The sequence below is a fragment of the Somniosus microcephalus genome, chromosome 20 (assembly GCF_052327205.1).
Source record: "Somniosus microcephalus isolate GS21.2 chromosome 20, FLI_Smic_1.0, whole genome shotgun sequence".
Lineage (NCBI taxonomy): Eukaryota > Metazoa > Chordata > Chondrichthyes > Squaliformes > Somniosidae > Somniosus > Somniosus microcephalus.
Genome location: NC_141006.1, coordinates 37,807,242 through 38,095,599, shown reverse-complemented (window position 1 = coordinate 38,095,599; position 288,358 = coordinate 37,807,242). Strand labels below are relative to the sequence as shown.

General features: G+C 45.5%; 2 protein-coding genes across 7 annotated transcripts; one reads left to right on the top strand and one right to left on the bottom strand.

Moving 5' to 3' along the window:
• Positions 1-21,930: 21,930 nt before the first annotated feature.
• On the bottom strand, positions 21,931-42,078 carry LOC147103126 (splicing factor, proline- and glutamine-rich-like). Of its 2 annotated transcripts, XM_085962450.1 has the most exons (12): positions 41,346-42,077; positions 39,883-40,184; positions 39,345-39,440; positions 38,111-38,307; positions 36,885-36,969; positions 36,563-36,677; positions 35,373-35,409; positions 34,286-34,431; positions 27,189-31,668; positions 24,472-24,525; positions 23,786-23,943; positions 21,931-22,034 (listed from the first exon to the last, which is right to left on the bottom strand). In XM_085962450.1, the coding sequence occupies exons 1-9, from the start codon at positions 41,940-41,942 to the stop codon at positions 31,534-31,536; spliced, it is 1,710 nt and encodes a 569-aa protein (XP_085818576.1). In that variant the 5' UTR covers positions 41,943-42,077; the 3' UTR covers positions 21,931-22,034; positions 23,786-23,943; positions 24,472-24,525; positions 27,189-31,533. The 2 variants fall into 2 exon arrangements, with proteins under 2 accessions (XP_085818576.1, XP_085818578.1); XM_085962452.1 differs by lacking the exon at positions 27,189-31,668 and having other exon boundaries at positions 41,346-42,078.
• Positions 42,079-69,559: 27,481 nt separating this feature from the next.
• On the top strand, positions 69,560-250,297 carry LOC147103125 (zinc finger MYM-type protein 4-like). 5 transcript variants are annotated; one of them, XM_085962449.1, is made up of 29 exons: positions 69,560-70,261; positions 105,768-106,445; positions 149,555-149,624; positions 155,649-156,614; positions 168,895-168,962; positions 173,260-173,427; positions 182,197-182,275; positions 187,225-187,492; positions 195,279-195,441; positions 197,518-197,730; positions 200,435-200,588; positions 201,775-201,890; positions 207,563-207,826; positions 208,300-208,450; positions 209,661-209,833; positions 217,468-217,618; positions 219,720-219,842; positions 223,415-223,458; positions 223,558-223,702; positions 226,823-226,938; positions 228,552-228,723; positions 230,613-230,828; positions 237,368-237,471; positions 237,662-237,833; positions 238,967-239,118; positions 242,984-243,098; positions 244,410-244,658; positions 246,528-246,654; positions 246,851-250,297. In XM_085962449.1, the coding sequence occupies exons 1-29, from the start codon at positions 69,575-69,577 to the stop codon at positions 247,059-247,061; spliced, it is 6,315 nt and encodes a 2,104-aa protein (XP_085818575.1). In that variant the 5' UTR covers positions 69,560-69,574; the 3' UTR covers positions 247,062-250,297. The 5 variants fall into 5 exon arrangements, with proteins under 5 accessions (XP_085818575.1, XP_085818573.1, XP_085818574.1 ...); XM_085962447.1 differs by lacking the exons at positions 69,560-70,261; positions 105,768-106,445 and adding an exon at positions 137,002-137,153; XM_085962448.1 differs by lacking the exons at positions 69,560-70,261; positions 105,768-106,445 and adding an exon at positions 137,002-137,153 and having other exon boundaries at positions 219,717-219,842; positions 223,418-223,458.
• Positions 250,298-288,358: the final 38,061 nt, after the last annotated feature.

The window sequence follows — 288,358 nt, the reverse complement described above, 5'->3', positions numbered from 1 at the left end:
ATATGGACTTTCAATCCATAGTTATACTCTTTTGGAACAGTCTTATCTCCCGCCAAATCATAGTCCTGTCTTTGTATTAATTTTGGCGGGCAGAAATCTCTGCAGGGGCGCTTTGTCTTGTAACGGAGCCGGTGATAACTTAAACTGGCCTTCCTGGCCGATAATGTCTTTTAATGTCTTTTGCATTGTCACCGCGGCTCGGTTCGCATATTGATCGGTCCGGAGATTTTCCTTGATGGCTGCTAAACGGTTTTTCCTTTGTACAATAAATGGGTATGAGTGATTTTGCATTGTCCGCCCATATCTTGATGGGCCCCATCCTGTACTTGTAATCCATTGAATATGTATGCTGTTCCTCTGAGTTTCGGTTCCCAGATACTGGCTTTCGCGGGCTCACTGTCTTCAATCCACAAGCCTGTCTGGCTTGCAGTAACAGAAATAAAATGGTTCAGAAACTGATCACGGGGCCTGGCGGCCATTTTGTATGCCCTTTTATCAAAGGTTTTTCTGTGCAAGCTTACTTTGGTCAATAAACAGTCTTATTTTATCCAGTTTTCTTGCGTGATTTTTGCTGAAAATTGCGAATCTTACAGGCCCCCCTGTGATACTGATAGCTTGCTTAAAGTATCAATAATCCTTGATGAGCAAATTTTCCCTGATTCCCCACATCCAAACATTCCTGGCACTTAGCTATCTATGACCCTCACGACACATGCAGTTCCCATTTCCGCAGAAAACGAAAATTACCTTTTGTACATTTGGACAATCATAGACAGCGTATTTTAAACTATAACACATTCACTTGTCAGATGTGCGGGGGTTGATACCCCCTGGCACCATCTGCATGCATCTTTTATTAATCCAAAAAAACTTAAGAACGACTAATAACATAACAATACTTATTTCCTTATAACCCAAAACAATCACAAAAAAATTTAAAATGGAGGGACGCTTAATCTTAGACTAGCAGCTTAGAGTGGGGTATCTGCTTCCCCCATTCGCACATAGCGTTCTCTCCATTCTCCTGTGTTCTCGTGCCTCTGGAGGCGTTTGCCTCTTTTGTAATGCACGAAGAGCAAAAATATCACAATCAAAACCTGACATACTACTAGGATATGGGATGCTATTCTAATCCAGGCGGGGACCTCTATGTTGGTGAACAAGTCCCACCATGGTGGGATGGTTATGTCCAATATGTCTTTTCCTATCTCTAAAGTCTTCTGCTCCAGTGTGTAGAAATATTTCTGTGAAATTATAACGGCTTTTAAAATCTTGGTGAGGTGTTCGGGAAGAGGGGGAATGACATAACCAAAATGCGCGACAAATCGTTGTAAGTCTGTGAAATTCTCTTTGATAGTGATGTGAACGGTGGAGGGTGCAGGAATGGGGACAATTCGTTGTTGTGCCACTTGAACCTCGGCCCTGGGTTGGAAACAGAAACTGCTATCACCGACCGAACACCACTCGTGTTGTCCATATCGGTACTGAGGCGCTGCAGTGGTGACGCAGTATGTCCCACCCCCGATATATGCTACCTGTGGGGGCACATGGTCCTCTGCCATTGCCTCCATGGTGCAATTCACCGGCTTTGCGCTAGCAGTCCTGAACCCGCACTGCGGTTTCAGAAAGGCGTTCAAGTGCTGGGGACACAGGATGATGTGTGCTCCCCGGCTCCGACATCCCGAGAGGTCGGTGCCCGTCATCGTACGCTCCCATCTGATGACGTAAGGCAGGACCGCTGCGTAACGAATGTGTGCGCCCCCCCGAATGACTCCAATGTTCTCTACTCTGTACACCGGGGCGGGCTTTGCTGCGGGACCCAACACCGGCATTCTTACTACTATTCCCATAATAGTGTGATTTGAATGTCCGCAGTCCACTGGGACTGGGTATGCTTCTGCGGCTAGTCTGAGCTGGCACGGGCTTAATGCATTCTCAAAAGGGTGGAGCGCTTGCAAGTGCTTGTTGCTGATCCAGGACGGGACCAAACCCTGTTTTAAATCCTCAAGATTACTGCGGCCCTCGCCCAGTAACCACGCCCCGTACAGCACACAGGCCTCCTTTTGCGCAGCTTGATCGGACGCATTCCGATCCTCCTTAATGAGTGCATTTACCGTTCTCGCGTGTTTCTCCAGCTCAGCAATTATGTCCTTAAAGTGTAGTGTCATGGCCTGGTCCTCATGTAGCTCAGAACCCACTACCTTATTTTCGTCTGTCAATATGTTCCTTAACTGGGCTTTTAAACCGTTGATCTGTGTCTGCAGCTCCACGTTATCTAGAGCGTTGACAACAGATGTCCCGGTATTAAAAGCAGTGAATATGTCATTTACAGTACCCCTTCTTTGCCTCCCGACTCGATCCAAAACTTCTGGCGGTGTGGTGTATAATTTGTCTCTGTCGATGTCGGCAAAGTCAAATTCGTAAAATTGTCTAAACATACGGGTTAACAGGACCTGGTATAATTGTTCCGTTTCTTTGGGACACCACTCCGGCAATCTTACCTCAGTGAGATTTAAAATCACTGAGGCCACCGCGTAGTGTACCCCTTGGTACAGCACCTGACCGGTGGGTACCAATACTAAACCGTTCCCGGGTCCCTTGGTGGTGGTTGGGCACCCTCCTTTCTGGGCTAGTGCTACCGGAAGCGTGGGCAGGGGCTTGCGTGGGCGGGTGATGAGTTCAGTGGCGTTCACCGGAATAGGGGAGTATGGGGCTCCGCACGCTCGAGTGCTAACATCCCATCTCATCCCCTTCCCTTCATCCTGCCACTGCCTCTGGAAGAAGATGGACACGCCCTTGGGGCAGACGTGTCTCGAACCCCACATACAGACATATATTCCCTCATCTGGTTCCCACCATTTGTCCCAACACACACGTAATTGTCCGTGAGTTCCCGTAATAGTCCGATGGGTATTATTACCCAGTCGCTCCCACTCGACCGTAGAGTTTCTCATGCCCTTTCCCAGCTTTTGTAGCCACCACCATCGCCTTAGTGGTACGTTCCCATTGCACACCAGACAAATCCTCTTTCCCACGGTGACGCTGACTCTGGGCGCAAGGATCCTCACTCGAGGGCACGTTAACGAAGTCTCTTGGTAGGCAAAACCGAAGTTGCTGGAATATTCCGTGGAATTTGTTCCCAACCAACCTGGCCATCTCCCTTGGTGGAAGTAGGTGGCGGTTTCCTCAACCTCTCGCTTCCCCGTCCCATCCGTTGCGATGGGGGCCGTGTCCCCGGAGCATCCGAAAATGATGACGTCCTTGGTGCGGCCTCGGTAGGCCCACCCGCACCCGATCGCCATGAACGCGATGAAAATCCTTTCCATTATATCCCAGGTTTCTGTAACCAACAAAATGATGTAGCCGGGCTCCCGATAGGTGCTGGCCTAAATTAATTGGACGCGCGGGTTCCTGGACCCCGCTCCCTAACAAACACACATACCGGGCAGACCTCAAAATTGTACTCTTAACACCATATACTTTACATTCCTTAAAACTATGACCATAATTACCTAACTTAACTTATGTACAGCGCCGCCCTCTGTGGGGCGGCTTTCCGAATCCCTATGAGGCCTGTCGTGTGCCATACCCTGCGGTGGGGCTGCATTGATCTTTGGCTTTGATCCCCCGCAGCCTGTCGCTGCTGAATGGGGATCATGCCTTCCTGGGGCTGCTCTAAACCATGGTTGGGAAGGATGGGGAGAATCTGGCCAAAATTTTCTGGGCTGTGGCGCTCGAGCCGACCTACGAGGGGCTGCTTTGGGTCGGGCTCCCGGGGCCGATGGACCGGGGGTTGGGACTGTTACCGTCACAGCCTGTGGTTCCTCCACAGCTGCCGGCTCCAGCTCCCCTTCCTCAGGCTCCACCCCCCCGGGGTCGGGATCTGTGGCTTCTGACTCCACCTCACCTGTCCCTACAGGTAGTGGGTCTCCGCCCCCATTCCCTACCTCCCCCAAGCTTGAGTCGAGGGCGGGATCGTCGCCCTCTGACTCTTCCTCCTCCATGACTGGGTCTAAGGCGGGGTCGAGCTGTTCGTGCTCTCTCTTGCCTAAATCCCATTCAAAAGATGAGACCTCCCACTCCAATGGGATGGCCTCTCCCTTTACGCAGGCTACGGTACCAGCCTGTGTGGTCTGTGACTCTGTTACAGGCTGAGGATCTTTGTTCTCCGACCTGGTCCCCTTTGATGGCCCTTGTGCACCCGATTTAAATAGTTTACACTGGTTGATGTGAAACCATTTGGTACGTCGGGGCGTTTTCACTGCATAAACCATGGGGCTGGCCTTGTCCACAATGCTGTCGGGCCCCATGTACAGTGGTTCAAAACTCCCTACCCTGGCGTAGTTTCGGACCATGACCTGGTCTCCGACTACCCACTCTTGTTGTTTCCGAGGTTCCAACAACAGTTTATTTCCCTGGTGCTGTCTTCCCATGTTCCCAGCCGCCTGCCCATAAATCTGTCTCAGGCGCTCCAAGAGGGTTTGGGCGAATTTGTCCCGTTTCACCTCTCGGAGCTGGCCCTCAGTGAGCACCGGGGCTAGCACATGGGTGGGTGTTCGCATGATCCTTCCAGTCATTAACTCGTGCGGGGAATACCCCGTGCTTTTGGACTGGCTGGCTCGGATCCCCATGAGGACTAAAGGCAGGACCTCCGCCCATTTCTGGGGCGAGCCCATTGTCTCTTTCCTCAGTTTTTCCTTGAGGGTCCGATTCATACGCTCAACAATCCCGGATGACTGGGGATTGTATGCTACGTGCCACTTTCCCTCAATGCCCAAGAGCATGAGGGCGTTCTGCATTACTTGACCAGTGAACTGACTCCCCTGGTCGGACTCTACAAAACGGGGGAGTCCCCACCGTGAGAACACTTCCCGAATCAAGATCTTAGCAGTACCCAGTGCCGTAGCTGTTCTGCACGGGAAGGCTTCTACCCATTTGGTGAACACATCTACCAGGACAAGGCAGTACTTACAGCCTCCCTGGGCGGCGGGCAGGGGCCCTATGTAGTCGACCTGAATCGACTGCCATGGTCCCTCTACCCTCCTGATGTGCCCCATGGGCACCTTCCTTTTGTGGGGGTCTGGGTTGTTAGCAGCACACACAAGACAGCTTGCGCAGAACTCGCGGACATCGTCCCGAAGTCCCGGCCACCATCCCGCCTGCTCCACCCGTTGCCAGGTGACCTCAGGTCCGGGGTGTCCCGCTCCTGGACCCTCGTGGGCCAATTGCAGGAATTCCCTCCGGTGCTGCTGCGGCACAACCCACTGCTCCTCTCGGAACAGCATACCTTCTTTGACTGTGAGGGCTGCCGTACTGTACGGACCTTCTACCTGTTTGCCCTCTGTGATGGCTTTTAGGACTGCTTTTAGGGCGGGATCCAGGGTTTGGACGGTCTTTAGGTCTGGGGGCGGTGTCACCCCTGTGTTCCCGGGAATTCCCTCCCTGCCTTGGATCGCCGCCACAGGTCCGGGTTCGTATGGGTCCCAGAGAATGCCGTTGCGGGCACCCTCCCTGGCTAGCGCATCCGCCTGCTGGTTGCCCTGACTGCGGGGTTCTGTGGTGGAGTGAGCCTTCACCTTATGGATGAACACCTCTCCTTTCTCCCCCACAGCTGCTAGGATCTTCTCCAGCAAGGGCTTAACTGTTAAAGGCCGCCCGTCCGCAGAGGTGTACCCGCGTCGGGACCAGATGGCGAGGTACTCTGTACACGAATTGCACGTGAACATGCTGTCTGAGCAAATCGTGTATGGGGTTGGGAAAATCTCGGGGTGGGTAACCACGTACGCCACCGCGGACAGTTCAGCCTGCTGCGCACTCATAGTGCTGGGGAGCTTAATTGCCAGGGCAATGTTTGCCGCAGGGTCATAAACTCCACACCCTGTGAGTCGCTTGCCGTCAGCTACAGTGCTAGAACCGTCTACGTAGATCTCACGGCCTGTGGGGTGTATCCTGGCCCGTAAACCTATGTTAACTTCCCATACCCCTTCTACGGAACATCGATGGGCTGTCCCGGGATATGCCATATTGGCTGCGAGCCTTGGCGCGCAGAGGCCTTTAACTTTTAGATCCATCTGGGAAAGGAGGAGGGTCCAGCGCGCAATCCGAGCGCTGCTTACGGTCCCATCCTTAATCCTCCCATCCAGAAGCATCTTCGTGGGGGTGTGATGGGTGAGGAGCGTAATGGGAGAGGTCCCTGTGAAGATCACTGATCTGTTCACAGCCCAATGCGTGGCCAGGAGATGCCGTTCGCAATTGGAGAAACTCCTCTCCACATCCGTGAGCACCCTGGAGGAATAAACTACTGGTCTTAGCTTGCCGTGCCGCTCTTGGAGCAGCACTGCGCTCAGGCTGTCCCCACTAGCGGCTACCTCCAGAAAGAACTCCTCTCCCCCATCTATGGCCCCTAGGGCTGGCGCGGTCTGCAGATCTCTTTTCAACTTCTCGAACGCTGCCTGGCACCCCTTGTCCCAAGACCACTCGACTCCCTTGTGTAAGAGTCGAAGTAGCGGGGCCGCTGTGGCAGCATAGTCCTCGATGAAATCTCTGCAGTACCCGGTCAATCCCAAAAAGGACCTTACACCCGTTACTGTGTTGGGAATCGGCAGATCTTGTATAGATTCCCGCCTGGCCTTATCTATGGCTCTTTCTCCCTCGCGGATGGCCAGACCCAGGAATTTGACTTCCTGCTGGCCGATCTGGGCTTTCTTTGGGTTTACTTTGAAACCCTTCCTTTCTAACAGTTCCAACAATTCGGCTAACAGTGGGCCGTGCTGCTCCCTTGTACCTGTGAACAGGAGTAAGTCGTCCACATACTGCACTATCTGGTTGGGCTGGCTGAACTCTTTCAAACTCCCCGCCATGCACTGATGGAAAATGCTGGGGCTGTTGTGAAAACCCTGTGGTAAGCAGTTCCAAGTGTACTGTTGCCCTTTGAATGTAAAGGCAAACTTGTACTGGTCCTCCCGCCGCAGCGGAATGGACCAAAAACCGTTCGAGATGTCCAGCACTGTGAATGTGGTCGCCGATGCTGGAATACTCCCTATTAAGTCTGCAACTGCTGCTACCATGGGCGCGCAGGCCGGGATATTACTATTGAGGACTCTGTAGTCCACCGTGGCTCTCCACGAATTGTCCGGTTTCTTTACCGGCCATAATGGGGAGTTTACGTGGGTGGCTATCGTCCTCAACACGCCCTGCTGTACCAATGAAGATATTGCTGTCTCCATGTCGGGTTCTGCCTCCTTGGGGAAATTATACTGCTTTTGGGGTCGGATCATGGGGTCCCCGTCTACGCTGACTTCGAACCCAGTGACTCTCCCGCAGTCGTGCTTGTGGGTGGCGAACGCGGTCAGATTTTCTGACACACACGCCTGCAAGTCCGTTGGGACGTTTGTTATCATGAGCTCGAGATCGTAACCTCCTGACGGCTTCATAGTGCACAGGGTCCCCTTTTCTTCCTTCCCCGGGATTACGACTACCTTACCTAAACTGCCCTCGGCTCCCCAGAGACAGTGATTTCTCAGGTCCACGAGGATCCCGTGTTCCACCAAGAAATCAGCCCCGAGGATGCCTTTCCCCCCCCCCCTCATTCCACTTCAATAGGATGCACGTCCATGTGGTGTGGAGTGCTCCCAACTGAATGGAGAGCGGGAGGGAGTACGCGCCAGCCTGTTCTCTACCTGTGAAACCCGCTACTAAATATGGAGCCTGGGCGGACAGAGGTGAGGCAAAAGGTTTGTCCGTGTGGATCACGGTATCCAACAGGTAACTACCCCTTTGTTTCTCCACCTCCATCTCCACCACAGGTCTTCTCCAAGCGTCATAGCGGAGCGGACACAAGTAGACGGGCTGCGCGGGCGTCAGTCATTTAGGTGTTTCGGCTGGGGTCTCGGGGGCAATAGGGCTGTTAGCAACCGCTACCTTCCCCTGCCAGGTCATCAGAGACCGCATAGTCTCCAAGACTGACTCGATCGCAGCGGGGTCCACAACCGCACCACCCCCTTTAGTCGGGGCAGAGGCTATGGTTGGGTTCTGGACTGGTGTTGGGGCAGTGGCCTGCACTTGTGGTTGTGCTGGTGTTGGGTAAACTCTCGGGCCGTTGGCGACTCGGGCTTGGGCTTGATCTTGGGCTGCGGCGAACGCTCTCTCCCTCTTATCCTTCCAAGGATTCCTACAGTCCTTGCGCCAATGACCCTCCTTCCCACACCCGTAACAACTGCTATTGGCTCGAGGAGGGCGATTTCCCTCCTGACGCCATTCCCTTTTAGCAGAGGCTGCGGGCCTCACCTCATGCACCTTTCCTTTTACAACAGGCGTTTTCTTGCCCTTGTTATTCCTATAACTGATCGTGAGCTGATCTAGCACTAGATCCTCCGTGGAGCGGGCGTTGGTGGGGTCAAACCATGCTTTGGCCTGTTCCTTCACTACTGGCAGGCAACCTGCTACCAGGCACCGAAGCCAGTGAGCCCTTTGTTCGCCATCCAGCCCGGCCCGGGCCGGCCCGCCCGGGCAGCTGCGCCAATACACTGGCCACAACCTGTCGGCGAAAACCCGTGGGGGTTCTCCCTCTAGCTGCACTGTCTTTTCTAAACGGAGGAACGGAGTTCCGTCCCCCTCTCCCATGATCTCCAGAATCTCATCCCGTAGCAACTCATAGTCCCTGTGCCCTCTCTTGCTCTCGTCAGGGAGACACTGGAGGAGCGAACTGTCCAGGGAGAACAGCAGCATTTTAGACTGTTCAACCCCGTCGCAGTCATTGACTGCTGCAGTCTGCTCCACGTCCCTGAAATGCACGGAGGGATCTCCTGACTCGGAGAGTTTTGGGATGTGACTTATCATCTCTCTTAGCTGTCGTGCGCTATGAGGCATTATGATCTGACTCTCAAGGGGTCCGTCATCGCCATTTTCTTCATTTGGACCGAGCTTCCGGTGCCTCGTTGGACACAACGGCGCTGGCCCCGACTCTACTGTCTGGGGTTGCTCTACCTCAGGGCTCTCTTCCTCTACCGCCTCCGTCTCCTGTCCCGGAGTCCAAGACTCCTCATAGGCAGGAGGCGCAGAGGGTTCGGGGGTTGGTACCCCAACTGCCTCTTGTGGAATCGGTCTTTTGGATTCCTTGGCTAGCAACAGCTGACTCGCTGGTGGATTTATGAGACACACCAACCCGTTTGCCTTCGCTAGGGCCTTTCTCAGGTCCTCTAGCTCCCGGCGGCAAGCGCTGTGGTCGGTGTTCTCAGATCTATCCTCCATGGCCATCTTATATGCTGCCCTGGCTCCCAGGAGCTTTTCCTCTTGGGCATCTACTTGTTTGGCTAGACGGAAACACCTCTCTCTCATTCTACCTTCACTGGCCTTGGCCTCAACGACCTGACATTTTAAATATTCTACCCGGGTTTCGTGGCAGCGAATTACGGAGCGGCGTTCCTGATTCAGCGCGTCAAGCGATTCAATCAGTTTTTGACCTCCCGCAACCTTTTCCTCTACGTCTTTAAGCAAGCCGTTGATCTGGACTGTCTGTGCTGCAACTACCTGGTCCAAAAGCTGGACTTGCTTCTTGTAGCACATCAGCCAGACCGCCTTTTCTACAGATTTCTTATGCTCTCTACCCGCTGTCCACTTGATGGCTGCGTCTAGCGGGCGCCTATCCCTTAATAGATCAGATATCCATTGTTTTGTGAGGTTGACTTTTCCGAAAACATAATCTGCTATTCTTTCATCCATCACATTTCGTTTATTCAGATCTTGATCTAACACACTACTTTCCTGCTGCCAAGGTCCTGCCGCGGTCGCCATTTCTGTAGGGGGTTTTTTCCTGCTCTCTTGCACGTTCTGGCCTCCTGCCAGGCTTCGTGCAAGAATTACCCTGGAGTGGTTCGACCCACTCCCCCTACGGTTCTAGACCTTGGACTTAGATGCAGAGAACAGTAGTGCAGAGGAAAGGACTCAATAGACCAGGCTGAATAGCACGAAATGGATGCTTTTATTTTTAAACAGTTTGAAGCATTACAAAATACATGTCATAGGCACAGATTAAAGTAACTACAATCATGCACAAATTTATGAACTTGACTCTATGGAAATGGGGAACACACGGCACATCGTAAAAGGGGAAACACATTACGATTTCCCTTAACTCCCTCCCCTATACCTAAACTAAGTTTCGACCTGGGGAACCTGGGATCATGCTCACCACTCTCGAAATCGTGAGAAAGGGGGGAGTTCGCAGCCCTTTTGGCACCGCTTTCCGTCGTCACGTGGATTTGGAAACTTCTGGCGCAGTCGATATTCTCTCTCTCTCTCTCTCTCTCGAGGCGATGGGGTAGACACAGCCTCGATGAGCGCTCGTCAAGGTTGAGATCCACTAAGCCTGTCGTGGATTTCTGTTCATGGAGTAGAACAACAACCCAATGGGATGTTGAGACACGGAAGTGTCAGGCCCGGACTGTCTTTTTGTCTCCGGCCTGGTCGGTTCTCCAGAGGGTTTCTTCTCCGTCGGCCTGGGTCGTCGATGTTCTCCCGACCCCAGTACCCAGGCCACCCTCGTCGTCTTCTCGTCGTGGCCGAGCCTTGTTTGGCTGAACACCGACCACGTTGTCCTTTTACCGAAACCGTCCGTCTTTAAAAAGATGAAAACGTTTTCATCGATTCTGCATCTGCCGAAGTGGAAGAGGCGCCGATCCTGGCCCCGTCCGAAGAAGTTGAAGTAACGTATATGGACTTTCAATCCATAGTTATACTCTTTTGGAACAGTCTTATCTCCCGCCAAATCATAGTCCTGTCTTTGTATTAATTTTGGCGGGCAGAAATCTCTGCAGGGGCGCTTTGTCTTGTAACGGAGCCGGTGATAACTTAAACTGGCCTTCCTGGCCGATAATGTCTTTTAATGTCTTTTGCATTGTCACCGCGGCTCGGTTCGCATATTGATCGGTCCGGAGATTTTCCTTGATGGCTGCTAAACGGTTTTTCCTTTGTACAATAAATGGGTATGAGTGATTTTGCATTGTCCGCCCATATCTTGATGGGCCCCATCCTGTACTTGTAATCCATTGAATATGTATGCTGTTCCTCTGAGTTTCGGTTCCCAGATACTGGCTTTCGCGGGCTCACTGTCTTCAATCCACAAGCCTGTCTGGCTTGCAGTAACAGAAATAAAATGGTTCAGAAACTGATCACGGGGCCTGGCGGCCATTTTGTATGCCCTTTTATCAAAGGTTTTTCTGTGCAAGCTTACTTTGGTCAATAAACAGTCTTATTTTATCCAGTTTTCTTGCGTGATTTTTGCTGAAAATTGCGAATCTTACAGGCCCTGACAACATCCCAGCTGTCGTGCTGAAGACTTGTGCTCCAGAACTAGCCGCGCCTCTAGCCAAGCTGTTCCAGTACAGCTATAACACTGGCATCTTTCCAACAATGTGGGAAACTGCCCAGGTATGTCCTGTCCACAAAAAGCAGGACAAATCCATTCCGGCCAATTACCACCCCATCAGTCTACTCTCAATCATCAGCAAAGTGATGGAAGGTGTCATCGACAGTGCTATCAAGCGGCACCTGCTCACTGAAGCCCAGTTTGGGTTCTGCCGGACTACTCAGCTCCAGACCTCATTACAACCTTGGTCCAAACATGGACAAAGGAGCTGAATTCCAGAGATGAGGTGAGTGACTGCCCTTGACATCAAGGCAGCATTTGACTGAGTGTGGCATCAAGGAGCCCTAGTAAAATTGAAGTCAACGGGAATTGGAGGGAAAACTCTCCACTGGCTGGAGTCATACCTAGCACAAAGGAAGATGGTTGTGTTGGTTGGAGGTCAATCATCACAGCCGCAAGACATCGCTGCAGGAGTTCCTCAAGGCAGTGTCCTAGGCCCAACCATCTTCAGCTGCTTCACCTTCCCTCCATCATAAGGTCAGAAGTGGGGATGTTTGCTGAAGACTGCAGTGTTCAGTGCCATTCACAACTCCTCAGATAATGAAGAGTCCATGCCCGCATGCAGCAAGACCTAGACGACATTCAGGCTTGGGCTGATAAGTGGCAGGTAACATTCACGGCACAGAAGTGCCAGGCAATGACTATCTCCAACAAGCGAGAGTCTAACCACCTCCCCTTGACATTCAACGGTATTACTATCGCCGAATCCCCCACCATCAACAGGACTTTGCAGGGTTGACTGGGCTGGGTGTGCCGTTGCACTGTTCATAGCCGGCGCCAAGGTCGATGCTGGGTGGTCCGTCCGGTTTCATTCTTATTATTTTGTTTCGTAGCGGTCGGTTATAACTGAGTGGCTTGCTGGGCCATTTCAGACGGCAGTTAAGAGTCAACCACATTGCCCTCAGGTCTGGAGTCACATATAGGTCAGACCTGGTAAGGACAGCAGATTTCCTTCCCTCAAGGACATTAGTGAACCAGATGGGTTTTTAAGACAATCTGATAGTTTCATGATTACCATTATTGATATTAGCTTTTTATTCCAGATTTATTTAATTAACTGAATTTAAATTCCCCAGCTGCCGCGGTGGGATTTGAACTCACGTCTCTGGATCATTACCCATATGCTACCGGTTTCCCCCATCATCAATATCCTGGGGTTCACCTTTGACCAGAAACTTAACTGGACAAGTCACATTAATACTGTGGCAACAAGAGCAGCTCAGAGGCTGGGTATTCTGCAGCGAGTGTCTCACCTCCTGACTCCCCAAAGCTTTTCCACCATCTACAAGGCACAAGTCAGGAGTGTGATGGAATACTCTCCACTTGCTTAGATGAGTGCAGCTCCAATAACACAAACTCGACACCATTCAAGACAAAGCAGCCCGCTTGATTGGCACCCCAGCCACCAACCTAAACTTTCACTCCCTCCATCACCGGCGTACTGTGGCTGCAGTGTGTACCATCTACAAGATGCACTGCAGCAACTCGCCCAGGCTTCTTCAGCAGCACCTCCCAAACTTGCGACCTCTTCCACCTAGAAGGACAAGGGCAGCAGGCGCATAGGAACACCACCACCTCCAAGTTCCCCTCCAAGTCACACGCCATCCTGACTTAGAAGTATATCGCTGTTCCTTCATCGTCGCTGGGTCAAAATCTTGGACCTCCCTCCCTAACAGCACTGTGGGAGTACTTTCACCACACGGATTGCAGCAGTTCAAGAAGGTGGCTCACCACCTCCTTCTATAGGGCAACTAGGGATGGGCAATAAATGCTGGTGTTGCCAGCGACACCCACATCCCATGAATGAATAAAATAATGGCACCATTGATTGCTACAAACTTATTCTACTGTTAATACGAGTGAAGATAAAAAAAATCACATCGAGAAGCTGGGGCTGTTCTCTTTCGAGCAGAAATGGTTAAGAGGAAATTTAATAGAAGTGTTCAAAATCATGAAAGGCTTTGATAGAATAAATAAGGAGAAACTGTTTCCAGTGGCAGAAGGGTCAGTAACCAGCGGATACAGATTTAACGTAATTGGCAAAAGAGAGGCAAGACATGGCTCAGTTGCTAGAGTCTGGAATTAAATTAAGCTAGAGACGAGGAAGGTCTCCACAGGATGCACTGCAGCTGCTCACCAAGATTACCTCGATAGCACCACCCTCCACTGATACATCTACCATCAAGAGGGACAAGTGCAGATTTGTTGTGGGATCATCTCAAAGTCAGCTTCCAAGTCACAAACCATCTTGACAGACATACCTTCATCATCAAGGGGTCAATATCCAGGAGTTCCCCACCAAACACCATTGTGGGAGCTCCATCAGAACAAGGGGCTGCTGCAGGTCAAAAAGGCAGCCCACCACTTCTTGCTCAGGACAATGAAGAATGGGTGATAAGTGCAGCTATGCCAGAGTTGCCTACATACCAAGAACAAATGAACAGGTTAAATCTCTAGTCCTTGATCTCATCCAGGCAGCATTAGGGACACTATAATTGGCCTCAACTGCAGATTAACAAGTTAAAATAAATTGATTAGATTGTTGCTTCTGATTGCTGTTCAGCAATTCCTGTTGGAGAGCACACCTGGATATCAAGTGAGGCAGGATTGGCCTCATCTGTGCTCCCACCTACTCAAATAAACTAACTGTCCAGGCTGACAAAGAATGGTCAACTTAGGCAAAACCACTACAACAAGAGTCAGCAGCTTCAGTGGAAGGAGACAGTAAAAAAAGTCTCTCTCTATGATCGCTAATGCATGCTGAACATTGTCACCTGGTAATGGTTCCTCAATTGTTTTTCCATATGTCTTTATTCATCTGAAGCTCCACTTCGCAGGATGAAACAGCAGAGACAGAAGGCAGTTGACTAACTATACTGCTGTTACCAGGATCAGTCTTCTGCAAGATACCAGAGTTCAGGTGTGAATAGATCTTTGTTCTAGTCTTCTGCAACTTCTGACAGCTGCAAAACAACTAAGTGTTTTTCATTGGCCTTGACTTTCAACTTGTTCCCACTTCAATTCTGTAAAATTAATTCATGATCAGAGCAACGTGAGGTGCTTAAGACAACTACCTCAGTGCGATTAAGCAGTATGCCATTGGTATTAGTACATATAAATTGCCTTTTCAATATTTAACAAAGCTCATTATATAAATAATGAATTAGTGTTCAACAGTATGGAACCTAATATTGGTTTAAAGATCTTACGAATTAAACATGAGCCAGGATATAAACAATTCCCAGTGGAATGGATATCAATTTTCCCCATAAGAAATAGAATTTTCAGATTATATTACAAGGGTGGATGGGGTGTTTTAAAAAATTGGGTTTATAGTTTGGGGATTTTTTTAAAGCATGAATTATTGCAGAAAACTGGAAACTTGCAATGTTAAAGAAAATTCCTGAAAAAAAACATGTTACATAGAAAGCCAGTCAGCACCTAAAAAGGTTCACACCTGAAACATTAACCTTGTTTCTTTTCAGATACTGATGGATCTGCTGCTTATTTCTAGCCTGTTCTGATTGTTTCATTTAAAATTGGGCCTAAAATTTCAATTGCGCAGTTCCTGCTTTTAAGGTTTCCCAAGCCTCCAATGTGTCAGGCAGGAATCATATGCTCATTATGAGCTGGAAGTGCACCACACCCACCATATTGCTATAGGCAAAAAAAAACAGGCGCAGCAGGCATTAGGCCTATTATTTGCATATGGAAAGGTCCTAACACCTGGGTTGCCAAGGCAGCTGGCTGCGTTCAGAAAAATGTGTGGCATAAGATAGTCCGTAAAAAGGGCACAGGCCACCACCAAAAAGGTAAAATGTTGTAATATACAGGTAGACTACCCTTTATCCGGACTTCCGAAAACCGAAACCCTCTAAAAACCGAAGGTTTTTTCGTTCAGCGTAAGTCGTGCGTACGACTTACGCTGAACGAAAAAACCTTCGGTTTTTAGAGGGTTCCGGTTGCGGAAGTTAGGATAAAGGGTAAGTCGTGCGCACGACCCCCCGCCGACCCCCCCGACAACCGCCGGCCCCGACAACCGCCGACCCCGCCAGCCGCCGACCCGCCGGCCCCGACAACCGCCGACCCCGCCGGCCCCGACAACCGCCGACCCCCCCGCGGACCCCGCCAGCCACGACAACCGCCGACCCCCCCGCGGACCCCGCCAGCCGCCGACCCCCCCGCGGACCCCGCCAACCGCCGACCCCCCCCGCGGACCCCGCCGGCCCCGACCGACTTACGCTGAGCGTCAGCGTAAGTCGTGCGCACGACCCCCCCGCGGACCCCCGCCGACCCACCTTCCGAAATCCGAAATTCTCCTTTATCCGAAACTCGGCTGGTCCCGAGGTTTTCGGATAAAGGATAGTCTACCTGTACATACCTGAACGTGGCCTCCATAGTAAAACCACACCAGCCACCACTCTTCACCCTTCCTTCTTCTGCACACCCCCCCCCCCCAGATCGGCACAGTCACTCCTTCACAATCCTGGCCATCAATGCCCCTCTCCTGATCCCCGAGGGCAGCTGTTGGCGTTGCACAGGCTCATTTGAGTCCTTTTCTCCGGTGAGCAGCATCATTATCATTTAATGGTCAGAAAATTGTGTACAGCCTATGCCTGAATTTCTGATATACGCTTGCAATAAGAGAGGCTCACTGCTGAAGGTATGAAGATGCAAAATGACTCAAGACTTGCAGCTAGACTTAAACATAGGGTAGGTTTTCTTCTGCTATGCTCCCAAATTACAGATGCAACGCAATGGTAAAATGGGTACTAATACCTTTCCCATATGCTGCATCTGAACAGCGTTGCCCCCAAACTTCCGCACTGGCTTTTCTGTTACCTCTGCTTAGGAGGGCACTGTAAGATTCGAAAATTTTCAGCAAAAATCACGCAAGAAAACTGGATAAAATAAGACTGTTTATTGACCAAAGTAAGCTTGCACAGAAAAACCTTTGATAAAAGGGCATACAAAATGGCCGCCAGGCCCCGTGATCAGTTTCTGAACCAGTTTATTTCTGTTACTGCAAGCTAGACAGGCTTGTGGATTGAAGACAGTAAACCCGCGAAAGCCAGTATCTGGGAACCGAAACTCAGAGCAACAGCATACATATTCAATGGATTATAAGTACAGGATGGGGCCCATCAAGATATGGGCGGACAATGTAAAAACACTTATACCCATTTATTGTACAAAGGAAAAACCGTTTAGCAGCCATCAAGGAAAATGTCCGGACCGATCAATATGCGAACCGAGCCGCGGTGACAATGCAAAGGACATTAACAGACATTATCGGCCAGGAAGGCCAGTTCAAGTTATCACCGGCTCCGTTACAAGACAAAGCGCCCCTGCAGAGATCTCTGCCCGCCAAAATTAATACAAAGACAGGACTATGATTTGGCGGGAGATAAGACTGTCCCAAAAGAGTATAACTATGGATTGAAAGTCCATCTAAGTTACTTCTTCACTGCTACGGCTTCTTGTTGGGCGACTTCAGGCTTCCATTTCTTCAAGAACTTTCTTCTACGAGGAACGAACGAAGGGCGGACGGTGCCCGGATCGGCGCCTCTTCCACTTCGGCAGATCGATGAAAACGTTTTCGTCTTTTTAAAGACGGACGGTTTCGGAAAAAGGACAACGTGGCCGGTGTTCAGCCAAACAAGGCTCGGCCACGACGAGAAGACGACAAGGGTGGCCCGGGTACTGGGGTCGGGAGATCATCGACGACCCAGGCCGACGGAGAATAAACCCTCTGGAGAACCGGCGATCGATGCCACAAGATTCTCCCATGTGCATAACCTGCATCTAGGTCTACTCCACGAACAAAAATCCACGACAGGCCTAGTGGATCTCAACCTTGACGAGCGCTCATCGAGGCTGGGTCTACCCCACCGCCTCGAGGGAGGAGAGAATATCGACTGCGCCAGAAGCTTCCAATCCACGTGACGACGGGAAGCGGTGTCAAAAAGGCTGCGAACCCCTTTTCGCGATTTCGAGAGTGGTGAGCATGATCCCAAGTTCCCCAGCTCGAAACTTAGTTTAGGTATAGGGGAGGGAGTTAAGGGAAATCGTAATGTGTTTCCCCTTTTACGATGTGCCGTGTGTTCCCCATTTCCATAGAGTCAAGTTCATAAATTTGTGCATGATTGTAGTTACTTTAATCTGTGCCTATGACATGTATTTTGTAATGCTTCAAACTGTTCAAAAATAAAAGCATCCATTTCGTGCTATTCAGCCTGGTCTATTGAGTCCTCTTCTCTGCACTACTGTTCTCTGCATCTAAGTCCAAGGTCTAGAACCGTAGGGGGGGGGTGGGTCGAACCACTCAAGGGTAATTCTTGCACGAAGCCTGGCAGGGGGCCAGAACGGGCAAGAGAGCAGGGAAAAACCCCCTACAGCACAGTAATTTAAATTGCATGCAAATTGACATTACTTGTACTTGCACACACATTTACTTAAGTTATAGTCTATTGCCTCAGGCAAATTTGTAAATAACTAGAAAGAACAGCTTAGGAGCCAATCTATTATTAAAAACAAGCATTTTTGATTACCCATCATATAAAAACATGCCAGAGGGCATAAATAAATCTACATCTGTAATTCCCAAGCATTGTCAAGCCACATTTGCAATCCTATATCTGGAAAAGAAATGAGTAGAAATAGGATATGGCAGGTTAATATGTGGCTAGAGACATGGTGCAGGAGGGAAGGCTTCAGATTCCTGGGACACTGGGACCAGTTCTGTGGCAAGAGGCACCTGTTCAAGATGGATGGGTTGCACCAGAACAGAGCTGGAACCAATATTCTTGTGGGCAGGGTAACTAGTGCTGTGGGGGAGGGTTTAAACCAATTCAGCAGGGGGTTGGGCACCAAGATGTAGTATTAAAAAGTAGAAACAAGATGCACAGAACAGAGAGGTAGCAAGAAATACAGAATTAAGTGGGATCATAGCAAATACAAAAAGGTCAAAGTTAGATTTGGAGTGCACCTGTGTAAATGCACAAAGTGTGGTTCATTAGGTTGGTGAGCTGCAGGCACAAACAGCCACGTGGGAATATGATGTAGTGACAACAGACCTGGCTCAATTAAAGGGAGGATTGGATCCTTAATATTCCTGGGTACAAGATATTCAGGAAATATTGGGGGGGGCGGGGGGGTAGCAGTTTTGATTAAGAAAAATATTAGTGCTAGAAAGAGAACAGAATGTCCTTGACCTTGTCAAAGACAATCTATTTGGTTGGAGTTGAGAAACCATAAAAGGAGCCATTATGCTACTTTGTGTATTTTATAGGTCAAAATAGTGGGAGGAGCAGATTTGCAAGGAAATTACTGAGAGGTGCATGAACTATAGAGTCGTGATAATGGGAAAACTTTAACTACCCCAATATTAAATGGGGCAGCGAATGTGTTGAGGGCAGAGTGGAGGAATTTCTTCAGTGTGTTCAGGAGATTTTTCTTGATCAGTAGGTTTCCTGCCCAATAAGGAGGCATTGCTGGACTTAGTCCTGGGGAATGAAGTGGGTCAAGTGGAGATTGTCAGTGAGGGAGCATCTCGGGAATAGTGATTATAGTATCGTAATATTTAGATTAGTTATTGAGAAAGATAAGGAGCAAGGTAGAAAAATACTTAACTGGAGGACTGATTTGAGCAAATTGACATGGGATCTGGCCTGGGTAAATTAGAGTCAAAGACTGGCAGGCAGAAATGTAATGGAGCAATGGGCAGCCTTTAAAGAGGAGATTGTTTAGGTAGTTTAGGTATATTTCCACAAGGGGGAAAGGGAGAGTAACCAAAGCCAGAGCTCCACAATTTCTACACTTCCCTCAGCAACCTAGGATAGCAAAGGAGTTAGGATGAGCCAGAAAAAAAGAGGGCATATGACAAATGTCAGCTTGATATTACAAGGGAGAATCAAGCTGAATATAAAAAGTACAGAAGTGAAAAAGGCATTAAGAGGGGCAAAGAGATAGTACGAGAATAGATTGGTGGCTAACAAAAGGGAATCCAAAGTGATTAACAGTAAAATGGTTGTCAGGAGCGGTGGGGCCAAAATGGAGATCTAGTGGAGGAGGCAGAAGGCAGGGCTGAGGTACTAATGAGTACTTTGCATTGGTGTTTACTCAGACTTTGCCAAAGCTATGGCAAACAAGGAGGTAAAAATGAAAAGGTACCAGAAAGGCTGGCAGTAAAGTGGTTAAGTCACCCGGTCTGAATGAGATGCATCCTAGGTTGCTGAGGGAAGTGTAGAAATTGTGGAGATGCTGGCCACAAGCTTACAATCCTCCTTAGATACAGGGGTGGAGCCAAAGAACTGGCGCATTTCAAATGTTACAGCCTTGCTCACAAAAAGGAAGATAAACTTGGCAATTACAGGCTGGTCAGTTTAGAAACAATAGGAGAATTTAAGAGAGCCAGCAGAGATTTGTTAAGGGAAAATCGTGTTTAACGAACAGTTTTTTGATGAAGCAACAGTGGGTGGATGAGGGGCAGTGCAGTTGATGTGTATATAGACTTTCAAAAGGCATTTGATGAAGTACCACATATTCAGCTTGTTAGCAAAGCTGAATCCCATGGGATAATGGGACAGTAACAGCACGGATATTTTAGAGAGGGTGCAAGGAGAGACCCGGGGGTGTTTATTTATGCACACAAATCTTTATGGTGGCGGGACAGGTTAACAAACCAGTTAATGAAGCATATGGGTTCCTGGGCTTTATAAATAGAGGCAGAGTGTACAAAAGCCAGGAAGTTATGCTAAAGCTATATAAAAACTAGTTTGGTCCCAACTGGAGTAGTGTGTCCAATTCTGGGCACGAAGGATGTGAAGGCTTTGGAGGGTAGATTTACTAGAATGGTTCCAGGGATTAGTTACGTGAACTGTCCAATATGGTGGTGGATACAGATGCAATAGTAGCCTGGCTATGGGGAAAGAGCAAGGGAGTGGGACTAATTGGATAACTGTTTCAAAGAGCCATCACAGGCACAATGGGTCAAATGGCCTCTTTCTGGGCCGTATCATTTTATGATTCTGAACTGACTAGTCTAGACGTCTGCTGAGTTTACTGATCCCAGTGCAATGCTATAATTGGTCTCAGCAGCCCCAACACTGGAGAAATCAGCCACGTTTCCAACTCGCACCACTAGCCCTCCACTACTACTACAACAACAAAGTGCAAGCAATGACAAATGAGCAACAATCCTTCTCAAATATCTTGCTAATGAGTACCTGTCTAGCCTGGTACATGAAAAGAGACTACCAGGCAAGGTACCAGAGAAAATGAAGAGTTTGTCGTGGACTGTTGTTTGCAGCTGAAGAATTAATTACAGGATTGTAAACAAGATATAATTCAGATATCGAAAGATTATCTTCCAAGTCATTGGGTAACCAAGTCCTAGACTCAATCCTTAGTTGAATTAATTGATCTCAGCTAGATACAGTATCACTCACCACCATTCTTGCCGTCAACTCCAGATTCATTGAGTTAAAAGATTCCCAGTAGATAACAGCTGGAAGACTTTCAAAAAGTTCTGGCAATGGATCAGACCTGAAGCATTAACCCTTTCCCCATAGATGCTGTCTGACCTGCCTGTTTTCAATTTCAGATTAACAGCATCTGCAGTATTTGCTTCTTGTATCATTCATTTCAGCTTAGACCATGAATATCTAGAACAGATGGCCAACTACCACATCCATGCTACTCTCTGCCACAGCACCAAGTATAAAACCAGGAAGATTAATCCAACCAATCATGAATTTCAAACAGTAACAAAATACTACTAGATCCTGACACACCAAGGAGTTTAAGTGTTGCCCCTTGTTTCTATCTTAGCAATTGCAGAAGCCAACAGATGTGCTCCATTACTGCTTTTACTGAGATCACACCTAAAATTGTACTAGTCATATTACACTAAAGTAGTGCATTTACCCACAAGAGCCATACCCACTGGCTAATAAGGAATGATCTGTACAGGTTCTTAGCAAACAGTAGTTTTGCAATGCATGGAGTATCTACATTAATCTGGTATTTATAATGACTATTTACCACTAGCCAACCATATGCAAGAGAAATTACAAATACCATAGCTTTCCAAGCTGCTCCCCCTCAAAAGGGACAACAGTTGTAGTTACCCACCACTACCTCATTCAAGTAGTGGGAGACTCAATTGGTAGATGAGAGAATTCGAAGGCTTCACAGTAGAACTTGATCTCACCAAAGGGATCACTAGATAGCAACCAGCTACTAGGGGTATTGATGGCCCTGATGTCCTGACTAGATCAGGAGTTTAACTAATCACAAAACACAAATTTCAGTCGGCAAGAATATGTAGCTGCAGACCCTGATGGGACTGGGGCATGCTGCTCCATTTTCCACAACTGACATTTATATGGCGATGGAACATTAGTCCTTAGCATGCAAGGAGACATGAACAGTGCTGAGGGCATTTCTTTATATACTATATTATTATATATATGTAAAAACACTATAAAAATTACATAGCAAAATTGAGTCAAGATGAATTTTATTTGGAAAGCATAAAATACAGCAATGTCATATGTCTATCCTTGTGGCAATGAACTTTCCAGATGCTCCTCCCTCGTCCAAGATCCTAATGAGGAAAAAAAGAGAAAAATCAGGTCCGAGGATTTGTACATTTTAAATAGTCCAGCATTCCTGCGAACGTGATTTGCCGGCAGGTCTGTCTAATGTTCCTACATTGCAAGGTCAGCCAAGGTATTTACTCTCTTTTTTGATTGCAAAGGTGAATGACCTGGGTAGAAATTAAAATAATGAGCCTGTTTTGCCCAAGGCTGCAAAGTAACTGCCTTGGTGTTTCAGACTTTATGGCAGATGAGCACCACTTAAGGCATTTACTCTCCAACTGGATGTTGCCACAGCTTTCTACTTTGACTTGGAAGCTGTTTGCAGAGAACAGTAAACAGCATATCAAGGCTGATTTAGCAACTTAGTTAGTATTATTGCTACAATATGGAGATGGGATTTTATTTTAACATTCAGTGCAAGGTGCGAACTAGTGAGCAAGCACACCTGTTTCTATCAGAAATAAACAGAGCACATAAGACACTATAGCCAGCAACTTTGAAATTAATATTAATGCAAATTGATAGTGGTTATTGCTTTTTGGCCCATAAACACAAATGTTTTACGTGGTGGGAACTGTATACAGGAAACTTTGGTTTATCTGGAGGTTATCTGTCCGGAATACTCAATCTAACGGCAAAAATCAGGAGCCATTTTCTAGAAGTTTTTTTTTAGTTCTCGTTGCTTTTCGCCCCCTCAGTCAGGCACCGCAAGGTCTGTAGCTATAGCAACAGCTTCAGCTAGAGACGCTTGCAGCTGCAGCCGACTGTTTTGAAGCTGTTGCTAAGCAACAGGGTTTGTTGATTCATACTGAGCTTTTCAGTTCCGTATGTTTCAACATTAATGCTGGTATATCCGGCACTTTTGATGGTACGGCACCAGCTCAGTCCCGTCAGTGCCGGATATCAGAAAGTTTCCTGTACACCACTTTCTGAATCAAAAAAAGTTCATTCTATAATTCAGCATCCGGCAGTTACTTGAATTAGGTGGTCAGATCAATTGTACTTGAAATGCAAGTTTATGAACACAGAACTACACAAATACAATCAAGACCCTTGTACTTTCAAACTAATTCTATTCATGAGGAAAGATCGGATAGGCTGGCTTTGTTTTCTTTGGAACAGATGAGGCTGAGGGTAGACCTTTGAGGTGTATAGAATTATGAGGGGCCTGGATAGAGTGGAGAGGAAGGACCTATTTCCCTTAGCAGAGGGGTCAACAGCCAGGGGGCATAGATTTAAAGTCATTAGTAGGTTTAGAGGGGAAATTTCTTCACCGAGGGTGGTGGGGGGGGGGGGGGTCTGGAACTCACTGCCTGAAAGGGTGGCAGAGGCAGAAACCCTCACCGCATTTAAAAAGTGCTTGGATGTACACTTGAAGTGTTGGAACCTAGAGGGCTACGGACCAAGAGCTGGAAAGTGGGATTAGGCTGGATAGCTGTGTCGGCTGGCGAGGACACAATGGGCTGAAATGGCCTCCTTCCGTGCTGTAAATTTCTGAATCTACACACCCTCCCAAATCAGCAATTTGCACAACTCACTAGCACATGGTTCCATTCACAAGTTTGAACATTTTGAAGACAAATACCCGAATTTCATTTAAATCATCTATCTTGACTACTATAAATGCTGGTACTTTCACATCTGCAGGTCCAGCAACTTATTAAAATATGAATGGAGAAATATGTATTAAGAAAAATTCAAATCAAGATGAACGATTCTATAGCTGCGCATGCTGAACAAGGCACAGAACACCTACATTTTCAGGTACATCCTTGAAGACATCCAAGTTTCGGAACAGCTTTTCATTGTCCTTCAACTTTGGCACGGTTTTGTATTTGCACCCACCCCACTTCGTGACTTGTGGTGACTGTGACCAAATGTGAAACATTCTGGTTATGTGATATTACACAGGAGCTGCAAATGAAAACAAAGAAATCAAATTATGCAGCACTACCTTCATTCCAATCACCCAAGTTGCTCAAAAGAAAACAAAAGCCAGCTCATTGTTTCCCAGCTGAACAGGCTACTTCAGATGAAAGTGTATTTAGCATTCCCAATAACTCATTGGTGGGTAAGTTAGTCCTGTGTGCTGAGCCACACACCAGCAAGGAACTCTCGTTTTCTATGAAATGGCAGATGGACTTCTGGATGTTTGGAGCAGAGAAAGGGAATAGAATCATGTTCACCTGCAATGGCCAGATACCACCGGGGGGGATGCACTTGGGTAACAAAAAGGACAATGACTCAACCTTCAGGAAAACACCTCGTTTTGTAGCTCAAACATTATCCCTCATGAGGCCAAGTGGAAAAAAAATACATGGAAACTGCATGATCAAATAAAATGTCAACTACTTCAAAGCACATTTCTACTTTAGTATTTGACTTCAAGGAACTAAATACTTAACAGTTTGCTCTACAGCGCATAACTTAATAGCCACTTACCTGCACTTTTAATTCACCGACAGCCTTTCAAAATGCATCAAGATCTTTCCAAGCCTAAAGAAAATACATCAAGTTAGTAAGTACTCAGCTTCCATCTACAGCAATTGTGAACTCATTTTACAACATCCCCACAGAGATCAGGTTATATTAGAAAATCTTTGCCATGCAAGTCTAGCCCAGTTGTAGATCTGGAATAGAAAAGCTGACGAAACCCCCAACAGCCTCAGTGGTGCTATGTGACCATCAACATTTTATGGGAAAAGAATAGAGGAGCTGGAGGCAAGAGATAAGGACATGTACCCTACATCCAAACTGAATTGCATCAGTGGTTAAGCCAGCAAAGTACCAGTATACTTTGTACTGACTAGTCTGGACAGCCCCACAGAAAAGGTGCAAAACAAGCATTTGTGCTTTAAGTCACACTTCACCAGGCTAGTACAGCATGGTGCAAAATAGTCTCAGCACAGAGGGTTAAAACAACTTTTAGATTAATAATTCTAAAGCTTTGGACAGGTCAATGAAAAGTTGACCAAGCTGGCACAGAAAAATGCCCAATCAGGCATGCGTGCATATAAGGGAAGGAAGTTACACTCACATCTTAGAACACATGATTCTAACCTGTTTTGCAACACTGAAAAACATACACCACATATCCCTATTATGTTCTGGCATCACTCTCCTGAACAGAGATGTTCAAGTCAAAAATTGAGGCCAAATTGCACTGGAAAAGCTCAGTCACATTCAAGAGAATTGAGATGGAACACAGTGCATACACTTCGCTATCAAGTTTCAGATCCCACTTGCAAGTCCAGTGTAACAAGATGAAAGATCACCATTTCGGCTCCAGGGACAAGCCACTGATGGCTTTTACACAAGAAAAACCGTTAATTGCTCGATCTACACAGAATATTAAAATGTCTTTGACATAACAGGCCAGTATGACCCCCAAAAATGGAATACAAAAGTGATCAACATTACAGGTCCAAGACCTGCAACAAGAGTTGATCTTGCAGTCAGACTTGTTGAACAAACTGAAATGAAACAAGCTGCCACCAGAGAACACTGCAATTTACACAGATTTAAAGGACCTGTGTGTCAAAATCACAGCATTGCAGCAGTACAAAGAACCCTAAAATGGTTGAGGACCTGAACATACAATCAGGTCCTGGACCATGATTTTTACATTTCTTCCACCCCAGTTCTAGACCAACTTCACAGTAACTTATTTCATCCAAAGCAGTCTAATCAACTAAGCAGTCACCAGCAAGACCAACATTCTACTATGTTGACCTCGAGTGTTCCCCTCCCTTTTCAGGTGTATGGGATTAAATTGCCACACATATACAAGCTTGCCTGAAAGTCCTCTCCACTGTCATACCCAATACGGATTGTGTGGTGAATCATTTGCTTGATTAGTGGGAAACTTAAGTAATCTTATTGATCTTACTGGATTGATTAGCAAGCTTCATTTGCTGATTAATTCATTAATAAAAATCTACTTTAGCTGAAGAAAGCAAGCCCAAAGCAATGTGATTCGGCTATGGCCCATTTCAGTTATATTTATATATACAGAATGAAGTTTTTACTGCTGCCAGTCAGAAGCCTGAACAGCCAAACAAATGGGCATAGGTCAAGTCAAAGCCTGGTGCAAGGACTTATTTTCTACCAAAATATCAAAGGAGTCCATTATATTTGTGTTTCACTCATTTCCAGATACACTAGAACCCAGAGAGCTGAAGTAGTGGAAGTGTATCATGTTTACAGTAATTATGATCCTTCACTACATATAAAAGTCAGTATTCTTAAAAATCTGCTGTAGCGATCTACAATAACAGATCTTCCTATACTTGATGTTGCACAAGGTCTGGTCTTGGGGATTTTAGGTCCGATAACTCAATGGCCAAGGTAGATGGTAGTTACGGTCATTACAAAGCTGCCTTGGTAAAAGCAAAAATAAACAAATCCTCTATATTCCAGACTATACTGAAATTACAGGAGATCAACCCAAATACAATAAATCACCATGTAATAGGTGTGTGCATTTTTGAGGGTAGGGGGTCTGGCAAAGATTCATCAAGAGCAAGTAGGATGAAAGTGAAAGTGTTTCTAATACCCACCACAATCCCCAAACCCCAAGTAGGCAGACCAAGTTACCATTTCATTCTATACAATGCAGACAATTGCACCCACCCCACCACACCCCCCTCAAACAATTACATTTGCCAAACTAAGTGGCATTCAAGCTATGGTGCTAAATGGCCTATAGTACATTTATTGTCTCTATATAGATAGATCATGCTGCTGCTTTATAGACGTTCTTGGCAAAGCTTAAAAGTGCAGTGTATATAAAAAGGCAAGTTTAAAAACCAAACTACAACCTTCCTATTCACAGTCTAAGTCACAACAGCTTTTTTTGAAGTCAAAAGGTACAATAGAAGACAGAAGGCGCATCTACCCATTGTTGACGATTCACAGGTGCCATCGAAGTCTCAATGCTGTGGTACAGCAGTATTCAAAAACTGCACACACTAGCTGTACATCATTTGGGCCATTATACATCACTGATACCAGTCAGCATTCACCACTAACATACAGCCCAACCACTAAAAAGTGCTGCACTGTAATTCCACTGTCAGAAGGGTGATGCCTGAACCATTTTACTCATCTTTAAAGAAATTACGAAAGACATTTATCTTTAACAAGTTATTTGTACATACCTGTATGCAGTCTGTATTGTGTACCGCAGAACAAGCAGGAATACTATTCTCCAGGTCTTACTGCCCATTCCCATTTGCAGTACTACAGATCCTCAATGTAATGTATTGCAGACAAGCTGACTGTATTTATTCACTGTAGAGCGGCATTACTTGCAAGGGTGCAGCACAACTGGCTGCCAGCAGCCGCTTGCTGGCTTGTAACTCAGATGCGTTGCCATGTAACCTGAGAATCTGAAACTGTTATAACTGCCACTGAAGAATACTGGGGAAGACAAGTTATTTCACGTTGTGCCCAGGCTTACTGGGCATTGCAAAATTCAGCACCTAAATGCCAAAACGGCAACAGCTAAACCTTCCTTTATATGCGTTCAGATTAGCTGATACCATAAACCAAGTTCATAGGTATGTGAAATACAGCTATAAAAATAAAAGTGGGCCCTTCATTTAAGTTAGGGAGATGGTGGGGTTGCTCATTCATTTCAAAACCGTAAAGCATTAAAAAAATGCAGTGATTCCCTAAAATAATCATACCCTAAGCAACTCTAAGCGCAGTATTTTGAACGAGTTGCATGATTCCAAAAGTTTATATAAAAAAGGGCATTTCAAAAATGGTTCAAGTTATGCTTGTGCAGCCCAAGTACCTGGTAAAATCCCCAAAACAGGTGTACTAATTTAAAAACAGTCCACAAAAGACTCTAGCTACAAATACCATCACAAAACTATGAAGTCCACCAAGCTAACTTTCAGGTTTAATAAGGTGGAGCCTTAGGTTATCACCTCCACCTGAATATGCCAAAACCTAGTTGAATTATTGTGGAACCCATGTTCAAATGCAGCAATTCTGCCAAGGGAATGGAAATAGTTACTGCAAGCTTGCAAAGGACACCAAACAGCAAGCCAGAGCAGTTGCTCATTCAAACCCACATGAGCTCACCTTAATCAATTTAACAGTTGAAAGCTTATTTTGCCAGAAGGCAAATTTTCTATATTTGCAAATTCAATGGACAAAATACTAGATTCCATACCAAAGAATTGTTTTAACAAAATGACCTTGAATGTCAGAAGAAAATTAACCCTAGTTCAAATCAATGTAAGGCAATCAGCACTTAAAACAGCTTTAAAACCCGCCATCCCAGAATTTAGAATAAAACACGTCCGATCTTGGACTGCAATATTTGCTCACTAATTTCAACCCTTAACTTAAGAATGATTTTGAATAAAATTAGTTGCCCCTTCACTGGAAAACAGCATCTAGGGCATGTATAGACCGCGTAAAAGTGTTTCTATGTTCAAACAAACCCCCACTCCCCCCACAAATAAGTTTTAACACTTACCATTATCACAATGCTAAAGCAGCAATTATTTGTTGGCACTGCATGTTACTGCTTGGTTTCCAGTTACCCATTGAAGCTGTTCAGCTTCTATAGGCAGAAGATACAGAAGTCGTGTTCTGGTAGTCCAGGTATCCTGATGCAAATTCATTCCTATTGAGCGCATCTGCATCGCCCAGATCTTGCTACTGGTTTCCAATTATTGTGATTGTGATTTTCCAATCAGTCATTCACGAACTCAAAATAGGACCAAATTTTCAAATCAAAAACTTTAGGTCAAACCTTCACAAGTTATCGGTTGGGCCCATGTTGGATCAGTAGATCTTTCAGAGAACATCTTTCACCAGATATGTAGTCCATTAAAAAAAACTAAAAAGCAGGCGACTGTTCAGGATTCTGTCGCATTTAAGATCCTGTCCCAGTTTTACATCAAACCTGTCTGGTAGAACTGTTAAGACCATATATGGGAAAATTTCAAAAGAACCCCCGACTCCCAAGTCCAGATAAGATTCCACGAATAGTGCTTTGGTGTTGACAGTGATGCATTAGGACCAAGCACTAAATATTAAGAATTTGTGAATCAGCACTACAAGCATAGTACTCCTGGGTATGTTAACTACATGCTGGGTACATGGTTTTGCTTGCCTTACTGCATTGACTACTCCATCACTACGCCATTTCTACTACCATTGCTCAATTTGCAGAGTATTGCAATTTAGAACTGGGATACTGCCACCCCAGATTTCTTACAAGACCCAATGTATTGGTTTACAGGCCTAACACTCAGAAAAGCTCATTTATCTGGGATGTGGAGGAATCTGGCATTACTGCAGTTAATGGCTGTCACACTTAACATCCTAGTGGCACCTCAAGCCAGACAACTAATGCCATTTTGCAGCAAGCCACATAGGAACTTCAATTTGTCACTGAACAGTGCCGTGTACAGATTTGCTGTTTTGCAAAGCATTAAGTTTTAATAGACTTAATGGACTTACGGGACAGGTGGAACAGTTTTAAGCTCACCACCGCATTGTCCACCAAGATTGAGATTCAGTACAGTTTGAAAGTGGAGTATTATCGTATTTTTAGTTGGGACATGCTAAAGTTATTTTGGTATTGCATGAAGTTAATTCTGGAAAAGTAATTTTTAAATTGAGTTCAAGATGAGCATCAATATCTTAAAAGAATTCTATAATGCGATCAGCATTACATACACCACCACAGTGAGGCCCAACAGTCCCGCTCTAACCAGATGTGTCACTGTAGTGAGGATGCACAAATCAGACAGATGTCAAATCACAGCAAAGCAGATAAGCTTGATAGTAACTGACTACATTCACAAACCCTGAAAAGAAAACTTTAAAATCTCCCCTTCCAAACCCAAGGAAAGTGGCAACAAAAATATCTGAATGCCCATTGCAAATCTAAAGGCAAAATGCAGTACATCCCTGCACTATGGGGCAAGTCCAGCAGCAACTGGCTCAATGAATAAATGCACAAAGTACTAATTCAATCCCATGGCTGTGCCAACCAATTTAGCTGATCTCAGCCAACAGTAGGGCACTGCTACAGGGTTCAGCATCCATGGGCTGGGAAGGGAAAAATTCTCAGCCAGGGCTCCTGATCACTATCCAATGACCCTTAATGGAAAAACATTGTGTGCAGGTGAAATCAGGCTTGGCTCCAAGGTTAAACAGCTTCACCACAATCTAGGTTCACATGGAAAAGTCACTTGGAATGATGCACAGGACACTGCTGGTAACCATAGATCCTCAGCACGAGTCATCTTCAGACGAGAAAGTTGCAATAAGTTGAGAACAGTGGGAAGAGAAGGAAGAAACAAATTTGAAATACAAGCGTGCTTTGCATTAAGCAGTCAAAACACATTGAACATCTTTTTGAAGTACGAGCTGCGACAACCTTCCTTCTCTCCCCAATACCTATTTTAGAACATGCAAACCTCCAAGTTAATTGGAATCTCTGAAAGTCAGTAACATTGATCTGTCAGTGGACTTCATTCCCACCCCAGCACAGACAGGATTTGTCTGCAGACTCAAACTGCCACAAAGACTTCTGGGAAGAAAAGAAAACTTTTACAAAATACTCATTAAGACAATGTTAAACAGTCCAGCCTGTATCCAAAACTAGAACCACAAGTCATTTTGAAAGCAAAACAAAGCTCCTATTTAACAAAATCCAATTAGGTGGCAATTCAGATATAAATGGGTCCCAGACATTTCAACACTACTAGTTTTTTTTTTTAAAAAGCAGGAAGATCTCTTTACAGGACCTAGTTGCCCATGTGGAAAAAAAAATACCGATTGCGTACTTTGGCCAGATTCAATTTAAATCAAAATAATGGTCAGATCTCAGGCCAAAAAATTGGTTCAACTTAAACATGAAGATACAGAACCATGACAACTGCCAATTTTGTTTTCAGTGCACTTAATTCCCATTGAATTCTTACCTTATTGCAATCAACAACTTTAATAAGTGGTACACAAGAGTTTGCAAAAGGTAGTAAATGCAACACTTGGTCTCACTTATGGAAGCAGACAAGTTGCAACAACTATGCTGCGACTTTGCTCGTGGTTAAAAACAACTCATTTCAAATCATTAACACTATGAATGGGTTTTAATTTAAAAAGACGCACCAAAATACAGAATGCCACCATTTCAAAACAGGCATTTAGCCTACACAATTTAACATGCTTCTAGAACGATTCAGAACAAAAAATACATGGAGCATACTTTCTAGAGATTTAATGGCACTTCAGTGTACAGTCAAAGTACTGGGAAAAGATGCCTATTTGCACTCTCACTGTTGCTTGACATAATTCAACATTCACAATGTGCCAGCGTGAATTGTTACAGTTTACAAAGTTTAGTCAATACACAAATCTAAATAGGCATAAAATGCAACTTTGCCACCAACTAAAAAACGTAAGAATGAAGAGTTCATGTCTAAATGAAAGACCGTATCTGGAATGCACACTACAGGAGGGCTATGATTTCTAATACCTAGGCTTCTTGTTAGCTGCTTCATATTCTTCTCTCCCTCTACCAAAACTAGGCCCAGTAGGCCCCATAGGACGGGGGGGTTGAGCATTCATTGGACCTGGGGCTCCCTGTCCAAAGCGGTCATTACGCTATTGGAAGAGATTTTAAAGTTCATCATACATGGTAGCATTCAATGTCCATATAAGTTGCACGTTACAAAGTGAGTAAAATGTGTAACATTAGGTCAGGGAAGACATCCGCAGTCAATGTTCGTCGATTACAACCAGGAATGGGGCGATCCACAGGTACCAGGCACATAAAAAGAAAAAAAGAGGGCAAGTTGTTCATTAGTTTACTGACCGGTACATGGAGGAATCCATGGTGGGTATAATCGACCCATGACTTGTGATAACTTAAGAACAGTGGCTATTCTGCTTGAGTGCAAGCAAACCACTATTACCAACACAAGGATGCATTTTAATATGCACAAGTCGGATACGGGTTAATAGATACCTTTTCATTACCACTACAATTTCCACATCATGTAGTTTCAGAGATGCAGAGCTTTAACACTTCAAGTTAAATAGCCTCTGCCCTTAATGGAAGTCACAAGTAACCACCAACTTATTCCCACCCCCTATTTTCCCCATTTAATGCAATCTGACTAATGAGCCAGTATTGTAGTACATGCTCTGCAGAGTTTCCAGCCAAGTAGTAATCTATCAGCTGCTTTGTGCCAGTACAAAACCAGTATGGCAGGATGGCCCACGAAGAAGTTTTCCACCTTTTCATTCAATGGAAAGTCAATCTTTGAGATGCTTTGTCTTTGCAACATGTTGGTTTAAAGTAACAATGTTGTAGAACCTTCACTACACTGAAAATTCCTATTCAAGGAGGCAAACTAAAATTTATAATCACAACACAGCACAAGTACTACAACACTGGATCAGCGTTACCATTCAAGATTACCTGGGTAAAATGCAGTATTCTACAAAACATTACACTCCAAGTGCCTGAGAATTACCAGGACATTTTCCTAAATTTTCAGTTTAAAATGCCTAACTCAATTTTACCACTTGCACAGTACACCTCAAAAGTTTGGAGAGTAGGCGAGTGGGTTTGCCATGACCAATGGCACACTGTTGTGCTACAGGGAGGACAATTGATAATCCTCCCTCACTTCACTCCCCAAGGAGCAAGTTATTGTCACAAGGCAGCCCAACCAAGTGCTGACAGATACTGTCACAAGACCAACAGAGGGCTTTGAAGCAAGTCTCAAAAAGTATTAATATGGTAGCATTCGTTAGCTAGTCACAAATAGTGATTATCCCATTAGGAATCTGAAGGATAGTTTTCAGGACCCATTTTTTTCCTTTTAAAACCCGTTTATTAATCTGATAAGAGTTATCAATAACCTAAATAACTTGTGCTCACCTCCCTCCCCACTTGCCACCTGACCCAGTTTTCCACAATACAACAGTAAACCATGAAGTTCACGTCCACTGTACTAGACCTAGCAGAGGTCAGAATCAGTATTTGAAGATGTAGGAAAATAAGATTAGATAGCTACAGTTGAACAGCTTGAACTGGCACAGGTGCAGTGGGACAGCTGGCATCCTCCTATGCTGTAATTTCTATGACTATGTCCATTTTAAAAATGGAAGGATATCTGTAATTTAGAATAGAGTTGCTGTAATTACAATACCTTCTCACTTTTATTTCAATGATAGCACGTTTTCTTGTAAGCATACGAACACATGGTTCCTTTTGTAAGCATATGAACACATGGTTCCAGATTTAGTTTATACTAGCAGCTGCAAATGCTAGCCGTAGAACAAAAATCTAACTCGCGAACTGGTTTGACTAGAGTGTAAAACAGTCAAACCTATTTGTATCGGAATCATTGCAAACTAATTTTTCCTTAGCACTACTTTGAATCTCTGAAGTACCCCATTGGCTACAACCAATCCAGTCATCATGAGAACAGTTTCAATCATGATCTAGATGCAAATAGTCCAGTCATTGCCACCCCCCCCCCATAATAGCAGTTTGGGAAGTCGAGATTGACCCATTATTTTTCCCTATAAACCCCATTTGCCTCTCGGCATGCCTGTCCCGAGCACACAAGCTATCAATCCTGCATGGAGTTTGTAAATAAAGATGTCATTTTGGCTGGCAAACCAGGTTAGATAAGCAGGTAGTTATTTCAATACATTTTGACTACATGCAATTTGCAAATTGTTGCAGTATATGCACGCTCTTGATCATTTCACTGGAGCACTTACAAGCTTGTTATGACTACATTGTAACAAATATTTGACACAGCTAGACATCAGGAGTGACATGACAATTAGACCATGACAATGATCAGATGGTAAGACGGGAAGCGTCTGATTAGCATCAACTTCTGCAATGCTGACCAGATTAACATGTCACAACTAAGTGCACGTTTCTCTGAAATTCTTTAAACCAGAATCCTCCTACACCAAGTCCAAGCTAAAATGCTTTGCTTCCTATGGTAGCCTTATTCAAGCTGCCTCTGCAGTTTGCCATTTTGTGCGTTGTTTCAATAACGACACTTATGCTAAACAAATCAAAGCATCCCCGCCCAAAAGGTCCTTTCGTTGATAAGCTGTTACAGCTCACTGTACACTGTTACGGTTTCTCTCCCCAGCCCCTCGCCTTCATACCAGCCACCCACACTCATTTCACTCTAGAACCAAGCCATACATCCAAGCATTCACTCCTAACCACAGTACGCTTTACCCCTGCCATGTCGCTCGTGCTTCCACTGTTGCCCATCATCTGTCCAGTCATCGCACTAGGTCCTCCGGGGCTACTCATTGTACTGTGCCCTTCATAGCCCATCGCTGCCATTGGTGGGAAGCTTTGGTTTGCACTAGCATATTGTTCTGAAATTTAAAAGTACGTGTTAATCACACAAAGCCTTAACACTTCAATTAGGATAGTGAAGTCAATGATACAGGACAAGAGATTTGCTTCACTTTTTATTATTAGAGTAGAGGCTTTCCTGTATCAAAACCAGCATTGGAATAGGTTACCATATTTGCAACAGAAAGTTGATTAAAAATATCAGCATATGAATTATTCATTTTATTGTTGATAAGCCACATATTGGCTGATTACAATGCAAGAAATTAATCTTAAATTTACTATCTTCATAAACCCACAGCCAAATAATTAGACAAAATAGTGTTAGGACACAATGTGGAAAATTCAGAAATTTCTACAGCAGTGCCATCAAAAACTCGCTTTGATGCTTTTAACAAGTGGAAGGAAGCAGATTTTATTACAGCTTAGAGAAACAGATGAGCTTTCATGTTATATACATGTAGCTAATTAGAGCATTTTATATACATCACCTCATTCACATCACTTGTCTGCAATTCAGTACATTTGCAGATATCAGGTTAGCAACAGATCTTACTCTGAGTTGGACAAAATTATTTTATGGTTTATAATTGGGTAACAAGTTGCAACAGTCTGAGGAATTTCATGCCATACAACTTTTAATTGGAATATAATGCTAATTATATATAATTATCAAACATGCAAGAATTCATGTGTTGGTCCAACAAAATACTTACCGTATAAACCTATCAAGAGGCAAGTACGAGACATATGGAAAGGACAGGCCAAACTAGTGAAGTCATTTGCTTAAAGCAGAAATCCCTAACGCTTCAAATTACAGCTACAAGCTGCTTCAATCAGGCTATTCAAATGTAAACTTTTTGAAATTGTAACTACATTCTCAGTAACAAGTTCAAAATTCAACCTTTCATACGAGAGATAGATATTCATAAATCCAAGAGCAAAATCATTTTCATCTTACCTGCCATTCCTCCAGCCATGCGCATTTCACGTTCTCTCTGAAGGGGAAATAAAATTCAGCAGTGAATACAAGTGGAAACCTTCAACCTACTATCAGCTTGAATTCATGGTTCAGGCATGAGCAGCTGACCAGACCAAGTTCAATCTGATACATGAGCACATTTCTGTGAGGGCAGTCACAAGAGTTGATATCAATTGTAAAATTACAATAGGGTGAAGCAGAAAAGGGAGTACGAATGTTGCAAGTGCACATATGCAAGTTAGATGACAAAGAGCAGCTGTAATATTTCTTCCAACCCCCATGACCAACTAGCTAGCTGACGCTGTCTACATTCAGACGACTACTGGTGTTAAGTACCACACACCCAACAAAATTGTACTGGAGTGATTAAAAAAAAAAATGGGAAAATGCACTACACCCACATCAATTCAGAATGAAATACAGGTCTATTTTTTAGCAATGCTGTTGCAATATATGCAAATTAGTCATGTATACACATGATCATTTCTGGCTGAAAATTGACTGGATTGGCACAAATTGTGTAATTTAACATAGACTGGCACTGTCACAGTATGCATTGGTCAACTAAACTATCCAGTGATACTAAATAACCAAAGATGCAGCATGCAATTGAGCGAATGAGGATTAAATATGCACCTGTACTTAAGTAAATGACACTACATCAAGGGGAAGGGACTGCTGCCACTAAGGAGGCTCATGAAGACCCAAGTCGTAAGGGTACACAATTCAATTCTTAGCCATACCATGGAAAGAATTTGAAAATTCACACAATTGAAATCTCATTAAGCATTTTATTTTCATAATGTTCTTTGAATACTAGCAAAACAAGAGTGGAACTCATCAATAATTCCTAGTTTCAAAATGGAAGACCTACTCAAAGCTCATTGTAAAGTAGCACCCCAGGCCCACAGAATATGTAACAGCTAAAGGTCTGCATTTACACTGCAAGTTTAGCATCAGCACAAAGAGCCGCACCGTACTTTGATCTAGAGTTCAGATGCAACCCTTGGTTATTTCAGTTTGCTATTTATAAGTGACATCAAACTTTCACCTAATCTACACATGGAGACTGCAAATTCTAATGCCCATTGCTTAGAGAGCCTTCAATGAGCCTGAAAACAAGACTGGCTAAGCACAATAACTGCAGTTTGTCATTTAATGAAACTCACTGGATCCATGTAGCCCATTCGGAAGTTCTCCTCCCTCTGGCGCCTCATCATCTCCTCCTTTTCCCGTTGCCGCATGAGCATTTCCTCCTCCCTTCTACGGCGCTCTTCCTCCTGCCTGTAGATTTAGTTCAAACCACAATTTAATGTGTTAATTTGATAGTTTATGAAGAAACATGGAACATTTCAATAATCCAAGCCACACAATAGCTGGCAACAAGATGCCAATGATGTCAGGACTAATCCATCTCAAATTTCAATAAAATCAGCTCCAAGCAGTATTGCAATTTCACATAAAACTACAGGATTCAAAAAGGATTCTTACCTCAATTCTAACTGCTTACGTTTCTGAACTTCTTGACTGTGGAGTTCCTCCATGCGCCTAAGTTCTTCTTGACGCCGCATGAGATCTGTACAAAAATTTACATAATAGTTTCTTGAAACATTGAAGCACAGACCCACTATGGCATTAAATTCACACCACTACACGATGAGTTCAGCTTACTTGTGCAGAGAGCACTATTTATCAAACTCCTGTGCCAATAGTCACCAACAACTATTCTCACACCCCACCCCATTACAAACAGCAGGAAATGCAGAATCTCTAAGTCAAGAATCACAGAATCTACAGTGCAGATAGAGGCCATTTCGGCCCATCGAGCCTGCACCGACACATATCCCACCCTATCCCTGTACCCCCACGTATTTAATCCCCTAACACTAAGGGTCAATTTATCATAGCCAAATCAACCTAACCTGCACATCTTTGGACTGTGGGAGGAAACCGGAGCACCCGGAGGAAACCCAAAGAACTCAGGATTGACTTTCTTATAAAAGTACAGGAAACTCTGGTATCCGCACTGATGGGACCGGGATGTTACCGGTTGATTAAAACTTCCAGATGATGGAGGGGGTTATCTACCGAGGCTATTTTTAACAAACAAAAATTTAAAAAATCAAGAAATGTGCAGTATACAGTAATTGGGTACTCACCTACAGAATGTTGTGTTAAATGGATGGTGGAAGAGGCTTGATTAAGTACAGTACTGCCAGTTGAGGGTAATCCACAACTCTTTAATTACTTAACAGTAAAACAAAACTTATACAGTAAACGGCTCGTTAGAGGTGTTCGGACTTCCGACAGCACCAAGAAGCAGAGTAGTGGCAGCTTGCAGAACTACCCCCACTGACTAACTCGGCCACCCCGGGAGACTCGGACTCGGCAACATTTCCGGTTATTGTGGTGTTGTTTTCGGACTATGAATTTTGCCGGTTAATAGAGAATTCCGGCTATTTAGGTGCAGTTTAAACGAGAGTTTCCTGTATTGGGAGACTTCCAGTAGGAAATTCCTGCAACCCCAAATCTGGGTCTAATTGCAAGCTAATATGCTTGCATTGATAGAGACCCTGCAACTAATAAAAATTGCTGTTTAATTTACCTCAGCATTATGCATGGACAGTTTGTAACATTGGAAATGCCAGGACTCATTTCAGTACTATGATTACACTCAAGTGTTGTAGACATATTCAAATGATTTCCTACCAACTTACCCTGCCTCAGCAACATTGCTTGGTGTTCATGGTATGCATCTTCCATTTCATTTTCCAGCTTATCTCTGGCCTCTCTCATATTCTTTTCCACTTGATCTCTTTGTTGTTTTTCCATTTCATCAAGAGACTTCCATCTTTGGGAATACTCAAACTCAAATGTTCCATGCTGGGCAAAACGAGGCGGGTGTTCCCTTTCCCTGCAGAGCAAAGCAGTGGTTCATTCAACAATGTTCTTACAACATTCCAGTTATCTATTTCCAATTGCTCCATAATTCATTCTATTTCTTTATAAAGTCTCATTTTGCAGAGAACTGACTTGTGAAATGCACAAGGGCAAAATGCAGATCTCCAGGCAAATTGGGGAATGACAGCAATTTTCTTCTAGTCTGAATCAAGAGAGGATACTTTTACCGCACCTCACAACTTGAGCCATCTCCAGGAAATGCCCTCCTTGCCTTTTCATTCTGCACGGAGGGGATTCCTGTACAGGCTGCTCTTGCACACCCTCCATTTTGCCATCCTCGTCTGCCATCCGGAGGCGGCGGCGTTCCCAATGGAGGGCTCTCTACGCAGGAGTCATCCCTTTATCTATTGGGGACTTGGCCTGGAGGGTGTGGCACAGCGTAGTCCCTTGCAATAAGGTTTGAAGTAGGTTCACGGACTCCCAGGCCACCTGCCTTGTCTGCGGCCTGGAGGAGTCCCTGTTCCATGTTCATATAGAATGAGAGCGGTTGCAGCCCCGCTTCCATTATTTGAAGGGGCTGCTCCTCGATTTTTGGCTGCACTTCAGTCCCACACGCCTGATCTTTGGTCACGGTGCGGAGGGGAGCGGGCAGTTCCTACGAGGGAACTTCCTCATAGGACTGCTCCTGGCCAAAGTGGCCATCAACTGGCCCAGGCAGTAGAGGGGGTCATTCTGCCCGACTACCTGCCTCTCTTCCGCAGCCACATTCGTGCCCAGGTAGCCCTGGAGATGGGAGCACGCAGTGTCCACCGGTATGCTCGAGGCCTTCTGCAACTAGTGGGCACCACAAGGACTGGAGTGCATCACCACCACCGGGAACCAAATTTTAATTTAATTTAAGTTTCCTTTAATGTTTTAAGTTTACTTAGTTTATTTGGTTATATATGCATCAAACGAGTACACTTGAATCCAGTTCTAAGTCACTAACAGTTTAACGATCAAACCCCTACCATCATCATACATTAAAAATCAAATTATAATAAAACTCACTTTTGATACATTGGATTCCTCTGGGCAAGCTTCTCTGGCAGACCATCCTCATCATCATATTGTTCCATCGGTTCCACAATTACAGGCCGCGGAGACCTACAAGACAGTCAGCGTATTAAGGATCTAAATTGACAACCTAATTGTTCTCTTCCAGGGATGTATCTACAGGGCACCCCAGCTACTGACTGGCAGAAAATGCAGCCAGAAACTACGCATTCTAGTGTAGCAAAATCTAATACACAAGTTCAAGCACAAAAATATCCTGTAGTTGTATTTAATTAATATTTGTACAAAAAATGTCAGACATTTGATCAAATGTTTTAATTTTTAGAAAGCACGAAGCCACTGCTGAATGCAGCCAATGCTACAAAAATTTCCACTTAATTTGCGAAAAATTCGTCGCCCTGCTCATGAACAAATTTTGCAACTTACTTCAGCACAAGGAACTTTACTTCCAAGCTAAATTAAATTTTAAAAGTTAGCTGCATACAAAGCCACCGACATACTGAGACAACAAAAAATATGGACTATTGCTTACGCTGTTAAGAGGAATACTCCATCGTTGCATCGCTCAAGAGCCTTTCTCGCAGCTGGCTTTGTTGCAAATTCAACAATGCCTTTGCCTGTTGACCTGCCACGATCGTCTACGATTACAATGGCCCTCTCCACCTGACCAAACTGAGAGAAAGCTTCCTCAAGCAGTTCATTTGAGACATAGGGGGACAGATTGCGGACAGTCAGAGCTGCGGAGTGCGTGGCAAAACGGATACGAAGAGGTCGACCCCTCATGGGTGTATCATCAAGTTCGGCTTTGGCTATTTCAGCCAAAGTGCGACTTTCCTTGAGAGAAAGACAAAAACCTTATGAAAACAGCACATTCCAGCAGTTAGTTTTGAGAAGCAAATTACTTTTTTCAACTGGATGAAAAGCCGATTCAACATATCCTCCAGCATTAAATTTAAGCATAGTCAAATGGCTTTGCCACTTTTGGGTGGGATTTTAATATAAACTTTAATTTTCCTGAACTAGGAATATATGCATTTTCTCCATACAAAGGAGCACAACAGGGCGAAAGCAGGAATCAGCTGCTCAAGCTCAGAGCCAGATAAAACGCCTGAAGGGCACATTTTGCAATTCCCACGCCAGTTCCTGCCAAGAACACGTGGGATGCACGTTGCAAACTCCAATACCGAGAGCTACGCCCGCAACAATCAGCTCAAGTCAATGGTGGCCGGTCTTGGCAAGGTCGGCGCGCCGTCTCGACTAAATATTATGCCGTCAATTCGAACGGAATGCAACTTAAGATGGATCCAAAATAATAGAAAATGCTGGAAAAACTCAGCAGGCCAGGCAACATCAGGATGTTGCCTGGCCTGCTGAGTTTTTCCAGCATTTTCTGTAGACATTAAGAGGTATTCAAAACGAGACGAGATGGTGATAGGACTAGTGGAGACAAAAGACGGCTCTAGATTATTTCGGAATTCCAGCATCTGCAGTATCTTGCTATCGTTAAGATGGATCCTTTCCACCGGCCAAAAAACATGTACAAAAATGTACGGCATCGGCGCCAACTGTATGGGGAAAACAACGACCAGGAATCAAATCAAACCGCCCACCAACTCGCATGCTCAATTTATTTAGGGAGCAGAGATACTGAAATGCAATCTATGAATTTCAATTTTATGTGTCACATAACCAAATACAACAAGTGAAATCCAGTCAGTCAAATGCTTTTTGAGCACAATAAGGTGGGCGTCAAGATCAGAAAAAGTTTGTGGGGGGGGGGGAAAAGAGAGGGCGGAGAAGAGAATGCTTTAGCAGCGCCGGGTTATATAAATCACACAGCGGCTACGTACTAGTAGATCAGACAAGGGCAACGCGCACCCGCTCGGGAACACGCGCGGGTCGGGAACGCGCGCCGCGGCCTCGCCCGCCCGCCCCGGGGGGATGGGGATAAAGGGGGGATGGGGATAAAGGAGGGGGGGCGGCCCCGTCACTCACCAGCCTGATGAAGCCGAATCCCTTGCCCTTGTTGATGAAGACCTCGCCGGGGTCGCCATACTTGTCGAAGAGCCGTTTGAAGTCGTCCTCGGTGATGTCGGCCGGCAGGTTGCCGACGAACAGGCGGCAGCGCTGGGTGTAGGTCTTCTCGCCCGGCTTGCGGAGCAGCGAGAGCTGGGCCCGCAGCACCTCCTGCTCCTGGCGCAGCTCGCTCTCGCTCGGCGGCTGGTCGCGTTGCCGGCCCTGGCCCTCGGAGGCCGGCTGCTGCTGCGACTTTCCCCCCTCGCCCCCGCCCCGCGCCGTCGTGCCGGCCTGAGGCGTCGCCGCCGCGTCGCCGTTTTTCTTATCGGGCTCTTGGGATTTCTGCGAGGCCTGCGCGGCGGATTTCTGAGGCGGCGTCGACTGCGTGCCGCCGGCCGAGCTCTGGGTCGATGGCGTCGACTGCTGCTGCTTCAGGGCCTCGGCCGTGTTTCCCGCTCCGTTCGGACGGTTGGGAGCGTTGTTGCGGTTGCCTCCGCCTCCCCCTCCCCGGAACTGGGGGCTTATGCCGCCTCGCCGCTGGAAGCCGGTGCGGTTCCTGAAGCGCTCCCGAGACATTTCGTTTCCGTGGGATTTTTTATTTTTAATTTCGGGATTTTTAAAAAAAAAAATTCTTCCCGATTAGATTAAACCGACTGCAAAAACAGTCAACGTGGAGAAGGAGACAAAATGGCGCCGGGTGGGCGCTCGGGCGGGCGCCGCCTCTTTATATACCGCTCCGGAGTCCCGCCGCTACAGCCCGCCGATTGGTTGGCTCTGGCCATCACGTGAACAGGCTTTAACAGTCGGTTGGCCGTCCCGCACGTCAATCAACAAAACTAGAACCGCTAGTGGAGCCAATCAGGTTCAATCACTTTCCAGACAAAGGATTGCTTCTTCTGGAGGAGGGGGAGGGTTGAGCTCCCTCAAGTGACTTGTCTTTTTGCAGAAATGGAGGCTGCTGGCCCTTTTTAGTTAAAGTGTAAAGACCATTTCATCCACTGAATCTCCTCTCTCCATTTCCCTAACTCTCCCGTTATAGCATCTAGTTTGATTTTGAACTCTCCTTTTTCTCCCTACTGTCCTGGTTGTAAAATTATTCATCATTTTATCACCCATTGTGTAAATAAATCTTTACCAATATTTCTGAATAATCACCTATATTTTTAACCTGCTTACAATCATAGAGTTATAACGGCACAGAAGGAGGCCATTCGGCCCATGGAGTCTGTGCTGGCTCTCTGGAGAGCAATCCAGTCAGCCCCATTCCCCCGCTCTATCCCTGTAGCCCTGCAAGTTTATTTCCCTCAAGTGCCTATCCAGTCTCCCCTTGAGTGTCTCCGCTTCCACCACTTCCATCGGCAGCGAATTCCAGGTCATCACGTCCCCCCTGTATTTCTTGCCCAAAACCTTAAATCTGTGTCTCCTAGTCCTTGTACCATCAACTAGTGGGAACAGCCTTTCCCTGTCTAGCCTATCCAAACCTGTCATGCGTTAATTCTGTTTCTCTCTCCACGGATGCTGCCTGGCCTGCTGAGTGTTTCCAGCATTTTCTGTTATTTCAGATTTCCAGCATTCGCAGTATTTTGCTACTGTCATAATCTTGTACACCTCTATCAAATCACCCCTCAACCTCCTTTGCTCTAATGAAAACAAATTCAGCTTCTCCAACCTGTCCTTGTAGCTAAAATCCTCCATCCCCAGAACCATTCTGGTAAATCTCCTCTGCACCCTCTCAAGGACCCTCACATCCTTCCTAAAGTGTGGTGACCAGAACTGGACGCAATACTCCAGTTGTGGCCTAACCAGCGCTTTATGGTTCAGCATAACTTCTCTACTTTTGTACTCAATACCTCTATTTATGAAGCCCAAGATCACATATGCTTTGTTAACTACTCTCAAAATGTCCTGCCACCTTCAGGGACCTATGCACATTAACTCCCAGGTCCCTCTGTCCCTGCACTCTTTAAAACTGTGCCATTAAGTGTATATTGCCTCTCCCTGTTCCTTCTGCCAAAATGCATCACCTCACACTTCTCTGTATTAAATTTCATCTGCCACTTATCTGACCATTCTGCTAGCCTTTCTATGTCCTGTTGCAGTCAATTGATATCATCACTGTTTGCCACACCCCCAAATTTGGTGTCATCGGCAAATTTAGAAATTCTACTCTGTATTCCAATATCCAGGTCATTTCTATATATCAAAAAAAGCAGTGGCCCCAGCACTGACCCTTGGGGAACACCATTGTCATCCTCCAGTCTGAAAAACAGCCATTTACCACAACTCGCTGTTTCCTGTCCTTAAGCCAATTCCTTATCCAAGCTGCCACTGACCCACCTATTCCATGAGCCTTAATTTTGTTAACCAGCCTTCTATGTGGTACTTTGTCAAATGCCTTCCTAAAATCCATGTAGACAACATCCATTGCATTCCCTTCATCAATCCTCCCTGTTACTTCATCAAAAAATTCAATTAGATTAGTCAACCACGATCTTCCTTTTTACAAACCCGTGTTGACTCTCCTTAATAAGCTTAAACCTCTCCAAATGCCTGTTCATTTTTTCCTTGATAATTGTTTCTAAAACTTTACCCACCACTGATGTTAAACTGACTGGCCTGTAGTTACTAGGATTGTCCTTGCACCCTTTCTACCTGCCTCTCTTCCGCGGCCATGTTCGCGCCCGGGTGGCCCTGGAGATGGAGCACGCGGTGTCCACCGGCACGCTTGAGTACTTCCACGACCGGTGGGCGCCGCGGGGACTGGAGTGCATTATCAATTCGGACAACCAAATTTTAATTTGATTTGTTAAGTTTTATTTAAAGTTTTATTAATTTACAGTCAATTTGTTTATGTTTTTAATCAAAAGAGTACACTGAAAAGCTTTATTAGTTACAGTTTATTTGTTTTAGTGCACCCAACCAAAAGAGTACACCCTTTCCACCTGCCTCTCTTCCGCGGCCATGTTCGCGCCCGGGTGGCCATGGAGATGGAGCACACGATATCCACCAGCACGCTTGAGGCCTTCCGCGACCGGTGGGCACCACGGGGACTGGAGTGCATCATCACCCTGGCTGACCAAATTTTAATTTAATTTGTTAAGGTTCCTTTAAAGTTTCATTAATTTACAGTCAATTTTGTTTAATTACCCCAATAAAAGAATACACCCTTTCTTGAACAATGGTGTCACATTTGCCACTTTTCAATCCTCAGGCACCTCCCCCGCATCTAGGGAAGATTGGAAAATTATGGCAAGCCCTTCTGCTATCTCCTCCCCCAATTCCCTTAGCAACCTGGGATGCAAGCCATCTGGACCAAGCGACTTGTCCACTCTAAGTATACCCAGCCTTTCTAGTACATCCTGTCTATCAATTTTCACCCTTTCCATTGCTTCTATTTTTTCCACTTCCACTGATATTTTGTCAGCATCCACCTCCTTAGTAAACACCGATACAAAGTACTCATTGAGTATTCCAGCCTTTCCCTGCACCTCTAAGCATATAACACCTTCTTTGTTGCTAATAGGCCCCACCCCGCCTCTTACTACCAGCTTACTATTTACATGCTGGTAGAAGATTTTTGGGTTCCCTTTTATGTTAACCTCCATTCTACTCTCATATTCTCTCTTTGCCAATCTTATTTTCATCTTCACACCCCCTCTCAACTTATTGTATTTGGTCTGGTTCTCCCTTGAAGAATTCACCTGACATGCATCATACACCCTCTTTTTTTGTTTCATCATCTTCTCTATCTCCCTCGTCATCCAAGGAGCCCTTCCCTTGATTCCCTTACCCTTCCCTCTTGTTGTAATGTACCTAGCCTCTACTTGGAACATCTCCTCCTTAAAGATCACCCATTGTTCTGTTACAGTTTGTCCTGTCAGTTTTTGGTTCCATTTTACCCTGGCTAGATCCTTTCACATCCCATTGAAGTTAGACCTATTCCAGTTTAGAAGTTCCACTCTAGATTGTTCCTTGCCCCTCTCCATTGCTAATCTAAATCTTATGATACGATGATCACTCGTACCCAAGTGTTCTCCCACAGACACTTGGTCAACCTGGCCCACCTCATTCCCCAGCACCAGATCCAGCAATGCCTCCTTCCTAGTTGGGCCAAGAACATATTGGTCAAGGAAATTCTCTTGAATACATTTCAGAAATTCCACCCCCTCCTTTCCCTTTACCCCAGCATTATCCCAATCGATATTTGGGTAATTAAAGTCCCCCAATATCACCACTCCATAGCTCTTGCATATCTCTGTGACTTCCCTGCAGATTTGCTCCTCTATCTCCCTCTCACTATTTGGAGGCCTATAGAATACCCCCAATAGTGTGATCATACCCTTTTTGCTCCTCAACTCTAACCAAATTAATTCTGCCCTTGTCCCCTCAAGAACATTCTCCCTTTCCAATGTCTTCCTTAATCAGCACTGCCACCCCACCTCCCTGTTTTCCTTCCCTGTCTTTTCTGAACACCTTGTACCCTTGAATATTAAGTGCCCAGTCCTCATCATGTTTAAGCCACATTTCCGTTATTGCCACAACATCATACTGCCACACAGCTAATTGTGCTTGTAGCTCACCAACATTATTCACCACACTTTGTGCATTTACGTATATGCATTCTAAACCCATTTTTGAATTTTTCGTAATCTTTCCTAGTCTGCTCCTATCTAATATGGTACTACTACCGCCTCTAGTACTTTCTTCTCTAGTACTATCCAACACACTCAGGCCTAGAAATTGGGTTGGGGCGCCAAAGTGTCACCAAAGTCGCCTGAGCACAGGATTTAGTGCAGCGTTCGAAGCTTTAGCGATCGTCAGATATTCAGTTTCATTGCCCCTAGAGGGACACGGGGCGAGGCTCGAGGCGCTCCTCGTCCCTCTTAGGGCACTGAAACTGAATATCGCAGCGCAACGTGCCGCAGCGCCACATGCTGCGGCACGGCACGCTGCGGTACTGCAGGCCTTCCTCCCATTGTTAAGGGGGAGGGGCCTGCAACATCGCGATCCCCGCTCGCGAGTGCCGGCAAACGAGCCCGGCACCAAGGAGAAGTGCCGGGCTCTCGGGAAATAGCCGGCAATGCCGCGGGGGGGTGTCAGGAGGCCGGGGACGGAGGTGCTGGCAGGCGGCCGCCGAAAAAGGCGGCCGCCCCGCACCTCCACCTTAACTTGCGCCGCTGCTGGCACAGCAAGGCCCCGTGAACCGGGCGCGGGTAGCGAACGGCGCAACTGCGGCGTTCGCTACCAAATATCGCGAATGGGGCGCTGCGCACACCGATGACGTCGTCAGTGGCGGCGCAGTGCAACAGGCTAACGCCACCATTATCGCCCCAACTCAATATTGTGGGTGGCGCAGCCAGTGGCGCTGCAGCCACTGACTGCCTCTTTAGGCGCTAACAGGTGGCGCTGCTCACCCAATTTCTCCCCCTCACTTTTTTATGCACCATATTCCTCTTTTCTACTCCTATATGCTGGTGCCCATCGCCCTGCCAAGTTAGTTTAAACCCTCCCCAATAACAAACCTCCCCACCAGAATATTGGTCCCGGCTAGTACATATTGCATCAAACTGAATAAATGAAGAGTTCATGGCAACCCAGAAACTTCCATGAGTTGAAAGCAGCCCTTGAATCCCTGGCCAATTCAACACTAGGTTGAGTCACCTCATAAAATGTTCTGTATGTTGAACGGTCTTTTATTGCATCTGCGTTATATCTACTTTTAAGTGTTAACTCATTTAAATTCATGTTCTCTGGCCCTACTCTTCTGGCTTACATTAAAATAATATATTCTTGAGTTGCCTATAATCATTGCATAATATTTGCTGTACCTCATCGACGTCCTCCCTTAACCACCTTCATTCTAGTCAGAACAGCTTGAGTTCATCTAATCTCTTCTCATGGCTGATCTCCTTTATACTTGGGATCAGTCTTATTGGTCTTGTGCAACAACAATAGCTTCAATACTGCAGGTTTTTTTTATGTTGCAGGTCTCACCACCAGTGCTTTGTAAAATATTAGTGTATGTTCTGGAGACTGACTATATCCCAGCATTCATAGAATCATAGGCCTAGAAATTCGGTTGGTAGCGCCAGCGATTAGCGCCTAAAGAGCCCGAGAATTGGGGCGTTACCCAATTTTCGGGCAGGCGCAGTGAATATAGCACCACCTCCCATATTGAGTATCCTTTTAGCGCTGGCATTAACTCTTTGCGCTCGCCCGCGGGCGCAGGCAGATCATGACGTCATTTTAGTGTGCAACGCCTTTTTGGCGCCCCGGACCGGATATTCAGTGGCGCCCGCAACCTTTCCGCCTGGCGCTATTAGTGACAGTTGGATGGAGCGTTCCCAGGCCCTTCTCGGACTCGGGGGGGCGCTATTTAAAGGGGGCAGCACTAGTATAAAAGCTGCAGCCATTTGGGCTGGCCATTATGATCGTTGCTGGAGAGAGTTGCTGACCTTCTGTTGGACAGTAATTTTCTCATTGAGCCTTCGGAGGCACTGGCACTGGCAGCTTGAGGGCCGGCTCCCGAGCTGGTGATGCAGCATCTGAAAGCAGGGAGATGGAAGAGTGGCTTTAGCAAAAGGACAGCTTGGCAGCAAGGGATGCCAGATTGCGGCAAGGCTATGACATGGGTCCACAGTGAGAAAGCATGCTGGCGGGGGGAACAATTGGAAGGAGACAGCTGTAAAAGGTGAGAACCTTACCATCGCTGTCGACAATGGGGTCGGCAGCTGCAGTGGTTACAGGACCACTCAGACGTCCTCCAAGAATCTGGTGGACTTTCTCCTCAAGATCCGTGAGAGTGACCACTTGTGGAGGTCCTCCACCGGTGCGAAGCTGGTCTTTGCCAATCCTCGCCAGCTTGGACTGCAGTGGAAAGGAGGGGAAGTTATGTTACATGATGCCCTGAGTGATCATCTCATGCCCCCCATGGTGGAAGAGCCCTTACATGATGCCCTGAGTGATCATCTCATGCCCCCCATGGTGCAAGAGCCCTTACATGACGTCTTGAGTCAAATGTGCATGTGTGTGCCCAGAAAGGGCCATGGGTGCTTGCTGGCAGATGGCCAATGGGGCACAGCCCACCCTGTAGCCATAAAGTCAGGTGCAAATGAAGGGATGCAGAAGTTTGCAGAAACAACACTCACCCTCACGATCCGAGTGAGGTCGTTGAATTTCTTTCTGCATTGGACAGGGCTCCTGTCACCATGCTGCTGGAGTTGACCCTCTGGCATACATCCCTCCAAGCTCGTCGGTAGTCCTTATGATTCGGTCTCCTGCCATTTTCTGGGTAGAGAACATCTCGCCGGCGCTCCACTGCGGCCACCAATTGCTCCAGAGCCTCATTGGTGAAGCACTCTGCTCTCTGTCTCACCTTCTCCATCTGGTCCAAGTTTTGAGCTCCAGAGAAGGGCTCTCTCTTTATTGCTCTGTTTAGATCTCTTGGATCCAGGCAAATTCTGAGCTTTCCATTCTTTTTGTCCACAACGACGAGGGAACTCACCCACTCAGTTGGCTCATCTATCTTCTGAATCACGTTCAGGCTTTCCATCCTGTCCAACTCTGCCTTCAGTTGCTTTTGAAGAGCAAACGGAACTTTTCTGCATGGATGTATGACCGTTGGCATACTTTTATCTACTCTGATCGTGTGTTCTCCTGGAAGGCAGCCTAGACCCTTAAATAGGTCGTTGTACTCTTTCATGAGTTCATCATAGACTGTCTCTCCTTCGCTTTCCACAACGAGGACTCTCTTTACCAGGTTCAGTCTCTCACAGGCTATTAAACCTAGTATGGCTTGCACATCCTTTGGCACCACGATTAATGCTAGCGTGTGCTCTCTGTCCTTGTGTGTCACTTTGACAATGCATCTTCCTTTCACTGGTATATCAGTACCTGAGTATCCTGTCACTTTCATTTTTATTCCATGTATCTTTGGTCTGGGTCTAATTTTCTTAAAATCAGTCTCTGATATCACATTAACTTGTGCTCCAGTATCCAATTTAAATGGAATATGTATGTCATTCACTTTTAGTGTCAACATCCAGTCTCTTTTTTCTTTTTTGTTTTCAGACACAACATCCACATAGAACTCCTCTATCCCGCTTTCATCTACTGCATGGACCTTGCTTTGTTGCGCTTGGTTCTTACAGCAACGGGCATAATGGTTGTTTTTGTTGCAACTATTGCATGTTTTACCATATGCTGGACACTTTTTTGGTGGATGCTGTGTACCGCATCGACTACATGACTTTCGATTGTCCCTTTCATTTTTGTTCACTGGCCACGCCTCTTTTTTCACATTGGCGCTCTTTTTGTTAAACGGTTTGTGTCCGTTCATTCTCACTGCATCCACGTTGCAGCTACTGTCACTGAACTGCTCCTTTGCCTGCGACTTCACGGTCTCTGTAGCCCTACACAGTGCTATGGCTTTTCCCAGGTCTAGATCTTGCTCTCTTAGCAGTCTTTCCCTTAGACCATTATCTGGAATACCACACACCAGTCTGTCTTTTATCAGCGAGTCTGTCAGTCCCCCAAATTCACCCGTTTTGCTTCTGTTTCTCAGTTCAGTCCCGTTTTCTGTACACATGTGAAAAATCTGTGCCTCTCAAATGTCACGTTACGTTTAGGTATGCAGTAGGCCTCAAACTGTTCCATTATTTTATCCAGTTTCATTTTGTCTCCATCAGCAGCGAATGTGAAGTTATTATACACCTCCAGCGCTTCATCACCCACGACATGTAAGAACACTGACGCTTTCATTTTATCACTTTTCTCAATGCCGCTAAATACAACTCCAAACGTTGTTTGAATCTCCTCCAATTTTCAGCCACATTACCTGTCAACTGAAGCTTCGCCGGTGGGTGTAATCCTACCATTTTTTCACTTCGTTAGCTATTCTCCAATGGTAAGTAACGATGTTCTCTTTTGGCTTGCTAATATGTGGAGAGCTGATTTAACTTCAGATTTTCCCTCTTCACCTCTTTCAATCACTTCTGACACCATGTGATTTGTATGTGGGTTCAATGACGACACATTCATGAAAGAGAATTGACTTTTTATCTAAAGTATTTTCAACTCAGTTAACAGCATTACAGGAGACACCATCTTAGAGATCCATCTAAAACGAAACTAAAACTAAACTGCTTGTCTCTCACATGCCCTCTGCTGGTCAGGCATAAATAATCAATCAGGCAAATATGCTGGTAAGGCATAAATAATCAAACAGGCAAATACCATCACTATTTGCTGATATCATTACAACCTTCTGTAACGTAAACCAGCTTCCTGATTTGTCATTGACCTCGTCTCACCAGAGTGCTCATCAGTTACATATGGGGTCATGTGCGTATTTATGGTATCCAGTCGTTCGTCAAGAGGTTCATATTGTTACATACCCAGGGCTATATTATCATATAAGTAGATATTGGGCAGTGTGAGTCAACTCCAGAACATAAGGCACGTGGGATCTGCTTATGGGAATGACTGATGCCATTGAACCCAAGAAGGTATCTATGACAGACCCCAAATTTTTAACACTTGGTTTCTGATTCCTGTGAGATCGCTATGCCCCAGCACATCCAAACAGCACTCTGTTCAGGTGTTTGTGGCGTGGAAATCACATGTTTCTGCATGTATTATTTTGAGAGAGTTTGTCAATGTGTTCACAGAATCACAGAAACCCCACAGTGCAGATAGAGGCCATTTCGGCCCATCGAGCCTGCACCGACACATATCCCACCCGATCCCCATAACCCTTACACCAACACATATCCCACCCTATCCCCGCAACCCCACGTATTTAATCCCCCTAACACTAAGGGTCAATTTATCATAGCCAATCATCCTAACCCGCACATCTTTGGACTGTGGGAGGAAACCGGAGCACCCGGAGGAAACCCACGCAAACACGGGGAGAATGTGCAAACTCCACACAGTCACCCGAGGCCGGATTCGAACCCGGGTCCCTGGCGCTGTGAGGCAACAGTGCTAATCACTATGCCACCGTGCTGCCCCGTTCAGTTCCATCCTGGATCTCTCCAAAGGGGGAGGGAGGCTCTGACTTTTGAGTGCCCATCTCCTTATTGGGGCCCATGGTACCTATTTTCTACAGAGGCTTTCTGGTAGGCATAATTGTTCCACTTTTTTCTTTATTCTTTCATGGGGTGTGGGCGTCTCTGGCAAAGCCAGCATTTATTGCCCATATCTAATTGCCCTTGAGAAGGTGGTGGTGAGCCACCTTCTTGAACTGCTGCAGTCCGTGTGGTGCCGAAGAAGTCTTAGCGAGTTGCTGCAGGGCATCTTGTAGATGGCACACACTGAAGCCACGGTGCGCCGGTGGTGGAGGTAGTGAAGGTTTAGGTTGGTGGATGGGGTGCCGATCAAGCGGGCCGCCTTCTTGAACCACTGCAGTGCGTGTGGTGAAGGTACTCTCACAGTGCTGTTAGGGAGGGAGTTCCAGGATTTTGACCCAGCGACGATGAAGGAACGGCGACATATTTCCAAGTCAGGATGGTATGTGACTTGGAGGGGAACTTGGAGGTGGTGGTGATCCCATGCACCTGCTGTGGCCTCTTGCTTCTAGGTGGTGGAGTTCACCGTTAGGAGGTGCTGTCGAAGAATCCTTGGCGAGTTGCTGCAGTGCATCTTGTAGATGGTGCACACTGCAGTCATGGTACGCCGGTGGTGGAGGGAGTGAATGCTTAAGGTGGTGGATGGGGTGCCAGTCAAGTGGGCTGCTTTGTCCTGCTGATGCTTTATTATTCAACTTTTCTGGTGCTGAAATAAATTTTTAATCAAAATATCCTCAGTTGGAATGGGCTAAAGATAGATAATAAGAAGCCCATTGTGCCCATTTTAGAACTGGAGGGAGGGAAGGCCACAAAAGCAGAATGCTAAGCAGTTTTCAACATCGAAAAGACAAAAAAAATTGACCATAATCAGCTAAGAAATAAGCTTTCACCGAATCCTTGTAAAGTACTTCCTGGGCTCTTTAAATTCACGTTTTCTGTGGCGCTGAGCGTAAATGACGGAAAATGTGATGTATGAGCTCACCACATCATTGTGTGGAGCAAGTGAGAATTAAATGGACGGGGACAATGAACCTGATTCATGGTTAATAGCCTGAGATAGAGTGCACTTGTCTATTAGTCAGAGAGAGTGACAAAAATTCTGAAAGCCTTTGCCAAAGCAGAGAGGGCAGAGGACCAAGAAGAGACACAAAAAATGAAGCAAAAGGTAAACTAAGATTCAGGGATGAGTCTGCAGGCATGTGACAGAACAGTACTACATCCTAACCTTGTTTGATGGCTGCTGAAATTGAGGTGGGGCTGTATGAGATGGTTGTGAAGACAGTTGCTTGCCCCTTTTGGTACTCCACTGTCCTCTCCCTGTAGCATGCCTGCAAGGAGGTGAAGCCAAGTTTAAGGCAACAGCCGACTATTACTGTCACAAAAAGGTGTCCTTGCAGCAGATGGCACAGCTCTGCACCTGCCTCTATGCTGACCCAGACCCAGATCCCCATGATCATTGCCAAGTAGATGTGCCAGCGGCTGCAGAAATGGCTAATGGCATCTTGATGGGTGTGGCTAACTGAGCTACACTGGCTGCTGATCACCTGTTGATCATGCAGTGCTCCTGAAGGCATGCCATAATGTGATTGGGTGCTTCTGAGGTAGCATCCAACACTACAGTTAGTCAGATGTTCACATATCTTAGTGGTAAGACATTCTGCTATCTGGACTAACTGCACTATCCATCTTTCGGGTGAGACATTAAACCGCGGCCCCGTCTGCTCTCTCAGGTGGGCATAAAAGATCCCGTGGCACTATTTCGAAGAAGGGCAGGGGAGTTACCCCAGCGTCCTGGCCAATATTTATCCCTCAATCAACATCACTAAAGCAGATTAGCTGGTCATGACCACATTGCTGTTTGTGGGAGCTTGCTGTGCGCAAATTGGCTGCTGCATTTCCCACATTACGACAATGACTACACTTCAAAAAGTACTTCATTGGCTGTAAAGCGCTTTGGGACATCCAGTGGTCGTGAAAGGCGCTATATAAATGCAAGTCTTTCTTTTCTAACCATCAGCCAAAGTGAGGTATATTCAGCTCTTTGTGCAGGTGGGGATGTGTGCGTATCATTGGGTGGGCACAGCGCGCCTCTTGTGCAGCTTGACCTACCTAGCATCTCTCAGTAGACCTTCCTCCTCTTCCAAATGCGTCAGACAGAGAGATTCTTATTGTGAAACCCACTGGTGCCAGTATTGGTGCTGAGACAAATAATAATGTAGAATAATTGGCTCAAAACATATGACAACCCACCTATCAGGATGTCTCCCTTTCTGTCTGGGTATTACTTAAAACGTACCATGTTCCGCAGCAATGTTTGGCAAACCATTTTTGTTTCCATACACACAAGACAATGACATCAATCACATCAAAATCAATCATTATGTTTGGTTTTGGTGTCACAGTGCATGGTGCAAAGGTGACTTAAAAAGTGGCAGGGTAGAAATTAATATTAAAGAAATGTCTAAAATCAAACATGCCAATTTATGTGGTTAATTCCAAAATATATGCATTCTTCAGCATTCATTATTGCCTAAATAAGCCCAACATGTGAGGCAATTGTGGAAGGCACTGACTGTGACACTGAAAAGGACTTCCACTCCGATTATTCCATTCCTGGCTAAAAGAGGAGGTGGGAAGCAGCAGTGAGGACAGGGCAGAAGCAAAAACGGGGAAAAAAAATTCAAATGACAAGCCCAAGTAAATCATGTACAAAGATGCAGCCGGTCATTTTAATTCATTTTTCTATCATTTAAATTTTGTTAAATTGTTAACTTTACTTCCTTTGAAAGGTTGGGATTTTAATTTTTATTGTTAATTATCACAGAAAAGAAATAAGCAAAGGCATTTCACAATCAGTTTGAAAAGGATCATGTTCTTACATCCTGAGATGCATAATGAGAGTCCCTGCTTTTTCAGCATTTGCAGTAACCCAGTTTACAGCACCCCTACTGCATTGTGGGATTCCTTGGGTGATTAGTTCTATGTCAGCTTGGATGCCTGGCTTCACTGTGTGTGGGTTCAAACAACAGGGTAAGCATCAAGCATGCGTGCTACAATCTTTTAGCATCAGATGTTAAAACTAAATGCACTGTAATGCTTCATGTGTGTTTTCTTTCACTGTTAGCAGCTGCAGTGATATTAATTTTTTTAAACATCTTAACCTTAATGAAGTCGGAAAGAGGCCTTTCTTGACATGTTCATGTCAAGGGGCTGCAGGTACAGAGATTAAACAGGTTGCACTAAAAGAAAGACCAGCAGTAAAGGTGGTTTGAAAAGATAAAGGAAAAAAATAATTGGTATGCAATTTTCAAATGCTGTAGTGCTGAATGATCCTTAAACTGCATTCTGGTCTCACACCGTTCAGAGATGGACAGTAGGCCTCCTAAAAGGGGCATGGCACGAGTATATTATAAATAATGGATGATTAATTGAAAGCTCTGGGAGTTGAAAAGGAATAGAAAAGAAACCTATAAAAGGTTGCCTCAAATTGCCTCAATGTTTAACTGTTATAAAACAAGATATCTGCACACACACTGATGTGTATCAGTCAACCTTGATTACCATGTTTTATCCTTTAGACTTGCTGGTCAGAAGCATCCCGGCAGTGTGCATTTTGTATAGATTATCTGATGTGATATTTATAATATGGAGAGAGGCTTGGCTGTGATGCCTTTTGTGATTAAATAGAATCATTGAATTTTACAGTACAGAAGGTGGCAATTCAGTCCATCGCCCGTGAGCATGCATTCTGAAGAGCTATTCACAGTCCCAATCTCCTGCCCTTTCTCCATATTCTTTAAAATTTTTCTTTTCAAATATTTTGCCACCCCTTTTAAAAGCTATTATGGATTCTGCTTCCATCACCATTCCAGGTAGGGCATTCCAAGTCGTTACACTGCTGCATGCAAAATAAATTCTCATAACTTCTCCCTTTGTTCTCTTGGTGATGATCTTAAATTTATACCCTCTAGTTACTGAATTACTGACAAATAGGAAAAGTTCTCTCCTTAGCAAAACCCTTCATAATTTTGGGAGCTTCTAAACCTTCTCTGCTCTAATGAGAAGAGTTGCAGTTTCCTTAGTCTCTCCTCATAACCAAAGCCTTTAATACTGGTATCATCTTAGTGAATCTCTGCATGGCCATGGGCGGTCAACACCGCACACAATGTCCTAACTGCAGAAAAAACAATGATTTGTATAGTTTTAGCATTACCTCTGTTTATTGTCAACTTAATCTGCAAATATTGGCCGCTTGAGCAAGATAAGGGAGATCTACCAGTGGCTGTGGAACCATATCCCAGCAAGAATGGAGGGAAACAAATTGAGATTTAAAAAGACAAATAGATTTTATTGGCCTTCAAGACAGGAGTTCTGAATTCTCTGAACTGATTGTAGCTGATCTTTTTTTGTTAAGACAGAGGGAGCGAGAAAGACGCAAATAGAGAGAAAGGCAGAGTGGCAGTTTCTTTCCTCACTCTGATTTAAGAAAACAAGTTGCATTTTGAAAGGAAACAAAGCCTCTTTGAAGGGAACAGATAGTAAGGGAAAGGGTAGGAGGGAAACTTGTTGATGATGAGAGGCCTCTAACCTCTAAACACCCACTTTTAGGCGGGGCGGGGGGGGGAGGTGTGAATGGGAGTAGTGAAGCATGGCTAGAGAGTTAAGGCCGAGGTAAATGACAGCAGAGCAAAGAAGAAGGGAGAATACAGGAATTGAGTTGGTAGCTCAAAGGTTAAAATGTAGGGGTTGTGGTGGAACTGAGTGATTGGTAGGAAAAGGGAAGAGGTAATGGGAAGAGATCAGGGATGCAAAGGGGTAGGGGGAAGCACGAGCGATTGGGGAAGGGAGATGCCAAGGGCCACATTTTCCCTGTAACCCCCACCTCAAATGCAGCCTGGAGACATTGGTGGGGTTTTTTCTCTGTCACACCGCCGCCACCTCCCATCCAAAGGAAAGAAGAAAAGCAAAGGATAGAACGAGAAGCAAAAAGAAGTGTTCTGGGATAGAAGCAGAAGATAAGAAAAGACAGAAGCAGAAGAGGAGAGACAGAAAGAAATAATAACATGAAAATATTAGAGACAAGTAAGAGAGTGAACATATTCTCCAACTTACCATGTGTAATGCCACGGGAGATGGATTCATCAGGAAAAAGTATTTAAGTATTTTCATGTCTAATGGGATAGCAAAATGTTGTATAACTCACTAACTAAAATTACTCCACTGGGCCCCATCAATGGGGAAGCATTTAGGAATACAAAGTGTATTTCTCAAATGAAAAATAACTCGGAGCTCATTCTGCTATATTATGTAAAATAACAACAGAAAATGCCGGAAGCACTCAGCAGGCCAGGCAGCATCCATGGAGAGAGAAACAGAGTTAACGTTTCAGGTCTGGAACCCTTCATCAGAAACGTTAACTCTGTTTCTCCCTCCACGGATGCTGCCTGGCCTGCTGAGTGCTTCCAGCATTTTCTATTGTTATTTCAGATTTCCAGCATCCGCAGTATTTTGCTACTGCTATATTATGTGTTAAATATCATTAACATGTTGCCCATATGTGTGGAGAATACGAAATAATGTTTCAATTTGAGGTCTAGATGTTCCTGACGTACATAGTATTTCACTGCCATATGAGAAGTTAATTTGATTCAGCTACAAAGAGTTTCAGGCACCACCTCCACATACTGTCCTTTTGTGATAAACATACTTTACGCTAGGAACTAAAATTATGCATTTTCTTAAGATACAAATATAATTGATGGTAAATAGATATCATCAGACAATGGATAAATGCCTGAAACTGAATAGGAAGCAGTATGCTATGGGATGGTAAGACATGGTAGGGTCTTTTTACATAGAATTTACAGCATAAAACAGGCCATTCGGCCCAACTGGTCTATGCCGGTGTTTATGCTCCAGACGACTCCCACCCTACTTCATCTAACCCGATCAGTATACCCTTCTATTCCTTTCTCCCTCATGTACTTACCTAGCTTCTCATCCATGCTATGTGCCTCAAGTACTCCTTGTGGTAGCAAATTCTCCAACCACTCTCTGGGTAAGAAGTTTCTCCTGAATTCCTTATTGGATTTATTAATGACTATCTTATATTTATGACCCCTAGTTTTGGACTCCCCCACAAGTGGAAACATCTTCTCTACATCTACTCTATCAAACCCTATCATAATTTTAAAGACCTCTATTAGGTCACCCTTAATTTTTCTGGAGAAAAGAGCCCAAGCCTGTTTAGTCTTTCATTCTTCAAATGATGTCCATCTCTCACACCACTGTGGGAGTATAACCCAGCTTGATAGGTTCTGGGAAAGCAGGCATGTGAAAATACTGTCATACATTGTCTCCGACTCCGACATTGTATAAAGCTTCAGGACATTGTGCCCCATGACACAATACTTGGATAATCGATGGTTGGGTGACCATATTGCATTTTCTTCTATTTTAGGAATTGTTTTAGGCCCTTGAGGTCTATTACAGGGCAAAGTTCCCCCGTGTGGCTGTATCTTCATAGGGATACAGCCATGAAGAATCCCCTGAAAAACTGTCTGATGTAGTTTACATTGAGATCTGAAGGATGAATCCCTCGGGAATCCTTGATTCTTTGGGTGATTTTTGATTTCAATACTTCTGTGAATTTGGAGCTATATAATCTAATAAATGCACTCCTCATAAAATCACTAGATAAATATCGATGAGGAAATGCATTCAGCTCATCCACCCAGGAAGACATAGAGTCTTCTTATTGTAGTATCCAATTGTTTCTTAAATAATCCCAGGATTTTTATTTCCACTACTTCACCTGGAAGTCCATTCTAGATGTTGCTAACTCTTTGCATGAAGAAGAACTTCCCTGACATTACACCTAAAATTTCCATTTTACCAGGTTGAACCTTTGTCTCATAGTTTAGTTTGAAATAATTTTCCAGACCCACCTTTTCCTTACCATTTACTTTCTAATAATATCACCTCTAGGTCACTTCTTTGCAGGGCTAAAAAGCCCAAGTTTCTCCAGTGTCTTCTCATACCTCAGTCCTCTTATACTCGGGATCAGCCACTTGGCTCTGCCCTGAATTTTCCAGGACATACCTGGGCAAATTCCCACATTAGCAGGTGGATGCCAGTGTTGTAGCTGTACTGAAACAGCTTGGCTAGAGGCACGGCTAGTTCTGGAGCACAGGCCTTGTAGATTGAATCAAATTGGTTGAAGACTGGCAGCTGTGATGGAGGGGACATTCGGAGGAGGCTGAGAAGGATCATCCACTTAGCACTTCTGGCTGAGATGGTTGCGAACACTTCAGCTTTGTCTTTTGCACTCACATGCTGGGCTCCTCCATCATAGAGGGCTGGGGATGTTCACAGAGCTTCCTCCTCCTGTTAGTTGCTTAATTGTCCACCACCATTTGCGACTGGATGTAGCAGGACTGCAGAGCTTTGACCTGATCTCTCCCTCTCTCTCAGTAGCTCTCACTCAGGCTTTTGAGTAGCATCACAAGTATTGTGAAATATGTACATTTTAAAGTTATAAAACTTGTGTTCTTAGAAATTTTGTTAGACAGTATGGGGGACACTGAAATGTGATGAAGAAAATGTGAACTAGATGTATTGTTTTTATATTATATATTGGATATCCCATGACACGGCTCACGGTAGGTTGTATGATATAAGGACCATATTATATACCATGTAAGAAAGAAAAGAATGACTTGTATTTATATAGTGCCTTGTATTTATACAAGGCCTAACTGCTTTTAAATAAACACTGGGTGAGGTCAGAATTTAAATGAAAAGAAGAAAGAAAGACTTGTGTTTACCTCAGGATGTCCCAAAGCACTTTACAGCCAATGAAGTACTTTTGAAGTGTAGTCACGGGTGTAACGTCAGAAACGCAACAGCCAAGTTGCACACAGCAAGCTCCCACAAACAGCAATGTGATAATGACCAGATAATCTGTTTGTTTAGTGATGTTGATTGAGGGATAAATATTGTGCTCTAAGGTGCCTACCTCAGGTTGGGGGGAAGGGATTTCAGTGCAGCACCATGTTGCAACATGAGTAGGCCTGCAGTCCAGATCCAACATATTAAATTAATTTTCAAATGATGCCACTTTCGCAGTTGGCTGGCATTTTGGAAACTGGGTTTTTAAATGTTAAATCCTCCCCTTCCCCCCCACTTTCCAGCGACTATCTCATAACTCCTTTATGAGCTCATTTGACTCTTCCTTCTCATTGTTACTCCCATGTCGAAGTCTTCTCTCCTTCCTGCATTGGCCCATCCGCTCTCTCTGTCTCCAGACTCTTAGCCCCAGAAGGCTGATCACTGCCCTCGTTACCTCAAAAGAAATTCTCTGCAAATCTCACCACTGAAACCCCTCCTTTAACTTCCCTTTCTCTTCCAATAATATTTACCCTTGCTTACCACATGTATGCCAACGACACCCAGTTCTACCTCACCACCACCTCTCTTAACCCCGCCACTGCTTCTGATTTGTCACACTGCTTGCCCAACATTGAGCAGAAATTTCATCCAACTAAATATTGGGAAAACCGAAGCCCGTGCCAGCTATGGCTCAGTTGGTAGCACACTCACCTCTGAGGGTTCAAGCCCCACTCCAGGGACTTACACACATAAGCTAGGCTGACACTCCAGTGCAGTGCTGAGGGAGTGCTGCACTGTCGGAGGTGCCGTCTTTCAGATGAGACGTTAAACCGAGGTCCCGTCTGCTCTCTCAGGTGGACGTAAAAGATCCCATAGGACTATTTCAAAGAAGAGCAGGGGAGTTATCCCCGGTGTCCTGGCCAATATTTCTCCCTCAACCAACATAACAGAAAACAGATTATCTGGTCATTTTCACGTTGTGGGCTGTTTGTGGGAGCTTGCTGTGCACAAATTGGCTGCTGCGTTTCCCATATTACAACAGTGACACCACTTCAAAAGTACTTAATTGGCTGTAAAGCGCTTTGAGACGTCCGGTGGTCGTGAAAGGCGCTATATAAATGCAAGTCTTTCTTTCTTTCATTGTCTTCGGTCCCTGCCACAAACTCAGTTCCTGAGCCATTGACTCCACCCCTCTCCCTGGCCACTGTCTGAGGCTGAACCAGACTGTTTGTAACCTTGGCATTCTGTTTGACCCCGAGATGAGTTTCTGACCCTATATCTGCTCCATCACCAAGACTGCCTGCTTCCACCTCCGTAACATCGCCCGTCTCCGTCCCTGCCTTAGCTCATCTGCTGCTGAACTCCTCGTCCATGCCTTGTTACCTCCAGATTCGACTATTCCAATGCTCTCTTGGCCGGCCTCCTATCTTCCACCCTCTGAAGACTTGAGCTCATCCAAAGCCCTGCTGTCTGTATCCTAACCTCCACCAAGTCCCCTTCACCCATCACCCCTGTGCTCGCTGACTTTTTTTTATTCGCTTATAGGATCTGGGCATTGCTGGCAAGGCCAGCATTTATTGCCCATCCCTAGTTACCCTTGAAAAGGTGGTGGTGAGCCACCTTCTTGAACTGCTGCAGTCCGTGTGCTGAAGGTACTCCCACAGTGCTGTTAGGGAGGGAGTTCCAGGATTTTGACCCAGCGACGATGAAGGATCGGCGGTATACTTCTAAGTCAGGATGATGTGTGACTTGGAGGGTAATTTGGAGGTGGTGGTGTTCCCATGCGCCTGCTGCCCTTGTCCTTCTAGGTGGAAGAGGTCGCGGGTTTGGGAGGTGCTGCCGAAGAAGTCTTGGCGAGTTGCTGCAGTGCATCTTGTAGATGGTACACACTGCAGCCACGGTACACCGGTGGTGGAGGGAGTGAATGTTTAAGGCGGTGGATGGTGTGCCAATCAAGCAGGCTGCTTTGTCCTGGATGGTGTTGAGCTTCTTGAGTGTTGTTGGAGCTGCACTCATCCAGGCAAGTGGAAAGTATTCCATCACACTCCTTACTTGTGCCTTGTAGCAAGGTGGAAAGGCTTTGGGGAGTTAGGAGGTGAGACACTCGCCGCAGAATACCCAGCCTCTGACCTGCTCTTGTTGTCATAGTATTTATGTGGCTGGTCCAGTTAAGTTTCTGGTCAATGGTGACCCCCAGGATGTTGATGGTGGGGGATTCGGCGATGGTAATGCTGTAGAATGTAAAGTGGAGGTGGTTAGATTCTCGCTTGTTGGAGATAGTCATTGCCTGGCACTTCTGTGGCACGAATGTTACCTGCCACTTATCAGCCCAAGCCTGAACGTCGTCCAGGTCTTGTTGCATGCAGGCATGGACTACTTCATTATCTGAGGAGTTGTGAATGGCGCTGAACACTGTGCAGTCATCAGCGAACATCCCCATTTCTGACCTTATGTTGGAGGGAAGGTCATTGATGAAGCAGCTGAAGATGGTTGGGCCAAGGACACTGCCCTGAGGAACTCCTGCAGTGATGTCCTGGGGCTGTGATGATTGACCTTCAATCACCACAACCATCTTCCTTTGTACTAGATATGACTCCAGCCAGTGGAGCGTTTTCTCCCTGATTCCCATTGACTTCAGTTTTACTAGGGCTCCTTGATGCCAGACTCGATCAAATGCTGCCTTGATGTCAAGGGCAGTCACTCTCACTTCACCTCTGGAATTCAGCTCCTTTGTCCATGTTTGGACCAAGGCTGTAATGAGGTGGGGAGCCGAGTGGTCTTGGCGGAACCTACCGCCCTCCCTCAGCTGATGAATTAGTATACTGTATTCTCTGCTCACGATGCGATCTCCTCTACATTGGGGAGACCAAATGCAGATTGGGTGACCGCTTGGCGGAACACCTCCGTTCAGTCCGTAAGGGTGACCCCGAGCTTCCGGTAGCTTGTCACTTTAATTCTCTGCTTCACTCCCACTCTGACCTCGGCCTCTTACACTGTTCCAATGAGGTTCAACGTATACCGCTGTGCCGCCACCCCTGGTGAGTCTGTCCTGCCGGTGGGACATACCCAGGGATGGTGATCGAAGAGTTTGGGACAATGGCTGAAAGGTATGATTCTGTGAGTATGACTATGTCAGGCTGTTGCTTGACTAGTCTGTGGGACAGCTCTCCCAATTTTGGCACAAGTCCCCAGATGTTGATGAGGAGGACTTTGCAGGGTAGACTGGGTTGGGTGTGCCGCTGTCCTGCCCGGCAAAGTCTCGATTAAAAAATTTTCATCCTTGTTTTCAAATCCACCCATGGCCTCGCCTCTCCCTATCTCTGTAACCTCCTCCAGCCCTACAACCCTCTGAAATCTCTGCACTCCTCCAATTCTGGCCTCTTGCACATCCCTGATTTTAATCTTTCCACCATTGGTGGCTGTCCCTTCAGCTCCCTAGGCGCTGGAATTTCCTCCATAAACTTCTCTACCTCTCTCTCCTCCTTTAAGACGCTCCTTGAAACCTACCTCTCCTTCAACCTGCCCTAATATCGCCTTATGTGGCTCGGTGTCAAGTTTTGTTTAATAACGCTCCTGTGAAACACTTTGGGACTTTTACGATGCTAAAGGCACTATATAATTGCAAGTTCTTACTGTGTTTCATTAGGCTGCTCAGGTATCACATCAATTCCTCCTTCCCCTATCTGTGTAATAGCTCCATTGCGATTAAATTGTTTGAATAGTATTTGTCACTTTTATTTCCTGTGTTCCTCCTCTACTTTAATAAGTTTCCTTATTGCTTTTCCTAACTGTAAGCCACACCCTGGGCTGGATTCTCTTCCGCAATCCCACCCGAAATGTGGTGGAATAGCAGTGGCGAATGAGGAAAACTTTGTGTTAGATCCGTGTATTTTTGATGTTGTGTGTCCTTCAATAACTAGACATGAGACTGCAGGAACAATCAACAGGTATTTACTGGATGAGGGTTACTCTAAAACTAAACGTACAGATCCCTACTCAGGGTTTATATACAGGTGTGGGCCACCGCCGGTACTACAGTATACAGGAGCTGTAAAAAGTAGTTCTCCCCTTAAAGGTACATACACTACAATTCCTCCCCTTTTAGATTGACAGTACCATAACATTCATTTAACAATTAACACTTTTAACATGCACATTAACTGAAAATAGTCCATTTATAAATTCAGTCTTTGGGGCGGCTTCCTGATCCTTTCTGGATAGCGCCTTTCCTGAGTGTCTTGTTCTTGGTGCGGAGGGCCCTTGTCGTCAGTTGGTTCATCAGCTTCCGATGCTACTGTTTCTGGGGTAGATGCTACCTGTATGTCGGGTTCATCACCAGGTGCGCGAGACATGGGGTTGGCTCGTTCCTGTGACTCTAGGATCTGGTCGACATGGCGTCTCACAATGTTCTCCCCAACATCCACTGTGTACATTAGTGGCCCCTACCGTGTGCATATCGTTCCTGGTTGCCATTTCTCTGTTCGGTAGTCGCGGGCCAAGACTGGTTGCCCTACATTGAAGCTCCTTGTCGGCTTCTCATTGATGTGCTGGAATTGCTTATTCTCAACATCTCTTCGTACATTTGGTTTGAGCAAATCCAGACGAGATCTCAACCTTCGGTTAAAGAACATCATGGCCGGGGTCTGGTTGGTGACTGCATGTGTCGCATTTCTGTAGGCTAACAGGAAATTGTCCACCTTATGCTGCAGTGGAATGTCGTCATCGCACATGGCCCTTACTGCTTTCTTAAAGGTTTGTACGAACCTCTCAGCCAATCCATTGGTGGCTGGATGATACGGGGCGGATGTGTAATGCCTTACCCCATTCCTTTTCATGAATCTTCGAAACTCTTCGGACACAAACTGTGGTCCGTTATCAGAGCAAATCTGCTCTGGCAAGCCGTTCCTGGCAAATATGGTCCATAGGACTGCAATAGTTTTCTCCGTGGTGGTGGACGACATTTTGATCACCTCAGGCCATTTTGAGTGCGCATCCACGGCTATTAGAAACATTGAGTCCATGAATGGACCAGCAAAATCAATATGCACCCATTGCCAGGGAGATGAGGGCTACTCCCATGGGTGTAGAGGGGCATGTGGTGGTGCATTTTGGACCTTCTGGCATCCTGAGCAGCTCTTTGTCAGGTCCTCGATTTGCTGATCGATCCCCAGCCACCACACATAAGCCCTAGCAAGGCTTTTCATTTTCACCCCTCCCAGATGGCCTTCGTGAAGCTCATTGAGCACGCTCTCCCTTAACTTGGGTGGAACTACCACTCGGGATCCACACATCAAAGTCCCCTGGCATACTGACAGCTGTTCTCTTCTGGATGAGAATGCTGGCAACAGTGAGTTGCCATGTGTTGGCCATCCCTTCACCGTCAAGTCATATACCTGAGACAGTGTCGGGTCATTTCGGGTCTCCTTCTCTATATCAGCGTTAGTTACTGGCAAGCGTTCAATTATAGTCGAATGAAATATTTTGACAGGGTCCACTGCTGGTGCTTCCTCCGCAGTAGGCAGTGGCAGGCGTGATAGCCCATCAGCGTTTCCATGCTGTTTCATGCCCTTATACTCGATTTCATATTGGTTCGCCCCCTAGAAAAAGTGACCATCTTTGTAGCCGTTGCGCAGTCATCACCGGCACGCCCTTCTTTGGATTAAAGATGGAGACAAGTGGTTGGTGGTCAGTCAGCAAGGTGAACTTCTGCCCGTGCAGATAGTGGTTGAACTTTTTCACTCCCCACACTAGGCTGAGGGCCTCCCTGTCAATCTGGGCGTAGTTACGCTCGGCTGAGGTTAGTGACCGAGACGCAAAGGCTACCGGCCTCTCCGAGCCGTCCGGGAACTTGTGTGACAGCACCGCTCCAATGCCATAGGGTGATGCATCACACGCCAACTGAATGGGTAGTGCTGGGTTGAAATGAGCCAACACCTCTTTTGATGTGATCAATTCTTTGCACTTCTGGAAAGCTCGTTTACATTCGTCATTCCACTTCCATGGTACCCCCGTTTGCAGTAGGGTGTTCAGTGGGTGTAGAACTGTAGACAATTCGGCAAGAACTTATGGTAGTAGTTCACCAGCCCGAGGAACAACCTCAGTTGTGACACATTTTCCGGTGCTGGAACCTTGACTACTGCCTCAATCTTTTCAGGGGACTTATGTAACCCCTCTTCATCAATAACGTGGGCACAATGCGAGATCTGCTTCTGGAAAAACTCGCATTTGTGGCGATTAGCTCGGAGCCCATATTCCTTCAATCTAGTGAGCACCTGCTCCAGGTTGGCAAGGTGAGCACTGTCATTTTCGCCTGTGACCAGGATGTCGTCCAAATAACACTGGGTCCCTGGAATCCCTTGCAGGACTTGATCCATTGCCCTTTGCCAAATAGCCGGAGCTGATGCTACCCCGAACACCAGCCGGTTGTATTGGTAGAGACCTTTATGAGTGTTGATCGTGAGGTACTGTTTTGAGGCTTCTTCTACCTCCATTTGCAGGTACGCCTGGGCCAGATCAATCTTAGTGAAGCGTTTCCCTCCAGATAGCGAGGCGAAAATATCTTCAATCCGTGGAAGCGGATATTGTACCGTGTGAAGGACTGGGTTCACTGTCACCTTAAAGTCCCCACAGATGCGAACTTTCTTTGGTTCCCCAGGCGTATTACTCAACGACCTCTTCATTACAGGAACGATGGGTGTGGCCCACTCGCTCCAGTCCACTTTGGACAGTACTCCTGAACATTCCAAACCTTCCAGCTCTGCTTCGACGGCTGGGCGGATCGCATAAGGCACCGGTCTGGCCTTAAAAAACTTTGGGCTTGCATTTTCCTCTATTTTGATCATCGCTGTTATGCCTTTTAGTGTTCCAAGTCCCTCCTGGAACACTTCTTGTGCGTCAGTTAGCATTTTTGACAGTCGTCCAGGTGTGGCGTCGTCATCCTTTTTGGCATCTACAGTCAGTGCTTGTATGGAATGCCAATCTAGCTGTATCTTCCAGATCCATTCACGTCCTAGTAGTGGTGGTCCTCCATCTGGCAATACATATAGGTCAATTTTTGGTGTTTCCTTACCGTTATGTACAACGTTCACCCTTATTTTTCCTTTGGGGTAGACTTTTTGCCCCGTGTATGTCTTCAAGACAATCTCTGTATCTCTCAAGGGTATATGTGAGAATAGCCGCTTGTCGTCCCTTCGGTTTATGACTGTTAGGGCTGATCCTGTGTCCAATTCCATTTTTACTTGGACTCCAGCTATCTTGAGCGTGACCCAGATAGTTTGATGATCCTCCGTTTGGATTACCTTATGTAGTTTCAGACAACTCAGCTCCTTGCTTCCGGAGTCTGTATCACTTTTCTGTTCGTCTGAACTACTCTCCCTAACCTTATGTACCTTCTTGTACTTCTCCTGTGGAGATTTCTTGCTGCTGGTTTTCTTTCCCGACCTGCAGACTCTTGCTATGTGTCCTACTTTTCCACACTGTCCGCACACTTTGTCCTTAAACCAGCAATCATTATGGTCGTGTGTTGTTCTGCCGCAGCGATAGCACTTCACTGTTCCATATGACATTTCATTTGTGCCATATTCTTGCGGTCTCCGTTGTATCTCTGCAGCGCCCCGTGCGGCTGCTTCGTGTGATACTGCCATGCTGAAAGCCTTGTCCAGCGTAAGATCCTTTTCTGATAGAAGCCGTTTCTGGGTTCCTTCACTTTGAAGCCCACACACAAACTTGTCCCTTAAAGTATCTGCTAGTCCCGTTCCAAACTGGCAGTGTTTCGATAGCTTGCGCAGTTCCGTTAAATACTCAGCATTGCTTTCATCTTTATGCTGGTTCCTTTTGTGAAACTTAAATCTTTCTGCTATCAGCAGCGGTGTGGGGTTTAAGTGGTTCTGTAGGATTTACACTATGTTTCCAAAATCCTTGTCCACTGGCTTCTCTGGGGTTACTAGGTTTTGCAGTAAGCCATGCGTTTTTGCACCCATGGAATTCAACAATACCAGCGCTTTCCTCTCATCTGGCACTTCATTCGCCTTGCAGTACACTTCTATGCGTTCGACATATGTCATCCAATCTTCGACTTCATTGTCGAACGCTGTGATACTGCCACTCTTCGGCATCCGTGGGTGTGGTTAGACTGGCTCAAAATGGCGTTTTCCCGCGCTCTCCCTTCTTCTCCGCTGTGGCTGCTCGGCCCTTGAACACCGGCTGCGCTCTGTGCGTTTCCCTTTCTTCCCTGCTGACGCTGCTCGTCCCTTGAACACCAGCTGCGCTCTGCGCATTTTCCTTCGCGCCTCTCCACCTCTTCTCCCGTCGACGCCGTTGGGTCCTGAACACCGGCTGCGCCCTGTGCGCTCTACCCTCTCTCTTCTCCCGTCGACGCTGTGGGCCCCTGTGGAATTCCGATCCTGGGCCTGCTCCAACTGCCGGCGCACAGTGCTTGCGTATCCCAGGGGCGCAGTTAGTTCGATGTGTCCCCTGGGATCACGTGGGCCATGGGAAGCCATCAGAGCAGGGAAATGCTCATTCATAAGTTTGACAGGAAGAGCTGTGAAAACTTAGAAATACTACGGGCCCCAAAACAGCACTAAATCTTCAAATAATTTTTTTTTTAAATCACATCTTTTAAATAAACTATAAATTACATGAAATAAATATTTTAAACAATAATTTAAATTTTTGAAAAAAATAATTTTATTTTTTAACAGGGCTAAAAATAAACTTACCTTTCTTTAAAGTATTTAAAAATAATAAACCTGTGGAAAAAATGTTTTAATTTTAATTAATTCACCACTTACCTTGTAAAGAGCAGGCCTTGCGCCTGCTTTTTATATGTGTAACTTCTGCAGACTTACCCTCCCGGAAAAACCTGTAAATAATACGTAAGTTCGATGCGCACGCGCAGCCTTTCCCGCGCACGCGTTTGAACTCTGAACCCCTTCTTTCAGGGGAACGGAAGTGCCGGTTTCCCGTGCAGTGCATGCGTACCCACCCGTGGGGACCTGAAGTTCTGGGCCATTATCTATATCCACTACTAGTTCCCTAACAAGTTCCTTATTCATCTCCTCCAACTGGGGCCCGTGCTAATTAATACCTGTCCCTTATATATGAACGTATCTATGAACTTTCAACCCTCAACAGTCCCTGCATTTTCTGTTTTTATTTCAGATTTCCAACATCTGCAGTATTTTGCTTTTGTATTAAGGTTATGGGGTGACCTAATAGAGGTTTTTAAGATGATGAGAGGTTTTGATAGAGTGGATCGAGAAAAACTATTCCCTCTGGTCAATAACCAGAGGTCATAGATTTAAAATAGTTGGAAAAAGATCTAGAGGGGAGATGGAGAGAGATTTCCTCACTCAGAGAGTTGTCAGGATCTGGAACGCTCTACCGGAAAAGGTGGTGGAAGCCGATTCCATAAATAATTTTAAAAAGGAGTTGGACAGGTACTGGAGGAACCCCGTAAGGGTTACGAACAAAAAGCAGTGGGACTGAGCATGACTGCTCCTTCAAAGAGCCAGCACAGGCACGATGGGCCAAATGGCCTCCTTCTGTGCTGTAGACCTCTCTGATTCTAGTATCTTTCATCAGACTTTGATTAATACAGCATTTGCTGCTCAAGTCACTCTGCCCTAGAATATAACTTAAAGTTAACCCCCGACCTAAAATATCTTTTGAACAATTCAAACAACTTACATTAACTAGCTCTGAGAAACTTAATCTAAAATTGCTTACAAACTAACTACAAACTTTGTAATATTCTTTAGCAAGTTTATATCACACACATATATACATATGAACACATATGCAATCAGTTTTTTAACTTTAAAATATCCCTTATCCAATTAATATGTAAATTATAAGTTTAAATTATCCTTAAACACTTCAATTATGAAACATAAGTAAAAAGTATACCAATCTGCAGCTTTCAGCTCATGCCAGAAACACTGTGCTTATCCCTCTGCCGACCACTCGCCAATGCTCTGTCGATCCAACCTGCATGAGCTCTACAATCAATGACTAAATTGAATTGGATGCAGGCCAACCAGATGCTTCTCTATCCAGCTAAGCTGCAGATGCTGAACCAGCAGATCTTCTGCTCCACTCCATTTCACACACACTCTGATCAGAAGTGTTGTTGCTGAATCGTATCTTTAATGTCAGACTGTAACCTGATTACTGCATCTCAGGAGGACGTTGGGATTTTTCATTTCAATTAACTATTTCAATATTTTGTTTTTTCAGCATTATACTATGGCTAACATAAATACATCAGAGGAAATATCAGTAACCATACAGCAGATTAAGGAAGGCCCAAAAGCCAAACTACGAGAGCTCTGTAAACAGTACGGGCTCCCAGTTTCAGGAACAAGGGGGTACTTCCAAAGAGTTCTGTGTCAAAGGCTTGGCATTGATCCAAAATCTGTCATTATTCAAAAACCCGCCTCACGTTCAAACAGCCATGGAGACTGTTGCAGCGTCGCTGGATGCCGAAGTCGTCGGGGCAAGGACACCCACATTCGGTGGTTCACAGTCATCAGAAAAAAAGGAAGTCACACCGCAGCCATAACGAAAGCAATCCAGTTTACTAGAGAAGGTTGGACTCCAACAATGTATTCTCGGATTTGTGGGCAACATTTCAGTTGTGGCCAGCTGTCTTTTGAGCCAAGTTCTCCTGACTACATTCCGCATTTACACATGGACCCCATAGCTAAAGCAGCAACGTCGCATTCTACCTTATGGTCCAAAGAGAGTTCAGAAGAAGCCATGGACTTGACTAACAAGGGCAACATTAAAACCTCTTCAGTTCATGTCGCAGGTCCATCTCATCTTGATTTTACGAACCAATATCATCAAAGTATGAATTCTTCAGTTAGAGCATTGCTTCACTCAAGGCCTGAGGATCCACGTCTGTCTATTACACAGGATGCAGAAACCAAGGTAGTGTGAGGTTATTGGATATATTGGTAGAGGTTATTAAAGTTGTTCTGAGTGGGTACAGGTCCACAGCTCAAAAGTGTGTGAAATTTGGCAATAAATTGGTAAGCTTGCAGAGTCCATTAGGATGGTTATTGTCACAGAAAGTGTTCTCCTCAGACACATTGGGGGTAACTTTAACGCCCCAGGAAGGACGGGGGAAGGCGGTGGGGGGTTAAAAATTCAAAAATCTGGAACACAATCCCAACCCGCTTCTAACACATCCACTTCTAGTTTTATTGGAGGCGGGTTGGGGGGGATAGGCCACTGACCTACTCTCAGGAGGCGGGTTGGGGGGATGGGCCACTGACCTACGATCAGGAGGTGGGTTGGGGGGATGGGTCACTGACCTACGATCAGGAGGTGGGTTGGGGGGATGGGCCACTGACCTACTCTCAGGAGGTGGGTTGTGGGGATGGGCCACTGACCTACGATCAGGAGGTGGGTTGGGGGGATGGGCGACTGACCTACGATCAGGAGGTGGGTTGGGGGGATGGGCCACTGACCTACGATCAGGAGGTGGGTTGGGGGGATGGGTCACTGACCTACGATCAGGAGGTGGGTTGGGGGGATGGGCCACTGACCTACGATCAGGAGGTGGGTTGGGGGGAGGGGACACTGACCGACGATCAGGAGGTGGGTTGGGGGAATGGGCGACTGACCTACGATCAGGAGGTGGGTTGGGGGGATGGGTCACTGACCTACGATCAGGAGGTGGGTTGGGGGGATGGGCCACTGACCTACGATCAGGAGGTGGGTTGGGGGGATGGGCCACTAACCTACGATCAGGAGGTGGGTTGGGGGGATGGGCCACTGACCTATCAGGAGGTGGGTTGGGGGGATGGGCCACTGACCTACGATCAGGAGGTGGGTTGGGGGGATGGGCCACTGACCTACGATCAGGAGGTGGGTTGGGGGGATGGGCCACTAACCTACGATCAGGAGGTGGGTTGGGGGGATGGGCCACTGACCTATCAGGAAGTGGGTTGGGGGGATGGGCCACTGACCTACTCTCAGGAGGTGGGCTGGGGGGATGGGCCACTGACCTATCAGGAGGTGGGTTGGGGGGATGGGCCACTGAACTACGATCAGGAGGTGGGTTGGGGGGATGGGCCACTGATCTACGATCAGGAGGTGGGTTGGGAGGATGGGCCACTGACCTATCAGGAGGTGGGTTGGGGGGATGGGCGACTGACCTATCAGGAGGTGGGTTGGGGGGATGGGCCACTGACCTACGATCAGGAGGTGGGTTGGGGGGGATGGGCCACTGACCTACTCTCAGGGGGCGGGTTGGGGGGATGGACCACTGACCTATCAGGAGGTGGGTTGGGGGGGATGGGCCACTGACCTATCAGGAGGTGGGTTGGGGGGATGGGCCACTGACCTACTCTCAGGAGGTGGGTTGTGGGGATGGGCCACTGACCTACGATCAGGAGGTGGGTTGGGGGGATGGGCCACTGACCTACGATCAGGAGGTGGGTTGGGGGGATGGGACACTGACCTACGATCAGGGGGTGGGTTGGGGGGATGGGACACTGACCTACGATCAGGAGGTGGGTTGTGGGGATGGGACACTGACCTACGATCAGGAGGTGGGTTGGGGGGATGGGCCACTGACCTACTCTCAGGAGGCGGGTTGGGGGGATGGGCCACTGACCTACGATCAGGAGGTGGGTTGGGGGGATGGGCCACTGACCTACGATCAGGAGGTGGGTTGGGGGGATGGGCCACTGACCTACGATCAGGAGGTGGGTTGGGGGGATGGGCCACTGACCTACGATCAGGAGGTGGGTTGGGGGGATGGGCCACTGACCTATCAGGAGGTGGGTTGGGGGGATGGGCCACTGACCTACGATCAGGAGGTGGGTTGGGGGGATGGGCCACTGACCTACTCTCAGGGGGCGGGTTGGGGGGATGGACCACTGACCTATCAGGAGGTGGGTTGGGGGGATGGGCCACTGACCTATCAGGAGGTGGGTTGGGGGGATGGGCCACTGACCTACTCTCAGGAGGTGGGTTGTGGGGATGGGCCACTGACCTACGATCAGGAGGTGGGTTGGGGGGATGGGCCACTGACCTACGATCAGGAGGTGGGTTGGGGGGATGGGCCACTGACCTACGATCAGGAGGCGGGTTGGGGGGATGGGCCACTGACCTACGATCAGGAGGTGGGTTGGGGGGATGGGCCACTGACCTACGATCAGGAGGCGGGTTGGGGGGATGGGCCACTGACCTATCGGGAGGTGGGTTGGGGGGATGGGCCACTGACCTATCGGGAGGTGGGTTGGGGGGATGGGCCACTGACCTACGATCAGGAGGTGGGTTGGGGGGATGGGCCACTGACCCACGATCAGGAGGTGGGTTGGGGGGATGGGCCACTGACCTACGATCAGGAGGTGGGTTGGGGGGATGGGCCACTGACCTACTCTCAGGAGGTGGGTTGGGGGGATGGGCCACTGACCTACGATCAGGAGGTGGGTTGGGGGATGGGCAACTGACCTATCAGGAGGTGGGTTGGGGGGATGGGCGACTGACCTATCAGGAGGTGGGTTGGGGGGATGGGCCACTGACCTACGATCAGGAGGTGGGTTGGGGGGATGGGCGACTGACCTACGATCAGGAGGTGGGTTGGGGGGATGGGCCACTGACCTACGATCAGGAGGTGGGTTGGGGGGATGGGTCACTGACCTACGATCAGGAGGTGGGTTGGGGGGATGGGCCATTGACCTACGATCAGGAGGTGGGTTGGGGGGATGGGACACTGACCTACGATCAGGAGGTGGGTTGGGGGAATGGGCGACTGACCTACGATCAGGAGGTGAGTTGGGGGGATGGGTCACTGACCTACGATCAGGAGGTGGGTTGGGGGGATGGGCCACTGACCTACGATCAGGAGGTGGGTTGGGGGGATGGGCCACTGACCTACTCTCAGGAGGTGGGTTGGGGCGATGGGCCACTGACCTATCAGGAGGTGGGTTGGGGGGATGGGCCACTGACCTACGATCAGGTGGGGGGTTGGGGGGATGGGCCACTGACCTACGATCAGGAGGTGGGTTGGGGGGATGGGCCACTAACCTACGATCAGGAGGTGGGTTGGGGGGATGGGCCACTGACCTATCAGGAGGTGGGTTGGGGGGATGGGCCACTGACCTACTCTCAGGAGGTGGGTTGGGGGGATGGGCCACTGACCTATCAGGAGGTGGGTTGGGGGGATGGGGCACTGACCTACGATCAGGAGGTGGGTTGGGGGGATGGGCCACTGACCTATGATCAGGAGGTGGGTTGGGAGGATGGGCCACTGACCTATCAGGAGGTGGGTTGGGGGGATGGGCGACTGACCTATCAGGAGGTGGGTTGGGGGGATGGGCCACTGACCTACGATCAGGAGGTGGGTTGGGGGGATGGGCCACTGACCTACTCTCAGGGGGCGGGTTGGGGGGATGGACCACTGACCTATCAGGAGGTGGGTTGGGGGGATGGGCCACTGACCTATCAGGAGGTGGGTTGGGGGGATGGGCCACTGACCTACTCTCAGGAGGTGGGTTGTGGGGATGGGCCACTGACCTACGATCAGGAGGTGGGTTGGGGGGATGGGCCACTGACCTACGATCAGGAGGTGGGTTGGGGGGATGGGCCACTGACCTATCGGGAGGTGGGTTGGGGGGATGGGCCACTGACCTACGATCAGGAGGTGGGTTGGGGGGATGGGCCACTGACCCACGATCAGGAGGTGGGTTGGGTGGATGAGCCACTGACCTACGATCAGGAGGTGGGTTGGGGGGGATGGGCCACTGACCTACGATCAGGAGGCGGGTTGGGGGGATGGGCCACTAACCTACGATCAGGAGGTGGGTTGGGGGGATGGGCCACTGACCTACTCTCAGGAGGTGGGTTGGGGGGATGGGCCACTGACCTACGATCAGGAGGTGGGTTGGGGGGATGGGCCACTGACCTACGATCTGGAGGTGGGTTGGGGGGATGGGCCACTGACCTACGATCAGGAGGCGGGTTGGGGGGATGGGTCACTGACCTACTCTCAGGAGGCGGGTTGGGGGGATGGGCCACTGACCTACTCTCAGGAGGTGGGTTGGGGGGATGGGCCACTGACCTACGATCAGGAGGCGGGTTGGGGGGATGGGCCACTGACCTACGATCAGGAGGTGGGTTGGGGGGATGGGCCACTGACCTACGATCAGGAGGTGGGTTGGGGGGATGGGCCACTGACCTACGATCAGGAGGTGGGTTGGGGGGATGGGCCACTGACCTACTCTCAGGAGGTGGGTTGGGGGGATGGGCCACTGACCTACGATCAGGAGGTGGGTTGGGGGGATGGGCCACTGACCTACGATCAGGAGGCGTGTTGGGGGGATGGGCCACTGACCTACGATCAGGAGGTGGGTTGGGGGGATGGGCCACTGACCTACGATCTGGAGGTGGGTTGGGGGGATGGGCCACTGACCTACGATCAGGAGGTGGGTTGGGGGGATGGGCCACTGACCTACTCTCAGGAGGTGAGTTGGGTGGTGGGCGACTAACCTACTCTCAGGAGACGGTTCCGTCACTAAAATATTTTAATGAGACTGCGTGCCTCCAATGTTACAAGAGCTTTAGTTTTAACGCCTGCAAGCCGGATTTCTTGGGCCTCAGAAAACCCGCAGCTGAAGGGAGGCGAGAAAGGCAGGATCCATCAGGTAAGTGTCTTCCCAGCCCTGCTTGTGGGCCAGGAGGAGCAGGTGTCTTTCCCTCCGGCCTACCAAGATTCCCTGTTTACCGCTCCCTGTGATCGGACCGACGATGTACGATCTGCAAATTCCTCTCTGATTAACTGCTTCCCCCGATGGGCGACACCTCCATTGATGGCCAACCCACTCATGATGGCCGACCCCTCGCCTCCCATGTCTGACAGCACCCCCCCATGGCCGACCCCACCCCCTATGTCCAAGAACCCAACCCCCCATCCCCCACCATGTCCAGCTTACCTCTGCTCCGCTCCCTGGCTGCCCTCCCACCTGACCGCCAGCCAGTCTCTCAATCCGGCTGGCTGTGGCTGGGAAACCCACGCAAAAATTTTTAATCGGGTCCTGTTTTTAAATTCAACAGGATCTCCGGGAAACCCATACTTCCAGTTCCTCAGCTGCTAAATCTCTCACCACCTCTCCCACCCCTTCTCCCTTCCCGACTTGTAGTTATTGTTGGGGCCATTGTTGAGGCAGAGTTTAGAGATTTGTACTGTGCCTCAGCCTTGCAACAAGGATACTGACATTGGGATCAAAGGCAGAAAATTGTCCTATTTGCATTTCTCACTTCGATGGAGGGAAAATTGTATTAAAACCAAAATCGATGCTAAACTTTACAATTCATGTTAGATTGCTGTCTGCGCTGTTAGCTGATCAGGGCAGCTACCATTAGCTTCAATATCCCTAGGTTAAGATGGGGGGAAGAACAGAGGAGAGTCTGCTCGGTTTCTAACACGTAAAACCATACTGTCTTCAAGAGAGGAGGAAAGAGAAGAGGTGCTTCACCTTTGTGTGAATTAATGCACTAACTTTTTGTGCTGTGGGTTTGTGTCTGCGACCTCAAACTTCTCCTTATTCTTTCCTTCCTCCTCCAATTTTAAGACTACTTTCACCATTTCCAATTTACTTTATCTTCTCTCGCACTCTTTTCAAACTTGGTGATGTGTTACACTCTCTTACACTTGGCCCATCACCTTGGTTTCTCAACATTACAAAAAATCCCCCACATGGTAAGTTTTTGACAGGGATACATCGTCAAAGAATAAAATCAACTTGCATTTCTACAGCACCTTTACTGTAGAAAAACACCCTCGGTGCTTTAGAGTAGAAGAAAGGAACTGAGGGTGATCTTTTGTGAGGGAGTTAAGAGAGGCGAGCGACCAAAGGCTTGGTCAAAGTGATGAGTTTTAAACAGGCTTTCAAAGACTGGAAGTGAACTACAAAGGGGGAAGGTTTTAGGGAGGAAGTTGCAGAGAGTAAGGTTGATGACTGAAAGCTCTTGTCACCAATGGTGAAGTGCAGAGAGGGGAGATGTACACAAGACCAGTGTCGGAAAACCAGAGGGACCAAGAGTGGACATATGGCTAGAGCAGTTTGCAGAGTTACGGTGGGGTGCGACTGTGGGGGAATTTTTAGATGAGTGCCAGGATTTTAAGTATGATGTGCTGGAAAAAGGGCAGCAGTGTAAGTCAGCGAGGATGGAAGCGATGGGGCAAGTAGGATTTAACGTGGGTTAATATGGGGGCATTCAGGTTATGGACAAGTTGGAGTTTATGTATGTCAGGAACCTGGCAAGGAAATTGTTGGACAAGTCGAGGCTAGAGGAAACAAAAACATGGATAAAGGATTCAGTGGCAGTGAGATAGGGGCAGAGACAAGCAAATTGTGAATGTGGAAGTAAGCGATCATGGTGATGGATAGGATACGGGGTTTGAAGCTTAGCTCTGAGCTGAACCGGATGCCATGGTTGCACGCAGTGTCAGTGGCAAGGAAGTGAATTTTTGGCAGTGACTGGAAACAATGGCTTCAGTCTTCCCAGTGTTCAATTGAAGGAAATTTGGCTCTTCTACAACTTAATGTCATACAGGCAATCTGACAACACAGAGGTGGGATCAAGGGAAGTGGCGGAGAGGTACAGCTGGATGCTATTAGCGTGCATAGCGAAGTCGACCCTGGTTTATGAAGAACAGTTTTGCAAGAGATAGTCTGTAGGTACTTTGCCATAAGAGAGAAATAAGAAAGCTGCCATTGTCTGGGAAATACCCCAGTATGAATTGCAGCCTTTAGGAGGGGGAAAAGTAGATAAAAATTTAAAGCTGGTCAATAAGAGCCATGCTAGTAATAGCATGGCAGCAGGTCACCTAGCTCGCTTTCAGTCTCAGGAGCGACATCCTGCAGGAGAGAATAAAAATCGAGGGAGAAAGAGAACATATTCTCTAGTAGACAAAATGCTTTGAACCTGCAAGATGTCCCTCTGATTGAAGTCAACAACAAGCAGTGTGACATCATCATCTGGTGACAAGAGACTGATAGCGATTTCTCCAAAACAGTAAATGTTCGTTCTCAGTACATGAAACACATCAACTTAGCAATGTTTTAACTGTGTAGGTAACATGAGCAAAGTAATGTATTACCACAAATGAAACAGTGAAGGAATGTCTATGTGCAAATTAGATGACGTCTAGAACCTAGAATTTAACTTTAAGATCATTTTGGAAATGTTTTAGCATTGTAATCTTGGTTGAATATTTTATTTAGAATTATTGTAACAGGAATTATGCAGAAAATTAAGTAACTACGAGAGAGGGAGATTCTTTTCTTGAAATAGTGTACATGTATGTTTTAGAATCTCATGTTTGTAATCCAAGTTAACCTGAGAAGACAAAATGTTCATAATTTAACAAATGTATTTTTTTCAGTTACTGTCTGACCCACTGTCCATTTCCAGCAATTTTGACTTTTATTTTACAATTTCACCCAATTGATTCAATTTTTCTGCTGACAGTCAGTTTTTATAAAAACACTTTTTTGAAAATGAATTTTGTGCCATGAAGGTGAGGGATGTTAGTGCTCAGGAACTGGGATCATTTCCATTTCAGGAATATGGCGTCAGCATTGAGCAGTCTGAGGTTCCCTTCACTCTGCTCCATGCTATAAATGTGCTTCAGCTGCAACCTCAGAAAAGCATCCCTCATTGCACCAGTGAGACCATTTTCCACATCAGCCATCCTGCAGCCTCTCAATTTGACTGCAGTCCGTGTGGTGAAGGTACTCCCATCGGAGCGAGTTTCAGGATTTTGACCCAGCGACGATGAAGGAGCAGAGGTATATGTCCAAGTCACAATGGTATGTGGCTTGGAGGGGAACATGGAGGTGATGATGCTCCCACGTGCCTGCTGCCCTTGTTCTCCCAGGTTGTGGAGGCCGCAGGCTGGGGAGGTGCTGTCGAAGAGGGCTTGGTGAGTTGCTGCAGTGCATCCTGTAGATAATACACACTGCAGCCACGATGCGCCGGTGGTGGAGGGAGTGGATGTTTAAGGTGGTGGCTGGGCTGCCAATCAAGTGGACTGCTTTGTCTTGGATGGTGTTCAGCTTCTTGATATTCAGCAAAATAAAATCCATCAATAACAGCATTAATTCCCAACTTGAGTTTGTAGTGAAATTTGTGTCTGGATTTTATAGTAAATCAGTGTCAGAGAGTTGGTGTTAATCTGGCAGAGCCTGGACTATTGTGATCATTTGTTGCTGTGGCTACAAGAGGAGCAGACCCAGCTCAAGGCTCTGGTCAGATGGGATCTGTGACGCAGGATCAGGCAGTGAAGCTGTTTCTTGTTTATTCTCATTTATTCCCTTGTCTTTGGTTCCCGCCACAAACTCTGTTCCCTAGCTACCGACTCCATCCCTCTCCCTGGCAACTGTCTGAAGCTGAACCAGGCTGCTCGCAACCTTGGTGTCATATTTGACCCCGAGATGAGCTTATCCGACCACACATCCACTCCATCACCAAGACCGCCTACTTCCACCTCATTAACATCCAACTTCGCCCTTGCCTCAGCTCATCAGCTGCTGAAACCCTCATCCATATCTTTGTTACATCTAGACTTGACTATTCCAATGCTCTCCTGCGCAGCCTCCCATTTTCCATCTTACATAAACTTGAGCTCGCGCCAAAACCCGTTCACTCATCACCTCTATGCTTGCTGACCTCTACTGACTCCCAGTCCAGCAACGCCTCGATTTTAAAATTCACATCTTTGTTTTCAAATCCTTCCATGGCCTTGGCCCTCTCTATCTATGTAACCACCTCCAGCCCTACAATCTCCTGAGACCTCTGCGCGTCTCCAATTTTGGCCTCTTGCGCATCCTCGGTTTTAATTGCTCTGCCATTGGCGGCCGTGCCTACAGCTGCTTCGGCCCTAAGCCCTGGAATTCCCTCCCGAAACCTCTTCAGCTCTGTACCTCACTCTCCTTTAAGACGCTTCTTAAAACCTACCTCTTCTACCAAGCTTTTGGTCATCTGTCCTAATATCTCCTTATGTGGCCCGGTGACAACGTTCCTCTGAAGCGCCTTGGGACATTTTATTACTTTAAAGGCGCTATATAAATACAAGTTGTTTTGTTGTTGTTTATGTGGAGGTGTTCAGCTTTTCCAACAGTCAGCACAATCCCTTCTCCGTACCTATTTCTCATTTCTCTTTCTCCTTGCTGTTGTCATTTTCTGTCCTTGTCCCCGACATTGTGTGTGTGTGCTCCTGCCATTCTCTGTCACTCTGGGGGCGATTTTCTCATTGGAGGCGGGTTTCAGTTTGGGCGGGTTCCAAACCTGCCTCCGCTGTCAGGTGGGAAAAATTTGCCAGTTAATTGGCCGGTTCATTTCAGAGGTGTGGGTTCCCCGGGGCCAATTAGTCTTTTGGGACTGAAACTCGCCTCTGCTGACGTCACTTATCCAGCTTCATTTAAGGGCTGCTTGCTGCCTTGGCTCATTCCACTGGTTTTTGGTCGATGCTGCACCACCTCCAAGCTGTTATCTCCTTGAAGAATGGCCTGCTCCAAGGCAAGGGCCTCCCCGAGGTTCTCGGATGAGGCGCTGTGTATCCTGGTTGAGGGGGTGAGAGCTAGCAGGGAGGTGCTCTTCCCCCTCATCTGGGAGGAAGAGGCCTCGCAAAGATACCAAGGCTGTGTGGGTCCAGCTGGCAAAGGATATAAAAGGACATGGCTGCAGTGCCGTAAAAGGTTCAATGACCTTGTAAGATCAGGCAAAGTGAGCATACCATCAGCTTGACCCTCCTTCTGCTCCCCTTCTCCTCTCATCACCAGCACTCTGCATTGTCAACCTCCTCATCCACATCCCACTTTACCCTTCCACCCTTCACCATCCCTCTCACTCTATGAACCCAATCACTTCACTACTCGACTATGCTGCCCTCACACTCCCTTCCAATGTTATGCAATGACAATGACTAACAATGCACAGGGAGGGCCTTTGGACATGGAACTTCACTCCATCTTTGTCTCCTTCTAAGCATCTATGCTATGGACTTTCTACACTCACTCCCTCATTCTCACTCCAACTCCACTTGTCTCCCTCACTGCAGGAAAAGAGAGCCCAAAATAGAAGGGAAAGGACGAAGACAGGAAGAGGGCCACCTTCCCTCGCCCTTCTCACCCAGGCTGAGGAGGCGGCCCAGGACATCGCCGGCGCAGAGGTGGAGGTGGAAGTGGGGGACGGACAGACAGGCGAGGCAGACCAAGCTGGTGACAGAATAGTTTTGCGTCTCTCTCATTTACACTGCTTGAGTGACTGAAATGGCTGCTGGTGTACATTATTAGAATGCCACTTGAGCATCTGCACTATTGCATATGCGTGCTACACTTCTGTGAAATGTCTAACCCATGCCTTTACTCCCCCACAGGACCATCCACAGAGCCCCACCCGCCGCCACTGTCCAGGAGGAAGAGGCTGAGCAGCAAGACTCCTCAGGGGAACCTGCAACCTCTGAGGATGCAGTGTCAGCAGATGTAAGCGCACCCAGCACCAGCGCCGATACGCACACCTCGGTGGGACCTTCGGAACATAGAGTAGTGTTGTCACCTGGTGTATCACATCTCACAGGTAAGAATCAGCAGGTGGTGGAGACAGGGACAGCAGTGGAGAGTCCTCGTCGGAGGTCACAGGACTCTCCTAGCTTTGCTCCGCTGTATGTGGACCCTGTGCCTCTGGGTCCATCCAGGAGAGCGGTGCTGGAACTCCAGGAGCAAGTGCAGGAGTCTCTGACAGGTTTTGTCTCCAGGGTCACTGTGAGTGTGGAGAGGAATGGAGGAGTTCAACTCTAACATGAGCAGTGCCTTTATGGAGGCAATGGCGCGTCAACGCACCACCACGGAAAGGATGGCTAACTCCGTGGTTACGATGGCTACCTCTCTGGAAAGGGTCGCTACCTCTCTGGAAAGGGTGGCTATTGTAGAGCAGATGATGGCTATGGCCATGGAGGACCTAAGTCGCCAGAGTCTGGAAAACATGGTGAATGTTCAGAATAGATTGACATCTCTGGAGGAGCGATGGGCAGCTATTGAGCAGAGAAACCAGAGCTTCATGGAAGTCCTTTTGAGTAGGACTGCCACAGTGCAGATACCGGTCCCCATGGGCCCCTGATGTGCAGCAAGGTGCTCTCAAGCAACTTGCAAGCGCTGAGGTGGACCTGACCCATGAGAGGAAAGTTGGTGGCAGAGAACAAGAAAGTGGGGGCTGCTCTCCAAGCGCACCCACTTCCATGCCACTGCGTAGCCCTCAGTCAGAGCCCCACCAGAGTCCGCACCCAACTGAGATGGGCGTCTCAGCCCCTGCACTGCCGTAGGATAAGCAGATGATAGGCAAGCCCTCACAGGCTCACAACCCCAGAGGACGCCCACCAAAGGTGTCGAAGCAGGAGCAACATGAAAGTGAGCAAGGGACCTCCACTTCTGCTGAAGCCACATGGGGAGCAACACGTAGGAGCACGTGTACGAGAAAAATAAAGCACCATTAGTCACAGGGGTAGGCACTTGGGTGATTGTTTCTGTTTATTGATGAAATGCCATCCCTGTTTGGATGTATTAACATCAGGTGATGGCAAACTGTTGGCGTGATGTTATTTTGGCTTAGGAAGCTCCACATTGCGGGCTCCGCGAAACTTGCGTGGTCAGGTTGGTGGTCAGAGTGAAAGGAGGCCAGAGAGTCATGTCCATTGTCTATCATGTGTTAAGAAGGAGCCAAGCACATGTGCCACAATGGGCAACCTATGCAAATCTGGCCAGGATGAGTGTATCATGGGCAGCCATGTGCTCGCATGCTGCCGCTGCTGCTGGTAGATGCACCGCTGCGCGGTCCTCCTCCTCCTCATCATCATCATCCTCCTCCTCCTCCTCATCTGAGGAGGCTATGAACCGAGCCACTTGCTCATCAGGAAGCTGCAAGCCACAACGCTGTGCCATGTTGTGAAGTGCACAGCAGAGCACGATTATTCTGGAGACCCTGGCTGCTGAATACTGCAGGGCTCCACCTGATCTGTCAAAGCAGCAGAATCGCATCTTCAGCAAGCCAATGGTTTGCTCGATGATAGACCTGGTCGAAGTGTGGCTGGCTGGCGTTGTAGCGCTCCTCAGCCTTGTTAGCTGGCCTCCTGATCGGCGTCATTAGCCACTTCTTCAGGGGGTAGCCCTTGTCACCAAGGAGCCATCTGTTAAGTTGGTTTGGCAGATTGAAGAGCGGGGGAATACTAGAGGTCCACAGGATGAATGAATCATGGCAACTACCACAGAACTTGGCGCAAACATGCAAAATCTCCTTGTGGTTACACACCAGCTGAACGTTGAGGGAGTGGAAGCCCTTGCGGTTGACAAAGGTAGCTGGGTTGTGATGGGGTGCCCTAAGGGCCAAATGTGTGCAGTCTATGACGTCCTGCACCATTGGCAAGTCTGCCATATTTGCAAAGCCAACTGAACGCACGGTTACACGTGCTTGATCCCTTGAGAAGTGGATGTAATTGTGTGCCTTTGCGAAAAGGGCATCGGTAACCTGCGTGATGCAACTGTGGGTGGCTGACTGGGAGATGCCGCTGATGTCTGCTGATGATCCCTGGAAGGAGCCTGAGGCAAAAAAGTTGAGTGCGGTGGTGACTTTGACAGCCACTGGTAAGTGGTGTCCACCCGCTCCTCTGGGCTGCAGTGCGCAGATGTCTCCGACAACCTCTTGCAAAACTCTCCGCCTCCTTTGGCACTGCTGCTCATTCATGTTGACATAGCTCATCCTCTGTAAACCCGGAGAGGGGGTTATCTCCTGCGGCAACATGCTTCCATGTGCTGGCGCCTTCTGCCCTGTGCAGCATCAGGTGGGTGAGCAGGAGGTTGGCGCTCCTGCTGCTGAGCTGCCTGGTTCTGCTGCTGCCGTGGCTGCTCCTCATCCGAATCTGGGGTCCGTGATGAAAGGAAAGAAATGGTTCCCATGCTGCTGCCAGATACCTCCGTTGGGGAAGCGCTCAGTCCAAGCGGGGAGAGGGTCTTCCAAGGAGGTCCCACAGTTGAGAGATAGAAGCTGCAGCACCTCCAACTTCGGTAGGTCTGCTAAAAGTACTGAAAGACCTTTGGAACAAAAGTTCTGCCACCTGCAACTGCTCCCTGATGAAAGTTCCGTTTTAATGGTGGAGCTGCAGCTGTGAGGAGGCCACCCACATGTCAACCCGCCAGGATTAGCTGGCGTGGTTTAGGAGGGTCGTGCAACATGCACAAAATGTGGCAAAATAACAAAGGCCTGTCAAAATAGGGTTATAGAGGTTCTTAACGACTATTTAAGGGTCTTAACTACCTCTCCCGACTGATGGAGGCGGAACCGAATCACACCCATCAAACCCGCCACTAGCAAAATTGCGCGGAAGCGGGTTGGAGGCGGGTTCCGAACCCACGCTCACTTTTTGCGATTTTTCCCAACTGTCCCACCTCCAAACCCACCTCCTCGGGGCTGGGGAAATCGCGGCCTCTGTCTTTGTCCCTGACATTTTCTATTTCTCTGCTCCTCTCCTTTTGTCTTCATCTGTGTCTCTGTCATTCTCTGTCTGTCTCTCTGTCACTGCCATTCGCTCCACTTTAATCTCAGTTTTTCTCATTTCTCTTGATCCCTGCCAATTCTTTGTACTGTGCCTATCCCACTCTGTATTGTTCTCTCTGTCTCAGTCTATGTCACACCTTTGTATCCATCTTGGTCTCTGTCTATAATTCTCTCTAACTCAGTCTCTGTGCTTCTCTGAGGATGATTTTAACTCTACTTGCCCAGTAGAAACCGGGCAGGTAGGTAGTTAAAATTCCCCAGGGCTCCACAAAGAAATCTTAGGCCGCAATCGTGCACCCCCTCATCCCCGGCCAATCACGTGGACCCCCGTGAGATGCCCCAGCGGCCGATCCTATGAACTTACTTATTCTTGGTCGGTGGCCTCTGGCTGCGTGAATTTACGTTGCTTCCCACCCTGAACGGAGTGGGTGGGTTTTGAACTGAAATCAAAACTCATTTGCTGACAACTGACCCCAATTAAAGTTGAGACCTCTGTCTCTGACTGACATTCACCATTGGTGTTCAGAGGAGATTTGGGTGTCCTCGTGCAAGAAACACAGAAAACTAGCATGCAGGTACAGCAGGCAATAAGGAGGGCAAATGTCATGTTGGCCGTTGTTGCAGGGGGGTTGGAGTATAAGAGTAAGGAAGTCTTGCTACAGTTGTACAGGGTCTTGGTGAGACCACACCTGGAATACTGTGCACAGTTCTGGTCTCCTTATCTAAAGAAGGATATACTTGCCTTGGAGGCGGTGCAACGAAGGTTCACTAGATTGATTCCTGGGGTGAGAGGGCTGTCCTATGATGAGAGATTGTGTAGAATGGGCCTGTACTCTCTGGAGTTTAGAAGCATGAGAGGTGATCTCAGTGAAAGATACAAGATTCTGTTTCTCACTTCCCCCATCGAAAATGTCTAGATCCAGCACTGCAAAAATTGCCTTTTTATTTTTATTCCCTGCATAATACACATTATGGAATATTGGCTATAGCTGCAGCTTAATTATGAACAAGTTCATGAGCCACTGCTCTTCCAGTGTAACTGCTTGTTTTTGTACATCATAACTGAGGCCATTGGATTTTAATTTCCACAGAAAAAAACCAACTGAATTGTGTAATTATTGTGATAAATCCATGTAGTGAGACAAGGAACTCGAAGAGGCGAGATATTAGAATTAATATGAGTACTTTATTAAACGACTGCGAACAACCAGGCAGGCCTGCATCCAGTCATTGCACCTTTGCTGACCTTAACAGGAAGTGAACCCCTGACCTTAACAGGAAGCAAACCCCTTAGCAGCAGCATTGGCTACAGCACCACCTGGTGGATAACCTTAATCATAACATCCCAGATTATGATATCTATAATCCCAAAACATGAATAAAAACCCTGGGACCCAATGTAATAAAAAATAATATAACTTATTCAGTTACCGTTAAAGCCATTGCCCTGGTTATCGGCCCTTATTTAGGGCTGTTTTTCAGTTGTAGGTTGCTTTTCAAATTGTCAGCTTTTTTGAAGCTGTTGGTCTACTTTTCTGAATTTCATGGGTTGGTTTGTGTGAATCATTAATAATTTTAATAAAGGTAAAGTCAAAAGTTGAGGGTGTGCGATTGCCTTGTATGCAGTGGAAAATTTCCCCCTATACGTCATTCTCCAAAACTTTCCTTACCATTATCAGTCTAACTTCTTCTGACCTATAGTTAAAAATCCTCTGGATGCACTTCAGTCCCTATTTGCCTTGTTAATAACTGCTTTGCACTTGCTAGATGCTTCCACGATATGACCAATGAGGACTCAAATCCTCTTCCTTTTTCAAACACAGAAAAGAAAAAAGTCATGTTCAAACTTTTTAGTAATTGGTAAAATGTTACTGTAGTGAAGGGAGAATCGGCACTTACATGTAAACTGCAAATGGCTGGATGAGGTTGTTGGCTATATATCTTTTTTTGTACGTTTTGTGAGGTAGGGAACCGTAATTTCCTTGATCCCACTTACGTGGAAATTATGGGGAAATTTACGCCTGTTTTTACGCCGATTTTGCCAATGTCAACTTATGCTGAAATTTTGTGTGAATCTCATTAGCATATGCCACAACGTAAAAATTTGTGTAAACAAGCAGACATCAGCATAAACAATCGGGGCCCAAGGAAAGCGCAGAACTTATGCCATATTCCTTCTTTAAGTCCCTCTTCAAGTGTGAGAATGAAAGTTTGAAGCCACCCAACCATTTTTTAGGAACGTTAGGCACAGCACGTTTAAGAAAATGCAATTGTGGAAGTTTTTCGATTTTTAATGTAACTCCATTCTGATGCCATGAAAATGCCTTTAAAAACACAGAAAATATAGAGCAGGTCTCAGTGAGGAGAAATTAAAAAATTGCTTAAAAGGAAGTGCCATAACACCAGAAATATGCGTTTGAGTCCAGTTGCGCCTGAAATTTTGGATGTAAATTTACAACCCATTCAGAATTGGCGTAAATGCAGGAAACTCTTGTTCTCTTGTCTCTAGCTTAGGGCGGAGCTATGTTAATGAGCAGCAGAGGTTTTGATGAATTGTCACAAAAGATCGAGCAAACTCGAGCGTAGCATTAAAAACCATTGTAAGTCACATATCGCGCAAATTTCCTTAAACTCTTCCGCTGAAAATTAGCATTTAGGCAGTACTCACGGCATTGTCGCGCCACATAATACAAGGAAACTTGGGACCAGGGACCTGCAAGTGGTGAGACACCGGGCACAAGTGCGCTGCAGCCAGGGCAGGGGGAAAGATAGTGGGGATGAAATTGGGCTCGGTAGCGCCCGTGTTTTGGGCACCAAGCGGCCCCTTAAGATTCCAAAATGGCGTCTGCGTTACACACGTACACATCTGATGCGAAGTGTGGCGGACACCATATTGGTAAACTGGTTAGCGCACGCACCTAATGTCCGCCAGCCACATGCAGAGCAGGTAGATCACGATAATTTGACGCCAGCACTGCCATTTTGGAGTTCCACGCTCCAACCTACAACCTCTAAACCTCCCACAGCTGAAGACACGTTCAACAGCATGAAGACCGTCCCCTGCTTCCCCCCCCCCCCCCCACCAGCACTATTTAATGGATCATCAACTACTTAAAGGTTAGTTGCGGGATTATTTCTTCTGGCTGTTGCTGCAATGTTACGCATTTTGTGTGCTTTTCCTATACTTGTTAAAAGTTTTAATAGTCTACAGGGAGTGATCTGGCTGGTGCTCGGGTACTTTTTTTTTTACTTAAAGGCTTGTGCACAAACTAGATGCTGAGCCCGCTGGGCGGAGTTTTGGGCGGGATGGTGTCGGGACCCCCAAAGTCGGGATTTCCCCCCCCCCCCACATGCCTGAAACCCCGCCTGACGGCTCCCCGAAAACCCGAAAGGGGAAGTCCCGCCTTCTTCCCGACAGGTTCGATAAAATCGACCCCATAGGGCTCGAATTTCCAAGCCCCGTGGAGGCGGATTTGGAGGCAGGAGTGGTGGGAAAATTGCAGAATCGGGGGGCAGGAACCCATCCTGCCCCCAACCCGCCTCCGTGCCAATGTCCCAGGAGGCGGGGACCCGACCTGTGCTGGGAGCCGCCTCCCTGAGGCGGGAAGGGGATTAGTGCCAATTAACTGCCTGTTAACAGGCAGTTTTTTACCTAATCCCTATTTTTAGCCCTGAAGTGTGGGCTTCCCGATGGCTCTGAACCACGCCAAGTTAGCGAGGCGGACCGACAGTCTGAAGGGGTTGGCGGGGGTCAAGGTGTCCGTTGTGCAGGTGAGTGATGGGTGCATGTGTGCAGAGGTAAGTGTGTGAGGTAAGTGTAAAATGTTTTAATAAGTTTTACTTACCTTTACTTTCTCCTGCAGGCTTCCTTCATTCAGCTCTCGTGAGTCCCTCAGCTCATCGGCACAGAAAGCAGAATGGCCGCTGAACTATCAAAAGCTGCAGCATTCTGCTTTCTGGTCTGGAGAGATCTCTAACTGAGTCTGAGTAGAAGGACTCAAGTTAGAAGACAGATTGTCAGTGTTTGACAGCTTCACAGAGCTGTCAAATGCTGATTTTTCATCTGTCAAAAGCTCTTGACAGATGAAATGTCAATCGCTGACGTCAACAGTAACCAGGTGTCCCTTAATTGGCCTGCTGAGCCCGCTGGGCGGGCTTAACAAGGTCAATCAAGGGAAAATAGCGTGGGTTGGCCACAAGTCGATGGAGGCGGGACTACAACCCAAAATGTGGGAGTCCCGCCTCCAAAAGCTCCCCATTGACAAAATCCAACCCATAGAGTACAAAAGCAAGGAAGTTATGCTAAACCTTCATAAAACACTGGTTAGGCCTCAGCTGGAGTATTGTATCCAATTCTGCGCACCACACTTTAGGAAGGGTGTCAAGGCCTTAGAGAGGCTGCAGAGGAGATTTACTAGAATGGTACCAGCGATGAGGGACTTCAGTTATGTGGAGAGTCTGGAGAAGCTGGTGTTGTTCTGCTCAGAACAGAAAAGGTTATGGGGAGATTTGATAGAGGTGTTCAAAAGCATGAATGGTTTTGATAGAGTAAATAAGGAGAAACTGTTTCTAGTAGCAGGAGGGTCGGTAACCAGAGGACACAGATTTAAGGTAATTGGCAAAAGAACCAGAGGTGAGATGAGGAGAATTTTTTAATGCAGTGAATTGTTATGATCTGGAATTCACTGCCTAAAAGGGTGGTGGAAGCAGATTCAATAATAACTTTCAAAAGGGAATTGTATAAATACTTGAAGTGGAAAAAATTGTAGGACTAGGGGACAAGAGCAGGGGAGTGGGACTAATTGGATAGCTGTTCCAAAGAGCTAGTGTAGGCACGATGGATCGAATGGCCCCCTTCTGTGCTGTATCATTGTATGACTGAGGGATGCCAAGTTAGTTAGGCTGCACGAGAGGTGCTCTAAGCACCTACCAGTACCCACACAGTTGCATCTATAGACAGAGTTTAACATACCGTGCTTTGGCAGACCATTAGTGCAGGTGGAGGCCCCGAAGGAAGCTGGGACTGCAGAGCTGATGCCTCTACTACAATGTGTGAATACCTGGCTTATCGTAGTGTTGGATGGTTTCTCGGAAACACTCCAATCAGTTTTCTCCCTTCGCCTCCTGAAGGCAGAAAGGCCTGCTGGTGTAAGGTTCCATGGACAGTGGAGGCACACTGGAATCTCACTCAAAAGGCCTTTCATATGGTAGCCTGGATAGCAAACGTCATCAGACTATTTTACCACTGGGGAGTTACACTGAGCACAAACCTATCCACATTGAATGCACACACATGCGTATTTCCTGTTGCAATCACTGGATAACAGCCTGGGGCTGGATTTTCCCTGCAGAGGCGGGAGAGCTGGATGGCGGGTTCCGGTCCCGCTCCCGTCTGCAGCTGCTCTCTCAAAAATATTTTCCGTAGATTGGCCTTGTTAAGCCCGCCCTGCGGGGTTCCTGGCCAGTTAACGGGAAGCGAGGCTGATGACGTCATTTGATGATGCGTCATCAGCCGGTTTCCTTAAAGGGACCACGGCCACATTGAGTTTTGACAATTGTGCTGTCAGTGTTCTACAGCATTGAGGTGCTGCAAACACTGACGAGCACTGCACAAAGGTGCACGGGTGCACCCAGGCTGTCCCATGACTCCCTCCATATGCTTATGGAGGGAGTCACAGCACGCAGGGAGATTCTCTTCCCTTCCCATGGGAAGAAGAGACCTCCTCAGGAGATTAACGCAGCCTGGTTGCACATTGCACAGGAGGGCACAAGCAGGGATGTCGTCAAGAGGACCAGGCTGCAGTGGTGCAAACCTTTCAATGATCTCAGTAGATCACAAAACGTTACTGCAAAGCCACACTCAATCTCACCCTGCTGTGCCACTCATCGCATCCCCATCACTCTGCCTTCCCTACCCTCCTCCTGCACATTCTTACTCACACCAACTTACTTTGCATCTCCACCCATCCCCCTCTATCTACATTATCACTTCCCCATCTCACTAGCCACCCCTCACACTCACCCTCATCGTACTGCAAACATACCAACTAACAACACACAAGGGTAAGCACTTGAGAGGTTTAGCCAATGTTCATGTGAAGTTTCTGGTAATGTGTTGTCATACACTGAAATCTATATTTTCAACACTTTATTGGACAGATCTGTGTGCACCTTGAGAAGTGTCCTCCTGAGTTCCAGTGAATGTTGAGACATAACTTCCCCCCCCCCCACCCCCCCGCCGCCCACTATAGTGATGAGTGTGCATGGAATGGCTTGGACATTAAAGGGATGCTTTACGGTGCTGGTGTGGGATGGTGTCAACCTGGCGCATCATGTGGCAGCCAGGGTTTACAGCGTCAAGTGAAGTAAGTCTGGCCATGGTGATGGCATCGCTGGCCTCCCGGGCAGCAATGTTGTCAGGGGCTGATGTCCTGTGCAGCGTCAGGTGATGGCGGAGAAGGTTGGTGATGTTGTTGGTGTGCCTGGTGATGTTGTTGGTGTGCCTGGTGATGTTGGTGTTGGGGCTGATTGTGGAAGGATTCAGAGGACCAGGGTCTGATTTTTCCAAGGGCACTGATGTTGCTGCAATAGATGACAGAAGCGATCTGTCAATGGTGAGAGAGGTTGTTCCAATGAGGTGGCACTGATTATACAGTTGGCACTAAACACTTGCAAGCTAAAGAAATCTCTATGGGGTAAAAATTGGGTAGTGCCCCCTAATTTTAGCGCTGATTTTGCCAGGTAGCGCCCCGAGAGCGTCACTCTTGGGGCGCTGCAAGCCAATATCGCGCCACGTTGAGCTGCGGTACTGCAGGCCTTCCTCCCTTTATTAAAGGGGGGGGGGCCTGGCGCAGTGCGTCCCGGTGCCCAGCTGGGCCAGCAGGGATGCAAACGAGCCTGGCACTCGAGGAGTACCGGGCTCACGGAGAGCAGCCGGCACCCCGCGGGGGCTTCACGGGGGCCGGGGACAGCAATGGGGGCAGGTGCTGGCAGGCGGCCAGCAACAAAAATGGCCGCCCGCCACCTCCCCTTTAACTAGCGCCGCCTCGGCCACAGGTAGGCCCCCCCCGACCCCGACGGGCATAGTGTCCGGCGGTAAGTCGGGGGGCGCCACGCAATATTACAGCCGGGACGCGAGTGGGGCGTTGCGCACAGCGATGACATCATCGCTGGCGGCTCAGTGCCATGTGGCGCTAACAGTTAGCGCCGCCACTAACCTTCCACTGAATTTCGCGGGAGGCATTAGCGGCATCGCGCTCAGGCGCTAGTTGATTTGCGCCCCATTAGCACCCTCTTAGGGCGCTAATGGGAGGCGCAAATCAACCGAATGTAGCCCCCTATATGTCTTACAAATGCAGTAACCAACAGTTTCTGCACTCTGGCATCCTACCCATCAATCTTTGCTATTTTGACAGTGGACCTGCCTCCAAACCCGCTCTCTGAGCGCCGGCAAAATCCAGCCCCAAGAGTGGGAATCCTTGGCTGATTTTTCCCCACTCTCACTCTCTCTAATATAAAATAAAAACAGAAATGCTAGAAATACTCAGCAGGTCAGGCAGCATCTGCGGAGAGAGAAACAGACTTAACGGCCGGAAGTTTCCTTACTTTGGCGGGTCCAGTGCAGCCAGTGTCCGTGGTGGGTCGCGACCCTGCTGCTGGCTCCATTCCGCTGTACAAAATGAACTTACTTTAATGGGGCCCAATGAGATGGAGCGGGTTTGGTGATGTCATTTATGATGCATTTTAAGCTGGGATTCTTAAAGGGACCCTGGCCACATTAAATTTTAAGTTTAATCTAACATAGTGGGTGTTGAATCTTTACTGCACAATAATATAATAAAAGTTATATATGAGTGACAAAGAAATATTTAAATAATATTAGCATTAAGTAATCTGACTCCATCTAGAAATACGATCAAGAACATAATTTAAAAAATACATTAATTGGCAAGTTATTGGTGCTTTAGTCACAAATCTATAGGGGGAGAAATTTGGTAAAGCCCCATTTGGGGCGCTAAAACTTTAAAAGTTGAAGAATTAGCACCAGGCGCTAATCATTGTCGACTCCCACAAAATTCATTGTTAGTGCTCCAAGAGGGAAGTGGAGCGCTAAATCAAGCGCTGCACTCCTAACTTAGGGCGCTACCGGCAGAGCGATAAAGAAGGTCATGCGCAGTCCAAACGGCACTCTTTAATCACACAGGCTGCTTCCTGAAAGGGAAGGGCCAATCATGCTGTATAACCTCATAATCATCAGTGGTGTTTTTCAACACGACCTGGGCGACTGCCATTGCAGCCCCCATCACTTTCAGAAAGTGCAGCATTTGGAGATGTTTGAGGAAAAGGTGTAAAAACTTTTGCGCAGGCAACAGACTGGTGCAAGTAATAAACAGTGCGATCACTGAAAAAAGCGCCTTTTTCGCGATGTTCAAGCGACACGGAAGCATTCCCTTCAATTATGCTCCTGCAGCGCACTTCTGAGTGCACAACGCCTCCTCTTACTGGCGTTGTCGGCGCGAGGCACTAAAGCAGGGGGCAGAAGGCAATTTTGCATCGGGGCCATTAACGGGGCATAGCACACGCATTGACGTCACCATGTGAGAGGCACTAGAGGCCTAGGCGCTAACAGTTAGCGCCAGCGCTAATTCACCACTGAAGGTCGCGTGCAGCATTGGGTTCGCCGCGGCCGGGCGCTAACTCCTTAGCACCTCCCGTTAGCGCCCCTGCCAGACGCTAACCTACCGAATTTCGCGGCCAAAGACTTGTATCAGTAACTGGTACAAATAAAAGATGTGTGTGTATAGGTAAGGCATAAAATTAAGCAGATTTTAAATATAATTGTAAAGGGGTGGATTTACAATCTTATGCAAGTTCAGCGGAAGAGCTGCGGAATCCCTGACAAATAGTGTAAATGGTGCTTACAATGTGTTTCTGGGATTTCTTCAGCTCTTCTGTTGAAGTTAACAATGGACAAGTGAGAGAACCTCTGCAGAAATATACCCTAAAGTCTCAGACTGAAAAATTAAATTAGCCATATTCAGGGACTGAAAGCAAATTGAACCAGTGGAATGAGTGAAGAGAATGAAATTGTTACGGTTGACGACTTGATTTAATGTGTAACTGGACAATCACAGTATACTGTGAGAAAACCTGACCAGAAACAACACAAACATTTATTTAAATGGTATATGTCATTTTTTATAGTTGATCAATTCACTGCAATTACTGTTGAGTTAGAAGGCAACAGCCGAGAATGGCCAGTGAAAAATTTATTTCCCTCACCATTTACATCCCTTCAGGAATTTCTGAATTAACTAGTAGCTTTTCAAGCAGAACAGAATCTCCATCAACCTGTTAGCTGATGTAATCAACATGTTTTTATTTTGGTTTGTTTTTCATGCTGTCAAGTAATCAGCTGGAGCAATGGCCACGGAACTCACGCCTCAGGTTGACAGACGTGGTTCCCAAGCTGCGTGAATCCTGTGGCCATGCAGGGAAATTTAAAAAGTAGGGGGGAAAAGGCTCTTTAGTGCCTGTAAAGTACCTCATAATGATTTATATTGTGTCCCCCGCCACTGCAGGTCGGGTCGGCTCCACACTGACAAAAAGGGCAGTAGACAGAAGGCTGGAAACTATAGACTGGTTAGCCTAACATCTGTGGTAGGTAAAATTTTGGAGTCCATTATTAAGGAGACAGTAACAGGACATTTGGATAATCATAATTAAATAGGACAAAGTCAGCATGGTTTTATGAAGGGGAAGTCATGTTTGACAAATTTGCTGGAGTTCTTTGAGGAAGTAACGTATAGGGTGGATAAAGGGGAACCAGTGGACGTAGTGTATTTAGACTTCCAAAAGGCATTTGACAAGGTGCCACACAAAAGATTATTGCTTAAGATAAAAAATCATGGGATTGGGGGTAATATTCTGGCATGGAGAGAGGATTGGCTATCTAACAGAAGGCAGAGAGTTGGGATAAATGGTTCATTCTCAGACTGGCAATCAGTAACTAGTGGTGTTCCGCAGGGGTCAGTGCTGGGTCCCCAACTCTTTACAATCTATATTAACGATTTGGAGGAGGGGACCGAGTGTAACATATCAAAGTTTGCAGATGATACTAAGATGGGAGGGAAAGTAGTGAGTGAGGAGGACATAAAAAACCTGCAAGGGGACATCGACAGGCTAAGTAAGTGGGCAGAGATTTGGCAGATGGAATACAATACTGGAAAGTGTGAGGTTATGCACTTTGGCAGGAAAAATCGTAGAGCAAGTTATTATCTTAATGGCAAGAAACTGGAAAGTACTGAAGTACAAAGGGATCTGGGGGTCCTGCTGCACGAAACTCAAAAGGTTAGTATGCAGGTGCAGCAAGTGATTAAGAAGGCCAATGGAATGTTGGCTTTCATTGCTAGGGGGATAGAATATAAAAATAGGGAGGTATTGCTTCAGTTGTACAAGGTATTGGTGAGACCGCACCTGGAATACTGCGTACAGTTTTGGTGTCCATACTTAAGAAAGGACATACTTGCTCTCGAGTCAGTACAAAGAAGGTTTACTCGGTTAATCCCGGGGATGAGGGGATGGACATATGAGGAGAGGTTGAGTAGATTGGGACTCTACTCATTGGAGTTCAGAAGAATGAGAGGCGATCTTATTGAAACATATAAGATTGTGAAGGGGTTGGATCGGGTGGATGCGGGGAAGATGTTCCCGATGATGGGTGAAACTAGAACTAGGGGGCATAGTCTTAGAATAAGGGGCTGCTCTTTCAAAACTGAGATGAGGAGGAACTACTTCACTCAGAGGGTGGTAGGTCCATGGAATATGCTGCCCCAAAAAGCTGTAGAAGCTACATCATTACATAAATTTAAAACAGAAATAGACAGTTTCCTAGAAGTAAAGGGAATTAAGGGTTATGGGGAGCGGGCAGGAATTTGGACATGAGTCTAGGTTCGGATTGGTCATGGCCCTGTGGGTATCGGAGCGGGCCCAGGGGCCATGTAGCCTGATCCTGCTCCTATTTCATGTGTCTAATTCTGTTAGATTCAGGAGATGGTTCTGTGATAGTGGATTGGCGGTTAGGATCAGATCAGCCATGATCTTATTGAATGGTGGAGCAGGCTCGAGGGGCCGATTGGCCTACTCCTGCTCCTATTTCTGATGTTCTTATGCGCCTGTGGGAAAGGCACATGGGAGCGAGTTGACAGCGGTTTCCCGACCCGCTGTCAAAAAAACCCAACTTTCCCACCCGACCCACCACCGATCGCACCCACTACCACCACGGAAAATTCAGCCCAATGTTTCTGTCAGAACTGGGAAAAGTTAGGGATGTAACAGGTTTTAGGCAAGTGCAAGGGACAGGGAAAGTGGGGAAGGGAAGAAAGAACAAAAGGGAAGGTCTGTAATAGGGTGGAAGGCAGTTGAGATTAAATGACAAGAAGTATGATATTACAAAGCACTCTCTCTTTCCTGGAGCTACAGGGCTGAATTCTGCTCCCATTGGCAGGTTAGCGGAAGAGCAGGAATGCGGTGAGTCTGCTGCTAACTCACTGCAATTTCCTCCCAGGGCCTTCATTAGCTATGGTGGGTTTGGAGTTGTAATAATGCACCTGATAGGTTTACAACAACAACAACTTGCATTTATATCGTGCCGTTAATGTAGCGCTTCACTGGAGCGTAATCAAACAAAATTTGACACCGAACCACATAAGGAGATTATTAGGACAGATGACCAAAATATTGGTCAAAGAGGTAGGTTTTATGGAGCGTCCTAAAGGAGGAGAGAGAGGGAAGGAGGGAAATACAGTTCTGGTGCAGCCTTCAAAAGGATAGAGCCTGTTGAAGGGCAACAGCACTTTTTCAGCAGTAGGAAGAAGAGGTACAGCAATGTCAGCAGAAGCATCCCAGGGAGTGGGAGAGGAGTTCAGTATCTGGAAGGGCTCCCAGAATCTCAGGTGTATCTTTGGAACTGTTGCTGGCTAAAGTGAGGGCCAGAAGAGACCGACTGCTGGGCACTGAGGGTAGGAAGCCCCATAGGAGGGTGGTGCGTGCTGTCTGGTGGGAGGTGGCAGAAGCAGTCACTGCAACCTGCACCACCCCACGAACTGCCATGCAGTTCAGGACAAGCTTCAATGACCTCATGAGGATGGCCGAGGTAAGTCGAGGTGCTTTTGCCAATGCTTAAGGCCTCCTTCGATGCCAGTACTTGAGCAAGCTTCAGACATGGGCCATCACCCCTTGCCATTGCAAGAGAAAGGCTACCAGAATCTGAACCCTCTGCAACAGCTGCTTCGCAGAGATACCTCAACCCTCGAGCGCTTTGGCAGATCATCCCAGCCTCCCACCTCCCAACTTCACTTCACATTGTTCATTTAGTCTCTCAGCCATCAGGGAAGCTCAAAGGTGGAATTTTCTTTAAATCCAGCTAACCTCAGTAATATAAGCTTTATGTGAATTTGCATTACATAATTTTTCAAGTGGGCTGCTCAGTAAATTTTATGGCTGGGATTTAAACTTGGGGCCTAGAAATTGGATCGCACATGAATCGGGGCCCAATTTTATGCGGATGGAAAATTGAACAGGCTCCATTACAGGCATGTGAACCTCCTGCTCAATTTTCCTCTATGCACTGAACTCAGGCAATCCTTTACACCTAGCACAGGAGCACAAAATCTGCCCGATATATTTGAGTTTACTGTCAGAAGCTGTATGACTGATTTTATGTAGTGTAAGTTTGATTATTGTAGTGTGTAGTATTTTTGCCTATATGCTTTTGTTTATGAATAAATCTGGGTAGTCGGTTTGGCCTAGACAGGGTGTTTTAGTGGAGTGGTGTTTTCTGCCATCTAAGGAGAACAGTGTAACTATCCTACTCACCAGAGAACAATCTACTAGGTTTTGGAGTTAATTGTTAGAGCTGGCTATAGTAATCCAAACATGAGAGAAAATAAAAAAAGCTGATTTCAGTTCATAGGATACTTGGTCTGTCCGTGTTTTCTAGCCATTTACACGAGTAAGGGTGTCGGGAGAAAGCCCAAATTGTAAGAAGGAGCTCCTGGGGCCTAGAAATTGAAATTGAAAATCAAGCTTTGTTGGAGTTGAAATCAGATTTGAAGTCAGATGTAGCTGCCTCAGTGTGGTAAACCACTGTTATTGTTTACACTGTTGTTATCACTACACAAGGTTACCTCTTGCCTCGCACGCTGTTATACCTAGGCATACCTCAGCTGACTCCGCCCATGGCTCTGCCTGCTTGCCCAGGTATAAAGGTGATTGCTTGGCTAGTACTCTTCCTTGCTGGAACCGATCACCCATGAGGGTGGGCTCTGTTATTTAGCCAATAAAAACCTATAGTTACTATCTTAACTCGTCGCTTTTCATGGAATGAATTGATAGGTATATCAATTTTATTGGCTAAATTTTGAAATGACTGACCAGCCCCAGCAGCCGACTTGGCTGCGAATCACTCAGCATCCCAATCTCACTGGCACCAACACAGACACACAGTGATAAAACACAGTCTGTGCCCTTCCCCATGCTGCTCTTTCTCAAGGACTCCAACAGGAAACAAACCCCAGTGTTAAAGGCTGAAACGCAGGGAGAGGCAGCCTGAGGCTCTCCTTCTGCAAAATTTCATACTTAAATAGTGGGAGATACCGAGCAGTTCAAGTGAAATTTGAGAATATGTAAAATAACAACAGAAAATGCTGGAAAAACTCAGCAGGCCAGGCAACATCCGTGGAGAGAAAATAGAGTCAACGTTTCGAGTCAAACCCTTTGTCAAGACTGAAAAAGCACAGGAAATGAAATAGATTAAAAGGCCAGGCTGGGAGAGAACAAAAGAGAAGTGAAGAGACATTAAGAGGTATTCAAAACGAGACGAGATGGTGATAGGACTAGTGGAGACAAAAGACGGCTCTAGATTAGGTGTGAAATGTGCTGGCAGAATGAGAAACAGCTGCCATGTGGGAGAGAGAGAACCCCCCCCCCAAAAATAAACGGGGTGGGGGAGGGGGTGGAAGGGCCAAAACAAAGGTGGGGATAAAAAATAAGTAAAAATGTAATGGGGGCCGAGGTTATGATCCGAAATTGTTGAACTCGATATCGAGTCCGGAAGGCTGTAAAGTGCCTAATCGGAAGATGAGGTGCTGTTCCTCGAGTTTACGCTGAGCTTCCGTGGAACAATGCAAGAGCCCGAGTACAGTGAGGTCCGAGTGGGAATGGGGCAGTGAATTAAAGTGAAAGGCGACCGGAAGCTCGGGGTCATCCTTACGGACTGAACGGAGGTGTTCCGCAAAGCGGTTACCCAATCTGCGTTTGGTCTCCCCAATGTAGAGGAGACCACATCGTGAGCAGTGAATACAGTATACTAGATTGCAAGAAGTACAAGTAAATCGCTGTTTCACCTGGAAGGGGTGTTTGGGGCCCTGGACAGTGGGAAGGGGGGAGGTACAAGGGCAGGTGTTACATCTCCTGCGCTTGCACGGGAAGGTGCCGGGCGAAGGGGAAGGGGTGCTGGGGGTGATAGAGGAGGGGACTAGGGTGTCTCGGAGGGAGCGGTCCCTACGGAATGCTGAAAGGGGAGGCGAGGGGAAGATGCGTTTGGTGGTGGGATCACTTTGGAGGTGGCGGAAATGGCGGAGGATGATTTGTTGAATGTGGAGGCTGGTGGGGTGAAAGGTGAGGACAAGGGGAACCCTATCGTGGTTCCGGGAAGGAGTGGCAGGGGTGAGGGCAGAAGTACGGGAGATAGAACGGACACGGTCGAGGGCCGTGTCAACCACGGTAGAGGGGAATCCTCGGTTGAGGAAAAAGGAAGACATATCAGAAGCACTGGTGTGGAAGGTGGCATCGTCGGAGCAGATGCGGCAGAGACGGAGAAACTGGGAGAATGGAATAGAGTCCTTACAGGAGGCGGGGTGGGAGTCAGTGGGCTTGTAGTGAATGTTTGTCAATAACCTATCCCCAGAGATGGAGACGGAGAAGTCGAGGAAGGGAAGGGAAGAGTCGGAGATGGACCATGTGAATGTGAGGGAAGGGTGGAAATTGGAGGCAAAGTGAATGAAATTGTCTAGTTCAGGGCGAGAGCAGGAAACAGCACCAATACAGTCATCAATGTACCGGAAAAAGAGATGAGGGAGGGGACCCGAGTAGGACTGGAACAAAGAGTGTTACACATATCCCACGAATAGGCAGGCATAGCTAGGACCCATGCGGGTACCCAGAGCAACACCTTTGATTTGGAGGAAGTGAGTGGAGTCAAAGGAGAAGTTGTTCAATGTGAGAACAAGTTCAGCCAGGCGGAGGAGGGTAGTGGTGGATGGGGACTGGTCAGGCCTCTGTTCAAGGAAGAAGCGGAGCGCCCTCAGGCCATCCTGGTGGGGGATGGAGGTGTAGAGGGATTGTACGTCCATAGTGAAAAGGAGGCGGTTGGGGCCAGGAAACTGGAAACTGTTAAAGTGGCGGAGGGCGTCCGAAGAGTCGCGGAAGTAGGTGGGAAGAGACTGGACAAGGGGAGAAAAGATAGAGTTGAGATAGGAAGAGATAAGTTCGGTGGGGCAAGAACAGGCTGAAACGATGGGTCTACCAGGGCAGTCCTGTTTGTGGATCTTGGGAAGGAGGTAGAAGTGGACTGTGCGGGGTTGGGGAGCTATGAGGTTGGTGGCCGCGGGGGGAAGCTCTCCAGAGGAGAGGAGGTCAGTGACAGTCTTGGAAACGGTGGTTTGATGTTCGGTAGTGGGGTCATGGTCCAGGTGGAGGTAGGAGGAGGTATCGGAGAGTTGGCGTTCAGCTTCCGCTAGGTAGAGGTCGGTGACAATATGTATGTTGGTTGTTGCAATACTGGTTCCACAGTGAGCACCTTTACAGTGAGTCAGTGAAACATAGAAACATAGAAGATAGGAGCAGGAGTAGGCCATTCGGCCCCTCGAGCCTGCTCCGCCATTCAATGAGATCATGGCTGATCACCCAAACTCAGTACCCTGTCCCTGCCTTCTCCCCATATCCCTTGATCCCTTTAGCCTTAAGAAATATATCTGACTCCTTCTTGAATATATTTAATGAATTGGCCTCAACTGCCTTCTGTGGTAGAGAATTCCACAGGTTCACCACTCTCTGGGTGAAGAAATTCCTCCTCATCTCTGTCCTAAATGGCTTACCCCTTATCTTTAGACTGTGACCCCTGGTTCTGGACTCCCCCGCCATTGGGAACATCCTTCCTGCATCTAGTCTGTCTAGCCCTGTTAGAATTTTATAAGTTTCAATGCGATCCCCTCTCATTCTTCTAAACTCCAGCGAGTATAAGCCCAATTGACCCAATCTCTCCTCATACGTCATTCCTGCCATCCCAGGTATCAGTCTGGTGAATCTTCGCTGCACTCCCTCCATGGCAAGAACATCCTTCCTCAGATAAGGCGACCAAAACTGCACACAATACTCAAGATGTGGTCTCACCAAGGCCCTGTACAACTGCAGCAAGACATCCTTGTTCCTGTACTCAAACCCTCTCGCTATGAAGGCCAACATGCCATTTGCCTTCTTAACTGCCTGCTGCACCTGCATGCTTACCTTCAGCGACTGGTGCACAAGGACACCCAGGTCTCGTTGCAGTTCCCCTTCTCCCAATCTATTGCCGTTCAGATAATAATCTGCCGTCCTGTTTCTGCCACCAAAGTGGATAACCTCACATTTATCCACATAATACTGCATCTGCCCAATCACCCAACCTGTCCAAATCATACTGGAGTTTCTCAGCATCCTCCTCACAGCATACACACCCACCCAGCTTTGTGTCGTCTGCAAACTTGGAGATATTATATCTAGTTCCCTCATCTAGATCATTAATATATATTGTGAATAGCTGGGGTCCTAGGACCGATCCCTGCGGTATCCCACTAGTCACTGCCTGCCAATCGGAAAAAGACCCGTTTATTCCAACTCTTTGCTTCCTGTCTGCCAACCAGTTCTCTATCCAAGTCAGTACCTTGCCCCCAATCCCATGTGCCTTAACTTTAAATGCTAATCTCTTATGTGGGACCTTATCGAAAGCCTTATGAAAGTCCAAATACACCACATCCACTGGTTCTCCCTTATCTATTCTACCAGTTACATCCTGAAACAGTCCTTCTTTGACTCCAGTAACCTTGGAATATGCAATTTGTTGCAGCTGATGCTCCTTGCATAAAATACTTTAAACATTGATAGGGAAATTATGCCTATAAGGGGCCTGGTTACATTTTAGGACATGGGAGATCCCATGCTAGGAGAGAAAAGAAGCAGTATCTGGAGTCCTCAGGTTGAGCATACTAAAGCTCCCTGAATAGTTTGTTGAAGTCCTAGGTCACTTCCCTGATGGGACTCATCAGAAGATAAATTAACTTTTGTCAATCAAAGAATACATTTCTATATAAAGCCAGGACAGAAAGGATTTGGGGTGGCTCCGCTGGGTAGTATCCATCCAGCTTTCATTGCTTTCCAGAAGCTAGTTGTTAGGTGCATGATGGAAATAAACTAGTATAACAATGGATAAACTCTCGACATTGTATTATTTAAAATCGGGAAGTACTGAATGTGAACGTGGCTTTTGGAAATCACCTTAGCATGTGAAACCCTCTATTAGCAACTAATGAAAAAAATCGAACTGAGGCTTGAAAGCTGTCCTTGTTCACATATTTGTCAATCACTGTGTTCACAAGTTCTTCAAACACCTTCAGTACTAGCCGACATCACACAGCAACCTAGGAGAGTTTGCCAGGCCTAGTTGACGAACAGACTGTGACATATTGTGCTTTGCAACAGCTCTGGAATCTTTCAGAATTTGGGGTGGTTCCATGTTCAGAGGTGACATGGTTAATGAGTTTAACTTCTTTCTGGCAGGAATGGCACCTACAAGCTTGTAACTTTAGATTTTTCTGAGCTAGTCAGCTGAACACAAGGCTTGGGCCTAGAAATTCATCTCGGGCGGTGGTGCATAACGGGCGGTATCGGATTGGCCGCCAGTCATACGCAGCCCCTGATATTCAGATCCATGGCAGTCAATTTCTAGGCCTTAATCTTTCTAAAGCTGCTCAGAATGGACATGTAAACTATGTACATTAAAGGGCCTGCACTGTGAGTTCTCAAAAATTCTTCTAAAATCTGCCAGTGTCTGAAAGATTGCTTCAGTATAATGCAACACGAAGTGTGTACAAGACACTGTTGTGGAAATCAATACATTTCCCCTTCAAACACCCACTTGACGATATCCCTTTGCTACATCGAATGTTCTTAATCAAATAGCTTGGTTTAGGATTCATGGCTCTGATCTGGGATTGTGAACGAGAATCTTTCTGATCTTAGTATTCAACTTTTCTTTCCCCTTGTGCTTCACCATTGTTATGTCTGACATTTGGTGATAGGTACTCGATTGCCTTGGCCTGAGCACATGCAGTTTGATCGTGCTGTGATCATTGTATTGTGTAGAGGTATTCGATTGCTTGTGCCTGGAAGTGTGTGTGTGTGTGGCAGCCATGATTAAAGCAGCATGAACTGAACTCACTGACGGCCTCTGGATTATCTTTGCAAACACAATATTTGCAGGCCTGAGCACATGCAACCATAACCGATGGAAAGTGGGGCTTCCACTTTCTTGGTCGATGCTATATTGGAATAATCTATGTGTTGTTTATGTGTTGGGATCATTGTCTATATTAGGGATCTGATCCTTCACTATCTTGGTACAGCCTAAGTAATTGATGCCGACTACCCCTTTACATTTTTACAGTAGAGATGTCATTGCTCCTCGATGTAGCTTGCTATTCTGCATTAGTACAGTCCCCATCACTTAAACCGCCCACGTTTAAATTGGACAATTGTTTAAATCAGGCAAATAGCGCAAACTATTTGCCATCACCATTATTTCCAACTACAAAGTCACCGCTTACAGCAAGCTAAGCATGCTGGCTATTTCGAGCAGAAACAGGTGTTCAGTGAGCAATTTGCATCTCGTTAAGCTCCAGTTACCTATTTTACTTAATCCCTCCAATACTGAAGGTGTTTGAAGAAATTGTGAACACAGTGATCGACAAATCCGCGAACAGGATACGCTTTCAAGCCTCAGTTCAGTTTTTAAAATCAGTTGCTAATAGAGGATTTCACATGCTAAGGTGATATCCGAAAGCCACGTTCACTTCCCACGACTTAAGTAATTTTATGTCGAGAGTTTATCTATTGGCGGCAGTTTGGAAATAAAGCTATTCTTTCAGTTCCCCCTCGTTAACTCACACAGAAAGCAAGATGTCAAGTTTTGCATGCAACAGGTGAACATTGTATAAGATGTCTTACCTTAATGTTCAGTTTTACGAGGCGGCACAAGAGACAAAAGTGAGGAAATGATTCACCTGTAGTACTGTACAGGGTTATAAACAAACAATATATAAACTAAATGGTACAATTTTAAAGGGGGTGCAGGAACAGGGAGACCTGGGGGTTTGCATACAGAAAACATTGAAGGTGGCAGGTCAAGCTGATAAGGCTGTTAAAAAAGCATACGAGTACAAAAGCAAGGAAGTTATGCTAAATCACTGGTTAGGCTAGAAGCAGCAACAATTCTTTTGTTTAATTTTCTAATAGCTGAGAAACTCTTCCCAGTGAGTGGCAGTGATGTTTTGGTGCTGTTTAGCACCTCTGACTCCCAGTACACGTAGGGAGGGGGAGATGCTGGTAGTTTTCTAATAAAGCCAGTAGTGCCATAGGCAGTACATGGGTAATATAAATGGGGTATATGATGCTGGCATTGTACTGTTCATCCCCCCACAGTACAGGAGCAGACGACAGATGTGTGCATAAGCCTTTCACTTGGATGGGAACAGACTGAAAACAAGGATTAACAGTTGCTTGCAAGTGTTGCACCTGCATGCAAATAGAATGTACACATCTCTTCCAGAGAGAGGAGATTTCAGTTCTAATAGAGCAGCAGCTCACAGGAAAGAAGAGCCTAATTCCAAGCTAAACTAAGAATTGCTAGGTTGCTCTTCAGTGCTTAGCATTACGGTGCTTTTCATAACTGGACGATCATGCATATAAACCATTATATCAACAATGCAACGTTAATAAATGCAGCTCATAATAGTAAAAAGGAGGCCGGGAAACAAAGAAGGTGATTTTCAGTCTCTTGCTTGTCCAGAGAAAAAGAAGGACAAATGAAGATGCAAGTTTGAGCCTCAGTACAACCTGTATTCACTTTTTAAATAAACAACATTTCAAAAGTAAGTGGGAAAAAAAAGCAAAGGAAAGGGGGATTTGAAAATACTAGGTACTTAAATTACCGCACAGGGATCAAAACTGAATTAAGATTATGTCATAAAACATTCGGGCATTGTTTGAGAGAGAACCCTTTTTGTAAAACGAGTGGATCTCCCTTGCTCACAGGTAATCTGTGGTCTGGAGCATATTTTAGCTGCTAAAATGGAGCTGTATTGAACTTGGCCTTTCCACTTTAGGCCACTGTTAAAGTAATTCTTATGGGAAAGTGGCCTAATTAGCCAATCCAGGTAATTGTAGCTATATGTAAACGCCTATGGTCATTTAGAGGTTAATTGTACCTGCTTGTAACTTTCTGCTTACAGGTCAGAAGAACCCATCACAAAGTGATAGGCTTTTAAAAAAGGTGGGACAGATTGAATTGTGACACCTGAAATGTGATCGATCCACACTAGATGCAAGACATAACCACATAAACACTTTTCTGTTTACTCCATTACTGTTTGACCAATGGAGCTGAGGTACATTGCGAGTAGCATGTCGATAATAGTTCTAGGATATTTCAATTTTCTTATCCCTCAATGAACTTTACTGCATCTTCAGTCTAATATCATTACCAGCAGCTGGATTTGCTAATGTCATAGGGCTGTTCCTTGTAAAAAAAAAAATAGGGGTAGATATTAACTGTCAGGCGACTGAACAGTGAAGTTTGCCGGCTCAGTTTGAGGGCTGAGTCTCATTACGATGCCGCCGGCGAGCTGTGGTAACCAAATGGATATGGTGCTGTAGCTTGTTGGGCTCCGGGACGGTAGAATATCAGGGGGGGGGGGGGGGGGCCCAGAGGCTGACCAGGCCGGCAGGAAGATAGGTCCGAGTGAGGGGGGCCGATCGTGAGGGGAAACCAGGGCTCCAGCAACCCACATTATTCTTGTGCAGCATGGTGGAGCACACTTGCACTTCTTGGCATCACAAAAATAATTTTAAACTTACCTTTTTGGTGTTTACCTTTCTGTGGTACTGCTTGGTAAAACTGGACAGAGCGTGCATGGCGTAGGCTCTGTCCAGTTGTCCATCAAAATTGTAGTCGGGGTGCTACATACATCATAGGACCTCATTGCAACTATAAAGGGCCCACTGCTTGAAACGGGTGGGCACTCTGGCCGCCCAGCGAAAGGCCCCTTTGAGCATGACAGTGCTGGTGTAAACAGGGGGCGGTAACCGGGGAAGCCATTTTGGGGCCACAACTGCCCTGTTTATGCCAGGCAGCACAAGTTAAAATCTACCCCATAATATTTTGCAACAGGACCCACACAGATTGGGGTATTTTTTGACTTTGTGCAAACGGGTGATAATGAATCAGCAGCTCGTTTTACATCTCTCCATTTGACTTCAATGGAAATAAAAATCGGGAGAGATCTAAAACGGGCTTCCGATTGACAAAGTTAAGATCCACCCCACTGTAGACTATTGTACAGGTTTAGCAATTTTTTTTTGGATTGTGATTAACAGAAAACTTCAGAATCCAATATGTATCTTATTACAATTAATCATAATTATTTGTAACTGATTAATGGTCCTGTTAGTGCAAATCCCTCTTTAAAGTAATTGTGACAGTTATAATTTTCTTTTTCTTCAGCATTACACAATGGCTCATGTCAATATATCAGACCAGACATCAGTGACTGCCCGGCAAGTCAAAGAAGGCTCAAAAGGCGAACTGCGAGATCTGTGCAGACACCACGGGCTCGCCATCTCAGGAACTAGGCATTACTTTCAGAGAGTTCTCTGCCAAAAGTTTGGCCTCAATCCTAGAACTATGATTCCTGTTAAAAAACCTGCTGCCAAAAAGGTCGTTGCTCCTAGTATGACTGCCCACGAAAGCTCCTGCTGTATTCCCGGATGCCCGAGCCGTCATGGCAAGGACAGTCATGTACGGTGGTTCGCTGTTATTCGAAAACCAGAAGCTCATACAGCAGCTTTGATGAGAGCTATACGGTTCACCAATCCAGGGTGGACACCAACATTTCATTCTAAAATATGTGGCCAACATTTCTTTTCAGGACAGATCTCATTTGTTCCAGGTTCTCCTGACTATGTTCCTCACTTAAACATGAGTCCCACTTTTAGAGTCATTACTAAGGACAGAAGTGCAGAAACTGAATGCAGAGGCAACACTGAGTCAGTTTCAATCAACATGACAAACCCATCCATTTGTGACTCAGTAAATGAAGACAAATATGTGAATCCCCCAAGTACTGAGGTACAAAGCTTCAAGAGCCTTCATCTGCATGCTGCTCTGGACACAGGAAACAAGGTACTGTATGCTTCCATTGCCATTTAGTCGTGCACATTATTCCCACTCTTGAACTCTATTAGTTTTCACTATTATCCCTACATGAACTCAGCAGGCAAAAGAACAGATGAAACAATGGGTATGAAATCTTCTTCTTTTTGATTTAAACTCCTGGTCTAGAGCATAACAAAATCAATATTCACTGTAGTCTTTTGAGCTACCTCCCCTTGATAACAAAGTCGACCCGGGAGTTCAATCATTTTTTTTGCCCCTTTCCTCTTCCTTTCTTAAACCCAGTGACTTAGGCTGATATATTGTATCATAGAAATAACGGTCCTTTGGTAACTCTCCCAAGTAACCATTCTTCATGTAAGTGTTATTTGACTGACTTGGTGCTGAACTCGGTACAGAGACTGTTGCTGGAATTTGATGAACAGTTGTGGGCAGAACGATAACAGATGAAATTTAATGCAGACACGCATATAAGAAGGAAAACATAGAAACATAGAAGATAGGAACAGGAGTAGGCCATTCGGCCCCTCGAGCCTGCTCTGCCATTCAATGATCATCCAAATTCAGTACCCGGTCCCTGCCTTCTCCCCATATCCCTTGATCCCTTTAGTCTTAAGAAATATATCCAACTCCTTCTTGAATATATTTAATGAATTGGCCTCCACCGCCCTCTGTGGCAGAGAATTCCACAGGTTCACCACTCTCTGGGTGAAGAAATTCCTCCTCATTTCAGTCCTAAATGGCTTACCCCTTATTCTTAGACTATGACCCCTGGTTCTGGACTCCCCGGCCATCGGAAACATCCTTCCTGCATCTAGTCTGTCCAGGCCTGACAGAATTTTATAGGTTTCGATGAGATCCCCTCTCAATCTTCTAAACTCCAGTGAGTATAAGCCCAATCGACACAATCTCTCCTCATACGTCATTCCTGCCATCCCAGGTATCAGCCTGGTGAATCTTCGCTGCACTCCTTCCATGGCAAGAACGTCCTTCCTCAGAAAAATGGGTGACACACATTCTCCATGAATGCTGTTGAAATAGCTAAGGATGACGTTAAGAGAGACTTAGGAGTCTTAGTAGACTCGATTTTCCACAGGTTTAACTAAGAGCCAAAACAATAGAATATATGTCTGAGGAAGTTGTGATCAAATTGTACAGTGCTCTGGTCAACCCGCACCTTGAGTGTTGTGTCCAGCCTGGCTGCCGAGACACAAGGGAGACTTAGGTGATGAAGGCAGTGCAGAGAAGGGCCATCAGGTTGATCCCTAGCATCAGGAGTCTGAGATATGAGGAACATAAGAACATAAGAAACAGGAGCAGGAGTAGGCCATTCGGCCCCTCGAGCCTGCTCCGTCATTCAATAAGATCATGGCTGATCTTCTACCTCAACTCCTGCACTATCCCCATATCCCTTGATTCCCTTAACATCCAAAAATCTATCGATCTCTGTCTTGAATATACTCAACGACTGAGCCTCCACAGCCCTCTGGGATAGAGAATTCCAAAGATTCACCACCCTCTGAGTGAAGAAATTTCTCCTCATCTCAGTCCTAAATGGCCAACCCTTTATTTTGAGACTGTGACCCCTGGTTCTAGACTCCCCAGCCAGGGGAAACATCCTCCCTGCATTTACCCTGTCAATCCCTGTAAGAATTTTGTATGTTTCAATGAGATCACCTCTCATTCTTCTAAACACCAGAGAATATAGGCCTAGTCTACTCAATCTCTCCTCATAGGACAATCCCCCCATCCCAAGAATCAGTCTGGTGAACCTTTGTTGCACTCCCTCTATGACAAGTATATCCTTCCTTAGGTAAGGAGACCAAAACTGTACACAATACTCCAGGTGTGGTCTCACCAGGGCCCTATATAATTGCAGTAAAGACATCTTTACTCTTATACTCAAATCCTCCACATTATATTCCGTTTGCCATGTTCTTGCCCACTCACTTAGCCTGTCTATATCCCCTTGAAGCTTCTTTGCATCCTCCTCACAACTTACATTCCCACCTAGCTTTGTATCATCAGCAAACTTGGATATATTACATTTGGTCCCCTCATCCAAATAAGTAATAGATTGTGAATAGCTGAGGCCCAAGCACTGATCCTTGCGGTACCCCACTAGTTACAACCTGCCAACCCTTAAATGACCCGTTTCTTCCTAATCTCTGTTTTCTGTCCATTAACCAATCCTCAATCCATGCTAGTATATTACCCCCAATCCTATGAGCCCTAATTTTGTTTAATAACCTCTTGTGTGGCACCTTTTCGAATGCCTTCTGAAAATCCAAATACACCACATCCATTGGTTCCCTTATCAATTCTGCTAGTTAGAACCTCAAAAAACTCTAACAGATTCGTCATTTTCTAAGTGCCCTGTTACCATGTCCTTAATAATAGATTCTAGCATTTTCCCTATTACTGGCTAACTGGTCTGTAGTTCCCCATTTTCTCTCTCCCTACTTTCTTAAATAATGGGGTTACATTTGCTACCTTCCAATCTGTGGGAACCGTTCTAGAATCAATGGAATTTTGGAAGATGACAACCAATGCACCACTATCTCTATAGCCACCCCTTTCAAAACCCTAGGATGTAGGCCATCAGATCCAGGGGATTAATTGGCTTTCAGTCCCATTAATTTCTCCAGTACTATTTTTTTACGAATACTAATTTCTTTCAGTTCCTCATTCTCGCTAGACCCTTGGTTCTCCACTATTTCCAGGACTTTTGTGTGTCTTCTTCCGTGAAAACAGACACAAAGGGCTGAATTATCTCAATGGAGACGAGCTGGAGGCAGGATTGCTGCTTGTCGTGTCAATGTCCCACCTCCATCCTCGTCTGACCAACCAGAGGGATTTTCCCCTGATTTACCTTGTTAAGCCCACCCTGTGGGCTCAGCAGGCCAATTAGGGAGGAAGTCACTGACAGAGCACATCAACATCAGACGTGCTATCTGTCAAGACTTCTTGGAAGAAGAAATGTCAGGGTTTGACAGCTCTGTGAAGCTGTCAAACACTGACATTCTCTGTAGTTTGAGGAGTCCTTGTGTTCAGGACTCATCAAACCTTTCAACTTTGTCGATTTCAGATGACTATTGGTTCGGAAGGTCCAACAGCCAGTCTGTGAAATCGACAACGAGGATGTTGGGTCTCCTGATCCAGAGAGGATGAAGGCTGTAGGAAGGAAACAAGGTAAGTGAAAAAAATTTTACACTTATCACTCACCTTACATACTTACTACTCCACACTTGCACCCATCACTCACCTCTGCATCTTACTTCCAGGTGCCTCCAACCGCCGCAGACCTCCTTCACATCTCCTCCAACCCGGCGGGGTTCTCCGAGGTCGGGAAGCCTTCACCTGTGAAGATAAAATGGCACTAATCCTTTTTTCTGCCTGTTAACTACCTGTTAACAGGCAGTTAAAAGTATTTAATGCCTTTTCCGCCTCCAGGAGACAGGACCTGAAGCAGCACATCTTCCCGCCTCCTGGCAAAAGGGCATGGAGGTGGGATGGGGGCGGGTTTGCCATCCACCCCCACTTTCTGCTACTTTACCAGCAGTCCCGCCTCCTCAGGGTTTGGAAAATCCAGCCCAAAGTATTTGTTTAATTTCTCTGCCATTTCCTTATTCCCCATTATAAATTTCTCCTGTCTCAGCCTGTAAGGGACCCACATTTACTTTTGCTAATCTTTTCCTTTTTACGTGCCTATAGAAGCTTTTACAGTCTGTTTTTATGTCTCTCGCTAGTTTACTCTCATATTCTATTTTACCTTTCTTCATCAATTTCTTGGTCCTCCTTTGCTGAATTCTAAAATCCTCTCAATCCTCAGGCATACTGCTCTTTTTGTCAACATTATAAGCCTCTTTCTTTGATCTAATATTATCTTTAACTTCTCTTGTTAGCCACGGTTGGACCACTTTTCCTGTGGGGTTTTTGTGCCTTAAAGGAATGTATATTTGTTGTAAATTATGTATTAATTCTTTAAATGCTAGTCATTGCGTGTCTACCGTCATACCTTTTAATGTAGTTTCCCAATCTACCTTAGCCAACTTGCCCCTCATACCTATGTAGTTTGCTCTGTTTAGATTTATGACCCTAGTTTCAGATTTAACTAAATCACTTTCAAACTCAACATAAAATTCCATCATATTATGGTCACTCTTCCCTAAGGGCCCCCTTACTACAAGGTTATTAACTAACCCTTTCTCATTGCACAATACTAGATCTAAAATAACCTGTTCCCTAGTTGGTTCCTCAACATACTGATCTAGAAAACTATCTTGCTTACATTCCATGAATTTGTCCTCCACACTATTAGTGCAAATTTGGTTTGCCCAGTCGATATGTAGATTAAAGTCCCCCATGGTTACAGTATTACCCTTGTTACATGCACCTCTAATTTCCTTATTTATACACTGCTCTACATTACAACTACTGTTTGGGGGCCTATAAACAACTCTCACCAATGTTTTCTGCCCCTTGCTGTTTCTTAGCTGTACCCAAACTGATTCTTCTTCTTGATTTTCGGAGCTAAGATCCTGTCTCTCTACTGTGTTTATCCCATCCTTTATCAGGGCTACCCCTCCTCCTTTTCCATTTTGCCTATCTCTTCTAAAAGTTAGGTATCCTGGAGTATTTAGTTCCCAACCTTGGCCACATTGCAACCACGTCTCTGTATGGCTGTTAGATCAAACCTATTAATTTCTATTTCCGCTATTAATTCATCTATTTTATTGCGAATGCTTTGCGCATTCAGATATAGTGCCATTCATTTTGACTTTTTTTCTATTTTCCCCTGATGTCACCTTAGTCACTGATGCCCTATTACCTTTGTTACTCTCTCTGTCCCTTCCTGACCCACTCTGCTTATTTTTACCCAAAACTCTGCTCTGCTCTAGAGCCTTGACATTTCTCTCACTGCTTTTAAATTTACTCTTCCCTGAATTCTTCCACCCCGCCTTCATTAGTTTAAAGCCCTGTCTACTGCCCTAGTTATTGGGGAAATTTGTTTTTCTTTAGCCAGGAGGTGAGAGTAGGACAGGAAACACATATTAAAACTAGTAAAAAGTAAACTGAGGACTGATATCAGGAAATTCCTCTTCACAAAACCGTCTGACTCAGAGGCGAGAGTGCTACCACTAAGCCAAGGCTGACCCCACTACTAATATCAGAAGAGTTTACTCCTGTTGTAATAGTGTGACATTTTTCAATATCTCACACCAACAATTCTATGGGGGAAAAATTGGGTGGCGCCCCTTTTGGGACGCAACGTTGCCGGGGCGGTAATTTTAGCACCCCGAAAAAGTTAGCACTCCTCTGCCAGAAATTGAGTTGTAGCGCCCCAAGAGTGCTCCGCCTCTTGCTTGGGGCACGACAGCTGAAGAGGTGGGACCTAGCGCTGCGTGCACTGGGGCCCTGCTGGACCACCGGGGAACGGGGTACCGTGAAAACAGCCCGGCACTCAAGAGGAGTGCCGGGCTGAGTGATCGCGGCCGGCACCCCGAGAAAAAAAAAGGGGAAGGGGGCAGGTGCTGGCAGTCGGCCAAAATAAAAATGGCTGCCTGACACCTGCCCTTTAAGTAGCTCCGCTGCCGCTGCAAAAACGCCCCCTGATCCTGTCGGATGTATCGTCCGGCGATAGGTCAGGGGGTGCAAGGGAAGTTTGCGGCCAGGGCGCTGTGCACGACGATGACGTCATCGCTGGCGGGGCGCTACCAGCTACCGCCGCCGCTAACCTCCCACTGAATTTTGCGGGAGGCATTAACAGCGCCACGCCCGGGTGCTAGGGGATTTGTGAAAACCTGAAACTAAGTGATGTGCAGTGTCCTGGTGTGGTCATAAGCTGTATCACTAAGTTGTAAGATGTGGGTTAATGAGAGGCGCTAACGAGAGGTGCAAATCAACCCAATTTTTCCCCCTTTGCCTTCTCTGAGAGAGGCTGCTAATTAACATTGAAATTGGGGCAGATTTGTGCTGAAACCCATGACCTCTAGGAACTGATTTGAGACTGTACAAAATCATCTCTTGCAGGACATGTATAGCTAGCTAACAGAGGAGACTTTCACCCCAGCAGTCTGGACTGGATTTGAAATAAGGTCCCAGAGGTGAAAGGTCAGCATCTAATCCACTGAGCTACCCAGTCCCCCAATTATGTAAGATAGCAAAATACTTTTGTCTCCACTAGTCCTATCACCATCTCGTCTCGTTTTGAATACCTCTTAATGTCTCTTCTCTTTTGTTCTCTCCCAGCCTGGCCTCTTAATCTATTTCATTCCCTGTGCCTCTTAAGTCTTGACAAAGGGTTCACCCGAAACATTGACTCTAATTTCTCTCCACGGATGTTGCCTGGCCTGCTGAGTTTTTTCAGCATTTTCTGTTGTTATCCCCAATTATGTAAAGTTTGTTTAGTCTTAAAAATATTTTTTCTCCTCCTCTTTAGCTTACCCACAAAATGCATCATTCCCTGATTGAAAGGAAAAGGAGCCCAGTCTCAAATATAGAAGTGCCTTCACTGACTCATCCACAGATTTGATCTCATTTTGTCCATTACGGGGAAAGAACAGCCTGGATGAATGGAAGAACAAATTATTTGCCAGGTCATGAACCCAAACCCACATCTTACAACTTAGTGATACAGCTTATTACCACACCAAGACACTGCACATCACTTAGTTCCAGTTTTTCATAAATACCTGTGTGATTTTTACCCAATTCTAGCCTTGTCCAGTGCCCCAACAAAAAAATCATCATGTTTATATAAACTTTGCATCTTCTCTTTCTCTCCCATCCTCCACAAAATTAAATGGGAAATTGTGCTTGGGATCAGAAAGAGGAGGGGAAGAGGAAGAATACGACAGCTATTTGTACCCTGTGTCTCCTTCTGCAATTTTTCTCTACATCATGGGTCCAGTTATGGGCACAGACAAGACTTTTTTGACCAGCATATGAGGACTCCATGTCCTGGACACTTCTACTTATTCAGAGTTTATTGAAATGTGGGTCTGAATCCAGGGCTTTCTCTGTCTTAAGAAATGGGTTGTAACTGTTAGCAATAAGGAGCTCCTCAGATGACCTAATAGGTTAAATACACCCCATCGTGTGGTATTATTCCAAACACAACTTCAGTGCAAAAGTATCACAGTTGTCTTCCTGCCCTTCCAGTGGCTATTCCTTCTGATCCATTGCCCAAAGTGGTCTCTCCTTTCCCATCTGATGGTACATTAGCTAGCTCTCCTTTCCTTCTTGCCAATATTGGTCTCAAACCCCACCTCTCCTGAAAGAGAGGACTCCTAGCTGGGGCATGGTTCTATTCACCATTCACCCTCTCACCATCTTGTTCAAGTGGCCATTATTCATGGATGAGCCTTGACAGCCAAGCTGAATCCTAGCCTCATCTGACATATACACACACACTCCCAGAAGAAATTGGCGCATGGCAATTAGGAGTGAGAATTCCAACCAATTTTCCCTCCACTTTCGTCTTTCGGATGAGACGTTAAACCGAGGCCCCGTCTGCTCTCTCAGGAGGACATAAAAGATCCCATGGCATAATTTCCAAATAGAGCAGAGGAGTTATCCCCGGTGTCCTGGCTAATATTTATCCCTCAATCAACATCACTAAACAAAGAGATTATCTGGTCATTATCACATTGCTGTTTGTGGGAGCTTGCTGTGTGCACATTGGCTGCCACGTTTCCTACATTACAACAGTGACTCCACTTCAAAAAGTACTTCATTGGCTGTAAGGCGCTTTGTGACGTCCTGAGGTCGTTAAAGACACGATATAAATGCAAGTCTTTTTTTTCTTTTCACAAGTCCAAGGCCACTAAAAAACGTTGTAGTTAGACCTTCTGCATCTGTATGATTCAGCTACTCACTGGTTAATCTCACTGAGCCTCCCAGGGAGACGGTGCTGTCTCTCAAAGAAAAAGCTAACCTCTCTAACTTACTTTTCTCCTCCACGTCTAATCTTGCTGAACTTTAAAGAACCTCCCATCTTTGCTCCATTCCGTTCTACTCTAATGACTGATATTAAGGTCTGTTGGGTCATCCACTCTCCGGAATCCAGCACGATCTCTGGTCCTGATGGCACATGTCCTCATCTTCAAAACGTTGATCTCTGAACTTAGGTGGTGGAAATGATGCAGTTGATTTTAGTGTCCCAGGGCAGGCTGGTAGGCGGGAAAAAGTCAAGGCTAGTGCAACTGAACACTGTCCAGAGATATCCCCTCAATAGAACAGCCTGTTGAAACACATGTACACTCACACATGAAGAGTTGACACTTGAGATATGTCCACTTCCTACCCCTGCTAGGACCACAAAATAACAAACCATGCCTTCCTATGGCCAGCTGGGCAGAAAGTGGTACTAATTTTTGGTTACAAGCTGTTTTAGAGTTCATTTAGCTGTACTCAAATGTGTATGGGTGTTTTGAATGACTCATGCTGACTGCCCAGAAGGAAATCTCTGCCTCTGTGAGGGCACAACAAGCCTTTTTTGATTTAATTAGCCCACGAATGTTCCACCAACATCAACTGAAAACAAAGGATGTTGATGGCCAGAGGTGTTTCTCTAATGATGTGACTATTTGCTGAATGACCCCTGTGGTTTTGCCCATTGTCTCAAAGCTAATGGAATATGCATAAGTAAGCAGCTTGATGGCAGTCTCATTTCCCTTTGGCAAAAGAACCAAAGGCGACGTAAGAAAAAACTTTTTTACGCAGCGAGTGGTTAAAATCTGGAATGCACTTCCTGAAAGGGTGGTGGAGGCAGACTCAATCTTATCTTTCAAAAGGGAGTTGGCTAAGTATCTGAAAAAAAATTGCAGGGATACAAAGAAAGGGTGGATGAGTGAGACTAGCTGAGGTACTCTTGCAGAGACCTGGCACGGGCTCGACGGGCCGAATGGCCTTCTTTCGTGCTGTAACCATTCTATGATAGTTCATTATCATTTCCAATCACACAGTCCTCCATCCATTGTCCAGTGACTACAGAATTTTTAATATTACAGCAATAGCTAATGCTGCATTTGATATTTATATTATTATAAATTGACAAAATTCTGGTCAAGCTATGCTGGTAAAAAAAAACTCTAAAAAATTACGTGCACTAATAACTACTTGCAAACAGATATTGACACGTGGAACAAAATGCAAAAAACTGCAGATGCTGGAAATCTGAAACAAAACAGAAGATGCTGGAAACTCTCAACCGATCAGGCAGCATCTGTGAAGAGAACAGACAAGTTGGTGTTTCAGATGTGGGCCCTTCATCAAAACCTTGCTACTGAACCTGCTGAGTATTTCTAGCCACAAAAATGGCTAGACTATTAGAATAGGTCAGGGATGAGTGTGTGGTGAGTGGCTCACCTCCTGACTTCCCAAAGCCTCGCCACCACCTACAAGGCACAAGTCAGGAGTGTGATGAAATACCCTCCACTTGCCTAGATGAGTACAGCTCCAATAACACCACCATCCAGACCAAAGCAGTCCATTTGATCAGCACCCCATCCACTAGGCTAAGCAACCACCACTGGCGTACTGTGGCTGCAGTGTGCACTATCCACAGGGTGCACTGCAGCAAGTCACCAAGGCTTCTTCAGCAGAATTTCCCAAAGCTGCAACCTCTACCGCCTAGAAGGACAAGGGCAGCAGGTACATGGCAACACCATGGGGTCGATTTTCATTGACCCGTGGAGTCGGGATTGGAGGCATGTGGGGCGTTAAAGTTCCGAATTCGGGGGTCCCGACACCATCCCCCCCAAACCCGCCTCCATGTAAGTTTCAAAGGAGGCGGGTACCCGTCCCGCACTGTGACCCGCCTACCCAAGGCGGGAAAACATAGAAACATAGAAGATAGGAGCAGGAGTAGGCCATTCGGCCCCTCGAGCCTGCTCCGCCATTCAATGTTATCATGGCTGATCATCCAAATTCAGTACCCGGTCCCAGCTTTCTCCCCATACCCCTTGATCCCTTTAGCCTTAAGAACTATATCCAACTCCTTCTTGAATATATTTAATGAATTGGCCTCTACTGCCTTCTGTGGTAGAGAATTCCACAGGTTCACCACTCTCTGGGTGAAGAAATTCCTCCTCATTTCTGTCCTAAATGGCATACCCTTTATCCTTAGACTGTGACCCCTGGTTCTGGACTCCCCGACCATCGGGAACATCCTTCCTGCATCTAGTCTGTCCAGTCTAGTTAACAGGTAGTTAACAGGCAGTTTTTAGCCTAATCCCTATTTTAAAGCTTGAAGTGTGGGATTCCTGACGGCTCCAAACCACGCCAAGTTAGAGGAGTCGGGCCGTCGGGTTGAAGGACTTGGAGGGGTCGAGATGTCGGTGTTCAGGTGAGTGATGTGTGCATGAGTGCAAAGGTAAGCGTGTTTGGTGTGTCTAAAGTGATTAAAGAAGTGTAAATGACCTTTTCTTACCTTTACAGCCTTCCTTCCTTTAGGTTCGGGGAGTCCCTCATCTCACCGGCACAGAAAGCAGAATGGCCGCGAACTGTCAAAAGTGACAGCCTGCAGCTTTCTGTGCCACAGAGATTTCTAACTGAGTCTGTGTAGAAGGACTCATGTTAGAAGTAAGACTATCAGTGTTTGACAGCTTCATACAGCTGTGAAACACTGATATTTCATCTTGACAGATGAAATTTCAGTCTGTGACATCACCTGCTGCCGGGTGGCCCTTAATTGACCTGCTGAGCCCGCTGGCTCAACAAGGTCAATCAAGTTAAAATCGCGTGGATTGGTCGCATCTCGATGGAGGTGGGCTACAACCGCCTCCTTCCCGACTTCTGAATGAAAATCACCCCCCATGACCTCTAAGTTCCACTCCAAGTCACACATCATCCTGACTTGGAAATATATCGCCGATCCTTTATCGTCGCTGGATCAAAATCCTGGAACTCCATATCGAACAGCACCTTCACCACATCAACTACAGTGGTTCAAGAAGGCGGCCCACCACTGCCTTCTCAGGGGCAACTAAGGATAGGCAATAAATGCTGACCTTTCCAGTGGTGCCCACATCCCCAAAAATGACAAAAATAAACAGGTGGGAAGGGGACGCAGAGCAGCTGCCAGCTGGGAAAGATCCGGCAGCCTTTTGGCTATCTGCCGGCTTCCAGGTAAGTGGTGGAGAAGGGGTTTCCGGAGGGTGCGGCGGGAGGGAAAGGGGGTCTCCAGGGCAGGGAAGGCTGCAACTGTCCTTGTGGTGCCTGTAGGAGCACTTACCTAGAGGGCCTCTTCGTTCTTCCCACCAGCTGCTGACCTGTTTCAGCCTGGCTGGAAAGCTGTGGTGGCTTCACTGCTCAGGCCCTGGTTAAAGTGCCATCATGGTCCTACTGACATAATAGGACACTGATTTGCATAAATCCTTGAGGCTTCCGCCTGCGTTAGGCGAGCGTCCAATCCATCTTCAGTAACGTGCCGGTTAATATCGGAGATGGCGGTAAAGAGTCGAGTTCCAATCAGGTAAGTAACCTGCTACATAGGAACAGGAGTAGACCCGTCGGGCTCGAATTTCCCAGGGCCGTGGAGGCAGGAATGGAGGCGTGTGGGGTGTTAAAATTGCAGAATCGGGGGGGCATGAACCCTTCCCGCCTCCATGCCCATTTCCCAGGAGGCGGGTACCCGACCTGTGCTGGGAGCTGCCTCCCCGAGGCAGGAAGGGGATTCGTGCCAATTAACTGCCTGTTAACAGGTAGTTAACAGGCAGTTTTTGGCCTAATCCCTATTTTTAGCCCTGAAGTGTGGGCTTCCCGACGGCTCCAAACCACGCCAAGTTAGCAAGGCGGACCGTTGGGCTGAAGGGCTTGGAGGGTTCAAAATGTCCGGTGTTCAGGTGAGTGATGGGTGCATGAGTGCAGAGGTAAGTGTGTTTGGTGTGTGTAAAGTGTTTAAATAAGTTTTACTTACCTTTACTTACTAATGCAGGCTTTCTTCCTTCAGGTCTCGGGAGTCCCTCATCTCACCGGCACAGAAAGCAGAATGGCTGCGAGCTGTCAAAAGTTGCACTCTGCTTTCTGTTCTGGAGAGATTTCTAACTGAGTCTGTGGAGAAGGACTCAAGTTAGAAGTCAGATTGTCAGTGTTGGACAGCTTCACAGAGCTGTCAAACGCTGATATTTCATCTGTCAAAAGCTCTTGACAGATGAAATGTCAATCCCTGAGGTCACCTGTAACCGAGTGTCCCTTAATTCGCCTGCTGAGCCCGCTGGGCGGGCTTAACAAGGTCAATCAAGGGAAAATCGCGTGGGTTGGCCACAAGTCGATGGAGGTGGGACTACAACCCAAAAAGTGGGAGACCCGCCTCTGTCATGACCCCATTGACAAAATCCAGCCCATCGAGTCTCTTCCACCATTCTATTACAGTCCTCACCACTTAAAACATTCACGTTTAAAATGAGCAGTCGCTTCTATCGGCCAAAAGGGGATAACTATTATCCATTTGCATTAATGTCTATTTCAAAGTTGCCACTTATAGCATCTTATGTGCTCCGTTTATTTTGGCCAGAAACAGAAGATGCAAGATGTAGTGATGAACTTAAAAGAAGATTCTCCTTAGGTGCTGTCAGCTGATAATAGGGAAATCAAGGAGAAACTGTGCAAACCAAACTCATATTAAAAGAAAATACTGTCAGCGCTACCCTGCTATCTCATTACAATAGTCTGATTTCATAAAGAACTTATTCCAATTGACAATAATAGATCCATTTTAACAGTCAATACAAAAAAGCTGTAATTTTATAAAATTAGAGATATACTGCTATCGTAGATTGTAACGATTATCTTGACAACTGCTACTGAACAACCATCACCATGTCCACTTCTTCCCAAATGGTTTCTAAACAGATTTTTGTAAAAACAAAAACAATTAAAACAAGAAATATGTATTGGTTTTGAAATAGTCCATTACCAATATTAAGAAAAGCACAGCTGTCAAATGCTTAACTGTGGCATCATCTCAGCTATTCCCACCATCGCATATACTGGGCAAACCACGTATGCACGAACACGCCCGCGGTAAGTGGTGGGGATTGTAGATCATGTCTGATCTGTATCTCAACTTCATTTTCCTTGATACCCTTACCCAACAAAAATTTGTCGATCTCAGTCTGAAAACTTTAATCGGTCCAGCATCCACAGCCTTTTGGGGAGTTCCAGATTTCCAACACCCTTTGTGTGAAAAAGTGTTTCCTGATTTCACTCCTAAATGGACCAGCTCTAATTTTAAGATTATGCTCCCTTGTTCTGAATTCCCCCCACCAAAGGAAATAGCTTCTTTGTAACTCCCCTATCAAATCACTTGATCACTTTAAGGGGGAAAAATTGGGTTGTACTCCCTTTGGGGCGCTAACTTCACTGGGGTGCTACTTTTAGTGCCCTGAAAAAGTTAGCGCCCCATGGCGGAAATTGAATGTTCGCGCCCCAAGTAGGAGGTGGGGCACTACTGGAAGCGCTCCCCCTCCCTCTTGGGGCGTTACCATTCAATATCACGGTGCTACGTGCAACAACGCCATGCACATCAGCACATAGCGCTGATGTATTACAGGCCTCCCTCCCCTGATTAAAGGAGAGTGGCCTAACCGGGGCCCTGCTGGACTACCGGGGAGTGGAGTGCTGGCAAAAGAGCCCGGCACTCAAGAGGAGTGCCAGGCTGACCGATCGCAGCCAGCACCCCACAGGAGGAGGCCACAGGGGGCAGGTGCTGGCAGGCGGCCCCAATAAAATGGCCACCCAGTACCTGCCCTTTAATTTGCGCCGCTGCGGCCACAAAGACAGCACCCTGACCCTGTTGGACATAGCGTCCGGCGGTAGGTCAGCGTCCGGCGGTAGGTCAGGGGGCGCGAGCGAAGTTTGCGGCTGGGGCGCTGCGCACGGCGATGATATCATCGCCAGAGGCGCCACGCCGCGGGGCGCTACCGGCTACCGCTGCCGCTAAACTCCCGCTGAATTTCTTGGGAGGCATTAACGGTGCCACGCCCGGGCGCTAGGTGCTTTGCGCCCCCCATTAGCGTCCCCTTGGGGCGCTAACGAGAGGCGCAAAGCAACCCAATTTTCCCCCCTGAAGACCATAATTAGATCACCCCTCAACTTTCCAAATTTAAGGGAATACCAATCAAGTTTATGCAACCTGTCCTCCTAATTTAACCATTTAAGCCCTGGTATCATTCTGGTGTATCTGCACTGTATCCCTGCCAAGGCTAATAAATATTTCCTAAGGTTTGTGCCCAAAACTGAACGCAGTACTCCAGATGGGCTCTGTATAACTGAAACACAACTACCTCACTTTTCTATTCCAGCCCTCTTGAGATTAAGGCCATCATTCCATTAGCCGTTTTAATTACTTTTTGTTCCTGTGCACTAGCTTTTATTAATAGTGTACCTGGACATCTAATTCCTTTGTTCCTCCATAGATCTTAGTCTCTCGCCACGAAGAAAATATTCCGATTTGTCTTTCTTGGAATTTAAATGGATGACCTGTCTATCTCCCTTTGTAACTTCCTGCTCTCATCTATACAAATTAACTGCTCATTTTAACTGCCCATCCACCCAGTTTCCACTGGTTAAGTAGGGTTAAAATTAACCCCTGACACTTTTATCTGAGGTAAGTATGTTTCAGGTAAATTCTGATAATTTTTATGATTGATTGCAAGATTTCAAAGAGGACCTTATTTACAAACTCTGCCCCCTTACCCACTATTCAAGAAATGCAAAAACTGCTGACAGAATTTTATTAGTTGAACGTAAAAATAAATCTGTTCATTAAATCGGCCTTGTGTTTGTTTACTATTTCATTGAGGTATAGAATGGAATCTTAATATTTCTTTATACAGCGGTGGTATTTATGCAAAAAAAACAGTATTTATTTATTTTCCAAGAACCAGTCAAAAAACTTAATTTTGTGTTTCTAAGTCGATCTGTTGCAAAAGTATAAACCAGTACTGTCAGACCCGCAACCTCCTACCTCAATGCTGCAAGCCTGTGCACTGCAATGCTGACACAGGAAACCCCCAGTGAGCCAAATCCCACATTCCATCCTCACTATGACAAGTGCATGGTTTTATTGCACCTCCTATGTTTCACCTCGGCATCCCGTTTTCTAATATTTCCTTATTCGAGGGAATGGTAGCATAGTGGTTATGTTACTGGACTGGCGACATGAGTTCAAATCCCACCACAGCAGCTGGGGAATTTAAATTCAGTTAATTAAATAAATCTGGAATAAAACGCTAGTATCAGTAATGGTGACCATGAAACTATCAGATTGTCGTAAAAACCCATCTGGTTCACTAATGTCTTTTAGTGAAGGAAATCTGCCGCCCTTACCTGGTTTGGCCTATATGTGACTCCAGACCCACAGCAATGTGGTTGACTCTTAACTGCCCTCTGAAATGGCCTAGCAAGCCACTCAGTTGTAACAAACTGCTACGAAAAGCAATTATAAGAATAAAACTGGACGGGGTGCCCAGCCCATTCGACTTGTGCCAAAATTGGGAGAACTGTCCCACAGACGAGTCAAGCAACAGCCTGACACAGTCATACTCACAGAATCATACCTTTCCGCCAATGTCCCAGACTCCTCCATCACCATCCCTGGGTATGTCCTGTCCCACCGGCAGGACAGGCCCACCAGAGGTAGAACATAAGAACATAAGAAATAGGAGCAGGAGTAGGCCAATCGGCCCCTCGAGCCTGCTCCGCCATTCAATAAGATCATGGCTGATCTGATCCTAACCGCCAATCCACTATCACAGAACCATCTCCTGAATCTAACAGAATTAGACACACGAAATAGGAGCAGGATTAGGCTATACGGCCCCTGGGCCCGCTCCGCTACCCACAGGGCCATGACCGATCCGAACCTAGACTCATGTCCAAATTCCTGCCCGCTCCCCGTAACCCTTAATTCCCTTTACTTCTAGGAAACTGTCTATTTCTGTTTTAAATTTATGTAATGATGTAGCTTCTACAGCTTTTTGGGGCAGCATATTCCATGGACCTACCACCCTCTGAGTGAAGTAGTTCCTCCTCATCTCAGTTTTGAAAGAGCAGCCCCTTATTCTAAGACTATGCCCCCTAGTTCTAGTTTCACCCATCATCGGGAACATCTTCCCCGCATCCACCCGATCCAACCCCTTCACAATCTTATATGTTTCAATAAGATCGCCTCTCATTCTTCTGAACTCCAATGAGTAGAGTCCCAATCTACTCAACCTCTCCTCATATGTCCATCCCCTCATCCCCGGGATTAACCGAGTGAACCTTCTTTGTACTGACTCGAGAGCAAGTATGTCCTTTCTTAAGTATGGACACCAAAACTGTACACAGTATTCCAGGTGCGGTCTCACCAATACCTTGTACAACTGAAGCAATACCTCCCTATTTTTATATTCTATCCCCCTAGCAATGAAAGCCAACATTCCATTGGCCTTCTTAATCACTTGCTGCACCTGCATACTAACCTTTTGAGTTTCGTGCAGCAGGACCCCCAGATCCCTTTGTACTTCAGTACTTTCCAGTTTCTTGCCATTAAGATAATAACTTGCTCTACGATTTTTCCTGCCAAAGTGCATAACCTCACACTTTCCAGTATTGTATTCCATCTGCCAAATCTCTGCCCACTTACTTAGCCTGTCTATGTCCCCTTGCAGGTTTTTTATGTCCTCCTCACTCACTACTTTCCCTCCCATCTTAGTATCATCCTCCTCCAAATTGTTAATATAGATTGTAAAGAGCTGGGGACCCAGCACTGACCCCTGCGGAACACCACTAGTTACTGATTGCCAGTCTGAGAATGAACCATTTATCCCAACTCTCTGCCTTCTGTTAGATAGCCAATCCTCTATCCATGCCAGAATATTACCCCCAATCCCGTGATTTTTTATCTTAAGCAATAATCTTCTGTGTGGCACCTTGTCAAATGCCTTTTGGAAGTCTAAATACACTACGTCCACTGGTTCCCCTTTATCCACCCTATATGTTACTTCCTCAAAGAACTCCAGCAAATTTGTCAAACATGACTTCCCCTTCATAAAACCATGCTGACTTTGTCCTATTAAATTATGATTATCCAAATGTCCTGTTACTGTCTCCTTAATAATGGACTCCAACATTTTACCTACCACAGATGTTAGGCTAACCGGTCTATAGTTTCCAGCCTTCTGTCTACTGCCCTTTTTAAATAAGGGTGTTACATTAGCAGTTTTACAGTCTGTCGGGACCTTTGCCGAGTCCAGGGAGTTTTGGAAAATTATTACCAATGCATCCACAATCCCTACCGCCACTTCCCTCAAGACCCTAGGATGTAAGCCACCAGGTCCAGGTGATTTATCTGCCTTGAGTCCCATTATTTTACCGAGTACCACTTCCTGAGTGATTTTGATCGTGTTTAGCTCCTTCCCCCTTTAGCCCCCTGTTTGTCCAGTGTTGGGATATTCTTAGTGTCTTCTACTGTAAAGACGGATACAAAATATTCATTCAGTGTTTTTGCCATCTCCATATTTCCCACCATTAATTTCCCAGTCTCATCCTCTAAGGGACCAACATTTACTTTAGCCACCCTTTTTCTTTTTATATAACTATAAAAACTCTTACTATCTGATTTTATATTTTTTGCTAATTTACTTTCATAATCTATCTTCCCTTTCTTAATCAATCTTTTTGTTACTTTTTGCTGTCTTTTAAAGTTTTCCCAATCCTCTATCCTCCCACTAGATTTGGCTACCTTATATGCCCTTGTTTTTAGTCGAATACTATCCTTAATTTCTTTATTTAGCCACGGATGGCTGTCTTTTCTTTTTCACCCTTTTCTTCTCAGTGGAATATATTTTTTTTAGAAGTTGTAAAATAACTCCTTAAATGTACACCACTGATCATGTATCGTCTTACCCTTTAATCTATTTTCCCAATCCACTCTACTCAATTCCGCTCTCATACCTTCATAGTCTCCTTTATTCAAGCTTAGCACGCTTGCTTGAGATCCAACCTTCTCACCCTCTAATTGAATATGGAATTCAACCATGTTATGGTCACTCATTCCAAGGGGATCCTTTACTAGGACATTATTAATTAATCCTGTCTCATTACACAGGACCAGATCTAAGGTTGCTTGCCCCCTGGTCGGTTCAGTTACATACTGCTCAAGAAACCCATCCCTAATACACTCAATGAACTCATCGTCAAGGCAGCCCTGCCCAATTTGATTTGTCCAATTAATATGGTAGTTAAAATCCCCCATAATTATAGATGTTCCCTTATTACAAGCCTCAACTATTTCCTGATTGATACTCCGTCCAACAGAGTTGCCACTGTTCGGAGGCCTATAGACTACGCCCACTAGTGTTTTTATCCCCTTATTATTCCTTACCTCCACCCAAACTGTTTCATTATCCTGATCTTTTGACCCAATATCATTTCTCTGTATTACAGTGATTCCTTCCTTTATTAACATAGCCACACCACCTCCCCTTCCTTCCTGCCTGTCCTTCCTGATCGTTAAATAACCTGGTATGTTTAATTCCCAGGCATTGTCACCCTGCAGCCATGTTTCTGTAATGGCCACAAGATCATACCCATATGTAGTTATTTGTGCCATTAACTCGTCTATTTTGTTACGAATGCTACGTGCATTCAGATAGAGAACTTTCAAAGATGTTTTGTGACACTTAGTTCCTGCTTTTGCCCTTTTTATTACTTTACCTTTTACTCCATACCTTCTGCCCCTTCCTGACATGCTCTGGTTTTCAATTTCCCCACTGCTACCTAAGTCTATGACCTTCTCTGTTGTCATTTTTATTATTTGCTCTCTAGGAACCTAGTGGTATATAGTCGGGAGGGAGTGGCCCTGGGAGTCCTCAACATTAACTCCAGATGGCCTGAAGTCTCATGGCTTCAGGTCAAGCAAGGGCAAGGAAACCTCCTGCTGATTACCACCTACCACCCTCCCTCAGCTGATGAATCAGTACTCCTCCATGTTGATCACCACTTGGAAGAAGCACTGAGTGTAGCAAGGGCACAGTATGTACACTGGGTGGGGGACCTCAATGTCCATCACCAAGAGTGGCTCGGTAGCACCGCTACTGACCGAGCTGGCTGAGTCCTGAAGGACATAACTACCAAACTGGGGCTGCGGCAGGTAGTGAGAGAACCAACACGAGGGAAAAATCTACTTGACCTCATCCTCACCAATCTACCTGTCACAGATGCATCTCTCCATGACAGCATTGGTAGCAGTGACCACCGCACAGTCCTTGTGGAGACGGAGTCCTGTCTTCACACTGAGGACACCATTTATCCTGTTGTGTGGCACTACCACTGTGCTAAATGGGATAGATTCAGAACAGATCTAGTAGTTCAAAACTGAGCATCTATGAGGCGCTGTGGGCCATCAGCAGCAGCAGAATTGTATTCCACCACAATCTGTAACCTCATGTCCCAGCATATCTCTCACTCTACCATTACCATCAAGCCAGGGGACCAACCTGGTTCAATGAGGAGTGCAGAAGAGCATGCCAGGAACAGCACCAGGCGTACTAAAAATGAGGTGCCAACCTGGGGAAGTTGCAGCACAGGACTACATGCATGCTAAACAGCAAAAGCAGCATGCGATAGACAGAGCTAAGTGATCCCACAATCAACGGATCAGATCAAAGCTCTGCAGTCCTGCCACATCCAGTCATGAATGGTGGTGGACAATTAAACAACTAACGGGAGGAGGAGGCTCCATGAATATCCCCATCCTCAATGATGGTGGAGCCCAGCACATGAGTGCAAAAGACAAGGCTGAAGCGTTTGCAACCATCTTCAGCCAGAAGTGCCAAGTGGATGATCTATATCGGCCTCTGCCTGAGGCCCCCACCATCACAGAAGCCAGTCTTCAGCCAATTTGATTCACTCCACGTGATATCAAAAAACGGCTGAGCGCACTGGATACAGCAAAGGCTATGGGCCCTGACAACATCCAGGGTGCCGTGCTGAAGACTTGTTCTCCAGAACTATCTGCACCTCTAGCCAAGCTGTTCCAGTACAGCTACAACACTGGCATCTACCTGACAATGTGGAAAACTGCCCAGGTATGTCCTGTCAACAAAAAGCAGGGCAAATACATATTTTGGTTCTGTCTTCACAAAGGAGGACACAAATAACCTCCCAGAGATGCCGGGGAACATAGGGTCTGATGAAAGGGTGGAACTGAAAGAAATCAGTATTTGTAGGGAAATGGTGTTAGGAAAATTGATGGGACTGAAGGTCGATAAATCCCCAGGGCCTGATAATCTACATCCCAGGGCACTTAAGGAAGTGACCCTAGAAATAGTAGATGCATTGCTGGTCATCTTCCAGAACTTGATAGACTCTGGAACGGTACCCATGGATTGGCGGGTAGCTAATGTTACCCCACTATTCAAAAAAGGTGGTAGAGAAAAGGCGGGGAATTATAGACCGGTAAGCTTGACATCGGTAGTGGGGAAAATGCTAGAGTCCATTATAAAAGATGTAATAGCAGAGCACTTGGAAAGCAGTGACTGGATCGGACAAAGCCAACATGGATTTACAAAAGGTAAATCGTGCTTGACTAATCTACTGGAATTTTGAGGATGTAACTGGTAAAATAGATAAGGGAGAACCAGTGGATGTGGTGTATTTGGACTTTCAGAAGGCTTTCGATAAGGTCCCGCATAAGAGATTAGCATGCAAAATTAAGGCACATGGGATTGGGGGCAAGGTATTGACTTGGATAGAGAACTGGTTGGCGGACAGAAAGCAAAGAGTTGGAATAAACGGGTCATTTTCCGAGTGGCAGGCAGTGACTAGTGGGGTACCGCAAGGATCGGTCCTAGGACCCCAGCTGTTCACAATATATATTAATGATCTGGACGAGGGAATTGGATGTAATATCTCCAAATTTGCAGACGACACAAAGCTGGGTGGGAGGGTATGCTGTGAGGAGGATGTCGTGAAACTCCAGCACGATTTGGACAGGTTGGGTGATTGGGCAGAAACATGGCAAATGCACTATAATGTGGATAAATGTGAGGTTATCCACTTTGGTGGCAAAAACAGGAAGGCAGATTATTATTTGAATGGCAATAGATTGGGAGAAGGGGAAGTGCAAAGAGACCTGGGTGTTCTTGTACACCAGTCGCTGAAGGTAAGCATGCAGGTGCAGCAGGCGGTTAAGAAGGCAAATGGTATGTTGGCCTTCGTAGCAAGAGGGTTCGAGTACAAGAACAAGGATGTCTTGCTGCAGTTGTACAGGGCCTTGGTGAGACCACACCTTGAGTATTGTGTGCAGTTTTGGTCGCCTTACCTGAGGAAGGACGTTCTTGCCATGGAAGGAGTGCAGCGAAGATTCACCAGGCTGATACCTGGGATGGCAGGAATGACGTATGAGGAGAGATTGTGTCGATTGGGCTTATACTCACTGGAGTTTAGAAGATTGAGAGGGGATCTCATCGAAACCTATAAAATTCTGTCAGGCCTGGACAGACTAGATGCAGGAAGGATGTTTCTGATGGCCGGGGAGTCCAGAACCAGGGGTCATAGTCTAAGGATAAGGGGTAAGCCATTTAGTACTGAAATGAGGAGGAATTTCTTCACCCAGAGAGTGGTGAACCTGTGGAATTCTCTGCCACAGAGGGCGGTGGAGGCCAGTTCATTAAGTATATTCAAGAAAGAGTTGGATATATTTCTTAAGGCTAAAGGGATCAAGGGATACGGGAGAAGGCAGGGACCGGGTACTGAATTTGGATGATCAGCCATGATCTCATTGAATGGCGGAGCAGGCTCGAAGGGCCGAATGGCCTACTCCTGCTCCTATCTTCTATGTTTCTATGTTTCTAAATCCAATCCGGCCAATTACCGCCCCATCAGTCTATTCTCAGTCATCAGCAAAGTGATGGAAGGTGTCGTCGACGGTGCTATCAAGCGGCAGTTATTTAACAATAACCTGCTCACTGATGCTCAGCTTGGGCTCTGCCAGGACCACTTGGCTCCAGACTCATTACAGCCTTGGTCCAAACATGGACAAAAGAGCTGAATTCCAGAGGTGAGGTGAGAGTGACTGCCCTAGACATCAAGGCAGCATTTGACCGAGTGTGGCATCAAGGTGCCCTAGTAAAACTTAAGTGAATGGGAATTGGGGGGAAAACTCTCCACTGGCTGGAGTCATACCTAGCACAAAGGAAGATGGTTGTGGTGGTTGAAGGTCAATCATCACTGTCCCAAGACATCGCTGTAGGAGTTCCTCAGGGCAGTGTCCTAGGCCCAACCATCTTCAGCTGCTTCATTAATGACCTTCTCTCCAACATAAGGTCAGAAATGGGGATGTTCGCTGATGACTGCACAGTGTTCAGTGCCATTCACAACTCCTCAGATAATGAAGCAGTCCATGCCCGCATGCAACAAGACCTGGACGACATTCAGGCTTGGGCTGATAAGTGGCAGGTAACATTCGTGCCACAGAAGTGCCAGGCAATGACTATCTTCAATAAACGAGAGTCTAACCACCGCCCCTTGAAATTCAACGGCATTACGATCACCAAATCCCCCACCATCAACATCCTGGGGGGTCACCATTGACCAGAAACTTAACTGGACCAGTCACATAAATACCGCGGCAACAAGAGCAGGTCAGAGGCTGGGTATTCTGTGGTGAGTGTCTCACCTCTGACTCCGCAAAGCCTTTCCACCATCTACAAGGCACAAGTCAGGAGTGTGATGGAATACTCTCCACTTGTCTGGATGAGTGCAGCTCCAACAACACTCAAGAAGCTCAACACCATCCAGGACAAAGCAGCCCGCTTGATTGGCACCCCATCCACCACCTTAAACATTCACTCCCTCCACCACTGGCGTACCGTGGCTGCAGTGTGTACTAACTACAAGATGCACGGCAGGAACTCGCCAAGGCTTCTCCTAAACCGGTGACCTCTACCACCTAGAAGGACAAGGGCAGCAGGCACATGGGAACACCATCACTTGCAAGTTCCCCTCCAAGTTATACACCATGCTGACTTGGAAATATATTGCTGTTCCTTCATCATCGCTGGGTCAAAATCCTGGAGCTCCCTCCCTAACAGCACTGTTGCAGTACCATCGGACTGCAGCAGTTCAAGAAGGTGGCTCACCACCACCTTCTCAAGGGCAATTAGGGATGGGCAATAAATGCTGGCCTTGCCAGCGATGCCCACATCCCATGAATTAATAAAAATAAAAATTAAAATTTATTTTATTCAAATTCAGAGAGCAAGAGAAAGTGGAAGACAGAGAGAGTGGGAAGGAAGCAGAGAGATCATTACAGGAAGAAAGTAGATTTTGTTCATGAGCTAAGTCATTGGAGAAAAACTTTATTATAATACATTGCACTTAACATAATATGATGCAGCTGACCTTATAAAGTAATGTATCCTCTTACTCATCAGCAGCAATGCCATGGGAGAGCTCCTAGAGCGCATCAAGACAGAATCTTCTTCCTTTTTCATTTGGTAGTAGCAAAGCAAATCAAATGTCAATATCTAAGTCAGATATCCAGGCCAAAACTTCTGGTGTAACAGCGTGGATATCTTGTACGCTGTCTGCGAATTTCCTCCAAGGGCAGTGCTTAATGTTGTGCTCCAGGGTCTGATTAGGAGCTCCACAGTCGCATGATGAGGATGCTTTAATCTTCCATTTATGGAGAAGGTGGCAGCATTTACCATGACTGGTTCTGAGGCGGTTGATGGTTGTCCACTGTTAGCGAGGAAGGTTTGATCCTTCAGGTTGTACAAAACAGAATGAAAATGTCCATCAGTTAACTGAGCCTTAATTAGCATGGCTGATAATTCTGTTCAAAGTGAGCTGGGAATTATTCCCAATCCAAACACTGGATGAAATTCTTGGAGCAAAATAATTTATGATGTCTCCATAGCACCAGCTTTTGGAAGAAAATCTCTTCCGGAGTCTCAAGACTTTATGCTTTTTAATTCCTTTGTCATCAAAATCATGACACTTTGATGCACTCGTAGACTAACAAACAATATTTCTTCCAGCCTTCCTATTAATGTAAGAGATTGTAACAGTCTAAGAATAATGCAATCTTGTTATATCTCAAGAGTTTATTAACCTTGCCTGTATAACAATTAAAAGAGTATGCAGGAGACAGAGTTCAGTTAACAGCCATCTTGCAAGAGATTCTTCTCCACTCAATGCACTCTATTTCCCATAGTGCATTGCACATCCCAACTACGGTAAGCTATGTGGGACAGTTCAAATGCAACATTCAAAATACACAACAAATCTTAATTCAAACTGAACAGATTTCATCAAAAGGAATATATACAATTGTCTGCTCAAATATGAAAAAAGAATTGCCTGTTCGAGGCATATGGATTTGTTAGTTAACCAGATGATTCCTCAACCCATCATGACCATTGAATGAGATAAAGGAATTCTTAGCGATGGAAATTCTTCTATTTAACTCAGATACCATCTGCAATTTAAATCAATGAACTGATCTGCTCTAACATCAAATACACCATTTGAAAGTTCAAGTCAAGGAAACAATCAATACAGACTTTGTTATGACAAGGAACAAGGACAAGGGAAAATTATGGAGATTGAAAAGAAAAAAAGGTAAGTATCTCCTACATGCCAGTTAAAAAGCATTCTTCTGGAGACTCTGCCTGGCAATATATCCATCTTTAGGAACTGTCATTAAGTTGTACGGGGAACAAAATCCTTCCTAGTTCTGTTTATGGATCGCAGCAGAAACCATTAACCTGTCGGGATTGAGTCATCTGTGACGTATTTCTGCACTTTTTCTCTGTTTCTGCTTCTTTCTTAGAAGTGCTGAGCCTGTTTTGGCTTCTTCTATGGTTTCTTCCAGCTGACTTAGTTCTACAGTCTCTCTATTAACCATTAGGTTATTTGTGTGTTTCACTGACTTGTACTATACTTCGTTGCTCAGTTTTTCAGATTTCTGCAGTTACTTTGTCCCTCTTAGCTTTGAATGTCTCAGCACCTCCTACTTCTAGGCTTGACTTTATAAGTTTCTATGACCGTCTCTGCGTTGTAGGTTTGCCCACCATCCACCACACATCCTGAATCAGCTTCACAGGTCTATTACCTCTTGTCTTGGTCTCGTCAATCTCTGCACTCCTGTTATGCTTTTAGATCTTCCATAAATTGCAATATTTCCTTGGCTTTCCTACCTCAGTGCTCCATCAACAGTTTGTGCACTTCAAAGCAATTTATTGTGTGAAGCATTGAGACACATGATAAGGTGCTATATAAATGCAAGTTCTTTCTTTCTAACTGCATTAGCTTTATAGGTCTTTGTGCTGGACATCCTACTAAGTACTATTGCATTCCTTACCAGAACATTTACTACTGATCTGTAGAGCCATGCCAGATAGTGGATTGGGTGAATACTTGTAAATCTCAGATGCATGGCTTTTGTTAATATCTCAACCCCATCATCTCTGCTTTCCAGTTTAGCTTCAGTAATTTTATTTATATATATAGACACAGTACTTGATCTCTTGTGGCATTGCACATGGGGAGCAAAGACCAAGTATAGCCTTGAAGTGAAGTGGTTTGGACCAGTGTATGCAGATGCAATTCAATTGCCATTTTAAAGTAATTCATTGTGTGCTTATTTTTTATATTTCCATTTTAAATTCCTATGTCCACATTTAAAATGGAAATTGCCGATATATATATATAAATATATATATTTATCACACTACATTTACAATATCCTGCCAGTGATGAATATAGGGAATTATAATGGAAAAGTTGACAGGAAGTGTATGCAAATGTAAGATTTTAAAATATAATACATATATAACATATATGAAATTATATTCATATTTCTATCAGATATGTCTATATTAGAATATTTATTTACAGTGAATGACAGGATATATTTTTAAAAGTAATTTAAAAGAACCCAGAGTTAGTTCCTCCTCTTCCCCTCCCACATGTTAAAATCAGATGCTATTGTTTATTTAGCAGTTATTTTACTTTGCATTTTCACCCTTGTATTCCTTTAGGCTAGAATCTCAGTCATTCAAATACATTCCTCAGCACTCCTGCTAAATGAGATTTGTTTTGTGGATAAACTTGGCCAAATTAATTTCTAAAGTATCCAAAATATTCTCATGTTATCAGTGTAGGACCGATTTGTATATATTTTTCTCTGTGAAGTGTGGCAATCATTCCTGTCATTTATCCCATTTACCATTTGATACAATGGCTCATTAACAGATTAGCATAAGATGATCTAATTTATCACTGGACAGGTTAACGTGATAAATGTAGGGGAAGTATACAATGCCATATCCACAACTCAGAAGTAAATATTCATTGGTTGCGTACATTTATCACCAAATTGTCCCTTTACCCCATGAAGGTCAATTCCTCCATTTTGTATTCTCTTTCAATTATCAGAATTGCTATTTTTCCCTTGTGTTGAAAAAACCTATCATTATTGAAGCAATGCTCTAAAATAATTAAATCCTATGTTTAAATGGAAAGGAGATACTGAAAACTGTTGTTTAAAAAAGCAATTCCAATTTCCAAATACAGTGAACACTCTCTTCCATGGTCTTGTCCGCATCCAGGTGGCCCTGGAGAGGGAGCACGCGGTGCCTGCCCGTATGCTTGAGGCCTGCCACGAGCGACTGAGGAGAGATCGAGTAGACTCGGCATACATTCACTAGAGTTTAGAAGAATGAGAGGTGATCTCATTGAAACATGTAAAATTCTTAAGGGGCTTGACAGGGCAGATGCTGGGAAGATGTTTCCCCTGGCCGAGGAGTCTAGAACTAGGGGTCACAGTCTCAGAATAAGGCGTTATTTAGGACTGAGATGATGAGAAATTTCTTCACTCAAAGGGTTGTGAATCTTTGGAATTCTCTATCCCAGAGAGCTGTGGATGCTCAGTCATTGAGTATATCCAAGACAGAGATTGATAGATTTTTGGATGCTTAGTGAATCAAGGGATATGGGGCTAGTGCGTGAAGGTGGAGTTGAGGTAGAAGATCAGCCATGATCTTATTGAATGGCGGAGCAGGCTCGAAGGGGCAAATAACTTACTCCTGCTCTTATTTCTTATGACTGGTGGGCACCGCAGGGACCAGAGTGGATAATAGCAATAAGTTTATAAGTTTCCTTTGGTTTTGTGGTTAACGTCTTTCGGATGCGACGTTAAACCGAGGCCCCTGTCTGCTCTCTCAGATGGACGTAAAAGAGCCTGTGGCACTATCTCAAAGAAGAGCAGGGGAGTTCTCTCCAGTGTCCTGGCCAATATTTATCCCTCAATCAACATCACTAAAAAAAGCAGATAATCTGGTCATTATCACATTGCTGTTTGTGGGAGCTTGCTGTATGCAAATTGGCTGCCGCCTTGCCTACATTTCAACAGTGATAACAACAGAAAATGCTGGAAAAACTCAGCAGGCCAGGCAACATCCGTGGAGAGAAAAAAGAGTCAACGTTTCGGGTCAAACACTTTGTCAAGACTGGAAAAGCACAGGAAATTAAATAGATTAAAAGGCCGGGCTGGGAGAGAACAAAAGAGAAGTGAAGAGACATTAAGAGGTATTCAAAACGAGCTGAGATGGTGATAGGACTAGTGGAGACAAAAGACGGCTCTAGATTAGGTGTGAAATGCGCTGGCAGAATGGGAGACAGCTGCCATGTGGGAGAGGAAAAAAGGGAGGGGGGGGGGAAAGGGCCAAAACAAAGGTGTGGATAAAAAATAAGTAAAAATGTAATGGGGGCCGAGGTTATGATCTGAAATTGTTGAACTCGATATTGAGTCCGGAAGGCTGTAAAGTGCCTAATGGGAAGATGAGGTGCTGTTCCTCGAGCTTACGCTGAGCTTCCGTGGAACAATGCAAGAGCCCGAGTACAGTGAGGTCTGAGTGGGAATGGGGCGGTGAATTAAGCTTAAATAAAGGAGACTATGAAGGTATGAGAGTAGAATTGACTAAAGTGGACTGGGAAAACAGATTAAAGTGTAAGACGGTACAAGAGCAGTGGTCTACATTCAAGGAGATATTTCACATCTTTCAAGATAAATATATTCCACTGAGGAAAAAGGGGAATAAAAGAAAAGACAGCCATCCGTGGCTTAGTAAAGTAATAAAGGATAGTATCCGACTGAAAACAAGGGCATATAAATTAGCCAAATCTAGTGGGAGGATAGAAGATTGGGAAGCATTTAAAAGCCAACAAACAATAACTAAAAGATTAATTAAGAAAGGGAAGATAGATTATGAAAGTAAACTAGCAAAAAATATAAAAACAGATAGCAAGAGTTTCTATAAAAAGAAAAAGGGTGGCTAAAGTGAACGTTGGTCCCTTAGAGGATGGGACCGGGAAACTAGTGGTGGGGAACATGGAGATGGCAAAGACGCTGAACAAATATTTTGTATCAGTCTTTACAGTAGAGGACACTAAAAATATCCCAACACTGGACAAACAGGGGGCAATGGGGGAGGAGCTAAACACGATTAAAATCACTAAGGAGATGGTACTCAGTAAAATAATGGGACTTAAGGTGGATAAATCCCCCGGACCTGATGGCCTACATCCTAGGGTCTTGAGAGAAGTGGCGGTAGGGATTGTGGATGCATTGGTGATCATTTTCCAGAACTCCCTGGACTCAGCAAAGGTCCTGGCAGATTGGAAAACTGCTAATGTAACACCCTTATTTAAGAAGGGAAGTAGACAAAAAGCTGGAAACTATAGACCAGTTAGCCTAACATCTGTGGTTGGCAAAATGTTGGAGTCCATTATTAAGGAAACAGTAACAGAGCATTTGGATAAACATAATTTAATAGGACAGAGTCAGCATGGTTTTACAAAGGGGAAGTCATGTTTGACAAATTTGCTCGAATTCTTTGAGGATGTAACATACAGGTGGATAAAGGGGAACCAGTGGATGTAGTGTATTTGGACGTCCAAAAGGCATTTGACAAGGTTCCACACAAAAGATTACTGATCAAGATAAGAAATCACGGGATTGGGGGTAATATACTGGCATGGGTGGAAGATTGGCTATCTAACAGAAAACAAAGAGTTGAGATAAATGGTTCGTTCTCGGGCTGGCAATCAGTAACTAGTGGTGTTCTGCAGGGGTCAGTGCTGGGACCCCAACTCTTTACAATCTATATTAACGATTTGGAGGAAGGGACCGAGTGCAACATATCCAAGTTTGCCGACGATACAAAGATGGGAGGGAAAGCAGTGAGGAGGACATAAAAAACCTGCAAAAGGACATAGACAGGCTAAGTGAGTGGGCAGAGATTTGGCAGATGCAATATAATGTTGGAAAGTGTGAGGTTATGCACTTTGGCAGAAAAAATCAAAGAGCAAGTTATTATCTAAATGGAGAGAAACTGCAAAGTGCTACAGTACAAAGGGATCTGGGGGTCCTGGTGCATGAAACACAAAAAGTTAGTATGCAGGTGATCAGGAAGGCCAATGGAATCTTGGCTTTTATTGCAAGGGGGATGGAGTATAAAAACAGGGAAGTCTTGCTGCAGTTATACAGGGTATTGGTGAGGTCACACCTGAAATACTGCGTGCTGTTTTGGTTTCCATATTTAAGAAAAGATATACTTGCTCTCGAGGCGGTTCAGAGAAGGTTCACTCGGTTGATTCCAGAGATGAGGGGGTTGACGTATGAGGAAAGGTTGAGTAGGTTGGGACTCTACTCATTGGAGTTCAGAAGAATGAGAGGCGATCTTATCGAAACATATAAGATTGTGAGGGGGCTTGATCGGGTGGATGCGGTGAGGATGTTTCCACTGATAGGTGAGACTAGAACTAGGGGGCATAATCTTAGAATAAGGGGCTGCCCTTTCAAAACTGAGATGAGGAGAAACTTCTTCACTCAGAGGGTAGTAAATCTATGGAATTTGCTAACACAGAGAGCTGTGGAAGCTGCAACATTAAATAAATTTAAAATGGAGATAGACATTTTCCTAGCAGATAAGGGAATTAGGGGTTACGGGGAGAGGGCAGGGAATTGGACGTGAGTCTAGATTTGGATCAGCCATGATCCCATTGAATGGCGGAGCAGGCCCGAGGGGCCGTATGGCCTACTCCTGCTCCTATTTCTTATGTTCTTATGACAGGCGACCGGAAGCTCGGTTTATCCTTACGGACTGAACGGAGGTGTTCCACAAAGCGGTCACCCAATCTGCGTTTGGTCTCCCCAGTGTGACTACACTTCAAAAAAGTACTTCATTGGCTGTAAAGCCCTTTGGGACGTCCGGTGGTCGTGAAAGGTGCTATGGAAATGCAAGTCTTTCTTTATGAGTTGTGCCCCTTTGAAAAGGGGGCGGACACATTTGTTTGGTTGTGCGGTGGGGCAACACATTGTCTGCTTCTGGGTTAATGTGAGGGAGCAGAATGCAGTGAGCACCCAAAGGGGGGGGGAGGGGGAGGGGAAGGGGAAGAATTGAGTTGAATTCTCGCGAGATTCTATTCCCGGCAGTGGGGCGGGAAATCAAGAAGCCCATTTTAGCCTTCGCCCTGCCCCTTCGCCCAGTGATGTCACGGCGCGGTCTGCCTTGATTCTGTTGTACGTGTGACGTAGCCGGGCGGAGCGTCGTGCGGCGGTTTGCGTGACATTTTGGTGCTGGTGCCACCAACATGGCGGACCTGAGAGAGGAGGGCGATCCTTGCGCCTCCAGATGCACAGGCTCGCCGCACACGGTAGGTCTGGCAAGTCCCGCTGCCTTCACATTCCGAGCCAGAGGCGCCCTTATTTTGTTGCCTTTGGGGAGGAGGAGGAAATAATTAAACAAATATAAAACCGCCGCATTGAGAAATAGAGGGGAAGCGCATTGAGGCGAGTGGTCTGCCGGGGAGGGGGGGTCACTTGTCAGTCCAGGAGAGACACAAACACACATGCAAGGCCTTGGGTGCCGGTGGGAGGGAAAGCTGCGAACCTCCCCCCTCATTTACCTTTAAATACGCCTAGTTGCATTATTTACCAGTGATGTGTGCAGCTGTTTGCTGGCTGCAGCTTCTTGTAATTCAAAATATTGATCAAGTGGCGGGAGGGTACTCAGTCCTTTGTAGTTAGGTTTTTATGTATCTTCTAAATGACACAAGGTGGAACTTTGTCTGGGGCTTTTAATATCGCGATAGTGACTTAGCGTGGCACATGCTAAGTGGTCCTGCATGTGTGTGTGTGTGTGAGAGGGAGAAAGATTTCTTTTTTCAAAACTCAAAGAGCATTGTTTTTAAATAAAGAAATCTATACAATGCCCATTCATTTTACAATTAACTCATGATCTTTGTTGAGGTGCGTCTACGTTTGGATCAAAACTTCAAAAAGAAGGAAAACTTCTGTAAGCATATCATTTAATTTTTTTAACTAAAACTTTGGATGTTTTTATATGGTAGTTGAATGCCACAGTACTTTTTGTGTTAATTGTGGGAAATCTACTGTGAGATAAGAATACTCTGGACTTGTGGTGATAGTTTGGATAAATGCAATTGGTTTTTGGGTTTTTAAGTTTCATAGTGATTCCTATAAGTTGACCTTTTCTCTACAATCCCAAAGCTGTACTTTTCCTGTAATCTTCCGTTGTAGAATGGTGGAACTCAACGCTTAAGAATTACACTGTGTAATAACTCTTTTACTGGATTAAACCTAGTCTTCTACTACAAGCACAAAAGCAAAATACTGCAGATACTGAAAATTTGAAATAGAATCAGAAAATGCTGTAAATACTCAGCAGGTCAGGCAGCATCTGTGGAGAGAAAGAGTTAATGTTTCAGGTCAATGATCTTTCATCAGTACTGGGGAAAGTTGGCGATATAAGAGGATTTAAGCAAGTGCAGAGGCAGGGGGAAGGGAAGAGCGAGCAAAAGGGAAGGTCTGTGATCGGGTGGAAGGGAGGAGAGATTAAATGACAAAAGGTGTGATTATACAAGGCAGAAGGAGATGGTAATGGGACAAGTATAGAAACAAAAGATGGGTCTAGAAGAGGTGTAAATGGGACTCAGAAACCTCAGCAACAGCTGCTGTCAGAAAACATGGGTGCAGAGATTATGATCTGAAATTGTTGACCTCCATGTTGAGTCCAGAAGGTTGTAAGGTGCCTAATGGAAAGTCGTCTTCTATGTTGCTGTACTCCCTTCAGAATGGCATGTTAAATATAAATTGGGTTGTAAAGATAACTTTAATGTTACATTTATAAATACAGTTGATAATGCAACATATGTAAACTCGAAATATGTTTATGCAAGTGTGAATCCCAATAGATTTGTTCAAATATTTGTTTGCAACGATGATTTAATTCACAAGTAGCCAGATAAACAGGTCTATTAGCCAAGACACAGAGCCAAGCACAGTTAGCTTGTTCAGCTGGTAGGAAATTTGAATTGATGTGGTCTTTAGCAATCACAATCGATTATGCAAGCTTTATCGAGGATCAAAAACCCCTCTGTACAAGGAAATGAGCTCTTTTGTGGCAGAAACCGCAGTCTGCTCTTTAAAATTAAATGTGCACATTCTGTAATTGTGATGTATACTTTATTTGCAATTTTTAAAATGCACATTTCTCATATTAGAATCCCATATGAAAAGTGTAAATAATTTGTTCACAGACTGCTGGTAAAAGAAAGAGAGAATTCTCATTTATATAGCGCCTTTCATGACCTCTGTCCCAAAGCGCTTTACAGCCAATGAAGTACTTTTTGAAGTGTAGTCACTGTTGTAAGGTAGGAAACGCGGCAGCCAATGTGCAAACAGCAAGGTTCCAAGAACAGCAATGTGATAATGACCAGATAATCTGTTTTAGAAATGTTGATTGAGTGATAAATGTTGGCCAGGATACTGGGAGAACTCCCCTGTTCGTCGAAGAGTGACACCGGATGTTCTACGTCCACCTGAGAGAGTAAACGGGACTTGGGTTTAATGTCTCGTCAGAAAAATGGCACCTCCTTAGTAAGCTGTGAGGAGAACACAGTCTGCAAAGGGATATAGATAGACTAAGTGAGTGGGTAGTAAGGTGGCAGATGGAGTATAATGTAGGGAAATGTGAGGTTATTCACTTGGTAGGAAGAATAGAAAAACAGAATATTTTTTAAATGGTGAGAAACTTTCAAATGTTGGTGTTCAGAGAGATTTGGGTGTCCTGGTGCAAGAAACACAAAGCTAGCATGCAGGTACAGCAAGCAATAAGGAAGGCAAATAGCATGTTGGCCTTTATTGCAATGGGGTTGGAGTATAAGAGTAAGGAAGTCTTGCTACAATTGTACAGGTCCTTGGTGAGACCACACCTGGAATACTGTGCACAGTTCTGGTCTCCTTATCTAAGGAAGGATATACTTGCCTTGGAGGCGGTGTAACAAAGGTTCACTAGATTGATTCCTGGGGTGAGAGGGCTGTCCTCTGATGAGAGATTGTGTAGAATGGGCCTATACTCTCTGGAGTTTAGAAGAATGAGAGGTGATCTCATTGAAACATACAAGAATCTGAAGGGGATTAACAGGGTAGATGCTGAGAGGTTGTTTCCCCTGGCTGGAGTGTCTAGAACTAGGGGGCATAGTCTCAGGATAAAGGATTGGCCATTTAAGATCGAGATGAGAAGGAATTTCTTCGCTGAGGGTTGTGAATCTTTGGAATTCTCTGCCCCAGAGGGCTGTGAATGCTGAATCTTTTGAGTATATCCAAGGCTGAGCTAGATAGATTTTTGGACTCTTGGGGAATCAAAAGATATGGAGATCGGGCAGGAAAGTGGAGTTGAGGTCGATGATCTTATTGAATGTCGGAGCAGGCTCGAGGGGCCGTATGGTCTACTCCTGCTCTTATTTCTTATGTTCTGTCCTGAAATATCAGCTAAGATTATGCGCTTAAGTCTCTGGAGTGGGGCTTGAACCCATGACCTTCGACTCGGAGACAAGAATGCCTCGGTTGTCACTTGTACACTCTGATCAGCTGATGGGAAGTATGTTGTGAGATGAAACGACTTAAAATGTAACGAGGCTGGACAATTACATTCGTGAACAAGCTCAATGTGAGTTAATTTCTAGCTTTGGTGAGTCTGGAAAGCAAAGCAACTTATTAATTTGCAAAAGGCAACCATTTGTTTACCCTTTCATTTTGGAACTTTCCTTTCTCTCTGCATTCCTGAGGATTTGATTTAATATATTGCAGCTTTTATCTCATAGCACTGATTTTCTCTTCTAAAACCAGAGATAGTGTTTTTCCTCCTAGCTTTTTACTTTCCTTCACTACTGAAGGATGTGGCATGCACCGAGTATGATTCTAAGGGCAGTGGCACTCACCTGAGGAGTCATTGCTCTTGTGTGAGCATGGCCAGTGTGTGCTGCTCATCCGTGAGGGCATCATGGCCAAGCACAGTTCTGCTCTTTGTTCAGTGTAATGATCAAAAGTGAAAACGTTGGCTAATTTTTGTTTTGTACTCTGTCTTTTACTGGATGTTGAGGCCAATTTTAATAGCCGTAATGCTGAGGTTGGCTAAGTTGATACAGATCTGGGATTGAGCCATCTAGTGTCTCTGGTCCCAAGTCACATGTGGTGCATTGGGGAACTATCAACGATGTGGTGTATTTTGTTCCTTATTAGAATTAAAATGAACTGGTTAAAGTTAAAGTTTTTTTGTCAAGTTTTATACTAACTTTGGGAAATTAAAATAAAATAACCAGTGAATAACTTTTAAAATAATATTTTAAGCCAGAAACAGTTATTAATGTGAGTTTTGAAGCTGAATCCTGACAGGTTATTCAGTTGTGGAAATCATCACAGCTGGAGTCTACATCTGTTGTCAAGATTCTCACTCCTAATCACTGTACAAGTTTCCCCTTCCTGAACCCAGGGATGCTGTGGCCTATTGTAGCATCCTTACTCCAGTCTTTCCTATGATCCCAAATAAAATTACAGGTGAGTGAGGCCATTTGGCCTATCTAGTATATTCTTCTATAGAAACCTATGCTCCCTCACCCCACCCGTATCTTGGTATCTAACTGCCTATTGAATAACTCCAGAGATTTTTCCTCCATTACCCTACTTCCAAGATTTGGTCAGTGGTTGATGCAACAGTTTTTGACATCAGTCCTGACTTGCCCATTACCAGTTAGCTATGTACCCTTGTCCTGCAGTATGAAATAACACTCAAGATTAATGTTTCCTATTCTAATAATTATCACATACCTCTAAGATCTCTTCTCAAATCACCTTTTTTCAAGGCTGATTTAACCAAGGTTTGTAATCTTTTCTCAAACTCAGTCTTCTGATGCTATGGATTGGCCTTGTGGCTCCTTTCTGGATGACTTCCAGGGCTTGGGTGCTTCTCTTGACCAGTTAACAGAGGTAGTATTCAAGCTAGTGCACTGTATTAGCGTGGTCTCTTAGTAGATAATTTAGCACAACCTGGGGATCAGCTGTGGACCTCTTGGTCTTTACGGCTCTAAGGTGGAGGTTTTACTTTTGAATCATTGGGATATCTTGCAATCATTTATCTAAGAGCAAGTATCCGAATGGGATGAGTGTATTTCTGCAGTTCCTGATGCAAAGTTTTGATATTAAATACTTAATGAGTTGGCACAAAACAAAAACCCTACAATTGTTATTTCTTTAAGGTAGGCTCGCATCTCTTGGAAATATTTGACACTGACAGCCTATGGTATTGGTGCTGATCCAAACTATACATGTCCTTCAGTATTCCAACAATTGTCTTTTGAACGTTGCTAATATTGTGGTGGCAGAATTTAAGCACTGCAACAGTACAGTTGATCTACTCTCCATTGGTCCATTGACCTTTACAGACTTACTGGTTTGGGAATGGAATACGTATCTTCAAATAGTGCCGGTTTCAATCGCTGAGATTTTCTACATGTGGCCTCTTCAATTAAATTGCAAAAACTGTTCATGTAAAAGTAAAAAAACTAGATCCCTTTATTTGGTTCAGAAATGTAGATTGTTCAGTTGTATGCTCGGTGTTTGAAGGTGTATTCTATTTAAGAGAATGCTATGCATTCAAACGTAATTTGGAATAACCCCCATGATATGCTTTAAGACTTATTTGGTGGGAGAAGGAATTGGGCAGCATTGTGAATTAATAATAAAAAATAACAACAGAGAATGCTGGAAAAACTCAGCAGGTCAGGCAACATCCGTGGAGAGAAATTTGAGTTGACGTTTCGGGTTGAAACCCTTCTTCAAAACTGGAAAGAAAATAAAAAGATCGAAGGCAAAGCTGCGATCGAACAAAAGGAGACAATAAAAGGTATTAGAAGCCAGATGAGATGGTAATGGGCCCATGGAGACAAAAGGCAGCTGAGATTAGGTGTGAAGTGTACTGGCAGGATAAGGACAGCTGCCAGGTGAGAGAGAGAAACAAAAGGAAAGGAGGGGGGTGGGGCGGGGGGAAAAGGAGGACCCAAAACAAAGGGGTGGAAAAAATTTAAAGGAAAAAAGCAATAGAGGCCGAGGTTATGATCTGAAATTACTGAACTCGATATTGAGTCCGGAAGGCTGCAAAGTGCCTAATCGGAAGATGATTTGCTGTTCCTCGAGTTTACGTTGAGCTTCCGTGAAGAGGCCAAGGACGGTGAGGTCCGAGTGGGAATGGAGCGGTGAATTAAAATGACAGGTGATGGGCCTTCAATAACCACAAAACTAGAAGTTATAGACTTAAACAAGTTGGCTTTTAATCACTAAGATCAGAGCTAACATCTCAACATGCCGACTGGTTCACAGGAATGAGTCATACAGATCCTGGGATCTTTATGTAAGAGAAGTCAGGGGCGGAGCCAAGAGCCAAGACCTGGAACCTCCCAGGTTAGTCGGGAAAGAGGAAGTGAAACTATACACAGTGGGGGAGGGTAATATACATGAGTGCAAAACGAATACAGGATCAAGACAAACAGATTTCATTACATTCACTCCTTCTACAGATTTAGTCCATCGGGGTGATGTTTCTTAAAAGTTGGTATAAGTGAGTCTGTCAGGAGGTTTTGCAGTTCTCAGTGATCGGCGTAAAGCCGGTTGGGGTGCCTCTAGGGGAGTGGATTCTGGTTCCTCCGCTGTCCGGGCCTCCGCAGCGTCTTCCAGGTTAAAGTTGGGTATTGATACCTCTGGGCGTCCTGTCTCTTTGTAGTGTAGGTCTTCATCGGGTAGTCTCCCATCGTTCTCTCTGCTCCCCGAGGGAGCGAGGTCTTTTATGGAAACAGTGTCCTCTCGCCCGTCAGAGTATTCGATATAGGCGTACTGAGGGTTTGCATGGAGGAGCTGTACCTTTTCCACAAGGGGGTCCGTTTTATGGCCTCTCACGTGCTTCCGCAATAGTACTGTCCCCGGAGACGTCAGCCACGCGGGTAGAGATATGCCAGAGGTGGATTTCCGGGGGAAAACGAACATCTTTTCGTGAGGGGTAGCGTTAGTGGCTGTACATAACAGAGACCTTATGGAGTGGAGCACGTCTGGGAGGACTTCCTGCCAGCGGGAGGTCGGAAGGCCTTTTGACTTTAAGGCTAACGTGACAGCCTTCCAAACAGTAGCATTCTCCCTTTCCACTTGCCCATTACCCCGGGGGTTGTAGCTAGTGGTTCTGCTAGTGGCTATCCCCTTCGAGAGCAAGAACTGACGCAGCTCGTCACTCATGAATGACGTCCCCCTATCGCTGTGTATGTAGTTCGGCATGCCAAACATGCAGAATAGATTACAGAGACACTTGATGACCATGGCACTGGTCATGTCTGGGCAGGGAATGGCGAAGGGGAAGCGGCAATATTCATCAATGATATTGAGGAAGTATACGTTACGGTCGGCAGAGGGAAGGGGTCCCTTGAAGTCCAGACTTAGGCGCTCGAATGGCCGTGTGGCTTTGATAAGGTGTGCACGGTCAGGCCTGTAGAAACGAGGCTTGCATTCCGCACAGATGCGGCAGGCTCTGGTCATTGCCCTGACCTCCTCGATGGAGTGGGGCAGATTGCGGGACTTTATAAAATGGTATAGTCGGGTGACCCCTGGGTGACAGAGGTCGTTGTGGAGACCCTGTAATTTGTCCGTATGAATGCTGGCACACATTCCCCGCGATAGGGCGTCTGGGGGTTCATTAAGGGCTCCAGGCCTGTACATAATATCATAGTCGAACGTGGATAGTTCGATCCTCCACCTGAGTATTTTGTCATTCATGATTTTCCCCCTTTGTTATTAAACATGAAAGCCACCGACCGCTGGTCGGTGAGCAGGGTGAAACGTTTGCCGGCTAGGTAGTGTCTCCAGTGCCACACTGCCTCCACTATAGCCTGTGCCTCCTTCTCGACAGAAGAGTGCCTGATTTCAGGTCCCTGAAGGGTTCGGGAGAAGAAGGCCACAGGTCTCCCAGCCTGATTGAGGGTCGCAGCTAAGGCAAAGTCTGACGCGTCGCTTTCGACTTGAAAGGGAATGCATTCGTCCACTGCGCACACTGCAGCCCTTTCAATGTCCTGTTTAATACTGGTGAAAGCCTCCTGAGCTTCAGCTGATAGTGGGAAGGACGTCGATTTAATGAGGGGTCGGGCCTTATCAGTAATTGGGCACCCATTGGGCATAATACGAAAAAAATCCCAGGCACCTTTTTAAAGCTTTGGGATTGTGTGGCAGGGGCAGTTCCTTTAGGGGGCGTAATCGGTCAGGGTCCGGTCCAATTACCCCATCTTCCACCACACAGCCGAGGATACAGAGACGGGTTGTGTTGAAGACACATTTGTCTTCGTTGTAGGTTAGATTCAGCTTTAGGGCAGTTTTTAAAATCTCGCAAGATTTAGATCGTGGTCTTGCTGGTTGTGCCCGCAGATAGTGACATTGTCCAGATAGGGGTAGGTAGCTTGTAGTTTATTCTCGTCGACCATGCGATCCATCTCACGTTGGAAGACCGAGACCCCATTTGTTACCCCGAAGGGCACACTGAGAAAATGGTAGAGGCGCCCGTTCGCCTCGAAGGCGGTGTATGGGCGGTCCTCCGTTCTAATGGGGAGCTGGTGATACGCGGATTTGAGGTCGATAGTTGAGAAGACTCAGTATTGCGCAATCTGGTTGACCATTTCTGATATGCGGGGTAAAGGGTAGGCGTCCAGCTGGGTATAAATATTAACAGTCTGGCTGTAGTCAATTACCATCCGTTTCTTTTCGCTATTTTTAACTATGACTACTTGGGCACGCCACGGGCTGGTACTGCATTCAATAATGCCTTCCCACAGGAGTCTGTCCACTTCCGCCTTGATAAAGTGTCTGTCTTCCAGACTGTACCGTCTACTTTTGGTCGCTATGGGCCTACAGTTCGGAGCGAGATTAGCGAATAAAGAGGGCGGGCTGATTTTTAAGGTTGATGAGCCACAGACTGTGAGTGGCGGCTGGGACCCGCCATATGCCAGCGTGACACTTTCGTGGTGGCACTGGAAGTCCAGGCCCAAGATTACATTAACACAGAGTTCTGGCATCACGAGGAGTTTTAAATCCTTGTAGTCCGTGCCTTTTACAGTCAGTGTTACCACACAGTAGCCCAAAATGTCCGAAGTGTGGGGCTTAGCAGCCATAGCAATTCTGCTCCGTGTAGGGGTTACCGTTAATGAGTGCCGCCGTACCAGGCTAGGGTGGATAAAACTCTCGGTACTCCCACAGTCAATTAAACATTTTGTTAAATTCCCGTTTACCTGTATGTCCATCATGGATTTTGTCAACGGGTGTGGCCTGGATTGATCCACCGTGATCGAAGCCACTGTTGGGCCCTGGGCGGCCGTTGAGTCGGGAAAAGATGGCGGATCCCAAGATGGCGGCACGCACGAGGCGGTGACGGAGTTGGAAATCGGATTCCCCCTGCAGACTTTGCTAAAATGCCCCTTTTTCTTACATTTGAAGCATGTAGCGTCCTTCGCTGGGCATCGTTGTCTGGGGTGCTTGGCCTGGCCGCAGAAGTAGCATTTCGGGCCTCGAGACATTGCCGCTGTAGTAGGACTCCTGGGTGAACTTCTGTGTGGGGTCTCCGGCGGCGTAGAGCTGGTCTGAGACCTGGATGGGGAAGATGGCTGATTCCAAGATGGCGGCCCCCTCGGCGCGCACGAGGCGGTGAGGGCCGCATGACCGGAAGAATAAGAGTCAGAGTTTTTCTGGGCCACGTCCAGCGATCGCGCAGTGGCCACTGCCTTTTTTAAGTCGAGGACCTCCTTCTCCAGCAGTCTCTGCCGGATATAATTCGATTTGAGGCCCGTGATGAAGGAATCGTGGACCAATTCGTCAGAGTACGCGTTGGCCGTCACGGCCTTGCAGTTACAGTCCCGGACCAGGTCCTTTAGGCCCTGTAAGAAATCGTCCATTGATTCCTCTGGTCGCTGCCTGCGTGTAGCCAGCAGATGTCTGGCGTACACTTCGTTTACTGGCCTCTGGTATTGGGCCTTCAGGATAGTGATGGCCTCCGTGTAAGAGGTGGCGTCCCGGATGAACGAATAAATCCGATGACTTACGCGAGTAGTCAGTAGACTCAGTTTATCTACCTCGCTAGCGGATGAGGCCCCCGCGAAGAGTTCGAAGCATTTGAGCCAGTGTCCAAATTGATTTGATGTTTCAGCAGAATGTGGATCCAAGTCCAGACGCTCTGGTTTTAGGAGTCGATCCATCCTAGTATTCTTTAGTGATTAAAATTGATGGGCCTTCAATAACCACAAAACTAGAAGTTATAGACTTAAACAAGTTGGCTTTTAATCACTAAGATCAGAGCTAACATCTCAACATGCCGACTGGTTCACAGGAATGAGTCATACAGATCCTGGGATCTTTATGTAAGAGAAGTCAGGGGCGGAGCCAAGAGCCAAGACCTGGAACCTCCCAGGTTAGTCGGGAAAGAGGAAGTGAAACTATACACAGTGGGGGAGGGTAATATACATGAGTGCAAAACGAATACAGGATCAAGATGAACAGATTTCATTACAACAGGCGATCGGAAGCTCGGGGTCACCCATACGGACTGAACGGAGGTGTTCCGGAAAGCGGTCACCCAACCTGCGTTTGGTCTCCCCAATGTAGAGGAGACCGCATCGTGAGCAGCGAATACAGTATACTAGATTGCAAGAAGCACAAGTGAATTGCTGTTTCACCTGGAAGGGGTGTTTGGGGCCCTGGACAGTGGGAAGGGGGGAGGTATAGGGGCAGGTGTTACATCTCCTGCGCTTGCACGGGAAGGTGCCAGGCGAAGGGGAAGGGCTGTTGGGTGTGATAGAGGAGTGGACTAGGGTGTCTTGGAGGGAGCGGTCCCTACGGAATGCTGAAAGGGGAGGGGAAGATGTGTTTGGTGGTGGGATCACTTTGGAGGTAGCGGAAATGGTGGAGGATGATCCGTTGAATGTGGAGGCTGATGGGGTGGAAGGTGAGGACAAGGGAAACCCTATCGTGGTTCCGGGAGGGAGGGGCAGGGGTGAGGGCAACTGATCTGCGCAGCATGTGTTCAGATTTAGTTTAGACTGATGGCTCTAAAGAAGGTGCATAAAATAATTATGGGCTATTTCCAAACAGTTTATAATGTTTGTTGGTTCACATCATTAAATTGTCTACAGATTGGCACTTTTACTGAGGTCATAATGACTGTTGACAGTTATTCTACCAGTCATGCTGACTTTTGTGAGGGGTGTTAAGGTAAGTGTTTGGGCAGAGTATTGCGAGCTTCACACTGAAGCTGTTGGTGTGTGATGCTGTCATTGAGTGTTCAAAATGACAAAACTGTTCCATTCCCCAGCACTGACATCCCTCACCTTGATAAACACGACAATGTGGACAGTGTCAGCCAGTTGCCCACTTCTTCACTTGATTTCGGCAGCAATCACCAATCCAACTTTCTCAATTGGAACTTGCTAAGTTTTCAATTTTTCCACATGTCAGAACACTAGAGAACACTTATTGAAAGCTGTGAAGGAAAGTACGAATGGACAATCACTTGTACAGGAAACTTTGTGTTATCCGGAGGCTAAGTGTCCGGCAAGCTCGAGCCACCGGCAAAAATCGGGAGCCGTTTTGTTAGTTTTTTTCTTCTCGTGGCTTTTTTTTTTCAACAGTCAGGCTCTGGAAAGTCTCTCTGAAGCTGTTGCTAAGCTACAGAGATGCTTCCAAGGTACGGGCCGACTGTTTAGAAGCTGTTGCTAAGCAACAGTGTTTGTTGTCAGATACGGAGATGAAAAGCTCCGTATGCTTCAACATTAACGCTGGAGTGTCCGGCAGTTTTGAGGGAACGGCAACAGCTCGGTCCCGTCGGTGCCGGATAGCACAAAGTTTCCTGTATTACATGGGAGAATTGAACAGGCCAATTGAAAAATTCTGATCAACCTGTTCATTCTCAGTATATTGTAGCAGATGCTTTATTTTTACTCAAATTTGCTTTGAATTTAGTCCGTAGTATTTTTTTTGTTCTAGTATTTTAACCTAATCTTCTTCTCACAACTCATTGATCTGTCACCATCTGGCAGTGAATGGAAATATGTAGGTCTATTGTATTCTCTACGTCTGTAATGATCTATTTTAGCAACCAGTGGCTGACCTGATTGAGATGCGCTAACAGAATAGACTGAGAATCAAACATTTGACCCATGGTCTGTGTGTCTTAATGCTACACTGGGTGTTAATTTGTGTTTTATTTTGGAACAGAGTTTCTGTTCTGTTTGCTAAAAGTCCTGACAACTGTGCACCTTTTAATAATTGCATTTCTATGGGTTCAGTAGTGCTTCTGTTAAATGTCTTTTTATATGACATTGCAGAATAGGTACATTTGGTTAGCAACACTATCTAGGTTAGAATAAACTTGGGCTGATTATAATAAACATGACTACGATTAAGAGTGACAGAGGGGTGACTGAAGGTGTGATAGCAATGTGTTACAGCAAGTAAGTGTGACACTTGCAGGAAGTATGCATAATGTGCAGGACTATTACATAAATATTTAATACATTAGAGTACCATATATAAAACTTATTAAAGTAAATGAATGATTTTTGAGCTGAATAGCTTTCGGGAGGATCCTTTCTCCTGGCGAGAAGTGGAACAGAGTGCAGTTGTAGTCAGTGATTACTTGTCAGTTGTTTCACTCCCAACATTTTTGTGACTTTTCTGCTTGCAGGATGACGACGAATTTCTCGGCAATGCTGCTTGCCATTCTCCTGGCATGTGGGAGGAAGTTGGCGATGCAAGTAAGTGCCTTATTTTTGAATGTTGAAGAATTCAGAAAACGCTTAACAAAAACATTCCATTGGTCCCGCGACAGGTTAATTCTCCAGCTGTTGAGATGGTACAATAAGATTGGAGAGTCAACAGGTCACTGCAAAACTGTTCACCATTTTACTGCACGCAACACAGGAGAACCATGCGTTTAGTTTAGTTGGAAATAAGCCTACCAGATATGCTCTTGGTGGGATGCATGATTGGGCATCGAGTAAGGGAAAAAAATGTATGTTAAAACTTTCAATTTGTGTGGAAATCGATCTCCAATGTAAAATGTTACTGAACATGAGTGAATCTCTTGTGGCGTTGCTTCTGCTGAGTTGTTGCAAGGGGGTAGGGCAGGGAGGCATGTGGCTGCTGAGGGGATTTGGAAAGAAGTTTGTAAAGGATTCTATTCAGACAGTGAGGCAGGTGTTTACTGAGTGGTGTCTGGAAAATTTGAGATGGTTAGGACATTTTTTGTGATGGACGCTGAAGACATGCTGAGACCAATTGTACTGCCCTACTGTATTACTGGCTGAAATCAGATAACTAAACCCAGATTGGGAATTGAAGCCGGACCTTCTGGTCTGCATAGCTCAGATACTTGTTGAGAAGAAACATTCTTGTTACAGTTTGTACTTTGCAGCAATTTAAAGTTGAAACTGCAACATCACTGATAGAGCTTGATTTGCTTTTCCGAAGAAAAAAACATGAGAAGGGGAGGAAGGTGATGGAGAACCATCAAAAATTGGCAAAGTTTATGAAGAACTGGTAAGATTTATTTCCGAAAAGTCTACATAAAGTCTTGCCAACAGTGCTGAAGGATTTAGTGGACTTCTGAAAGTATTTGTTGGCACCGCTTGGAATTTAATTCCAACTGTTGTGTCTGTGGCTGCCAGTAGCTTGTTATTTTCTTAAAACAAAAATTATATTGCAAGCTGGCATTTCAGAGACAACATTTACTTTGTCTCCTGAATTGGAGCGGATTTAAGATAGTGTAATAGATGCGTGCTGTATGTTAAGGTTAGCTGCCTCCATACTGCTGTCTGCCGTCACCAGGGCTGTGGCTGTTGCTCCTGCACCAGATTATAATTTCTGAAGTGGAGAAATATGACCACAATTGATGTACAAAACCTGGTTTGTTACCTGACTAATTGCTTGGGACAGCTTAGTGTCTTAGTTTTAATTTGGACCATCAACTCCTTATATAAAAATGTACTATTTTTATTTAATCTATATCAATCCATTAGCAATTGTGAATGTTGGCCTTTTTGTTCCATACCTTCTTGTGAATTTCTAATTTGACTTCTGGTTGGTCATCATCAGCATGTCTAAATGGAAACTTATCCTCGAGAGCAAAACATTTCTAACTTGGTCTTCATCTAAATTCTTTGGCTTCTCTTCTGCCCTTGTACTCGCACGGTTACCTCTTCAGTCTCAGGAGGATCTATCCTTGACCCCCTTGGTGACATCATCTGAAGACATGGCGTCAGGTTCCACGTGTACGCTGACGACACCCAGCTCTATCTCTCCGCTGCCTCTCTCGACCCTCGCACTACCTCTGTGTTGTCAGCCTGCTTGTCCAACGTTCTATCCTGGATAGGCCACAATTTCCTTCAGTTAAACATTCGGAAGACCGAAGCTGTAGTCTTCGGCCCCTGCCATAAACTCCACACCCTTGCTTCCTATCCCCAGCCACTGTCTCAGGTTGAAGCTGACTGTTCACAACCTCAGTGTTCTATTTGACCCTGAGCTGAGCTTCCAACCCCATAAGATTTCCATCAGAAACATTGTCTAATTCGACTTCTGTAACTTCACCCTTCTCTGCCACTGATGTGTCATCGAAACCCTTGTCCATGCCTATGTCACCTCCAGTCTCGATTATTCCAACGCCTCCCATCCTCCGCCATTCATATCATCCAAAACTATGCTGCTTGTATCCTAACCTGCGTGATGTCCCGCTCATCCTTCATGCCTGTGCTTGCTGACCTACATTGGCTCATGATCTGCCGCTGCCTCCAATTTAAAATTCTCATCCTCATGTTCAAATTCCTCATCGATGGCCTCGTCCCTCCCTATCTCTGTAAACTGCTCTAACCATACAATCCTTCAGGCATTCTTATGCATTCCCCGTTCCCTTTGCCCCACCATTGGCCTCCATGCCTTCAACCGTCCAGGCACTAAACTCTGGTATTCCCTCGCTAAACCTCTGTCTCGTCACCTCTCCTCCTTTAAGATCCACCTTAAAACCTGACTCTTTGTCTAAGCTTTTAATCACAGCTCTTAATATCTCCTTTTTAGGTTCCGTGTCAATTTTTTTGTCTGATGACACTTCTGTGAAGTGCCTTGAGATTTCTTCTTATGTTAAAGGCACTATATAAATGCAAGTTGTTGTAAATTCAAGTAACTGTTTTGTATTGTATTTTATTTTTTATTCTGCATTTCCCAATGAAGGTATTAGCATTCCATTTTTTGCCACAGGAAACCTTTTTAAAACATGCAGTTTAATATTTTATTTTACTGATCTTTCCAAGCTCAATCTTGAGCCAAGTGTAGTAGTTCTGTATCATTCAATACAGTTCAATTTTTTGAACATTTGTACAAATATAAAATGCAAAATTATGATGCATGATGAAAATAAACTGAGATGTACTTTTTTTCTTGCTAAAAGCTAAACAAGATCTAACTCGTGCATTATTTTGCATAATTGTGTGTTGCGTTGATGGTCATATTGAATAGAATTGTTATGTATTTGCTTTAAAAATGAACTCCAAAAGTACTTACTTTTTAAAAAATGGGAATGTACCCTCTGATTTTTTGGTTGGGTGCGTGACCCTTTTAGTGGGCTGTGCAGCCCATTCGTGGGACGGCTGCGTGGGACTTTCAGACCACTGCCTGGCCACGCAGCTTAACGGGAACATTGGTGCCGGTTCATGTCCTACTGTAGTGTCACTCAAATTAAGCTGCAGGATCAGTTCCATAAACACTTTCGGCATTCTATATCCTTGGGCTAAAATTGTTTCTAAATAAATGTTTCATTGCTCTTCCAAATAAATAAATCCAGTCTTCAAATTAATACCATCCTATGCAGAGCTGTGTAGTTGGAACAGAATACTTTAAACTATTAAAGGCCAATCATAATTGTCTCTTTTTAATGAGTTTAAAAGAAAAACTGCATTTCTAAATTGCTTGTAATTGATACATATATATTGGCTATATGGGAATGATTACAAAGCAGTCATCTCATTGAGTGGCTGAGATGATGTCATGAACTATGCAATGAGGCTACAACCTTGAAATAACTCGAGTAATATCATTATGTAACGTGAAGCTCATGATGTGGTTTTATTCTGCTGTTTTTTGTGCTGACGTTGGCTTTCATGGTGGGTGTTGACTGCCAGTGCTCTCCGTGTCAGTGATGCGTGATGACGTCCACGCTGAAGGATCATTGATTTTAATGTAATCACTGCAAGTTACTTTGGATATATGTATAAGTTTAGCCCCATTTCCCGCAGCGACTTAGCATTCTCGTAAAAATGGCATTTATCAATGGCCCTTTCAGTGCCCGACTCACGCTTGTGTGTGTGTTTAAATTAAAGTGTATTCTCTGTGAATTATGGACAAGTGTTTGGGGTTAAACTGTGTGATGGAGGGTACCATAGAAATACTCTTTATATTAAAAAAAAAAAACAATTTGAGAGTTTTACAGATGTACATAAAATAGTGGTAAGAGCGTGCTGATTCTGCCCAAATGCAGCAGGCAGGCTCATGTATTTGGTGACCTGTTATAAATACTGCAAGGCAAGACCTTTTTCTACTTTAGAAGTAAGTGCTTTCAGAGCTTTCTTACACAATACTTTGAACCTTGTTAACCTCAGAGCTTCCAATGTCACAGCAGCCAAAGTTCATGTGAAGGCTCTGCAGATACTTGTACAGTATAATGTAGAAGCAGTTGATGAACTTAAAAAAAAAAAAAACAACAAAAAAAAAAACTTTTTTAATAGCATAATGCCAGATTGAGCATGGGTAGGAACAGAGATGTTTTTGTATCATCCTTGTTGCACATTTTAAACTTATGAAAATAAATATACAGGCTAATGAAACAATAGTTTAAAAAAAAAAATGCCGTATAAGCAAAATCTCTCTCTCATTTTGTAGATGGTGATGGAGGAAAATCTTAGGTAGTAAGTCTTTTATTTTTCTGTCCTCTCCTAAAGGATTGACTCCCTTTGCTGGAATATGATTCCACTGCTGCTGGTCACTAACTGGTACTTCACCCAAGTAGCTATTACTCTTGTGCAATAGTAAGCGTCAACAGGCTATCTGTCAGTAGAGGACATCACGGGCTCAGCTTGATTTTGTCCTCGCTGGACGATCACACGCGTGCACTTGTAGCCAGCCTCTATAGCAATGGGAAGCAGGAATCGTGGCTGATTTTTTTTTCCTTCGCTAACCCAAGGTGCTGCAGCTAACTGTAGCACCTCTGCTGCTGCACTGGCTGTTATCAGTTAACTCAGATGTGGCACCTTCTCACTCCGTATGTCTCTGAGAATGTGACTTTACCTCTGGGTCATCAGGAGAGCCCAACTTGAAGATCTATACTGACGCCTTGCTGTCTTCTGGTAATTTCATCTTTGGAGCAGATGATATTTGCAGAAGCTCTTGATATTTTTTAAATTTAAGTATTCACAAGTTCTAGGGAAATCCATTGGTGCTAATCTGGGGGAGTTTTTTTTATCATTATCTGTTAAAATTGTACTCAAAAAAAATAAATGTGTGTTGGCAGCAGAATGTAAAATCCAGTGCCTTGCAAATAAGCTGTCTTCTACAGAGCAGAATTAAATATAGAACAGTTGAAAGAGGGGAATATTTGCACAGGGAAAATCGATAGCAGGAAGTGGTGACAGGGTACTAATTCAATTAAAAGGTTCAAATGATGCCATAAGCTGAGAGAGCATGGCTGTTCTGGTTTATATTGTCCCCTAAATCCCAAAATTAGATTATAAGGTTGAAATCACTATTGGCATACTAACTTTAGTATGCTAGCTGATCTTCTATTGCTTACTAACAATTAAAAAATATTAAACAATATTGAAAATGATCTATGATCCCCGATTATACACATTTTGTTTGCTTTCCATCAGTTTGTTTTTAAAATTTCTCTTCATAGTTGGCTTGCAATCCGCAGTTTACTTTTGTAGCCTGTGATTCTCCTTTGTAATTCCTTCTATTGCTTTAGACTATGTTTGTGTGCAAAATTGCATTTCTCTTTGTATGTAACAATCTGTGCATGTTTTCAAATTAAGCACTTACCCCTGAACAGTATATATTGTAATTAAAGCAATCATTTTGTCCCAGTTTTTTTTTTAAAGGTAGTGACACCAGTATGGAACTGGAGCAGTGATCAGCACTGGAACATGTGTAGTGGAAGGGCCTGAGTTCAGGCTAGGAGTGGGGCCTATAAGGATAGTGAGAGCAGATTGAGTGGTGTTTATAATCCAGGTGAACAGGTTTGGGGACAGAAGGCAGCCAAGCCTGGATTGGGGCCAGGAGAGAGTGACAAGTTGTGGAGCTTGGGGCTTCTGCGGATTTTAGTGTAATTTTTTTTCCGTCCAGTGTGCCAGGGTTTGGCTGAATATCACAGAAATCACAGAAACCCCACAGTGCAGATAGAGGCCATTTCGGCCCATCAAGCCTGCACCGACACATATCCCACCCGATCCCCGTAACCCCTACACCAACACATATCCCACCCTATCCCCGTAACCCCACATATTTAATCCCCCTAACACTAAGGGTCAATTTATCATAGCCAATCAACCTAACCCGCACATCTTTGGACTGTGGGAGGAAACCGGAGCACCCGGAGGAAACCCACGCAAACACGGGGAGAATGTGCAAACTCCACACAGACAGACAGACCATAAAGTATTGAAGAAGGCATATTTGTACGGTATACATAAGCTTATTAACAATGTATAAATACAACTGTCTTTCTGCTTTTCTCTTAGGTGAGGAGGAGATGGATACTGAGGGTGGTTGGCAACAGGTTCTATCCAGAGAATCTTCTCCTGAGGCACTAGATTTCAGCACAACAAATAGAGCTAAAGCTGAGAGAAGACTTGAACTGTCTGTAACTGTGAATGAAAGCAGCTTTGGCCAGAGAGACTCATTTGGAAGGCAAAGTGATGTTTTTAACAATAAAGAGCAAACTTTGTTACACAGAGGACACCCTCTGTCGGATGAAGATGAAAATGACTATATGAGCTCGAGTGAACTTGTTGCTGTGCCTTTAGGGGAAGATAATGACAATGAAGTTGATTTTGATCCAGTGGACAGTCCACAGGTTCAGGACTCTCAGAGTAACCAGACTGCTCTTAGTAATGATTTGGAAGAAGAAAATGGAGTTGAACAGGGCATGTTTAAAGACGCTGAGGAAAAGAGGAGAAAGCCTGAGGTTGATGAGTTCAAGTGTAGAAAGCAGTCTATTGGAAGCAAACCTGATGAATATGAATCAGATTGTGCTAACAATTTTGAGAAGGACTTCCTATTAAAAAATGATTGTGACAAGAGCTTTGACTGTGAAGATGAGAATCGGCATGTTCACAAAACAACTTTGTCTAATGAAGATAGCTCAACCTTGCATAAAACAGAACTATTTAATATTGCTGAAAATGGAGATGATATTGAGAGAGCAGGAGGTAAGCCTGCTCGAGGTGAAGAGGAAAAGTCTGCCACACTATCACGCAAAGCAATTACCCTAAAAGAATCTGTGGGATTTCCTGTGAAACGGCCAGACAAGAAAGATTTTGTGTCGGAGAGTACGTTGGCAATCAAAGATGGTTTGCCAACCGTGGTCGATTCTCTACCGAGAGTGACTGTGGAGGGACAAGCTGAATCTCCAAGAGCTGAAGCCCTGGCTAAGGGAAAAAATGAAAAGAAACAGAAAGCAACGGAGCATGAAGCTATATCTGCAGGTTAGTTCCAAAAAGAAGAAATGTGTAGTACTAAGCCATACAGGCTCTACTCCTAGTCTGTGCTGAGTTAGCTGGTCTCAGCCAGGAAAAACATATTATTGGCCTTTGTTCCTGTTCTAGGAAAGGGAAGATCAGACATAGTTTCCGCTCCTGTTCATGAGCCAGTGATTCTTGCAAGGGCCAATAATTTCAAAAGCGAAGGGGTGAAAATTGGAATAAGAATAATTCCCATGTTGTAAATACTGTCCAAAATTAAAGGTAAACTCCAGGCTGTAAGGTGTTCTGTAGGTGCTTCAATGCTATATTGGCCTTCATAGCGAGAGGGTTTGAGTACAAGAACAAGGATGTCTTGCTGCAGTTGTACAGGGCCTTGGTGAGACCACACCTTGAGTATTGTGTGCAGTTTTGGTTGCCTTATCTGAGGAAGGATATTCTTGCCATGGAAGGAGTTCAACGAAGATTCACCAGGCTGCTACCTGGGATGGCAGGAATGACGTACAAGGAGAGATTGGGTCGATTGGGCTTGTACTCGCTGGAGTTTAGAAGAATGAGAGGGGATCTCATTGAAACTTATAAAATTCTGGCAGGACTGGACAGACTAGATGCCGGGAGGATGTTCCCGATGGTCGGGGAATCCAGAACCAGGGGTCACAGGATAAGGGGTAGGCCTTTTAGGACAGAAATGAGGAATTTCTTCGCCCAGACAGTGGTGAACCTGTGGAATTCTCTACCACAGAAGGCAGTAGAGGCCAATTCATTAAATATATTCAAGAAGGAGTTGGGTATATTTCTTAAGGCTAAAGGGATCAAGGGGTATGGGGAGAAAGCAGGGACCGGGTACTGAACTTGGATGATCAGCCATGATCGCATTGAATGGTGGAGCAGGTTAGAGAGGCCGAATGGACATTCCTCTGGGCTGGAGAGAAACTTGGAGTGGGAGGGGAGGATCCAGTTGTCGTGGTCTATGTTGTTACCAACGACATAAGATAGGACAAGGAAGGAGGTTCTGCTGAGGGAGTATGAGCAGCTAGGGGCCAAATTAAAAAGCAGAACCACAAGGGTAATAATCTCTGGATTATTACCAGAGCCACGAGCAAATTTGGCTAGGGTAAATAAAATCAGAGAGTTAAATGCGTGGCTCAAAGACTGGTGTGGGAGGAATGGGTTTTGCTTCTTGGGGCACTGGCACCAGTACTGGGACAGGAGAGAGCTGTTCCGTTGGGACGGGCTTCACTTGGCCAGTGCTGGGACTAGAATCCTGGCGAATTGAATAACTTAGGCTGTAGAGAGGGCTTTAAACTAATTAGTGGGGGGGAGGTTTCAAGAGAGCAAAAAATAAAAATGTCAGCGGAGAAGGCAATAGAGCAAGGTAGCAGTGGGGGAATTAAAAACCAGAGCGTGTCAGGAAGGGACAGAATGTATAAAGATAAAGGTAAAGCAGTAGAAGGGGTAAAAGCAGGAATAAATTGTCACAAAACATATTTAAAAGTTCTTTATCTGAATGCACGCAGCATTCGTAACAAAATAAACGAGTTGACGTTACAAATAACTACACATGGGTATGATCTGGTGGCCATTACAGAAACATGGCGGCAAGGTGACCATGACTGGGAACTAAACATCCAGGGGTATTTGACAATTAAGAAGGACAGACAGAAAGGAAAGGGAGGTGGGGTGGCTATGTTAATAAAGGATGGAATCATAAGAACATAAATAGGAGCAGGAGTAGGCCAATCGGCCCCTCGAGCCTGCTCCGCCATTTAATAAGATCATGGCTGATCTGATCCTAACCGCCAATCTACTATCACAGAACCATCTCCTGAATCTAACAGAATTAGACACACAAAATAGGAGCAGGATCAGGCTACACGGCCCCTGGGCCCGCTCCGCTACCCACAGGGCCGTGTCCGATCCGAACCTAGACTCATGTCCAAATTCCTGCCCGCTCCCCGTAACCCTTAATTCCCTTTACTTCTAGGAAACTCTCTATTTATTTCTGTTTTAAATTTATGTAATGATGTAGCTTCTACAGCTTTTTGGGGCAGCATATTCCATGGACCTACCACCCTCACTGCAATAGTGAGAAATGATATTGGGTCACAGGATCAGGATAGTGAAACGGTTTGGGTGGAGATAAGGAATAATAAGGGGAAAAAGTCACTAGTGGGCGTAGTCTATAGGCCTCCTAACAGTTGCAACTCTGTTGGTCGGAGTATAAATCAGGAAATAGTTGGGGCTTGTAATAAGGGAACAGCTATAATCATGGGGGATTTTAACTTTCATATTGACTGGACAAATCAAATTGGGCAGGGCAGCCTTGAGGAAGAGTGCATTAGGGACGGGTTCCTTGAGCAGTATGTTACTGAACCAACCAGGGGGCAGGCACTCTTAGATCTGGTCCTGTGTAATGAGACAGGATTAATAAAAAATGTCCTAGTAAAGGATCCCCTTGGAATGAGTGACCATAACATGGTTGAATTCCAAATTCAGTTGGAGGGTGAGAGTTGGATCTCAAACCAGCATACTAAGCTTAAATAAAGGAGACTATGAAGGTATGAGAGCAGAGTTGACTAAAGTGGACTGGGAAAATAGGTTAAAGTGTAAGACGGTACATGAGCAGTGGTGTACATTCAAGGAAATACTTCACAACTTTCAACAAAAATATATTCCACTGAGGAAAAAGGGGCGTAAAAGAAAAGACAGCCATCCGTGGCTTAGTAAAGTAATAAAGGATAGTATCCGACTGAAAACAAGGGCATATAAAGTAACCAAATCTAGTGGGAGGATAGAAGATTGGGAAGCATTTAAAAGCCAGCAAACAATAACTAAAAGATTAATTAAGAAAGGGAAGATAGATTATGAAAGTAAACTAGCAAAAAATATAAAAACAGATAGCAAGAGTTTCTACAGTTATATAAAAAGAAAAAGGGTGGCTAAAGTGAATGTTGGTCCTTTAGGGGACGAGACTGTGAAATTAGTGGTGGGGAACTTAGAGATGGCAAAAACGCTGAACAAATATTTTGTATCAGTCTTTACAGTAGAGGACATAAAAAATATCCCAACACTGGACAAACGGGGCTATGGGGGGGGAGGAGCTAAACACGATTAAAATCACTAAGGAGGTGGTACTCGGTAAGATAATGGGACTAAAGGCGGATAAATCCCCTGGACCTGATGGCTTACATCCTAGGGTCTTGAGAGAAGTGGCGGTGGGGATTGCGGATGCATTAGTGGTAATTTTCCAGAACTCCCTGGATTCAGGTAAGGTCCCAGCAGATTGGAAAACTGCTAATGTAACGCCCTTATTTAAAAAGGGAAGTAGACAAAAGGCTGGAAACTATAGACCAGTTAGCCTAACATCTGTGGTTAGTAAAATGTTGGAGTCCATTATTAAGGAAGCAGTAACAGGACATTTGGATAAGCATAATTTAATCGGACAGAGTCAGCATGGTTTTATGAAGGGGAAGTCATGTTTGACAAATTTGCTCGAATTCTTTGAGGACGTAACAAACAGGGTGGATAAAGGGGAACCAGTGGATTGTGGTGTATTTGGACTTCCAAAAGGCATTTGACATGGTGCCACACAAAAGATTACTGCACAAGATAAAAAATCACGGGATTGGGGGTAATATACTGGCATGGGTGGAAGATTGGCTATCTAATAGAAAACAGAGAGTTGGGATAAATGGTTCGTTCTCGGGTTGGCAATCTGTGACTAGTGGTGTTCCGCAGGGGTCAGTGCTGGGACCCCAACTCTTTACAATCTATATTAACGATTTGGAGGAAGGGACCGAGTGCAACATATCCAAGTTTGCCGACGATACAAAGATGGGAGGGAAAGCAGTGAGTGAGGAGGACATAAAAAACCTGCAAAAGGACATAGACAGGCTAAGTGAGTGGGCAGAAATTTGGCAGATGGAATATAATGTTGGAAAGTGTGAGGTTATGCACTTTGGCAGAAAAAATCAAAGAGCAAGTTATTATCTAAATGGAGAGAAACTGCAAAGTGCTACAGTACAAAGGAATCTGGGGGTCCTGGTGCATGAAACACAGAAGGTTTGTATGCAGGTACAGCAGGTGATCAGGAAGACCAATGGATTCTTGGCTTTTATTGCAAAAGGGATGGAGTATAAAAGCAGGGAAGTCTTGCTTCAGTTATACGGGGTACTGGTGAGGCCGCACCTGGAATACTACGTACAGTTGTGGTTTCCATATTTAAGAAAAGATATACTTGCACTCGAGGCAGTTCAGAGAAGGTTCACTCGGTTGATTCCGGAGATGAGGGGGTTGACTTATGAGGAAAGGTTGAGTAGGTTGGGCCTCTACTCATTGGAATTCAGAAGAATGAGAGGCGATCTTATCGAAACATATAAGATTGTGAGGGGGCTTGATCGGGTGGATGCGGGGAGGATGTTTCCACTGATAGGTGAGACTAGAACTAGGGAGCATAATCTTAGAATAAGGGGCTGCCCTTTCAAAACTGAGATGAGGAGAAACTTCTTCACTCAGAGGGTAGTAAATCTATGGAATTTGCTACCCCAGAGAGCTGTGGAAGCTGCGACATTAAATAAATTTAAAACGGAGATAGACAGTTTCCTAGCTGATAAGGGAATTAGGGGTTATGGGGAGCGGGCAGGGAAGTGGACGTGAGTCTAGGTTCAGATCAGCCATGATCGTATTGAATGGCGGAGCAGGCTCGAGGGGCCGTATGGCCTACTCCTCCTTATGTTCTATCTTCTATGTTTCTATGCTGTGTAGGGAGAGCACCAGCTGTATGCCTTTTACTTTTAATATCTTGTTGGGTTGCACCATGGAATATGGCGACCCAGCTGCTCTTATCAGTAGCAACGTGGAGGATTGGCGCTTCGTGTTTACTTCACCAAAATTGGCTTACTTAATCTGATAGTGGCCTGGAATTTGCGGCCAGCGGCGAAGCGAGTGCGTTCGCCGCTGCCCACAAAAATCTCGCGATCTCTGTGGCGAAAACTTGATATTTCTCAACGTTAAATTGATTGTAGAATGTTAAATTGATTGTAGAGCTGTCAAAAGGGGATCCCTAGCGTAGTGCAGCAGCGATGTCATCAAGATGTCTAAGCAGCCAATCATATTGAAGAATTCTCACAGACAGCAAACCAGGAAATAAAAAGCACTGATTCAATTCACTTTTTAAATATTTTACAGAGAGCGAAATAAAGATTGTTAAGGTAGAAGCTGAAAATCATAAAGTGAAAAAAAAAAATTCAATTTTTTAAATTAGTTTATAAAGTTAGTTTTTCAGGGTCAGAAAAGTTGCTCAGTCAATATGCATTAAAACCCCAGTTACACCTATTCCAACAAGGCTTAATTTTTATTGGGGTGAGGGGAGGGGGCTGGGGGTGGAGTTCCACAGTATAACCTGTATCGGAGCAGTGAATGACTGACCGCAACTTCAGGATTTCCGTGTTTATCTGTGCATGTGCTAAATCCTGAAGCTAAGGTCATTTTCCGAGGGGTAATGAGGGCGAACGCTAACAGTTCGCCCTCATTACCATTGCAAAATCCGGGCCATTTTATTTGTAGGCCCATATTTTTGTGGTCTTGTAATATTGTTCGTTCCCCAAGCATGGGACCTTTATATCGTGTAACGTAAAAACATTTTATCTCAAGCACAGAGCCCTCTAATACTGTAACTGGTTTCTGGCGCACAATCAATTTGTATCATTAAACTTGTAGAGTGAAAACATCCAATTTGCAACACATTTACTGCTGACTCAGGTGAGAGAGCGACCCACTGAGCCAAAGTGTCAGCCTTGGTACTCTTGCCTTTGAGTCAGAAAGCTGTGGGCTCAAACCCCACTCCAAAGAATTGAGCACATAATCTTGGCTCACACGCCAGTCTAGCACAGAGTGCCTCACTGTCACAGCTGCCGTCTTTTGGATTAGATGTTAAACCAAGGCCATCGGATGGATGTAAAGGATCCCATGTTACTATTCGAAGATCAGGGGAGCTCTCCCGGTGTCCTGGCCAACATCTATCCCTCAACCAACATCACTAAAACAGAGTATCTAGTCATTGATCTCATTGCTGTTTGTGGGACCTTGCTGTGTGTGCATTGGCTGCTGTGCTTCCCTACGTTACAATAGTGACTACACTTCAGAAGTACTTCATGTTCTGTGAAGCACTCGGAGGTCCTGAGGTCATGAAAGACGTTATATAAATTGCAAGAGCTTTTCTTTCATTGTAGAAATTCATTAACAAGTAGATTCCAGATGTTGCTGCGGCTAAATAAATAGGAAGCTACAGATGTTTGTGGAGGAGGCCTTTTTAATGGAAATTGAGTTTTTGTAAAACAAGTTTTTAACCGTGATCAGACAGGAATTTTGTCTGTGTATGATTGCTGTGTACTTTGAAAGCCAAAAGTGACATTGAAGGCCCTTGAGCATTGAATGAGTAATAGTAGCAGCACTCTTCAATATAAAGGACCAAGCCTCCAGTGACTCGGCCACATTTTCATGGGTCCAGCCAACTGCAGTCGGGCTGCCCCTTACAACGAAACAGGAGAATCCAAACTCCCCTTTACAGCAATGGGAATTGTGGATATGCAGCCCTGATTGAAGCGACAGAAGGAAGTAAGATAATTAGAGGAGAGCGTGGTATTGAGGTTTTAGGTCTCTATTTGAGCAATTCTGTCCCAGAACTCCATATGTCCATGTAATTTCAGTCAGCAGCAAAGAGTGAGCTCAGGATGTATCAGAAAGTTGCTGCCAGTGAACTGCCCACAGCAATCGGTGGTTAATCTCAATAGAAAGTATCAACTTTGAGGCTGGGTTTTACTGCGTAGGTGAAATGAATTAGTAGGGAAAGGAATATGTGGGGTACCAAATAGAAATTGAAGCCCTTTTTTAACTTAGTGCATTAGGAAATGGGTTCTGAAAAATGATTAGCCTGCAGGTTTATGAGCCGAGCATTTTCCTTATATTACCAGGAATTTAATGACAAAGTTGGTGCTGGATTATCTTTACTTGCTAACTATATAGTATACTAACATGCTCTGATAGTCAGCTGTCGTGTGTTTTGATTCTGCAATGATATTTTGAGGATTGTGTCCTGGGATGAGAGGGCTGTCCTGCGAGAAGAGATTGAGTAGAATGGGCCTATATTCCCTAGAGTTTATATGAATGAAAGGTGATCTAATTGAAACATATAGGCCTAGAAATTCAGTGGGCTGCACCACCCGTTAGCGCCTTAAGAGGGCGCTAAGTGGGTCGGAAGCCACTGGCCACGCCTCCCGCTAAATTTAGCGGGACGCTAATGGCGGCGCTAGCCGTTAGCGCTGCGCCACTACCGATGCTGTCATCGGTGTGCGCAGCGCCCTGCTACCGCCCGATCGCGATATTTAGTTGCGCCCCCTGCTTTAACGCCGGACGCTATTTGCGACCGGTTCAGGGGGGGCCTACCTGCGGCGGTAGAGGCGCTAATTAAAGGAGAGGTGCGGGGTGGCCATTTTTTTTTGCTGGCCGCCTGCCAGCACACCTCTGTGCTGCTGTCCCCGGCCTCCTGAGCGCGCGCCCCCCCCCCGCGCGCGGAGTGCCGACTGCGTTCCAAGAACTCGGTGCCGAGCTCTTTTGCCGGCACTCGCGATCCTCGATCGCGCTGCACAAGGCCCCTCCCCTTTAAGAAGGGGAGGAAGGCCTGCAGTACCGCAGCGCGCCATGCCGCAGCGTGTGGCGCTGTGGCACGTTGCACAGCGATCTTCAGTTGCAGCGCCCCAAGAGGGATGCGGGCCGCCTCCAGTAGCGCCACGCTTCCCTCTGGGACGCGCAAAGTGAATTTCCGGCGGGCGGCCACGACTACTTCCGGGGCGCTACTTTTAGCGCCCTGGCGAGGCTGGCGCCCCAAACGGGGCGCTACTGAATTTCTAGGCCATAAAATTCTTAGAGGGCTTTGACAGTGTAGATGCAGAGAGGCTGTTTCCCCTGGCTGGAGAATCTAGAACTTGGGGTCATAGTCTCAGGATAAGGGGCCGGCTATTTAGGACTGAGATGAGAAATTTCTTCACTCGGAGGGTTGTGAATTTTTGGAATTCTCTACCCCAGAGGGCTGTGGATGCTGAATCGTTGAGTATATTCAAGACTGAGATCGATAGATCCTTGGACACTAAGGGAATCGAGGGAGATGGAGATAGGGCGGGAAAGTGGAGTGATGGTAGAAGTTCAGCCATAATCTTATTGAATGGTGGAGCAGGCTCCAGGATCGATGTGGCCTGCTCCTAGTTCTTATGTTCTTAGGAAGAGGGAAGATGGAGTACTGAGATTTTATGCTGTCTTGATCATAACTGTTTGGCAGGCACTTCTGTTCAATCAGTGTTGGTCTGTGTTGCTGGTTTTCGATTGGTGAGATTGCTTTAAAATAGGTGGATAGCACCCCAATGTTCACATAGCGTATTTCAGAAATGGGTTAATTTACTTTGAAGCTACAGGAGGATGACGATGATGAAAAAAAGTTGGTGCTCCAACTTACTGTTTGTGGCCTTTCCCACATATAGTTTTCTCAATCTTGGCTGTGTTATTGGGTGCAGAGGCAAGGCAGAAGTCTGGTAGCTAGTTTCCTAGCTGCCCTTTATTTAAGGAATGTTTTGTGGCTCAAAAATATCAAAAGGAATGGAGGAAAAATATAGGAAATGTTCCAAATTAGCAAAAATAACTATTAAATCTATTAAGGAGTTTTTTTAATATTGTAATTAATGAGGTGTTATTGATGTCTGCTCCTGGTGTGTGTGTTTTTTACACAGCCAGTGGTGACCCCCAGGGTAAACCTGCTTAATTCACGAAGACCAGTTGTCAGAAAATCCTGATATAATTTGGGTCTTCCTGGCCACTGCCTTGGGCGTGTTGGCAACTTTATTCCGGCTGATTTACCCCGACAGCAGAATCATAGCTCTATTGTTTGTGGGTTTACAGCATTTGGAGATGTGGTGATGAGGTCTCGGAGTACCACTAACTCTGCACACTCCACACCCAGGACTTTGCCACACCCCAGTAGAGGCTGGCCCACCCCAGGCACTGGGTTTGCCAGCTGACAGCAAATTGACCGCATTGCATTTCTGCTTAAACGCGCACTGTGCTCCGTCACCCCTCCAGGTCTCGCCTCACTCGACTGCCCTGTTTCTAGCCCTGTGCTCAGTCCCCCTCGTGATTGCTCTGCTCCATTCTCCACTTAACTGTTCTGCTGCACGGCCTGTGCCCTAGACTATCCGTGAGCAGCGCCGCAGGAAACGCACAACTTAGCTTACACAAGTATATTAGTTGAACTGTGTTCAACAGGTAGCTGGTGCTTTAGTTGCCACATTGACAAAAAGGTGATCTAATTTATGTTGCTAAACTTGAGATCCCTTCATTTTCCAGTCACCAGTAGCCATTTCTTTTTTTTAAAAAAGAGCAGCAGTGGTGAGCCTTACCTTCACATACTATAAACAATTTGCTGTAACTTTTTACATAATTGACAGAATAATTGAAAATGTAAAATCTACTGAATGATGGGCTGCATAATTGCTTACTTGGATGATATGAGCACGTTATTTTCTGTGTTTAATCGATCCAAAGTAGATCATTATATTTATGCCCAATTTGTTGCTCTATTTCCAATGTTAATTTGAAGTTCCGTATATATAAACTAAAATAAATTGGATGGTACACCATATAGTACATGATGGAGTCGTTTTAGAGGTTCATATTTGTGATTCTCTGCAGTCAGTCTTAAGACATCTTTATGCTGGTACTGTTTTAGTTTGGATTTTGGGAGACTGGAGTCTGTAAGCTGGCTCCTGGAGTTTACATGACTGTTCGCCTCCCTTATCCTGGTAGCAAAATTGTAGACCGATTTATTTTCTTCTTGGCATTAAGTGATAGGACAGGGAAGCTGAGTACAGTGTGTAAAGTCTGGAAGCCATCTCGGAGGCTCCAGTCTCTCAGAATCTGCACAAAAACAGCAGCAGTCTGGGAGGTGTCGGGTGGAGGTTAGATATTTTTCCACAGATAAGGAAGGAAGATTGGAGGCAGTTAACCTCGGACTGTTCTCGTGTGCTTCCTAGTATCTGGTTACAGATATTGTCAAAAACCTTGAAGCAGATTGCTTATCTGCTGTTTAGCTTGGAGAACATGCGCTAAAGAGAGGGAATCTAAAATAACTGACCAGGCATAACTGTAAAATCAACGTACCATTATAGAAATGACTGGTAAACTAAGCAATATTTGGAAATGCCTCCATGATGTTAAACCATGGGAACTAACCAACCCTTCTGGTGAGAGCTCTACTGGTTGGGCTCTGTTTGTTTTGTTGCTATTAAAACTTTTAATGCTATGATAGACTTTGCTCACCAATCGATGTTTCAATTAGTGTTTCAAAAGTGTGTCAGTTTCACGTGCTAATTTTCTGAGTCGGGTTCTTTTAGAACACACTTGAACTTGCAGTTTCTCACGATATACCTCAGTAGCTGGGTATTTACTCCTTAAAACAATTCTCAACTTCAGGCATGCATTGACCACGCAGTGCGTCTGTGATTTACTCCCAGATCCTGCAGGGCAAAAAATATGGCTGCCAACTTGCTTGCTCGTTCCCCCTTTCTGTGGGCAGCAGCCACCCCCATGCAATGGGTTCCCCCTCCGGTTACCTTGGCAATCTGTGGGAACCAACCTGGGGAAAATCTGAAATGTAAATAAAAAGAAAATGTGCTACACAGTGATCTGTGTGTTCATGCATGCAGTGATTTATAAAAAAAAAAGGAACTTCAGGCTTCTTCACTTGAACCTTATCCTAATGCATACCAGATGGGTGGGAGAGAATTGGTAGAGGGAGCTGCAAATGTGCAGGATCTGGCGATTTGGTGAAGAATACTCCCCAAGTACTAACCTCTTTCCTATATTCCTGGCTGCTGTGTAAATAAGAGCATTTAGTTTTAGTTTAGATGGCACCCCATCCACCACGTTAAACATTCACTCTTTCCACCATTGGCGCACCATGTCCGCAGTGTGTACCATATACAAGATGCGCTGCAGCAACTCGTCAAGGCTTCTTCGACAGCACCTCCTAAACCCGCAACCTCTACCATCTAGAAGGTCAAGGACAGCAGGCGCATGGGAACACCACCACCTCCAAGTTCCCCTCCAAGTCACACACCACCCTGACTTGGAAATACATCGCCATTCCTTCATCATCGCTGGGTCAAAATCTTGGAACTCCTTCCCTAACAGCACTGTGGGAGCACCTTCACCACACGGACTGCAGCGGTTCAAGAAGGCGGCTCACCACCACCTTCTCCAGGTCAATTGGGGATGGACAATAAATGCTGGCCTTGCCAGTGACGCCCACATCCCATGAATGAATAAAAAAGGTTTTGAGCCGGTGTGTCCAAGGTTATCCATGGACAGCTTAGGTGCCTACAATGGGTTTCATGGGCCATATATAAAGTTTAAATCAATGTTCCCATTAATTTTAATATACCTCAATCTGTGGCTGCTAATAGACTTCGGTGCTCTGATTCAAGGTTTTTCCAACAATGGGGAACTTACACTGATCTATATTGAGTGGTTTCTCCACAGTGTGTGTGGGTGCGTACTCATTGAATTGTTACCACTACTAGATGTGTTTTCACTTGTGGCTGAACACAAGAAAATGTATCGGAAAATAATCAAGGACATACAGGAAAACATTTCCTTCAAACAAGAGCTGGACCTGTTTCTGGCTAGGGCGGAGATTACCTCCTACAGAAGGTGGGTATTGCAGGGAATTCGGGGCCAGAGTAGTGATCTGGACTAGTTTGATCGCCAAGATGAGTTGGACAGGAATTTTCCAAATTTTATCCCCCAAATTGGCCTGGGATTTTTAATTATTTTGCCTCTCCCAGGAGATCAGATGGTTTCGGGTGGGATGAAAAGTATATATTGATACACAAAGCATCACAATTGTGTGGGACAGGCTCGATGGCTCGGAGGGTCTTTGCCTGTCAGTCATTGTTCTTATGTTTGTATTTAGTATAGAGGGAGTTGTGCAGATGGCATCGAACAATTTTACAAATACTTGGAATCTGCTAAGAATGGAGCTTAAGGGGAAATGATTGTACAGCTCAGCCAAAATGGCGACTAAACAGCAGCAGATATTTTGCTGGGGGGCGGCGGGGGTAGATACAAGCCTGAAATTTATCAGTAATTGAAATCTTGATTGCTTTTAGTTTCTAGTGTGGTGTTATATAAGTGCAAATTCTTGTTGTAAATAACTTCTTGAAATCATTTTCACAATTCCTAGATGAAGTACAAGACATTGATGGTATCGAACCAGAACCAACCATAACAGCAGTAACAGCACCTCCTTTGGTAAGAAACAATATTCTTGTCAATTTTCTGAGCATTTAACCACGATTGACCTAACACACATTTGTTTTTGTATTGAAAGCCAAGGTCCCCCACACTGTGTAATTTAACATGCTTTTTCCCCCATTGGTTGTGCTGACCACAAATCTGTTGTATTAATCAATTTGTGCTGGGGAAAAAGGAGCAGTGCTTTAGGGAAAGAAGGAAGAATGCCTAAAAATTAAATTCAAATGTTGTGGGATTGCCTGCTCTTGGTGCTACTCACCAGCACTTTAAACAGTCGAGCAGCCCCAAGAGTAGACAGTCCCGTTGTATTTTAATTTAATTTTTAGGTATACTTTTAATATTCCTCCACTGGACTTTAATGAAAGGAAGTTGATCTTTTTCGTGGGAAAGTATTTTGGATGGTGTATCGTTTGAGCAGCACAGCGGCTGTACTGATCTCTGATGCGCTGCGCAAGCTGCCAGTATGACGTGCAGAATGCCGTCCCATGGAACAGATCAGCTTCATTTCACTGAAGTCCATCAAAAGAATGCCTAAACATTCAATTCAGATTTAACTGGACTCTCTGCTCTGCTTGACTGCTCTATCAGATATAATGATCATTTGGTTATTGAGATCATTGTAACCAAATGCCACTGTAATCAGTTTTTAATTGTAATCTTCACCAGTGCAGTGAGCCTACTGAATCCATTTTAAACTTAGATAATGTGCTGAAATGACATGTTTGTGGTGCCTGCATAGGAATGGAAGTAATGATTCCATACTGGCAGATATAAATGGATAGTGAGCTTTTTTGCTTCTGGACACCTAAATTTAACTATATAGAACTTTAAAACAGACTCAAATTGAGATTTAAAAAAAAGCCTCCCTGGTTCCATCATTATTAAGAACATAACATAAGAAATAGGAGCAGGAGCAGGCCATTTGGCCCTTCGAGCCTGCTCCACCATTCAGTAAGATCATGGCTAATCTTCTACCTCATCTCCACTTTCCTGCACTATCCCCATATCCCTTGATTCTCTTAATATTCAAAAATCTATCGATCTCTGTCTTGAATATACTCAACGACTGAGCCTCCACAGCCCTCTGGGGTAGAGAATTCCAAAGATTCACCACCCTGTGAGTGAAGACATTTCTCATCATCTCAGTCCTAAATGGCCAACCCCTTATTATGAGACTGTGACCCCTGGTTCTAGACTCCCCAGCCAGGGGAAACATCCTCCCTGCATCTACCCTGTAAAGTCCTGTAAGAACTTTGTATGTTTCAATGAGATCACCTCTCATTCTTCTAAACTCTAGCGAATATAGGCCTAGTCTACTCAATCTCTCCTCATAGGACAATCCCCCCATCCCAGGAACCAGTCTGGTGAACCTTCGTTGCATTCCCTCTATGGCAAGTATATCCTTAGGTAAGGAGACCAAAACTGTACAAAGTACTCCAGGTGTGGTCTTACCAGGGCCCTATATAATTGCAGTAAGATGTCTTTACTCTTATATTCAAATTCTCTTGTAATAAAGGCCAACATACTATTTGCTTTCTAATTGCTTGCTGTACCTGCATGTTAACTTTCAGTGATTCGTGTACAAGGACACCCAGGTCCCTCTGAACACCAACATTTCCCAATCTCTCACCATTTAAAAAATACTCTGCTTTTCTATTTTTCCTACCAAAGTGGATAACTACACATTTCTCCATTATATTTCATTTGCCATATTCTTGCCCGCTCACTTAGCCTGTCTATATCCCCTTGAAGCCTCTTTACATCCTCCTCACAACTTACATTCCCACCCAGCTTTGTATCATCAGCAAACTTGGATATATTGCATTTGGTCCCTTCATCCAAATCATAGATGTAGATTGTGAATAGCTGAGGCCCAAGCACTGATCCTTGCGGTACTCCACTAGTTACAGCCTGCCAATCCGAAAATGACCCGTTCATTCAAACCCTGCTTTCTGTCCGTTAACCAATCCCATGAGCCCTAATTTTGTTTAATAACCTCTTGTGTGGCACCTTTTCGAATGCCTTCTGAAAATCCAAATACACCACATCCACTGGTTCCTCCTTATCTATTCTTCTAGTTACAACCTCAAAAAACTCTTAACAGATTAGTCAAACACGATTTCCCTTTCATAAATCCGTGTTGACTCTGCCCAATGTTTTCTGCCCCTTGCTGTTGTTTAGCTGCACCCAAACTGATTCTTCTTCTTGATTTTCGCAGCTAAGATCCTTTCTCTCTCCTGTCTTTATCCCATTCTTTATTATCAGGGCTACCCCTCCTCCTTTTCCATTTTGCCTATCTCTTCTAAAAGTTAAGTATCCTGGAATATTTAGTTCCCAACCTTGGCCACATTACAACCATGTCTCCGTAATGGCTATTAGATCAAACCTATTCATTTCTTTCTGCGCTATCAATTCACCTGTTTTGTGAATGCTTTGCGCATTCAGATATAGTGCCTTTAGCTTTGACTTATTTCAATTTTTCCCTGATGTCACCTTAGTCACTGATGCCCTATTACCTTTGTTACCCTCTCTGTCCCTTCCTGACCTACTCTGCTTATTTTTACCCAAAACTCTACTCTGCTCTAGAGCCTTGACATTTCTCTCGCTGCTTTTAAATTTACTCTTTCCTGAATCCTCCCGCACCCCCCCCCACACGCGCACACTTCATTAGTTTGAAGCCCTGTCTACTGCCCTAGTTATTCGATTCACCAGGACACCGGTCCTAGCCTCGTTTAAGTGGAGCCCGTCCCAACAGAACAGCTCCTTCTTTCCCCAGTACTGGTGCCAGTGCCCCATGAACTGAAACCCCTTCCTCCCACACCACTCTTTGAGCCATGCATTTAAACCTCTAATCTGTTTGTCCCTATGCCAGTTTGCACATGGCTCAGGTAACAATCCAGAGATTATTACCATTGAGGCTCTGCTTTTTAATTTGGATTCTCGCTCCTCCGCAGAACCTCATTCCTAGTTCTACCTATGTCATTGGTTCCTACGTGGACCATGACAGCTGGACCCTCCCCCTCCAAGTTCTTGTCCAGCCACGAGGAGATGTCTTTAACCCTGACAGGCAACACAACCTTCGAAACTCCCGGTCACAGCTGCAGAGAACAGTATCTACCCCCCTGACTATAGTGTCCCCTACCACAACTACATTCCCTTTCACTTCCCCCCACCCCGCCCATTTGAATGGTCTCCTGCACCATGGTGCCACGGTCAGCTTGCTCATCCATCCTGCAGGCTTTTCCCTCATCCACACAGGCAGCAAGAACCTCATACCTGTTGGACAAGGGCAAAGGCTGAGGCTCCTCCAGCACTGCATGTGGGGTCCCCTTACCTGCCTGAGTTGCAGTCACACCCTCTTCTCCCTGACCACTAACCAGACCTGTACCACTACCTAACCTAAGGGGTGTGACTGCCTCCTGGATCAAAGTATCCAGGTAACTCTCCCCATCCCTGATGCCCCGCAGTGTCTGCACCTCAGACTCCAGCTCAACAACTCTGAGCTGAAGTTTCTTAAGATGCAGGCACTTACTGCAAACGTGGTTGTCCAGGATTACAATGATCTCCACAAACTCCCACATGCTGCAGTTGTGGCACACCACCTGCACTGACAGCCCTATATTACCTTGTTTTATTTAATTAAATTTGTAATTCGTTAACTTAGTTTACAGTGTAGTTTCTTGACTACTTACTTGATCTAGATTAAGTTAAGGGTACTGAAATTAAATATCTACCTGTAATACGAAGCACTACAAGTAGTGTCGGCAAAAAGCAACAACACCTTCCCCCTCTTCTCCTAAAACCCACTCTTTCTAAATTCCCAAATAAAACACTGTTCAAGTCCACTCCGTTTAATCCCACTCTCTGCAGACATTTTACTATTGATTTATGAAACATATTATGGGAATGTAATGTTCCATTGATTTATTATAGTTTTAGGTATATTATTTACAATCCTCACAAAGGAGGATTTTTGTCTACTGTTTTGGTAATTTACCTGATAATTTTTTGAGATGTAGGCATGAGCTGGTCAGCAGCAGGAAGATTTCTACCTGATTGAGTCTGGTCCTGGCACTTTCTGCTTCATAGACTGCTCCAGCCAGCACTCATAGCTGAAAAACATGAAAAAAGTTGGCCAAACTAGGTAAACAAGTTTAAATGACTACCAGAGTACCTCGACTCACAATTTTCAGGCTGTGAATCAAGTGATTGAGTTAGGGCTAGCTGGTGAGTTAACGTTTATAAATGTTTTATTAAACAATATTCAAAAGTTTTTTTTCTCATCTTATTTTAGGAAAAGAGCTCAAATTCACAGAGACACACTGAAGCTCCTAAAAACACTTCCACCTCCAGTTTTATGCTAGGTATGAAAATAAAAGACGAACCTTTGGATGAAGGATATGAGAAAGCCTTGGCACCACAAGCAGGTGTAAGAATTAAGGATGAGCCAGATTCTTTACAGGTAAAGTTAAATTTGGTTTCATCGTGCAAAATACGGCAAGTAACAAACTTCAACAAATGAAATGAGAAATGAACAATGAGAATATAATGTGATAAGGTGTTATATAAATGCAAGTCCTGCTTTCCTATTGTTATGCAAGTTCAATGTCTTGGGACTACTAAATGCACTACAAATCTCTGGTATTCTATGCATTAATGTACTTTAGTTGCATTAGCTTTTAACACAAACAGTCACCTTCACATTGGTGGGAAAGTGCTTTACTTTTGAAGGTAATGACAGGGTTGAACAGAGCAATTTTTGAAGCACCAAATATATTATTGCTTTAGCCATAAAGAAAGCAACTTCTCTAGTGGGGATGCAGGAGAACCATAGGTGTTATTTTAAAACATAAATGTGTTTACTACCCCAGTTTTCTCTCATAGCAGTAAGCCACCCAACTGACCATTCTTCATGCACAATCTCAGATAACCAGCGTTAATAGGGTATTCAGTTATGGAAGGCTTGTTAGTCAAACTGAGGTCTTCACTTGAAGTCACTTTGTAGCAGAGCTTACTGGACAGTGATTGGGAATTCTGGCTTTCTTTTCAAACCCATCCCCTTCCGCAACCTGTGGACACAGGCTATTTATAGTGCTACGTTGCTGCTCACATTTAGATCAGGGGAAGACTCGGGTTTGAACCTGGGAGCTTGTTGGTTTCGGTACCACATCGTATTGTGGCTTTTTCCTTTTTTTTTCCCAATTGTATTCCCATCTCTCCTGAAGACACTGCTACCTGCTGGGGCATTGTTTAATGGGCGCCAGACACCCTCCAGTCCCTTTGTTGTTACCACCTACATTGCTATTCTTCATTTGTGAGCCTAGGCAGTAAGTGGGGTATTCAATTATGGGAGTCACCACAGCTGAGCTCAGTTTTCAGCTGATATCTATACACTGGCACTTTTCAGCATCAGAATCAGGTGCATGAGCACTGCCTGTTTTTTTTCTTTTCCCCTTCCGAGCCCAGAGACAGCAAAGCAATTGTAGCACCCCAATTACTGCCCATGATAAAGTCAGCTAAGTCGGTACTGTTGGAATTAAACCTTCAACCTTTTGGATTGTATAGTGTGACAGGTGGCGTTTTTAATCTACTGGGCAATCTGGGTGACCTGATTCTGTGTCCATTTATAAAAAATAAAAAAAAAAATGTTTGTTTATCCTTCTCTGTATCCATTAAGCCTTAACTTCTATGGTTCCCCAATGGCAGGGCTGAGTCCAGGACCTTGCTGTATGAGGAATTATGAACTACAATAGTCAATTGAAATAAAAAGACTTGCATTTATTTAGCACCTCATCATGTCTTTGAGAAATCTCTCAAAAGTACATCATATACAGTGAGTTATTTTGAAGTGCAAATGTGACAGATATTTTGTATATACAGGAAACTTTCGATTTACCGGCACCTAAATAACCAGAAATGTTGGTTAACCGGCAAAATTCAGGAGTAGGTTTTACTTCATATTTATTTGCCGCCTTCCATCTGTGCTGTGCAAGGGTGTGGCTGCAGCTGTTGCTAAGCTACAGAGACGCTTGAAACTTGTGTTCATTGTTCTACAGTTGTTGCTAAGCAACAGGGTTTGTTGCTTTATACAGAGCTGTCAGCTCTCCCTATCTTTTACTATAGCGTTCGGTTATCCGGAATTTTTGATGAACCGGCACCACGTCAGTGCCGGATAAAAAGTTTCCTGTAGCATGGTCCCACATACACCAATAAGAGGAAATAAGCAGCTATTTCTGGTTTGGCAGACAAATGAATATTGGCCAGGACATGGGTAAAACTCCATGCTCTTTTTCACATAGTGCCCTTAGATCCTCAGGATTCACCTGAACACATAGACAGAGCCTTAATTTAACATCTTATTTGGAAAAATGGCACCTCCAACAATCCTTCTGTACAGTACTGCTCCGATTACGTGCTCAAGTCCTGGATTGGATCCAGAGGCAAGAGTGTTATCAACTAAACCCATTTTTCCAAATGATTGTTCTTGCTCATCTGTGGCATGGCATGTTGGTGAACTAAAGTAACTCTAAAATAACAACAGAAAATGCTGGAGAAACTCAGCAGGCCAGGCAACATCCGCGGAGAGAGAAATAGAGTCAACGTTTCAGGTCGAAACCCTTAGTCAGGACTGAAAAAGCACAGGAAATGAAACAGATTAAAAGGCCAGTTTGGGGGCTGAGAGAGAACAAAAGAGAAGTGAAGAGACATTAAGAGGTATTCAAAACGAGACGCGATGGTGATAGGACTAGTGGAAAGACAAAAGACGGCTCTAGATTAGGTGTGAAATGCGCTGGCAGAATGAGAGACAGCTGCCATGTGGGAGAGAAAAAAAAGGGAAGAGTCAAAACAGAGATGTGGATAAAAAATATATGAAAAAATGTAATGGGGCCGAGGTTATGATCTGAAATTGTTGAACTCGATATTGAGTCCGGAAGGCTGTAAAGTGCCTAATCGGAAGATGAGGTGCTGTTCCTCGAGCTTACGCTGAGCTTCCGTGGAACAATGCAAGAGCCCGAGTACGGTGAGGTTTGAGTGGGAATGGGGCGGTGAATTAAAATGACAGGCGACCGGAGGCTCGGGATCACCCTTACGGACTGAACGGAGGTGTTCCGCAAAGCGGTCACCCAATCTGCGTTTGGTCTCCCCAATGTAGAGGAGACCACATTGTGAGCAGTGAATACAGTATACTAGATTGCAAGAAGTACAAGTAAATCACTGTTTCACCTGGAAGGGGTGTTTGGGGCCCTGGACAGTGGGAAGGGGGGAGGTATAAGGGCAGGTGTTGCATCTCCTGCGCTTGCAGGGGAAGGTGCCGGACGAAGGGGAAGGGGTGCTGTGGGTGATGGAGGAGTGGACTAGGGTTGTTCTGGACCGATGGACTATTTTATGTGCAGATAGCACCCTCTGGTGGTGGTTATGTGTTAGCAGTGTGTTTGTATGAAAGAGGTCATTTGACCTTTGTTCCTTTCTTCCTGTGTGAGGTCATTTGACCTTTGTACCTTTCTTCCTGTGTATCCCAGGAAGTAGAATTCCAGGAAGAACCTGGCAGTAATGGAGGATTCCATAAGGGATTCACAATCCAATGTAATCTGATTTCATATGTTAGGCCAAGCGCAATATCTTTTCACAAAAATTGTTCAAGTAAAGGCTTCAAACAGCAAACGGCTTCACGAAGAATTATTTTGAATAAGTGTTTAACTTGCTGGATAACTAGATAGGAGCACGTCTAGCGCGGCCAGTACAGTGAAAAGATATCGGTGAAAAGATATCAATACGGCTAGCTGTGAAGAGCGGAGGAGGAGGAACCCAGAGTAAGCCTTAACCTCGTAGAGCACATCTACCTCACATCAACATGTCAGAAGATAACAACGAAAATGCTTTGCAGCGAGGAGAAGACCTTAAACAGGCAGACGAAACTGTAGAAGGTGGTAATCGGTATATAAGCTCCGGTTACGTCAGATCGCAAGCTGGTTCACGGTCATCAGGTGGTTCTAGAATAAGCGTGACTATCGCCAGAACACGGGCTAAGCTAGTGGCAGCTCAAGCCAGAGCTGCGCATGCGAACAGTGAAATAGAGATAAAAGTAAGACAGGCCCGTCTCCAAGCTGAATCCCAAGCCGAACAGGCCCGTCTCCAAGCTGAATCACAAGCCGAACAGGCCCGTCTCCAAGCTGAATCACAAGCCGAACAGGCCCGACTCCAAGCTGAATTACAATCCGAACAGGCCCGTCACCAAGTTGAATTACAAGCCGAACAGGCCCGTCACCAAGTTGAACGCCAGGCTGAACAGGCCCGTCTCCAAGCCACATTAGACGCTCTGCAGCAACAAAGAGATAGATGCTGCATTAGCTGAGACACAAGTATTCGAGGCAATTTTGGAGGGAGCTGATCCCGAGACAGCTTACAAACCTTTAATTCCCGTTTCGTGGCAGAGTCCACGACAGCGCACCATAGATTACGTGAGCGACCATGCTGACATACAGTTTACAGGAGAAAGGGATGAAGGCCCGCACATCTCTACAGATGCAAGCACTTCGTATAACATGCCACAAGTTGCCAACCAAGGTCAAAGCAGACGGCGTGCCTCAAGCTGCAGAGTCTCCCCCAGCAGAACGGAAGACACGGTGCAGAGGAATAGGACGCAGAATAGAGAAAGTCAGAGGCAAATTCCCTCTCGGTTCCTTGAGACCCTCAACAGAGCCCCTAGCCAAGGCAACCCTGGCACAGGTCCCAGCACCTACGACCTCGCCAAATACCTTGCACGCACCCAGCTGGTAACTTCGGGGTTAATCAAGTTTGATGACAGGCCGGAGAATTATCGGGCTTGGAAGTCCTGCTTCCACGATGCCATATCGAGCTTAGACCTGTCGGCAGGAGAAGAGTTCGGCCTCCTTATCAAATGGCTCGGCCTAGAGTCCGCCGGACAGGCCTGCAGGATAAAAGCGGCCAATGTGGGACAGCTGCCAGAGGGGTTGAAGATGGCTTGGGCGAGGCTGGAAGAAAGCTACGGCTCGCCCGAAGCCATTGAAAGGGCTCTCTGACAGGTTGGAGAACTTTCCGAGGTTGACGAGTAAGTAACCCCAGAAGCTCCGCGACCTTGGAGATCTGCTGTCGGAACTCGAAGCCGCAAAGCAGGACGGCTACCTACCTGGTCTATTGTACTTAGACACTTCCAGAGGGGTAAGTCCCATCATTGAGAAGCTTCCATTTAACCTGCAGGAGAAGTGGATAACGTTTGGATCAAAGTTCAAGCTAAAGCACAACGTGGCATTCCCACCATTCTCTGCGTTCGTTAAATTCATCCGTAAAGAAGCCAAAGCCAGGAACGACCCCAGCTTCAACAACTTCTCCTCCCACCCAGCACTTGCCAGAAGAGACAAGTTCGACAGACATGGAAAGACACCAATATCTGTCCACAAAATGCAAGTGTCCTCAACTGAGCACACAAAGATTCAGAAGAAACCTGAGGATATGAGCAAACAATGCCCCATCCACAACAAGCCCCATCCTTTAAAGAAGCGCAGAGGCTTCAGGGAGATGTCCCTGGAAGATCGGAAAGAATATCTTAAAGAGAACTCTATATGTTTCAGGTGCTGCTCGTCCACGAGCCATCTCGCCAAGAACTGCAAGGTAGATGCAAAATGCACAGAAGGCGAAAGTGATCGGCACGTTTCAGCACTACACCCAGGCCCAGCTCCTTGGAAGTCAGAGACGCCTCCTCCCGCTTCAGAGCACGGCGGGGAGAGAGAGGGAGCTGCAGGTCCGGAGATTACATTCAGGTGCACCGAGGTGTGTGGAGAAGGAGTGAGTGCAAGAGCATGCTCCAAGATATGCCTCGTTAATGTGTACCCTGTAGGACGTCGCACACGAGAGAACAAGCCATCTCCGGTGAGCACACTCAAGACTTCCATCTTGGAGCATGGTCGTCCAAGCTACCTTACCCCATGCAGTAGACCGATCCACGTGGTGTTTGACTCCAGTGCACCATGTCAGGGAGTCTCTCTTAACGACGTACTCCTCATAGGGCCCGATCTTAACAACAGCCTCTTGGGAGTACTCATGAGATTCAGGAAAGAACCCGTCGCCATCATTGCCGATATCCAGCACGTGTTTCATTGCTTCGTGGTGAGAGAAGACCACAGAGACTTCCTCCGCTTCCTGTGGTATCGGGACTGACCCCAATAGAGACATTGTGGACTACAGAATGCGTGTCCATGTCTTTGGGAATAGCCCATCCCCTGCTGTCACCATATACGGACTAAGGAGGGCTGCCGAGGAAGAAGTCGACGACTTTGGCAGTGATGTGAGAGGGCTCATAGAACGAGAGTTCTATGTCGACGACGCACTGAAGTCATTCCCGACCGGAGCAGAGGCCATCAGTACCCTCGGACGAGCCCAGGAACTACTTGCACTATCCAACCTCAGGCTGCATAAGATAGCCTCTAACAGACCAGCAGTGATGGAGGCATTCCCCCCCTGAAGATCGTCCTAAGGACGTCAAAGACCTAGACCTCTTCACTGATGACCTCCCCCTACAGCGTAGCCTAGGGGTGTCGTGGAACATAGCAACAGACACGTTCATGTTCCAAGTCTTGGATGCCAAGAAACCCTTCACACGTAGAGGAGTGCTCTCTACAGTCAACAGCCTATACGACCCTCTCGGCTTCTTAGCCCCTGTCACCATACAAGGCAGGCTGCTCCTCAGGGAACTCTCTACACGTGCTGAAGAGTGGGATTCACCTCTCCCTGAAGAGATGGAAGCAGAGTGGGACAGATGGAGGGACTCACTCCAAGACTTACAGGAGATCCAAATACCTCGCTGCTATTCGTCTTTCTCTCCCTTAAATGCCCAATTCAAAGAGCTTTGTGTCTTTGCAGACGCATCTGCTAAGGCCATTGCAAGTGTGGCTTATCTTAAGGGCACCACTCAAGAAGGACAAAGCAAAATCGGCTTCGTCTTTGATAGAGGCAAGTTGGTGCCCCAGCCAGACCTCACCATACCCAGATTGGAACTGTGCGTAGCAGAACGCAACCTACCCCCTCACAGCAGTCTACGGAAGCTGCATCCCATCGTCGACGCCGACGGCCTTCTCAGAGTTGGGGGACGCATATCGCAGTCTCAACTAGGAACGAATGCAACCAACCCCATCCTCATTCCAGGTTGTCATCATCTGGCCATTCTGCTTGTGCGTTATCATGAGGCTGTGAAGCACCAGGGCAGACATTTCACCGAAGGTGCCATCAGAGCAGACGGCCTCTGGTTGGTTGGAGCTAAGAGATGTATCAGCGGCACGCTTTTCAAATGTGTCATCTGCAAAAAAATCTCCGTGGGAAGACGGAGCACCAACAGATGGCAGATCTGCCAGCCGAGCGGCTACAAGTAGCACCACCTTTCACCTACGTAGGCGTAGATGTCTTCGGACCATGGGACGTGGTCTCACGCCGCACCAGAGGCGGGCACGCCAACAGCAAGAGGTGGGCGGTGATGTTCTCATGTATGTCCACAAGAGCTGTACACATCGAAGTTATAGAAACAATGAGCGCCTCCAGCTTCATAAACGCTCTAAGACGGTTTTTCTCAATCAGAGGCCCGGCGAAGCAAATACGCTCAGATTGCGGCACAAACTTTGTTGGCGCTTGCAGAGAGCTGAAGATGGATGGATCTAGTGCCAGCTGAGTGTGGCGACGTATCTCCAAGAGCAGAAATGTACCTGGGTATTCAACCCACCTCACTCATCCCACATGGGCGGCGCATGGGAGCGTATGATCGGCATTGCCCGCCGTATCCTCGACTGCATGCTTCTCCAAGGTAGATCGTCGTGCCTCACACGAGGCCTTGACCACACTGATGGCTGAGGTCACCGCCGTGATGAATGCAAGGCCCCTCATTCCTGTATCTTCAGACCCAGAATTGCCCCTCATCCTCACTCCGGCCATGCTTTTGACCCAGAAGACAGGTGTTCCCCCTTGTCCTCCAGGAGAGTTTGGGGAAAGAGAACTCTTCAAGGAAGAATGGAAACAAGTCCAGAGTCTGGCAGACACGTTTTGGAACAGGTGGCGAAGGGAGTACCTCAACACACTGCAGAGCCGACGCAAGTGGCAGGACAAGAGGCCGGATCTCAAAGAAGGAGATGTTGTCTTGATGAGGGACAATCAGGTAAAAAGGAATGAGTGGCCTATGGCTATCATCGTGAACTCCCATCCCAGCCGGGACGGGAGAATGAGAAAGGTGGACTTGAGAGTCATCAAAGAAGGAACAGCGAAGGTCTTCTCTCGGCCTGTCTCTGAGGTGGTTCTTCTTTTGTTGCCAGAGGACTCCAGTGACCAGTAGAGTTCAGACTATGTGGAGTCGTTAACGACCCCAGACGGGGAGTGTTCTGGACCGATGGACTATTTTATGTGCAGATAGCACCCTCTGGTGGTGGTTATGTGTTAGCAGTGTGTATGAAAGAGGTCATTTGACCTTTGTTCCTTTTCTTCCTGTGTGAGATCATTTGACCTTTGTACCTTTCTTCCTGTGTATCCCAGGAAGTAGAATTCCAGGAAGAACCTGGCAGTAATGGAGGATTCCATAAGGGATTCACAATCCAATGTAATCTGATTTCATATGTTAGGCCAAGCGCAATATCTTTTCACAAAAATTGTTCAAGTAAAGGCTTCAAACAGCAAACGGCTTCACGAAGAATTATTTTGAATAAGTGTTTAACTTGCTGGAGAACTAGATAGGAGCGCGTCTAGCGCGGCCAGTACAAGGGTGTCTCGGAGGGAGCAGTCCCTACGGAATGCTGAAAGGGAAGGGGACGATGCGTTTGGTGGTGGGATCACATTGGAGGTGGCGGAAATAGCGGAGGCTGATACGTTGAATGTGGAGGCTGGTGGGGTGAAAGGTGAGAACAAGGGGAACCCTATCGTGGTTCCGGGAGGGAGGGGCAGGGGTGAGGGCAGAAGTGTGGGAGATGGAACGGACATGGTCGAGGGCCGTGTCAACCGCGGTAGAGGGGAATCCTCGGTTGAGGAAAAAGGAAGACATGTCGGAAGCACTGGTGTGGAAGGTGGCATCGTCGGAGCAGAGTAACTCTGAAAGTTGCTCTAAAGTAACTCTAAAATGGTGTTTTATTTTGTGCACAGCATTTTGCAGTAATTCAAGAGGTGTAAGCATCAGCAAAGTGCAAGGCTGAGAGTATATTGTATATGCAAGTGTGAAAGCAAAAATAATTTTTTGTTTTTTCAGGTATATGGCCAACATTCCAAGCCTCAGGAGTCTGATATCCGAATCAGTGCGGTGTTCTCAGTGAGTGGCAGTCCCCTTGGTAAGCATTGTACATTACTGCTGCGGCATTTGAGGCCAATGAATTTCTACATGGAGGAAGAAGTCTTAAAGCATAGGAAAAACACTCCACATTCGTTGTCGTGTCGTGTAGCTACACCTTCCCTCGCCACTGTTCCACGCAGGCTCTGGCTCGAGAATTTAAGTCCCTGAGATCTTTAGGTCTGCTTGACCCTGGTAGTAGAGGGCATTCTCAGAGATGCTCCATTGTTTGAGATGCCTCTCCGCAGTCACAGTCGGTAGTATCAGTTTGGCTCTATCCCCACTTCTGCATGAGGGCTCTGCAGCAGCCGACACCAGTCCTGAGGTGATTGATACAGAGCCAAGTAGACCATGTCTCACTGGCTCCTGTTGGGAGAGATTCCTCTGGATCAAAAGATAGCTTGTGTGGCTTTGTCTGCAGGTCCTTTGACCAAGCACCTTATCTACAGCTGTGGGGATTACATTCCAAGGGCTGGACAGTGTGTCAGAAACGGCTCCTGGACTTGAGCATCTTAGTTGCTGGTTTGTGTTGAAAAAGTAGATGACGGGGATCACTTGTCTGCTTTGACCTTTCCCCTCTTGATGAAACTCACCTTCTTATGAAAGGTGAGGCAATACCAGCAAACCGATGAAGATCATCCACCTTCGTAGGTTTCAGGCAGCCAGAAATAGCTCTGCAGGCTGCATTGAGGACTGGATCCATCTTCTTGGCATGTGAGGAGCATTCCCAAACTGGACAGGCATATTCACCTGCTGAATAGCACAGGGCAAGGGCTTTAGTTCATAAGGTCCTTGGGTCAGTTCCCATTTAGAGTTGGCCAACTTCCTTAAGATGTTGTTTCTGGCCCCCGCCTTTGCTTTGATGACATGGGCCTGAATTTTCCGGGGTGGTAGCGGGTGCAATCGGTGGCGGGTCGGGTGGGAAAGTTGTTATTTTTGACAGCAAGCCAGGAACCCGCTGTCATCGTTCCCCCATGCGCTTTTCTCCCAGGCGCGTCCGTCATCACCGACCCGATCGGCAATGGCAGGCGACCTAATTGAAATCATTATCCGATAGTTTACAGCACTTAAAACCTTTTCCCCCCAACATTTTAAATTTCCCCGCATGACCAAGGGATTCACGCAGTTCGGGAATCACGTCTGTCAACCTGAGGCGGGAGTTCCGTGGCCATTGCTCCAGCTGATTACTTGACAGCATCAAATGTACAGTAAAAGCTCCCACCTGACAGATGATCACTTTCCTCAGGCAGAAGCTGTTGCTCAATCCATTTACAGCACAGATTTTGCAGGCTGCAAGTCTTTCCAGTAAAGTCTCCATCCAGTCTCATCTCATTGGAAGAATTCTCTCACCACTGACTGCTTCTGCCATCTATTCCATCAACATGGGTGCAGTTTATACTGTCTCACCTTGGTCCTCAGAATCTGACCACGATCAGCCCCAACACCAGCAGCACCAACAACAACACTAACCTTCTCCGCAATCACCTGATGCTGCACAGGTCAGAGGGCATCAGCACCCGAGCACATTGCTGCCAGGGATGGCCGTATCATGGCTAGATTTAGTTAACTTTATGCTGTACGCCCATATGGCTGCCACATGATGCGCCAGGTTGGCACCACCCCACACCAACACCATAAAGCATCCCTGCAATGACCAAGCCGTTCTTTTCACACTCATCACCATTGCGGGGGGTACCTTATGTCTCATCATTCACTGCAACTCACTGAGCCATTTCCAAAGGTGCACATAAATCTGAAAGTGTTGAAAATAAAGATTTTTATGTTCAACACCACATTAACAGAAACTTTACATATAAAATACCCAAGTGGCTACCCTTGTGTGTGTTAGTTGTTATGATTGCACTAGGGTGAGGGTGAGGGGTGGCTAGTGAGATGGGGATGTGATAATGTAGATAGAGATGGGTAGAGGTACAAGGTATGTTGGTGTGAGTAAGGATGTGCAGGAGTAGGGTAGGGAAGGCAGAGTGATGGGGATGTGATGAGAGGCACAGCAGGATGAAATTGAGTGTGGCTTTAACGTTTGCGCCACCACCCAGGTCCTCCTGACCACATCCCTGCTTGTGACCTCCTCTGCAATCTGCAACCAGGCTGTCTTGGTCTCCTGGGAAGATCTCTTCCACCCATGGGAAGGGAAGAGAACCTCCCTGCATGCTCTGACTCCTTCCATAAGCATATGGAGGGAGTCATCGGAGAACCTGGGTGCAGCCCTCTGCCTCTGAGCAGTCATTCAGTGTTGGCAGCACTCCAAAGCTGTAGTGCACTGACAGCAATATGTTGGATTAAACTTCAAATGTTATGTGGCCATGGTCCCTTTTAAAGATCCCGGCTGAAAACGCGTCATGAATGACGTCACCAGAACTGCTCCATCTAATTGGGCCGGGTAACGCGCAGGGCGGGCTTAATAGGCCACATTAAGGTAAGTTCATTTTCAACAGCAGGATGGACCCAGCATGATCCGACACCGCCCGCACCGGACCCGCTGAGGTAGGCAAAATTCCAGCCATGATCTTTGTAGCTGAGGGTACACCCAACTCAGCATTAACAAACATATAAAAAACTGCATTGTGCAGTAGGACACCAGTAATCTGAATGGCGCTAGACCGCACATGCCAGTCATTTGGTTTAAAAGGAAAACTTGTTGGCAATTCCTACGAGCTGTTTTAGAAAGACCCTTTCCAAATTAAAAAATCATGTTTCAAACATTAGCTTTGGGAACTAGGCCACAAGTAAAGAGTAGGAAGGGAGAATTTTTTAAATATCGTAATGGTGGAGGATTGGAGCACATTCCTATCGGCTGCATTCCTCCAACGCTATGCTGCTGTACATAAATAGTACTTTTCCTCCCAGATTTAAAATTTACATAGTCACATTACTCCACTTTTGTTAGAGCCATCAGTATTCCATACATCAAATTGTGAGTGATGAATTACTAGCTTAAACTGTCTTCAGTCCCAACGGGTTAGGATTAGTGGCCTTGTACTATATTGGAATGCAGGAGAAGCTCGTAAAGGATTCTGCACCGTTGCAAACATCTTCCATTTAAAATGTCTGGATTTGCTGATAACTGTTTATAGTGATCTTTTGCGTATAGTGATCAAAATCTATCTGATACTCTTATTGTCAGCAATTCCACATTCTTGAAAGACAGTTGCCTCAGTTGTAACATTACTAATTTGTAGGAGTTCTGCTGTACTGTTGAAACATTGCTGCTCAGCATTGACGAGCTTTTTAAACATCTGAACCGTAAACTGTTCATTAAATAACTGCTCAACTTCTCTCCAATGCATGGTTCAGAATGATAGTCCTATAAAAGAATGTTAATGCTTCTGGTTTGTACCATTCACTGCTCTCACCTTAAACTAGCATTCTGGCATAACCTTGTTCAGCAATTAAAAGTAGAGGCAAGACTAACTAGTGCTCCATTTAGAGAACCAGTTTTGGGCTGAGAGCAGTGAATGGAACAAAAAACACTAGCATTCTGAGCAGTGCATCAAAGAGGAAAGGCTGAGAAGCTTACTGGCCAAATTAATCACTGTAACTGGATTCTGCCGTATCCAGTTATACCCAAATAAAACTTCAGCTACGGATGTGTTGTGCACTTATGCTGCAGACTTCCATTCTATTCCTGTAGGTTGCTGTTTAATTATAAAACCAGAAAGTCAGGGCCAAGAACAAAGATCATCAATAAAACAATACAAACATGGTGCTTCTGAAATAGATTCCTTCTGTGAAAGAGGTAGATTTGGTAATGTTTTGTTTAAATTCATCATTTCTTTCCATTCAGCTTCCCTGTGCTCTCCCTGGCTAAGTGGATAGGTTTGAAGCCTGTCTTTAACGACTAGCTAAGAGGTGTGCTGACAGTAGACTTGGACCTCACTTGCTATCACTCATGTCCTTGCTCATACGAGCGCTCTCATGTGCGTGTTCGCGCTCGCTCCCGTCAATTCCCCAATGATTAACTAAGATTCCAAATGTACAATCATAGAAGATGCTTTTACATTAGAAGTTCGCAGTTGATGGCGTGTGCACACCAGTAATTGAATTCCTAAATATAAACAACTCCAGTCAGTCTTTTTGCGGTTGCGGGTGGGGTGGGAGGGAGCGGGTAAGAGATCGCTCTCCTGAGATGGGAGCAAAGTGAAACCATGTAGAGAATTGCAGTCTCAAACTTGAGTCTCCCCACTCCATGACATAATTAACTGGGACCGCCCTATTTTCTGGCTCAAAATTCTTTTTGAAAATATAGGTTTTCTTAGCTCTCCTATACATTAGAGAAAAAAGGATTTTGCAACATCAAGTTACTGCAGATGCTGTTGAATATATTGGAAGTGAAATGGCATATAAGTAAATGAGAGCATTATTGTGGTGGCAATTACTTAATGTGGTCTGCTAGCAAGAATTGAGATTTATAGTTCTTGGTTTTATTAAAACCTAACTATATTTTGAATGTAACACTGTGAAGAACTTTGTTCATTAGTACTTCTACACTAATGTTCCTTTTAAAATTTACATTTGCATCAATGGAGGTAATTGTGTATATAAAAAAAAATCTGCAAAATATTTAGCAGTCTTTTTCCCTCCTGGCTGGCGTGTGATTCCATGGGTGTTGGTTCCCCTCCGGATGGCCTTTATTCATATGTGAACTTTGACAGTGAGGGTCAGCAGGATTTTAGACTGGGGAATGTCAAAGCTGGGCCAAATCCAGTTCTTGCCTAATGTCCATTACAGATGTGCACTTCCAACAGGGGTCACTAGATGGTGATCTGGAGCAGAATTTTTTTCCCCTCGAGCTTAAGGAGGCTGCACTTGGTGTGTGGCGCTAGGGGAAAACAGCCCTCGGCTAAAATAAAATAAAACAGGCACAAGCACATTGGAATTGTAAGTTTGTTCTCGCAGATTTTTTTGAGACCGTGTCTTATTGTGTTGCAGTATCACAGTTGGTGCAGCAAAATACACCAAGTACGCTCAGCACAGCAAAGTCACCTGCAGGTGGCAGTGGACAGCCAGCTCCCACTCCTACTATGAGCGTACGGGTCACCTGTTCGGGATGTAAGAAGATTCTACAGAAGGGACAGACTGCCTATCAGAGGAAAGGTTCAACCCAGCTCTTCTGTTCCACCCTCTGCCTTACTGGATTTTCAGCACCTACTCCAAGACCTCTTCCTCCTGCAAAAAAATCCTGCTATATGTGCAGCAAGTATGACCTGCCTTTAATATAATTTAATGTAATAGTATTTGCTTTAACTGTCCCATTCTGAGGTGAGCATGAGAGGTCTTTCCTTCCTAATAAAGGTTAGCCTAGAAGAATGAGAGGTTATGCTTTCTACTTTTGATCAGTAGCTGACAGGTTGTAAGTTAGCACAGCAATTCCTGTCAAACCCATCCGGTAAGAGACAGTCAACCAGTGGAAAGAGCAGTTATGTTGCAGGGAAGATATCCCAAAGCAGCTTCAAAGTGATCATTTTTGTTCAGTTACATGTAAACTGCACAATTAGATTACTGCTTTGTAATTATACTAAAGTATCCATATATATTTTAACTTGCTGTCCTTTATTAAAATGAGGTCATATTAGGCTAGGTAACTACATTAACCAACTGGATAATTGAGTAACTTTGTACAGAAGACCAATGAATGTAAAATTATGGGAAGTTTCTATGTCTAACACAAAAGTTCAAAGCACCATTGTGTTTGTGTCCATAACAGGTTACTCTGGGAAGTATGATATTTTATTGACTACTTAGAGGCATTTTTTATAGACAAAAATTGTTTGTGAACAAAGATCACATGGTTGTTCTTTTATTCTAAGGCTGTTTATTGCACTGCCTCATTTTTATATAGTGACATCCATGTGTAGTTCTCCCTTCAATTGTTCCATATTTCTGCATTATTTTCACCTTCCAAGAGCCACTTGTGACAGATCAACTAAAATAGAATTGAATCGGTACCTCTGTTGAACAGCTGATTGGTTAGCTGTGTGTTGCTTTCTAGCAGGCTCATTGGTTGACCAATCAACCAACAGTAATAATTGTTACCACAGATGACATCGCAAAGGAGCTACAAAGTAACTTTTTTCTTGTTACTTGCTTACCAGTCTTAGTATGTCTGCCAGAAGCCACACTGAATATTGACCTGTTTGTGGCTAGCTGCTTGAGAGGTTTCATTTGTGCTCAGAGAAAATAGGGAAAAATTTCAATGTGTTGTAGGATCACGATGCCATGCCTATTTAACTTTTTAATACAAAAAGATTTTGTTTTGTTAAACTATGGTTTGCGTGCCCTTGAGTCCAAAGTGCCCACTGGAAATATTTCAGCAGGAAGAAGATACAGGCCCATATTTCCCGACCCTCACGGGTGCGTAGGCGCCCATAGGGGGCCGCGCAAGTTCCGGGTTTAGGCATGCGAAGCGCATGTGCTGAAACCAGGAACTTGCGATCTGTTAAGAATTCTCCTGACCGATCCAACGCATGCCCAAGAAAAGTGTCTCTGCGGGTGGAGATTTGCGCTATTTGCTCAACTTCCGCCCGCTGAAAGGCCATAGAATTCTTGTGCCTGGTAAAAGCAGGCGTACGGCCTCCTTTTACCAGCATAAGATTTTGGAAAAAATGTAAAAATAAGATTTTATCACTCACTTATATATTAAAACCCCTGTCCAATAAGGTAAATTTATATTAAGCCCCATTAAAATATCTAACAAATTTCAAGAAATTAAATTTTTGTGTAACATATTTAATTAAATGCCATTTTAATTAATTTTATATATGTAATAGTTTTTCTTTCTTTATTTCAGTGTGTTGGTGCATTTTTGTCGTCATCCCCATTCATATTTTTGACAGCTCCGTGCGTATGGAACTGTCAAGTATGAAGGGGGATTCCCTTCTTCCATTGGTTGAGCTGGCCCTAGTGATCCCAGGGGTGCTTGCGAACCGCATGCGCCCCTGGGTTACACGGGTCTCTGCGCATTTCCAAGAGTAGAGGCCCAGGGTCGGAAGCCTCTGTATCTCGGACCAACAGGTAGATTTTTTGCTGATTGGAAGAATCCGCCCACCGGAAGCCTCCGATCGGAAATTCAGGGCTCTAATTTGATTCCAATCCAATTTTTTTCTTGTTTTTCTTTGTGATCAGTGAATAATTAGTGTAATAAAATTCTTGTGTTTGTCTGACTGCCAGCTCATCTTTGAGTTTTCTGATTGATTTAGTGCAGACTCAAGTTTGAACTTTGATTGTTATCATGGTAGAAATACTGAACTAATCAGATAGTAGGGGATAAAAATAGCACTCTCACTTCCGAGTCAGAAGGTTGTGAGTTGAAGTCCCACTAGAGACTTGAGCACAAAATCTAGTCTAACACTCCAGTGTAGTTCTGAGGGAGTGCTGCACTGCTGGAGGTGCCACCTTTCAGATGAGACGTTAAGCCTCGTCTGCCCTCTCAGGTTGACGTTAAAGATCCCATGCAACTATTTCGAAGAAGAGTGGGGGCGTTCTCCCCTGTGCCCTGACCAATATTTATCCCTCAACCAACATCACTAAAAAAAACAAAACAATATCTGGTAATTTATCTAATTAATGTTTGTGGGAGCTTGCTGTGTACAATTTGGTTGCCACGTTCCCTACATTGCAACAATGACTACAGTCAATGTATTTAATTGACACTAAAGCTATTTAGGATGTCCTGAGGTCATCAAAGGCGCTATATAAATGCAAATCTTTCTTTTCTCTGACCACGGAGAAGGTTTGTTGTACATGTTTCACTTTCGTCATACCACAAAGCCCTAACATTTCGAGCATAATTCGTAGCTTCCTGCAGGTTTTTATTATTTGCTAGGCTCTGATGTAACTTGTGCAAGTATGAACATAGGTACATCAGTGTGACCATCTGTCTGCTTTCATAGCAGTTGTATTCCATTTGGGTGCACGTTGTAAAATGACACTCCTTTAAAAAAAATAAAAAAATAAAAAATAAATAAAAATAAAATGTGAAACACCAGTGTCAGTCACAAGACCAAAGGTTAGGACGGCCAAGTGTCTTCAACCCATTTGATCTGTCCTTTGCATTGATGTATCATCTTCCCATTATAGCATCTAAATACTTCTCCAGTCAATCCGGTGTCCTGGACTCGACCACCCTTCTTGTAAATCCATTCCAGCTGTTGATCACCCTTTCCTCTGGCTGGTTTGTTACCCTTTGAGTAAAGAAATACTTTCTGCAGCCTGTCCTAAAGTTACACTTTACAACTCTGGACTTGGCCCTGTTGTCCTGCAGCCATGGCACACCGAGATCCATTCTGGGTTTACTTTATCCAATTAAGTATCATATATCTTTCTCTAATGCCCATTCTGAGACATCTTTTTTCAAGGCTGGAGATGACAGATACTTGCCCAAGAGGAGAAAAATCATTAGCTGACTTCTGCCAAGCTGCTAGGGAAATTCCTTCCTTGCCTTTGCTTGATGTTGTTCGCCTTGCAGACAGCTGATAGTCAGAGCTTGTTCTGTGGAGAAAATGCCTCTTCCTGTTCCCGTTACATCATTTTTATAAGGCCTCTGTTATTGCTTGTGAAGTAGTGTGCCTTAATCAGGAAAGGGAGAGCAGAATGTTTGTAACTGGATATTGGAGGAGGGAGCATGGCAGGGAGGATACTTTTGCTCTAATGTATTCATGCTTAGTTGAGAAAAGTGCTTCCTCATTTCTGTAATATGTGATGGTATAATTTTTTTTTGTAACGGCCTTGAAGGTAATTGAAGAGTATAAAAGCACATCAGGGAATGCTTTCCAGCTTAAAAAAAAATTGCTTTTGCTGCACTTGATTGACCAGTGTGGTCACTGAAAAGCGAGTAGCAGCTGCTGCAGATTGTACTCTCACACTCAGCCTTGAAAATTTCAATTGACCCAGCATTCACTGCCTTTTGGGGGGACAGTTCCAGATTTCCACGACCCTTTGTGTGGAAAAAGTGCTTCCTGATTTCACTGCTAACCATCCTCGCTCTAATTTTAAGATTGTGCCCTCTTGTTCTGGATTCCCCAGCCAGAAGAAATAATTTCTCTGTATTTACCCTATCAAATCTCTTTGTCATTTTAAACACCTCTATTCAATTACCCCTCAACCCGCTAAACTCAAAAGGAATGCAACCGGCCCTCGTAATTTTAATCTTGAAGACCCGTTCTCGTTCTGGTGAAGCTGCACTGCACCCCCTCCAAGGCCAATATATCTTCCCTGAGGTGCGGTCACCAAATCTGAACACAGTCCACCAGACCAAGGCTCCGTACAACTGAAGCATCACTTTCTCACTTTTCTATTCCAGCCTCTGAGATAAAGGCCAACATTCCATTATCCTTTTTGATTACTTTTTGTAGCTTTTAGTGGTTGGTGCACATTGACACCCAGATCGCTCCTCCACAGCTCCCCGACTCTCATCATTCAGAAAATATTCTGATTATTTCTTACTTGGATCCAAAGTGGTTGACCTCGCACTTTCCTACATTGACTGCCATCTGTCACAGTTTTGGCCACTCACAGTCTGTCTGTGTCTCCTTGTAACTTCCTGCCTCCATATTTACAACTTACTATATACTTCCTAACTTAGTGTCATCTGCAAACTTGGATATACAACTCTCTCTTCATTCATCCAAGCCATTAATATATATGGTGCAAAGCTGAAGCCTGGGGAGCACTATTTGTCACATCCCGCCAATCAGAGAATGTTCCCTTTATCTTTACTCTGTCTCCTAACTCCCATCCAATTACCAATCCGTCAAAAGATTGCCTCCAATTCCAATTTCATTTTTGATAATCTCTTGAATGGAACCTTACTGAAAGTCTTCTGAAAATCCATTTTGAGATCATCCATAGATGCTCCCCATCCACCATGCCAACTCTGACTTTCATCTTTGCTGGTAGTGTCCTTTTGAGTGTGTTTTCTCCTCCCTCTTACCTGAATGAATCCTGTATTGTGTCTATTCATGACTGCCAGCAACAATTGCAGTGCAAGTGTTTTTTTTTACATAATCAAGTCTCTGTTTTTGCTTTATCCAAAACCCTTTTTCTGGAACCTACAGAAATAAATTAATTTTGTATGATCAGGTCACATTTTTTGTGCTGGGTTATCCCATGAATTTTAGAATCATATTAAAGAAGAAAATTCCTGATGGACGCAGAATCAATATGTGCAAATCTGAGGTACTCCTAGTTTTTGGAAATATTGTCATGCAAGTCCTCACCAGTTCAATGTGATAATCTTTGTGTCAAACCCTTTCAGAAATAATTTGCCAAGTAATACTCCAATCCAATTGCAAAATACTGCGGACGCTGGAAATCTGAAATAACAACAGAAAATGCTGGAAATACTCAGCAGGCCAGGCAGCATCCGTGGAGAGAGAAACAGAGTTAACGTTTCAGGTCTGGGACCCTTCATCAGAACTGGAAAAAGCTGGAGATGTGCCAATCTCATAGTCCCCCAACCCCGCACAGCCCGCTTCTACCTCCTTCCCAAGATCCACAAACAGGACTGCCCTAGTAGACCCATCGTTTCAGCCTGTTCTTGCCCCACGGAACTTATCTCTTCCTATCTCGACTCTATCTTTTCTCCCCTTGTCCAGTCTCTTCCCACCTACATTCGCGACTCTTCCGACGCCCTCCGTCACTTTAACAGTTTCCAGTTTCCTGGCCCCAACCGTCTCCTTTTCACCATGGACGTCCAATCCCTCTACACCTCCATCCCCCACCAGGACGGCCTTCGGGTGCTCTGTTTCTTCCTTGAACAGAGGCCCAACCAGTCCCCATCCACCACCACCCTCCTCCGCCTGGCTGAACTTGTTCTCGCATTGAACAACTTCTCCTTTGACTCCACTCACTTCCTCCAAATTAAAGGTGTTGCTATGGGAACCCGGATGGGCCCTAGCTATGCCTGCCTGTTCATGGGACATGTGGAACATTCTTTGTTCCAGTCCTACTCAGGTCCCCTCCCTCACCTCTTTTTCCGGTACATCGATGACTGTATTGGTGCCGTTTCCTGCTCTCGCCCTGAACTGGATAAGTTCATTCACTTTACTTCCAATTTCCACCCTGCCCTCACCTTCACATGGTCCATCTCCGACTCTTCCCTTCCCTTCCTTGACTTTGCCGTCTCCATTTCTGGCGATCGGCTTTCAACAAACATCCACTACAAGCCCACCGACTCCCACAGTTCCCTGGACTACACTTCCTCCCACCCCGCTTCCTGTAAGGACTCTATTCAATTCTCCCAGTTTCTCCGTCTCCGCCGCATCTGTTCTGACGATGCCACCTTCCATACCAGTGCTTCCGACATGTCTTCCTTTTTCCTCAACCGAGGATTCCCCTCTCCCGTGGCTGACACGGCCCTTGACCGTGTCCGTTCTATTTCCCGCACTTCTGCTCTCACCCCTGCCCCTCCCTCCCAGAACCACGATAGGGTTCCCCTTGTCCTCACCTTTCACCCCACCAGCCTCCACATTCAACGGATCATTTTCCGCCACCTCCAACGTGATCCCACCACCAAACACATCTTCCCCTCACCTCCCCTTTCAGTATTCCGAAGGGACCGCTCCCTCCGCGACACCCTGGTCCACTCCTCAATCACCCCTAACAGCCCTGCTCCTTCACCTGGCACCTTCCCGTGCAAGCGCAGGAGATGCAACACATGCCCTTTTACCTCCTCCCTTCCCACCGTCCAGGGCCCCAAACACCCCTTCCAGGTGAAACAGCGATTTACTTGTACTTCTTGCAATTTAATATACTGTATTCGCTGCTCACGATGCGGTCTCCTCTACATTGGGGAGACCAAACGCAGATTGGGCGACCGCTTTGCGGAACACTTCCGTTCAGTCCGTACGGGTGACCCTGAGCTTCCAGTCGCCTGTCACTTTAATTCACCGCTTCACTCCCACTCTGATCTCTCTGTCCTCGGGCTATTGCATTGTTCCAATGAAGCTCAACGTAAGCTCGAGGAACAGCACCTCATCTTTCGATTGGGCACTTTGCAGCCTGCCGGACTCAACATTGAGTTCAACAATTTCAGATAATTATCCCTGCCCCCATTTTTCATGCAGTATGATTTTTGCCATTCCCATTTGCAACATTTTATCTTTCCTGCCTCTTACAAAAGTACAGGATGTTCTTTCTATTTCTTCCTCCCCTCCTAACCCCCCCCCCCCCCCCCCCCCCCGTCTCTGCACCTGCTTAATATCTGTTACATCTCCAGCTTTTTCCAGTTCTGATGAAGGGTCCCAGACCTGAAACATTAACTCTGTTTCTCTCTCCACGGATGCTGCCTGGCCTGCTGAGTATTTCCAGCATTTTCTGTTAATACTCCAATCCAGTTTAGTTTGGCATAATGTTCAAAGTGTTCCACGATGCAAAGATCAGTAATAAGCTGTCACTTGGCATCGTCCTTCAGCAGTAACAGAGTAGATTCCCAACCAAGGTGGTGTGCCTTTGATTCTGTCCGAGACTTTACATTCTAACTTGTATGCTGTCATTGTGAGAGAATTCTCAACCTACGCCATTAAATGGAACTTTGGCAGCAACTATGGACAGTTTCCTCCTTCCAGTTAAAGGAGAGGAAAACTTGGGTACAAGAGAGGGAAAAGTGGGGAAATACAAAAAATAAAGCAACGAATGGAAGTAGCTACCTGAAATGTAAACCAGATGTCTAGAATACCACACCCAGTATTGTTTCATACACTCACAGTACGTGGACTATTTTATCTGTATTTGGACAGGACGACATTTATATTTTGTTTCACTTTGATCTTTCTGGCGTGGCTTTGAAACTCTCTCTTACTCATACATAACATGTCTACTGTTCAGAAATAGTTCGGAGGCTAGCATGTTGGAAAAGAACGCCTCCGTGAAGTTTTATTTTAGTCATTTTGGAAAAAACAGCATCTTTGGTTTGATAATGTGTGTTTTTAAAATGGAGGAAATTGCTGAAATTTTCTTTAAAATGTCATTTAAATTTTATTTTCCAGAGAAATCATGAACCTAAAGGACTTAGTAATGGGTCAGATTGATGGTAGGGGTCCGTACAAGGAATTCTGTAACCATAACTGCTTATTTGAGATGAAAGGAAAGTCTGCTTCAACGACGAATAATATCACCACCAAGTGCAGCATTTGTCAGAAAGTGTCTGTTGTAAGTTTAATATCTATTCATGTCTCTCTTTTTTATGATCCACTCCTATTCACTATGTAATTTGTTCTCCACAACATTTCATTCACTGATCAGGAATTCAAAATGAAAGTATCGTAAGAATTATATTCCAGTTTCTTGTATGCTTTGAATTGTAATGGAAGTATTCTCTTATGAAAATAGAGAACAACTCAATAAATGACTCTAATTTTGGGTAATAAAATAAGTGTTCTACCATCTGTGAGGATATCTCCCAAGAAATATTCATGGCTTTTAGAAATTAGGTTGCAGTTGAGAGGCAACATAATGGAACTGCTCTTACCAGAACCCCACTACGATCCAGTTCCTAATTCAATGTAAATTTTAACTTTTTAGCTTTTGCTTACTTGCCCTGAATATGGTATAAATGGAGTCAGTGATGAAGATATGTTTTATGTCTCACTCGGCATATTTCTCATACATCATGTGCAACTTTGTCACAAGTTATCTGGTCAACCATTTACGGTGTTGGTTCTGAATCTCCTGTACCTTGAGTACAGTCATCATAACAGGTTGGGGATAAGCATTATGAAAAAAGTTAATGTTACTATGTTTCTAGTTGTGTTGGTTATCCTGTCAGTGTATGGACTGCAGAATGCATTCACTATATTTAGACAGAAACAAAAGGCCCAGCTGAGAGATCAATTACAGGTGACCACTGCTGCTCTGTAATCAGCTGTAAGGAGGCACATGAGAACAGTCTTGAGTTGGTTTTCCCTTAATTCATATATAAACATTGGCCCAGATATGCCGATCCCTACGGGTGTGTACGGGCTGTGTACTCACCCGTAGGGACATCGGAAATGCCGGTTTCAGGCATGCACAACGCATGCGCTGAAAACCGGCATTTCTGATCTGCCAAGAATGGCCTTGACAGATCCTCCGGCTGCCCGGGAGAAGGGCCTCTGCGGGCGGATAGTTCCGCTTTTTAGAGACCCTCCGTCCGCAGAAAACCCTTACAATTCTTACGCCTGGTAAAAGCAGGCGTAAGACCTGCTTTTACCAGGATAAGAGTTGAAAAAGTTTTTAAAAAAAATTTTCACGGATTTATCATTTAAAAATACAGGAAACTCTTTTTTTACCGGCACCTAAATAACCGGAAATCTCTCTTAACCGGCAAAATTCAGGAGTAGGTTCAGGTAAGTTTTACTTCATATTAGTGGCCGTGTAACCGGGGTTCTTGGATCTGTGGTCGTGTAACTGGGGTTCCTGCACCTGTTGCCATGCAACAGGGACGCCTGGATCTGTGGCCGTGTAACTGGGGTTTCTGCACCTGTTGCCATGCAACAGGGACGCCTGGATCTGTGGCCGTGTAACTGGGGTTCCTGCACCTGTTGCCATGCAACAGGGACGCCTGGATCTGTGACCGTGTACGGGGCTCTCGTACCTTAGTAAGTATACCTCTCTGTAATCCGGACTTTTTGATCAACCGGCACCACGCCGGTCCCGTTGGTGCCGGATAAAAAAGAGTTTCCTGTACTTTTTTTTTTAAAAAAAGGTACGTTTATTTTTAGCCCCGTAAAAAAACTTAAAATTTTTTTTTTTTTAAATTGTTGTTTAAAATACTTAATTTATTGTAATTTCAAGTTATTTTTAAAATGTTTTATAAAAAAATAAAAAAAAATAAAAAGTTTTACTATGTTTTTGGGGTGATCTCCATTCATATTTGACAGGTCTTCCTCTCAAGTGTATGAAGGGAGATTCCCTTCTTTGATTGGCTCCCCATGGCCCACATGATCCCAGGGACGCTGCGAACTGCATGCGCCTCTGGGATACCTGGGCCCTGCGCACTTGGAGTTTGGAGAGGCCCAGGAGCAGAAGCGTGGGGAAATACGGGCCATTATCTCTTTCCCTGTGGAACTGTACCTTACTCCTGGCATGTGATGGCACCAGAGGAGATTGGGCTCTATTTGGGGAATTAAACGTACACAAAGCTTTGTGGGTGAGCACTTCAGTGCCACAACTCTTCGGAATGCCATGTTTATCACTATTCTTAATTGTTTCCTATTATGCATCATAAGATTTTATTCTTTATTTCAGGTCCGCCATGAAGTGAACTACCAGAACGTTGTACACAAACTTTGCAGTGATACATGTTTCTCCAAGTTTCGAATGGCCAACAATCTCACTATGAATTGTTGTGATAACTGTGGTGCTTATTGTTACAGCGGGTCTGCGCAGTGTCACATGCTTCAGATCGAAGGGCAGTGTAAGAAGTTCTGTGGTTCTGCCTGTATGTCCACATTTAAACAGGTTTGTTGCCTTTTAAACCAGAAAGACAATAGTGAAATAAAAACAGACAATGCTGGAAATACTCAGCAGGTCAGGCAGCATCTGTAGCGAGAGAAACAGAGTTAACGTTTCAGGTTGGTGATCCTTCATCAGAACTAGACAATAGTGAAATCTGACTTCAATCCTCTTCCTACCCCAAAATCTCAAAACAGCTGTTTGCACATGATGCCACATGCCTGTGTTTACCTTGAATACAAATTAATTGTTTAAACTTGTCCCTCCATTCCTATCCAACTGGACACCATATCATCTGTATAACTGCCCTCATTTCAGGGACATAAAATGAATGCTGGTTTATTTAATGTTTGCCAAGCTGTCCATTGTTACTGTAAACCTACTGATGAGATGGATAGATGGACAGGGCCAGTGCAGTAGTGAGTCATAAAATACTGCTAGTAGTGTTGTCAAAGCACTAGTATACAAGTCATATAAACCACCTGCCTGCCTTATTTCCAGACCTCAGTTGTACATGGTTGCACTTGATCACCTGGTACTCTTTGTTTAGATCTAATTAAGGACTTGTGTCTGATAAAGGATGTCCCCATAAGGTGCTTCAGCAAGTGAAAGGGTCATCTTGAGTCATTCCTTTAACTGGCAGGACCACTGGAGAGTTAGTTGTTGATGTTTGAGATTGAAGTGGTGACTTTTGAAAGCTGCAGTAGACTTGGGTGGGGCATTGGGGGGGGGGGGGGAAGGTCATACAAACAGCAGCTGATCAGACAGTTATATGGACTGTATGAAGAGAACTGAGGATAGCTGGATGACGGAAGGGCAAACCTGCTAAGTGTACCATCACAATTCTCTAATTGAGTTCACGTTGTGAACTTGAATTTGCATAGCACCCGTCATGTCCTCGTGACATCCCAAAGTGCTTCATACCTAATTAATTACTGTTGGAATGTAGCCACTGTTGGAATGTAGACAAATGCAGCAGACAACCAGGTCCCACAAACATAAAATTAGATAAATGATCAATTAATCTGTTGGTGGCTTTGGTTGAGCGATAAATATTGGTCAGGACACTGAATACTCTACTCCTCTGTGAATAGTGCTTTCTGATCTTTTACATTCACCTGCAGACCGTGGTATAATGTCTAATCTTAAAGACAGCATGTCTGACAATGCTCTCGACACTACACTGATTATGTGCTCAAGTATGTAGTCAGCTTGAACCCATGACCTTCTGACTTGTAGGTGAGAGTGCAACCATTCAGCTAAGCTGACAATTGTTTAATATTGGACAGTGATGCCACAGCAAAATTAATTCTTCCTTTCTCCCCATCTCCAAGTGTTGGTCCTATGTTAATTAGGCTTATGCCAGACTCTCAATGCAACCGCACTGTAAACCTTAAAAAAAAAACACTTGTATAAACTTTTGGGGAAATAACTCTGATATTTGTGATAAATATATTACAGCGTTTGTATGGAATTTCTCTATGCTATTGCAACTGATTTATTAAATTGCTTAAAGTAAACAGGTTATAGAATACTTTACAATGGTGCATAAAGAAATTTCATACCAACATACAATGTGTTTGTCATCGTAGAATCATAGAAATTTACAGCACAGAAGGCGGCCATTCGACCCATAATGTTGTAATTATTGCTGAAAGGAATTGCACCTCGTTTATTGGTGTGGAGAATCTTCATGAAATAAACTTAAGACCTTAATATGCCAGCAAAGTATTGCATCTCTGTCTTGCACGTGTAGCGTTCTTGGGTCATTTTTCCCCATAATGATTTGAACAGCCAGTATAACTTTGTGTTCCTCCACCTCCCCAAACTTTTATACACAATTGGAGCTTATATTGTCTCTACAAGTGCACAATGTTGAAGTCCTATATTGCCTCCAGTCTGGAGTGCAGTTATTTGACATCTGTATGGTTAACTATGTGAAATGTTGGTAGATGTCAGGGCCGTTCTCAAATAATGAATATTAGAGTCTCAAACTCCAGAATGTGAGGCTTTCCCATTGGCTCAGTTGGTCACTGTGCCTAGTCTGGAACTGAGCCATACAGACCAGTAGGTTTCTAGATTTGAATGCAGTCTGTGTTGAGTCACAATTGACCACAACACAGCTGTAGAAAGGGGGAACTTCATCCAAAGTTTCTGTTCCTGATGGTTGCCCATTGACTTTTAAAGTATATGTATATGGACCAGATAAGGACAGGATTGGACTTGACTGTGAAACCTGCCAGGATCCGATTGCGTGCACTGTTTAGGCTCATGCAGAAAGAATGGTCACTTGGGTGAGATGCTGGACTCTTTCTTGACACTGTACCCCAGCATGAGTAAGTGACTTCAGGAAAGCAGGAACAAAAATTGGATTGAAACTAGAACTTCAGACACTGTTAGTTATTCATTTATTTTGCATTGAAGAGCTGTACAAACATTGAGCCTCTCATTCTCTGCTTGAAAAAAGTCTTTTGTATGAAAGAAACTCGAGCTGCAAATAATGGAAGGTTGGTTGACTCCCCCCTTTCCCCCCCCCCCCCCCCCCGCCCCCACCAATTCCAAGTCCCAATCTCTCTTTATATTACTAGTGTTTCATGTTTAAGGTGCTTCTAGACAGATGAATGGCTTCCCTTATCTGTAATTATCTTGTAAAATAATAAAATGATCTAAATCCTTGTTTCACACCTAATACTTTCTATTCTTATAACAGAAAAATGTAAAGATTACTCCCTGCGCTTGGTGTAAATCTCTGAGGGCGTCCTCCGAAATGATTGAAAACACAAACACTTTTGGAAAAGCTGAACTATTTTGCTCAGTTAACTGCCTTTCAGCCTATCGAGTGCAAATGGTAACTACGCAAGGTAGTGGTATAATTTCTTCAAATATTGAGTAAAACTTTTGGAAGGCTTAATTGTTTACGGTGTATTTGGCACCTCCAAAGGCACTTTTTTTTACTCCGAAGCCATAAATTTCCTGGTCTCTGGCAGTGAGGTACACTTTTTTGTGGGTCTGCTGATGGCACCACAGTCTCCCCTTGTTGGTCTCGCAAATATGCTGAGCTGTGTCAGTTTGATTGTCACATGATGCAAGCTCACTATGCAGTGCAGAAAATATCACTTTGCCTGCACGAGGGAACCGTTCATCTGTGGAACAGCAGGTTTATTGTTTTCAGAGCCGCCCTTCATTGAGGTCGCTCTCCCGAGACTCTGATTGCATAGAGTTACATGGCAAAAGCTAGAATTACCGTGAACTTTAAAACTAAAATATAATGTCCTGGTGGTGAGTCTCTCTTTATGCACTTAAAAGTGTTTCATATAAAGCCTGATTGAACGTGCATGGACTCTCTGTATGAATCTGTTTTAATTTAGCTTCAATTGGAAAAGGCTGAATGTGAACTATGGTTTGTTGAATTACTGGAGATCTAAAGTTATACTATAATTACATTGAAACAACTTATTTATTTGACAAAAGCAAAATACTGTGGATGCTGGAAATCTGAAATAAAAACAGAAAATGCTGGAAATACTCAGCCGGTCAGGCAGCATCTGTGGAGATAGAAACAGAGTTAACTTTTGAGGTCGATGACCCTTGACCCTTCGTTCTGACGAAGGCTCATCGACATGAAACGTTAACTCTGTTTCTCTCTCCACAGACGCTGCCTGACCTGCTGAGTATTTCCAGCATTTTCTGTTATTATTTATTTGACTTCTGTTTTTTTGTTTAAACACAACACATTCTTAATTGTTGAAGATTTAATGTGATTCGGATACTTTAATCTGTCTTCAAACATTCCATTGAGAAAAATGTCATTGTAAGAAGTGACCAATAGCTTATAATTATACAGGACTGTCAGCCTTGATATGTGAATGCTACATCACATAACTGGGATTAAATGTGCCATTAGGTTTCGAATGGTGACTTGTCTGCTTTAGGACTGTTAAGTCTGATATTGTTTGTATTTCATTATATTCCTCTGGTTTTAGATGATGCTTGTAGCTAATGTAGCACTCTTGGACATATCATGACTTTGTGTGTGTTGTATCCAATTAGGTACCAGTGTTCAGTGCAATTACTGTAAAGTGACGATGACACCTCAGTATCACCTTGCCATGTCAGATGGCAGTATTCGGAATTTCTGCAGTTATAACTGTGTGGCATCATTTCAGGTACGGGTTTTTTTTTAATATAAAAAAAAAGATTTATCTTTTTCTTCACCCCTGGACTTCCCTCCCCTCGACAGCATAACAACGTAACTTGCTGTGTTGGATTTGTAAGGGGCAAGGCACTGCACATTTTTGGGCGGACGGTGTGTTCTGGGCATTTGCAGTTAATGTTGGGGAAGAAGGGACAGGACTTGCTAAAATGAAAAGGACATTTTTTCTACATGCTTGTGATGCTATTCACAATTTTTGCTGGCAAGGCTTACTCTCTCAAATTATATCAGTATTAGATTAATTTTTAATGGCGATACTTACTCCCAAATGTACACGGAGCTTTAGTAACAGTTAATTAAATTATCAACTTCTTCCAAGGAGTTTCTATTTACACCATTGAAGAATATGTGCAATGTCTTCACTTCTGCCTACTTCATATCCACATGGCCTGAACTGAGCCTTTGCATGTCGATGTGTGAAATGTGTGAAATGATTAGAGTGAGACTGTGAATAAGAAGCCAGGCTGTTGCTTAGGTGGTTTGCACAATCTGTGTGTTTGTCACAGCGTAGAACTACAACTTGTAATTGGACAGAACTACATGTAGGCTGTCAGTTAAGACAAATGAGCAGATCCAGCCCACCTACTTGAATTAGGGGATTGCTGTTAGGTATATTAACTGGGAGAGCCCGGAAAAGTGGTGGCATTATAAAAATCATATGTACTGAAAAGGAGATTGGTTTAATGTGTGTTATATTAATTTACAAAACCTCTTTTTAATCAAACATTTAATTTTGAGCGTCTACCTAAAAGATTTATTTTGGAACATTCTAGACGAGAAGTATAACTGATTCTTTTTTCTGTTCATTCTTGGGATGTGGCCGTCACAAGCAATGCTGGCATTTATTGACCATTCCTAGTTGCCCAGAGAAGGTGGCGGTGGGCCTACTTCTTGAACTGTTAATCATTTGTAGCAGTTTGATGCAACTGAGTGTTTTGCTAGGCCACTTCAGAGGGCATTTAAGAGGTGTGGGACTGGAGTCGCATATAGGCCAGACTGGGTAAAGAAGGCAGCTTTCCTTCCTTAAAGAACATTAGTGAACCAGTTGGGTTTTTATCATAATCCGACAGGTTCAAGGTTACTTTTTACTAATACAGGAAACTTTGTGCTATCCGGCACCGACGGGACCGAGCTGTTGCCGTCCCATCAAAACTGCCAGACAAACCAGCGCTAATGTTGAAACATACGGAGATTTTGAGCTCCGTATCTGGCAACAAACCTTGCAACAGCTTCTAAACACTTGGACGTACCTTGCAAGCATCTCTGTAGCTTAGCAACAGCTTCAGCGAGACCTTGCAGAGCCTGACTGGTGGAAAAAAAAGCAACGAAAAGAAAAAAAAACTAACGAAACGGCTCCTGATTTTTGCCGGTGGCTCGAGCATTCCGGACAGTTAACCTCTGGATAATCCAAAGTTTCCTGTACCAGCTTTTTATTTCCAGATTGTTTTTTAAACTGAATTCAAATTCTCAAACTGCCATGGTGGAATTTGAACTGTTCTCTGGCTTATTAGTCCAGGCCTCTGGATTAATGTGGCACTACAGCCATTGTACATCATTGTACCCTAATAATAATTCAAATAAAATCGACTAGGGATTGACTGGGGAAGGTTCATACAACCTAATGAGTATAAAACTGGCCATCATAGGTCTCCTGTGCTTTTACATGAGTGCTGAAAGTCCGAGGACTATCCTGCAAAGGCAGTATTTTCTCCAATTGAAATTTTGTGTTCAGTGCCCAAGTTGGAGTTGTTGGACCTGGCAACCAGCACTTCCATTCTAACAACAGAAAATGCTGGAAAAACTCAGCAGGCCAGGCAACATCCGAGGAGAGAAAACAGATTCGACGTTCCGGGTCTAACCCTTTTTCAAAACTGGAAAGGAAATGAAATAGATCGAAAGGCAGGGCTGGGAGAGAACAAAAGAAGTGAAGAGACATTAAGAGGTATTCAAAACGAGACGAGATGGTGATAGGACTAGTGGAGACAAAAGACGGCTCTAGATTAGGTGTGAAATGTTCTGGCAGAATGGGAGACAGCTGCCATGTGGGAGAGAGAAAAAAGGTGGGGGGGGGGTGGAAAAGGGCCAAAACAAAGATGTGGATAAAATATAAGTAAAAATGTAATGGGGGCCGAGGTTATGATCTGAAATTGTTGAACTTGATGTTGAGTCCGGAAGGCTGTAAAGTGCCTAATCGGAAGATTGGGTGACCGCTTTGCGGAACACCTCCGTTCAGTCTGTAAGGGGGACCCCGAGCTTCCGGTCGTCTGTCAGTTTAATTCACCGCCCCATTCCCACTCAGACCTCACTGTACTCGGGCTCTTGCATTGTTCCACGGAAGCTCAACGTAAACTCGAGGAACAGCACCTCATCTTCCGATTAGGCACTTTACAGCCTTCCGGACTCAATATCGAGTTCAACAATTTCAGATCATAACCTCGGCCCCCATTACATTTTTGCTTATATTTTATCCACATCTTTGTTTTGGCCCTTTTTTCCCCCCCCCCCCCCTTTTTTTTCTCTCTTCCCACATGGCAGCTGTCTCTCATTCTGCCAGCGCATTTCACACCTAATCTAGAGCCGTCTTTTGTCTCCACTAGTCCTATCACCATTTCGTCTCGTTTTGAATACCTCTTAATGTCTCTTCACTTCTTTTGTTCTCTCCCAGCCCGGCCTTTCGATCTATTTCATTTCCTTTCCAGTTTTGAAAAAGGGTTAGACCCGGAACGTCGACTCTGTTTTCTCTCCACGGATGTTGCCTGGTCTGCTGAGTTTTTCCAGCATTTTCTGTTGTTATTTCGGATTTCCAGCATCTGCAGTATTTTGCTATAGCACTTCCATTCTGTTGTGCGCCATTTTTGGGTGCAGTGTTGCTCTCGTAATGATCGTGGAAACCCCGTGCTGGTGGTATCCATCCTGCTATGTGGAATGGCTATTGGAAAATTTAGAAAGGAACGTTCCATCTGTTATTTTTAATTGAATTTTTTGGTGTTGAGTGATACCAGATGCTACACAGAAGGCTCGCAATTTTTAATGAGTCTTCCCTGTGGCATTCCTTTGCGTGTTTAAACCTTCTAAACTTCCAGACTGCTTTCAAAACCAAAATACAGTCTGTTCCACTGATTCTGTGTACAGTTCTGTTGCCCAGTTATATTACACTGTTCCCATTGAGCTGAATTCTCTATTTATACTGCGTTGTGAAATTGGCAACGCCGCAAATAACTGCAATGACGCAAAATTGCACAGTTAACAAAGTCACATGTTCGCAACAGTTCCTTACCTTTGCTGCTGGTGGCACTTTGCCCCTGAAGTCAATTAGAACACTTTGTATGTTTCAGTGCTGGCGTCTGAGGCAGTGATACAACATACAGGAAACTTTCTGGTATCCGGCACGGACGGGACCGACGTGTTGCCGGTTCGTCAACAATTCCGGATAACCAAACGCGATAGTAAAAGATACGGAGCTCAGAGCTCCGTATAAAGCAACAAACCCTGTTGCTTAGCAAGAGCTTCAAAACAATCGGCACAAGTTGCAAGCGTCTCTGTAGCTTAGCAACAGCTTCAGCTACACCCTTGCACAGCAACAAATGGAGTAAAAAAAAGTTACCTGAACCGACTCCTGAATTTTGCCGGTGGATAGAGCGTTCCGATTATTTAGGGGCCGGTTAATCGAAAGTTTCCTGTAAGTGGGGTATAAGAAGCACAGGGTTGCGTCCAACAGCAAGCTTTGCCTCAGACGCAGCATTTCAGCATAAAAAATGCAGCACGTAGACTTCTGCTGGACCAAACTTTCCCTCGAGACTTTAGGGGATTTTCCTGCTGATTCCAGAAACAAAGTGCAGTCGGTGGCAAAGTTAAGCACTTGTTGCTGCTGGTGCTTGGTGGCATGCTTCTGAGCATGGCCAGAGAACCCCTGCAGGGGAAGGTCTGTGGACAGAATGAGCAAGTGACAAATTCATTGCAACTGGACATACACACTGCTTCATATAAACCTCATCACAAATAGGATGTGAAATTCCCAGAATTTAAAACAAAAGCCAAGCTAAATTTCTTCCAAAAAGTTACATTTACACAGATGTGTGTTGTATACAAGATATGTGACCAGGCATGAAAATACAGCCCTCAAACTGCAACATAGCTTTTGTAGTGCCCAGTGTGGTTTTTCTCTTACTTTTGGTAATCCACCACTGTTCACACACTTTTTTGGCTTGTGCGAGTGGACTAAAAAAGTCTGATATATCAGACATGCAACAGTAGTGCAGGCAGTTTAAATTTTGGGTAGTTCTTGCTTTGTGGATACCTGCTTTACAAGCTATACAAAACCCTGGTTAGACCACATCTGGAGTACTATATACAGTTCTGGGCATCGTACCTTAGAAAGGATATATTGGCCTTGGAAGGAGTGCAGCACTGATTCACCAGAATGTTACCAGAGCTCCAAGGGTTAGATTATGAGGAGATGTTACTAGGCTTGTATTCCCTGGAATATAGAAGGTTAAGGGGTGATTTGATTGAGGTTTTTATGGTTTGAAAGGAATTGATATAGGGTAGGTAGAGAGAGACTTTTTCTGCTGATGGGAAGTCTTGGGCACATAACCTTAAAATTTAGAGCCAGGTTATTCAGGAGAGGGGTTAGGAAACATTTCTTGTCGCAAAGGGTGGTAGAAGTGTGGAACTCTCTTCCACAAAAAGCAGTAGCTGCTAGCTCAATTAATAATTTTAAATCTGAGCAATAGATTTTTGCAAGCCAAGAGTTTGAAAGGATATGGAGCCAAGGCAGGTGGATGCAGTTAAGATGCAGATCAGCCATGATGTCATTGAATGCCAGAACAGGCTTGAAGGGCTGAATTGCTCATTCATGTTTTTATGTTCCTATGCTCTAGTTTTAACTTTTCCCAGTCTCTCTTGATGGGCATGTTAATATAATGCACTTTACCTTTTCTGTAACCAATTCTTTCTGTTTTAATGAGATGCATATTATGCTTGATGTCCTAAAATGTAATTTTGAATGTGTTGAAAAAGTCAAAAGTCAAGAGCCTAGGGCCCAGTAGGCTAAGAGAGGTAATGCAGTGTTATCACTGGGATTAGATTTCAGTAAAGCTCATGAAGATTTTATACTGCATAATCTGCAACAGTGGAAAAGCTTGCAGCTACGTCCTTGAGTTGTAAAGCACCACGGTTAAGTACTGGCGCTTGCAGGTCCAGTAGTGCTAGTAGGGTGAAATTGGATGTGGTGAATTAGTATCACACGAGAAGTATATTCCACAGCATTTAAAGCACGTAGGCCGAAGTGTGATTTTTCCCCCCCCCCCCCCCCCCCCCCCCCATAGCATATTGCTGCACCTACTGACAGCAGTGTGGTATAACTGAAAGCTTTAATGAGAGTAGTGACTGCATGCAGTGATTAACTTCTCTTTTTCAACTAGTATTACTAATAATTTGAAGCAAAAAGTTCAGACTTTTAATGTGACCGTAATCATCCTCTTTTAACAGAACAATTAAATTACAAGAGGAAAAAAACATTTGGTTGCAGTATAAATTGAAATCTGTATGAGAGAAGTTGGTTCTATGAAATTGGTGTCCAACATAAAAAATAAATTGGGCTTCTGTTTGTTTTTTTTCCTGTAGGGATTATTCAACCAGGCCGCTCCAGGCTCACAAGCTGTCGTACCCCTGTCCCAGGGTCAGGTAACGGTAAACATTCCATCAACCGCTCCGGTAGTGGCTGGTGCTCCTGTGGTTTCTTCAACCTCTGTCACCACATCCGCGGCAGCCGGGTTACAGAGGCTTGCACAATCCCAGCAGGTGGTGGTGGCTCGCACTCTTATCAGGCTGAAATGTCAGTATTGCCAGCGGTTGTTCTCCTCTAAGCCCGAGCTTCTTGAGTACAAGGTAAGAATTTCTGATTCAGGATGTTTTAACTTTTTTATCTAATATTTCTGTGCACTATGCAAGGCTAAACTCGCCAATGTCGGTGCTCTCGGGAGTTCAACATACTGAATCTTTTTTAAAAGTGGTAGAAATATGCAAAGTTTCACAGCCTCTTGTGCTGTAACATTCTATGATTATATCATTTTAAACTTGTGTCCAAACACCTCATAACACTTAATAAAATATTAAATTGAATATTTAAATTCAGAATTTTAGAATGAATTTTCAAATAAGGAATCTCTATTTTTGGAATTAAAAAATTTATGAACAAAGGTTTTTTGGTTTAATTGAACTTACTTTATCATAAGTTAATCATTTATTTTTCACTTAAATTAGTTGGATCTGAGCACTAAAACACATTTTTGTGAGACTTTTATTGGATGCCCTTCTTACTCGAGTGCCAGCAGTCACATTTAACTTTCTTCCTCACACAGGGTAGAATGGTTCAGTTCTGTGGAAAGTCTTGTTGTGATGAATACAAGCGGATCAACTCTGTGGTTGCAATATGTGAATACTGTCGATCAGAAAAGATCGTCAAGGAGACTGTAAAGTTTTCAAGCGTTGACAAGCCATTTTGTAGTGAAGGTAATGGGTGTGTTTTGAAATCGTTTCTGGTGCTGAATGAGCTAAAACTTTAACCCTCATATCACATTAATAATTTATATAAGCAATAATTTTTGATAAACTGAGATTTCCATTAAAGCCCTATGCTGGTTGGTTTCTTGTTCCTGTGGAGAAAATAAGGATATTTTTGTTTGCACTATGTTCAGAATAACTTGGAATATGACAAGATGCCACCATAGGACCTTTAGAGGTGTTTAAGCTGAAAGAGATGCATATAACCTGCCATATAATTGAATGAAAACTGGTGACTAAAATGTTTTTTAATGTTAGTACATAATATATAGAATGAGAAAAGGCGGTGCTTGACCCATCAAGCATGTTCTTTCCAAACTTCCATTTACAATTTCCATTGTCACCAATTTAGTCAATCTTTCAAGGAAGATAAAATACCCCTAGGTAAAGCTTCACAGAAGGTAAAATTTAGATCCCCCCCCCCCCCGTCCCATGAAGTTAATTGAGAACTTGACGATTCACTGACATTGTAGTTTTCATTATTTAAATCTGACTTGGAAATATCATCAGTAGAATATAACCAAGGTTTCTGCAAAACTGGATGACATTGCTTCATTTCTTTATTTTGCTCCTCCTTTCGTAGAGCCCCTCTCTATACCGTGCACTATTATGTAGCCAGGTGATGGAAAGGAAGAAAATGGAAGGTATAGCCAAGGTCTGAAGCTAATAAAAATAAATGTTCAGACTAGAGAGCTGGAGAGTGCCCAGCAGAAAGATGAGATGCTATTTGTGAAGTTTGCATTGAGCTTCGTCTGAATAGTGTAGACGACCAAAGACCGAGGGGACAGAGGGAGAGCTAAAAGTGGCGAGCTATGGGAAGGGCAAGGTCACCATCCCTGCTGAGATCAAATATCCAAGTACAGACACCGGACTGGATCCAGGAGCCTTCCTGGTTTCCATGGGTCAGTACCACATTGGACAGGGCATTTACCCACTGAGCCAAATGGAGCTCCTAAAACTGATTCGGAACAGCATGACTTCAATAATCTGCAACTGTGCAGATCTCACTACATAATATTGGGATAGAGAAAGGAATGAAAATATGGTGAGGCGGTGGAGTGAGGGTTGAGGTCCAAAAAAGAGAGGGTGGGCTTGTTTCCTGTTCCTGAAAATACTGGTTTTTCATTTTAAAAGCACTCTCTCATTATTTCATTTGCAGGTTGCAAGCTTCTTTACAAGCATGATTTGGCAAAACGTTGGGGACTTCACTGTAAATCTTGTAGTTCCTGTTCACAGTCTTCAAAACGCCTACTTAACCAGCAGTTTGGGGGGAAAATAGAGGAGTTCTGCAGTGAAGAATGTTTGTCCAGGTTTACTGTGTTGTTTTATCAGGTAGGTATCTATGTCCTCGTTTGTATAAGTCGTAATTGAGTGGCTGAGTTTTAATTAGTATGGAATTGGTTTATCTTCCTTTTCAGTTGTTTGTGCTGATAAAATATTTGCTGAACTTTTCCTGAATCACTTGAAATCTTTCAGGAGTCAAAACTGTTGGGACGGCATGCAGACATGTTTAGAGTATACAAGGTAGCTTTGCATCCATGGCCTCAGTTCTCAGGGCCTCGAGCCTAATGTGGTTAGGCAAAGACCCATCTTCATATCCAAGTTTCATATTTAAATCCATTTGGGCAGACTTAAGTGAAGTATACCAATTGTGCATCAGGATTTCCGAGCTGTTCCAGAGAAAAATATTTTTTTCAGGCATGCATGAGTGTGTGGGACTTGGGTGGGGTACCAGAAAGTTACTGATACCCAAGGAACTGCACATGAGGAAAAGGCTGCAATCAGTCTTACAAATCAAGCCTTATAGCATTAATGATACAGAGCAGATGTATTGTAAAAGAACTTCCTTGCTTTATGTTACTTTAATCCTTTAAAGTTATTAAAAAAGCAGCTGTCTTTGATTTATTCAAAACCAAAATACTGTGGATGCTGGTAATCTGAAATAAAAACAAAATTTTGAAAATACTCGGCAGCAATGTTCCCCCTAAACTGTGCGGGCATGCATCTGCGTAGCAATCTGGAGGTCCCGTGCAGGCTGCTCGCAAGCTCGAAGAGTTACCACGCACGCTGCCCTGCAGCAAATTTAAAGGGACCGCACGCAAAAAAAATTAGAGGGAACATTGCTCAGCAGGTCAGACAGCACCTGTGAAGAGAGCTAACTTTTCAGGTCGATAACCTTTCGTCAGAACTCTGTTTCTGTTAACTCTGTTTCTCTCTCCATAGATGCTGCCTAACCTGTTGAGTATTTATGTCTTTGATTTATGGCTGGTGTCTCGGTAAATATGCATCATTCCTTTTAGTCGTCCTAACACTAGATGGCACTCCTGCTCCTGCAAAGTTCATCTCGTTCAGTTTGTCTACCTGGCACTGCAGGGAATTTTATTTAAATTGCAGTTTCTTTCAAGTTTATCTTTAAATACAATTTTAGAATCCCACAAAATAACAGATTTTAGTCATTGTAAGTAAGTGGTCTTGATTATGATCGAAATACTCAAATATTGCATAACAGTTTTGTACTGGAAGACATTCTGCATGTGAGATTTTCCAGTATACCTACATGTTGAATCTTGACCTCTACTGATCTTTTCTGAACTGTGGGAGTTTGCCATTCCTGCAGAATCCAAGGTATAACACTTTATTTATGGTCCTTAGTTAAGGCCTTGGGCCTCTCTTACTTCTCTTCCAACCCCCCTTCCCTGGCCGGATCGCTCCATTCCTTATTCTCAGTCTTACCCTGGCTGTCCTGCTCTGGTTCCTTTATCCACTCTCCTGCCCTCCAGTCACTCCTGCTTCCCAGTCCCCCCCTGCCTTTATCTTCTGGATCCTCTCCTGCTCTCCAGCAGTCCCCACTTGCCCATAGCCAGTTGCTCACCCATTCTCGAGCTGTTCTCACTTCCTAGCTCCAGCCTTAATCTTGCAAATTCCTGGTGATTGCAATTTTTTTTTACGTGCTGTAAGGGAGGCATTCAGAACAAATGGTGTGATGGGAAAGAGAGGGTTTAGAGTGAAGGGAGAGTGATGAAATCTAGGATATAGCATGAAGCAGGAGGAGCATGGAATGGAATTGGGGTGCTGAGGAGAAGGTGGAGGTGATGGAACTGAGGGCCAGGGTATAATACAGGAAACAATAGGAGAAAGGATGCAGGGTAGGGGCATAGAGTACAAAATGGGAGTGTGGGTATGTGGGGAAACATGTTAAGCAAGGGGTCTGGTGCACCACCCTCTTTACATTGATTTCTTCCAGGGCCCTTCCCCACCCATGATCTGAAACTTATCTGCATCCTTGCTCTGATCCCTCGCCTTCCCATCTCCCCCGCAGCTGTCACCCATGGCTAGAAAGTCTGCCACTGAATGCAACTGTGTCACCCTGGCCAGATTCTCCCCCTCCAACATGCAATCTGCATGGTCTAAAAGTCCACCATCCCAAAACAACCAAGCAACCCTAGCCAGGTTTGTCCCCCCAGCCACTGATTGTGTTCCTTCCAGAATCACTCCCGTAACTGGTGCCCCATACAAGTCACCAGAAATTGCAGCCTATGTTCCTTCCTTGCCATGCTATCCTCCACCTCCCAATCAAAGGACAATAAAGGCAATCAGGTGATAGCGGGAGTACCAGAAAGGGAAGGAGAAGCAGAGGTGCAGACAGACAGAGAACCAGCAATGTGAAGACAGCCAAGTCAGGTAAGAGACAGATCTACGCATCGAGTTAGCATGAGCTACACAATGGGTGATCTGCTAGTTTTTAAGACACGGCTAGAATTTACTGAAGCCAGCGAAAGAATGGCGCCCGCCGTTTGTTGGACTTGCCCTTGCCCATTTAATTCCTATGACCTTTTGCACTGGGAGTTGCTGTAAATTAGAGATCCAAACTAGACGCATCCCCTACAGGGTATCTGGGACCTGTGTGAACAGGGCAAGCAACTGTGTGTCTCCTTAACCAATCAGATTGAAGCATTGTTAATGAACAGCACAGAGTCTGACCCAGAAAGTGCAAGTTAGAATAGTGAATTCAATGTCAAATCAGGTACAGAAAGCAAAATAAAAGAGAGGGAAAGAAAGATTGGAATGAGAGAGAAAAAAAGAGACAGAAAAAGTTTTAAAAATTTTATTTACTTTTTAAAAAAAAACTCAACAATGATTAAAATCTGAAGGAATGAGACTCCGCACCTGTAACTGTCAATTTTCAGTGCCAGAGAGGTTGTTTGGCAGTAATTAAGTCTTATCACGCCATTCAAAAGGGTGCTTAGACTGAAATGGGCAAGCCCTAACTTTCTGTGGCGAGTTTAGTCCATCTCTATGACATCAGTACAGGAACTTCACGTCGTTCAATAAATTTGAATAGGGAGCCAGACAGTGAGATGCTGTTTTCGCGCAGTTTACGGAGGAGCACCGCATCTCCGACAGCAACTTCTGGATTTTCACATTAAACTGCGAATTATGTTGCTGTCTGATTTGCGCATTAATAACGGTGGCCACTGTTAGCCTCACCATTATTTTTACAGTAAATTCAGGCCCAATTTGTTGCATGCAGTGCCACTTTCCTACCACGAGAGGGTGTTGAAGCACCAAGTGTTTACCAGGTATGTTACACCATCCAAAAAGTCAGCAATGAACCTTGTTAAAGCGTCACACTGTGTGGGAGGGAAGGTAATTTTGTTTTCTACTTTGCCTTTTGGAGTTGTACTTGTGGTCCTTACTTCGAAGAGCAGATAATAATCAGGACCACTGACTTATGAGGTCTGTTATTTTGACGGAGTCTAGGATTTTTACCTGTGCCTTAGGGATCATGCACACAATTTTGTCCATTTTTTAATGAAAACGACAAACCACTGACCTTGATTTGTGGTTTTCACCAGGAAGCTGTGAAATACCCGCTTTCTTATGTAATGCATAGGTTATTCCAGCAAGCACATAATGGAAGCCTCCGTATGCTGGAGCAGTATTCAGAAAACTCGTGGGAACAACACTAAAATGGCACTTAATCATAGTATCTGTGTTATAAAGAATATAAGAATTGGCAGCCTTATGGCCAAAAAATGATGTCTCATTTATGAAGGTATTAATTCACTCAGTTCATGATATCCAGATTTCTTTCCAATTAATTCTGGGGTAAATATTGAGTATGTTTCGAGTATACACGTTACTCTTTGGAAACAGCAGTTTAGTTTACCCCAAGCCTCATACAGGAAAAGTTCTGATATCCGGGACCGGCGTGATGCTGATCTATCAAAAGTTCCGGAGTGGTGAGCGGATTATCTACCCAGGCTGTTTTTAACTAAGAAAAATTTAAAAATCAAGAAATGTGCAATATACAGTAATTGGGTACTCACCTACAGAATGTTGTGTTAAATGGATGGTGAAAGATGCTTGATTAAGTACAGTACTGCCAGTTGATGGTAATCCATAACTCTAATAACTTAAGTCGTTTATAAGTTTTGTTTTACTGTTAACAGTAAAACAAAACTTATAAACGACTGTGCAGTGCACCAAAACTTAAACGACTGTACAGTATAAAGTACTGTACAGTGGTTGACTGTACACTTATTCCAAGCCAACTGGTTCATCAGGATCATGCACTTTAATAGATTCTTCAGGCACTTCCAGTGCGCCAACTCTTTTGGAAGTTTTCTTAAACATGTCCCGGATGTCTGCTTGCTTAGTGGACTCTTGCCTTCTTTGCAGAAAGGTAGACTGCAGAATATGGAGCTGCATAACTTGGGCAGAATAGCAAGAATGGCTTTCAGCAAATTTGATGAATGAAGCAAGATCTGCTGCAGCTTTAGCCCAAGAAATCTTGTTCACTTCAGAAATCTCATCGTCTTCATTTTCCATCACACTTTCCTTTTCTTTCCTTGGATTCAAAACATTCTCCATTATTTCATCATCACTTAGCAAATGCACAATAGCAACTTCTCTCTCGGCATCAACCCACTGCTCAGTATCACTTTCACTGAGATGATGTAGAGGGTTTGCTGGGCCTACATCTTTCACCATGTCAGCCATTTCCATTACTGCAGTCTTCCGCGGACGAACATTGAACCCACGAAATTCCTCCTCTGAAGAAGAACCTTCAGCAAACATTACAGAAGGCCACAATTTGCACCAGGCTTGCCTCAAAGTGTGACCTTTCACCAATTTCCAGGAACATGCAACATTAAAGATGGCATCTTTAAGATTGTATTCCTTCTGAAATGCCTGAATACCTGTGTTGTCATCTTGGCTTATCAGTCTACGTAGGAAGTCTTTCTTGAAATGACACTTGAGATTTTGGATAACGCCCTGGTCCATGGGTTGTATGAGAGAAGTTACATTTGGTGGCAAATAAATGGTGACAATATTTCCAGAAACCAACTCAGATTCATGCGGATGGGCTCTACAATTATCCAGCAATAAAATGCATTTGCTATCTTCAGGTTTCCTTATTCTACGGAAATGTTCCCTCACAGATGGAGCAAAAGTATGATGGAACCAATTTGAAAAGATTTCCTTATCCATCCAAGCATTTGCTTGAGCTTTGTACTCAACAGGTAAGTGCCTCACATTTTTAAATGCACGAGGATTTTTATACTTCCCAATGACTAGAAGTTTAACCTGGTGTGACCCAGCAGCGTTAGCACGGTTACACGATCTTTATTTTTCTTGTAACCTGAAGCATTAGCCTCACTAGCCCCAGCAAGTGTTGATTCTGGCAAACACCTCCAAAATAAGCCCGTTTCATCGGCATTGTATAGCTGTGCTGGCGACAAATCATGTTGCTGCACAATCCGATTGAAATAATCGCAGTATTCTTCTGCGGCGTCGTGATCAGCTGATTTCTTCTCCCCGCAAACATCGAGTCGTCGTATCCCATGCCGTGCCTTGAAGCACGATAGCCATCCATCAGAGAAAGCACACTTGTCAGTGAGCTCCATCTTTGCATAAAAATCCTTCGCTTTTGATATTAGCATGGGTCTGGAAATCGGAACACCCTCAATGCTTCAGAGCAAACCACTCATAAAGCACGGTATCCAGCTCTTCAAGCTTAGGCTTACGAAGCGTGCGCCGTTTCTCTACACTCTTGGATGTCTCCGAGCTTGCATAAAACTTGAGCAGCTTATCCTTCTGCGCTTTGATGTCGTACATTGTTGACGAACCGATTTTGAATTCTTTCATAATGTGCATACGCTTCGCTCCCATTTCTAGTCGTTTGCATATATCAATTTTCTGTTTTAAAGTTAACACTACTCTCTTCCTTTTGGTTGGATCAACTTTTGGGATTTCCATAATGCAGTCCAATGAGTTGCAGCAGCGTGGGAGACACACAGTACTGTACTGGAACCCCGAAACATGGCGGATCAGAAGAGGCGACCGGCAGCGTGGGAGACACACACTACTGTACTGGAACCCCGAAACATGGCGGATCAGAGGAGGCTACCAGCAGCGTGGGAGACACACAGTACTGTACTGGAACCCCGAAAACTGGCGGATCAGAGGAGGCTACCGGCAGCGTGGGAGACACACAGTACTGGACTGGAACCCCGAAACATGGCGGATCAGAAGAGGCTACCGGCAGCGTGGGAGACACACAGTACTGGACTGGAACCCCGAAAACTGGCGGATCAGAGGAGGCTACCGGCAGCGTGGGAGACACACAGTACTGTACTGGAACCCCGAAAACTGGCGGATCAGAGGAGGCTACCGGCAGCGTGGGAGACACACAGTACTGTACTGGAACCCCAAAAAATGGCGGATCAGAAGAGGCTACCGGCAGCGTGGGAGGGTGAGGCTCCTGATGCAGGGTTTCTGAGGTGTTCCGAGTTCCGCTGGCGCCAAGAGGCCGAGTAGTGGCAGTTTGTAGAACTACCCCCACTGATGAACTCGGCAACCGTTGGAGACTCGGACTCGGAACCGGCAACATTGCTGGTTACTCGGGCGCTGTTTTCGGGGGGTGAATTCTGCCGGTAGAGCGAGTTTTCCGGACATACAACCACCAGTTAAACCAAAGTTTCCTGTACTATTCTGTGCAAGAGTTGAGAATTCAGGGATGACCTTAATTCTGGCTCAGTAGGGTTGGTTTCCACTGTAGTTTTTGGAGCTTCTGAGCCAGCATTGGCCAGGGTTAGTCAGTTAGCTAATTGATTGAAAGTGGCGCCTGCTAGGCACTGACTCCAAGACTGGACTGGACTGGAAGTAATGCCACTGTAGTTTGTCCTGGCACCTGCTGTTCCATTTCATGGTCACTGGGCTAGTTATTAAGACTAATTCTTAACAGCAACTGTTCACATATTTATGCGCACAACTAGATATTTTTTCTCCTGAGTGCATTGACTTAGTTGGTGTTTGGTTTTATGGTGCAGACAGCCCTCGAATATCTCAATAGGCAGTCTTCATGATTGACCCTGGGCAATGCATTTCAATGAGCTATTTGACTTGTACCAGATCATGTGCATGCCCGAACTGCACACAAGTTCACTTTTCAGAACGGGCACTTGATGGTGATCAGGAGTAGGAACTTCAGCTAATTCCTCCCCCCCTTTCAAAGCCAATGTATTACTTATTAAGTTTAGTTATTGTTTTGTAGACAAATGTGGCAGCCAATTTGTGCACAGCAAGGTCCCACAAACAACAAATGAGATAAATGACAAATCAATTTGTTTTGGTGATATTGGTTGAGGGGAGGAATGTCATCCAGGTCATGGGAGAGCGCTCTTGCTCTTCAAGTAGTGCCATTCATCTGTACCTCTTGTTTAATGTCATCTGAAAGACAGTCCCTCTGACAATATAGCACTCCTTCAGTACTGCATTGAGGTGTCAATTGAGAACGTGCTCAAATCCTGGAGTGTGACCCTTGTGACTCGAGGAGAGCGTGCTACCACTAAAAAAGCTGACACTTCGAACAGAGACCGCCAACTAATTTACAAAATATTTGCTGTATCATTTGAATGGAGTTGGACAATTTGAATGTTATTTTCCTTTTTCTTCTGTAGATGGCTAAGTGTGATTGCTGCAAACGTCAAGGTAAACTAAATGAGTCTATTAAATGGCATGGACAAACCAAAAATTTCTGTAACCTTCATTGTGTCCTCACATTCTGCAATCAGCATCACCTAACGGAAACAGCACCTCAAGATGGGAAAGGTACGAAATGCAGTTCCTACAGCTCTGCGTATGTTGTGTTTTTTATGGCCTTGGCACATAAATGTGTGTATGTTACCATATGAGCGGGATACCTAACCTAACCTACAACCCTAATCCCTGGAAATTTAGCAATTAAGCCAAGTCAACTCAGTCCTATTTGCATTTATTTCCTGGTTTCCAAATGAATGGAAATTTAGATTTAAACTAATAGATAGCAAATCATGCACCGTGCCCGCTTGAACTCTTGATGCATGCTTGCTACCGGGAGTGCAAAGTCGGAATATTTGCGGAGCCCTCGAGGCTTCATAGTACTTGCCTTCGTGTCCCAGGAAGACAAAAGTTTGGACATCTCTGCCCCATGATACATACAATGCACGAGAGTGTTGAGAAAAAAGAATTCAAATCACTGTCAAATCTTGAGCTTCCTTGAGTGAAGGGAATGTAGGTCACTGATGACATCTGTATTTAACAGCTGATAATCACATACAATTGACCAAAAACACAATTTCAATCCCCAGGTAAGTTGAAACTATAATTTAAAAAGCAACTGGGATTAAAGGGGAAGAGTTAATCTGAATTGCTACACAATGTAACAAAGGAAAATCTGTGCACTTATTAGTGTCCACAAGCAATTCCTTGTTTACAATATAAACTAAAGGGTACAATTCTAAAGGGGGTGCAGGAACAGAGAGACCTGGGGGTATATGTGCACAAATCGTTGAAGGTGGCAGGACAGGTTGAGAAAGCTGTTAAAAAAGCATACGGGATCCTGAGCTTTATAAATAGAGGCATCGAGTACAAAAGCAAGGAATTTATGATGAATCTTTATAAACTGGTTCGGCCACAATTGGAGTATTGTGTCCAATTCTGAGCACCGCACTTTAGGAAGGATGTGAAGACTTTAGAGAGGGTGCAGAAAAGATTTACAAGAATGGTTCCAGGGATGAGAGACTTCAGTTACATGGATAGACTGGCGAAACTGGGGTAGTTCTCCATAGAGCTGAGAAGATTGAGAGGAGATATGATAGAAGTATTCAAAATCATGAGGGGTCTAGACAGAGTAGAGAGAGAGAAATTGTTCCCATTGGCAGAAGGACACAGATTTAAGGTGATTGGCAGAAGATCCAAAGGCGACATGAGGAAAAACTTTTTTACGCAGCGAGTGGTTATGATCTGGGATGCACTGCCTGAAAGTGTGGTGGAGGCAGATTCAATCGTGGCTTTCAAAAGGGAATTAGATAAGTACCTGAAGGAATGTTTTTTTTGCATAGCTATGGGGAAAGGGCGGGGGATTGGGACTAGCTGAAGTGCTCTTGCAGAGAGCCGAATGGCCTCCTACTGTGCTGTACTGATTCGATGATTCCATACATGCTTTAAGCTCTTAAAGTAAATTGCCTAAGGTAGCTTGGGAAAAGACATTTAGTATTGAATCCCCTGTTCAGTTGCAACACGATTGTGATGTGCCCCAGTAAAGAGCTATGATTCTCTAAAACTTGTATATGTATGTGTGTTTGCATGTACATCTGTAATATATTAAAATGGAGGTAAAATCAACCAATTTTTAGTACTAATTAAGGCCACTAATTAGTTTTCACACATACATGCACATAGAATGTGAACCTGAAATTTTCACACACCCCACCAATACTTAATAAAAATGCAATTTGACTTATTAAACCATTATAAATCAGTGGCCATGATATATATTGTATAAAAGAACATATACTTTGATTCACTGAGCAACGCCACTGGAGGTGGGTGTCTGCAAAACCAGCATCCAGTTACCCTGAAAGGACCCACCCACTGTGCTATCCAGTTCCCTAAAATTTGTTTGTGTGCATTTTTAGACATCTGCATGTAAAATTGTCACAAATATGCAATATCCATTGTTTAAAAAATCTTAATGCACCCTCTAAATAAAATAAAATTGTAATTCTGATGATTTGATACAGAAGTACTGCATTGGTCCTCACGGGTTACTTTAAAACTTACAAATATTTTTTAAAAATCAAACTTCAATTGATGTTATTTGATGAACTATAAACTACTCGAGATTAAATGTTTTGTATGATTACTGAAAATCACCATCATCTTTCAGCAGTAACGGTACCAAATGTTCCCAGTGGCCAGAGGAAGGAGTCTACTCCTGTCATAGCAAACGTGATGTCGTTGGCTAATACCCCGCCAGTACAGAATGCTGCTAGTTCAACCACAACTTCAAATGGTATGGAAGCTGCTGCAAGCTAGAGTTTAACATTTGCCCATCTTATATCAAAGCAAAGTACGTGGAGACTTAAATGTGTGTTGCATGCTAGTAGAGGAACATGAATTCCCAGCTAAACATGATGTGCTGCCTGGTCTTAAGTGCATTTTTTTCTTTGTTTGATATTTTTATATCTCCTACTCCTGAAAGAATGCCTTCATATTGTACACCATTTGCCAAGCAGGCAGGTGACCTCATAGGTCTCTGTTAGTGATTTCCTGTAACTATTTACGAGCAGGTACAGGCAGCTGGTCTGAATTAGGGGACTTGCACCATTCATTTCTTATTTCCTTCTTCTCTCATTATGGAAGATGCCCATCCATTGCTCATTGCATCTGCTGACCACAAGGCCGATTTTGGAAGCTTATTTTGTGGGGCAAACCCACTACCTGCTACTCTATGGCGCAGCATAATAGAACTCCACTGTTCTGCAGGCCCGCAGCCTTCAAGTGCCCCTCTCGGATGGCTATTTTTCATGTGAAAGGCTTGAAGGCAGTTTGATTGAGGAGTCAGTAGGCGGTAGTATCTCAGCTGTGTATTCTATCTTCGTTAAACAGCCATTCAAACACTTCCAACAGGATCAGTCGATAGCAACTATGAACCCTGACTGATTGAAGTGAAATAATAACTCTACCAGGGCCTAAACAGACTGACCACATGATTTTGGATGGCTGATTGTTTTCTACTGAGGATTTTCCTCTGTACCTGAAGTTCTTCAAACCTCTTTTTTTTAATTGTCAGTTGATTGTGCTTAATTATAGAACTGTAGAAGTGTACAGCACAGAAGGAGGTTATTCAGCACTTGTGTGTATAGAATATTTGCTTGAACAATCCAAAACTAATCCCACTGTCCTGCTATGTCCCCATATCTAGTGTCTTCCTCTGATTCAAATATTTACCTACTCTTTTTCTTAAATAATAGTGGTGTCTACCTCAATCACTCTTGTGGCAAAACATTCCATGCTGTTAACTACTCTGAGTAAGGAAATTTATCCAAACCTCCCCCTTCACTTTTAGTGATAATTTTAAATTGATCCTCAGCACTTAGTCCCCCAAACAGTGGAGCAGCCTCTTCCTATTCACATTATTAAAGCCCTTCCTAATTTAAAAAAGCTTCAATTAAATCTCGTCTTGGCTTTCTCTGCTTCAGTGAAAATAGTCCCAGTGTCTCAAGTCTATCCTCATAACCATAGTTTCTCATCCCATTATCATCCTGGTGGATTTACACTGCATATTCACTGTGGCTTTAATGCCCTTTCAAGAACGAGCCGTCCAAAACTTCTCGACTCCAGCCAGGCCCTAACCATTGTCTGGTACAAATTTATCACAATCTCTTCGCTTTTGTCCTCCTGTCCCTATTTGTAAAAACCCAAATGATATTGGTATTTTTAAGGGCTTTTTTTTAATCTACTTCTACTCGTACTTTCTATTTCTCCCTACCTTCAGCACCTTTCTATTAATTCTATAGTCCAGAAATTGCGGTTGTACTGATGGTGAAACTGTCAGCGTTTGCCGTCATTACTCTGTGAAACTGACAGCAACTTCTGGGTTTTGCACATGCGTTGTTAAATGTGGAAATCGAGAAGTTGCTGTCGGTGATTCCCCGCTCCTCCACAGGGTGCGCTGTTGAAGTCCTCGCAGATGGAAATCTTACAAATCACTTGAATTGACGTGAACCTCCATTTTTTTATGTTCTAATCTCGCTGTAAAAAGCCCCCCGAAAAAGTTAAGCCTGTTGAATGAGGTATAACTAGGTTTTTAATGGTGTACCAAGTCATAATTACTGCTGAATAACCTCTCTGGCCCTGAAAAACTAATTTTATATTTGTGGAATGTCAAATTTCGCCATTATGATAAAAATTCCCACATTTTTAACATCATAAAAATTATTTTTTTTAAAGATTGTTTGATATTTCAGCTTAATCCCATGTGTATGTCCTAATTTTTATTTTGCTCTCTGTAAAGTGATTAAGACATGAAGGATAATCGGTGCTTTTTACTTCCTGGTTTGCCGACTGAGAATTCTTCGATGTGATTGGCTGCTTGGCCTGCTTGATGACATCACTGCTGCTGGACGCCAGAGATCCCCTAGGAATGGCGCCAGAATCAAACTAATGTTGGGAAAGGTGAAATCCCCCCCCCCAGAGTTTGCTAGAACTTTGTGGGCAGCTTTCTTTGAGGTCAGCAGCAAGCGCTGTCACCTTGTCGCTGGCCACAAAATCCAGGCCTATATTTTTCCTGCCAAATGCATTACCTCACACTTCTCAACAATGAATTGCATCTGCCACCTGCCTGCCCATTCTGCCAACCTGCCTACATCCTCCTGAAGTCTTTTACAGTCCATATTGCTGTTGCCAAACTAATTACTTCCGTGTCTCAACAAATTGTGCTCCCTTTGCCCAAGTCCAAATCATTTTTAAATCTCAAGATGTTAACCCAGCACTGAACCCTGGGGTACACTAGTTCCAATCCAATGCAACATCCATTAATTCTAACCCTTTTGGTTTGTCAACCAACTTTATATCCATGCTACTACATATGCCTGAATTTTTATTATAAGCTCCTGCAAGATACTTTATCAGGTTAATACAGAGGAGTGTTTAGGAAGACATCTATCATGGTCGATAAAGATTCTATTTTACATTAAAAGTTACTTTTTCCTTTGGCTACTCTGTCATACTTTTTAAGCATAGTGACACAAATGAGTATAAATAATGAATGTGTCTGTGCTTGTGTGTGACGCGTTACATGTACAGATTTCTTCATATGCATGTTCATGCTACTTCTTTGTGATTGCAGAATAATCTCTCCCTTTAGTCCCAATTATTCTGTCTCTTTCCCATTGCATGACAATAGAGTTCCACTGACTTCAGTTTGCCATCCAACCAGTTTACAGCAACAACTTAAACAAAAAGGCAGTTGCCAAATTGGCCACGATTAGAGTTCAGATCAACAAAAGGTTAAATGGATGCTTCTTTACTAATAACTCATCTTGTAATTGACTTTCTCGTGTATTTCTTGGTAGGTGAAAGTTTTGTTTGAGAGGAGAACATCTCTGGGGCATGCAGTGGGGAAAATATTTAGGCAACCTGTAGCATAGCTTTTTACAGACCCTCCTTGAAGTCCACCTCTGACCAAGCTTTTATCTTGACTCCATGTCCATTTTTTGATTGTACCTATGTGAAGCGCCTTAAGATGATTTTCTGTATTGCAGGCACTATATAAATGCAAGCTGTTAGAGATTCAGAAAGCCATTTTCCTTAATCTTGTTTCCTTGTTTATGTATGTAGTAGTTGCATGTATATTAAAAAGTACACCTTTTGTCCTATGTTGAGCAGCTAAATGTTAAGAGCAGACAGGATAGGAGGAAAGAGGTATATATTCAGAGGAGGATGTGTAATTCGTTATACTGTTGAGCTCTTGTCTTGGGTGCTGTTCACCAGTATATTTAAATAAATTCAAGGCATACTGCAATGTTTTTCCTGCAGAACTAAGCAGGCCATGATTGTGTACTGAGATTTATTTATTTTTAGCAGGTGGAACTCGTACCACTTCAGGAACTCAGGTTAGTGGAGAGGTAAGTAACGAGTTTGGTTAGTGTTTAGTTCCACTATTCTGAATTGTTTGCAGTTAACGGTGTCTTTACATCAGGTTTCTTCAATCTGTTGATAATTAGATCAGCACTCAGACGGAAACTCCTCGACTACCACCTTCTGCTCCACCCAAGGTGCTCAAGAATAAAGCAGTACTGTGTAAACCTCTCACACAGACCAAAGCGACCTCCTGTAAGCCACACACTCAGACCAAGGCTTGTCAGACAGGTAATGTGTGTGTGGATGTATGTTCACTTGTACACATATGTAGTAATAGTTTCATTATATATGCAGTTGATTATCGTACAACTAAGTTGTTAAGAAATATATTTGAATGAAGATTTCTATTAACTCTATATTAAAAACAACCAATTTCCAAAGCCTTGTGCCACAGTCCATGTAACCAATCAGTTAACAGTTCAATCCAAACAAAAACGGTTGAAATTTGGAGTGTTTTTGTTTCTCCTGTCTATGAAGTGGCGCAACAGGAAAGCACCTGCAGCAAGGGCTGTACCCCATAAACTTTACACAGAATGAATTGAAGGTATTGCACTGGTGCCAGAGGGTAAGCCAGAGATTTCCTGAGCCTAACGCAAGCTTCAGCATGATTATCAGCGACTGCATTTCTGAGTAATTCTTTGTCTTTAAGATTGAGACCATCCGTTCAGCTGCCTCTGCCACTTCCCTTCCTTCCCCTAGCCCACCAGACCAAACTTTCTCTAAGGTTCCCCCCTGCCCTAGTCCTGAACTTGCATCTTTCTCCAGTTTCTCTCCGATCTCCCCTCATGACCTGTCCGCACTCATCTTGTCCATGAGACCCACTTTCTGCTCCTACGATCCTATTCCCACCAAACTGCTGACCACCCAACTTCCTTTTGGCTCCCATGTTAGCTGACATTGTTAACGGTTCTCTCTCCTCAGGTACTGTCCCCATCTCCCTCAAACCTGCTGTCATCACCTCAAAAAACCAACCCTTGATCCCTCCGTCCTTGCAAAGTACCACCCCATCTCCAACCTCCCTTTCCCCTCAAGTCCTTGAACGTGTTGTCGCCTCCCAAATCCATGACCATCTTTCTCGTAATTCCATGTTTGAATCCCTCCAAATCAGGTTTCCGCCCTTGCCACAGTACCGAAACGGCTCTCATCAAAGTCATAAATGACATCCTTTGTGACTGTGACAAAGGTAAACTATCCCTCCTCGTCCTTCTTGACTTGTCTGCAGCCTTTGATACAGTTGACCACTCCATCCTTCTCCAACGCCTCTCCACCGTCGTCCAGCTGGGTGGGACTGCACTCGCCTGGTTCCGTCTTATCTATCTAATCGTAGCCAGAGAATCACCTGCAACGGCTTCTCTTCCCGCTCCTGGATCGTTGCCTCTGGTGTCCCCCAAGGATCTATCCTTGGCCTCCTCCTATTTCTCATCTACATGTTGCCCCTTGGCAACATCGTCTGAAAACACAGCGTCTGTTTCCACATGTACGCTGACAGCACCCAGCTCTACCTCACTACCACTTCCCTCGACCCCTCCACATTCTCTAAATTGTCAGACTGCTTGTCCGACATCCAGTTCTGGATGAGCAGAAATTTTCTCCAATTAAATATTGGGAAGACTGAAGCCATTGTTTTCAGTCCCCGCCACAAACTCCGTTCCCTAGCCACTGACTCCATCTCTCTCCCTAACATCTGTCTGAGGCTGAACCACAGTTCGCAATCTTGGTGTCATATTTGACCCTGAAATGAGCTGCTGACCACATATCTGCAGCATAACAAAGACCGCCTATTTCCACCTCCGTAACATTGCCCGTCTCCGCCCTTCCCTCAGCTCATCCGCTGCTGAAACCCTCATCCATGCCTTTGTTACCTCTAGACTTGACTACTCCAATGCACTCCTGGCTGGCCTCCCACATTCTACCCTACGTAAACTTGAGGTCATCCAAAACTCAGCTGCCCGTGCCCTAACTCTCACCAAGTCCCGTTCACCCATCACCCCTGTGCTCGCTGACCTACATTGGCTCTCGGTTAAGCAACACCTCGATTTCAAAATTCTCATCCTTGTTTTCAAATCCCTCCATGGCCTCACCCCTCCCTATCTCTGTAATCTCCTTCAGCCCCACGACCCCCCACTCGAGATATCTGTGCTCCTCTAATTCTGCCCTCTTGAGCATCCCTGATTATAATCGTTCAACCTTTGGTGGCCGTGCCTTCTGTTGCCTAGGCCCTAAGCTCTGGAATTCCCTGCCTAAACCTCTCCGCCTTGCTACCTCTCTTTCCTCCTTATAGACGCTCCTTAAAACCTACCTCTTTGACCAAGCTTTTGGTCACCTGCCCTAATTTCTCCTTATGTGGCTCGGTGTCAAATTTTTTGACTTTTAATACTCCTGTGAAGCACCTTGGGACGTTTTACTACATTGAAGGTGCTGTATAAATACAAGTTGTTGCTGTAATTAGTTGTATGTGAGGCGCTTCAAGCCACTTCTGAGAGATGTGAAAAGGTGTCATAAAAATGTGCAAGTCTTACTTTCAGCAATCTTGTTTCCGTAAGTGACGGTTCACTCTGAATGTGATTTCTAGGTACAACAGTTCCAAGCAATGCGACTGGGACAGAGTTCCACTAAATTACAACTCTGCTTAGTGTTCTTTCCTAAAAGCTCTTAAATGTAGAAGAGTTTATGCTTAGATCAGAGATTTTATACAATGGAGGTGATTTGGTGCACTGGATTTGAATACAGTGTGGCTGCATAGGGAGTACAGGAAACTTTGGTTTATCCGGAGGTTGTATGTCCGGAAACCTCGATCTAACGGCAGAAATCAGCAGCCGTTTTGGTTAGGTTTTTTTCCTTCTAGCATTTTTTAACAGTCAGGCTCTGGAAGCGTCTCTGTAGCTTAGCAACAGCTTCAGAGACGCTTCCAAGGTACGGGCCGAGTGTTTACAAGCTGTTGCTAAGCAACGGTGTTTGTTGTCAGATACGGAGATGAAAACCTCCGTATCCTTCAACATTAGCGCTGGTCTATCCGGAAGTTTTGATAGATCGGCAGCAGCTCGGTCCCGTCGGTGCCGGATATCGCGAAGTTTCCTGTAATGTGGTACATTGCAATTTTACGCATAGGTCAGATATGTGATTATCTGGAATTGTACTAGTTAGTTAAATAATAGTACTATAGAGTTTACAACGTGCAAGAACAAATTCTGAAACAGACCACCTGGCCTTGTAGCCTTGTTGAAATTGTCAATTTATGTTGCTGGAAAGCTTTGGCATTGATTAAAGGTGAAACATTTTGTATCTGTTTACAAATTAGCACATGGTTCTATATTATTGTTCCCATCTGCCTTGTCTCTTTTTTTCCAGAAGAGGATTGGAAGCCACAGCTGATTGTTTTGCCCATTCCTGTGCCAATCTATATTCCTGTGCCTCTACATCTTTACTCACAGTTTACACCATTACCACTAGGGATGCCTGTGCCCGTAAGTTACACTCAAAACCGTAGGCGTCTGTCAAAAAGTTTCCTATCGGCTGTTTTAGATAATACAATGCAGAGGCTTCAGTGTGTTATAAGGCAGTAACACGTTATTCTAAGGAGCAACAGTCGTGATTTTTAATACCACCTGAACCTCAAGAGGTGCTAAGTTCTTGAAGTACATTGCATCTTGAGTTTTTAAAGGCATACTAAAATTAGAGTTTCTGAGACTGGTTTTAATACATTTTCAGAAACTTTTAAGTTGGTGTCAGGTATTGCGATGGACAGCAACAAATAGCAGGCTTCACTACCATGTGATCTGAGCAGCATTGATATTAGGACTTATCTTGTTACGAGTTACAGAATAGATTGTAATTGTAATAGATAATGACAGCACATTACAAAGCAGTAATTCAAGCAAGTGGTTCTGATAACATCTCGGCAACGAGTATCAGGACTGTAACTGTCAGGCCACGCCATATCCCTGATGCTCTGACGTTCCTGTAAGATGAGCAGCACATGAGATATTGCAGCAACTTGCTCAAGAAATCTTCAGTTAAAATGAGGAAATTCAATGCAATGTACAATTCAGATTCAGAGGCAGCACCAAAGTCTGAATCTCGGTAGATTGTGTGTGAGAGATGCATTGCAGACCTTGGCATAGCTGTCCTGCAATAAGTTTTTGGAAACTTGGAGTTTTAGACTAACTGTTACTGTGACAGTCTGCAGATGAGAGACTGTATCCAGTCATCCTGTACATTCCAAAAGTTCCAAGTCCATAAGTATTAGACTTACAAGAAGCGAAGCAGTAGGTCAATAAGTTTCTTTTACTTTTTTTTCCTCTTGTGTGCAGTTTGTTTTTACATTTATAAAAAAAAACCTCTTCATCTTAATCAGAATGGAAGTGCCTGTGAGAATAACCACATTTTTGTTGGGCTGATCAATTCAAGATAGTTAAATACACAAATGAGATTTATTCTGTGAAATGCCTGGTCAACATAATGTAGAACAAAATGCCTGGTGTTATCTTGTTTCCGTGAGTTTACTATGACTGTATCGGCCTTCTGCACTTGTTTGATTGAGTGAGATATTGTCCAGAGCATTATGGCCATGTCGTAAATATGAGACAAAATTGTATAGAATTAGAGTTCTCGGAGTCAGATAATGATACAGCAGCGTGCATTGCTGATGGTGCTTCTAGTGTTTTCTAGAGACTCTATGATGCCACACTTGGCGCTACAATGGAGAAACAGGCAAAACCAAATCTGGGAATATTTAGAAATAAAACGGTTATCACTTCTAGTAATTTAACAACAGAATTTGATTGGTAAAGTTAAATACTTGTAACTGGTTCTCTAAAGATTTTTAATCTCTTGTAATTGCCAAAGTACAATAAATACTCCATGTGGTAGATTTTCACTTGACTGCCTGGAGGAGCGGATTGGCCACTCCTTATTGAAACTGCCTGATTCTCATTCCATTGATAGCCATGGAATGAAAATCAGGTGGGTTATATAAAGGGCAGGTGAAACTCTCGGCCAAATTACTGCGAAGACGGTGGGGGAAGATGAAAATCTAGCTCTGTATTCTAAAAAAACAAGATTTTCCCTTACATTTCAGCTGCCAGTTCCAATGTTCATTCCAACAACGCTGGACAGTGCAGACAGAATAATCGAAACAATCCAGGAAATAAAGGAGAAGATTCCCTCAAACCCTTTTGAAGCAGATCTTCTAACAATGGCTGCAATGATTGCAGAAGAGGAGGAGAAAGAGAAAACAATTTCACATGGTGGTCAGTATAGATTAGAAATGTAATGTCCAGTTTCGAATTCAACTCTTTGATATTTAGTTTGGAGAATGATCACTTATAATAAACCTGTTCCAAAGGTGGCACAATTTTTTTATTTTTTCAACGTGAGAGCTGCAAGAGCCTATCTTTTTAAATAGTTTAATGAAGACTTTCTTTTAACTCTCGATTTCTGATAATCGCATAACCCGAGGTCAGCGGTGCGAGTGCACAAACAATTGTATGCCTGGAATTAATATTCACCATTATTTGTCATTGGGACTAAAGTAAACATTGGGGTGATAGTAAGCTGTTACAAAAACAGTTTGCATTTATATAGCACCTTTTAACATAAACAATGTCCTATACGCTTTACAGAGGGGAGAGGAAAAAAGGAATGGACAAGAAACTGGTGCAAGAGTTGGGAGCGATGACAAAGTTTGGTTGAAAAAATGGATTTTAAGAAGCTTTATAAAAGCGCAGGAGAGGGCACGAAGTTGGCGGAGATTGCAGAGTGGGACAAGGTCATGGAGGGATTTGAAATTTAATGCATTGGGGATCAGGAAGCCAATATAGATCAATGAGAATGGAGACGATTGGCAAACATGACATAGTGCAGGTACAGGATACAGGCAGCTGACTTTTGAAAAAGTTTGAGTTTTGCTGAGGAAGCCAGTAAAGTGGATATTGAAGAAATTGAACCTAGAGGTGACAAAAACATGGGTAGGGTGGGCACAGGTGAACAATGTTGTGAAAGTAGAAATAGGTGGTCTTGATGGACAGGATGTGGGGCCGCCTCTGGTTTCAACAGGGCGTTGAAGTTTCAATCCGTTTGGTTCAGGCTGTGCAGGTAGCTGGGAAGGGGGACAGAGTCAGTGGCAAGGGGACAGAGTTTGTGGGCCAAAAATACTTACTTTGGTTTTCCTGATGTTCAGTTGGAGAAAATCTTGACTCATTCATGTCTTGATTCCTGACAGGCAACTTCAGAATTTTGGACATGAAACACATCATCATGTAGTGCATTCATGTCAAGGAGTGCGAAGGCACCACTCACCACTTAATAGCATAGTGCATTTGAGCCCTAGAGTGCAAGGGAACAACTTTGTGTCTACCATACCCTAAAGTGGAAGTTCAGTAATCCTGGAAAGCTGTTGGTGGAACTGCTGAACAGAAACCAAGCACTTCCTCATGGGAAGGGAAAGAAAACTCAGTAGTGCAAGCAAACCCAGAACATACGCACATACATCTGTAACAGCCAATTACAGAATAGCATTGCCAAATTTTGGAAGTAGATTGTTTGCCTACCTTCATACTTGCATGGAATACTAAAGGAGGAGAGGAAATTTATAATTCAGGGAAGACATTTTTTTAAAAGCCTAATTAGCATCGAATCTCATAGTTAGCTTGAGTTAGTTTTTAATGTTGCAAGGCTTTTTGTTCAATGAAATACAAAGGAGATTAGTTGGGTTAGCACCCACCTCCCATCCCAAGAGGTCCTATGCAATATTACGGTATCATCACTCGTGGCTGTCCTTATCCACACATGTACATACTGCTTGATTAAGCTCTATCCACAATTGTATGTATTTATACTTGAGTTTGTTGCATTTCTGACACTGCACTACTTTTAAGAATTGCTGACCTGTTTCATCTACATACCACAACAGTATCTCAGTAAAATTACTTTTGATCTCGTGAGGAAAGGGATGCTACTTAAACATAGCTCTACCTTAATACAATCTTCACTGCAATTAGCATACAAAAAACTAAATTGGACCTTTTCTTGAGGGTTAAAAACATGTAATTATTTTTTCCCTTTGAGTTAAGTCATGTGGTAAAGTTAAATACATTATCAACCTGAACAAATGTTCTATTCATTGTGGTTCTCCTTTCAGATCAGGGTAGCACGTACAGTGGGGATCTTGAGTCTGAGGCGGTGTCCACGCCGCACAGCTGGGAGGATGAACTGAGCAACTTTACTCTGAAACAGTCTCTCACATCTGCACCTGCACCTGCACCTCCACCTCCACCTCCACCACCACCTGAGCCAGAGATACAGTCACTCGGCGTTGAAGAACTTGAGGACGATCTGGAAGCCGACATTACAATAGGTCAGTAATAGCAGTCAACGGAGAGGTTTTATAGTCATATGTGTCTTTGAAAGTAAAATCTAGATCTAATTCGTCCAAAATGCTGTAGTTCCCCCCGCCCCTTGCCCACCAAGCAGCATTAAAATGTTTGAATCTTGGAATTTAATTAAATAAAAATGTTGAAATCAACTGTGGTTTCATGATAACGTGGTTAAATGCGCTGTATAGTATGACACTGAGCCAGTGAACAAGAAAGCTTTTTGATTCAATACCTGTTCTGTGTTGCATTAGTTAATGCCAGTCTGGGCTGCATTAAGTATTGTTGCTGGCTGAGGTAAGGGCAAAATTAAAGAGTTTCTGTCCCTCATTGCGCTATACTAGCTTCTGCTTGAAAGTGCATATATGTGGAAGATCAGATTTAACTGTGGGACCTTCTGTGGGCAAATAGCCTGTTGGCATTCATTGTTTATGCATGCACATGGAGAATAAGCATTTGGATGAAATACTGGACTTTTGCAGCACCTGTGGGATGGAACCACAGCATCAGTCAACGTCATTAGGAGAGAAGAGAAATTGGAAATGGTGGGGGTCCAATCTAAGAAAAAGAATATAAAAATTAAACCAGAAGTCATGCATAGTCTTAAAATTATACAGACTCCTAGAACTATTAGCCTGGATTTTGCAGTCAGTGGCGAAGGGCGCTCGCCGTTCATTACATTTACCCACAGACTTTCTACGGCTTTTGCACTGGAAGTTGCGGTTATTAGAAATCAAAAACAGCACGCCGCCCTCTGCAGGGGATCTGGGACCTGTGAACAGGGCAAGCAACGGTGTGTCTCTTTAACCAATTAAATTGAAAAATCCTTACTGATGCATGCAGAGTCTATACCAGGAAGTGTAAGATAGAAAGGCCCAGAAATTCGGGTCGGGGGCTTCCTGCAGGTGTAAGCCCCCGACCTGCACTTACCTTGCGCGCCGGCCGTTGAGCTGTGGGCCCCCTGGAATTCCGATCCTGGGCCTGCTCCAGCTGCCGGGGCGCAGTGCTTGCGTATCCCAGGGGCGCAGTTAGTTCGATGCGGCCCCTGGGATCACGTGGGCCACGGGGAGCCAATCGGAGCAGGGAATGCTCCATTCATAAGATTGACAGGAAGAGCTGTCAAAACGTATAAATACTACGGCCCCAAAACATCACTAAATCTTCAAATAAATTTAAATAAACATCACATTTTTAAAATAAACTATAAATTACATGAAATAGCTATTTTAAACAATAATTTAAATTTTTGAAAAAAATAATTTTATTTTCTAACGGGGCTAAAAATAAACTTACCTTGCTTTAAAGTATTTAAAAATAATAAACCTGTGGGGGGGAAAAATGTTTTAATTTTAATTAATTCACCACTTACCTTGTAAAAAGCAGGCCTTGTGACTGCTTTTTATATGTGTAACTTCTGGAGACTTACCCTCCCAGAAAAACCTGTTTTTAAAAAAAAAAAACCTAAGTTCGATGCGCACGCGCAGCCTCTCCTGCACACGCGTTCGAACTCTGAACCCCTTCGTTCAGGGGAACGGAAGTGCTGGTTTTCCGCGCATGCACAGTGCATGCAGGAAACCGGCACTTCCATTGGGCTTACGGGTGAGTACCCCGTGCATACTCGCTCGTGGAGACCTGAATTTCTGGGCCATTAGTTAATTCAGTGTCAGATGGGATTGAGAGAGAGAACAAAGAAAAAGTAAAAATACAATATTAATTACATTTTTACATTTTTTAAAGTCTCCAACAATAATTAAAATCTGAAGGAATGAGACTCCACACCTATAAAATTTAATTTTCCGTGCCAGAGGGGTTATTTTGGCAGTAATTAAGACTTATCACGCCGTTAAACATTCACTTACACTTAAATGGAGAAGCTCTAACTTTTTCTGGCATTTCTAATGGGTATCTATCACGTTTTTACCGCAACTTCACGCCCTTCCGTGTATTTTAATGCCAAGTCTCTCGGTGCGATACTGGTATAGCACAGCTTCTGGAGGAGCAGGGCAACTCTGACAGCAACTTCCTGATTTTTGCATTTAACTGCGCGCGTGCAGTCGCCGGAAGTTGCTGTCCGAATTACTCCTTAATTTCCTCCTTTAAGACGCTCCTTAAAACCTACCTCTTTGACCACGCTTTTGGGTCATCTGTTCTAATTTCTTATGTAGCTTGGTGTCAATTTTTTTGTCATAACACTGCTGTGAAGCACCTTGGGATGTTTTACTACGTTAAAGGTGCTATATAAATACAAGTTGTTGTTAATAATGGTGAGTGTTGATAGCCTCACCGTTATTTCTACTGCAAAATCTGGGCCATTGGGTAAAGACAACTCACTAAAATAAATTACAGTGGCGGCCTTTACAGCAAAGTCATGTTCACTATGTTCTCTTGTACCAGGAGCCAGAAGTTTGAGTCTTAGAGTTGTAAACCAAGTTTGTAGAGGATGCTAAGTTAGGAGGAATAAGAAGTTACAAAGGGACATAGACCGATTAATGAGTGGGCAAACCTGTGGCAGATGGAGTTGAATGTGAGGCAATCCACTTTGGATCCAAGAAAGACAAATAGAAACATTTTCTAAATGGTAAGAGACTAGAAACTGGAGGAGCAAAGGGATTTGGGTGTCCGGGTACACACATCACTAAAAGCTAGCGCACAGGTACAAAAAGTAATCAAAAAGGCTAATGGGATGTTGGCCTTTATCTCAAGAGGGTTGGAATACAAAGAGAAGTTGTACAGAGGATTGGTCAGGCCCCAAATGGAATATTGCGCTCAGTTCTGGGAGCCACAATTCAGGAAGGATATATTGGTACTAGAAAGGGGTACCAAAATTATAGCAGGGCTAAAAGGCTTAAATTATGAGGACAGGTTGCATAAACTTGGGTTGTATTTCACTTGAGTTTAGACGGTTGGCAGGTGATCTAATTAAAGGGGAAGAAATTGGGCGAGTAGCGCCAGCTGTTAGCGCCTAAAGAGGCAGTCAGTGGCTGTAGCGCCACTGGCTGCGTCTGCGGCGATATTCAGTAGGGGCGCTAATAGTGGCATTAGGCAATTGCGCTGCGCCGCCACCGATGAAGTCATCGGTGTGCGCAGCGCCCCGTTCGCGATATTTGGTAGCGAACGCCGCAGTTGTGCCGCTCGCTACCCGCGCCTGGTTCACGGGGCCTTACTGTGCCGGCAGCGGCACAAGTTAAGGTGGAGGTGCAGGGCGGCCGCCTGCCAGCACCTCCGTCCCCGGCCTCCTAACCCCCCCCCCCCCCCCCCCCCCCCCGCAGCATTGCCGGCTGTTTCCCGAGAGCCCGGCACTTCTCCTTGGTGCCGGGCTCATTTGCCGGCACTCGCGATCGGGGATCGCACTGTTGCAGGCACCCCCCCCCCCCCTTAACAGTGGGAGGAAGGCCTGCAGTACCGCAGCGTGCCGTGCCGCAGCATGTGGCGCTGCGGCACGTTGCGCTGCGATAATCAGTTTCAGCGCCCTAAGAGGGACGCGGAGCGCCTCGAGCCTCGCCCCGTGTCCCTCGAGCAGCACTGAAACTGAATTTCTGGCGATCGGTATCACTCCGATCGCCGCGCTAAATCCTGCGCTCCGCCGACTTTTGCGCCACTTTGGCGCCCCAACCCAATTTCTAGGCCAAAGTGTTTTAAATGATGATGCAATAGAATAGATATAGAGAAGCTATTTCCTTTGGTGGGGGCTTCCAAAACAAGGGGGCACAATCTTCAGGAAGCACTTTAACCATAATCATCATTTATGTGACTGAAGCTACTATTTGGAATGACCCACTTGCATTTATCCCAATATCTGTAAGAAAAACTTTTCCTATTCTAGTATTAAACATCTAGGTTGATGTAAAGGGAAATGGTTAAGAACAAAATTATCAGGAAATATCATGGATCAGTTCATAATTACATGTGGTCTAGCATATTCGTGGTGTTGCAGATGGTTACTTGATGAATATGTTTTTTATATACAAGACAAGATGATAACGGAGTTCACTTCAGAAGCTTGCTCCATAGAGCCACCGACTGGCTAGAGGCTGCAATTACATTATTACAGGCAACTGTTTACATGTAGGAGTTTCATTCTAAATGTTTACCTAGGCAGTTTCAATGTTAAATGTTGACCTAATAATGTGCTCACTTTATATTTATTTATTTGTGTATATATATATTATATATGGGTATACTTTTCCTAAGATGACGGAGCGATTATAGTTTCATGTTCACCGATTCTTTACATAGTGAGTTCATTATCTCAGCCATGTCAAGTTTGTCAGATGCTTCCTGACAGGAAGGCTAATTGTCCTTAGTTATTCTTAACCTCCTAACAGCTGGCTAAAGGTTAATATTGGTGGAATCTTGGGAGTGAGTCATATATACGAACAATAACAGACAGCAAAAGACCCTGTGGTCCAGCAGCCTGCCCCACACACTTGTGATACCTTGTGTGGGTATCACAATATATATACACTCCACCTCACCTGGAAGTCATGTGACCTGGGAGAGGCGAAAAACCAGACAAAAGCCCAGGCCAATTTTGGGGGGGGGGGCGCAGGGGAGAAAAATCTGTAACATTCCTCTCTGACTGCCCCCCCACCCACCTCAAGCGATCAAAACTAGTCCAGGAGATCACTCTGGACCTGATAATTCCTTTACAGTACCTACCTTTTGTAAGAGGTGATCTTCACACCAATCAGAAACAGGTCCAGCTCTTGAAGGAATTCAGCGAATCTGCATAATCGCACAAGCCAGCAGCCTGTTCCAGAAACCCACTATTCTCTGGGAAAAGAACCACCTCCTGAGCAATGTCCCCCCCCCAAATTTTTTTGGGCTGCCCATTCACAGTTTCGCGCATGCGCAAAATTTAACATTGAAAAAGCCAGTCCCGGGCTGCACAGGACCGGCAAAGGGCCGCGCAGCTTAAAGGGAAAATTTCTCCTGACATCTAACCTAGATCTGGCCTTATATATCCTAAAATTGTGACATCTGGTCCTCCCTAAACTGTTTAATTGGAACAAACTGTCAACTCCGACACAATCTATTCCCTTTATCATCTTGTAAACTTCAATCTGATCACCCCCAAGTCTATGCTTCTCTAAAGTGCAGAGCCCCAGTTCTTTTAACCTATCTTGATTAGATGGTCAATAAATGCGGGTCTTGCCAGCGATGCCCACATCCCCGTGAATGAAAGAAAAAGATGCCTTAAACTGGGAATTAGTCTAGTAGCCCTCCTCTGCACCCTTTCTGAAGCCTCAATATCACCCACCATGTGAGCAGACCAAAACGGGGCACTATTTCACCCAAGCCCTGACCAGCGTCTTGTACAAGGACAAAATAGTATGCTTTGTCTTGTAGGTAATTCTCCTATAAATGCATCCCAACATCCTATTTTCACGGCATTGCTCATGAACCTTTAGAGATCTTTCTACTAGAATGTCCAGATCTCTTTCTTTCTCTCTCTCTCTCTCTCTCTCTCCACCTTCTGTAACGCTTGTCCCTGAAGGGTGTATGTATGTTTAACATTCACCCTGCCTACATACATAACATTGCACTTTCCAAATTAAACATCATTTGCCAGTCATGAGCCCAATCCTCCCAACAGATCAAGATCTGTATGAAGCAGTTGAGCATTGTCTACAGTTCTGACACTGGGATCTTAGTATCATTTGCAAACTTGTAGATCGTACCCCCAACAGCTACATCTAGATCGCTATTAAAAATAGTGAACAGCAACGGTCACAACTGCGGGACACCGCTGGTGACCGGTCTCCAAACAAATCCAAATCCATCTGTAATGGATCAATAATCTTATTGAATGGCGGAGCAGCTCGAGGGACCAAGTGGTCTATTCCTGCTCCTATTTCTTATGTTCTAATTGCTTTCTGCCTGCGGCCTTGCACAGCACGTGTCCCATCACCCTGAGGACTCTCAGCTGGGTATCATTCGGCCTGGCTGCTCTATCTATTTTAAGGTTCCTAATTCTATCTAAAACAATATGTTCATCTTTGTTAATATTACTAGTTTTATTAACTTCATCATTAAATTATAACAGTCAAGCATTGTCTTCAGGAGTGAACATCGATGCAAAGTACTCATACTATTTCCATCATCTCCTGAGAGTCCTTTGTTACTTGTCCTGAAGCATCCTCCAATGGCCCAATACAGTCTTTGACCGTTCTCTGACACTTCACATAACTGAAAAAGCTTTTCCCATTACTTCCACAATTGTCTACAATCCTCTTTTCCATTATCCTTTTAGCTGATCTAATTGCAGCCTTTGTTTTCGTTCGCTGTTCCTTGTACTTAACTGTTTAGTTGAGTATCAGATGCCTTTAGCTTGCTCAGCCTCTTTTATCTATGAGGATAAAAGAAAAAAAACTCTTCTACATGTCCAGTGGCACAGTTGTCAACACTGATTTCACAGGGAGATTTGAATGATGAAAGTTGTTTACTTTTCCATTTCAAACAATGTAAAGACTCCTGCAGATGGTATTTGCATACTTAGCTTTTGATTTAATTTTTGAAATAGCTACCTTTGAATCATCCCGTCGAGACCAAATAGCAACAGCACGGCAGCATAGGGCAATGAAACGTGCAAAGAACAAAGATGGTTTCCCGCAGCCAAGGAAAAGGGTGAGCTTATCCTATTCATTTTGTAATCAAGTTTGATTATTGCATTTGCTTAATGCATTCATACAGCAAATATGCTAACTCACTGGGGAGACACACACAATAATAAGTACAAATTAGCTGGATAATTCTGGCCATTGAACTTTTTTGAGAAGAGCTATAAAAACCATTGTCTTTTCTTTTAACTATTTAGGGAAGGAAGAAATCTATTGTTGGGTACACACGAGATGTTTTACAGGAGCCTGTAACTGGAGGGAGTGACGTGGGTCTGTTTCTAAAATACATGTATGGTGTGAAGGCTTGGAAAAGATGGGTACAATTTAGGAATGAAAAAGGAGATCCCATAGAGGAGCTGCGATTTGGATGTAAGTAATTAGAGGAAACATTTACCTCAGATTGGATCTAAAATTAAGTTAGTTCTTTATTTCAGTATATCACCCAAGACAGCAAAAGGAGAACATTGCAGGCACACTGTTCTTTCAATACGTATGTGCCAAATGATGAGGTATATATCTCTTCATTGTCAAGCAGTCCCTGTCTCATTTCCAGTTGCCAGTGCAGTGGATCTACTTGTTGCCATTTTTGATCTCATTCTTGATATCTATTATTTTCTCCTTTCCCCTTTTTAAGCATCCACGCACCATACCTAAGCCAAGAGAATGGGCTTGCAATCTGCTCCCAAGGTTTGCTAATGCTGCCCTGTAACTGGATAATGTGAGGTTTCTCTCGCATATTATTTTTTCTCTCCGCTCCCTGTAATACTTGAGATTCCATATCTGTTCAAATTTCTCTGTTTATATAGGCATATAAAAAAAGAATTTGCATTCGTATAGGGCATCACTTCCTCAGGATCCCCTGAAGTGTTTTATAGTTCACTGAATCACTTTTGAAATGTAGACACTTGTTTTGTAGGTAAATGAGGCAGCCCATTTGTGCAAAGTCTCACAAACAGCAATGAGATAAATGATCAGTTGATTTGTTTTGATGGGAGTTGACTGAGGGATAAATATTGGCCAGAGCACCAGGCGGACTCCCCATGCTTCTTTGAAAATGTACCATGAGATCTTTTACGCCCACCTGAACGAACAGGCAGGTCCTCAATTTACCGTCTCATCCTTTGACAATGTGGGACTTTAAAACAGTCAGTTTAGATTATATGCTGAAATCCTGGATTGAGGCTTGAGCCCACAACTTTCTGTGGTTCTAAGTTGGTCATCATACGCACAATTAAATTAGGTATGAGTTTTGCTGCACATGCAGTCCAACATTCAGGCTAGTGCCAGCTGCTAGGAGATGCACAGAGAACCTAAGCCCTTTTGTCCCACTAACATCCCAGCCCAGGTAGACACCTCACAGGTTGGGGAATTGCAGAAGTAAACTTGTTGTGCATCAACTCAGTGTACTACTATTAAAAAAAACTCTCTTGGTTTCAATGACCGTGTTTGTTTTGTGATTAGTGATATCACTTTATTAATGATTTACACAAATTTATGTGCAGCTCGACCAATGAAATTAAAGGAGGACATCCTTTCATGTACTGCTGCTGAGCTCAGTTATGGGCTGTGTCAATTTATTCGAGAAGTACGGAGACCAAATGGAGAAAAGTATGAGCCGGACAGTATTTTCTACCTTTGTCTAGGAATTCAACAGGTATCTCACAATATTAACAATACTAAACTGACTGAAATTTATATGGAGCTTTTCATCTCACTGTTTAAAAAGACACGGCGATACCTGGGAGATAGTTATACATAGCCATGTAGACTATTATTTCCTATTATCCGCCGGTTAAATTGTGTTTTGGGGGTAGACCTTCAATCGCTCTAGCACTGATCTGGTGTTAGCAGCCGTGTATTGTACTAAACTGTAATGATTGGGAGAGAGGCAGTGAAAAATTGCATTAAAATTCTACCAAGCCAAAGAATGATTTGCTCCTTTGTTTTAATGCCTTTATTGGAAGAAGACGCAAAGAACTTCCCGGAAATAGTGGAGAACCAAGGCTCTAGCGAGAATGAGGAACTGAAAGAAATTAGTATTAGTAAATAAATAGTACTGGAGAAATTAATTGGACTGAAAGCCAATGAATCCCTTGGACCTGATGGCCTACATCCTAGGGTTTTGAAAGAGGTAGCTATAGAGATAGTGGATGCATTGGTTGTCATTTTCCAAAATTCCATAGATTCTGGAACGGTCCTGCGGATTGGAAGGTAGCAAATGTAACCCCACAATTTAAGAAAGGAGGGAGAGAGAAAATGGGGAACTACAGACCAGTTAGCCTGACATCAGTAGTAGGGAAAATGCCAGAATCTATTATTAAAGACGTGGTAACAGGGCACTTAGAAAATAATAATAGGATTGGGCAGAATCAACATGGATTTATGAAAGGGAAATCGTGTTTGACAGATCTGTTAGTTTTTTGAGGTTGTAACTAGCAGGATAGATAAGGGGGAACCAGTAGATGTGGTGTATTTGGATTTTCAGAAGGCATTCAATAAGGTGCTACACAAGAGGTTATTAAACAAAATGAGGGCTCATGAAATTGGGGGTAATATACTAGCATGGATTGAGGATTGGTTAACGGACAGAAAACAGAAGGAATGAAGGGGTCATTTTCGGGTTGGCAGGCTGTAACTAGTGGGGTACCGCAAGGATCAGTGCTTAGGCCTCAGCTATTCACAATCTACATCAGTGATTTAGATGAGGGGACCAAATGTAATATATCCAAGTTTGCTGATGATACAAAGCTGGGTGGGAATGTAAGTTGTGAGGAGGATGCAAGGAGGCTTCAGGAGGATATAGACAGGCTAATTGAGTGGGCAAGAATATGGCAACTTGAATATAATGTGGAGAAATGTGAAGTTATCCACTTTGGTAGGAAAAATAGAAAAGCAGAGTATTTTTTAAATGGTGAGAGATTGGGAAATGTTGGTGTTTAGAGGGACCTGGGTGTCCTTGTACACGAATCACTGAAAGTTAACATGCCGGTACAGCAAGCAATTAGGAGAGCAAATGGTATGTTGGCTTTTATTACAAGAGGATTTGAGTATAAGAGTAAAGACATCTTACTGCAATTATATAGGGCCCTGGTGAGACCACACCTGGAGTATTGTGTACAGTTTTGTGCTCCTTACCTAAGGAAGGATATACTTGCCATAGAGGGAGTGCAACAAAGGTTCACCAGACTGGTTCCTGGGATGGGGTAGGGGGGGGAATTGTCCTATGAGGAGAGATTGAGTAGACTTGGCCTATATTCTCTGGCGTTTAGAAGAATGAGAGGTGATCTCATTGAAACATACAAAATTGTTACAGGGCTTGCCAGGGTAGATGCAGGGAGGATGTTTCCCCTGGCTGTGGGAGTCTAGAATCAGGGGTCGACCATTTAGGACAGATGAGGAGAAATTTCTTCACTCAGAGTGGTGAATCTTTGGAATTCTCTACCCCAGAGGGCTGTGCAGGCTCAGTCGCTGAGCATGTTCAAGACAGAGATCAATAGATTTTTGAATATAAAGGGGATATGGGGATAGTGCAGGAAAGTGGAGATGCGGTAGAAGATCGGCCATGGTCTTAATAAATGGCGGTGAAGGCTCGAAGGGCCAAATAGCCTACTCCTCCTATTTCTTATGTTCTTATGGCTAATTTTCTTTATAAATACAGCTCTGTGTAATGTACTATTGTGACCAGGGGATGGCATCAAACGTCTTGCTGCTCTTTTTATTTTTAATTAAAAATTTTATTTAAAGGAAGCATTCATTATTAGCCAACTAACAGACTTCTAATAAGAGTTTTACAGCAGTTAAAGATTTAACAAGTAGATTTGTCAGGAGAAGAATAATGAGGAACTGGGAGCGCCAAAACATTCAGATCGGAGGAAATTATCAAGTTTCAATTCTGTTTTCATAAAAGAGAAACCTCCTTGTATAGGTCAGCAATGGACAAATACTGTTTTTAGTCAGTTGATGCCAAAGAATCACAGTCATTGCTTTAAAAGAATGTGACCAGTTTCTGTCTAGTGATGGAACATACCATTTCCCTTGATGCCCCCTGTCCTTTTTCCAGCCAACAATAGGACACGTACCTCCTATGGCCAATGCTACAAAGCCTCTTCACAGGCCTCTGCCAGTTCTGCTCTAAGCAGGTCACCAAGGAATTTTTCTACCCCATGTGGGGACTTGCTTGACCTCTAGTTTGTGCCTTGCTGTACAGATAGAGGTCAGGAACTCAGCAGGACAGGGGATTGAGCTCCGTGACGGTATTTAACATTCCAATGTGCAGCTTCAACACACCAACAATCTGGCAGTTTTAAATGGTCCTCGGCTGCTATTAAATACTGTACCTTACTGTAAGCAGGATCTGGATGGCACAGTCAATTAAATGTTGCCATTTGACCTCTTAGAACTGTGTTGCAATCTAGGCCAGAGAGGTTGTTCATGTTCTCAATGTGATATGAGTTTGCCCATCTTATCCAGTTGCCACAATCTACACTACAAAAGTGCTTACTGTTCAGCATTAATTGACAGGCTTTGTTAGAGGTCAAAGAATAGTTAGTAAATAGTATCACACTGGTGGTGCAGCTGCTCTTCTGATGTAGAGATAGTTTGAGGAGAACTTTACACTGCATAGATTCGTTATTGAATATATAATCCGTTAATCTTTAATGCTGGCATTGAGAGTGAAATGTGCGGAAGGTGTGCCGTTCCCTACTAACGTAAGAACTAGGAGCAGGAGTAGGCCATATGGGCCCTCGAGCCTGCTCCGCCATTCAATAAGATCATGGCTGAACTTCTACATCAACTCCACATTCCTGCCCTATCCCCATATCTTTGACTCCCTTAGTGCAAACATCTATCGATCTCGGTCTTGAATATACTCATCGACTGAGCATCCACCCTCTGGGGAAGAGAATTCCAAAGATTCACAACCCTCCGAGTGAAGAAATTTCTCCTCATCTCCATCCTAATTGGCTGGCCCCTTATCCTGAGACTGTGACCCCTAGTTCTAAACTCTCCAGCCAGGGAAAACAGCCTCACAGCATCTGCCCTGTCGAGCCCTCTAAGAATTTTATATGTTTTAATGAGATCACCTCTCATTCTTCTAAATCCCAGAGAGTATAGGCCCATTCTACACAATCTCTCATCATAGGACAGCCCTCTCATCCAAGGAATCAATCTGACTGTGTTTAGCATAAAGTCACCTGAAAAAGAGAGGGGGAAAAGTTCTTGTCTTTGAGCAGAATGTAATGTTTCATCATAATTAAAATGACAGAAGATGCTGGATATACATGGTATGCAACAGAGCCATCAGCATCTGAAGAGGTAAACGTTTGGGATGGAACCCTCCATCACACTGGTTCCAACAGAGGCCTATCGAATTTTAAAACTGACTTGTCACATACTGAAGGAACTTCCAGTATTTTTATTTCTGATTTCAAGCATTCGGGTTTTCTATCTATAATTAAAATGGCTATAGAGATTATATTTTGAGAACTGTATAATTCAGATGTTCTGCTTTCTTTCAGTACATATTTGAGAACAGCCGGATTGATAACATCTTCACAGACCTTTACTACACCAAGTTCACATCAGAGCTTACGAAGGCTCTGAAATGTTGGCAACCGCAGCTTCTCCCAAGTGGTAAGTGTCTGCACACGGAATCCTTGCCCGTTTGAGAACAGCAGCACCGTTCTTTACTACTTTTAAAAAATAATTAAATAATCTGTCTCTTTACATTGCTTGTACAGTGCCTCAGTCATTTCATAAAGGCTAAATTATTCTTGGGAGTATCACAGCATTAGAGTCTATTGGAGTTATAGCAAGTGGGATTGTAGCTTTCATGTGTACTGAGTGGGTGAAGTACACATTCCATTCCTTTTATATATTGCATAATCTTATAAATGCTATTTTTATTTAAAAGTAGTTCTTTGTTAACTTCTTTGGTCAGAAGGGCAGGTGTTTTCGGCTTTGGAATCTCCATTAAGGGTATCTCTGCTTCACCAGCAGAGGCTTGTATAGTGGGACACGAGTCAAATATCTGTGTTTCTTCCAAATTCGAGTTTCAAAGTGCTCCTTTGACAAGTATGACTGGAAAATTGTAACAAGCAGGGAGGAACATTTATATAGTGGCCACTTTGAAATTCAACCCATTGCTTTCCCTCCCTTACCTCTGGAATTACTTGTGGAAACTTGTCTTCGGAACAATACCAAAAATACTTTTTCTTGAGGAAAAATAAATTATCTGTTCCTTCAAGGAACCAATTTCTAATTGAACACCTTTATTTAAAAAAAAAAAAAATTACAAACCAGATTGTGTCAAAATAAAGGTGATGCTTCATGTAGTCAAATGCCAAAACTAAGTTGTTGTGTACCCTGGTAATATAATTGGGTTATTTGCCTGCTTCTAGCAAGATGGTTACAGGAAGATGCCCCAGAATTACTTTTTGGCTCAATTTGCTGAGAGCTTGCCTGCCAACAACTGAGTCTTGCAAGTATTCAGTAACTCCATATTCCTTCACTCTGATTGATTAAGGAGCTACATATATCCTTGCCTTGTTCACTCAGAGCCCAGATGCTCTGTTTCCCTCGCTGTGTCATCAGCTTGCACTTTCAAGTTCTGTTGCAAAAATTTTAAAAACCTAAATGTGCAGATCCCGTTGGATGCCCTGCCGCGGCAAATTACGGCCGTTGTCTTCAAGTTATAGTCAAAGTGATTCTTATATGAACATTAAGTTTGATGGAAGTTTAATGCAGCTTTAAATAAGCCTCCAACTTTTGGATCTTTATCTTGTGCCAGTTGTGTACCTTTTTATTGAAGTTTTTACATTTTTAATGCACTATTTTGGTGCAATTTACGTTTGGTGAGAAATATTTACAAGAAAAGTGAGGAAATAAGTTATTTTATGAGCAGGTTACTTGTGCTTGATGCTGTACTCACTGTTTTGTCTGCAGGCAAGTTATTTTGTCGGATTGAAGAGGAACATTTATGGGAGTGTAAACAACTTGGAGCGTATTCGCCAACAGTTCTTCTCAACACATTACTGTTCTTCAACACCAAGTACTTCCAGCTGAAAAGTGTCAGTGAACATATGAAGCTTTCTTTTGCCCATGTAATGAGATGTACAAAGGCTTTGAAACATAACACGAAGCTGACCTACCTTCGATTCTTCCCACCTATGTATAAAAAGGACAAAGATATAGGTACAAACAAATCTGTTTTTCTTATGTAAGCTGGCATAATAAGGTACGACTTGATGAAGTTGTATCACAAAATGGATGATAGTTTTTGAGGACTCAAAGATCCAAACAGTTTGTGCTGAGGCAAAAGTAGGGAAAGTCATGTCTTCATGTAGTCTCATGCTTGGTGATCAATCTGTGACCTGCAAGTTAAGTATTACCCATGAACTGCAGCTGCCTGGCTCACAAAGCACTTCTGTCCAATGCTGTACGGCTGATCCTGCAATTGCCAATCAAACTACATTGGCCATTACAGTTATCTGAACCCAGGGTGTAGTTTGTGTACTTGTCCCACCTCCAATGCATATTGCTAAGGAAACAGTGGAATTGGATGTGTACACCACTTTGCCGCAATAACTGTGGAACTCCTTATTCCTATGAGTAAGTGGTTTAAAATTATGATTTCAAGATGAAAGGTCATCGACCTGAAACGTTAACTCTGATTCTCGCTCCACAGATGCTGCCTGACCTGCTGAGTATTTCCAGCATTTTCTGTTTTTATTTCAGATTTCCAGCATCCACAGTATTTTGCTTTTGTATGATTTGAAATATTCGCAACAGTAAGAAAATTCCTCAAATTCAGTATTTTGCATTGTTTATGTGGGGAACTCCCTAGAATGCAGAAGTGACCCACCGAGACACAAAGTTCCGACACCTCGGCTGGCCCTAATGCATTCTCTTGCAGTAGCAGTCCAGCAGGTAATAGATAACTGCACTTTGAACATGGAAAGCAGGCAGCAAGTGATTGTTGACATGGACACTTCGCCAACAGTGCATTCACACTAAGTTTAGTGTTGGTGTGAAGTGGTCTTAGCTTTGACTCAAGATTCAGGTAGCATTTACACTATAACTGCAAAGTTGTTACGATGCTACAGTTAATGTGAACATTCTCCATGACAGCCCATTAAAACATTTGTAGAGAGGTTAATGCAAAGGGATTGATTCTATTTGGTTTGGGAACCTGCTGACACAGGCACTTTCTACAGTAAAATTTGGTCAGAATTTGCACCCTTGTGCATTTCATTAATGTCTTTTGAAATTTAGAAGGCTGACAGTGCAATTTATGAATGCAGATTTTTATGGAAGTTCAAGGCATCTCGAGATGGATAAAGAATGCATCTTTCAGATGCCAAACAATTTAATTGGCAGCTTCAGGGCATCAGATGAAGTCAGCTGCCTGTGTGGTCACCAATAAAAGAGCACAGAAATGAAAAAAGGTGTGGTTCAACACAAATAATAGCTTTAAAGCAAGACCTACTGTGCTTTTACATTTTGCAATAGGGGTGCTCTTCTAGGATAGTAGTTAAGCAGTGTGAGGGAAACCAGCGTATGACAAATGTGCCAAAAAGGACTAATGGTATGTAGTGACTTGTCTTCGCATATAAAACAAAAAACACTTCCAATGTGAACAAAGTATTCTTGGGTTGGGGTTAGACAGACACTTTTTAAAAAAACCTACATTCCACAATTTCTGTGAAAATATCCATTCCTGAGCAGTTTGCCTTTGGTACAACATGAGATTAGGATGAAGGCAGAGGTTGAAGTAAGTTTAAATGTATTTATTTATCTCAAACCCTTTGTCTCTGTATTAGCAGTGCATCTTAATGATTGAGTTGTGTTTTTTCAGTGCAAGTTACCCTGTTGTAATGCCAAGTAACCAGTGTGGTGCTGACTTTTTTAATTTTCCCCATATTTTAAGATTTTCTGTCTTGCTTAGAAACAAGAGAAGTAAAAGGCTGAGAAGAATAAGATCCGAGTCTAAGCCCAGTACCGATGGTGCCACAGGGGCAGAGGAGATACAGTTACATTTACTAATTTGTCTTTCTAATGTAGATAAGCTACAGTTTGGAAAGAGGAAGCGTAGTGATGAGGAGGAGGAAGGTGCTATGGAAATGGCTGAAAACACAGATAATCCACTCAGATGTCCAGTGCGCCTCTTTGAATTCTACCTGTCTAAATGGTACGCAATCAGTTTTCTGGTAACATCAGTCTTGAAAGATGAAATTAAAAGTACACAAAATGAAACAAACTTAATGTTTGCATATTAACATTCTCTTGGATTAATATAAAAATTAAGGACCCTTTATCATTAATTTAAAAAATAGCATGCGCATTCATTACTTCTAACCAGTTTTGTGTTTTTTACCTTTCCGTAGTTCTGAGAGTGTGAAGACAAGACGTGACGTTTTCTACCTTCAGCCTGAACGCTCGTGTGTGCCTGACAGCCCCATGTGGTATTCAACCTTACCAACCGACCCTGCAATTCTGGATGCCATGTTAACCCGTATTCTCATGGTGAGGGAGGTTCACGAGGAGCTTGCAAAGGTCAATCACGAGAATGCTGAAGAGGAAGATGTGTCCGAATGAACTAGATTTTTATCCATTTTTAAGCACTGAATTTTAGAATGCATGTACCCATGAAGAGTAACAGACTGCTAGGAGGATAGCGTACTCTTTCTCTGGGTTGATTTGGTGGGCAGGGAAGGGAGGGTCGATGAACACACTGGTCAAAAAAAAATGATGTTGGTAATTAAATTGACAGGAAATCTTGGTGCTTTAAAATAATTGCAGTTAAAATGATTTTTTGTTAAAAAAGGACAAGTGATGTGGATTTGTCTTTACCCCATGCTGAGTCACTGGATTGTCATTGCTTTAAAAAAAAAAACCTTAGTTTTCACAATGTGTGACAAATTCATTTTTACGGAGAGCGGGAAAGGAGGTGGGGAGGGGGGGCGGGGAAGGGCATGGGAAGCACGCCAAGAAGTATTTAAATGGCAATCGTACCATTTTAGAATGTTACAGCTGAGTTTGAAGGACATATTTTGGATGGAACTCTTTTAGTGAGACAGTATTTCGGCCATTTAAATGTTAACACCTATGAATGAAAACACAACGTTTAGTTCCTAGATTGCTGTTAACCGTGAAACTTTTGGAAAAAAATTAACATTGAACTGCATCTACTAACCCCTTGTTAAAATGTCCTGTGCTCGCATTTCATTTAGAGGAGATCCATGTGCTGTAAGTTTAGGTGTAGATGTGCACATGAGTATAAATTTGTATATTTTGAAGGTGATGGGGCAGCTAAAAGGATGTTGTTATAAGTTTAGGTTCTTGCCGATATGTTTTTGTACATACATTTTAATTACATTTATATCTTTACTGTGTATAAAATAAGTACTTATGTGAAGCCTGGTCAGACTTTACATGCTGCAGACTCATTACATTTGTAGAAAAACCCAATGTACTCCCTGTTATATAATACAGTTTGCATTGTAGTAAACAGGCGTTTGTGTGAAAGTACCTTTTACCTCTACGTTAGCCGAGAAACGCACTGTTCCCCAATTGCATATACAATGGGAAACTTGAAAGTAGTTAATACACTAGATACCGTTTTGAGTTTGGTTTCAACAAAGACAATTTGTACATGGAAATTGCTGTGAACTAGACACATTGAACTTTTTTCATTGTTAAGGGAAGGACTCGGTTATAATGCATTTTCTTTCTGCTTCATTCTATAAACAAAAGTGCACATTTTCCTTTTATTTACAATTCCCCAGCCCAGACGATGAGCAGGCCGTGTGCCTGCTACTGGACTGAAAACTACAACTAGAAGATGCACAAGAGCGATGGAGGGGAAAATGGATTTGTTTTTGATTTTCTCTGGCCCCTTCCTGTGGATACACATCTGGCTTATGCTCTGCCAGGTAAATTCAGTCACGGTCTCAGCATTGAGCCATGTTCAAAGGAGCTCCAATTGGACATTTAGTGCTACAGTACTGCAGCCCTACCTTGGATTCTCACTCCCTTCGAGCATGGCTCAATGATGGGAGCATAGAATCACTGAACTTACCCTTGCCATTTCTTTTGGAACCAGAAAGCAATCACCAATCAAGCTTGTGTCCTTTCACTCCATGGCACAGTGTGTTGGTGAACATGATTTCAATCGATTTTTGAAAAGAAAGCTAACAAAAGTGTATTTTACTAGGGTATAACAGGTTAGGAACAGTCACTGAAAGGTTAGTACCTGGGGGAACTGACTGATATGGGGAGATTTTCCACCTCAGCGCCCCAGCACATGCTAGCCGCACCTATCCGGAAATTGCGCATATTGCGCACCCCTGTGATTTTTCATCCGCTAATCTTAATGAAAGGAAAATCTCCCCCATAATGTGTAGTTTTACCCCTGGATTTGCCTATTGCCTGCATTTAGTCGTGTTTTGTCCTTTTTTTTTCCAGTGAACCTTTAAGCAGAAAGCCGGTGCTGGGAAACCGATGATTTTTCCACTTTTTTGCACCTAGTGTCAGCATTCAGCCTTCCCCAGTTCGGGTATACCATAGGTTAAGATACAGGGTGAAACTCCACTATCCCAACGATGTGCCTTAACCACTATCTAGAAGAGCATCCCTACTGCACAATGTAAATATTCCATTCCCCATCATGTGACCATACTAATTTAGTGTCAATTTGTGCTGAATTCTGAGCAGTATTGTGCTGTGGGCTTGCACTGGGTTGTGACTGCCTGAACTCTTTTCGGGCCATCACAACCAACAAGAGAGAGGAGGCATTCATACCATCAACCTGGGATGGGGTCAAATCCAGATCCCAGAGATAAAAGGATAGTGTTTCTAGCCTATTGCATCACCTCGTCCAACTTCAAGTAGTTATCTTAAAAGTTGCATTACCCCCCCCCGCCCCCCTTGCACGCCCCCAAATCATATAAATCTGAGGGCGAGTAACTAAAAGCTAGTAAGTACATTTTCTGAAATGTTTTCATTTGATAAGGAATGAGGTGAAGTCGAGGGGCGGGGGTGGGGTGGGGTGTGGGAGGGCAAAGAATCACCTAGCTTGGTTTTCAGACTTGGTATGTTTTGCAAACTTATCAGCAACTCTTGAATGTTAACTCCAAGAAATGAATGGTGTTACATAGTGATCAGGCTTTAAATAAAACTACATGTTGCAAGATGCTATAGTTTGTTCCAAATAGAGCCAGCAGTTCTTTTCTAATCATTGAAGAACATAATGCCTTTTAATGGCCTAAAGTAACTGACTGTTATTTTATAATCAGTGCATTTTTCCATATTTCCACTTTGTTGAAATAATATTACAGTGCTATAAGTACATTTTAAAGGGGCACTGTCAACCATTTTTTTTGTGGGGGGGGGGGTGGCAGCATTCAAGCAGGCTGAATTTGTGGAACAACCAGGAACATGCTCGGAAATCCCAGTTGAAACCTGGGTATCTTTTTTCTGTCGGGATCATGGTCCTGCAGGAATTTTATTTCTTTCGCACAGTACTACCTTTTTAAAAAAAAAAAAAAAAATATATATATATATTCTTTTCAAAAGGTAACAGACTGTGATCATGTCGTGGGTCATTTTTTTTACACTTCTATTCGCAAACCTGGTTTAAAGTACAAGTCATTGTACCAAACGACTATGCCCCTTTAATAAAATATTTATCAGTTAGAACTTCAGAATTCAGCTGCTGTCATTTATGAGCCTTTTTAAAGTTTTTAGTCAAACCTTAATTCAACTTATGGTCAATGAACAAAAATAAGTGAATATTTATGTTACCTGAATAAAAAAAACTTTTTTTTAATCTACAGCCATTTGCATTCATTACTGCTTGGATGTGTCTTACAGTTTGATTGTTATCGTCTGTTGTATGTTAAAACTAATGTAGAAAATCTTCCATTGTAATTAAACGGAATGATATCAGTAATGTTTGTCATGCCCTCTTGAGGCCAAGGTAAATCCTGCCAGTGTTTTAAAGAGAAAATTGGTCTTGTACAGGTAATACTGGGCCATTTGTGAACATATTAAGTTCATCAGCAGTGGGAATTGTAATAAATGGGAGATATGCAAATTACTAGAATGTCCCTTTTTTTAAAAAAAAAGGAAGAAATTTTGTCACAGAAAAACTTTACGGTACATCGAATCATAGACCTTACTCTTAAGTTTTGTAGCCAAATGATTTATTGATGACTACCCAGGCGTGACTAAAAGTTTCCAATTTTTCCGTAGTTGGCTAAAAAACAGAAATTGCAGCTGGATGAGGCAGCAGTACCTTCCAACATGTACAGTGATGTCCTAATTTGATCACTAAAGGGCAGAACATTTCAGTTTCAATTATTAACGTCATTTGAAAAAATATTACAAAATTAGTGAATTTACAAGAACATGTGCTAAGCTTGAAAACCTTGGACAGTGATTTTTTAGGTGTAAAATTACTTCTGATTTTCACAGTAATTAACATTTCAGAAAATGACATCCCTCATTTCAAAAGTATAAGCTTTTTGTAATGTACAGATATTGAGAGTACTGCAGTGCCCATTAGAGAATAACCTGTAAGGTTCTGTGATGTGACTTTCTCCTGTAGCATTTGTAAGTCACATTGTTTTATATGCCACCTTTTTGACCAGCTTTTGGTCACCTCTCCTCCAATAACTCCTTTTTGATTACACTTCTGTTAAGTGCTTTGGGCCATTTTTCTATGTTAAAGGCGCAATATAAATGGCAGCAGGTGTTGCTTACAGCTTATTTACTGTCCATTCCATGAATCTTTCCCTAGGTGCGACCAATTATAAAGCCAAGCATCAGAACTTTCAATCACAGGTATGCTGTTTGGTTGGGGGGGTGGGGATAAGGTGCGTAAATATATCCCTACAGAGTGGAAAAAAATCTGAGGTTTACCCCAAGTCATGCATATTAGCAGCTGGTAACTGAAGGCTATTGACCAAGTTCTGGGGACAGATCATTTGCATTTTCTCATTTCCAATATCGATGGCATTGAGAATCCTAAAAGCAGGACAGAAATGACAAGAACAGGAACAACCTTCATTAATATAGTGCCTTTAACATTGAGGCACCTTGGGATGTTGTTCTCCGAGGTCTGAGGAAAACATTCTGAGCTAAAGAAGCAGAGATTAGGAAAGGTGAGCAAGAGCTTGGTCAGAGATGGGTTTTAAGGAGGGTGTAAAGGTAGAGGGGTTTAGAAAGGAAATTACTGCAAGTGAGGGTTACATGCTTGAAGGGCTGCCAATGATGGGGCGAAGGGAAGAGGCGCCACAAAATGATGGACAGTTTGGTGGGTGGGTTGGGGTGGATGGACAGGGACGTATGCTTGGAAATTACCAAAATAGGGCGGTCAATACCATAGATTTAAAGGCAAGAACAAGAATTGAAAATTTGAGGTGTTAGATTGGGAACTGATGTAGGTTAGCAATGACAGGAGTGATGGACAATTGAGGCTTGATGTTTTGGACAGATTGACATTTACAGAGCATGGTGGATGGGAGGTCATGAGAGCATTGTAATAATTAAACCTGGAGGGGATAGAGATATGGATGTGGGTTTCAGTGGTAGACGGGTTGAGGTAGGTGGCGGAGGCAGGCAATGGTACGGAAGTATGCAGTCTTTGTAATTGCAGGAATATGGGGTCAGAAATGGCACTGGTCGACTAGAATGCCAAGGTTACAGTCTGGTTCAGTGGTCGGGAAAAGGTGGTGGAGTCAGTGGCTAAGGAGCAGAGTTTGTAGTTGTAGCCAAAGATGATGGCATTGGTCTTTCAAATGTTTTTGGAGCAAGTTAAAACTCATCTAAGACAGTTTAACAAAAATAAATTAGTGGTCACTGGCTATATAGCAAAGGAAGATATTCTCTTGATCCATAATTTAATTTATTTTTTAAATTATAATTTTTATCATAATGGAGAAATTTGACGTTCTACAAATATAAACATTAGTTTTTCAGGGCCAGAACGTTTGTTTAACAGTCAAGCCCCCAGTTACACCTATCCCAACAGTCAAGCCCCCAGTTACACCTATCCCAACAGTTAAGCCCCCAGTTACACCTATCCCAACAGTTAAACCCCCAGTTACACCTATCCCAACAGTTAAACCCCCAGTTACACCTATCCCAACAGTCAAGCCCCCAGTTACACCTATCCCAACAGTTAAACCCCCAGTTACACCTATCCCAACAGTTAAACCCCCAGTTACACCTATCCCAACAGTCAAACCCCCAGTTACACCTATCCCAACAGTTAAACCCCCAGTTACACCTATCCCAACAGTCAAGCCCCCAGTTACACCTATCCCAACAGTTAAACCCCCAGTTACACCTATCCCAACAGTTAAACCCCCAGTTACACCTATCCCAACAGTTAAACCCCCAGTTACACCTATCCCAACAGTTAAACCCCCAGTTACACCTATCCCAACAGTTAAACCCCCAGTTACACCTATCCCAACAGTTAAACCCCCAGTTACACCTATCCCAACAAGGCTAAACATTTAACAGCGACATTACTGCACAAAAGCCCAATTTTCCGTTAGTTTCATTGATTTCACTGATTGCCGGCTATGGGGGGGATAGGGTCCACAGCGCGGCCAGAGTCGGAGCAGTGAATGACTGACCGCGACTTCAGCATTTCCGTGTTTAGATGCGCTTGCACTAAATCCTGAAGTTGCGGTCAGTTTCAGAGGGGTAAGTTCGCCGTCATTACCCACTGCAAATTCCAAGCCAATGTTTATCAAGGGAGCAGCCCACTGATCAACAATTTAATCCTATTGAAATGTAGAGAAAAATCTATAAACGGAACAAATGTCAGCCCTGTTCCAAGTGTTTAGGTATATGAGAGTAAATGAAAATGATTTCTTGGGTAACAGTGTGCTATGATTGATACGTGCTGTGGTGAGCTGACCGGACAACAATTATTGAAGAGCCAATTATTGTAGTTTATGGCTGACCCCGACACTTAATTCTTCAAGCTAAAAAATTATCAATGTAATAATGCACTCAAGAAACTGGCAGATTGACCAATCTCATTCTTCAAGCAGCCTTCCGTGCTTGGTTCCATGGAGCTATACAACCAGTAATCATTATTTTTATACCAACAACAAATTGCATTTATGTAGTTAGTGCCTTTTACTGTAGAAAAACATCCAACGTGCTTCACTGAGACATAATTAAAAAAAAAAAAAAAAAAATTTAGGTAGGGGTGATGAAAATCTTGGTCAAAGGTGTGTTTTAAGGAGGAGAGGGAGGCCGGAGGTGATTAGAGAGGAAATTCCAGAGCTTGGGACCTAGGCAGTTGAAGGCGCACCCACCGATAGTGGAGTGAGGAGAGCAGGGATAAGCAGGAGGCCGGAGTCAGATGAATGGAGCCATCAGTGGCGGTTGTAGGGTTGGAGGAGGTTAGAGAGAGGGAGGTGCAAGGCCATGAAGGAATGGAAACACAAGGATCAGAGTTTTAAATTTGAGGTGTTGAAGGATTGCGAGCCAGTGTAGGCTCGGGGTGATGAGCAAGTTGGACGTGTTGAGAGAAGATAACGAGCAGCAGAATTTTGGATGAGCTGAAGTTTACAGAGGGTGGAGGAGGGGAAGCGGTCAGCAGAGCATTGGAATAGTTGACTCTGGAGGTGACGAAGCCATGGATGAGGGTCTGAAACTCAACTCTGCTAAATCGGCCGCTGAGTTTGCAAACAGTCTGGTTCAGTCCTTGGGAAGTGGAATAGAATCTGGCAAGGTATGAAGTGTGGGGTGAGGTCCAAAGATGATGACTTCAGTCTTCCCATTGTTTAGCTGAAGGAAATTTTAAGACTGTATATCGAACAAGCCGTCTCACATAAGAACATAAGAAATAGGAGCAGGAGTAGGCCAATCGGCCCCTCGAGCCTGCTCCGCCATTCAATAAGATCATGGCTGATCTGATCCTAACTGCCAATCTACTATCACAGAACCATCTCCTGAATCTAACAATGAGACACACGAAATAGGAGCAGGATCAGGCTACACGGCCCCTGGGCCCGCTCCGCTACCCACAGGGCCATGACCGATCCGAACCTAGACTCATGTCCAAATTCCTGCCCGCTCCCCATAACCCTTAATTCCCTTTACTTCTAGGAAACTGTCTATTTCTGTTTTAAATTTATGTAATGATGTAGCTTCTACAGCTTTTTGGGGCAACATATTCCATGGACCTACCACCCTCTGAGTGAAGTAGTTCCTCCTCATCTCAGTTTTGAAAGAGCAGCCCCTTATTCTAAGACTATGCCCCCTAGTTCTAGTTTCACCCATCATCGGGAACATCCTCACTGCATCCACCCGATCCAACCCCTTCACAATCTTATGTTTCAATAAGATCGCCTCTCATTCTTCTGAACTCCAATGAGTAGAGTCCCAATCTACTCAACCTCTCCTCATATGTCCATCCCCTCATCCCCGGGATTAACCGAGTAAACCTTCTTTGTACTGACTCGAGAGCAAATATGTCCTTTCTTAAGTATGGACACCAAAACTGTACGCAGTATTCCAGGTGCGGTCTCACCAATACCTTGTACAACTGAAGCAATACCTCCCTATTTTTATATTCTATCCCCCTAGCAATGAAAGCCAACATTCCATTGGCCTTCTTAATCACTTGCTGTACCTGCATACTAACCTTTTGAGTTTTGTGCACCAGGACCTCCAGATCCCTTTGTACTTCAGTACTTTCCAGTTTCTTGCCATTAAGATAATAACTTGCTCTACGATTTTTCCTGCCAAAGTGCATAACCTCACACTTTCCAGTATTGTATTCCATCTGCCAAATCTCTGCCCACTTACTTAGCCTGTCGATGTCCCCTTGCAGGTTTTTTATGTCCTCCTCACTCACTACTTTCCCTCCCATCTTAGTATCATCTGCAAACTTTGATATGTTACACTCGGTCCCCTCCTCCAAATCGTTAATATAGATTGTAAAGAGTTGGGGACCCAGCACTGACCCCTGCGGAACACCACTAGTTACTGATTGCCAGTCTGAGAATGAACCATTTATCCCAACTCTCTGCCCTCTGCCCAACTCACTGCACACAGGCAGTGGAGAATTTGAGAGAGGCGATGGAGAGATAGAGATGGGTGTCATTGGCATCCACAGGTTGAGATATATGCAAATGATGAAAACATTAAGCGTTTAATTGGGGGAAAAAATCAAAAGGGGAGGTCTGTGAGCGGGTGGAAGGCATACACCGAGCACGATCTCTGCATAAATTAAAGTACCTCAGTGCGTTCACCCCTTCTGCTTGAAAACAGGAGATTGACATCACTCCCACCATTGAGAGCCCGCACAGCCCCGCTCACTTTATTGATCGACCGCAGTGCAGTTTGGGCTCACGTGGCTCCTCATTTGAACCCATACATATTCGAGGACGAGTTTCCTGAATTGGGGACTCCTCCGGGGACACAGTCCTTCATCTGGGGAATGTCCCCGGAAAACGGAGACATATGGTCACCCTCGTGTAAATGGGAATAGCAGAATCATCACCAACAGCTGCCGTCCAAAAAAATGGGGGCAGAGGTTATGATCTGAAATTATTGAATTCGATGTTGAGTCCAGAAGGCTGTAAAGTGCCTAATCGAAAGATGAGCTGCTGTTCCTCGAGCTTATGTTGAGCTTCATTGGAACAGTGTCGGAGGCCGAGGGCGGAGAATTAAAACGAAAGGCGACCGAAGCTCGAGATCACGCTTGCGGACTGGATGGAGGTGTTCCGCCTTCTCCTGTCTACCACCCTATCACAGACACTCCCTTTTGTTTTTTCACCACCCCCCACCTCCTGCCTTTCCCTGCTTCTGTACTTGCTTAAAACCTGTTTCATCAGAAATGGCAAAAGTTAGAAATGTAAGGTCATCGACCTGAAACATTAACTGTTTCCCTCTCTCCACAGATGCTGCCTGACCTGAGTATTTCCAGCATTTTCTGTTTTTATTTCAATGCACGTACTATTTCTATTCAAAGAGCAAAATACTTCAGCTGCTGGAAATCTGAAACAAGAACTGAAAATACTGGAAACACGCAGCAGGTCAAGCAGCATCTGTGGAGACAACAGACAGGATATTTCAGATATGGATAGCAAATTACTGCGGATGCTGGAAATCCGAAATAACAGAAAACGCTGGAGAAACTCAGCAGGCCAGGCAGCATCCGTGGAGAGAGAAACGGAGTTAACGTTTCACGTCGAAGACCCTTCGTCAGAACTGGGGGGAAAAAGCAGGAAAAGGGATAGATTTTAAAGCAAGTGGGGGCTGGGGAAAGGGGGAGGCGATGAAAGAACAAAAGGGAAGGTCAGAGATAGGATAGAAAGCAGGAGAGATTAAGAGACATCAAGAGATATTCAAGGAACAAAGGATGGCTCTAGATGAAGTGTGAATGGCCCTAGCGGAATGAAGGACAGCTGCCATGTGGGAGAGAAGAAAAAAGCCCAGACGAAAGTGTGGATTAAAAAAAAGAAAGGGGAAAATATACATATATATATGTGTGTGTGTGTGTGATAGGAGCCGAGGTTATGATCTGAAATTGTTGAACTCTATGTGGAGTCCAGAGGGCTGCAGAGTGCCTAATCGAAAGATGAGGTGCGGTCACCCAATCTGCGTTTGGTCTCCCCAATGTAGAGGAGACCACATTGTGAGCAGCGAATACAGTATACTAAATTGCAGGAAGTACAAGTAAATCGCTGTTTCACCTGGAAGGGGTGTTTGGGGCCCTGGACAGTGGGAAAAGGGGAGGTATAAGGGCATGTGTTGCATCTCCTGCGCTTGCACGGGAAGGTGCTGGGCGAAGGAAGGGATGCGGGGGGTGGCAGAGGAGTGGACTAGAGTGTCGCGGAGGGCGCGATCCCTACGGAATGCTGAAAGGGGAGGTGAGGGGAAGATGCGTCTGGAGATGGCGGAGGATGATTCGTTGAATGTGGAGACTTTGTTCCAGTCCTACTCTGGTCCCCTCCCTCACCTCTTTTTCCGGTCCATTGATGACTGTATTGGTGCCGTCTCCTGCTCGCGCCCTGAACTAGAAAATTTAATTCACTTTGCTTCCAATTTCCACCCTTCCCTCACCTTCACATGGTCCATCTCCGACTCTTCCCTTCCCTTCCTCGACTTCTCCGTCTCCATCTCTGGGGATAGGTTATTGACAAACATTCACTACAAGCCCACTGACTCCCACAGCTACCTGGACTACACTTCCTCCCACCCCACCTCCTGTAAGGGCTCTATTCCATTCTCACAGTTTCTCCGTCTCTGCCGCATCTGCTCCGACGATGCCACCTTCCACACCAGTGCTTCTGACATTTCTTCCTTTTTCCTCAACCGAGGATTCCCCTCTACCGTGGTTGACACGGCCCTCGACCGTGTCCGTTCTATCTCCCGCACTTCTGCCCTCACCCCTGCCCCTCCCTCCCGGAACCACAATAGAGTTCCCCTTGTCCTCACCTTTCACCCCACCAGCCTCCACATTCAATGGATCATCCTCTGCCATTTCCGCCACCTCCAGCGTGATCCCACCACCAAACGCATCATCTCCTCACCTACCCTTTCGGCATTCCGCAGGGACCGCTCCCTCCGTGACACCCTAGTCCACTCCTCTACCACCCCCAGCAGCCCTTCCCCTTCGCCCAGCACCTTCCCGTTCAAGCGCAGGAGATGCAACACCTGCCCTTATAGCTCCCCCCTTCCCACTGTCCAGGGCCCCAAACACCCCTTCCAGGTGAAACAGCGATTTACTTGTACTTCCTGCAATTTAGTATACTGTATTCGCTGCTCACGATGCAGTCTCCTCTACATTGGGGAGACCAAACGCAGATTGGGTTAGCGCTTTGCGGAACACCTCCGTTCAGTCCGTAAGGGGGACCCCGAGCTCCCGGTGGCCTGTCACTTTAATTCACCGCCCCATTCCCACTCAGACCTCACCATCCTCGGCCTCTTGCACTGTTCCACGGAAGCTCAGCGTAAGCTCGAGGAACAGCACCTCATCTTTCGATTAGGCACTCTACAGCCCTCTGGACTCAACATAGAGTTCAACAATTTCAGATCATAACCTCGGCCCCTATCAGACATATATATATATATTTTCCCCTTTTTTTAATCCACACTTTTGTCTGGGCTTTTTTCTTCTCTCCCACATGGCAGCTGTCCTTCATTCTGCCAGCGCCATTCACACTTCATCTTGAGCCATCCTTTGTTCCTTGAATATCTCTTGATGTCTCTCAATGTCTTTTATTTCCCCTATGCTTTCTACCCTACCTCTGACCTTCCCTTTTGTTCTTTCATCCCCTCCCCCTTTTCCCAGCCCCCATTTGCTTTAAAATCTATCCCTTTTCCTGCTTTTTTCCCCAGTTCTGACGAAGGGTCTTCGACCTGAAACGTTAGCCCTGTTTCTCTCTCCACGGATGCTGCCCTGGCCTGCTGAGTTTTTCCAGTGTTTTCTGTTGTTATTTCAGATATGGACCCTGCCTCAGAACAGTTTCTATTCATACAGGCAAATTAATCACACAAGAATCTGTCAACTGGAGTTGAGGTCAATTGTTAAACTGGTTAAATCAACTGCTAACTGGATGTAAAACTGCAGAGACTAAATGCAGGTTAGATGATCGCTTTGATGAACTGTCTGCCAGCATGACCCCAAGCCCCCTGACTCTTGCAACTTCAATTCTCCATCCAACTCCCTCTGAGCAACAGTGTTTAATATTTCTATTGGGTACTTCACTGCCCTCTGGCCTTAATATTGACATTAATAACTTATGACCTTAACTATAGCTCCCATTTTCTCTTTGACAGGAAGTGCTAGGATGAGTGTGCATGGTTAATGGGGGTAGGGGGCGGGTGGTGCTAAGGGAGGGGATGGGTTGATTATTGGGATGGGTACTTTCTGGTGGAACACTGCTGATGGTGCAGTTGGTTTTGACCTGCTTTTTTCTTCTAGACTTCAAGGCTGCTGGGTGGGACCTGCTCCACTTTGCCTGTTTTTTGTGCTTCCATTTCTACTTGCCTCATATCCCACCTCCTTCAGCTATCCACACGCTCTGTGTCTTGTCAATGTCTTTTTGATTTCTTTGATCTCTCTCGATATGCCTCCTATTGTCTCCGGCTAATAGCACTTCTACATTTAATCATATCCTGTTTTCCACTTAAGCACTTCACAGGTCACCGTATTTCTTATCTTGTGAGTGTGATTTTCCCTCACCCGACCCTTTGGTCTGTCCCTTTTTAAATGTTGCTCATTTGTCATATCCTCTAGTTTTGACCAAAGTTCCACACCCGAAATGTTAACTCGTCTCCTCTCGACAGATACTGCCCAGCCTGCTTAGTATATCTGGTCATTATCACATTGCTGTTTTTGGGAGCTTGCTGTGTGCAAATTGGCTGCCGTATTTCCTACATTGCAACAGTGACTACACTTCAGAAAGTACTTAATTGGCTGTAAAGGGTTTTGGGATGCCATGAGGTTGTGAAAGGCGCTATAGAAATGCAAGTCCTTCCTTCCTTCAGCCGACCAACCCACCGAAAGATTAACTGATCTTTTAAAAGAAAACAACATGCTGGAAACATTCAGGTCAGTCGGCATCTATGGGGCATTAATGTTTCAGGTGTGGATGCTTGCTGAGTGTTTTCAGCATTTCCTGATTTTTGAATCAGATTTTCAACCTCTGCAATTTTCTTGCTTTTCGTTAAACTTTTTGATGAGCGCCTTGGGAAGTTTTATCACATTAAAGGCGCTAAAATGCAAGTCGTCGTCGTCTTCTTAGGCAGTCACTTGGAACTGAGGATGACTTGCTTCCACATTAAAAATGAGTTCGCAGGTGACTGATGAGTCCAATGCGGGACCTACAGTCTCTGTCACAGGTGGGGCAGACGGTGGTTGAAGGGGCGGGTGGGTGGGGTGCTTGGGTTGACGTGCGCTCCTTCCGCTGTTTGCGCTTGGCTTCCGCTTGCTCCCAGCGAAGAGACTCGAGGTGTTGGGCGCCTTCCCGGATGCTTCTCCTCCACTTTGTGCGGTCTTGGGCCAGGGATTCCCAGGTGTCGGTGGGGATGTTGCAATTTTTCAAGGAGGCTTTGAGGGTGTCCTTGAAGCATTTCCTCTGCCCACCTGGGACTCCCTTGCCGTGCTGGAGCTCTGAGTAGAGTGCTTGTTTTGGGAGTTTCGTATCGGGCATGTGGATGATGTGACCTGTCCATCAGAGCTGATCGAGCGTGGTCAAAGCTTCGATGCTGGGGATGTTGGCCTGAGCGAGAACACTGATGTTGGTGCGCCTATCCTGCCAATGGATTTGCAGGATCTTGTGGAGGCAGCTTTGGTGGTACCTCTCCAGTACTTTGAGGTGCCTGCTGTACATGGTCCATGTCTCAGGCATTCAGCAGGGCGGGTATCGTTGCTGCTCTGTAGACCATGAGCTTAGTGCCGGGTTTGAGGTCAAGTAGTTGCCGTTTAACTGATCATTTATCTCATTTGCTGTTTGTGGGATCTTGCTGTGCACAAATTGGCTGTTTTCTGCCCACAAAATAACAGTGACTACATTTCAAAAGTAATTCATTGGCTGTGAAGCACTTCAGGATGCTCTCAGGATGTGAAAGGCACTGTATATAAATGCAAGTTTGTTCTTTCTCTTGCATTCTTTTTCATGCTGCATCTCGTGCATTTTTCGCTCTCTAGCAGGCTCTCTCTCCAATTATCTCACATTCCACTGCAATTCTGAGCTGTGAAGTTTGGGGAAATGTTAGGAGTGACATTCATCATCAGCAGGACGATGATGGGCTGGATTTTGTCAATGGGGACGTGATGGAGGTGTGACTCCCACTATTTGGGTTGTAGTCCCGCCTCCATCGATTTGTGGCCAACCCACGCGATTTTCCCTTGGTTGACCTTGTTAAGCCCACCCAGCGGGCTCAGCAGGCCAATTAAGGGACACCCGGTTACAGGTGACATCAGGGATTGACATTTCATCTGTCAAGAGCTTTTGACAGATGAAATATCAGCGTTTGACAGCTCTGTGAAGCTGTCCAACACTGACAATCTGACTTCTAACTTGAGTCCTTCTCCACAGACTCGGTTAGAAATCTCTCCAGAACAGAAAGCAGAATGCTGTAACTTTTGGCAGCTCGCGGCCATGCTGCTTTCTGTGCCGGTGAGATGAGGGACTCCCGAGGCCTGAAGGAAGGAAGCCTGCATTAGTAAGTAAAGGTAAGTAAAACTTATTTAAACACTTTACACACACTTACCTCTGCACTCATGCACCCATCACTCACCTGAACACCGGACATCTCGAACCCTCCAATCCCTTCAGCCCGACGGTCCGCCTCGCTAACTTAGCGTGGTTTGGAGCCGTCGGGCAGCCCACACTTCAGGGCTAAAAATAGGGATTAGGCCAAAAACCTGTTAACAGGCAGTTAATTGGCACTAATCCCCTTCCCGCCTCGGGGAGGCGACGCCCAGCACAGGTCGGGTACCCGCCTCCTGGGAAACGGGCATGGAGGCGGGTTGGGGGCGGGAAGGGTTTGTGCCCCCCGATTCTGCAATTTTCCCACCTCCAAACCTGCCTCCACGGGGCTTGGAAATTCGAGCCCATAGATTGCAAATCCCTTGAAACATATAGTACAGGGTTTACTTTTAAGAGTGACGTGCCTCAAACCAGAATGAGTGACACTTGCCAAATCTGCTACAATATTCAGTCTCCACCTCCTTTCCTCCACTCACTCACTGTTTGCTCTATCACTTGCCTCACTGGCAAAGCCAACAATAACAGCTGGAGGTGGATGGGGAAATGATGGAACTGGCGTTAACAGACCTGCAGTTCTCATAACCCTTATCACTATTATTGTTTTCTCATATGCTTTAGTTGTTAAAAAGCCATTCGTAAAGGCCACAGAGCAGAAAGGGGATGGTCAACACGCTGCTCTAAAAAACATTACTGTTAAAGAAACACGCTTGGTGATTACGTTTCCCCCCAACTAAAAACATCAAAGATCTGTCTAATTGGTAAACAGTAATTAACTAATTAACCACCTAATTAACAAGTAAAGATAGGAAAGGATAGGACATTTTGAAGTAGGCAGCAATTAACTGTAAAGTATGCAATAAAACAGCAGATTTAAAGACACAACTCCAGTAACTATGGCACCAGGCACTTCCTGCAGGCGATGCCATTTCCGATGAAACAAATGCATTTTAGACTGCCCTCTCCCTCCAGACTGATAGTGTTATCAGAACAAACATTTCCTGTTTACCTGGTGGGATTTGTTATCTAACAAGTGTTTCAGTGCTTGAGAGAAATTTCTATTTCAGGTAATTAAGTAAAACAATCTTGTTTTCCTTTTAGTTTTATTTGTTTGATTAGATAAAGCAGAAAGCAAACTCTGACATGCTATCATATATCATTTTGATAAATGAGTCATTATGTTTGAGAGATCAGTCATTATTTAGGCATGTTAGTATAATGTCAAGAATGATTTATGATTAAAGAGATGACTGTTGGGTGCGTCCATGATGGCTCAGTTGATGTATGCACTGCTCAGTGAGGACTGAGTCATAAAGGCCAGGAAAGAAAAAAAGTAACTTGCATTTATATAGCATCTTTCCTGACCTCAGGACATCCCAAAGCACTTTACAGCCAATTAAGTCCTTTTGAAGTGTAGTTACTGTTGTAATGTAGGAAACACGGCAGCCAATTTGTGCACAGCAAGGTCCCACAAGCAACAATGGGATGATTGAGCAGGTAATCTGTTTTAGTGATACTGATTGAGGGATAAATACTGGCCAGGGACAGCTTCTCTGCTCTTCATTGAAATAGTGCCATGGGATCTTTTGCATCCACCTGAGGGGGCAGAGGGGGCCTCGGTTTAACATCTCACCTCTGACAGTGCAGCACTCTCTCAGTACTGCACTGGAGTGTCAGCCTAGATTTTTGTGCTCAATACTGACTGGTGTCACAAGCAGGCTAATTTCAGCTTGGTTGATGGTAGGTCGACTACGTTTTCATACCTACCTCTAGCTAGCTAGGGGAAAATAAACTAGGACTCCTATTTCTGATCACTGCTCATTGGTTTCTGCTGGAAATTCAGCATGTGTGGATGTCGGATGAGAACAGAATGATGCATGACTGTGATTGCCTCATGGTCAAATAGCCTGTCACAGTCGCTGTCTAGGCTTGCACATAAATTATGGGCACTTGGGTACAGGTGTTTGTTGGTGTCTGTGAAACTGTACCTCAGCATGATTCAGTGACTAGAGATGGGGGAGAAAGTATGGCTTTTACCATATTACAACAACAACAACAACTGGCAATTATATAGCACCCTTAGCGTAGTAAAGCATCCTAAGATGCTTCACAGGCGAGTAATTGGACAAAATGTGACACCGAGCCACACAAGGATACATTAGGGCAGCTGACCAAAGCAGTATCTTAATGCAGGAGAGCGATGTGGAGAGGCAAAGAGGTTCAGGGAGGAACTTCTGGAGCTTGGGGCCTAGATGGCTTAAGGCACCGCAGCCAATAATGGGGAATAGGAAGTGGGGATGCGCAAGAGGCCAGAGTTGGAGGAGTGCAGAGTTCTCGGAGGGCTGCAGGGCTGGAGGAGGTTACAGAGATAGGGAGGGGTGAGGCCAGGGAGGGATTTGAACACGAGAATGAGAATTTTAAAATTGTGTTATTAGACCGGGAGCCAATGTAAGTCAGCGAGCTCAGGGTTGATGGGCGAACATGACTTGGCGCGAGTTAGGACACGGGCAGCGGAGTTTTGGATGAGCTCAAGTTTATGGAGGGTGGAAGATGGGAAGCCGGCCCGGAGAGCTTTGGAATAGTCGAATCTAGAGGTAACAGAAGCACGGGTGAGTGTTTCAGCAGCAGATAGGCTGCGACAGGGACCGAGATTGGGGGTTGTTACGGAAGTGAATGTAGGCGATCTTGATGGTGGAGAGGATATGGGGTTGGAAGCTCAGCTTGGGGTCAAATCCAACCGCAGCACGGTGGCATAGTGGTTAGCACTGTTGCCTCACAGCGCCAGGGACCTGGGTTCGAATCCGGCCTCGGGTGACTGTCTGTGTGGAGTTTGCACATTCTCCCCGTGTTTGCGTGGGTTTCCTCCGGGTGCTCCGGTTTCCTCCCACAGTCCAAAGATGTGTGGGTTAGGTTGATTGGCTATGATAAATTGACCCTTAGTGTTAGGGGGATTAAATACGTGGGGTTACGGGGATAGGGTGGGATATGTGTTGGTGTAGGGGTTACGGGGATCGGGTGGGATATGTGTTGGTGCAGGCTCGATGGGCCGAAATGGCCTCTATCTGCACTGTGGGGTTTCTGTGATTTCTGTGATTCTGTGAAATCCGACGCCAAGGTTGCAAACAGTCTGGTTCAGCCTCCGACAGTGGTCAAGGAGGGGGATGGAATCGGTAGCTAGGGTACGGAATTTGTGGCGGGGGCCATAGAATATTGGGGAGTTTACATGCTTCTAAAGCCAAGAAAAGCCTGTTCTGGAAACTCTTGCAAGCCTGGCTTGTTGCTTGCTATAGCAACTGTGTTCTGCACTGAGCCTCTGTCTGTCATGGTGTGGATTTTTAAAAATTTGCTTTTCCTTTTTGTATTGTATTAAATATCATTTTGGACTTGGAGATACAATCAGCAATGTGAGGACATCATTTCCAATCATCATTGGACCTTCCTCTGTGCAAGATAACAGCCTTTTAATGAGTCCTGTAAACAATACAAAAAGCCAAATGTTATAATCTGCTCTAAAATAATATCAGTCAGTTAAAACCATTTGCTGTCATGATGCATTCATTTATCCTGGCAAACTGGGTGCAGAAATGACTCCAGTTTGAACTCTATTCTGGAGCAAGCTCGTCAGTGTAACCCTTGCTGTCAATTTTTCCCCTCTGCGTAGTGCTTTCTCATCAGTACAACATTTCTGGCCTCCAATAGTGGCTTTCATGCTTAAGAAAGAACGAACTTGCATTTATATAATTTCTATGACATTCTCAGGACATCCCAAAGTGCTTCACGGCCAATGTCGTACTTTTGAAATGTAGTCACTGTCGTAATGAAGGGAAATATTACACATAATCACATAATAACACAATGCCCAGCGGGAGGCTACGATCTCCCCCTGTATTTTTGGGTGATCAAGGACTTTGGTGGTACTCAGCTTGTGTGTGACAAAAATGAAGCATTTTTCTTTGTATTAGATTTAATCATTTTGGATTATTTCTTACTAGCAATATCACGTAAAAGTTTAAAAACCTAGGTTCACACATTATTTACCATTTCTGATGTACGACAGGTAAAGCTGGATGAGTTGTTTGTATGGGCATCGATGGGTTATACATAATGTGCTTAGGCATTCTACAGGGAGTTTAATATGTTTATTGTTTAAAGGCCTGAGTTTTTTATTTTGAAGTTTCTAAATAGGGTATGGTAGCCCAGAGGTTGAGAGTTCAAATCCTGCTAGTTGTAAAACTGAATTCAATAAATCTGATAATTTATGGACTGGCACCAGAAAAAATGGCCATGAGATCTGCCAGATTGACATAAAAACCCAACTGGTTCACAAACGTCCTGCAAGAATGGGAACTGCCACCCCTACTTAGTCTGGCCTATTTGTGACTCCAATCCTACTATGGTTGACTCTTTATGCCTTCAGGGCAACTAGGTTTGGGCAATAAATTTGCTAGTGTCTTCCAAGAACCAAGTAAAACAGTGGCTTCCAGACTTGTTCCACAAGTATTCTGTGTTTGAACATTGCAAAATGGCAGCCAGTCTATGCAATTAAAAGAGCTAGTTTGTTATTATCTTTTGATCTGACATGCCTTCGCGAGATCTTGAAATGGGTTGGTAAAAACAGCTAGCACAGATCAAGGAACCAAGCCAGCCTGAGTTGATAGTTTTGATTGGCAATTCTGTCTGAGACCTGGGAGAAGGGCAGCACCAATGAATGGCTGTAGTTCTTTGATGGACAGCTCTGTGACCAGACACCTCCAATTGAGGTTTACCTATGGTTACTTGAGCCCAGCTAGTCAGTCTATAGTCTAAACTGTCAAAGAATTCTTGTCTGTCTTATCCTTTTGATGCCTGTTGTCTGGCAGTATCAGAAGACACAGGAATTTGTAGTTCATTTGGTTGTACTCACAGGCAACCACTCAACAGAGAGACTGGAGTGATGTGACAATAGAGAAACTGTGGGGAAGTGAATGATAGAAGTTGATTTAGATTGCCCTTTCACCTCTAGGAATACAGCCCAGATTGATGGCTGAAAGTCTCATCTCTTTGCCAGCCATCAGGTTCCTAAATAAAGTAAGTTTGGGCCAATCTCAACAGTTTCTAGTGGCCATGATCCCAAAGCACAAAAATGCACATAATCTGACACAAATTAGCACTAAATTGTCAGTCTCGGATTGGCCAAACGTATGGCTGCTTTTGAAGGTGTGACCGATTTCCTCCAATTAAATATTAGGAAGACTGAAGCCATTGCCTTCGGTCGCCACCCCAAACTCCGTTCCACTGACCATTGCTCTCCCTGGCCACTGTCTGAGGCTGAACCACACAGTTCACAACCTTTGTGTCCTATTTGACCCTGAGCTGAGCTTGCGACCCTATATATTCTCCATCTCCAAGACCGTCTGCTTCCACCTCCGAAACATCACCCGTCTCCGCCCCTGCCTCAGCTCCTCTGCTGCTGAAACCCTCATCCATGCCTTTGTTACCTCTAGACTCAACTATTCCAGTGTTCTCCTGGCTGACCTCCCTCTGTAAATTTGAACACATCTAAAACTCTGCTGCCTGTATCCTAACTCTCAAAAGTCCCATTCACCTATCACCTCTGTGCTCACTGACCTACATTGGCTCCCGGTCCGGCAACACCTCAATTTTAAAATTCCCGTCCTTGTTTTCAAATCCCTTCATGGTCTCAACCCTCTCTATCTCTGTATCTTCCTCCTGCCCTACAATCCTCCGAGATATCTGCGCTCCTCCAATTCTGGCCTCTTGCGCATCCCCAATTTTAATCGCTCTACTATCGGCGGCCTACAGCTGCCTAGACCCTAAGCTCTGGAATTCCCTCCCTAAACCTTGCCATCTCGCTACCCCTCTCACCTGCTTTAATACGCTCCCTAAAACCTATCTCTTTGACTAAGCTTCTGGGCACCTGTCCTAATATTTCCTTATGTGGCTTGGTGTCAAATTTTGTTTGATAACGCTCCTTTGGATGACGAAAGAGATAGAGAGTAAGATCAAGCAGAAAACAGGGCGTATGACAGATGTCAGGTTGAGAATACAAGTGAGAACCAGGCTGAATATAGAAAATTCAGAGGAGAAGTGAAAAAGGAAATAAGAGGGGCAAAGAGGGAGTATGAGAATAGACTGGCAGCTGACATAAAAAGGAATCCAAAAGTCTTCTATAGGCATATAAATAGTAAACGGGTAGTAAGAGGAGGGGTGGGACCGATTAGGGACCAAAAAGGAGACCTACGCGTGGAGGCAGAGGGCATGGCTGAAGTACTAAATGAGTACTTCGTATCTGTCTTTACCAAGGAAGAAGATGCTGCCAAAGTCATAGTGAAAGAGTAGGTAGTTGAGAAATTGGATGGGATAAAAATTGATAAAGAGGAGGTACTAGAAAGGCTGGCTGTACTTAAAGTAGATAAGTCACCAGGACCGGAAGGGATGCATCCTAGGACACTGAAGGTGTTGTGTCCGTGTATAATAAGACACAGACTGCAGGAGAAACGGTATAACAGGTGTTTACTCAACGTGGCTCACAGTGGAACTGCTCTGTACAGATTACTACCCAGTGTTATATACAGGTGTGGTCACTGCCGGTACTGCAGTATACATGAGTTGTAAAAGATAGTTCCCCCCCTTAAAGGTATATACATTACAATTCCTCCCCTTTTAGATTAACAGTACCATAACACTCATTTAACAATTAAATATCAAACTAATTACAATTAACACTTTTAACATGCAACATTAGCTGAAAATAGTCTATTTATATATTCAGTCTTTGGGGAGGCTTCCTGATCCTTTCTGGATAGCGCCTTTCCCGAGTGTCTTGCTCTTGGTGTGGAGGCGATTCTGGCCCCCTGTCGTCGGTTGGTTCATCAGCTTCCGATGCTACTGTTTCTGGGGTAGATGCGACCTGTACGTCGGGTTCATCACCAGGTACGTATGGGCGAGGCATGGGGTTGACTCGTTCCTGTGACTCTAGGATCTGGTCAGCATGGCGTCTCACGATGCTCTCCCCAACGTCCACTGTGTACATTAGTGGGCCCTGCCGTGTGCATATCGTTCCTGGCTGCCATTTTTCTGTTCGGTAGTCGTGGGCCAAGACTGGTTGCCCTACATTGAAGCTCCTTGTTGGCTTCTCATGGATGTGCTGGAATTGCTTACTCTCAACATCTCTTCGTACGTTTGGTCTGGGCAAATCCAGGCGAGATCTTAACCTTCGGTTAAAGAACATCATGGCTGGGGCCTGGTTGGTGACTGCACGTGTCGCATTCCGGTAGGCGAACAGGAAATTGTCCACCTTGTGCTGCAGCGGAATGTTGTCATTGTACATAGCCTTTATTGCCTTCTTAAAGGTTTGTACGAACCTCTCAGCCAATCCATTTGTGGCTGGATGATACGGGGCGGATGTGTAATGCCTTACCCCATTCTTTTTCAAGAACCTCCGGAACTCTTCGGACACAAACTGTGGTCCGTTTTCAGAGCAAATCTGTTCTGGCAAGCCATTCCTGGCAAAAATGGTCTGTAGGACTGCAACAGTTTTCTCCGTGGTGGTGGAGGACATTTTGATGACCTCAGGCCATTTCGAGTGCGCATCCACGGCTATTAAAAACATTGAGTCCATGAATGGACCAGCAAAATCAATATGCACCCGTTGCCATGGAGCTGAGGGCCACTCCCATGGGTGTAGAGGGGCCTGTGGTGGTGCATTTTGGACTTTCTGGCATCCTGAGCAGCTCTTGGTCAGGTCCTCGATTTGTTTATCGATTCCCGGCCACCACACATAAGCCCTGGCTAGGCTTTTCATTTTTACCCCTCCCAGATGACCCTCATGAAGCTCATTGAGCACTCTATCCCTTTAACTTGGGTGGAATTACCACTCGGGATCCACACATCAAGGTCCCCCGGCACACTGACAGCTGTTCTCTCCTTGTCGAGAATGCTGGCAACAGTGAGTCGCCATGTGCTGGCCATCCCTTCACCGTCAAGTCATATACCCGAGACAGTGTCGGGTCATTTCGGGTTTCCTTTTCGATACAAGCGTTTGTTACCGGTAGGTATTCAACTATAGTCGAATGGAATATTTCGACAGGATCCACTGCTGGTGCTTCCTCCGCAGTAGGCAGTGGCAGGCGTGATAGCCCATCAGCATTTCCATGCTGTTTCGTGCCCTTATATTCAATCTCATAGTGAGTCTGTGTTTACAAGTGCAGTTATACTGAATAACAGGACACAGACTACAGAAGTAAGTAAACAGGTCTTTAGTGATTGAGGGTCAGGGCGGAACTGAGGTACACTTTGCTCCGCAGGGTTTATATACCGGTGTGGTCACCACCGGTACTACAATGTACAGGAGCCGTTAAAAAGTAGTCCATCACCTTAAGGTATCCTCTTAAGGTAGTACAGGTTACATACACTACAATTCCTCCCCTTTTAGCTTAACAGTGGACACCCCCAATTAATACACTACATGGATAACATATATACAATTTACACACAAGAACTGTTCAAAGATTCAGTCTCTGAGGAGGCCTCCTGATCCGGCCCGGATAACGCCTGTCAGGGATCTCTGGTTCCCGCTGCTGGGGTGACTCATCCACTTGATCAACTATGGATTCAACATCATCCAATACGTTCGAGTCTGAGGTAGATGCTACAGGCTCAATAAGTTCTTCAACTGGTGTCTCTGCCGTAGACATGGGGTCGACCCTTGTTCTCGATTCCACAAGTTGGTCAGCATGACGTCATGTTACGTTCTCTCCAACGTCTACCGTGTACATCAAGGGTCCCTGTCGTGCACGAATTGTCCCAGGTTGCCATTTATCATCCCTATAGCCCCTGGCCAACACTGGTTGTCCTATTTCAAAACTACGAGTGGCCTTTTTATTTACATGCTGGAATTGCTTGTTTTCGACTTCCCGTCGCACATTGGGTTTTAACAAATCCAACCGGGACCGCAACCTTCTGTTATAGAACATTATGGCAGGGCTTTGATTTGTCACTGCATGCGTGGCATTTCGATACGCCATTAGGAAATTGTCCACCTTGTGTTGTAGTGGAATATGATCTTCACTCATGGCCTTTATCGCCTTTTTGAACGTCTGTACAAATCTCTCGGCCAACACATTTGTAGCCGGATGATATGGGGCAGATGTATAGTGTTTCACCCCATTCTTTTTCATGAATTTCTGGAATTCTTCTGACACGAACTGTGGTCCGTTGTCTGAACATATTTGCTCCGGCAATCCATTCCTTGCAAATATGGTTCTTAGAACTGCAATCGTCTTCTCAGAGGTAGTGGTCGACATCTTAATCACTTCTGGCCATTTAGAATGTGCATCTACTGCTATCAAAAACATGGAATCCATGAATGGACCTGCAAAGTCGATATGCACACGTTGCCATGGGGCTGAAGGCCATTCCCACGGATGCAGCGGTGCAATTGGAGGTGCGTTCTGAACTTTTTGGCACCCTGAGCAGCTTTTAGTCAGATCCTCTATTTGTTTGTCGATACCTGGCCACCACACATAAGCCCTAGCAAGGCTTTTCATCTTGACTCCCCCCAGATGACCTTCGTGCAATTCTTTTAGAACTCTCTCCCTTAATTTAGGAGGAATAATCACCCTTGTTCCATACATCAATGTTCCTTGACATACGGACAGCTGTTCTCGTCTGGCTGAGAATGCTGGTAACAGTGGTTCGCCATGTGCTGGCCATCCCTTCACTGTCAAGTCGTAGACCCGAGACAGTGTCGGGTCATTTCGGGTCTCTCTCTTAATACCCGCATTGGTGACTGGTAAGCATTCGATGATGGTCGAGTGAAATATCTCGACAGGGTCAACTGCCGGTGCCTCTTCCGCTGTAGGTAGTGGCAGGCGCGACAGCCCATCAGCATTTCCATGTTGCTTTGTACCTTTGAATTCAATATCATATTGATGTGCCCCTAGGAAAAGGGACCATCTCTGAAGCCTCTGCGCCGTCATTACCGGAACACCCTTCTTAGGGTTGAAAATGGAAACCAACGGCTGGTGATCTGTCAGCAGCGTAAACTTTTGACCTTGCAGGTAATGGTTAAATTTCTTAACTCCCCACACGAGGCTGAGAGCCTCCCTATCTATCTGAGCATAGTTGCGCTCAGCGGAGGTCAATGATCTAGATGCGAAAGCGACTGGCCTTTCCGAGCCATCTGGAAACTTATGTGAGAGCACTGCCCCGATACCATATGGAGAAGCATCACAAGCTAAGCGAATAGGCAGCGTTGGGTTAAAGTGAGCCAACACTTCCTTAGAGGTGATCAGTGCCTTGCTCTTTCGAAAAGCCCGCTTACATTCATCGCTCCACTTCCATGGTATTCCCGTTTGCAAAAGAGTGTTTAGCGGGTGTAACACCGTGGATAAATTTGGAAGAAACTTGTGGTAATAGTTAACCAACCCGAGGAACGACCTCAACTGGGATACATTTTCCGGTGCTGGAGCTTTGACAACAGCTTCGATCTTGTCAGGTGACTTATGGAGCCCCTCCTGGTCAATGACATGGCCGCAGTACGAGATTCGCTTTTGAAAGAACTCGCATTTCTGGCGATTAGCTCTTAGCCCATATTCTTTCAATCTGATGAGCACCTGCTCCAAATTCGCGAGGTGATCATTATCGTTATCTCCTGTAATCAGGATGTCATCCAGGTAGCATTGTGTGCCTGGGATTCCCTGCAATACCTGCTCCATGGCCCTTTGCCAAATCGCTGGAGCCGATGCCACTCCAAAAATCAGCTTATTATACCGATATAAGCCCTTATGTGTGTTGATCGTGAGATACTGTCGTGACGCTTCATCAACTTCCATCTGTAGGTACGCCTGCGCCAAGTCTATCTTGGTGAAGTGTTTCCCACCAGACAGCGAAGCGAAGATATCTTCAATCCACGGAAGCGGATATTGCACCATGTGAAGAACTGGATTTACAGTGATCTTGAAATCGCCACAGATGCGAACCTTCCCAGGTTCCCCTGGCTTGTTGCTCAACGAACGCTTCATGACAGGAACAATGGGTGTACCCCATTCGCTCCAGTCCACCTTGGACAGTACCCCTGAACGTTCTAGCCCTTCTAGCTCTGCTTCCACAGCAGGTCGTATCGCATAAGGCACCGGTCTGGCTTTGAAAAATTTTGGGTTTGCATGTTCTTCAACCTTGATGGTTGCCGTAATTCCTTTCAGTGTTCCAAGTCCCTGTTGGAACACCTCCTTAGCATCATCTAAGATTTTGGACAGTCGTTTAGGTTTGACGTCGTCCTCCTTACAGGCATCCACAGTCAGTGCTTGTATGGAATGCCAGTCCAAGTTTATTCTCCGGATCCATTCCCATCCCAGTAGTGGCGGACCTCCATCAGGTAACACATACAAGTCCATTTTCTGACTTTCTTTATCATTGTAGACCACATTTACTTTTATCTTTCCTTTGGGGTATACTATTTGCCCCGTGTATGTTTTCAATACAATCTCTGTATCCCTCAGGGGAAGGCGCAAGAATAACCTTTTGTAATCTTGCTTATTCATGACCGTTAATGCCGACCCTGTGTCCAATTCCATCTTCACTTGGACTCCTGCTATCCGGAGCATGACCCAGATAGTTTGGTGGTCTGCTGTGTTACCCACATTATGTATTTTCAGACAACCCAGTTCCTTACTGCTGGAGTCTGAATCCGTCTTCTGTTCATCCGAACTGTTCTCTGTCACCTTGTGTACTTTTTTGTACTTCTCCTTCGGTGACGTTTTGCTGCTGGTCTTCTTTCCTGACCGGCATACTCTCGATATGTGACCAAGTTTGCCACATTGCCTGCATTCTTTGTCTTTGAACCAGCACTGGTTCTGGTCATGTGTTGTCCTTCCGCAATGATAGCACTTTACTGCGTCCAATGCCATTTCATTGGTGCTGAATTCCAGTGGCCTTTGCTGTATCTCTGCAGCGCCCCATGCTGCTGCCTCGTGGGATGCTGCAATGCTGAAAGCTTTGTCCAGCGTAAGATCCTTTTCCTCTAGCAGTCGCTTCTGGGTTCCTTCCCTTAGGAGCCCACACACAAACTTATCTCTCGGTGCGTCTGCTAGTCCTGTTCCGAACTGGCAGTACTTTGATAACTTGTGCAGTTCTGTTAGGAATTCAGCGTTGCTTTCTTCTTTAAGTTGAATTCTTTGGTAGAATTTAAATCGTTCCGCTATCAGCAGCGGCGTGGGGTTTAAATGCTCTTGCAGGATAGTAACAATATCCGTGAAACTCTTCCCTACCGGTTTGTCTGGGGTTACCAGGTTCCTTAATAACCCGTACGTCTTCGCACCCATCGAGTTTAATAGGGTTAGTGCTTTCTTATCATCCGGTACATCATTCGTTGTACAGTAAACTTCGATGCGTTCCACATAAGTGGCCCAATCTTTCACATCATTATCAAAAGCAGTGATGTTACCCGTTTTTGACATCCTTGCTGAGTTTCTCCTTTCCCTTCGGATATTATTTAATATGATGACTTTTAAATTTTTTAAAATTTAAGATGGCGGCTTTTCCCGCGCTTGGCGGCTTTTCCCGCGCTTATCTTCTTCCCCCGCCGACTCAAGATGGCGATTCCCGTGCTGTTGCCATCCACGCCTCCCAGCGGTCCTTCCTGCCTTTATTTTCCTTGCGCTGCTGCTCTTGTTGCCCCGCTGCTCCCGCGGTCCTTGTGGCCATAAAACGCTTTTCTGGCTGCTGCGTGTCTCCGCCCCGATTGCAGTCCGGCCCCTGACACCGGCTGCGGTCGTGTTCTCCGCCCTTTTCTTCGTTTTCCCTCCCCTTCTCCCACTGACAACTCGGCTGACTTCCCCCCCGTGCCGCTCGATCGGGCTTACCCGCCGCTGTCGTAGAAGGGATGATCACTGCCTGTTGCTGATGTTGGACATCGTGGCCAGAAAACCAACCCGGGTTCCCGATGGCCTCCCGTGCGATGCAGTGCTCAGCAGGATGTTGAGGGCGGATGCCCTTTTTCGACGCCCGTTTCTGAGGACGAAGCTTCCTTGGATGCAAAACTGCCGCTAGGTACGATCAGACTCGTCGCCACTGTTGAGTCTGTGTTTACAAGTGCAGTTATACTGAATAACAGGACACAGACTACAGAAGTAAGTAAACAGGTCTTTAGTGATTGAGGGTCAGGGCGGAACTGAGGTACACTTTGCTCCGCAGGGTTTATATACCGGTGTGGTCACCACCGGTACTACAATGTACAGGAGCCGTTAAAAAGTAGTCCATCACCTTAAGGTATCCTCTTAAGGTAGTACAGGTTACATACACTACAGTGCGCCCCTAGAAAAAGTGACCATCTTTGTAGTCGTTGCGCAGTCATCACCGGAACGCCCTTCTTTGGATTAAAAATGGAGACAAGAGGCTGGTGAATTTCTGCCCGTGCAGATAGTGATTGAACTTTTTCACTCCTCACACTAGGCTGAGGGCCTCCCTGTCAATCTGGGCGTAGTTACGCTCGGCTGAGGTTAGTGATCGTGACGCAAAGGCTATTGGCCTCTCTGAGCCATCCGAGAATTTGTGCGACAGCACCGCTCCAATGCCGTAGGGTGACGCATCACATACCAATCGAATTGGTAATGCCGGGTTGTAATGGGCCAATACCCCTTTCGATGTGATTAGTGTTTTGCTCTTCTGGAAAGCTCGTCTACATTCGTCACTCCACTTCCATGGCACCCCAGTTTGCAGTAGGGTGTTCAGTGGGTGTAGTATTGTACACAAATTTGGCAAGAACTTATGGTAGTAGTTTACCAGCCCGAGGAACGACCTCAGTTGTGACACATTTTCCGGTGCTGGAGCCTTGACTACTGCCTCAATCTTCTCTGGGGACTTATGTAACCCCTCTTTATCGATAACGTGGCCGCAATACGAGATCTGTTTTCTAAAAAACTCGCATTTGGGGCGGTTAGCTCGGAGCCCATATTCCTGCAATCTAGTGAGCACCTGCTCCAGGTTGGCAAGGTAATCACTGTCATTTTTGCCCGTGACCAGGATGTCGTCCAAATAACACTGGGTCCCTGGGATCCCTTGCAGGACTTGTTCCATTGCCCTCTGCCAAATAGCCGGAGCTGATGCTACCCCGAATACCAGCCAGTTGTATTGGTAGAGACCTTTATGGGTGTTGATTGTGAGGTATTTTTTTGATGCTTCTTCTACCTCCATTTGCAGATACGCCTGGGCCAGATCAATCTTAGTGAAGCGTTTCCCTCCAGATAGCGAGGTGAAAATATCTTCAATCCGCGGAAGTGGATATTGTACGGTGTGAAGGACCGGGTTCACTGTTACCTTAAAGTCCCCACAGATGCGAACCTTCCTTGGTTCCCCAGGCGTGCTGCTCAACGACTTTTTCATCACAGAGATGATGGGTGTAGCCCACTCGCTCCAGTCTACCTTGGACAGTACACCTGAATGTTCCAGACTCTCCAGCTCTGCTTCAACGGCTGGGCGGATCGCATAAGGTACTGGTCTGGCCTTAAAAAATTTGGGGCTTGCGTTTTCTTCAATTTTAATCGTCGCTGTCATGCCTTTTAGTGTTCCGAGTCCTTGCTGGAACACTTCTTTCGCGTCAGTTAGGACCTTTGACAGTCGCCCAGGTGTGACATCGTCATCCTTTTTGTCAGCCACAGTCAGTGCCTGTATGGAATGCCAATCCAGTTGTATTTTCCGGATCCATTCACGTCCCAGTAATGGTGGTCCTCCATCTTGCAATACATACAGGTCTAGTTTTGGTGCTTCCTTACCGTTATATATAACGGTCACCCTTATTTTTCCTTTGGGGTAGACTTTTTGCCCCGTGTACGTCTTCAAAATAATTTTTGTGTCTCTCAAGGGTATGTGTGAGAATAGCTGCTTGTAGTCCCGTCAGTTTATGACTGTTAGGGTTGATCCTGTGTCCAATTCCATCTTTACCTGGACTCCTGCTATCTTGAGAGTGACCCAAATGGTTCGGTGATCCTCCATTGTGATCACATTATGTAGTTTCAGACAACTCAGTTCCCTTCTTTCGGAGTCATTATCACTCTTTTGTTCGTCTGAACTATTCTCCGTCATCTTATGTACCTTCTTGTACTTTCCTTTGGTAGGTTTCTTATTGCTGCTTTTCTTTCCCGACCTGCAGACTCGTGCTATGTGTCCTACTTTTCCACACTGTCTGCACACTTTGTCTTTGAACCAGCATTCATTCTGGTCGTGTGTTGTTCTGCCGCAGCAATAGCACTTCTCTGTTCCATATGACATTTCATTTGTGCCATATTCTTGCGGTCTCTGTTGTATCTCTGCAGCGCCCCGTGCTGCTGCTTCATATGATACCACAATGCTGAAAGCCTTTTCCAGCGTAAGGTCCTTTTCAGATAAAAGCCGTTTCTGGGTTCCTTCACTTTGAAGCCCACACACAAACTTGTCCCTTAAGGTATCTGCCAGTCCCGCTCCAAACTGGCAGTGTTTCGATAGTTTGCGCAGTTCTGTTAAATAATCAGCATTGCTTTCATCCTTATGCTGGTTCCGTTTGTGAAACTTGAATCTTTCTGCTATCAGCAGCGGTGTGGGGTTTAAATGTTCCTGTAGTGTCGTTACTATGTCTTCAAAATTCTTTTCCATTGGCTTCGTTGGGGTTACTAGATTTTGTAATAAACCATACGTCTTTGCACCCATTAAATTTAACAATACCGACGCTTTCTTGTCATCTGACACCTCATTTGCCTTGCAGTACACCTCTATTCGTTCGACATATGTAGTCCAATCTTCGACTTTATTGTCAAATGCGGTGACACTGCCACTCTTTGGCATTTTGGGTGTGGTTTAAAATGGCGTCTCCCAATGACTTAAAATGGCGTCTCCCGCGCTTTCCTTCCTCCCCCACTGCTGCCAACGCCGCTCCCGGCGGTTCTCGTGGTAATGGCGGCGCCCTGTAGGTTTCGCGCGCTTCTCCTGCGCTGCTGCCAACGCCACTCTTGGCGGTCCTCGTGGCAATGGCGACGCCTCACGGGTTTCTGTGCGTCTCTCTCTCCCTCTCTCCGACGCTGCTTGGCCCCTGAACACCGACTGCGCCCTGTGCGCTCTGCCCTCTCTCTCCCTCTCTTCGACGCTGCTCGGCCCCTGAACACCGGCTGCGCCCTGTGCACTCTGCCCTCTCTCTGTCTCCCCCGTCGACGCTGCTCAGTCCTTTGCTGTGCCGCTCGGTCGGGCTCTAGCCCGCCGCTGTCCAGGAAGGGTCTGCGCACTACCTGTTGCCAGCCCATTTCGCTGGACCGCCTCGACTGGAAAGCCAAGCCTGGCTCTCGACAGCCTCCCCCGCAATTCACGAGTCTCTGCTGGATGACTGGGTGGTTGCCCGTGGTCGACGCCTGAGTCTGGCCTTGACCTCCAATCCACTGATCTCCAGGAACGAATCCCCGGGAGGTGATGCAGAGTTGCAGGTAGGTTCGAACTTGCCTTGTCGCCAATGTTGTGTCCGTGTATAATAAGACACAGACTGCAGGAGAAACGGTACAACAGGTGTTTACTCAACGTGGCTCACAGTGGAACTGCTCTGTACAGATTACTACCCAGTGTTATATACAGGTGTGGTCACTGCCGGTACTGCAGTATACATGAGCTGTAAAAGATAGTTCCCCCCTTTAAAGGTATATACATTACAGAAGGAAGTAATGGTGGAAATTGCGGAGGTATTGGCCATAATCTTCCAATCCTCCTTGGATATGGGGGCGGTGCCAGAGGATTGGAGAATTGCAAATGTTAAACCCTTGTTCAAGAAAGGGTGTAAGGATAAAGCCAGCAACTACAGGCCAGTCAGCTTAACCTCAGTGGTGGGGAAACTTTTAGAAATGATAATCTGGGACAAAATTAACAGTCACTTGGACAAGTGTGGATTAATTAAGGAAAGCCAGCACGGATTTGTTAAAGGCAAATCGTGTTTAACCAACTTGATTGAATTTTTTGATGAGAGGGTTGATGAGGGTAATGAGGTTGATGTGGTGTACATGGACTTCCAAAAGGCATTTGATAAAGTGCCACATAATAGGCTTGCCAGCAAAGTTGAAGCCCATGGAATAAAAGGGACAGTGGCAGCATGGATACGAAATTGGTTAAGTGACAGGAAACAGATAGTAGTGGTGAATGGTTGTTTTTTGGACTGGAGGGAAGTATACATTGGTGTTCCCCAGGGATCGGTACTAGGACCACTGCTTTTCTTGATATATATTAATGACTTGAATGTGGGTGTACAGGGCACAAATTCAAAATTTGCAGATGACACAAAACTTGGAAGTATAGTGAACAGTGAGGAGGATAGTGATAGACTTCAAGAGGACATGGACAGGCTGGTGGAATGGGCGGACACGTGGCAGATGAAGTTTAACGGAGAAAAGTGTGAAGTGATACATTTTGGTAGGAAGAACGAGGAGAGGCAATATAAACTAAAGGGTACAATTCTAAAGGGGGTGCAGGAACAGAAAGACCTGGGGGTATATGTGCACAAATTATTGAAGGTGGCAGTACAGGTTGAGAAAGCGGTTAAGAAAGCATACGGGATCCTGAGCTTTATAAGTAGAGGCATAGAGTACAAAAACAAGGAAGTTATGATGAACCTTTATAAAACACTGGTTTGGCCTCAACTGGAGTATTGTGTCCAATTCTGGGCACTGCACTTTAGGAAGGATGTGAAGGCTTTAGAGAGGGTGCAGAAAAGATTTACAAGAATGGTTCCAGGGATGAGGGACTTCAGTTACGTGAATAGACTGGAGAAACTGGGGTTGTTCTCCTTAGAGCTGAGAAGATTGAGAGGAGATTTGATAGAGGTGTTCAAAATCATGAGGGGTCTAGACAAGTAGATGGGGAGAAACTGTTTCCATTGGTGGAAGGGTCGAGAACCAGAGGACACAGATTTAAGGTGATTGGCGGAAGATCCAAAGGCAACATGAGGAAAAATCTTTTTACGCAGCGAGTGGTTATGATCTGAAATGTACTGCCTGAAAGGATGGTGGAGGCAGAGTCAATCATGGCTTTCAAAAGGGAATTAGATAAGTACCTGAATGAAAAAATATCACAGGGCTATGGGGAAAGGGCGGGGGATTGGGACTAGCTGAAGTGCTCTTGCAGAGAGCCGGCACGGGCTTGATGAGCCGAATGGCCTCCTACTTTGCTGTAAAGATTCTATGATTCTGTGCGATCCTCGGGACATTTTACTATGTTAAAGGTGCTATATAAATGCAAGTTGTTGCTAATGCAGCAGAGGGCGATCTGCTGAGTATGTGGTTTAAGTGCACTTATGGGACACCATAGAAGAAGCATAACTCTGCATTTAGCTGTGTACAACTGATTTGGAAATGCTAAATGCTGATTCTAGGTCTTGTAACAAGGTATTCCATTCCCTAGCAAGGGCATTCTTGCCATGAATGAACATAAAATACAGCATGATATCTTACAGACTTAAACATAATGGCCTTGAATTTGCAGTCGGTATGATGGCGTACTCTGAGTACGCCGTCATACCGCCTTTGAAATTGACCGCAAGTTCGGGATATCCGCATGCACTAAATCCTGAACTTGCAATCTGTCAAGTTCCGAATAGACAGATGATCCGCTGTGACTTGCAAGTCTTCATTGAAATCGAAAAATTGGGCTATTTGCCCACCTACTGCGCATCAATTACGCTGGAACATTTTACGGCTGGTGAAAACAGGCACAGGAGCCTGTTTGCACAGTGTAAGTGGAGGGGGTGGGGGGGGGGGAAATGAGAAAATTGTATAATAATTAGAAAGGAACATGTAAAGGCTCGGTCTGAGGGATGAGATCATTTAAATCATTTTTTTAAATCTTGCAGAGTCTTCCCGTAAATAACTATACTTACTCCAAAGTATTCCCTGTGCTTTTTAAAGCCAAGTTCTGTCCTTGTCAAAGAAATATAATTAGTATCACACCATTTAATTTACAAGTTGTAAAACACAGGGCTTTCTGTGTTTCCAGATTGGCTAGTGAAAGGAGCACTGCCCCGCATGATCCCAGGTATGCTCACACACAACGGTGGGCCACTACGTTGCGCACAACTCTGCAGTGTTTGAAAGCAAGTTTTTGTTTGGGGCTTTGCACGAGATAAGTGCGGATATCATTCAGAGGTCAGCGGCGTACTCCTTAGCTACGCCACTGACCGCAATTTCAGGGCCAATAATTTCATACATTAAGGGTATACAAATGGACTTTGATTTTTTTTTTAGGATTTCGATCACAGCTGGGGTTACAAATATTTAAATGCAAAAATAAAATTGGACCCCTCCAACCACCAACCAGTATACAATTTATACCAAAATGCTAAGGGATTATGTTGGGATCTGATAATCAGTGTTTTCATTGTTCTTGGTACTATGTTTTTATAGTCTATTTTTAGATAAAGCAAAATTTGAATACAAACGCTTGCTCCCACAGAGCAGGGCAGTAGTCAGGGGGATGCAGTATAAACGCCTTAAGTCTACACATGTGTGTGAGAGTTCAGCACAGCTCCTAAGTTTATCAAGGATCAGAGATGCAAGCATGAGGAACCTTGTTCCAAGGCCGTGCCTTACAGGGAGTTTGAGGTCCAATTCAATTAAAGGAAGTCTGAAAGAACACGGCCCACGGCTCACAGAATGCAGATTAATTAAAACTTATCATTTCAAAGTCACAACTGAATTGAAAAATATACCAGTGCTGATACCTAACAGCCACAAGATCAGTAGGGCCCAGTTCACTGTGCCAAACTGTACATGAGAATGTCCTGTTACTCATTCATCACAGGTACAGCTGCGCACTTATCAGATTTAACCCTCACATTACCAGCTCCTCCTACATATTTTTTTTGGGGCTGTTTGCTAAGCCCATTGTTATAAATATTTTAATCCAGACACATTTCCAGATGTGCGTGTGGCTCGCTGCTATGGTGTAAAGCAATGGGGTGGTGGCGGGGGGAATGAGGGAACTGGGTTCATCCCTGTAATTAGGAACATAGGAATCGCTAGACAAAAAAAGGCCAAGGCCCGACTAGTTCCCCTTCTACCATCCTGGTCGTCGCATGGTACAACAATAATGGAGCTGTTGACTAATCATAGCAATCAATCTCCATCAGTTAGTCTACAACAGACCCAGAGAGGACATGAGGAAAACCCCAGTGGAATTTGCATTCTTGAGTTTAGGAACTAAAGGGGAACTCGGGAGACAATGGGTGAGAGATTTTCCTTCCCCTTTTTCTAGGGAAGAGGAAGGGAAAATTAGAGGCTGATCTGACCGGCAATACTGGCGTCCATTTCCTGATGGGGGTTTTTATAGCTCCATGTTGATGAGGCCTCAAAGTAGGCCATGGCATTGCTCTCAGTGTTGGAATGTAGTGCCGAATCATAAAAATAGTGAATGATAAATTACATAAGTGCGCATAAAGGTTAGAATCGGTAAACAATATTCAGTCAATCTATATTCCTTCTTCTTTAGCATCTGCTAGGACTTCCTTTCTGAATGCTTCTTTATCCACTGCCCGAGGTGGCGTTGGCTCCATAATTTATCAATTCTAAGTGTAAAATAGCTCGACCCCGAATTTCCTCGGGGGTTCCACTGAATTACTGGTTGAACTCACTGGACAATGGCAAGGATTTGATGCCACTGGGTCTACATCGCTTCTGGTATTTTCTCGTCGGCCTTGTGCAGGCACAACTTCCATCCACCCCTTACGCTGAGTGAGATGCGCTGTACCAGCCTTGGCCTGGATGAGGAGGGAGGGGGCTGCGGTGGGTGAGGAGCTGCAAGATAGGGGAGCAGCTTGAACCCCTGAAGAAATTGTAAGCTTTTTAAAAATCTGGAGTTTCAGGGTCTCACTCTTGAATTATGATTAATTCAAAGCTTCCGTCGTTTAGCATTGTGCCTGCTGGGAGTTCTCCATGTCCCATCCGAGTTCAGCAAAAAGAACTTCTTAGTCATCCTATTCATTTCCCATATCATTTAAAAGTTTTTTCGAGTTGCTTCTCCAATGGCTGGGTGAGTTTATCCAGTTAATAGTTGAGCTACACAGACCCGGAAAGTCCCAGGGGGCAGATCATGGTCAGGGTGGAAGATCATGGTGGTGGGGAGAGGGGAGAGATTGCGGGGACAGGGGCGAGATCGCGGGGACCGGGGAGAGATCGCGGGGACCGGGGAGAGATCGCGGGGAGAGGGGAGAGATCACAGGGAGAGATCGCGGGGAGGGGGGAGAGATCGCGGGGACCGGGGAGAGATCGCGGGGACCGGGGAGAGATCGCGGGGAGAGGGGAGAGATTGCGGGGAGGGGGGAGAGATCACAGGGAGAGATCGCGGGGAGGGGGGAGAGATCGCGGGGAGAGATCGCGGGGAGGGGGGAGAGATCGCGGGGAGAGATCGCGGGGAGGGGGGAGAGATCGCGGGGAGAGATCGCGGGGAGGGGGGAGAGATCGCGGGGAGGGGGGAGAGATCGCGGGGAGGGGGGAGAGATCGCGGGGAGGGGGGAGAGATCGCGGGGAGGGGGGAGAGATCGCGGGGAGGGATCGCGGTGAGGGGGGAGTGATCGCGGTGAGGGGGGAGGGATCGCGGTGAGGGGGGAGAGATCACGGGGAGGGATCGCGATGAGGGGGGAGAGATCGCGGGGAGGGATCGCGGTGAGGGGGGAGAGATCGCGGGGAGGGATCGCGGTGAGGGGGGAGAGATCGCGGGGAGGGGGGAGAGATCGCGGGGAGGGGGGAGAGATCGCGGGGAGGGATCGCGGTGAGGGGGGAGTGATCGCGGTGAGGGGGGAGGGATCGCGGTGAGGGGGGAGAGATCACGGGGAGGGATCGCGATGAGGGGGGAGAGATCGCGGGGAGGGATCGCGGTGAGGGGGGAGAGATCGCGGGGAGGGATCGCGGTGAGGGGGGAGAGATCGCGGGGAGGGATCGCGGTGAGGGGGGAGAGATCGCGGGGAGGGATCGCGGTGAGGGGGGAGAGATCGCGGGGAGGGATCGCGGTGAGGGGGGAGAGATCGCGGGGAGGGATCGCGGTGAGGGGGGAGAGATCGCGGGGAGGGATCGCGGTGAGGGGGGAGAGATCGCGGGGAGGGATCGCGGTGAGGGGGGAGAGATCGCGGGGAGGGATCGCGGTGAGGGGGGAGAGATCGCGGGGAGGGATCGCGGTGAGGGGGGAGAGATCGCGGGGAGGGATCGCGGTGAGGGGGGAGAGATCGCGGGGAGAGATCACGGGGAGAGATCGCGGGGAGGGGGGAGAGATCGCGGGGAGGGGGGAGAGATCGCGGGGAGAGATCGCGGGGAGAGATCGCGGGGAGGGGGGAGAGATCGCGGGGAGAGATCGCGGGGAGGGGGGAGAGATCGCGGGGAGGGATCGCGGTGAGGGGGGAGAGATCGCGGGGAGGGATCGCGGTGAGGGGGGAGAGATCGCGGGGAGGGATCGCGGTGAGGGGGGAGAGATCGCGGGGAGGGATCGCGGTGAGGGGGGAGAGATCGCGGGGAGGGATCGCGGTGAGGGGGGAGAGATCGCGGGGAGGGATCGCGGTGAGGGGGGAGAGATCGCGGGGAGGGATCGCGGTGAGGGGGGAGAGATCGCGGGGAGAGATCACGGGGAGAGATCGCGGGGAGGGGGGAGAGATCGCGGGGAGGGGGGAGAGATCGCGGGGAGAGATCGCGGGGAGAGATCGCGGGGAGGGGGGAGAGATCGCGGGGAGAGATCGCGGGGAGGGGGGAGAGATCGCGGGGAGGGGGGAGAGATCGCGGGGAGAGATCGCGGGGAGGGGGGAGAGATCGCGGGGAGAGATCGCGGGGAGGGGGGAGAGATCGCGGGGAGAGATCGCGGGGAGGGGGAGAGATCGCGGGGAGCGATCGCGGGGAGGGGGGAGAGATCGCGGGGAGAGATCGCGGGGAGGGGGGAGAGATCGCGGGGAGAGATCGCGGGAGGGGGGAGAGATCGCGGGGAGAGATCGCGGGAGGGGGGAGAGATCGCGGGGAGAGATCGCGGGGAGGGGGAGAGATCGCGGGGAGAGATCGCGGGGAGGGGGGAGAGATCGCGGGGAGAGATCGCGGTGAGGGGGGAGAGATCGCGGGGAGGGGGGAGAGATCGCGGGGAGAGATCGCGGGGAGGGGGGAGAGATCGCGGGGAGAGATCGCGGGGAGGGGGGAGAGATCGCGGGGAGGGGGGAGAGATCGCGGGGAGAGATCGCGGGGAGGGGGGAGAGATCGCGGGGAGAGATCGCGGGGAGGGGGGAGAGATCGCGGGGAGAGATCGCGGGGAGGGGGAGAGATCGCGGGGAGCGATCGCGGGGAGGGGGGAGAGATCGCGGGGAGAGATCGCGGGGAGGGGGGAGAGATCGCGGGGAGAGATCGCGGGAGGGGGGAGAGATCGCGGGGAGAGATCGCGGGAGGGGGGAGAGATCGCGGGGAGGGGGGAGAGATCGCGGGGAGAGATCGCGGGGAGGGGGGAGAGATCGCGGGGAGAGATCGCGGGGAGGGGGGAGAGATCGCGGGGAGAGATCGCGGGGAGGGGGAGAGATCGCGGGGAGCGATCGCGGGGAGGGGGAGAGATCGCGGGGAGAGATCGCGGGGAGGGGGGAGAGATCGCGGGGAGAGATCGCGGGAGGGGGGAGAGATCGCGGGGAGAGATCGCGGGAGGGGGGAGAGATCGCGGGGAGAGATCGCGGGGAGGGGGAGAGATCGCGGGGAGAGATCGCGGGGAGGGGGGAGAGATCGCGGGGAGAGATCGCGGTGAGGGGGGAGAGATCGCGGGGAGAGATCGCGGTGAGGGGGGAGAGATCGCGGGGAGAGATCGCGGGGAGGGGGGAGAGATCGCGGTGAGGGGGGAGAGATCGCGGGGAGGGGGGAGAGATCGCGGGGAGTGGGGAGAGATCGCGGGGAGGGGGGAGAAATCTCGGGGAGGGGGGAGAGATCGCGGGGAGGGATCGGGGGAGAGATCGCGGGGAGGGGGGACAGATCGCGGGGAGGGATCACGGGGAGGGGGGAGGGATCGGGGGAGAGATCGCGGGGAGGGGGGACAGATCGCGGGGAGGGATCACGGGGAGGGGGGAGAGATCGCGGGGAGGGATCGCGGGGAGGGTGGAGGGATCGCGGGGAGGGGAGAGATCGCGGGGAGGGATTGCGGTGAGGGGGGAGAGATCGCGGGGAGGGATCGCGGGGAGGGGGGAGAGATCGCGGGGAGGGATCGCGGGGAGGGGGGAGAGATCACGGGGAGGGATCGCGGGGAGGGGGGAGAGATCGCGGGGAGGGGGGAGAGACCGGGGGGAGAGACCGCGGGGAGGGGGGAGAGACCGGGGGGAGAGACCGCGGGGAGAGATCGCGGGGAGGGGGTAGAGACCGCGGGGAGGGGGGAGAGATCGCGGGGAGAGACCGCGGGGAGGTGGAGAGATTGCGGGGAGCGGGGAGAGATCGCGGGTTGGGGGGAGAGATCGCGGGTAGGGGGGAGAGATAGCGGGGAGGGGGGAGAGATCGCGGGGAGGGGGGAGAGATCGCGGCGAGAGATCGCGGGGAGGTGGAGAGATCGCGGGGAGCGGGGAGAGGTCGCGGGTTGGGGGGAGAGATCGCGGGGAGGGGGGAGAGATCGCGGGGAGGGGGGACAGATCGCGGGGAGAGATCGCGGGGAGGGGGAGAGACCGGGGGGAGAGATCGCAGGGAGGGGGGAGAGATCGCGGGGAGGGGGGAGAGATCGCGGGGAGAGAGCGCGGGAAGGGGGGAGAGATCGCGGGGAGAGATCTCGGGGAGGGGGAGAGATCGCGGGGAGGGGGGAGGGATCACGGGGAGAGATCGCGGGGAGGGGGGAGAGTTCGCGGGGAGAGATCGCGGGGAGGGGGGAGAGATCGCGGGGAGAGATCGCGGGGAGGGGGAGAGATCGCGGGGAGAAATCGCGGGGAGGAGGAGAGATCGCGGGGAGAGATCACGGGGAGAGAACGCGGGGAGGGGGGAGAGATCGCGGGGAGGGGGGAGAGATCGCGGGGAGAGATCGCGGGGAGAGATCGCGGGGAGGGGGGAGAGATCGCGTGGAGGGATCGCGGTGAGGGGGGAGAGATCGCGGGGAGGGATCGCGGTGAGGGGGGAGAGATCGCGGGGAGGGATCGCGGTGAGGGGGGAGAGATCGCGGGGAGGGATCGCGGTGAGGGGGGAGAGATCGCGGGGAGGGATCGCGGTGAGGGGGGAGAGATCGCGGGGAGGGATCGCGGTGAGGGGGGAGAGATCGCGGGGAGGGATCGCGGTGAGGTGGAGAGATCGCGGGGAGAGATCACGGGGAGAGATCGCGGGGAGGGGGGAGAGATCGCGGGGAGAGATCGCGGAGAGAGATCGCGGGGAGGGGGGAGAGATCGCGGGGAGAGATCGCGGGGAGGGGGGAGAGATCGCGGGGAGAGATCGCGGGGAGGGGGGAGAGATCGCGGGGAGAGATCGCGGGGAGGGGGGAGAGATCGCGGGGAGAGATCGCGGGGAGGGGGGAGAGATCGCGGGGAGAGATCGCGGGGAGGGGGAGAGATCGCGGGGAGCGATCGCGGGGAGGGGGGAGAGATCGCGGGGAGAGATCGCGGGGAGAGATCGCGGGAGGGGGGAGAGATCGCGGGGAGAGATCGCGGGGAGGGGGAGAGATCGCGGGGAGAGATCGCGGGGAGGGGGGAGAGATCGCGGGGAGAGATCGCGGTGAGGGGGGAGAGATCGTGGGGAGAGATCGCGGTGAGGGGGGAGAGATCGCGGGGAGAGATCGCGGGGAGGGGGAGAGATCGCGGGGAGGGGGAGAGATCGCGGTGAGGGGGGAGAGATCGCGGGGAGGGGGGAGAGATCGCGGGGAGTGGGGAGAGATCGCGGGGAGGGGGGAGAAATCTCAGGGAGGGGGGAGAGATCGCGGGGAGGGATCGGGGGAGAGATCGCGGGGAGGGGGGACAGATCGCGGGGAGAGATCACGGGGAGGGGGGAGAGATCGCGGGGAGGGATCGCGGGGAGGGGGGAGAGATCGCGGGGAGGGATCGCGGGGAGGGTGGAGGGATCGCGGGGAGGGGAGAGATCGCGGGGAGGGATTGCGGGGAGGGGGGAGAGATCGCGGGGAGGGGGGAGAGATCGCGGGGAGGGATCGCGGGGAGGGGGGAGAGATCGCGGGGAGGGGGGAGAGACCGGGGGGAGAGACCGCGGGGAGGGGGGAGAGACCGCGGGGAGAGATCGCGGGGAGGGGGTAGAGACCGCGGGGAGGGGGGAGAGATCGCGGGGAGAGACCGCGGGGAGGTGGAGAGATTGCGGGGAGCGGGGAGAGATCGCGGGTTGGGGGGAGAGATCGCGGGTTGGGGGGAGAGATCGCGGGTAGGGGGGAGAGATCGCGGGGAGGGGGGAGAGATCGCGGCGAGAGATCGCGGGGAGGTGGAGAGATCGCGGGGAGCGGTCGCGGGGAGGGGGGAGAGATCGCGGGGAGGGGGGAGAGATCGCGGGGAGGGGGGAGAGATCACGGGGAGAGATCGCGGGAGGGGGGAGAGATCGCGGCGAGGTGGAGAGATCGCGGGGAGAGATCGCGGGGAGGGGGAGAGACCGGGGGGAGAGATCGCAGGGAGGGAGGAGAGATCGCGGGGAGGGGGGAGAGATCGCGGGGAGAGAGCGCGGGAAGGGGGGAGAGATCGCGGGG

What these genes read in the sequence shown, in the direction of transcription:
- LOC147103126 (XM_085962450.1), bottom strand. Translation starts at nt 41,942, where the DNA reads ATGTCTCGGGAGCGCTTCAGGAACCGCACCGGCTTCCAGCGGCGAGGC. An exon ending in GATTCGGCTTCATCAGGCTG is followed by an intron (nt 40,185 to 41,345) that starts GTGAGTGACGGG and finishes CTTTCTCTCAAG; the next exon opens with GAAAGTCGCACTTTGGCTGA. An exon ending in GAATGGGCTACATGGATCCA is followed by an intron (nt 35,410 to 36,562) that starts GTGAGTTTCATT and finishes TTTCCCCTTCAG; the next exon opens with AGAGAACGTGAAATGCGCAT.
- LOC147103125 (XM_085962449.1), top strand. Translation starts at nt 69,575, where the DNA reads ATGGCTAACATAAATACATCAGAGGAAATATCAGTAACCATACAGCAG. An exon ending in GAAAACAATTTCACATGGTG is followed by an intron (nt 228,724 to 230,612) that starts GTCAGTATAGAT and finishes TTCTCCTTTCAG; the next exon opens with ATCAGGGTAGCACGTACAGT. An exon ending in TTTGTCTAGGAATTCAACAG is followed by an intron (nt 239,119 to 242,983) that starts GTATCTCACAAT and finishes GCTTTCTTTCAG; the next exon opens with TACATATTTGAGAACAGCCG.